Here is a 288,358-nt window from a genome sequence, read left to right as displayed (position 1 = left end):
TGATACACGGTAATGATCCTACACCATCTGTGCTTAGCTTCTCAAACTAAAAGAAATGTTTAGGTTTCAAATAACTCTTAGTATACTTCTCATAATAACTTGGACAGAGATCACTTTATACTTCTGAAGATATTATCTTAGGACAATTCATACCATTTTATTACACATCATACTTAGGTTTTTGTTTTTTGAGGGACTTTGCTATCATGAGTTTCAAGTTTTCTGAGATAGCATCACTCATGTATGTTTGATTGCAAATTTATAGTAGTATTTACAAGAGTTAAACAGTTGTTTGCTCTTCAGGTGAAGCATCGTTAAAAATTGGGATAGTACTCATTTTTTTACACAGTAATGTTTCTACACCATCTGTGCTTAGCCTCTTAAACCGAAAGAAATGATTAGGTATCAAATAACTGTTAGTATACTTCTTGTAAAAGCTTGGATAAAGATCAAGAAATACTTCTGAAAATATTCTGTTCTTTCAAGACAATTCTGAATGCTTTATTACACATCAGATTTAGCTTTCCTTTGTATGCGGGTTTTTGCTATAATGAGTATCAGCACAAAAAGTTCAATTCAAAATCAGATTTCTCAGTTTAAACAGTGTTCCTCATTGCATAAATAGAGTTACAAAATGATGAAAAAAACAGAAGTTAACCTCGAAATTAAAAGTAACTTAAATCCCCTAGCTGACATGAGAAACAAGTCCATCTTAACAGCACATGTACAGGAAAATTAACCATTGCGTAAAAGTGAAACTAGAGATGTTCTTTACATTTCACATAATACATTGCTCAAGGTGTTTGCATAATCAAAGAACCATTGTCAAACCAACATAATACCTTGTCATATCATAACAGCCTTTATAAAATATCAGATACTAAACAATATAGATGAATCCAGATGTATCTTAGCAATGAAATGAAATGTTATGTTATAGTTTCTGTTATTCTGGCCTAAGTATGAAGCTGTATATCATACTAAGCTGCAGAAGATAATCTAACATTATTGTAAAGTCATTAGCCTTTCCGTGTCTTTTTATTTCATAAGTGTCAGAGTACCATACCAGTCACATTGAAAGCAGTAAGTTTTCACTGTGTGCATAACAAAATATAGCTAGCTAGGAATTACAGCAATTTCCTGGGAAAATAAAATGCTTTAAGCATTACTTAAGTGACTAGTGAAATGAGTAGTTGAAATGCATTTTCAGTATTCATCAAATAGTTTCCTTCATGTTTTCCTGATGGAATTTAAAACGTTCAGCTCCATTCCTATCAGTACTAGTGCTGTGTATCCATTTGGAAGCCAATTTTTATGTTTTACTCACACAAGATTTTAGCCTTTACTAACTTTACTGCTATAAAAAAAATACTGAAATTTGATAAGTATCTGTATTATTAGTACTATAAGTAATAGATCATCAGTTTAACTTCTTCCATTAAAACAGAGAACAAACTTAAAATATCTTTAAACCAATCTGTAGGCACTGTATCAGTATCTATAACAACCACTATATTCCATAGTGACCATATATATAAACCCCTTTGGCCCTGGCCGGTTGGCTCAGCAGTAGAGTGTCAGCCTGGTGTGCAGGAGTCCCAGGTTCGATTCCTGGCCAGGGCACACAGGAGAAGCGCCCATATGCTTCTCCACCCCTTCCCCTCTCCTTCCTCTCTGTCTCTCTCTTCCCCTTCCGCAGCCAAGGCTCCATTGGAGCAAAGATGGCCCGGGTGCTGAGGATGGCTCTGTGGCCTCTGCCTCAGGTGCTAGAATGGCTCTGGATGCAACAGAGCAATGCCCCAGATGGGCAGAGCATCGCCCCCTGGTGGCCGTGCCAGGTGGTTCCCGGTCGGGCGCATGTGGGAGTCTGTCTGACTGCTTCCCGTTTCCAGCTTCGGAAAAATGAAAAAAAAATACCTTTCTTTTAATTCTAGAAAACACCAGCTGAATCACCACTCAAATTTACTGTATTATTTACTTGAATTACACAGTTTTTTTCTCTTTGGAAGGAGCAGTTTTTGGCAATACTTTGACATTTATTAGGAAATCAGATAGTACACAGTGTTGATACACGGTAATGAACCTACACACTCTGTGCTTAGCTTCTCAAACTGAAAGAAATGGTTAGGTTTCAAATAACTGTTATTATACTGCTTATAAGAACTTGGACAGAGATCAATTCATACTACTGAAAATATTCCTTCTAGACAGTTCTTACCATTTTATTACACATCATACTTAGTTTTTTGTTGTATGATGGATTTTGCTATCATGAGTTTCAAGTTTGCTGAGATAGCATCAGTCATGTATGTTTTGTTGCAAAGTTAAGGTTGTATTTACAAGAGTTACATGGTTGTCTGCTCTTCAGGTAAAGCATCATTAGAAATCGAGATAATACTCAGTTTTGTTACACCAGAATGTACCTAGACCATCTGTGCTTATCCTCTCAAACTGAAAGAAATGGTTAGTTATCAAATAACTGTTAGTATACTTTTTGTAAAAATTTGGACAAACATCAAGAAATACTTGTGAAGATATGGTATTCTTTCAAGACAATTCTGAACGCTTCATTACACGTCAGATTTAGCTCTTTTTTTTGTATGCAGGTTTTTGTTAAAATGAGTTCCAGCACAAAAAGTTTAATTTTATATCAGATATTTCAGATTAAACAGTGTTCCTCATTGAGAAAATGGAGTTATAAAATGCTGAAAAAACAGAAGTTTATCTCAAATTTAAAGTAACTTCAATCACTTTTAAACTGAAACACTTGAGGCCAGAGGGAATGGCAGAAATATACAAAGTAATGCAGAACAAGAGCCTAAAACCAACACTACTTTTTAAGCAGGCTATCATTTAAAATTGAAGGAGAAATAAAAAGTTTCCCAGACAAAAAAAAACCTGTAGGAATTTATTACAACCAAACCAATGCTGCAGGAAATGTTAAGGGGCCTGTTTTATACAGATCAAAGTGGGAAAAGAATATAGAAAAAAGGAATACAGATTTAAAGAATAAAATGGCAATAAACAACTACATATCAATAATAACCTTAAATGTAAATGGATTAAATGATCCAATCAAAAGACATAGGGTAGCTGCTTGGATGAGAAAACAGGACCCATACATATGCTGTCTACAAGAGACACACCTTAAAACAAAAGATGCATGTAGACTGAAGGTAAAAGGATGAAAAATAATATTTCATGTAAATGGAAATAAAAAAACCTGAGGAAGCAATACGTATATCACACAAAATAGACTTTATAACCAAGGCTTTATATAGTAAGAGATAAAGAAGGTCATTACATAATGATAAAAAGACCAATCCAACAGAAAGATATAACCATCATAAATATCTACACACCTAATATAGGAGCACCTAAGTATATAAGGCAGACTTTGATGGATATAAAGGGCAAGATCAACAGCAATACTATAACAGTAGAGCATGTCAATACCCCACTAACATCACTAGATAGATCCTCAAGAATGAAAATTAACAAAGCAACAGCAGACTTAAAGGACACACTAGATCAACTCAACTTAATAGTTATCTTTAAAACCTTTCAACATAAGACAGCAGAATATACATTCTGTTTAAGAGTTCATGGTACATTCTCTCATATAAACCACATTTTAAGACACAAAAGCAGTCTGAACAATTTTAAGAAGATTGAAATTATATCAAGCATTTTCTGTGATCACAATGGCATGAAACTAGAAATCAACCACAACAGAAAAACTGAAAAATACTCAAACACATGAAAACTAAGGAGCATGTTATTAAATAACAAATGGGTTAACAATAAAATCAAAGCAGAAATAAAAAAAAGTCCTAGAAACCAATGATAATGAGCAAACAACAACTCAAAATTTATGGGAAACAGCAAAACCAGTCCTGAGTGGGATGTTCAAAGCACTACAGGCATTCTTTAAGAAGCTTGAAAGAGCTCAAATAAACAATCTCACACTTCATCTAAAAGAACTAGAAAAAGAACAGCAAGTAAGGTCCAGAGATACTACAAGGGAGGAAATTATAAAGATCAGAACATAAATAAATGAGATAGAAGCTAAAGAAACAATATAGAGGATCAATGAAACCAAGAGCTGGTTCCTTAAGAGGGTAAACAAGATCGATGAACCTTTTAAAATACCAAGAAAAGAAGAGAGAAAACTCAAATAAATAAAATTAGAAATGAGAGTGGAGAAATAACAACTGACACAACAAAAATACAAAATATTGTAAGAAAATACTATGAAGAACTGTATGCCAAAAAATTAAACAACCTACATGAAATGGACAAATTCCTTGAAATATATAATCTTCCAAAAATCAATCTGGAAGAATCAGAAAACCTAAACAGACCGATACAACAAAAGAGATCAAAACAGTTATAAAAAAACTCCCCAAAAAACAAAGCTCCTGGGCCCGATGGCTTCACTGGTGAATTCTACCAAATGTTCAAAGAACTAACTCCTATTCTTTCAAGCTATTTCAAAAAAATTAAAAGGAAGGAACACTTCCAAGTTCCTTATATGCAACAAGCATAATTCTGATTCCAAAACCAGGCAAAGACAACACAAAAAAACAAAATTATAGGCCCATATCCCTGATAAATTAAGATGCTAAAATTCTCAAAAATATAGCAAACTGGATCCAGCAATATATGAAAAAAAAAATCATACATCATGATCAAGTGAGATTTATTCAGGGGAGGCAAGGATGGTACATTTGTAAATCAATTAATGTAATTTATCACATAAACAAAAGAAAGGAGAAAATCTACATGATAATTTTAGTAGATGCAGAAAGGGCATTGGATAAAATCCAGTACCCATTTATGATCAAAACTCTTAGCAAAGTGGGAATACAGGGAACATACCTCAACATGATAAAAGCCATCTATGACAAACCCACAGCCAACAATATAATTCATGAAAAAAAATTAAAAACAATTTCCCTAAAATCAGGAACAAGGCAGGGGTGCCCCCTTTCACCACTCTTATTCAACATAGTACTGCAAGTTCTAGCTACAGCAATCAGACAAAAATAAGAAGAAATAAAAGGCATCCAAATTGGAAAAGAAGAAGTAAAATTATCATTATTTGCAGATGATATGATACTGTATATAGAAAACCCTAAAGTCTCAGTCAAAAAACTACTGAACCAAATAGACAAATTTAGCAAGATGGCAAGATATAAAATTAATACACGGAAATCAGAGTCATTTTTATACATGAACAATGAAATGTCAGAAAGAGAAATTAAGTAAAATAATCCATTCACTATTGCAACAAAAAAATAAAGTACCTAGGAGTAAATTTAACTAAGGAGGTTAAAGGCTTGTACTCAGAAAATTGTAAAACATTGATAAAAGAAATCAAGAAAGACACAAACAAGTGGAAGCATATACCATGCTCAAGGTTAGGAAGATTAAAAATAATTAAAATGTCTATATTACTCAAAGCAATTTAAAAATTCAATGGAATACAAATAAAATACCAATGACATACTTCAAAGATAGAGAAAACTTATTCTAAAAATTTATATAGAACCAAAAAAGATATAAATAGCCTCAGCAATCTTGAAAAAGAATAATATAGTGGGAGGTATCACACTTCCTGATATCAAGTTATACTACAAGACCATTGTACTCAAAACAACTTGGAACTGGCATAAGAACAGGCTTATAGATCAATGAAACAGAACAGAAAACCCAGAAATAAACCCACATATTTATGGACAATTGAAATTTGACAAAGGAGGTAAGAGCATACAGTGGAGTAAAGACGGGCTATTTAACAAATAGTGTTGGGAAAACTGGACAGCTACCTGCAAAAAAATGAAACTAGACCACCAACTTACACCATGCACAAAAATAAACTCAAAATGGATAAAGGACTTAAATGTAAATCATGAAACCATAAGCATTCAAGAAGAAAACATAGGCAGTAAGTTCACCAACATCTATCGCAGCATATGAACAGAACAAAAAGTCAAACCACACAATGAGAGAACATATTTGACAATACATCAGATAACAGATTAATAACCAAAATTTATAAATAAATTGTAAAATTCAACACCAGGAAGACAAACAATCCAATCAAAAAATGAGCACAAGAAATAAATAAACACTTCTCCAAAGATGACAGAAAGATGGCCAATAGGCAAATGAAAAAGTGTTCAACATCACTAATCATTAGAAAAATGAAAATTAAAACCACAACGAGATACCACCTCATGCCAGTCAGAATGGCGCTCATTAACAAAACAACAAATGATAGGTGCTGGTGAGGATGTGTAGAAAGGGGAACCCTCCTGCACTGTTGGTGGGAATGCAGACTGGTGCAGCCACTGTGGAAAACAATATGGAGATTCCTCAAAAATTTAGAAATGGAACTGCCCTTTGACCCAGCCATCCCACTTTTATAAATATATCCCAAGAACACCGTATATGCACCCCCATGTATATGGCAGTATTGCTCACAATAGCAAAGATCTGGAAACAGCCCAACTGTCCATCAGTGGATGAGTGAATTAAAAAGCAGTAGTACAGGCCCTGGCTGGTTGGCTCATTGGTAGAGCATCAGCCTGGCATACAGGAGTCCCGGATTCATTCCTGGCCAGGGCACATAGGAGAAGTGCCCATCTGCTTCTCCACCCCTCCCCCTCTCCTTCCTCTCTGTCTCTCTCTTTCCCTTTCACAGCCAAAGCTCCATTGGAGCAAAGTTGGCCTGGGCACTGAGGATGGCTCCATGGCCTCTGCCTCAGGCGCTAGAATGGCCCTGGTTGCAATAGAGCAATGCCCCAGATGAGCAGAGCATCGCCCCCTGGTGGGCCTGCTGGGTGGATCCCGGTTAGGCACATGTGGGAGTCTATCTGACTGCCTCCCAGTTTCCAACTTTAGAAAAATGCAAAAACAAAACAAAAAAAACCAAACAAACAGTGGTACATATATATAATGGAATACTATGGGGCTTTAAAAAAGAAGAAAATATTACCTTTTGCAACTATATGGAGAAACCTGAAAACTATTATGTTGAGTGAAATAATCCAGGCAGAGAAAGAAAAATATCATATGACCTCACTCATTTGCAGAATCTAAGGAACAATAAGTACTGAGGAATGGAATTGAGACAGAGGAAGGATCAAGGGGACCAGAGGAAAGGGGATGATAAGATGGGATAAACCTGAAGGGAAGGGGGGAGGGTGCTGTAGAGAGGGGACAAGTGAGATGTTGAGGGAAATAGAGGGGAGGGGAGATGCATTCAAGGTGACCCTAAAATCTATGTAAACACAAATTTAAAAAAAAAGAAAAAACAAAAAAAATCTGTGCTTAGCCTCTTGAACTGAATGAAAACAATAACTTTCAAATAACTGTTCATATAGTTCTTGAAAGAACTTAATCTTTCAGGAACGCTTAATGCTGTATTATATGTCAGATTTAGTTTTTCATTGTATCCGGGTGTTTGCTAATATGAGTTTCAAGTATTCTGAGATAGCTTTGCTCATGTGTATGTTTGGTTCTTTTTGAAAATTAACTTCAGGCTTTCATGTCTATATTCTCCATATTTCCTGCTTCAGAAGATCATCCAAGATTATGTTACAAAAAGTCTTCTTTTAACCTAACACTGCTTCATTTTTGAACTGCAATTTTACCAGCTCACGGAGTTTTATATGAAATCAGATTCCCGAAGTACAATGACCTTATTGTGTAAATAGAGTTACAAAATCCTGAAAAACACAGAAGTTAACCCCAAATTTTAAAGGACCTTCAATCATCTAGCTAGCATGGGTAGCAAGTCCTAGTTAACTGCACATGTACAGGACACTTCCAAGTGCACAAAATTTAAAAGTAGAGGTATTTTTTACATTTCACATAATACATTGCTCAAGATACGTGCATAATCAAAGAACCATTGTCAAACAACCAGTATGTATTTTGTTATAACAGCCTGTATGAAATTTCAGATAACTAAACCATATAGATGAACCCAGACGTATCCTAACACTGAAATAAAGTGTTTCTCTACACTTTCTGTTATTCTGCCCTTAATATCAAAGTGTATATCATACTAAGCTCCAGAAGATAATCTAATGATAATGTGAACTCATTAGTCTTTCTTGTCTTTCCATTTCAGAAGTGTCAGAATACCATTCCGGTCATATAGAAAGAAGTACCTTTTCAATGTGTGCATAACAAAATATATCTAGCCAAAAATTACAGCAATTTTCTTGGGAAATATTACACTGTAAACAAGTATGCTTTGAGTGATGTGTATAATGAGTCATTAAACTGCATTGTCAATGTTCATCAAGTTGTTTCTTTCACATTTTACATATGGAATTCAAAATGTTCAGCTCCATTTCTATCAGAAACAGTGCCATGTTCTTATTTGGAAGCCAATTTATACACTCAATCCATACAAGATTTTGCTCCTTAGTAAATGAAACAGATTTTGGAAGGGAACATTGCAGATAAGACATGTGTCTGTATTAGTAGTATAAGAACAGATCATCAGTGTCGCTTCTTCTATTACAGCACAGAGCAAACTTAAAATACCTTTAAAACCTTCAGTATGATTTAGCACTGTCTATAGCAACCACAGTATACAAACATTCCATAGTGAACATACATATCAACCCTTTCTTTAAATTCTTGACAAACACCAACAGAATTACCACTCAAATTTACTGAAGTATTTACTAGTTACACAATTGTGTGCTCTTCAGGAAAAGCAGCGCATGGCAATATTTTGATATTCATTAGGAATTGAGATTGTACTAAGTTTTGTTACTCAGTAATGTACATACACCATCTGTGCTTAGCCTCTCGCACTAAATGAAATGGTAAGGTTTTAAATAACTGTTCATATAGCTCTCATAAGAACTTGTACAAAGATCAGTTCAGGTAGAGATTTGCAGTTGATGTGTCTTTATGGCAATGTCATATACTAGGCCTTAGTCTCATTTGTAGTTGTGGCTTGTTAGCATTTGCAGTATTCAACAATGGGAGAGTCCATTTTCCTGGATCCACTCTCCTAGTTTCTCCTTCCTGAATAAGTAGCCTGATGATCCAGCTATGAGGTTTCTGCTGCCACTGCCTGGAGGATAAAAGGCAGATCCCCACTCTATCTCTGCTCAGCACAGGGTTCTGGGTAAGGCTCTGTCAGTCAGAGCCACCAGCATAATCAGTCAGGGATGGGAGCCAATTGCTATCAAGGTGTATTTCTATGAGCCTCCAGGTGTGTCCAGTATGCCTTAGTAATCTGTGGGACCACTCTCCCCAGGCTTTTTGCATTTTGTAACCTGTATTGGCTGGGAAAAAGATGCCCTAGTCGCTGCTTGCAGAATGGGAGGTCTTAAAAGCAGCCAAGTCCCTCTTTTTAGTGCACAGCCCTGAGTATGAAAGCTCTGCTAATCAGAGCTACCAGCTTAAGTATGTAAGGGGGTGTGTTGACTTCTGTTCAGTTCCCTAAGTATATCTAGTTAAATTTGCCTTAGTGTTCCATGGTATTGCTCTCTGCAGGCTTCTTCCTTGTTAAAAAGCCTACAGCCTAGCCTGTCTAACTTCTGCAGTGTTCTTTGAGGTTTGTTCCATAGGAATGCATTTTTCACCCTGTGTTGGGTGACAGGAAGTTGCCCCCGCCCTTACATGCAGAGCAAGAGGCGCTAAAAAAATCTTGTTTTTGTGTTAGATCACTGATCTGAGAGAGACCTTGTAAACTAGAGCTGCGTAAGCCAGTTGGGTGGTTAACAGACTGTGGGTTAAGCTAATTTTAGTGCTGGATCTGCAGATATGCTCCAGAGACAGTCTGAAAGCTACCTTGCCACTCCTCCTAGCACTTTCATATTTTTCTTCCCCGGGATGTTAGCCTGAGTGGTTGGGTGAGGTGCCCCTCTTGCCCAAAGAAGTCCAGGCACAGTGAAGTTCGCTTTCATGCACTCCCCATGTGCTGTTGCTGGGGGAGGAGGGGCCACACCAAGACTCTGGTCACAACCCATGCAGAACCCTCTGACCCTGCCCTTCTGTCCGGGAACATGGACGCCCTCACCCGGGGCACTAGGCAGAACCTCTCACACAGAGTCCACGCTTGCCAACTAAAATATGAGAGGTAATGGCGGCCACCACTTGCCTGCCTTTGCCGGGGTCCGATGCCAGTGTTAGCTCGCATTGGCTGGGCTGCCGCAGTCACACTCTTTTCTCAGCTTGAACATCTGTGCCCCAGCCCAGCTCCCTCCATGCCGCCAGCCCCCACTCTTTCTCAGTTCCAAGTGAATGCAGCTGTTACTCAGGTTAGTGAGGAAGGCAGAGTGTTCCGTTCTTCATCTTATTTCCTTCAGAGTTGATTATACATTTAGCCAACTTTTCGCCCAATCATTCCTTCTTGTTCAGTATGTGGGACTTCCAGATGCTCCAGGGATAGATTTTTCTGTCTCTGGTTGTAGAACTTGTTGAAATTTTGGGGAAACATATTGGGAGTGCTCCTCGCACTGCCATTTCTCTGACATCACCCCAGAGTTATATGATTATAGTCTCACTTTACACAATGTCCCCATTTTATTTATTAAAAAACAAGAGGCACAGAGAGACAAAATGCTCCACCCAAGGTCACAATAATCAGAGTAATGATCTGAACCCAGGAAGTCTGGTTTGAAACATCTGGGCTCCAACCATGACACAAAACTTATGGCTTCAGATTTTTTCTGGGCCCCTAAATGTGAGACTTGCCACAGGGCTCTTTTCAGCACCTGCTCTATTGCCTGCAGTCCAGTAATTCTGGAGCCAGGATTCCAACACATTCCCATTAAATGAAAATAAGGGGGGGGGGGCATCAGTGTTGACATACAAGTGTTTTTTGAGCCCCTTGGCAGTGTAAGTAGCAGTCAGAGGCCCAGATGCAGAACTTTGACAAAATCATCAGCTTCAAGCCCCACTAAACATTCCTGGAATCTGGATCATTGGCCAGGCTATGGACTCACAATCCAAAGTGGAATTTCTCATCTGGTCCCAGGTGTCCTCCCATGGCACCGCAAAGGCTCACATTCACCACCTTTATCCTCCCTGAAGACAAAACTATCTACTGTGAGTCACACATCATGGCCACCTAACACTTAAAGCCTTTCCTGTCATTCTTCTTGGTGAGGCTACCCCTTACACCTTTACACTTCCCTATGGAATATTTTTTAAAAAACAGCCCTTGATGGAGGCAGATGGATGAGGTAGTTAGACCAGTAACAATATAAGAATGATCCAAGTGTGAATAAGTGATAGAGGTTGCAGAGGGGCTCAACTTCAGAGGCTTGCAGGAGTCATGAGTGACTGAACTGACTGACATGGAATGAGCTTGAAAGAAGACCTGCCTAGGTCCTCCTCCAAAACTGAATGAAAGGGAAAAAAGTTTTGCAGGCTACAAGACCCAAGCTTCTGTGGAGAAGCACCAGTCACTCACCTCTCTCTCTCTCTCTCTCTCTCTCTCTCTCTCTCTCTCTCTCACACACACACATACACACACACACACACACACACACACAGTGTTAGCCACCTGCAGCCACCTCAGCCATGGGAAAGCCTTCTAGAACCTTCAACAGCCACTGCTCCAGCCTTGATTCCAGAGTCCCATGGACCAACTATCCATGCCTGAGCAAGGGAATCCCTAGGCAGCACTAGTCACATCAAGGGGTGTCCCTTCATTTTTTTCTGCAATCACACTCACCTGAACCTGCCCCAGAAGTACACCTGGCTGGATTCGTCCAGCAGCCATGCATATTCTGAATCCAGCTTCAGCAGATGAATCTGCAGCTCCATGGCCAGTGATGGGCAGCCAGGGTTTCATGTAGACACAGGTGCAGGGCAGCAGGGGCAGCAGCCCAGCCTAGTTCTCACCAACAGCTCAGAATCCTGCACCACCCTCTGGGCCCAGAAAGTCTCTCCAGGCTGCACTCAGCATGGTGCCCAGGACTGCAGTTCTGCTGTACCCAGGCCTTTGCACCACACACAGCACCAAAAGCAGCATCTCAGAGGGCCATGCATTCCAGCAGCCATCCACCTTTCTGCCTGCCTAGCTAAGAATCTACACCAGCCAGCACATGTGGGAGATGAGACCTGGCTGAGCAGGAGATGGGGACATGTGGCCACAGGCTGACCTGGAGTGGAAAGGAGGGGGAAGCTCATATCTTAGGAATGCCGTATAGCTCCATTTGGTGCTCATGGCCACAGAGGTCCCCGTCTGAGTCTGGTGTGCACTGCTGCTCAGGGTTGTGGACTTGACACCAAAGCTCCTGCATGAAGCCACTAAAACCAAAGCTCAAACAGTACCATGGGCACAATCTGCTAAATCCTACCTGGCTGATTAAACAACATGAAAAACTCGAGATCCTTGCCGAGGTTTCCTTGCCAGACAGCCACTGCCTTACCTGTAAGATGGAAAAAGTGCCACCTTCCTAAGCACAGTTCCAAAAGACATCCATTCTGGAGGTCCACTGAGTGGGAGTCTTGGCTAAAGTCCTACCAGATTTACGAAAACTCTCAACTGTCTAGAGTAGGGCAATTTTCTTGTCCCCCTTTTTGACTCAGCAAGTTCAGCCTCCCACAATGTAGGCCTGAGAGATTTAAGTGCCTTCTACATCAGGAATAGGGCTGGAATATGAGCCCCTTCAACTCCAAACTTCCAGTGTCAGGGATATTATCCCATGTAATGTTGGTATGGGAATTTGTCCCCATTTGACAAAGAAAAGTAACCCAGAGAAACTGATCCTAGACAATCATACAGCTTAGAACTGAGAGGGGAAGAAAGCTAAACTCCAGGTCCACCGACAGCATACACTGCTGTTTCCACCAGTGAGCAATGGGGAGAAGGTAATGGATACAGCCAGCTCCAGAGTTCACATTTGCTCCTGCAGCTAACAGGGCCTTGTGTCCTCAGCTAATTCACTTAAATTAAGTCTCTGAGTTCAGCTCAGTTCTTCAGTTTTACAAACATGGGGATAGGAAAGGGGGATGTTTGTAACTATCATGTGGAATTGTTTGGAATAGATACACATAAAGGGTTCAAAGGTTGGCACACCATACTAGTTTACTAAATTCAGTACTTTGAGTTGATAAATATGACCATGGATACTTATCAGGTTGTCAAGGCCCTGGAGAAACACAGTTTCAACTGGACCCATCTAGTCATTTATTCATTACACAGGCATTTATTGATCCTTTACTTTGTGCCAAAGAGGGGGGCTTTCTGCCTCCGGGATTTTACACATCAATAAGGAGACAGAGGCAGTCCAGTGCTCACACAGCAATCAATGCACTTTCTCAGTACAGCATTGAAGTTAGTCAGAATTTTACAAGCATTTTTATGCCTTTGAAGTCAGATTCTTGGACTCTCCTGAGATTAAAGGGTTTTTTTCTTTTTTTATAAATAAATTTTTATTTTAATGGGGTGACATCATTAATCAGGGTACATATATTCAAAGAAAACATGTCCAGGTTATCTTGTCATTCAATTCTGTTGCATACCCATCACCCAAAGTCAGATTGTCCTCCATCACCTTCTATCTAGTTTTCTTTGTGCCCCTCCCCCACTCACCCCCCTCTCCCTCCATCCCTCCCCCCACCCCGCGTAACCACCACACTCTTGTCCATGTCTCTTAGTCTCATTTTTATGTCCCACCAATGTATGAAATCCTGCAGATCTTGTTTTTTTCTGACTTATTTATTTCACTCCGTATAATGTTATCAAGATCCCACCATTTTGTTTTAAGTGATCCGATGTCATCATTTCTTATGGCTGAATTGTATACCATGGTGTGTATGTGCCACATCTTCTTTATCCAGTCTTCTCTTTTTTTTTTACAGTGATTAAAGCCTTTAAGCAATCTCTTGGCCAATACAGCAAGAATCCATAAAAGAGTAGTGTCCTTAACATGTTCACCAAGTCCAAGTTGGCCCCAACTCCATGCCAAATCCCTGAAAAATGCAACCCAAACCCAGTTCAGTCTGTTAGGAGCTGTCACAAGGAGCAGGAATCCAGGAAAAGTTTACATCCAGGAAAAGTTTTCATGGCACTGTAATTGTCACAATTCTATACTTTGCAGCTCATGTCCCAGTCCCAGTGACCACTGCATCTAACAGGTAATGATTCAGGTAGACTGGAAAAGCCATCTGCAGCATGTGTGGATATGGAGCTTCTGTTCTCCTCTGCCTGGAGAGATGAGACCAGGTTGCTTTTCCCTGGAGCTCTGCGACTGTGGCTTGGTAAAGAGAACCTTAGGATATACTAAGCTGGGTGGCAAAGGTAGATTCATAATAGAAGTTGGCAAAAGGGGGAAAGAGAGCTCTAAATTAGGAGTAGGTCCCAGCCTGAAATATGAGTGGGGCATTGAGGTAGGAAGAATAAAGGAAACACTATATATTAAACAAAGCAGCAGAAAATAGGACTATCAACACCCAAAACAGAGATCTTCGAGGGAAGAATAAAAAACCTGACTATTCAGGCAAGATGTAGTTAAGTGGCCCTTGTGCAAATGAGATCAGTTTACCTGCTTCTTGGAAGAAATACGCTAGGCTCATCCACAGTGTCATAGATGGGGCCGACAACCCTGGGCACCTTCAGCCTTCTATGGCAAACCCCAGCATTCTGGGCAAGGTTAGGTTATAGGTGGCTGGAGCAGGGCTGGAAGAGACTGAACCCTCCCTTAGAGGAACGAAGGGGAAGCCTACCTTCCAGTGTCCCTGTTTCCTCAAAGTAGAGGCATGTAAGCCTAGAAGGCTTTAGCTCAATGACCTTCCTTTCCACTATTGAAGCTGGACCCAGATGGCATCCTATGAGACCCCTTTGGGGCGTTGGAGCCTTTAAGGGCTTATCCTAAAAGCTGGTAGTTCCCTGATCTCTATTGGGCTTTTTCTGCCTCTTGGTATCTTAAAGGCCATGGTCAGAAGATCTCACTGAGGGGTTTGAGGATCCCCATCCACCTATATAAATCTTTTCCATATATCTGGAGGTATTTGGAAAAAGACAAAACAGTGTTATTAGCTGGATCAAATAAAGAAGGTAGTAGTTTGCAGGAGAAAAAGATTTGGGGTCTCCTGTTCATCAGCATTCAGAAGAAATTTAAAAAAAATTTTTTAAGTAAAAAGCATGATATGGTAGACCCATAGGAGTTCCAGGATATGACTCCCCCCTTTTAAATATTTTTAAATTGACCTTAAAATATTTTCTGGGTACACTTTAATAATACCTTGACTTTAAAGATTGTAAGAATGACAAAATACAGTAAATGCTTTTGCTCCATATGCAGGAGCATTGTCAGTTTAACCAGTTTAGGAAATCCAATATTAGAACAGTGCATACAGACAATGAGCTATAACATGCTTAGCAGCCTCTCCTGTTCTGACAGAGGTTACTATAAATCCAGAATATGTATCCGCTGTAATGTGGACATAGGACTGTTTGCCAAATGAAGGTATATGAGTAACATCCATTTGCCAAAGTTGTCCTGGTATGGGTCCTTTAGGGTTAACTCCAAATGAAGGGGCAGATTGTAGTATAGGACCCCTTGGACAGGATTTTCTAATCTTCCATGCTGCTTCCCGAGAAAGTTGAAACTGTTTACACAGGCCTGCAGTGTTCTGGTGATGAATAGTATAAGACTGAATTGCTCGATCTGTCATGGTTGCTCCAAATAATTTTCTTTTGTGTAGCTTAATGAACAAGGGCATTCCTATGCCCTGGCCAGTTGGCTCAGTGGTCGAGCATCGGCCTAATATGCAGGAGTCCCAGGTTCAATTCCTGGCCTGGGCACACAGGAGAGGCACCCATCAGCTTCTCCACCCCTCCCTCTCTCCCTGCCCCTTCCTTTCTCCTCCCCTCCCACAGCTAAAGCTCCATTGAAACAAAGTTGGCCCGGGTGCTAGGATGCCTTTGTGGCCTCTGCCTCAGGCACTAGAATGGCTCTGGCCACAACAGAGCAACACCCTAGATGGGCAGAGCATCCCCCTCTTGTAGGTGTGCCAGGTGGATCCCGGTTGGGCGCATGCGGGAGTCTGTCTGACTGCTTCCCATTTCCAACTTCAGAAAAATCCAGGAGGCAACAAGATCAAAATATGGAAGTGTATTCCATGGGCTATTAGATGGTTCAATGTGCCCAAGCTGTAGCTGCTCTTGTACTAATTGTACAAAAAAAAAAAATTTTTAATGGGAGGGGCATTTCCTTGTGCCCCTCCAGGGAGCATGGAGTGAGCTCGAGTATGTCCTATAAAACATGAAGCTCTATGTTGACATACAAGTCTTTGAAGAAGGAGGTACTGCTGAAATAGTTCATCAGCATTTGTCCCTAAGACAGCAGTCTTTATAGTGGAAACACCATAAGTAAATATTTGCTGTCTGTATATAGATTAAAGGGGTAATATGGCAAATGCTGAAAAGCCATGATCATGGCATATAATTCTAGACTTTGAGCTGATTTTAAGTTGACAGTTTCAGTATAAAGTTGTCCATTGATTTGCAAGAGCGATTTGCCATTTAGTGGAAGTTTTCCAGAGCCATTGTTGTTGATCCTTTGAAAAAAGGAATAACAATAATTTTGAAGCTCAAAACCTATAAGCTGTAAAGATTGCCTATGCCCCTTGCTAATCCAGGAGGCAACAAAATCAAAATATGGAAGTGTATTCCATGGGTTATTAGATGGTTCAATGTGCCCAAGCTGTAGCTGCTCCTGTACCAATTAGCAGCAGCCCTATTTTCTCCTGAGAAAGAGGCCATTGGTCTACCCATACAGGATTATCTGATTTCCAAGTAATTGGGTCTGCACAATGCATTATTGAGGTAGCAGGAGCTACCTAGGCCCCTATGCTAAATTTTGATATCCTAATCCACACCTTCTGGTATTGGGTGCCATTTCTATGGGGGTGAGAATTCCTCACTGTTTTTTCCCTAGTCCCTTGATGGGCAAAAATCCCCGGTCAAGCATCTGAGTACTGACTAAACCACTAGGACTGACAAGCAATGCTCCCATATTTTTCAAAACATCTCTACCCCACAAATTAACTGGACATCCAGGGAGCACATAAGGCTTAAAAAATCCAGAATGACCTTCTTAATCTTCCCAGTGTAGAAAACTAGAACTTTGTTGAGGGGATTTACTCTGCCCTATACCTTGTAATTGTGCGGCTGCTGCATGAGTGGGCCAGGAAGGAGGCCAATGTAGCTAAGCAATAACAGATACATCAGCTCCAGTATCTAAAAGTCCTTTAAATTTATGCGCATGTATTGTTAGTTCCATTTCAAGGCGTTCCTGACCTATTTTTTTAATCCAATTGGAAAAATCAGAGAAGCCAAATCACCAATTTTCTTGGCACCCCTTTTGCAGGATGTGGCCTGAGAAGCAGAATTAGCATCCTTATACTATTCTTCTAACTGCCTGAAAGGGCCGTGAGACACATTCTTTATTTTTTAGATTAATTTTGATGAGGTGACATTAATAAAATTGTCTTCCGTCACCTTCTAACTGGTTTTCTTTGTGCCCTTCCTCTCCCCAAACCTCTCTCTCTCCAGCCCCCCACCCCATAACCCCAGCACTGTTGTCCATGTCTCCAAATCTCATTTTTATGTCCCACCTATGTATGGAATCATATAGTTCTTAGTTTTTTCTGATTTACTTATTTTGCTCAGTATAATGTTATCAAGGTCAATCCATGTTGTTGGAAAAAATCCGATGTCACCATTTCTTATTGCTGAGTAGTATTCCATAGTATATAGGTACCAAAGCTTTTTAATCCACTCGCCCTCTGTTGGACACTTGGGCTGTTTCCAGATCTTTGCTATTGTGAACAAGGCTGCCATAAACATGAAGGTGCATTTCTTCTTTTCAAACAGTGCTATGGTGTTCTTGGGGTATATTCCTAACAGTGGTATAGCTGGTTCAAAAGGCAGTTCGATTTTTAATTTCTTGAGGAATCTTCATACTATTTTCCACAGTGGCTGCACCTGTCTGCATTCCCACCAGCAGTGCAGGAGAGTACCCTTTTCTCCACATCCTCGCCAGCACTTATTCTGTGTTGGGGAGCGCCATTCTAACTGCTGTGAGGTGATATCTCATTGTGGTTTTAATTTGCATTTCTCTAATAATTAGTGATGTTGAGCACTTTTTCATATGCCTATTGGCCATCTGTGTGTCTTCTTTGGAGAAGTGTCTATTCATTTCTTTTGCCCATTTTTGGATTGGATTGTTTGTCTTCCTGGTATTAAGTTTTACAAGTTCTTTATAAATTTTGGGTTTTAACCCCTTATCAGATGCATTGTCAAATATATTCTCCCATTGTGTAGTTTGTCTTTTTATTCTGTTCCTATTGTCTTTAGCTGTGCAGAAGCTTTTTAGTTTGATAAAGTCCCATTTGTTTATCCTGTCTTTTATTTCGCTTGCCTGTGGAGACAAATCAGCAAATATATTGCTGCGAGAGATGTCAGAGAGCTTACTGCCTATGTTTTCTTCTAAGATGCTTATGGTTTCACAGCTTACATTTAAGTCTTTTATCCATTTTGAGTTTATTTTTGTGAATGGTGTAAGCTGGTGGTCTAGTTTCATTTTTTTGCATGTAGCTGTCCAATTTTCCCAACACCATTTGTTGAAGAGGCTGTCTTTACTCCAATGTATGCTCTTACCTCCTTTGTCAAATATCAGTTGTCCATAAAAGTATGGGTTTATTTCTGGGTTCTCAGTTCTGTTCCATTGATCTATATGCCTGTTCTTATGTCAGAACCAGGCTGTTTTGAGTACAATGGCCTTATAATATAACTTGATATCCGGAATTGTGATACCTCCCATTTTATTCTTCCTTTTCAATATTGCTGAGGCTATTCGTGTTCTCTTTTGGTTCCATATAAATTTTTGGAATATGTGATCTATATCTTTGAAGTAAGTCATTGGTATTTTAACCGATATTGCATTGAATTTATAAATTGCTTTGGGTAATATAGACATTTTAATGATGTTTATTCTTCCTAACCATGAGCACAGAATATGCCTCCACTTGTTTGTATCTTCCCTGATTTTTTTTATCAATGTTTTATAATAATTTTCCGAGTACAAGCCTTTAATCTCCTGAGTTAAATTTATTCCTAGGTACTTTATTTTTTTGGTTGCAATGGTAAAGGGGATTGATTCCTTAATTTCTCTTTCTGACAGTTCATTGTTAGTGTATAAAAATGCCTCTGATTTCTGACTATTGATTTTATATCCTGCCACCTTGCTGAATTCATTTATCAGGTCTAATAGTTTTTTGACTGCGACTTTAGGGTTTTCTATATACAATATCATATCATCTGCAAATAATGATAGTTTTACTTCTTCTTTTCCAATTTGGATGCTTTTTATTTCTTTTTCTTGTCTGATTGCTGTGGCTAGGACTTTCAGAACTATGTTGAATAAGTGTGGTGAAAGGGTGCACCCCTGCCTTGTTCCTGATTTTAGGGGAATTGCTTTTAATTTTTGCCTATTGAGTATGATATTGGCTATGGGTTTGTCATAGATGGCTTTTATCATGTTGAGGTATGTTCCCTGTATTCCCACTTTGCTGAGAGTTTTGATCATGAATGGGTGCTGGATTTTATCAAATGATTTTTCTGCATCTATTGAAATTATCATGTGGGTTTTCTCCACCCTTTTTTTTATGTGATGAATCACATTGATTGATTTGCAAATATTGTACCAACCTTTACTCTCAAGAATAAATCCTACTTGATTATGGTGTATGATTTTTTTCCATATATTGCTGTATCCATTTTGCTAATATTTTGATGAGGATTTTTGCATCTAAATTCATCAGGGATATTGGCCTATAATTTTCTTTCTTTGTGTTGTCTTTGCCTGGTTTTGGAATCAGAATTATACTCGCCTCATAAAAGGAGCTTGGAAGTCTTCCTTCCTCTTGAATTTATTGAAATAACTTGAGAAGGATAGGAGTTAGTTCTTCTTTGAATATTTGATAGAATTCACTTGTGAAGCCAACAGGCCCAGGACTTTTCTATTTTGGGAGGTTTTTCATAACTGTTTCAATCTCATTTGTTGTAATTGGTCTGTTTAGGTTTTCTGATTATTCCAGATTAATTTTTGGAAGATTATATGTTTCAAAGAATTTGTCCATTTCATCTAGGTTGTCTAGTTTTTTGGTGTACAGTTTTTTGCAGTATTTTCTTACAATATTTTGTATCTGTTGTGTCAGTTGTTATTTCTCCACTCTCATTTCCAATTTATTTATTTAAGACCTCTCTCTTTTTTTCTTGGTGAGTCTGGTTAAAGGTTCATCAATCTTATTTACCTTTTCAAAGAACCAGCTCCTGGTTTTATTGATCCTCTGTATTGTTTCTTTAGCCTCTATATCATTTATTTCTGCTCTGATCTTTATTATTTCCTTTCTTCTACTAGCTCTGGGCTTTACTTGCTGTTCTTTTTCTAGTTCTTTTATATGTAGGGTCAAGTTGTTTATTGAGCTTTTTCCAGCTTCTTGAGGTATGCCTGTAATGCTATAAACTTCACTCTCAGGACTGCTTTTGCTGTGTCCCATAAATTTTGAGTTGATGTATGCTCATTATCGTTTGTTTCTAGGAATTTTTTAATTTCTTCTTTGATCTCATTGTTTACCCATTTGTTATTTAATAACATGCTATTTAGTTTCCAAGTGTTTGAGTGTTTTTCAGTTTCTCTGTTGTGGTTGATTTCTAGTTTAATGCCATTGTGATCAGAGAAAGTGCTTGATATGATTTCAATCTTCTTAAATTTGTTGAGACCACCTTTGTGCCCTAACATGTGGTCTATTCTAGAGAATGTACCATGAGCGCTTGAAAAGAATGTATATTCTGCTGTTTTAGGGTAAAAGGTTTTGAAGATATCTATTAACTCGAGTTAATCTAATATGTCCTTTAAGTCTGCTGTTTCTTTGTTAATTTTCTTTCTTGAAGATTTATCTAATGATGTTAATGGGGTATTGAAATTCCCTCCTATTATAGTATTGCTGTTGATCTCACCCTTTAAATCCATCAAAGTCTGCTTTATATATTTAGGTGCTTTTATATTAGCTGCGTAGATATTTATAGCAGTTATATCTTCCTTTTAGATTGTTCCCTTTATCATTATGTAGTGACCTTCTTTATCTCTAAATATAATCTTTGTTTTAAAGTTCATTTTATCTGATATAAGTATTTCTACCACAATACTTTCATTTCCATTTGCGTGAAATATTTTTTTCCATCCTTTTATATTCAGTCTATGTGCATCTTTTGATTTAAGGTATGTGTCTTGTAGACAGCATAAGTATGGGTCCTGATTTTTTATCCATGCAGCTACCCTATGTCTTTTGATCGGATCATTTAATCCATTTAGGTTATTATTGATATGTAGTTGTTTATTGCCACTTTAATCTTTAAAACTGTATTCCTCTTTTGCTATATTCTTTTTCTCCTTTGATCTGTTTACAACAGGTCCCTTAGCATTTCTTACAGCCTTTGTTTTGTTGTAGTGAATTCCTTGCGTTTTTTTTTTGTTTTGTTTTGTTTTTTGTCTTTAAAGCTTTTTATTTCTCCTTTAATTTTAAACAATAGCCTTGCTGGATAAAGTAGTCTTGGTTGTAGGCTCTTGTTCTGCATTACTTTGAATATTTCTTGCCATTCCCTTCTGGCCTCAAGTGTTTCTGTTGAGAAGTCAGAAGTCATCCTTATGGGGGTTCCTTTGTAGGTGATAGTGTTTTTTTCTCTAGTAGCTTTTAATATTTTCTCTTTATCACTTAGCTTTGGTATTTTAATTATGATGTGTCTTAGTGTTGATTTCTTTTGGTTTCTCCTTAATGGAGTTCTCTGTGCTTCCTGAACATGTGAGATGTTTTCCTGCCTTAATTGAGGGAAGTTTTCAGCTATGATATGCTTGAACAAAGACTATCCCTTGTTCTTTCTCTTCTTCTTCAGGAACCCCTATGATGCGGATGTTATTTCTCCTCATGTTGTCACAGAGCTCTCTTAGAGTTTCCTTAGACTTTTTGAGTCTCTTTTCTTTTTTCTGCTCTGCTTTCATTCCTTTATTTATCATGTCCTCTAACTCGCTGATTCGATTCTGCGCTTCATCCATCCTGCTTTTAATTCCTTCCATTGTGTTCTTTATTTCAGATATTGTATTTTTCATTTCTGACTGATTCTTTTTTATTATTTCAATGTTCTTTTTTATATTTGCTATCTCTTTATTTAGGTGTTCATAATGACCATCTATTGTTGTTCCAATATCTTTGAGCATCCTATCAATTGTTATTTTAAACTCTGCATCTGGTAAGTTGGTTATATCTGATTCATTTAGGTCCTTTTCTAGGTACTTTTCTTGGTTCATTTGTGTTGCATTTCTCTGCCTCTGCATTTTCTCTGTGTAAAGGAAGGTTTTGGCCACTGGATTCCACTGGATATGCCTCTGTTTCCTAGGTATGGTTTGTCTGCAGGCCCGCCATCCCCTCTTCTATTGCTGCCTAGGGCTTTTGGGTTTGGGTGTTACCAGTGCCTGCCCACTGGGGCTGTTGCTGTGGTTTCCACCTCTCCTTCATGCGAGTGGCTGTGATCACGTGCTCGGGTGCACAAGCCTTGGTGGCCTTGGCCTTTGCCCCGCCCCCGTGGTGACGTTATGCTTGGTCCTGAGGGTACTGGTAAGCACCTTTGCTCAGCTGTGGGTCTCTGCCTGTTTCTGGGCTTTTGCCCTACCCTTACAGGAGGAGCCCACTCATGGAATGGCTGCTAGCCTTGGCTCTACTGGCCGGGCAGGACTGCAGGCCCACGCTCAGCTCAGTAGCAGAACTCCGCCTGTTCTGGGCTTTTGGCTCCACCCTCATGGGAGGAGCCAGCTCCCAAGTCAGGCCACAAGCCTTGGTTCCATGGGCAGGGCAAGGCTGTGCTCCTGCGCCCTTGCTCAAGGGCTGATCTCCACCCCTTCCGGGGTTCCTGCCCTTCTCCCGCAGGCTGGATTATTGGCTGCAGGCAGCTGGGCTTGACTGCTTTTGAATGCCTACTCCTCCCCTTCCAGGCAAGACTGAGCTCACACGTGAGCCCAGTGGTGGCCAGCAGGCTTCTGCCGCTGCCGACAGAACCGCACCTCCACGTCTCACCGCCACCCACCCTCCAGCAAGCCCTCAGCTGTGTGGAGTGGGGGCACTGCAGCTCAGACCCTAACACTCACTACTGTAGCCCCAAAAGTGCCCTTCTTCTAAGCAAGTCTGCTCTCAGTGCCATGTGGGAGCTTGTTTGGCTGCTCTTCTGCTTCCCTTTGCTGGTATTGCTGTTTCCAGGGGAAATGTTCACTTCAGATTTGGGGAGTGACTCAACCCAGGGGTTAGGGTGGCTGTCTCCAAAAATGTTTCTTCCTGTGCCTCCTAGATTACACTCTCTTCCTGCTACTCTGGTATTCTCTTCTCTCCTTGTCCCCTGGAGCCCCGGGTGACTGGTTCTTAGAGAGGTGTTCTGCGCGGTCCCTTTAAGAAGAATCCTGAGTCTGTAAAATCAGAGTCTTTCTCACAAACAGTATCCTGACTTGTTTCCAGCGAAATACTGTCCTTAAGCTTCTTCTGGGCTCTGGGGCTACAGACTGGGGCTTTGTTCCTGGGATTCAGGACCCTCCTCTCTCTGCTAAACTCACTTTCTGCCACACGAGTCTCTCCTGGCTGCCTTTCGCTTCAGGGAGCTGGGCAGCCCTCTCCACGTTTCCACTTTTCCTACCAGTCTTGGTGTGGCTTCTTCAGTGTTCTTTGGTTGAAGAGTCCTCTTAATTTAGTCCAAAGTTGGTTTTACCAGATGATAGTTCTTAAAATTAGTTTGTAATCCAATTTGGATCTAGGAGGTGGATGTTGGTATGTCCGCCTACTCCAGTGCCATCTTGTATTCTCCGATTAAAGTTTCTTGACTCCTATATTCCTAACCCTTTTTGTGTCTAATTTTAACTCAATAAGGCCACTGACTTTGACCTTGACGCTGTGCCCTATGCCGCATTAGGCAGCATCTTCCAATGGGAAGTCTTGAGAGAGAAAATGCAGGGGCAAAAAGCAACTTCCCAGGAAGTAGTAGCCAGACCAGAACCTGGCTGACAGCAAGCAGAAAAGTATGGAAGTCCTGTGCCTTGTATGAGGTGCCCATTGGCTGCCAAAATGCCTTAGAGCCAATACCCCATGTGAGGGTAGTGCTTACCTCTCTACCTAAGGTCCTTGCTGTGGCTGTCCAGTCAAAGATTCTTGGAACCAGTCCCAAGTCCTACGCTGTGCCACTGCAACCTTAGATGCTATGCGGAGGTACATCCGGTGAGCATATGTCCACTGCAGAAATAAAGAAAAGGTTCTGGGACAGGAAAAACCTGTCACCCCCAATCTTGCTCATCATCACTTGCAGGACTGCTGCCTGTTGGGAAGCAGCTGGAAGAGGCAGGCACCTCTGCGGTGGTACCTCCCATTGGCTTGGGACCTGTTATCTATCCAATTGAACTAATGAGCTTGGCCAGCACCTAGGATCCTAAACAAATTTGAATATTGTTTAGCTTTCTAGGCTTAACCCCAAGCATCCAGCAGCATTATGCAGCAATTCGGGGGCACAAGGTGAAGAATACACACTATTTCTTTGTGTATGTGACTTACCTGTGCAATCATCCCATCCAAATCCTGCTCCAGAGAGTGACCCATGACCAATCTTCTTAAAGACCACAGACAGAGCACAACTTTAAGTTCCACACACCTATATTAGACATTCTGGAGCAGTCCAGTTGGCGGGCTCAGACAAAGTTTACTACTGGTGAGGCTCATGGATGTTTTCTCAATGCTGGAACTCTCAGCTGAGTTAGGAGGTGCCTTCTCTTTTCCCAGATGTCTACAGAAGTATAGGCAAGCCTTGTTGCATGTACCTGGAGGTAGTGCTGGCAGAGCAGGCATATGATTATCAAGGCCCCTGACTGAAGACAAAGGAAATCAAAGTGCAGCTGGGGAGAAGAGGCCAGAGGGCTGGGAGGTGTAGGCCCTAGTGGCCAAAGCTGCATATATTAGTTCCTTGTGCTGTAATGCACACTGCGTGCATGCAACTGCCCCTTATTCTCCATCATAGTTGGTTTTTATGAACCCATATTTCACTGATTTCCCCAGAAAAGCCACAGCTGCCTTCATGACAGGGCCCACCTTGCTGCTTTCCAGTACTGACAAGGATCTCTGGCACCTGGCATTATATCAGGATGCTAGCAGGTCTCTCATGGGGCCTCCATCATGTTCACCACCACCATGGTGTTTCAGTGCTACAGCACCAATTTGGAGCTCAGAAGCAGAGCCTGTAGGATCTCTAACCAGTGTGTGCTCTGTAGGAAACAGGGTAGTGTGAAAACTAAGAAACAGACTGAACCCCGACAGGGGCACACCCACACACCCTGGACTCTCCTTTCCAACCACTACCACTGCTGACTGAGTCCGGCCCACCTCCACTCCCTCACAGAGTAGAAGGATTGACCACTTGGGGTGTAGCTGTACAGAGAAAGTAAGCATAGCCAGGCCCCCAGCAGCCACCTAGCACAGCAGCTAATTGTCTTCCCACTGTACAGCTCCAGCAGCTGCAGCCAGTCATTGCCCTTGGCTTCAAAGACTGGTCTCATACCTGTGACCAGATAACAAAGGACATGAGTTCACCTGGGGAAAAGCCCATCCAGGGGCTCATGGCCGAGTTACACATGCCCTCTGTGGCTGTGTGACAGATCAGCTCATGGTCCTTGAACATGTAGACCTCAATATAGGGCACAGCCTTCTCCTTTAGAATATCCTGCCTGCAGAGCTAAGGGTGGCAGTGTTGGCACCATCAAAGCCTCCACCAACATGTTCTCATTCAAGCCAGCCCTGGGCTAAGAATTTCCCTGGGGAATATCCAATCACCATCTTGCACCAGGTATGAGCTCCAATGGATTTGACACATCTGACCAGGCCTTAGAGATGATATAAAACCATGGAAAATGGTCTGAACTAGAACTTAGCAGACAATGCTGGTGGTGATGGTGATGCTAACACCTACAATATGAGCACTTCTGCTGACCCAGAACTTAGACTGCCTTTCTCTTCCACACAGCCCCATGCTGAAGGTGCAGGTGTGACTATCATGAGCACTTTGTGGATGAGAAAACCAAGGCTGAAGAGTGAGTTTGTAGTGATTGTCATAATTAGTAGTAATAGCTAATATGCATTGATTGGGCATATGTCTGAGAGCCAGGCATCTTTGTACTAAGTACTTTTACATCTATTTTCTCATTTAATTCTCCTAATGACAATTACATGAGGTAGGTACTATAACCATCCTACTCCACAGAGGAAAATACTGAGGTATGGAGAGATTAAGTAATTTGCTTGAGGTTATACACTAGTAACCAGAGAAACCAGGATTCAAACACAAGCCATATAACTCTAGAACTTGCACTATTATGGTTAAATAAATTGTTCTCATGGAATGGTCTCCTCAGCTGAATGATACAGACTCAGAGCAATGACGAAAAAGTGATTTTTAAACTGTAAAGTATATTAGTGGGAATAATCTAAACCTTAATACCGTGCCCAGGCATCACACATCAAGAAACCTCATTGGAGCCTCTCACTGATCCTTGCCAGGTTTATTCAAGCCATGAGCACCTCGAGGTTTTGAAGGACTGAGCAGTTGGTGTGCAACAGAGACAAGAGACCAGACTATTTCACAGATCTGTGAAATGCACTCTACTAGTCAAGACTACACATCCTAGGCCCCACCAATTCCACTGATTTTGTAGGTGGAAGTCAATGCAAACAGAAGGCTGCCCTCCCTATTCCAGGGCTCTAAAAAGCCATTTCCTGTTGGTCCTAAGAAGAAGCCACAGCCCAAATCAGAGGCCATCAGAATGCAATGATGGGTGGAAGAGAGGCCAGGGCTGGAGCAGGAAGACATACACCCTCCTTCCAGGAAACATCATCTCTGGCTTCAGGGTGATAGTAAGCTTGAAAAGAGCATGGGCTGCCTTTGTTTACCCCACCTCAGAGTCTTCAGGGCCAGTGAAAGATGAGCCTATGGGCACAAGCCAATTGGTGATTATGATGTGCCCAGGAGCCTAAGGCCCTGGCACCCTGATTGTGCCACCTTCAATTTCTCCTCTCTCCCCAGGTTGCTGATCAGGGAGGCACACACCCTTGTAACCTCTCTGAGGTTTTCCACTAAGCTACCAAAACACTTTCTGAAGCATCATTTACAGGCAAGACATGGGCTGTGCTGGGCATTGAGGCTAAGGAAGTCAATGACACAGAGAAAGAACTCTAGACCCTAACAGAAAACCATCTCCTTTATTTTTTTTTAATAATTTTATTTTTTTAATGGGGCGACATCAATAAATCAGGATACATATATTCAAAGATAACATGTCCAGGTTATCTTGTCGTTCAATTATGTTGCATACCCATCTCCCAAAGTCAGATTGTCCTCTGTCACCTTCTATCTAGTTTTCTTTGTGCCCCTCCCCCTCCCCCTTTCCCTCTCTGTCTCCCCTCTCCCCCCGTAACCACCACACTCTTATCAATGTCTCTTAGTCTCACCTTTATGTCCCACCTACATATGAAATAACGCAGTTCCTGTTTTTTTCTGATTTACTTATTTCACTTCGTATAATGTTATCAAGATCCCAACATTTTGCTGTAAATGATCTGATGTCATCATTTCTTATGGCTGAGTAGTATTCCATAGTGTATATGTGCCACATCTTCTTTATCCAGTCATCTATTGATGGGCTTTTTGGTTGTTTCCATGTCCTGGCCACTGTGAACAATGCTGCAATAAACATGAGGCTGCATGTGTCTTTTTTTTTTCTTTTTTTTGTATTTTTCTGAAGCTGGAAACAGAGAGGGACAGTCAGACAGACTCCCTCATGTGCCCAACCAGGATCCACCCGGCACGCCCACCAGGGGGCAATGCTCTGCCCACCAGGGGGCGATGCTCTGCCCCTCGGGGGCGTCGCTCTGCCGTGACCAGAGCCACTCCAGTGCCTGGGGCAGAGGCCAAGGAGCCATCCCCAGCGCCCGGGCCATCTTTGCTCCAATGGAGCCTCGGCTGCAGGAGGGGAAGAGAGAGGAAGGAGAGGGGGAGGGGTGAAGAAGCAGATGGGCGCCTCTTCTGTGTGCCCTGGCCAGGAATCGAACCCGGGACTTCTGCACGCCAGGCCGATGCTCTACCACCGAGCCAACCAGCCAGGGCCGGGGCAGCATGTGTCTTTACGTATCAATGTTTCTGTGTTTTGGGGGTATATACCCAGTAGAGGGATTGCTGGGTCATAAGGTAGTTCTATTTTCAGTTTTGTTTTGTTTTTTTTTTTTGAAAACCATCTCCTTTAGCATCACTCAGCAGAAAGATATTTCCGCTGGCCATTAATGCTTTTTTGTTCCACATCTAACACTACTTGCTGTTTTAGAAGCTACTGAGTCATGTTTTATAAACCACCATAAAGGAGTCAGTATACCAGCTCACCTAGCCCCCTCCCTGAACAAACCTAGTGCTGTGGTCTTCTGCCTTTTCTGCTAAATCCAGGAAAACCATGCAGGGAGGTAGGTGGTAGGTAGTTTATACAACCTACCAGGGCTCTGGCAGGGAAACATTCCACTTCTGGGCTCATTAAAAGAGGGCAAAGAAGCAGTGGTTTTCCAGCTTTTAGAGACCCAGAAAACCTGGACAAGCTCCCACTGGAGTTAGAGTGAAAACCTCGAGGCTTGTGATTTAGGTGCAACTGGACAGCAGCCCTCTGCAGAAATTTATCTGCTCAGGGCTTTGATATTGACATATATGGTAGGTGGCCTCATTGTTAAACATGAATGCACAATCATGGTGCTTCATCATGTAGATGATGAGCATGGAGTTACAGGGCTCAACTACAGCTATGGAAACATGGAGGGATGACCAGCACATGGAAGTGAAGACCTGAGTGGGGGCAATGGAGGATAAAAGAAAAACACAAAGACATAGATAGAGTTTGGGCAAGGTGGGACATTGTGCTCTGATAAAGACACAATGACACCGAGGCTGAAAAAAACATTTATTTCATATTCTTAAACAAGAGGCTATTGTGCTAGGGGAGTAGAGCTGATAACTATGTAACACTCTATCCCACAAGCATATCAGGACATCCTGAGTCTGTGGTACCACTGTGTGCCTGCTGCCCTGCTTTTGGTGTCAATACCAAGAACAGCCTTTAAGTTGTTTAAGTGACCTTGCTCTGCCAGGACACTCAAGGATGAGCAGGGCTCTTCCTCTGCTCTCAGCTGCACATAGGCCAGAAGAATTCAGAGGCAGGGGTTCTCTCCAGAGAACCACAGGGTAGGCTTTATGCCATAATGGACAAAGACACTCTCCATCAGCAGGTAGGTAGGCTAAGAATCAGTGCCCCCACCAAACTGAGAAAAACTAAAAAGGAATGAAGATCTGCATGTTAGTAAGCCTGGAAAAAAATTATAGTTTTAATTTAAGATTTTTGGAAAAAACAATAACTCCTTTGACCCCATAATTAACACATTGACCAAGATTTTTCTTAATTTTTAAATATTTGCTAAGAAACAAAATACTAAAAGCTTCTAAAATATTAGGTCATTCTAAAAATGTTTTCACAAAACCTGGCAGTGGAGAATAGGTTCCAAAAGATTATTTTCAAACTCTGCAGAAAGAAAAATCATGAGGTCAGAAATTGATGAAGGTCCCAAGTTGAAAGAGGGCCAGTCGCAGGCAGTGTCTCCCAATGGTCAGTGCTGGGTTCCCGCTTGGGAGGCCCAGGGCTGGCACATCCAGGGGCCAGCTGCAGAAAGCATTAGTTCAGGACATAACCTTTGCTAGAGTGGTATGCTAATGAAAATCTCCTCACACCTGACCCAGATGTGGCAATGAGGAAAAAGGAAATCTTACCTTTTGTGACAGCATGGATGGACCTGGAGATTATTCTGCTATGTGAAAAAAGCCAAGCAAAAAAAGAAAAAAAAACATATGATCTCACATATATGAGGAATCTAATGGACAAAGTGAACTGAGGAATGGAGTAGAGGCAGAGGCAGAGGAACAGGGAGCAGAGGGACAGCAGTCAGAAGAGGATGGGGAATGAAGGGATGGGATCAGAGAGGGTAGGGAAATTGGTGAAACTATATATACGTAACACAGATATACATAGCAGGACAGCAAGTCCTAGAGGGAAAAGGGGAGGGAGTTGGGGGATGGGGGCAAAGGTGGTATAAAAAGGGACACAGGGGTGTGAAGTGAGAATGTTATGTTCAGTGGGACACTTGAATCCATGTAAACACAATATATTAAATATTAAAAAAATTCAGAGTGCTTACATACCAGAAGCTATATTAAAGGCCTAGAATTAAAAAGAAATAAAAAGAAACTTCTTATTTTTGTTTTTAGAATTTTTTTTCATTCTTTATTCAATTTAGAAAGGAAAAACAAAGAAAGAGACAGAAAGAGGGACATGCAGAAAAACACTTAAGCCACCAATCACCCACTCAAACTGATGAGAAAAGCCTGGCAAGAAGGTTCCTCAACATTCTGCCCTCAACACCCACACCGTTAATGCCTGGGCATGCCAGGCCCCCTGTTAGGCACTCTCACAAGCTCCGAGTGCCATCTGTTTCATCCTGTTTCAAGGGCCAGTGTCAGGTGCCTGGGCAGCAGTGCAGGGGTGTGTTCCCAGAACTCCTCCATTTGCATAAGTGGTGGTGCTGTGAGCCCCCAACTCTACATGGAGGCAGAAAAGATGCCTGGCCCAGGTGAAGGCCTGCTTTCTGGAATGTGGGAGATCCTCTTCTTCCTGCTGGGCAGCCAAGGTTGCACAGCAAGGACTAGTTTGCAGAGAAGCCTGGAGTTAGTTGCATATTAGGTGCCCAGTGATAAAGGGGAGTGGCAGGACCCGGGTCCTTGGAAGCTGGTGTGTTCTTGCCATGGAGAGAGGTGGGGTCAGCTCAGCACGTGTGCTCGTAAGCGAGAGCCCCAGGTAGGAATGGACAATCAGGCTGGAACAGTGGCCAGGGCCAACGCAGCGAAGTGCTACACCTGCCTCTACCAGCATGAGGAAGTGAAGACCTGAGTGGCGGCAATGGAAGATGAAGGAAAACACAGAGACATAGATCAAGTTTGGGCCAGGTGTGACATTGTGCTATGAAAGAGACACAATGACTCCAAGCCTGTTTTCAGCTTAGTGATCTCTTGGGGCTTTGAACTGGGTCCTTCGCTATCCCAGTCTGACACTATCTGCTGTGTCCACACTGACCCTGCTTTTGGTGTCAATGTCACAAACAGCCTTTCAGTTGTTTCAGTGAGTAACCTGGCACTCAAGACAGAGAAGGGCCTTTCCTAGGCTCTCACCTGCAAGTAGGCTGGATGCATTCGGATGCAGTGGCTCTCTCCTTGTACCCCCAGAAAGTGTGGGGTCATGCGACCCTGACCACAGCAAAAATAAAAAACAAAACAAAACAAAAAACAAAAACCCAGAAAGAAAAGATGGGTGGAGGCGAAAGTCTGCAATGCCCCCGTATTACCAGGCAGTCTCTTTTCCAGGTACTAAGGGGGCCCACCCCTGCGTACCTTCACAAGATAATGTAAGATCAGACACATTCAGTATGACCACAGACCCTTGAGGGCAGCCTCCCGGTGGCCCAAGGAGAAACACTTGGCCTCCAGGTCTCCTCACTGTTCTGCACCTCATGTGAGTGGGCATGTCTGGGCTCCCTGTGTTTTTCATGCTAGCACAAGCTCTGCATGGTTTCTTCCCTCTGACTCAGCTTCCCTTGGGTGGCCGAGGTCACCACCTCAGGGACCAGACCGGTTTGAAGAGGATCCTAAAGTAGCTGCACACTGGGTGCCCAGGAATAGAGGGGATTGGCAGGACCCAACTACTGGGCAGCTAATGTGCACAATGGGGCAGAGGAGAGGAGGAAGAAGCTCAGGCCTGGTGCTTATGGGTGACCAGCAAACACCTGAGTGGACTGCCAGGCTCTGCAAACTGGCCGGGCCACCTCGAAGTGCTGTGCCCCAGTCGTGTGTAGGGTACACAACTCTGTGGCCATGGGAAAAGGAATAAAATGGGGTAGGGGGACGCAAAAGCATACAGCACCCAGTATTTCCAGGTGGTCTTTCATCCAGGTACTAACCAGGCCTGACCCTGCTTAGCTTTTGAGATCAGACAAGATCAGACGTGTTCAGGGTGGTATGGCCATAGATGCCTGATAGCCACCTCCGGTGGCCCAAGAAGAAATGTCTGCACTCCACATCTCCTCATCGCTTTGTGCCCTAGGTGCCTAGGCATGCCAGGGCCCTTGTTAGTCACTCCCACAAGATCAGCTGCCATCTCTTTCATCCCTGCTGCCACCATTTCCCGTAGGCTGCCAAGAGAACTTCCTCAGCACCCTGTCATTATTGCCGGGGGCTGAAGGTGTGCCCAACCACCCAGACGATGGGAACTGGAGCAAGCATCAGGGGGTCTCAGTGTCATAGAAACTTGCAGAAGTGTGGTTGGGGGAGGGCTGAGGATGGGAGGCCAAGGGCCAGTGTCAGCTGCCTGGGCAGCTGTGCAGGGATGTGTTCCCAGGCCCCTTCCACTTGCCCGGTAATGAGTGGTCTAAGTGGCGGCTCTGGAAGCCCCCAACTCTGTGTGGGGACAGAAGTGACACCCTGACCCCAGGTGAAGGCATGCTCTCTGGAATGTGTAAGATCTACCTCTCCCTGCTGGGTGGCCTAGGTCACGTTGCAAGAACCAGTTTGCAGAAGAGTCTGGAGATAGTTGCACACCTGGAGCCCAGTGATAAAGGGGAGTGATAGGACCCTGCTCTTGGGCAGCTGGTATACTTGGTGGTGTGGAGGAGAAGGGAGGCAGCTCAGCATGTGCACATATAGGCGACAGCCCAGTTCCAGTTCCAGGCACCTTTGGTGCTCACCTGCATCTCACACTGCAGCTCTTGAGAGAGGTCAGCCCCCATCTCCAGCATTCATTCCATTTCAAGCTGTCACTGGTTCTCAGCCTCTAGCCTGACTAGCAGATTTTGAATCTAAAATTCTTTCTCCAGTGACTGTTCTAGCTCATGCTGTTGTTGGTATGCAGTCTGCAGCTCATACTGGAGCTTTTAACCTCAGGCAGCCTCTCACACAGAGCTCTCATTTCCTTTTTCCATGGCTGTAAAAAGCACCCAGCCGATGGCACCCAAAAATACAGCCATGGAGATCCATATGCTGGAGAACAAAGACCACTCCTCTACCCCACCCTTCAGTCCATACTGATCTGATCCAGATCTTGCCCACTATGCCAAATGTAAGTCTGTTGGTTGAAGCCAAGCAGGTTCGTACTGAATTCAGGCAGATGGTAGAGAAACTGTGGACTCAAAAAGTGGCCATACTCATTTACTGGAGGCCTACAGAGACAGCAAAACAAATAAAAAAGAAAATCCTGCTTTTTCCATGGAGGGGAAGGGATCAGGCAAACTGCTCCTCATGGTAGTAGCTGAGGGAATCAGAAAAACAGACATCACAGTGGTAGAAAAGCAATCTAGACGAATCATCCATGAGGGAAGATATCCATACTATTTTATAGACACACAGGTGGCTTTTTTCCACATGCTAGTGCAATAATTGTGCAAAGTGCTTGCACCCAGGAAACCAAGGAGCAAACTTAATGCACCAGTTTTTCCCATATCTCTGTAAGATAAGGCACTGTTCTGAAGTTAGAAGTTTATCAATTTGATCTCCTGTCAGGGCAATAAAGGGGAAGCAACCAATTAATGAATGATTGAGTGGCACAAAAAAGTTTATTTACTCCTCAATTCTCTCTCCTTTTCTCTTTCTGTCTTTATAAAAAAATCAATAAAAATAAATAATTAAGAAGTGGACAAATAGCTGGAATGGTTAAAATATCATACAAAATTGCAGAGGTTTTTGGTTTGATCCCCAGTAAGGGAATATACAGAACAGCTTAACGTTGTACTCTGTTTTAACATCACTGCCTCTTTCTAAGAAAAAGAAAGAAAAGGAAATAAAAGGAAAGGAAAAGAAGAAAGAGAAGAAAGAAAGAAAGGAAGAAAGAAAGAAAGAAAGAAAGAAAGAAAGAAAGAAAGAAAGAAAGAAAGAAAGAAAGAAAGAAAGAAAAGAAAAGAAAAGAGAAAAGAAAAGAAAGAGAAATCCAGTTAAACCATCCATCAGGTTTAATTCTCCCAAGACACTTAACCTTTATTTTATTTTCTTGCCACCCTATTAAGTGCTGAAGGCACGGATAAAAGGATTGATGCAGCTGATGCTGATGAACTCAACACAGCAGCAGTGAGACAGCAGAAGTGAGAAGGGGGTTATTGTAAATTACTTGAGTGCCACAAGAGCTTGGGAAAGAAAAGTGGAAGGATTGTGGTGGAAAATTCCAGCCTGAGGTCCTCAAGACTGTGAAGTGGTTGAAACTCAGCCCGGTAAAGGAGCAGTATGTTTGAGGAGTGTCAGGGGTGGTGGCAACTGTGAGAGCTTGCGGAGTGGAGCATGGAGAAAATTATAAACAAGTGCTTAGAATGGGCCCGGTAAAGGGTGTTATAAAAGCAGAGGTGGAAGTGGGGCTTTGTTCATGACAGGTTGGTGATAAACAGACCAGGGGTAAAAAAGAAAATGGTTGTGGTATGTCTTTGATAGGATGACTGGACCCTTGTGAGAGATTTTCTGAAGAGGTAGGGAATGGAGAGGATTGAACCTATGATGTTTTTGTAAGATTTTGGAGGTGTTCATCTAGAAATAAATGGGGAAGGGTATAAGGCAGACTTTACATAAAATAAGAATAGATATTTAGGGAACAAAGAATTTGTCAGATTTGAGGACAGAATGGAGAATGATTCATGGAGAGTGAAGAATTGGAGTGAAGTTGGATGGGCAACAGGACAGTGTGCTGCATAGTGGAAGAAGTTTGTGTGTTTACTTTCCCTTGGTGAAAGAAATTGTGAGTAAATTAAGCAGCATCAGCTGCTGACTATTCTAATTACCAGGGCTTCCAACTTTAATAAGGTAGTAGTGACATCAGAAAATGGTCATTTGCTATAAAGAATTGGATTTGGCTGAGAGTTTAACTGGATTTACCCTGAAAAACTTCCTAAATTACCTCTCTTGTTTGTCTGGCTCATGCAAAAAGGAAAAAAAATAATAAAGTAGAAAAACTCATGTCACAGGACTGTGGTAGGACCAAGGAAGTCTTCCAGATTTTAGCAGTGCATAAATGTGTTTATAGTCTTTCTGTGTTCAAGCCATATATGCTAAAGTGGAAGTGTGAAAGTCTGAAAAGGGAAGCAGAAAATAAAAAATTGCATGTAGGAAATGCTAGAGGGTTTTTTTCCTCCACACCCTCACCATCTCTGGTTGTTCAATGATTTGTTAGTGAAAGCCCTTCTGACAGGTGTGAAGTAATGTCTCATAGTGGTTTTAATTTGCATTTCTCTACTGATTTGTGATATTGAGCATTTTTATATGCCCATTTTTAGTGGGTAGTTATTTGAATACTCTAACATTTCATTTTCTGAGGTTTATAATTTCCAATTGTGTTTGACTTCTTCAGAAATCATAGTATATGTTGCTCCAGTTCAGCTTGGTGTTTCACAAATTTCATGGATTTAAGCAGGAACTGTGAGAAGGAGTCAGCCACTAAACTGAGTGAGGTGTAGGCTAATCTGCCCCTTAAGCAGGCATAGGGTACCTGAGCTACCTCTCTGACCCACATGACTCTTGCACATTTTTATCATGGTGCACATTTAGGATAAGCTTTACCTTATCAGAAAATGCACCTGAGATAGTGTCTGCTGCTTCTGGTCATGCTAAGGCAATTTAAATTGCTCCATCAGCCACTTGGGAGGTATTGCCATGGAAATGAGAAAAAAACAGTAAGACCGGAAAAAGTCAATATAGGGAGGACCAGCAGAGAAATTTTCTGGTATGTAACATTGTGGGTTTTCTAAAACATTTTTTTGTGGTGTAAGGCAGTGAGGGTTTGTGTGAGAATTAGAATTATAAGTTTATTTATGCTTTGCTTTATGTTACAAAGGTACTAAGCATATATGTGACAATTAGTAAATATATCTTGTAAAATATTAAAAATAATCATGCTACCAGTAAATACAGCTCAACCAACAACTAGATTAAATTTGTTTATGAATATTAATGTAAAGATACTGGCATAACAGATACAATTTCTTAATTTTGGTTTTTACCAAAATTAAATTTTTTAAAGGTTTAGAATACATTATATCAGTAAAGCTACAGAAATATCAATAACAAAATGAACTCTGTATAAAATAAAACAAAGATATGTTCTGACTGAATTAAAATGTATGCTATACTGGGATAAGTTTTTGACAGAAAGGGAATTAGTTTTGTGTTGTTTCAGAATAATAAAGATTTTTTAGAAAGGATGAAAGCTGACTATAAAAAAGAAAGTGGTAAAAAATTTATGAGGAGAAATAAGAGAAAAGATTTTATATGTTGTTAAGCTGAGTAAAATTAATATTAATTAAATTAATTAAATAGATACAAACATGAACAGTAACCTGATATAGATGCAAATTTGGTTCTATTTTACTTTGTTAAAAAAACAAACTTTTTCTGTACTGTGTAGCACCAGATAAGATATTATTAATTTTTTTCTGCCTATAAAGCAAAGTACTATGTTTTTTAAATTATGTCACTGATTTCTATTTTTTCAAAGAGGTCTTTGATTACTATAGGGAAGAGTCTTCTCAATTCTAAAAAACAAAGATATGATAATCATATATCAATCCAGTGTTTATGTGACAGGACCCTTTTCCCAACACTCAGAAATAAAAGCTTTAGTGATTGCATGCCCCTCTCTTTCATGCATAATTGTGGAATGGGTCATGCCTAAAGTAGAGGGGTGTCCAGTCACTACAGCTTTTATTTATGTCACCATCTGTGATAATGAAGAGATAACAGCACAGGACCCCCAAATGACTGAAGGTGGACACCTTCGCACAAGTGCATGACCAAAATATGGTGCAAAGAAAACCATAATCTCTCAGATGGGTCCACATCTCATGACAAGGACCCTGAGCTGATGTAAAAAGGTCCACAACTCTAACATAAGAGAACCAGGCCACATACTCAGAAAACAAAATCCACTCATGACAGGACTCCCTCCTTTCTCAAGTGGGGCACATCTTCATAATCACAAGGTCCAGATACAATATGTCAGAGTTCTATACTCTCACAAAAAAAGACAGTTACAAACACTCAGAGAATCTAGAGTTGATGAGAAAATACTCATACTTTCTGGGTGGAAACACTGCACACACTCCAATGCATACATTCAGTAAATGCTCTTCTCTGCTGCCATTTCAGGAACATTTAGGAAATAGCACCTATTTACTAAACATTTTCTGTTGTCATTTTGCAAGGGCAATATGAATCACCAGAGCAACTTACATCATGCCTAACTTAGGATGATTTACATATTGGTAGTGGAAAGATGCAAAGTGCACATAACATGAACCATTACTCTTTCTTGTGGATCTCCTCACCTTTGTAGCCAAATACAAATTTCCTGTGACAAGATACAAAATTCTCTCAAGTAAAAACAGAAGTTTCCTCAAAGTAACAGTACCCAGAACTAATTTGCCAGGGACCCATTAGCAGAGAATAGCAAGCAAATTAACTGTTTCTTAACTCTCCCATAATCTATTTATTAAAACTAAAAAGCTACTATTACTGAAGCAAATTTCTAACTTTTGGACTCCTCCATCAGAACTGAGGCCTGAGTTAGGATGCCTAATGCTATTCCCTCTTTTCTGTAATATGTCACTGGAAGAGCTTTTTTAAATTTGGTCAACTTAGGGCTGGTGAAAGCTTCTTTTAGTACTTTAAAAGCCCTCTGTTATTCTCTTTCCTAACTTAAACTACTTGACCTTTGTTGATCACTTTACTTTAAAGCCTTATAGGGAGGCCTGGCCTTTTTTATATTTTACATTCTATAGCTGGCAATATCCACTTAATTCTAGGAATGTTCAGAGCTGTTTCTGAGTGGTGGGCTCAGGAAGGCCTAAAATGGCCTGTATTCTACTTGAAGATAATAATTGTTCTAGGAGTTAATACAAGGCCTAACCATTCTAATATTTTAAAAATATTTATGCTTTATCCCTTTTTATGTAGAAATTAAATGTAATGGGGTGACCTTGTTTTATAGGAATACATAGGTTTCATGTATGTATCTTTATAGCATGCGAACTATTCACCTGAAAACCACACTCCCTCCATACCCCCCTTCTTTCTTCCTATGTTGCCACCACTCTGGGCACAATAGAGACAGTACATCCTGCCCCATGTATTCCAGCACACCCCAAACTGCAAGTATGGCTCACATACAAAAATCTATTAATATAATTTACTGTGTTAATAGAATGAAGGGGGAAAACACATGACCATCTAAAGAAATACTGAAAAATCATTTATATGCAAACAAATGCACATCCATGTTCAATGCAGCAATTTTCATGGTGGCCAACACATGGAAACAACCAAAGAGACTCTTTTTTTTTCTTTTACAGAGACAGAGAGAGAGTCAGAGAGAGGGATAGATAGGAACAGACAGACAGAAATGCAGAGAGATGAGAAGCATCAATTATAAGTTTTTCATTGCAACACCTTAGCTGTTCATTGATTGCTTTCTCATATGTCCTTTGACCATAGCACTATAGCAGACCAAGTAACCCTTTGTTCAAGCCAGCAACCTTGGGTCCAAGCTGGTGAGCTTTGTCAAACCAGATGAGACTGCGCTCAAGCTGGCGACCTTGGGTTCTTGAACCTGAATCCTTTGCATCCCAGTCCAATGCTCTATCTACTGCACCACCACCTGGTCAGGCCAAAGAGTCCCTTAATAAAACATTGAACAAAAAAGATGTAATACCTATGTATGATTAAATACTAATGAGTCATAGTTATCCATATGCAATAAACAACATGAATAAACCAAGAGACTATTTTAAGAATCAAAATAAGGAAGTCAGAGAAAGTTAAGGACTATATGATTGCACACATATGTGGCAGAGATACTTAGATTAACAGACATAGACAGATGTTAAGTGGATACCAAAAAAAGGGGGTGGAAGAAAGAGGAGTAAATGGGGTTTTTGTGCTAAAAACACTCAACAAACTAAGACTAGAAAAGAATTTCCTCAACATGACAACAGGCATTTACCAAATACCAACAGCTAGGGCATATGGCAACTCTATACTTACATTTTGAGAAAACACCATACTGTCTTTTATAATGGCTATACCAGTTTACATTTTCCTTTTTAAATAAGATTTTATTAATTTATTTTAGAGAGAAGAGAGAGAGAGAGAGAGAGAGAGAGAGAGAGAAGAGGGGAAAAGGAAGCATCAACTCTCATATGTGCCTTGACCAGGCAAACCCAGTGTTTTCAGCTGGTGACCTCAGTGTTCCAGGTTGACACTTTCTTCACTGCACCACCACAAGTCAGACCCAGGTTACATTTTCACCAACTGTGAAACAGGGTCCTATTTCCTCCACAACCACTCCAAACTTTTTATTACCTCCCTTGTTGATAACAGCCAATCTATCAAGTGTGAAGTGGCATCTCAGTTTTGATATGCATCTTTTTGTACATCTCTTTGTTCTTTGTATGTCTTCATGAGAGAAGTGTCTGTTTAGGTTCTCTCCCTATTTTTTAATTGAATTGTTTGTTTCTTGTTGAGCTTTGTGAGTTCTTTATATATTTTGAATATTAACCACTTTCAGAGCTATTGTTTGTGAGTATCATCTTTTTCTGAGTGGGTTGCCTTTTTCCTTATTGTTGTCATTTTTTTTTAGTGCTGCAGGGGCTTTTAGGTTTAATAATGTTCTAGTCATTTATTTTTGCACTTACCTCCTTTCCCTTTGGGATCAAATTTATAAAAAGTTCTTTATGGCTGAGTTTAGGTATTTAGAACCTATGTATTTTTCTCTGTATTTTATTGTTTCAGATCATATATTTAAATCTTTGATTTATTTTAAATAAATTTTTATGCATAGTGAGAAACTGTAGTCAAGTATCATGTTTTGCATGTGGCTTTAAAATAATCTAACACTGTTCATTCAAGAGACTTTCCCCACCTTTATTGTGTGTCTTAAACTATTTTGTAAAAAGAAATGTATTTGCCCATATATCTGAGGTTTATTTCTATGCTTTTGATTCTGCCCCATTATTCTGTGTTTAATTAATTAATTACTGAACTTCTTTCTCATTTATTTATTTTGCCAGTATTATGCTGTTTAGATTATTATGGTTCTGTAGTATACTTAGCAGTGAGGTAGTATAATACCTTCACCTTTCTTCCTTTTTATCAGAACTTTTTTGACTCTTTGGGGGTCAAGTATGGCAGGCAGTACTCAGAGGAGGTCCTTACAATGTGCAGGAACATGTAACCAGGTGGATGCAAAGTCATATTCATGGTATTTATGAGCCAATATCTTAAGTAGGACCTTGGAAACACTGGAGGAGCTGCTCAATCCTATGATCACACAGGTTGGGGGTCCCATAAACAGCTCTCTATTAACCAAGAGAGTTCTGCTTTGCCTATAGATGATATTTCCAAGGTGAAGGAACAGCACTGTGTTTAAAAAGCTACCACTTGGCCCTGGCCAGTTGGCTCAGCAGTAGAGGGTCAGCCTGGCATGTGGAATTCCTGGGTTTGATTCTTGGCCAGGGCACACAGGAGAAGTTCCCATTTACTTCTCCACCCTTCTCCCTCTATTTCTCTCTCTCTCTTTCTCTCTTTCCCTCCCACAGCCAAGGCTTCACTGGAGCAAAGTTGGCCTGGGCACTGAGGATGGCTCCAATTGCAGCAGAGCAATGCCCCAGATGGGGAGAGCATTGCCCTCTGGGGAGCATCCCAGGTGGATCCAGGTTGGGCACATGTGGTAGTCTGTCTGTCTGTTTCCCCCCACTTCTCACTTTAGAAAAATACAAAATAAATAAACAAATGCTACAACTCTAATTAAAGAAATAAATAGCAAGTTATATCAATGAGAAGAACTGTATCCTGTTGTCCCCTATATCTGGGTTTATCCTGAACTCTGCATTTGGTGTCAGAAGTGAGGGTGGTGTCTTGTGGAATGTTTTCTAACTTCATACAGATGATGAAGAAGAGAGTCTGGAAAGACTCAATAAAGTATGCTATATTAAACACTTTAAAATTTGATAATGGGTGACCAATAAAGATGCTTTAAAAAAGGGTGGGGAGAAAAACTATACCTTGGCAAAAAATCCTGGCAACAATGTGGACAGAATGAATTTAACCAAGTAAACCTCAAACTAGGGATATCAGTTATAAATATGATACATTAAAGGTACTGAGGCTTTTTATTCCAATGGCATGGGTTCTGCAGTAATCTATCCAGGAAATGTATAAAGTGTAGACTAAAGAAAAGGGAGAATACAGTCAAGAGATAATTAGGGAGAGACTTGAAGAAGGCAGCAGAGTAGGCAGATGCACAGACTCCCAGCTCACACCTCCAAACTGAATTACAAATTAATTTAGAAACAATCAGTGTGAAAATTCAACTCTGGACTACAAGAACAACTCTCAAAAATCAAGGAGCAAATCAGAAGCCACACTGAGCCAGATAGGGAGCACCAAGGAGCAGTGAGTATCCCCTGCTTACAAAAACGAAGGGGAAATAAGGCTGAGAGCCAAGAAGGGCTCTCATTCAAAGGAAAAGAGTAGAAAATATGGCTCACAGTAACTTGCCTGGAGGACTGGAAACAAGGTGTGTTGAAAGGGGTGGCTTATCTTCCAAAAAGAAAGGGGGGAGAAAGAGACAGATGGTTACAAGCAGAGGAAGGCATGGGAGGACCATAGAAGCTAACTCATCCAGTACTAGAGGCAGCCATAGCTGGGGAAGTGGTTGATCATTCTATATAACATAAGACTAAGTGGTTCCAGGTCATTCATCTCAAGATATCTCTCTAGCTCCAATTAGCACAAGACACAGATGAAAACAAGAAGTGGGGAGGGGGGGCAGTAACTCAAGTCTCCATGGAGATCTAAGATACACCTCCCCCTACTGAAGCAAAGAAAGCACACCCCCCCAGAGAGAGTAACTGGCAGATCAAAACTTCGGAGTCTCAGGTTATGCCCACTGCATTCCTGGATACAGTTTCAAACAAGCCTCATGCTGAGATCAGTAAACAAGACTTCCACCAAGATAGCTGAGAAGAAAACAAACAAATCAAGACTTCAAAGCAGCTTTACTAGAAAAGCCAAACCTGACAGTGGATTACAAACAACAGCTGATGCCAACCCAAGAAGACCTAGAAATAAGACAATTAAAAATTGGAGGCAAACAACACCAAACCTAGACTCAACCAGCTCTACAAACAATACACCCAAACACACAGGCATAATGAGAAAACAGAGAAGTGCAAGCAAAATGAAACCACAAGAGAAATCTCCAGAAAAGGATCTGAGTGATATAGAAATAACCAAACTACTAAATGCAGAGATCAATAGCAATACTATAATAGTAGGGGATTTAAATACCCCACTAACATCACTAGGTAGATCCTAAAGAAAGAAAATTAACAAAGAAACAGCAGACTTAAGGAAAACAGTAAATCAACTGGATTTAATAGATATCTTCAGAACCTTTCACCCTAAAACAGCAGAATATACATTATTTTCAAGTGCTCATGGTACATTCTCTAGGACAGACTACATGTTAGGACACAAAAGAAGTCTCAACAAATTTAAGAAGATTAAAATCATATAGGAGAGAGGGGTTGGGGGAGGGGAGGGGCACAAGAAAACCAGATAGAAGGTGACAGAAGACAATTTAACTTTCAGGGAGGGGTACACAGCACAATCAAATGTCAAAATAATCTAGAGATGTTTTCTTTCAACATATGTACCCTGATTTATCAATGTCACTGCATTAAATTTAATAAATAAATTTTTTAAAAAAGAAACAATACAGAAGATTAATAAAACCAAGAGCTGGTTCTTTGAAAGGGTAAACAAGATTGGTGAACCTTTAATGAGACTCACAAAGAAAAGAAGAGAGGGGACTCAAATAAATAAAATTAGAAATGAGAATGGAGAAAAATTAATCGACAAAACAGAAATACAAAATATTGTAAGAAAATACTATAAAGAACTGTATGCCAAAAAATTAAAAAACCTATGTAAAATGGACAAATTTCTTGAAACACATAATCTTTCAAAAATCAATCTGGAAGAATCAGAAAACATAAACAGACCGATTACAACAAAAGAGATAGAAACAATTATCAAAAACTCCCAAAAAACCAAAGCCCTGGTCCTGAAGGCTTCACTGGTGAATTCTATCAAATACTCAAATAAGAACTAACTTCTATCCTTCTGAAGCTATTTTAAAAAATTCAAGAGGAAGGAACACTTCCAGCCCTTTTATGAGGCGAGCATAATTTTGATTCCAAAACTAGGCAAAGACAACACAAAAAAAATTTTAGGCCAATATCCTTGATGAATTTAGATGCTAAAATTTTCAACAAAATATTAGTAAACCATGAAAAAAATCATACATCATGATCAAGTGAAATTTATTCTGGAGAGACAAGGATGGTACAACATTCATAAATCAATTACTGTAATTCACCACATAAACAAAAGGAAGGAAATAAACCACATGATAATATCAATAGATGCAGAAAAAGCATTTGATAATATCCAGCACCCATTTATGATAAAAATTCTTAGCAAAGTGGGAATACAAGGAACATACCTCAACACGATAAAGGCCATTTATGACAAACCCACAGCCAACATTGTAATTAATGGACAAAAATTAAAAGCAATTCCCCTAAAATCAGGAACAAGGGAGGGATGCCCCCTTTCACCATGCTTATTCGATATAGAATTGAAAGTCCTAGCTACAGCAATCAGACAAGAAGAGAAATAAAGGCATCTAAATTGGAAAAGAAGTAAAACTATTATTATTTTCAGATGATATGATACTCTATATAGAAAACCCTAAAGTCTCAGTGAAAAAAATAATGGACCTAATAAACAAATTCAGCAAAGTGGCAGGATATAAAATTAATACACAGAAATCAGAAGCATTTTTTACAGGAACAATGAACTGTCAGATAGAAAAATTAAGGAAACAATCCCCTTCACTATTGCAACAAAAAACAACAAAAAATAAAGTACCTAGGAGTAAATTTACCCAAGAAGGTTAAAGAGATGTACTCAGAAAATTATAAAACATTGATAAAAGAAATCAAGGAAGACACAAACAAGTGGAAGCATATACCGTGCTCATGGTTAGGAAGAATAAATGTCATTAAAATCTCTATATTACCCAAAGCAATTTGTAAATTCAATGCAATACCAATTAAAATACCAATGACATACTTCAAAGATATAGAACACATATTTCAAAAATTTATATGAAGACTGTTGATAGAAATGGCGCCATGAGGACACGGACCGAAAAATCTCCCCAAAATTTCAACAACTTCAACAACCAGAGACAGAAAAATCTATCCTTGGAGCATCCGAGAGTTTCACACCCCGAAGGCAAAGTGCTATCAACAAGACCACTTTCAGATGCCATTAAGAAAAAGGAAACCAATATCATGGATACAAAAGAAAGAGAAGTAACACAGATAGACGTGGGAAAATCTATGGAGAAAAAATTTAATATATTGGAAACCTTGGAGCTAAATGACAAAGAATTTAAAATAGAAATCCTAAAAATACTTAGAGATATACAAGAAAATACAGAAAGGCAATTTAGGGAGCTCAGAAAACAACTCAACGAACACAAAGAATATATTACCAAGGAAATTGAAACTATAAAAACAAATCAAACAGAGAAGAAAAACTCAATTCACTAGCTGAAAAAGGAGGTAACAAGCTTAGCTAATAGAACAGGCCAGATAGAAGGTAGGATTAGTGACATAGAAGACAAGCAATTTGAGGCACAACAGAGAGAAGAAGAGAGAGACTCAAAAATGACAAAAAATGAGAAAGCCCTACAGGAAATGTCTGACTCCACCAAAAAGAATAACATAAGAATAATAGGTATATCAGAGGGAGAAGAGACAGAAAATGGAATGAAGAACTTATTCAAACAAATAATAGACAAGAACTTCCCAAGCCTGTGGATAGAACTAAAGCTTCAAATTCAAGAAGCAAACAGAACACCGAGTTTTCTTAACCACAAAAAACCTACTCCAAGGCACATCCTAATGAAAATGGCACAAACCAACAACAAATAAAAAATTCTCAAGGCAGCCAGGGAAAAGAAGAATACAACATATAAAGGAAGGCGTATTAGATTATCATCAGATTTTCAGCAGAAACTCTACAAGCTAGAAGAGAGTGGACCCCAATATTTAAAGTCCTGAAAGAGAGGAACTTTCCGCCAAGAATACTATACCAATCAAAGTTATCATTCAAGTACAAAGGAGAAATAAAAACATTCACAAATACAGAAAAGATAAGGGAATTTATCATCAGAAACCCCCATGCCAGGAAATACTAAAGGAGGTTTTCTAACCAGATCCAAAGAACAAAACAAAACAAAACCACAAGTAAAAGCTCCACCAAGAACACAATTAAACCAAATTTAAACTGTGACAACAAAAGCAAAAAAAAAGGGGGGGAGAGGACAGAGATTAACAGTAGCAAAGGATGATGAAGTGCAGAAACACTCGCAAGATAGGGTACTACAATGAATATGGTAGGTACCTTTTCATTACTTAATGGTAACCACCCTTGAAAAAACCACCACAAAAGCACATGACTTAAAAAAAGTAGCAAGAGAGGAAAGAAGTATGGAATACAAACAAAAACAAATGATAGAAAAACAAAAGAGAAGAATCAAACAAGATACAAAACTAACAGAAAGCAATTTATAAACTGGCAATAGGTAAGCCACAAGTGTCAATAATTACACTAAATGTAAATGGATTAAACTCACCAATAAAAAGACACAGAGTAGCAGAATGGATTAAAAAAGAAAATCCAACTGTATGCTGCCTACAAGAAATACATCTAAGAAACAAGGATAAAAACAAATTCAAAGTGAAAGGCTGGAAAACAATACTCCAAGCAAATAACATCCAAAAAAAAAGCAGGCATAGCAATGCTCATATCTAATAATGCTGACTACAAGACAGCAAAAGTACTCTGAGACAAAAATGGTCATTTCATAATGATTAAGGGGATACTGAATCAAGAAGACATAACAATTCTTAATATATATGCACCAAACCAAGGAGCTCGAAAATATATAAGACAGCTACTTATTGACCTAAAAACAAAAACTGACAAAAATACAGTCATACTTGGAGACCTCAAAACTCTGCTGATGGCTCTACATCGGTCATCCAAACAGAAAACCAATAAAGATATAGTGGCCTTAAACGAAACACTAGAGAACCTGGATATAATAGAAATCTACTGGACACTTCATCTCAAAGCAACAGAACATACATTTTTCTCTAGTGTACATAGTACATTCTCAAGAATTGACCATACATTGGGCCATAAAAATAACATCAGCAAATTCAGAAAAATTGAAATTACACCAAGCATATTTTCTGATCGAGAAACTAGTTTCTGATCTTGAAACTAGAATTCAACTGAAAAAAAAAGGAAAAAAAACACACAAAAACGTGGAAACTAAACAACATACTTTTTAAAAAAATGGGTCAAAGAAGAAATAAATGCAGAAATCAAAAGATATATACAGACAAATGAAAATGACAATACGACATATCAGAATCTCTGGGATGCAGCAAAAGCAGTGATAAGAGGGAAGTTCATATCACTTCAGGCATATATGAACAAACAAGAGAGAGCCCAAGTGAACCACTTAACTTCACACCTTAAGGAACTGGAAAAAGAAGAACAAACACAACCCAAAACCAGCCGAAGAAAGGAGATAATAAAAATCAGAGAAGAAATAAATGAAATAGAGAACAGAAAAACTATAGAAAAAATTAATAGAACAAGGAGCTGGTTCTTTGAGAAGATCAACAAAATTGACAAACCCCTGACAAGTTTTACCAAGGAAAAAAGAGAAAGAACTCATATAAACAAAATCCAAAATGAAAGAGGAGAAATCACCACAGACATCGTAGATATATGAAGAATTATTGTAGATTACTATGAAAAACTTTATGCCACTAAATTCAACAACCTAGAAGAAATGAATAAATTCCTAGAACAATACAACCTTCCTAGACTGAGTCAAGAAGAAGCAGAAAGCCTAAACAGACCTATTAGTAGAGAAGAAATAGAAAAAACCATTAAAAACCTCCCCAAAAATAAAAGTCCAGGCGCAGACAGCTATACTAGTGAATTCTATCAAACATTCAAAGAAGACTTGGTTCCTATTCTACTGAAAGTCTTCCAAAAAATTGAAGAAGAAGCAATACTTCCAAACACATTTTATGAAGCCAACATAACCCTCATGGAGAAACCTGGCAAGGACAGCACAAAAAAAACAAAAAAACTACAGACCAATATCTCTAATGAATACAGATGCTAAAATACTAAACAAAATACTGGCAAATCAAATACAACAACATATTAAAAAAATAATACATCATGATCAAGTGGGATTCATCCCAGAATCTCAAGGATGGTTCAACATACGTAAAACGGTTAACATAATACACCATATCAAAAAAACAAAGAATAAAAACCACATGATCTTATCAATAAATGCAGAAAAGGCATTCAATAAAATACATCACATTTATGATTAAGACAATCAACTAAATGGGTATAGAAGGAAAATATCTCACCATGATAAAGGCCATATATGATTAGCCTTCAGCCAACATCATATTAAATGGCATAAAACTGAGGACTTTCCACCTTATATCAGGAACAAGACAGGGCTGTCCACTCTCTCCACTCTTATTTAACGTGGTGCTAGAAGTTCTGGCCAGAGCAATCGGACAAGAGAAAGAAATAAAAGGCATCCATATCGGAAAAGAAGAAGCAAAGGTATCACTTTTTGCAGATGATATGATCCTATACATCGAAAACCCCAAAGACTCCACAAAAAGATTACTAGAAACAATAAACCAATACAGTAAGGTCGCAGGATACAAAATTAACATACAAAAGTCCATAGCCTTTCTCTATGCCAACAATGAAATATTAGAAAACGAACTCAAAAAAATAATCCCCTTCACGATTGCAACAAAAATAAATAAAATACCTAGGAATAAATATAAAAATGAATGTAAAGGACCTATATAATGAAAACTACAAAGCATTGTTAAGGGAAATCAAAAAAGATACAATGAGATGGAAAACTATTCCTTGTTCATGGATAGGAAGAATAAATATAATCAAAATGGCCATATTAACCAAAGCAATATATAAATTTAATGCAATTCCCATCAAAATTCCTATGACATTCTTTAAAGAAATAGAACAAAAAATCATCAGATTTATATGGAACTATAAAAATCCCCAATTAGCCAAAGCAATTCTAAGGAAAAAGAATGAAGCTGGGGGCATTACAATACCTGACTTCAAACTATATTATAGGGCCACGGCAATCAAAACAGCATGGTATTGGCAGAAAAATAGACACTGAGACCAATGGAACAGAATAGAAAGTCCAGAAATAAAACCACATATATATGTTCAAAAAATTTTTGATAAAGGGTCCAACAACAGACAATGGAGAAAAGAAAGCCTCTTCAACAAATGGTGCTGGGAAAACTGGAAAGCCACATGCAAAAGAATGAAACTCGACTACAGCTTGTCCCCTTGTACGAAAATTAATTCAAAATGGATCAAAGACCTAAATATAAAACCTGAAACAATAAAGTACATCGAAGAAGACATAGCTACTAAACTCATGGACCTGGGTTTTAAAGAGCATTTTATGAATTTGACTCCAAAGGCAAGAGAAGTGAAGGCAAAGATAAATGAATGGGATTACATCAGACTAAAAAGTTTTTGCTAAGCAAGCGAAACTGACAACAAAATAAACAGACAGCCAACTAAATGGGAAATGATATTTTCAAACAACAGCTCAGATAAGGGCCTAATATCCAAAATTTACAAAGAACTTATAAAACTCAATAACAAACAAATAAAGAATCCATTTTAAAAATGGGAAGAGGACATGAACAGACACTTCTCCCAGGAAGAAATACAAATAGTCAACAGATATATGAAGAGATGCTCATCTTCATTATTAGAGAAATGTAAATCAAAACTACAATGCGATACCACCTCACACCTGTTAGATTAGCTATTATCAACAAGCAGGTAATAGCAAATGCTGGAGAGGCTGTGGAGAAAAAGGAACCCTCATTCACTGTTGGTGGGACTGTAAAGTAGTACAACCATTATGGAAGAAAGTATGGTGGTTCCTCAAAGAACTGAAAATAGAACTACCTTATGACCCAGCAATCCTCTACTGGGTATATACCCCAAAAGCTCAGAAACATTGATACGTAAAGACACACGTAGCCCCATGTTTATTGCAGCATTGTTCACAGTGGCCAAGACATGGAAACAACCAAAAAGCCCTTCAATAGAAGACTGAATAAAGAAGATGTGGCACATATACACTATGGAATATTATTCAGCCATAAGAAATGATGACATCGGATCATTTACAACACAATGGTGGGATCTTGATAACATTATATGGAGTGAAATTAGTAAATCAGAAAAAACAAGAACTACATGATTCCATACATTGTTGGAACATAAAAACGAGACTAAGAGACATGGACAAGAGTGTGGTGGTTACCACGGGTGGGGGTGGGGGGCATGGCAGAGAAGGAGGAGAGGGGGAGGGGGAGGGGGAGGGCACAAAGAAAACTAGATAAAAGGTGATGGAGGACAATCTGACTTTGGGTGATGGGTATGCAACATAATTGAATGACAAGATAATCTGGACATGTTTTCTTTGAATATATGTACCCTGATTTATTGATGTCACCCCATTAACATTAATAAAAATTTATAAAAAAAATTTATATGGAACCAAAAAAAGAACACAAATAGCATCAGCAATCTTAAAAAAGAAGAATAAAGTCAGGTATCACACTTACTGATATCAAGTTATACTCCAAGGCCATTGTACTCAAAACAGCCTGGTACTGGCATAAAACAGGCATATAGATCGATGGAACTGAACAGAGAACCCAGAAATAAACCCACATCTTTATGGACAATTGATATTTGACAAAGTAGGTTAGAGCACACTGTGGAGTAAAGATAGTCTCTTTAATAAATGGTGTTGGGAAAACTGGACAGCTACCTGCAAGAAAATGAAACTAGACCACCAACTTACACCATGCACAAAAATAAACTCAAAATGAATGAAGAACTTAAATGTAAATCGTGAAACCATGAGCATCCTAAAAGAAAACATAGGCAGTAAGCTCACCGACATCTATCACAGCAATATATTTGCTGATTTATCTCCACAGCAAATGAAATAAAGACAGGATAAACAAATGGGATTATGTCAAACTAAAAAGCTTTTGCACAGCTAAAGACAATAAGAACAGAATAAAAACACAAACTATACAATGGGAGAACATATTCGACAATACATCTGATAAGGGATTAATAATCAAAATTTGTAAAGAACTTGTAAAATTCAACACCAGGAAGACAAACAATCCAATCAAAAATGGGTACAAGAAATGAATAGACACTTCTCCAGAGAGGACGTACAGGTGGCCAATAGGCAGTAGAAAAAATATACAACATCACTAATCATTAGAGAAATGCAAACTCAAACCACAATGAGATACCACCTCAGACCAGTCAGAATGGCACTCATTAACAAAACAACACACAATAGGTGCTGGCAAGGATGTGGGGAAAGGGGGATCCTCCTGCACTGCTGGTGGGAAAGCAGACTGGTGCAGCCACTGTAAAAAACAGTATGGAGATTCCTCAAAAAATTAGAAATGGAACTACCCTTTTACTAAACCATCCCACTTATAAGAATATATCCCAAGGACACCATATCACCGACTGAAAAAAAGAAATGCTCCCCAATGTTTATGGCAGCATTGTTCACAATAGCGAAGATCTGGAAACAGGCCAAGTGTCCAACAGTTGACGAGTGGATTAAAAAGCAGTGGTACACATATACAATGGAATATTATGGGGCTATGAAAAAAAAGATATTATTACCTTTTGCAACAACATGGATGGACCTGAAAACTATTATGTTGAGTGAAATAAACCAGGCAGAGAAAGAAAAATATCATATAACCTCACTCATTTGAGGAATCCAAGGAATAATGGGAACTGAGGAACAGAATTGAATCAGAGGTGTCTGTGTAGGCAAGACCATCTTTCTAACTGTAATAAATTGATGGCACAGCAACTGGGACATTTGCTAGAGGATTTTGTTATACAACTGACTAGAAATTTTAGTACATTTCCAGAACAGTTAGGATGTAATAGACTAGTGATAACTCCTACTGAACTCTGAGGGTATAATAGGGTTGAAATATTTAGCTATGTATTAAATAATTAGTAACTATGTTTAGTTAGAGGCTCATAATTCTAGTTTTTATGAAAATTCTAACATAAAATAAGTTTATGTATGCTTTAACATTAAGATGGGTACCATTGATCCTTATCTATGAAAATATTACCCTTTTAAGATGACAGTGCATAGCCTAGATACCACAGTACTTGAAAAGAATGTGCATCTGAAACAAGGCAGAGCAAAGAAATAAACTCCATTCTTACAAACACAAGTCTATATGATACATTTTTAACAAATCATAAGACTATTACATATAAATGTGGAAAACATTAAATAATTTATCAAAAATATATTTTAATTCAAGAAATATACAAATTGAGATTTAAAATGTTACTAACAAACAAAATTATGAAATATTTGCTTTAGGAAAAATAAGAACTTTTTAAGAACTTTACAAGAAGTTTTAATAATATTTTTTGATAAGTAATCAGGACTTCTGTATCTATGTTCTTTGTGTTCCAATAACTGAGATTCTCTACATGTCAGTCTATCACATGTTTCACAGAAAAGTTTCAACTGTTCTTGTTTGTGTACAGGGCAGAAAACAGAGACTTGACCAGATGCTCCAACAGATTCTGTAGTAAAATAAAACATATATTTTTAAACTAAACAAAACTTTGTCTAACTTTCTAAATTCTTATTGATACTGGTATCCAAAGCTTATAAAGAATACACAGAAATGCTACAGGGGCAAAAGAGGGAGATTAATAGTAATTATTAAAACTGCTTCTATCTTACCTGAGCCATCTTCTTTCTTCCTGATCAAGTGATCTTTAGTGAATTTTATTCTTTGATGTGCTTCAATACATGTCTTATATAGCCACTCTCCACATTCTACACAAAAGCCAACTGCACTTGCAATGTATTCAGAACTAATACATACCTAAAAGAAGAAATAAATGCTAGTCTACATTAAATTAAAAAAAACATAGCCACAAAATAAAGATGAAAACTTTCTAACTTGCTTCCAAATACACTAATTCACTGTACCTAGAATAAAATTATTTTTGTTATCCATTTATCTTTAATGAAATCCTTTTCTTTCTATATCAAAAGTTTAGGTGGGTTAGTATAGAAGTCTCAACACAAAATCTCTACAAGATTTCAATTTTTCAGCAATGATCGTTTGCCTCATTTAAACAGATCTGAGAGGGTATATAATAAAGATATTCTTTATTTTCCATTTGAAAGATAAAACTGTAGCAAAACTAGCCTAATTTGTATAACAATTCAAACATGTTTTCTAATAGTTTACATTTTAATTGTAAGATAGGAATATAAATATATTGAGAAGCATACCTGTTCTAATTTCTCATCAGAACTGCTAGGAGCTTCAGAAGTAGCTTTCATAAAATAGTTATCCACAAGGTCTATCTGTCTGCATTCTTGGCGGCATACTGGGCACCTTATTATACCAACTACAACACAAAACAACAACTTTAAGAAATATTTTTCAGGACAAAATAAAGAAAATTGTGCATGATGCCCATATTAAAACTACTCATTCAATATGTCATAGACAAGATCAAAGAAACAAGCATTAAGAGTTGACTAAAATAGGCCCTGGCCCGTTGGCTCAGCGGTAGAGCGTCGGCCTAGCGTGTGGAGGACCCAGGTTCGATTCCCGGCCAGGGCACACAGGAGAAGCGCCCATTTGCTTCTCCACCCCTCCGCCACGCTTTCCTCTCTGTCTCTCTCTTCCCCTCCCACAGCCAAGGCTCCATTGGAGCAAAGATGGCCCGGGCGCTGGGGATGGCTCTGTGGCCTCTGCCTCAGGTGCTAGAGTGGCTCTGGTCGCAACATGGCGACGCCCAGGATGGGCAGAGCATCGCCCCCTGGTGGGCGTGCCGGGTGGATCCCGGTCGGGCGCATGCGGGAGTCTGTCTGACTGTCTCTCCCTGTTTCCAGCTTCAGAAAAAAAAAAAAAAGAGTTGAGTAAAATAATACATTTGGAAAAAATAATACCCTACTTATAAAGAGAAGACAAGCATCAATATGCTAAGAATTTAAAGGTATGGTTGGCTGAATAATGGTCCCAAATGATATTTAGGTCCTACTCCTTGGAAAACCTGTGTCACACCTGTGTCACTTTAAGGCTTGAGATAAGAACGCTGTCCTGGAATATTTGCTGGCCCCATAATGTCTTCAGTGATCTTATAAGAGGGAAGCAAAGAATGATTAGTTACCAAAAAAAAAGAAAGCAACTGATTCTGGAAGCTTTAAAGATGGAGCCATGAGCCAAGAAATATGGTTATTCACTATTAGCTGAAAAAGACAAAGAAAAAAACAGATTCCTTTCCTCAGAGCTGCCAGAAGAAAAAGCCAGAACTGCTCACATTTTGACTCTGCAAGACATTCTAACTTTAACCTAATAAAGCTGAATCCAGACTTCAGCCTCCATAACAGTGAGAATAAAATGTGTTGTATTAAGACCCCAAGTTTATGACAATTTTATTACAGCAGCAATAGTAATACACACTTAATCACTTACAAATTTTGACTTGGTTCAGAACTATATGAATTTATGCTAGTGGGGGAGATAACCTGTGCCTTAACCTGCTAATGTGCTGGCATCTATAAAAACAGACAAACCTGCTGAAGTAACACACACAAGTAAAAGACCACTGTCAACACAGCAAATGAAAAACTATGCATCAGCCATAAAATTGAGAATATAGCATAAATGACACAATCCTTGCTTTCAGGAAAAGGTTCAAAACTAGTATAAAATGTTTACCTTTTATGACCATGCAAAACTATAGAAAGCATATATATAGAGTTGGATGTTAGAGAACCCAAGAGTTGTGAGTACACAAACTATAGAAACTTATACTACTTATACTACAGTAATTCTAAAAACTGGAAGCATAAATAATGTTTGATACTAAAGGTAGAAATACAACCTCTCCAGGCAGTGGCGCAGTTGATAGAGCATCAGATGGATGCCGTGGACCCAGGTTTGAGACCCCCAGGTTGCCAGCTTGAGTGCAGCCTCATCTGGTTTGAGTAAAGCTCACCAGCTTGGACCCAATGTTGCTGGTTTGAGCAAGGGGTTACTCGGTCTACTGAAGGCCCACGGTCAAGGCACATATGAGAAAGCAATCAATGAACAACTAAGGCAGGAGTCAGGAACCCTTTTGGCTGAGAAAGCCATGAACACCACATATTTCAAAATGTAATTCCATGTGAGCCATACAATGACCCCTGTACATTACGCATTATCCAATAAAACTTTGGTGTTGTCCTGGAGGACAGCTGTGATTGGTTCTAGCCACACACAACCATAAACATGAGTGGTGGGAAATGAATGGATTGTAATACATGAGAATGTTTTATATTTTTAACGTTTTTTTTTTTTATTAAAGATTTGTCTGCGAGCCAGATGCAGCCATCAGAAGAGCCACATCTGGCTCAAGAGACATAGGTTCCTGACCTCTGAACTAAAGTGTCCCAACGTGCAATAAAAAACTAACAATTGCTGATTCTCATCTCTCCATCCTGTTTCTCTGTCCCTGTCTATCCCTCTCTCTGACACTCTCTCTGCCTCTGTAAAAAAAAAAAAGAAAAAGAAAAAGAAAAAGAAAATAAAAGGTAGGAATATCAGTCTCTCAGGAGAAACAAGTACATTGTTAAAACAAACTCAATTTTTTTTATTAATTTTAATGGGGTGACATTAATAAATCAAGGTACATATGTTCACAGAAAATATCTTCAGGTTATTTTGACATTTAATTATGTTGCATACCCATCACTCAAAGTCAAATTGTTTTTCATCACCTTCTATTTGGTTTTCTTTTTGCCCCTACCCTCCTGCCTCTCCCTTCCTCTCCTCCCTCCCTCGCCCCCCCCATAAACACCACACTCTTGTCCATATCTCTTAGTCTCGTTTTTATGTCCCACATATATATGGAATCATGGAGTTCTTAGTTTTTTTCTGATTTACTTAGTTCACTCAGCATAATGTTATCAAGATCCATCCATGTTGTTGTAAATGATCCGATGTCATCATTTCTTATGGCTGAGTAGTATTCCATAGTATATATGTACTACATCTTCTTTATCCAGTCACCTATTGAAGGGCTTTTTGGTTGTTTCCATGTCTTGGCCACTCTGAACAGTGCTGTAATGAACATGGAACTGCATATGTCTTTACATACCAGTGTTTTTGAGTTTTGAGAGTATCTACCCAGTACAGGGATTGTTGGGTCATATGGTAGTTCTATTTTTAGTTTTTTGAGGAACCACCATAATTTCTTCCATAATGGTTATATTACTTCACATTCCCACTAACAGTGGATGAGGGTTCCTTTTTCTCCACAGCCTATTCAACACTTCCTATTACCTGTCTTGTTGATAATAGCTAATCTAACAGTTGTGAGGTGCTATCTCATTGTAGTTTTGATTTGCATTTCTCTAAAAACTAATGAAGATGAGCATCTTTTAATATATCTGTTGGTCATTTGTATTTCTTCCTGGGAGAAGTGTCTGTTCATGTCCTCTTCCCATTTTTTTATTGGATTGTTTGTTTGTTGTTGAGTTTTATGAGTTCTTTGTATATTTTGGATATTAGGCCCTTATCTGAGCTGTTGTTTAAAAATATCATTTTCCATTTAGTTGGCTGTCTGTTTATTTTGTTGTCAGTCTCTCTTGCTGAGCAAAAACTTCTTAGTCTGATGTGGTCCCATTAATTTATCTTTGCCTTCACTTCCCTTACCTTTGGAGTCAAATTCATAAAATACTCTTTAAAATCAAGGTCCATGAGTTTAGTACCTATGTTTTCTTCTATGACTTTATTCAGGTCTTATATTTAGGTTTTTAATCCACTTTGAATTAATTTTATTACAAGGGGACAAACTGTAGTCGTTGTACATGTGGCCTTCCAGTTTTTTAAGCACTATTTGTTGAAGAGGCTTTCTTTTCTCCATTGTGTGTTGTTGGCCCTTTTATCCAAAATATTTGACCATATATATGTGGTTTTATTTCTGGGCTTTCTATTCTGTTCCATTGGTCTGAGTATCTATTTTTCTGCCAATACCATGCTGTTTTGATTGCTGTGGCTCTTTAATGTAATTTGAAGTCAGGTATTATAATACCCCCAGCTTTATTCCTTTTTCTTAAGATTTCTTTGGCTATTCAGGGTTTTTTATAGTTCCATATAAATTTGATTATTTTTTGTTCTATTTCTTTAAAAAATGTCATTGAAATTTTGATGGGAATTGCATTAAATTTGTATATTGCTTTGGGTAATATGGTCATTTTGATTATATTTCTTTTTTGTATCTGAGAACAAGAAATATTTTTCCATTTTATTGTATCTTTTTCAATTTACCTTAACAATGCTTTGTAGTTTTCATTATATGAGTCCTTTACATTCTTTGTTATGTTTATTCCTAAGTATTTTATTTTTTGTTGTTGTTGCAACCGTGAAGGGGATTATATTTTTTGAGTTCATTTTCTAATGTTTTATTGTTGGCATATAGAAAGAAAATGAACTTTTGTATATTAATTTTGTATCCAGTGACCTTACTGTATTGGCTTATTGTTTCTAGTAATCTTTTTGTGGAGTCTTTGGGGTTTTCGATGTATAGGATCATACAATCTGCAAAAAGTGAAACCTTTAGTTCTTCTTTTCCAATATCAATGCCTTTTATTTCTTTATCTTGTCTGATTGCTCTGGCTAGAAATTCTAGCACCACGTTAAATAAGAGTGGAGAGAGTGGACAACCCTGTCTTGTTCATGATTTAAGGGAAAAAGTCCTCAGTTTTATGACATTTAATATGATGTTAGCTGATGGTTTATCATAAATGGCCTTTATTATGTTGAGATATTTTCCTTTTATACGCATTTTGTTGAGTGATTTAAACAGAAAATTGTGTTGTATTTTATAAAATGCCTTTTCTGCATCTATTGATAAGATCATGTGGGTTTTGTTCTTTGTTTTGTTGATATGGTGTATTACGTTAACCATTTTATGTATGTTGATATTCTTGAGGTTCTGGGATGAATCCCACTTGATCTTGATGTATTATTTTTTAATATATTGTTGTATGTGATTTGCTAGTATTTTGTTTAGTATGTTAGGATCTGTATTCATTAAAGATATTGGTCTGTAGTGTTTTTTGTTTTGTTTTGTTTTTTTAGCCATTTTTATCGGGTTTCAGAATGAGGGTTTTGTTGGCCTCATAAAATGTGTTTGGAAGTATCGCTTCTTCTTCCATTTTTTTGAATACTTTGAGTAAAACAGAAACCAAGTGTTCTTTGAATGTTTGATAGAATTCACTAGAAAAGCCATCTGGCCCTGGAATTTTATTTTTGGGGAGGTTTTTAATAGTTTTTTTTTTTCTATTTTCTCCCTGCTTATTTGGTCTGTTTAGGCTTTCTGCTTCTTCATGACTCAGTCTAGGAAGGTTGTATTGTTCTAGGAATTTATCCATTTCTTCTAGATTGTTGAATTTGGTGTCATATAGTTTGATATAGTATTCTACAATAATTTTTTGTATATATACGATATCTGTGGTATTTTCTCCTCTTTCATTTTGGATTTTGTTTGTATGAGTTTTTTTTTTTTCCCCTGGATGAGTCTTGCCAAGGTTTTGTCAATTTTATTGATCTTTTCAAAGAACCAGTTTCTTGTTTTATTAATTTTCTATAGTTTATTTGTTCTGTATTTTATTTATTTTTGCTCTGATTTTTATTATTTTCTTTCTTCTTCTGGGTTTGGGTTGTCTTTATTCTTTTTCTAGTTCCTTAAGATGTAAAGATAAGTGGTTTACTTGGGCTTTCTTTTGTTTGTTCATATAGGCCTATAGTGATATGAACTTTCCTCTTATTACTGCTTTTGCTGCATCCCAGAGATTTTGATATGTCATATTGTTATTTTCATTTGTCTGTATATATCTTTAGATGTCTGTGCTTATTTCTTCTTTGACCCACTCATTTTTTAAAGGTATGTTGTTTAGTTTCCACATTTTTGTGGGGTTTTATTACCTCTTTTTTGCAATTAAATTTTAGTTTCAAGGTTTTATAATCAGAAAATATACTTGGTATAATTTCAATTTTTCTGAATTTGCTGATTTTATTTTTGTGGTTCAACATATGTTCAATTCCTGAGAATGTTCCATGTACACTAGAGAAAAATGTATTCTCTGTCGCTTTGGGATGAAGTGTCCTGTAGATGTCTATCATATCCAATTGCTCTAGTGTTTCATTTAAGGTCAATGTTTTTTTATTGATTTTCTGTTTGGATGAACTATCCAGAGCTGTCATTGGTGTATTGAAGTCACCATGTATAATTGTATTGTCGTCAGTTTTTGTTTTTAGGTCAGTCAGTAGCTGTCATATATTTTGGTGCTCTTTGGTTTGGTGCATATATAATAAGAAGTGTTATGTCTTTTTGACTCAGTGTCCCCTTAATGATTATGAAATGACCATTTTTGTCCCTGTTTACTTTTGCTGTCTTGTAGTCAGCATTGTTGTCTTGTAGTGAGCATTGTTAAATATGAGTATTGCTACACGTGTTGTTTTTTGGATGTTATTTGCTTGGAGTATTTTTTTCCAGCTTTTCACTTTGAATTTGTTTTTATCATTTTTGCTTAGATGTGCTTCTTGTAGGCAGCATACAGTTGGATTTTCTTTTTTAATCCATTCTGCTACTCTATGTCTTTTTATTGGTGAGTTCAATCCATTTATATTTAGTGTAATTATTGACACTGGAGGGTTTCCTTTTGCCATTATATATATTACTTTCTGTAGTTTTGTATCTTGTTTGATTCTTCTCTTTTGTTTTTTTATCATTTGTTTTTGTTTGGTTGTAATCTATACTTCTTTCTTCTGTTACTTTTTTTTTTTTTTAAATCATGTGCTTCTGTGGTGGTTTTTTTCAGGGGTGGTTACCTTTAGTAATGGAAAGTGTACCTACCATGTTTATTGTAGTACACTATCTTATGAGTGCTTCTGCACTCCATCATTCTTTGCTACTGTTAATCTTTGTCCTCTCCCTTTTTTGTTTTCATTGTCACAGTTTAAATTTGGTTTTATTGTGATCTTCGTGGAGATTTTACTTGTTGTTTTGTTTTGTTTGTTCTTTGGAAAACAGCCTTTAGTATTTTCTGAAGTGGGGGTTTTCTGATTATAAATTTCCTCATCTTTTCTGTATCTGTGAATGATTTTATTTCTCCTTCATATTTGAAGGATAGCTTTGATGGATATAGTATTCTTGGCTGGAAGTTCTTTTTCAGAACTTTAAATATTGTGGTCTTCTGTCTTCTAGCTTGTAGAGTTTCTGCTGAGATATCTGATGATAATCTAATAGGCCTTTCTTTATACGTTCTATTCTTTTTTTTGTGGCTGCCTTGAAAATTTTTTCTTTGTTGTTGGTTTGTGCAAATTTCATTATTATGTGCCTTGGTTTGTTGGGGTTAAGATAACTTGGTGTTCTGTTTGCTTCTTGAATTCAGGGCTTTATTTCTTTCCACAGGCTTGGGAAGTTCTCATATAATAATTTGTTTGAATATGTTCTCCATCCTATTTTCTCTCTCTTCTCCTTCTTATATATGTATTATTCTTATGTTAGTCTTTTTGATGGAGTCAGACAATTCCTGTAGGGCTTTATCATTTTTTTAAATTTGTGAGTCTCTCTCCTCTTCTCTCTGTTGTGCCTGAAGTTGCTTGTCTTCTATGTCACTAATCCTTTCTTCTATCTGGCCTATTCTATTAGCTAACCTTGTTACTTTGTTTTTCATTTCATGATTGAGTTTTTCATCTCTGTTTAATTTGTTTTCATAGTTTCAATTTCCTTGATAATATATTCTTTGTGTTCATTGAGTTGTTTTCTGAGCTTTCTAAATTGCCTTTCTGTGTTTTCTTGTATATCTCTGAGTATTTTTAGGATTTCTAGTTTAAATACTCTGTCATTTAACTCCAATGTTTCCAATCTATTAAAGTATTTTTCTATAGATTTTTCTTCATCTATCTGTGCTACATCTCTGTCTTTTGTATCCTTGATATTTGATTTCCTTTTCCTTAATGGCATCTGAGGGTGGTTTTGATAACACTAAGAAGAATTAATAAAGAATAAAAATTTAAAAATAGATAATAAAAAATAATTTAAAAATTATTATTATTTTTTCCCTTTTTTTAAAATTTTTCTGAAGTTGGAAATGGGGAGGCAGTCAGACAGACTCCCACAAGCGTCTGACCGGGATCCACCCAGCATGCCCACCAGGGGGTGATGCTCTGCCCATCTGGGGCTTTGCTCTGTTGTTACCAGAGCCATTCTAGCACCTGATGCAGAGGCCATAGAGCCATCCTCAGCACCTGGGCCAACTTTGCTCCAATGGAGCCTTGGTTGTGGGAGGGAAAAAGAGAGAGGAAGGAGAGGGGGAGGGGTGAAGAAGCAGATGGGCACTTCTCCTGTGAGCTCTGGCCAGGAATCAAACCTGGGACTCCTGTTCACCAGACTGATGCTCTACCACTGAGCCAACTGGCCAGAGCTCTTTTTTCCCCTTTCTTTAGAAAATACCATTGAAAATTGAGAATTATATTTTGCTAAATGGAACAAAAACTACCTAGAGTGGAGGGCCTGAGTTGTGGAGAAGTGACAAAGGGGCAAAAAATTAGGTAGGGACACAGAAAATTCAAAGAAAAAAATTTGGATCAAAAATAAAATAATTTGCTTGTAAATGACAAGTCGAATGAAAGATATAGTGAAAGAGATAAGAAGAAAACAAGAAAAAAAACTACTATTTTATTAAGTGGAACAAAAACTACATAGAATGGAGAGCTGCGGTTGGGGGAAATGCTAATGAGTTAAAGGGAGAGGTAAAAAGCACACAAAATGCCACAAAGAAAATATTTGAATCCAAAATCATATAATTTGATTGTGAGTGGGGATTGTATGAGAGGAAAAGTAAAAGAGAAAAAAAGAAACTAAGAGAGACAAAGAAAAAAAAAGAAAATAAGCAAGAGAGTTAAGGTTTTTGAAGTGTAACCTTCATAGAGAGAAAGAAAAAAGAAAAAAAAAGAGTGGAAAATATAACACCTATGGATAATGTAGGTCAAGATGAAGAGAAAAGAATAAGATGGGCAGAGGATAAAATGACCAAGGTTGAAGAAAAAATAAAGATAAGAAAATTAAAGAAAAAAAATGGAAAATATTATAAAGACTAGATTATTCTTGATTTTGAGAGGTTATCTTTCTTTTTCTTTCTTCTTCCTGTTCCTCATCAGTGTCACTGTATCCTAGGCTCTGTCCCTGTAGCATGCTTAGGTAGAGATTGGCAATTGATATGTCACTATGGTGATGACATATACTAGGCCTCACTCTTGTTGGTAGTTGAGGCTTGTTAGCGTTTGCAGGCTTTATCAATGGGTGAGTCCATTTTCCCAGAGCCTCTCTCCAAGGCTCTCCTTCCTGAATTAGCAGCCTGGTGATCCAGCTATGAGGTTGTCCCTTCCACTGCCTGGAGTGTAAGAAGCCCTAAGAGCTGGCAAATCCCCACTCTATCGCCACTCAGCACAGGGCTCTGGATAAGGCTATGTCAGTCAGAGCCACCAGCATAACCAGGCAGGGCTTGGAGCCAATTGTTCTCACGGTGTCTTTATGTGAACCTCCAGGCTCACACTCTGTGGTAACACTCTCCTTAGGCATTTTGCACTTTGTAACCTGAATAGGCTAGCAGAAAGATGCTCTAGTCACTGCTTGTAGAACAGGAGTTCTTAAAAGATGCCAAGTTTCTCCTTTTAGTGCACAGCCCTGAGTATGAAAGCTCTTCTGATCAGAGCCACCAGCTTAAGCAGGTAGGGGGGCTTGTTGACTTCTGTTCAGGCTCCTTTCTAAGGTTCCCCGGGTATATCTAGTTAAATTTGCTTTAGCGTTTTGTGTGATTGCTCTCTGCAGGCTTCTTCCTTGTTAAAAAGCCTACAGCCTAGCCTGTCCAACTTCTGCAGTGTATTTTGAGGTCTGTTTCTTAGGAATGTGTTTTTCACCCTGTATTGGCTGGCAGGAAGTTGCCCCAGCTATTATGTGCAGAGCAAGAGGCTCTAAAATATATCATGTCTCTTCTCTTAGATCACTTACCTGAGAAAGAAGACTTTCTCAGCCAGAGCCGCTGCCAGTGTAATCCAGTTGGGCAGTGAGCCAAATGTGGGTTAAGCTAATTTCAGTGATTGGATCTGCGAATCTGCTCCAGAGACTGTCTGCAAGCTGCCTGTGCACCACTACCCCTAGCGCTTCTGTGCTTTTTTTCCCCAGGAATGTGCTTTGTTAGCATTGGTGGAGGTGCCCCGACTGCCTGGAGAGGTCCAGGCATAGGAAAGTCTGCTTTCATGCACTCCCTGCATGCTGTTGTTTGAGGAGCAGGGATTACACGGAGACTCTGGTCACAGCCCATGCAGAAGGCTACTGATGACAGTTTCTAACCCTGGCTCTCTGTCCTGGAACACAGGCGCCTATGCCTGGGGCACTAGGTGGAACCACTCGCACAATGTTCATGCTTGCTATCAGAATATTGGGGGTAATGAAGGTCACTGCTCACCTGCCTTTGCCGGGGTCCGGTGCCTGTATTAGCTCATGTGGGATGAGCCACTGTGGGCACACTCTTTCCTCGGCTTGAACGTCTATGCCCCAGCTCAGCTCTTTCCATGCCTCCAGCCCTCACTTTCTCTCAGTTCCAAGTGAAAGCAGCCCTTGCTCAGGTCTGTGAGGAAGGTGGAGTGTTCCATTCTCCATCTTATTTCCTTCAGTTTTGATTATATATTTAGCCATATTTTTTACCCAATTATACCTTTGTTCAGTGTGTGGGACTTACAGATACTCCTGGGATCGTTTTTCTGTCTCTAGTTGTAGAACTTGTTGAAATTTTGGGCAGAGGTATTGAGAGCGTGCCTCACAGCACCATTTCTCTGATGTCACTTTCATATTTATAATTATATATTTGAAAATAAAATACTACTTTTATAATACAAAATGCATACAAAGATCTTGCTCAAAAGAAATACATTAAAAAACGTTTCAAATGAAGAAACAGTATGGTGGGGAAAATGGAACAGAGTATAAATACTTTTACATTTAAGATTACCTGAGTTAAAAATCTTTCAAGGAAAAGAGAGTACAGCCCGACCCGTGGTGTTATAATAAATAGGCATTGACCATGAATGCTGAGGTTGCAATTTGAAACCCCAAGATCACCAGCTTGACCATAGGGTGATCAACAAGATCCAAATGCTGGCTTGAGCCCAAAGGTCATGGTCTTAAAGCCTGAAGTTGCTAGGGGATTGAGGTCCCCTTTTCCCCCTCACCCAGCCATTCCTGTGCAGGCAAATACAAGAATCAATCAATGCAGAACAAAAATGAAGAAATTATGACTCGATGCTTCTTTTTTTCTCCTTTCCTATCTCTTAAAAAAGGAAAGAAAAGAAAGAGTACAATATAACTATAAAGGAAATAAGTATAAGTAATTGAAAAAGCAAAAATATGTGAGCAATTACCCTCTTACAGTAAACCAGATAAGTTTTAGCTAAAGAGGTAATATTTAAATACAGTCTTGAAGAATTAACATGCCCTTACTAATGTGCAATCATTTATTTGGCTTTCCTATGTTCCTCAAACCCTTCACATTCCTAAGGAAAGTTGTCAATACCAGTCCTTGACAAGTTTCTGGGAGATGACTTCTGAACTCTTGGAATTTTATACCTGATCACTTCTTGGCCTTTTGCCTAAGCTCAAGTGTAGTATGCATAAAATATTACACCTGGTAAGAATGTTTCTATATGCCTGAAATCTTGGGACATGCTGTATTCAGTTTGAACTCTGAGATGGTTTAAGTTCAAGCAGATGGTGTCAGTTCTGTGGAGGCTGAACCCCAATGTGACTTACCACACCCCCCAAAAAAACATAGATATGAAGGCTCAGGTGAGTTTTCTTGGTTGGCAATATTCCTATAAACTGTCCCACATTGTTACTAATAGAATTAAGCATCTTCATGTGCAACTCTACTGAAAAGACATACTTGGAACCTTGTGTCTGATTCCTCCTGGATTTCACAGCATACACCATTTCTCTTTGCTAATTTTTTTTTTTTGTATTTTTCCGAAGCTGGAAATGGGAGGCAGTCAGACAGACTCCCGCATGCGCCCGACCGGGATCCACCTGGCATGCCCACCAGGGGGTGATGCTCTACCCATATGGGGCATAGCTCTGTTGCATCCAGAGCCATTCTAGCGCCTGAGGCAGAGGCCATGGAGCCATCCTCAGTGCCTGGGCAAACTTTGCTCCAGTGGAGCCTTGGCTGCAGGAGGGGAAGAGAGAGACAGAGAGGAAAGAGAGGGGGAGGGGTGGAGAAGCAGATGGGCACTTCTCCTGTGTGCCCTGGCCGGGAATCGAACCTGGGACTCCTGCATGCCAGGACGATGCTCTACCACTGAGCCAACCAGCCAGGGCCCTCTTTGCTAATTTTAATATGCCTTCTTGCACTGTAATAAAACACAACCATGAGTATAACAGTTTTCTGCATCTAGTGAATCCTAGCCAATCATTGAGAATGAGGGTGGTCCTGGAGACTCCTCACTAAAGTAGGAAAGAAAAATACAGCATGTAACCCAAAAAAAGCAGATGCAAAGTTATCAAATGAAACAATTGAGTCTATAAAAAATAGAAATATAATTAAATATACATTTACATATACATATATATACATATACATAAATTGAAAAAGTTAAGAAATTTGCAACATCTAAATTAAGGAATATTTTTGTTGAAAAATACAAATGATGAAAAGACATTCTATTCTGACCATGAAAACACCCAATATTACAAAAGTATCCATTTTACCTGTATAAATGAATAATTTGATAAAAGTAATATCAGGTGTTTTGGAGGATTTGAATTCAATAAGATGATTTTCAGAGTCTAAATTTTTACATCTATCTGGCAAGCTGACAACACTGTAAATGACAACAAAAATCCATCTTTTCCTCATTTCAAATTTCAATTGAAATAACATTACGGATTTTAGAAGATACACAATAATCAAAACAATTCAGGTACAAAGTGGGCAAGGCATACAAATCAGAATTCAAGCAATTTCAAGAAATATACATGCAAAAGGATATCTGAACATTGCAGAAGAAACTCAACCAGAATACACATGGAGTGGCAGGATACATCTTAGAAAGACTCTTATTTTCCATAAAGATTTTTCATAAAGAAGCTAAATTCAGAAATTTTAGGCATGAAATAAAGTCCCAAGGAGACACAAGGGGAAAAAAGTAAAGTCTGTAGACATCAGCAAATCCTACCTTTTAAAAAAAATTTAGTGAGAGGAGGGGAGGTAGAGTCAGACTCCTGCATGCACTCTGACCAGAACCCACCCAGCAAGACCACTAGGGGGCAATGCTCTGCACATACAGGGCATTTGCTCCATTGCAACTGGCGCCATTTTTTAGTGTCTCAGGCAGAGGCCAAGTAGACATCCTCAGTGTCTGGGGACAACTCACTCCAATCAAGCAAGAGGGAAGAAGAAAGAGAGAAGTCAGAGGGGGGAGGTGTGGAGAAGAAGATGGGCACTTCTCTTGTGTGCCCTGACCCAAAATTGAACCAAATGTCCATATACCAGGTCTATGCTCTACCACTGTGCCAACCAGCCAGAATCACCATTTGCATTTATGAGCAAGTATACCACTGTAATAGATATAGATCAGATGAATGTGCCCCCAACTCAATCTCTCTCAGTGTGCCAGTTGTCATGGGTAAGTTATGGTGATTATACAAAAATGAAACCCAAAATCCAAAACCAAAGTTTCTAACCAGTTTTATGTATAAAGTCCCTAATAATTGATTCCATTATTTCAAAGCTCAAGTTTTGAGAGTCCCATTCATGCCTATTACATTAATTTCTTTTAACTGCCAATTCACTAAAATGTATAATTATGGGAAAGGGTAGTGAGGAAGACTTTTTTAGCAAGACAGAGAGAGGGAGGCAGAGAGAGTGAGAAAGGAAGGAAGGGAGAGAGAAAGAGAGGAAAAGAGAAATGAGAAGAATCAACTTGTAATTGTGGCACTTTGGTTATTTATTGATTACTTGTAATATGTGCATTGATGGGGAGGCTACAGCAGAGTAAGTGATTCCTTGCTCAAGCCAGCAACCTTGGGCTTAAGCCATTGACATCTGGGCTCAAGCCAGAGACAGTGGAATCATATCAATGATCCCATGATCAAGCTGGTGACCTCACACTCAAGACAATTACCTTGGTGTTTCAAAGCTGGGCTCTCAGCATCCAGGTCAACACTCTATCCACTATGCCACCATCAGTTAGGCAGAAGACTCTTCTTAACAGACCAAAACATACAAATCTACAAACTACTTTATCTACACTGTGTTAAAAGAATTTGGTTTCAGTAAATTCACTGGTGGCTTTCCATTCAAGATGGATGACTAAGCAGATGTGGAAAGACCATCTGACCTCCAACTCAAACATGAAAATGTCTACTATATAACAAATCATAGTTAAACAAATATATAATTAAGTCTGCATCCAAGAAGGCAAAGTTTTGAACTACCGAAAACAAAAAGGAAAACTCACAGCCCAAGTGGTGAGGCACTGATGCCAGTGGATCACTAGGGTTATCAGTACTACTGTTGGAAATAGGACAAAGCTTTAAAGGTAAAACTAAACTTCCTTCATAAGCCACAGGGCAGGCTAAAATCCTTGTCATCCCTGCAGTCATCCACAAGAATTCAGAATGCCAAACAAGCTTCATGTATAGATACATAATCAAAGTTTCTATTATCTGCACAGTACAAAGAAGCCAAGTCAAGAAACTGATCTTGACAAGTAAGAAGCTGATCTACGAGCTTACAAGTAGGTAAACTTGGAGAAATTTAGAAGAGTGGTACAGCAAAAATAGAGGGTATAAAATAGCCACACCCTTTACCACACACCTTGCCCTATGCTCCCCTCCCATCTGGCTGTTTCTGAGTCACATCCTTTTCAAACGAACAGGTAAAGTTTATGTAGGGATATAACCTCCAGCTCTGGATCTTCATATCCTGGCACCAGTTTTCCTGAGACTTCAGAAACACTGAATGGAAAACTGGGAATACATCTATTATAACCAGAAGGAACCTAAGGAACCCAGCTCATAATTCTAGTCATTTTTCTGAAGGCTGAAGTCAACATTTCTGTTTTCTTTTTTAAGTTATTTAAAATTCATCTTTAATCAACTCAGAACTCCAAACAAAATGTTCACAAAGCAGATGTCATTAACTATACCTCATATCTCTTTTGCTTCCTGTATTGCCTATTTAAGTGAATTTACAGTCATTCGACAACAACCAAAAGAAAAATATATAATAAAAAGGCAGCAGCAGCTTTTCTAAAATCATATACACAAAACCATCTCATTAAAACACCTCCCTACCCAAGGTACAAATGGACTTCTCACTGAGAATAAGTCTGTAAATATAACTATAATGCTAATGAAGAAACCACTACTATTAGAGTGAGTCAACAAACACAATAAAACACTAAGTAACAACCTAAATCACAGAAATAAAGCAGTCTGAAACAGACTTCAAATATGTGTAAAATGTTCAAAATTATGAATGAATAATCTATGAAAATTTGTAGATATGAGAAAGAATCAAAAAGAAAATATCCTCATTGAATAAACTCAAAACACAGGTTAAATTAGTAAGCAAGAGATAAATAAAAATAAAATTATCAAGGTAAATGATAGATATGAAGAAGTTACATGGAATTTGGCACAGAGATAAGGAGAGATGGAAACTACAAAGAAAGTTAAAGAACTGAATATGAAACTTTCGCATATGTCAAATAGAAGTTCTAGAAATTCATGAAAAAAATGAGGCAAAGATGCTATTTAAAGAAATAATGGCCAAAATTTTCACAACTGAAGAAATAAATCCTCAAATTGTAATCCAAGTCCTAAGCAGAATAATAAAAAATAAATCCACACCTAAACAAAACAAAGATGGAGCAAAATAACTGCTAGTATTAAAATAAAATCAAGACTAACAGCAGAACTGGTTAGTAAAAAAACACCAAAATAAATAGCAGGCAAAATCCAAGATGGTGGCAAAGTAGGTGGATGTTACACTCACCTCCTCCCAGGTGTTACAACAAAATTTAAGTTCAATCATTTTGAATAACTAAGTCTAAACTAAATGAAGAGTAATCTTATAACCTCCTGAGAAAGAAAGGTCATAGTTCCACACCAGGCCCCCCATCCCAGAGTTCCAGAGCCAGAAAGAGAAGTCCCCCATAACGTTTTGTGTAAAAAAACAGGAGGGGTTGAGGCTGAGGTTGTGGATTGAGGCTGAGGGAAACAGAGGGTTGATGGTGTCCCAGGCAGTTTCTCTTAAAGGGTCTGCACACCCCACACACTTACTTAATCTCACTCCCTCTTATTTCCAGCACTGGGGCAGCTGCTAGAAAGGCACAAGAGATGTAAGGGAAAGAAATGAATTAGACAGAATCAAGGCAAAAGCTGGAGGAACAGCCTTCTTCCAGGCAGAAGTGCTGGCAGAGACTATTATTTTTTCTTTGATAAACTCTTCCCCCACAGAGAGTCCAGCAGATGGCATATCTGAATCTCCACCAATATGGTCACAAGTTTGCCCTGCCACAGTGATTACCTAAGGCGACTCCATCCTATTTGTGGGCCCAGCCAAGGTGTTTCAAGTGGCTTCTCCATATGAATGTCCCGTCTTGGTTATGCCTCAGATTTTTCTAAAATCTCATACAAGAAGCCTGGCCTCAGCATGCCTGCACATCTTGCTAAGTAGCCCCAGGTCCTACACTATTAACAACCAATGGTTTTCAGCTTGGCCTCTCGCCCAGACACCTCCATGTCCAGTACAAGTAGCAGAGATCTGCAAATCACTTTTTATTGTGTGTGTGTGACAGAGATAGAGAGAGACAGAGAGAGGGACAGATAGGGACAGAGAGACAGGAAGAGAGAGAAATGAGAAGCATCAACTCTTTGTTGTGTCACCTTGGTTGTTCATTGATTGTTTTCTCATATGTGCCTTGACTGGGAAGCTACAGCAGACCAAGTGACCCCTTGCTCAAGCCAGCGACGTTGGGCTCAAGCTGGTGAGTGTTGCTCAAATCAGATGAGCCTATGCTCAAGCTGGCAACATGAAGGTTTTGAATCTGGGCCCTCCACATCCCGGTGTAATGTTCTATCCACTGCACCACCCCCTGGTCAGGCTGCAAATCACTTTACAGCTCATACAAGGAGGCCCGGGGGAAGAATTCAGGTTGTGGCTGACTTTGGCCTTAATCTCCCAAGGATCCTCAGAGTCAGCACACCCACTGGACAGCTTTATACAACATGGAAGCATTACCACCTAGCCACATCCACAAGTTACAAATTAAAGGCGTAGACTCAGCAGGCACCAGAGCCCTATTGATGTTTAGAGTAAGTCCTGCTCTGTGAGGTGGGTTTCTGCATAGCTGATCCTCCACAGTAGAAGGTCAGTGGCTACAGTCAGTCCTTGCAGCAAATCAGATCAACCCATGGGTAACTCCCTTCTCCACTGACATGCCAACAACAATCAAAGCTCAACTGTAAGATGGCCTAACCTCTGGTGGCACAGTGGATCAAGTGTCAACCTAGAATGTTGAGGTTGCTGGTTTGAAACCCTGGGCTTGCCTGGTCAAGGCACATATGGAAATTTATGCTTCCTGCTCCTCCTCTACCTTCTCTCTTTTTCTCTTCCCCCATATCTAAAATGAATAAATTTTTTAAAAATTTTAAAAATAAATAAAAGCTCTACTATAAGAGGAGACAGTACACAGCCCACACAGGAGGGGAGATGCGCCTGAGTGCCCAGCTTGGGTGATCAGGGAATCTGTGCATCTGGACCCTACAGAACCCCTCCTACATTAGGCTACTCTACCAATCCTGAAAGATGTAGCAGCTCTACCTAACACAAAGGAACAAACAGGGAGGCTGCCAAAATGAAGAGACAAAGAAACATGTTCCAAATCAAAAAAACAGAACAAAACTCTAGAAAAAGAACTAAACAAAATGGAGAGAAGCAATCTAATAAATACAGAGTACAAAACACTGGCCATTAGTATGCTCAATAAACTTAGAACTTCAAACAATGACCATTTTGAAATAAATGATACACTAATTGAAATTAAAAATAACTTATAGAGAATCAAAGTGGATAAAACCGAAAATTTGATCAGAGATTTGGAATATAAGGAAGCAAAAAATATCCAATCAGAACAGCAAACAAATCCAAAAAAATGAAGATTGTGTAAGGAGCCTCTGGGATAACTTCAAGTGTACCAACATTAGCATGATGGGGGTGCTGAAAGGAGAGGAGAAAGATATTAAAAACCTACTTGAAAAAGTGACAGAAAACTTCCCTAACTTGAGGAAGAAAATAGACAAGTCCAGGAAGCATAGCAAGTCCCAAACAAAATGAACCTAAGGAAGCCCAAACCAAGACACATAATTAAAATGCACAAGGTTAAAGACAAAGAGAGAATCTTAAAAGCATCAAGAGAAAAGCAGTTAGTCATATGGTAGTTCTATTTTTAGTTTTCTGAGGAACAACCATGCTTTCTTCTATAATGGTTGTATTAATTTACATTCCCACTAACAATGGATGAGGGTTCCTTTTTCTCCACAGCCTATCCAACACTTGCTATTACCTGTCTTGTTGATAATAGCTAATCTAACAGGTGTGAGGTAATATCTCATTGTAGTTTTGATTTGCATTTTTGTAATAACTAATAAAGATGAGCATCTTTTCATACATCTGTTGGCCATTTGTATTTCTCCCTGAGAGAAGTATCTGTTTATGTCCTCTTCCCATTTTTTATTAGATTGTTTAATTGTTGTTGAGTTTTATGAGTTCTTTGTATATTTTTGATATTAGGCCCTTATCTGTGCTATTGTTTGAAAATATCATCTCCCATTTAGTTGGTTGTCTGTTTTGTTGACAGTTTCTCTTGCTGTGAAAAAGCTTCTTAGTCTGATATAGTCCCAATCATTTATCTTTGCCTTCACTTCCCTTGCCTCTGGAGTCAAATTCATAAAATTCTCTTTAAAACCAAGTACCATTAGCTTAGTATCTATGTTTTCTTCTATATATTTTATTGTTTCAGGTCTTATATTTAGGTCTTTGAGCCATTTTGAATTAATTTTAGTACAAGAAAACAAACTGTAGTCGTTTCATTCTTTTGAACGCAGCCTTCCAGTTTTCCTAGCACCATTGTTGAAGAGGCTTTCTTTTCTTCATTGCATGTTGTTGGCCCCTTTATCAAAAATTATCCCTCTACTAGGTATATACCCCCAAAACTCAAAAATATTGGTACTTAAAGACACATGCAGATCTTCGCTATTGCAAGCAATGCTGCCATAAACATGGGGGTGCATTTCTCCTTTTGGAACAGTTCTATGGTGTTTTTAGGGTATATTCCTAAAAGTGGGATAGCTGGGTCAAAAGGAAGTTCAATTTTTAACTTTTTGAGGAAACTCCATACTGTTTTCCACAGTGGCTGCACTGTGCAGGAGGGTTCCCTTTTCTCCACATCCTCTCCAGCACTTATTCTGTGCTGTTTTGCTGAGGAACACCATTCTGACTAGTGTGTGGTGATATCTCATTGTGATTTTAATTTGCACTTCTCTAATGATTAGTGATGTTGAGCATTTTTTCATATCCCTATTGGCCATCTGTATTTCCTCCTTGGAGAAGTATCTATTCATTTCTGTTTCCCATATTTTGATTGGATTGTCTTCCTGGTGTTGGGATTTACAAGTTCTTTATAAATTTTGGTTATTAACCCCTTACCAGGTGTATTGTCAAATATGTTCTCCCATTGTGTAGTTTGTCTTTTTATTCTGTTCTTATTGTCTTTAGCTGTGCAAAAGCTTTTTAGTTTGATATAGTCCCATTTGGTTATCCTGTCTTTTATTTCACTTGCCCATGCAGATAAATTAGCAAATATATTGCTTTGAGAGATGTCGGAGAGCTTACTGCCTATGTTTTATTCTAAGATGCTTATGGATTCATGGCCTACATTTAAGTCTTCTATCCATTTTGAGTTTATTATTGTGAATGGTGTAAATTGGTGGTCTAGTTTTATTTTTTTGCAGGTAGCTGTCCAATTTTTCCAACACCATTTATTAAAGAGGCTGTCTTAACTCCAATGTATTTTCTTACCTTCTTTGTCAAATATCAGTTGTCCATTAGCTGTGGGTTTATTTTTGGGTTCTCTTTTCTGTTCCATTGATCTAAATGCCTGCTCTTATGCCAGTAAGTACCAGGCTGTTTTTAGTACAATGGCCTTGTAGTATAACCTGATATCAGGAAGTGTGATACCTTCCACTTTATTCTTTCTTTTCAAGATTGCTGAGGCTATTTGTTTTCTTTTTTGGTTCCATATAAATTTTTGAATATGTGATCTAAATCTTTAAAGTATATCATTTGTATTTTAATTGGCATTGCATTGAATTTATAGATTGCTTTGGGTAATATAGATATTTCAATGATGTTTATTCTTCCTAACCATGAGCACGGTATATGCTTCCACTTGTTTGTATCTTCCTTGATTTCTTTTATCAATGTTTTATAATTTTCTGAGCACAAGTATTTAGTCTCCTTGGTTAAATTTACTCCTAGGTACTTTATTTTTTTGTTGTTGTAATAGTGAAGGTGATTGTTTCCTTAATTTCTCTTTCTGACTGTTCATTGTTGATGTATAAAAATGCTTCTGATTTCTGAGTATTAATTTTATATTCTGCCACCTTGCTGAATTCATTTATGAGGTCCAGTATTTTTGTGACTGAGACTTTTGGGTTTTCTATATACAATATCATATCATCTGCAAATAATGATAGTTTTACTTTCTCTTTTCCAATTTGGATGCCTTTTATTTCTTTTTCTTGTCTAATTGCTATAGCTAGGACTTCCAGGTCTATGTTAAATAAGAGTGGAAACAGTGGAGGGCTGAGCTTAAGCTGTAAGACAGAAGATGTTGAAGTGTCTGGGAGACATGAGAGGAGGCTGCAGTTGTAAGCCAAACCCCTTAGTGGAGGAAATTTGGCTGCTTGCTGTATCTACAGAGGGAAGTCATTTGCACCATGTGTGGCTGCAAAGATACTGGGCTTTGTGTATTTTCTTGCTGCATTCTTGGTATGAAACCTAGAACCTCGCACCCAGCTTGATGTTTAATAATGAAGAAATAATTCTGACTTTTGTTTCAGAGGACTCACACACAGATCAGTGAAAAATGTGTTCTTAGAAAGATTATGCAGCTCTTCAGAATGTCTCCTGGCATGAAGAACATTTGCTTTTATTCTATTGTTAACCAACTTTCCAGATCTGCTGGAAATAATTTGGCATCATCTGTGAAAAGGCAACTTGGAGATCTCTTAGTTTGACACACGGGTAATCTTTTTCTTCTTGGGGACCTTCTGGACTTGAATGCTGGTGGCCAGGCAACTAAAAATTCAATGTGACCTCATTCTTAAATGTGCCTTTTCTAAAACTTGCAAGACACATCTCAAAACATAGACACCATCATAACCCTTTCTCTTTTTTCTTCATATTTCAATGCCAGCACAATCAAAACCCATATTGCAAAAAGGCCCCACTGCCTGAGTGAGGTTGAATCTTTTTCAAAAATTGATGGAAATTTCTGAGAGGACTGGGGCCAATCCTGACACATATACCGAGACTCCAGATTTCTCATGCTTAAGAATCACGGTCTTGCCTTTCCATCTCTTCTCTGTGGGATGGAGCATTTTAGAGGCTCACTGTCATCATCCTGTTACAGTGTCTCCCTGAGAGTCTTTTCTGTGATTGGAAAATTGACCCATGATCATACTATTGGGAATAGATGAATTTCTGCTAGACCAGTGATTTTCAAACAGTGTGCCTCAAGAAGTTTTAAAGCATGCAATATCTGGCTATTAAGTGAGGGGCACTGATCATTTTACAGTTAGATAGTCAAACTATTAAAATTACAACAGCCAAAACAACAATAGACATTTGGTGTGAATAAAAAAAATTAAACTATCATATTTGGAGCATGAAAAATCAACTCTGGACTACAAGAACAGCTCTCTAAAACCAAGGAGCAAAGAAGAAGCCACACTGAGCCTAGTAAGGAGTGCCAAGGAGCAGTGTGTCTCCCCTGCTTACAGGAACAAAGAGGGGGGGTGAGGCTGAGAGCCCAGAAGGGCTCTCACTCCAAGAAAAAGAGGAGAAAATATCTCTCACAGCCACTTGCCTGGGGACCTGGGAACAAGGTGTGTTGAACGGGCTGGCATGTCTTCCAAAAAAAAGGGGGAGAGAGAGACAGACAGTGATTGGCAGAGGAATGCATGGGAGGACCTGAGAAGCTCACTCATCCAGGGCTGGAGGCAGCCATAGCTGGGGGAGGGGTTGATCCTTCCACACAATACAAGACTTAAGTGGTTCTGGGTGACCCATCTCCAGACATCTCTCCAGCTCCGATCAGCACAACAAGACACAGCTGAAAACAAGAAGTGGGGAGGAGGGGCAGTAACTCAGGTCTCCATAGAGATTTAAGATACACCTCCCCCTACTGAAGCAGAGAAAGCACCCCCCCCCAGAGAGAGTAACTGGCAGATCAAACCTTTGGAGTCTCAGGTTACACCCACTGCATTCCTGGATACAGTTTCAAGTAAGCCCATTGCTGATATCAGTAAACAAGACGACCACCTTGTTAAGAAAACTGAGAGGAAAATAAACAAATCAAGACTTCAAAGCAGCTCTAATAGAAAAGACAAATCCGACAGAGGATTACAAATAAAGGCTGATGCCATCCCAAGAAGATCTAGAAATAACACAACTGAAAAATTAAAGGCAGACAACACCAAGCCTAGACTCAACCAGCTCTTCAAACAATACACCCAAACACACAGACATAGTGAGAAGACAGAGAAGTGCAATCCAAATGAAACCACATGAGAAACCTCCAGGAAATGAACAGAGTGATATGAAAATAACCAAACTTCTGGATGCAGTTTAAAATAATGATTGTTAGGATGCTTAGGGTTCTCAGAACAACAATGGATGGTCATTACAAACACCTAAATAAAGAAATAGCAAGTATAAAAAAGGATATTGAAATATTTAAAAAGAATCAGTCAGAGATGACAAATACAATATCAGAAATGAAGACCACAATTGAAGGAATTAAAAACAGGATAGATGAAGCTGATGATTGAATCAGCAAGTAGGAGGACAACTTGAACAGAGGCATGGAAGCAGAGCAGAAAAAAGAAAAGAGACTCAAAAAGTCTGAGGAAATTCTAAGAGAGTTCTGTGACAAAATGAAGAGAAATAACATCCGCATCATAGGGGTTCCTGAAGAAGAAGAGAAAGAACAAGGGATAGAAACTTTATTCAATCAAATCATAGCTGAAAACTTCCCTAAATTAATGCAAGGAAGGGTCTTACAAGTTCAAGAAGCAAGAGAACTCCATTAAAGAGAAACCCAAAGAAACCTACACCAAGACACATCATAATTAAAATACCAAAGCTAAATGATAAAGAGAAAATATTAAAAGTTGCTAGAGAAAAAAACACTATCACCTACAAAGGAGCCCCCATAAGGATGACATCAGACTTCTCAACAGAAACACTTGAGGCAAGAAGGAAATGGCAAGAAATATTCAAAGTCATGCAGAACAAGAGCCTACAACTAAGACTACTTTATACAGCAAGGGTATCATTTAAAATTGAAGAAGAAGGCCCTGGCTGGTTGGCTCAGCGGTAGAGCATCGGCCTGGCGTGCGGGGGACCTGGGTTCGATTCCCGGCCAGGGCACATAGGAGAAGCGCCCATTTGCTTCTCCACCCCCACCCCCCCTCCTTCCTCTCTGTCTCTCTCTTCCCCTCCCGCAGCGAGGCTCCATTGGAGCAAAGATGGCCCGGGCGCTGGAGATGGCTCCTTGGCCTCTGCCCCAGGTGCTAGAGTGGCTCTGGTCATGGCAGAGCGACACCCCGGAGGGGCAGAGCATCGCCCCCTGGTGGGCAGAGCATCGCCCCTGGTGGGCGTGCCGGGTGGATCGCGGTTGGGCACATGCGGGAGTCTGTCTGACTGTCTCTCCCCATTTCCAGCTTCAGAAAGAAAAAGAAAAAAAAATTAAAAGATAAAATAAAATAAAATTGAAGAAGAAATAAAAAGCTTCCCAGACCAAAAAAAAAAAAAACTCAAAGAATTCTTTACAACCAAACCAATGCTAAAGGAAATGTTAAGGGGCCTGTTGTAAACAGATCAAAGTGGGAAAAGAATATAGTAAAAGAAGAATACCACTTTAAAGAATAAAATGGCAACAAACAACTACATATCAATAATAACCTTAAAGGTAAATGGACTAAATGATCCAATCAAAAGACATAGGGTAGCTGCTTGGATAAAAAAACAAAACCCATACATACGCTGTCTACAACAGACATGCCTTAAAACAAAAGATGCACATAGACTGAAGGTAAAAGGATGGAAAAAAACATTTTATGCACATGGAAATGAAAAAAAAGCTGGGGTAGCAATACTTATATCAGACAAACTGGACTTTAAAACCAAGGCTATAGTAAGAGATAAAAAAGGTCACTACATAATGATAAAGGGAGTAATCCAACAGAAAGATATAATTATTATAAATATCTATATACCTAATATAGGAGCACCTAAATATATAAAGCAGACTTTGATAAATTTAAAAGGTGAGATCCATACACTGTTGGTGGGAATGTAAAGTAGTACAACCATTATGGAAGAAAGTATGGTGGTTCCTCAAAAAACTGAAAATAGAACTACCTTATGACCCAGCAATCCCTCTACTGGGTATATACCTCAAAAACTCAGAAACATTGATACGTAAAGACACATGCAGCCCCATGTTCATTGCAGCATTGTTCACAGTGGCCAGAACATGGAAACAACCAAAAAACCCATCAATAGATGACTGGATAAAGAAGATGTGGCACATATACACTATGGAATACTACTCAGCCATAAGAAATGATGACATCGGATCATTTACAGCAAAATGTTGGGATCTTGATAACATTATACGAAGTGAAATAAGTAAATCAGAAAAAACCAGGAACTGCATTATTCCATACGTAGGTGGGACTTAAAAGTGAGACTAAGAGACATTGATAGGAGTGTGGTGGTTACGGGGGGAGGGGGGAGAGAGAAAGGGGGAGGGGGAGGGGCACAAAGAAAACTAGATAGAAGATGACAGAGGACAATCTGACTTTGGGTGATGGGTATGCAACATAATTGAACGACAAGATAACCTAGACATGTTATCTTTGAATATAAGTATCCTGATTTATTGATGTCGCCCCATTAAAAAAATAAAATAAAATAAAATAAAAATAAAAAAAAAGGTGAGATCAACAGTAATACTACAATAGTAGGAGATTTCAATACCCCACTAACATCACTACATAGATCTCAAGAATAAAAATTAACAAAGACAGAGCAAACTTAAAGGACACACTAGATCAACTCGATTTTTTTTAGATATCTTTAGAACCTCTCACCCTAAGTGTCGGGAGCCGATCCACAACTGCTGGCTGACAAGGTCACAGCAGAAGAAGACCCACAACTGCTGGCTGACAAGGTCACAGCAGGAGAAGACCCACAACTGCTGGCTGACAAGGTCACAGCAGAAGAAGACCAAAAACTGCTGATTGACAAAGTCACAGCAGAGAAGACCAATGGCTGCGGGGTGACAAAGTCACTGCAGTGAAGACCAATGGCTGCGGGGTGACAAAGTCACCACAAAGGATAGGCACAACGATACTCCCCCCTTTGACTTTTTAAATTAATCTGGCCTTATATCCCCCCTTTTCTGGGTGTGTGCTATTATTTGTGGCACAGGGATAATAGTACCGTGCTTTCCCTGTAGATTCGTAGTGATTTCTTTGGAAATGAGACAGAGGGTGTGAGTTCCACAGAAAAACCTGTAAGCCCCTTGAACTGGGCTCATAGACATAAGAGGCTGGCTATGATATCCCATGTAAAGGGTTAAGTTTGTAGGAGAATTCCTTCTTAATCATGTTAAAAAGAATAAATTGTGACTTAGGAGGCAGTGGCTGTGCACAAAGCACCCTTCAGCCTTCACTTAACATTTTTTCCTCCCTAGCCTTTTCATGTGATAAGTGGAGAAACATTCCTTTCTTCCTGCTTCTTTGATCTGCAAATAGTGGTATATTCTGAGAAGAATAGAGTCAGAACTTAACTAGTGTTTAAATATAATAAATAAGTAATATTTGATTAGACAATAGTATCTTACGTAGGTATAGTAGGATGGCCCATTGTGTGGCCTAGGATGAGAGCGTAGTCAGCAAGAAAAGAATGTTTTACTAAGAGAATTGTCTTTTGACTAAAGGCAATTGCTAGGCTTTCTCAATGAGATGTTCTCATGAGATTTAAAAATGTAGGGAAATCCATGGAATGTCTTGTGTTGCTGCTGGGCTATCTTGCAAGTGCACTCTGCATATCTTTGGGTGAAAGCTATTCTTAATGTTATGTTAATTTCTTTAGAGGCAAGCCTTTTAGAACTAATACTCTAAAAGCTTTTACTGATGTTGTTATCACTATTCAAGTTATTTTGTATTTTGAATGATTTGCTACCTGGTTTGTGACTCATAGATGTAAATTAACTGTTATCCAGAAACATGAAAACATAGTGAAACAAAAGCAATAATTAACACCATGTGATTGTAACTCGGTGTGCGTGTATAAAAAGGGAGCTATACTAGCATTTGGCAGAGATGCCTGGCAGTAAATGCTAATCGGAGAATAAAGAGAAAGAAAAGAATTCGGTTCTCTCACTCCATTTTCGCCGATGCCGTCTCCTCCTGTGGGACCCCTGGATCCCCCCCGGGGCTGGACCCCGGCACTAAGGAAGCAGAATATACATTCTTTTCAAGTGTTCATGGTACATTCTCCAGGATAGACCACATGTTAGGACACAAAAGCAGTCTCAACAAATTTTAGAAGATTGAAATAATATCAAGCATTTTCTCTGATCACAATGGCATGAAACTAAAAATCAACCTCAACAGAAAAACTCAAATACTCAAACATCCTGACCGGGCAGTGGTGCAGTGGACAGAGTATTGGAATGGGATGAGGAAGACCCAGGTTTGAGACCCCAAGGTGGCCAGCTTGAGTGAGGGCTCATCTGGTTTGAGCAAAAGCTCACCAGCTTGAGCTCAAGGTCACTGGATCGAGCAAGGGGATACTCAGCCTACTGAAGGCCCAAGGTCAAGGCACGAATAAGAAAGCAATCAATGAACAATTAAGGTGTAGCAATGCACAATGAAAAACTAATGATTGATGCTTCTCATTTCTCCATTCCTGTCTGTCTCTCCATGTCTATCCCACTCTCTGACTCTCTCAGTCTCTGTGGAAAAAAATACTCAAACACAGAGAAACTAAAAAACATATTATTAAATAACTAATGGGTTAACAATGAAATCAAAGAAGATATAAAAAATTTCTAGAAACAAATGATAATGAACAAAGAACAACTCAAAATTTATGGGATACAGCAAAAGCAGTCCTGACAGGGAAGTACATAGCACTACAGGCATTCCTAAACAAGCTTGAAAAAGATCAAATAAAAAACCTAATCCTTTATCTAAAAGAACTAGAAAAAAAAAAGAGCAAGTAAGGCCCAGAGGTAGTAGAAGAAAGAAAATAATTAAGATCAGAGCAAAATATATGACCTAGAAACTAAAGAAACAATACAGAGGATCAGTGAAACCAAGAGCTGGTTCTTTCAAAAGGGACAACAAGACTCACCAAAAAAAAAAAAAAAAGAGAGAGAGGACATAAATAAAGAAAATTAGAAATGAGAGTAGAGAAATAACAACCGACAAAACAGAAATACAAAATATTGTAAGAAAATACTATGAAGAACTGTATGCCAAAAAATTAAACAACTTACGTGAAATGGACAAATTCCTTGAAACATATAATCTTCAAAAAATCAATCTGGAAGAATCAGAAAACTTAAACAGATCGATTACAACAAAAAAGATCAAAACAGTTATCAAAAAGCTCCCAAAAAACAAAACCCATGGGCCCGATGGCTACACAGGTGAATTCTAAAAAATACTGAAAGAAGAACTAACTCCTATCCTTCTCAAGCTACTTCAAAAAATTCAAGAGAAAGGAACACTTCCAAGTTCCTTTTATGAGGTGAGCATAATTCTGATTCCAAAACCAGGCAAAGACAACACAAAAAGAGAAAATTATACTCCACTATCCCTGATGAATTTAGGTGCTACAATCCACAACAAAATATTAGCAAACTGGATTCAACAATACATGAAAAAAATCATACATCATGATCAAGTGGGATCTATTCTGCAGAGGCAGGGATGGCACAACATTCTTAAATCAATTAATGTGATTCACCACATAAACAAAAGGAAGGAGAAAACCCACATGATAATTTCAATAGATGCAGAAAAGCATTTGATAAAATCCAGTACCCATTTATGATTAAAACTCTTAGCAAAGTGGGAATACAGGGAACATACCTCAACATGATAAAGGACATCTATGACAAACCCACAGACAATATTATAATTAATACACAAAAATAAAAAGCAATTTCCCTAAAATCAGGAACAAGGCAGAGGTGCCCACTTTCACCACTCTTATTCAACATAGTACTGGAAGTCCTAGGTACAGCAATCAGACAAGAACAAGAAATAAAAGGCATCCAAATTAGAAAAGAAAAAGTAAAACTACCATTATTTGCAGATGATATGATACTGTATATAGAAAACCCTAAAGTCTCAGTCAAAAAACTTCTGAACCTAATAAACGAATTCAGCAAGGTGGCAGGATATAAAATTAATACTCAGAAATCAGAGGCATTTTTATACATGAACAAAAAACTGTCAGTAAGAGAAATTAAGGAAAAAATCCCCTTCACTATTGCAACAAAAAAAATAAAGTACCTTGGAGTAAATTTAACTAAGGATGTTAAAGACTTATACTCAGAAAATTATAAAACATTGATAAAAGAAATCAAGGAAGACACAAACAAGTGGAAGCAAATCTCGTACTCATGGTTAGGAAGAATAAACATAATTAAAATGTCTATATTACCCAAAGCAAATTTATAAATTCAATGCAATACCAATTAAAATACAAATGACATAATTCAAATATATAGAACACATATTCCAAAAATTTATATGGAAGCAAAAACGAACCCGAATAGCCTCAGTAATCTTGAAAAAGAAGAATAAAGTGGGAGGTAACACACTTCCTGATATCAAGTTATATTACAACGCCATTGTACTCAAAACAGCTTGGTACTGGCATAAGAACAGGCATATAGATCAATGAAACAGAACAGAGACCCCAGAAATAAGCCCATGTTTTATAGACAATTGATATTTGACAAAGGAGGTAAGAGCATACAGTGGAGTAAAGACAGTCTCTTTAATAAATGCTGATGCGAAAACTGGACAGCTACCTGCAAAAAAAATGAAACTGGACCACCAGCTTACACCATGCACAAAAATAAACTCAAAATGGATAAAGGACTTAAATGTAAATTGTGAAACCATAAACATTCAGAAAAAAAAACATACAAGTAAGCTCACCGACATATATAGTAGCAATATCTTTGCTGATTTACCTCCACGGGCAAATAAAATAAAAGACAGGAAAAACAAATGGGACTATATCAAACTAAAATGCTTTTGCACAGCTAAAGACAATATGAACAGAATAAAAAGACAAACCACACAATGAGAGCACATATTTGACAATATATCTGATAAGGAATAATAAGCAAAATTTATAAAGAACTTGTAAAACTCAACACCAGGAAGTCAAACAATCCAATCCAAAAATGGGCACAAGAAATGATTAGACACTTCTCCAAAGAGGACATACAGATGGCCAATAGACAAATAAAAAAAATGTTCAACATCACTAATCATTAGAGAAATGCAAATTAAAACCACAATGACATTTGATTATGCTATATACCCCTCATCCAAAGTGAAATTGCCTTCTGTCACCTTCTATCTGGTTTTCTTTGTGCCTCTCCCCTCCTCCCACCCACTCTCTCACCTTCCTTGCCCCATCCCCCACACACACACACCCTGTTACCAACACATTCTTGTCCATGTCTCTGAGTCTCATTTTCATGTCCCATCTATGTATGGATTCATATAGTTCTTAGTTTTTTCTGATTTACTTACTTCACTCAGTATAATGTTATCAAGGTCCATCCATGTTATTGTAAATGATCTGATGTCATCATTTCTTATGGCTGAGTAGTATTCCATAGTATATATGTACCAAAAGCTTTTTAATCCACTCGTCTTCTGATGGACACTTTGGCTGTTTCCAGATCTTCGCTATTGTGAACAATGCTGCCACAAACATGGGTGTGCATTTCTCCTTTTGGAGCAGGTCTATGGTGTTCTTGGGGTATATTCCTAAAAGTGGGATAGCTGGGTCAAAAGGCAGTTCGATTTTCAATTTTTTTAGGAATCTCCATACAGTTTTTCACAGAGGCTGCTCCAGTCTGCATTCCCACCAGCAGTGCAGGAGGGTTCCCTTTTCTCCACATCCTCACCAGCACTTATTCTGTGTTGTTTTGTTGATGAGCGCCATTCTGACTGGTGTGAGGAGATATCTGGAGATGTTTTCTCTCAACAAACATACCCTGATTTATCAATGTCACTGCATTAAATTTAATAATAATAAAAAAAACCTAAGGGGGAACAAGGGTAAGAGAAAGGAAAAAAAATAAGTGAAGAAAATGAATCATAATAATGAAGAAAAGGATCATAATAATGTCAAGAAGTAATGTGTGTGTGTGTGTATATATATATATATATATATATATATATATATATATATATATATATATATATATATATATATATTATCTAAAACTCTCAACCAGAGAGTGGTTTCCATAAATGGATCTATTCACAGAAGATCTAAAGGAGGAAAACTGGTAGAAACTCAAGTACACAGATTGATGCTGAGATGTACCCAGTACTCCCTAACCCCAAATATAACTGTCTTGCCAACTCTGACATTTTCTGGTAGTCTTTTCTGCCTAAAGAAATCCTTTGAGACTGTTTCAACTAGCTTTTTAAAATAAATAAATGATACATACAATAAAAAAAACACACACAATGAGATACCACCTCACACCAGTCAGAATGGCACTCATTTACAAAACAACACATGATAGGTGCTGGCAAGGATGTGGAGAAAGGGGACCCTCCTGCACTGCTGGTGGGAATGCAGACTGGTGCAGCCACTGTGCAAAACAGTATGGAGATTCCTCAAAAAATTGGAAATGTAACTGCCCTTTGTGCCAGCCATCCCACTTATAGGAATATATCCCAAGGACACCATATCACTGACTAAAAAAAAGAAAAGCACCCCCATGTTTATGGCAGCATTGTTCACAATAGCAAAGATCTGGAAACAGCCCAAGTGTCCGTCAGTGGACAAGTGGATAAAAAAGCTGTGATACATACATACTATGGAATACTATGGGGCTATGAAAAAGAAAGAAATATTACCTTTTGCAACAATATGGAGGGACCTGGAAACTATTATGTTGAGTGAAATAAGCCAGGCAGAGAAAGAAAAATATCATTTGACCTCACTTTTTTGAGGAATCTAAGGAATAATGAGAACTGATGAACAAAACTCAGAAAGAGGAGGGATCAAAGGGACCAGAGAAAAAGAGGACAGAGGGAAAGGGGATGATAGGATGGGATAAACCTGAAGGAAAGGGGGGAGGATGCTGTAGAAGGGGGAAAAGAAGATGTTGAGAGGAATAGAGGGATAGGGGATGTATTCGGGTCATCCTAGAAACTATGTAAACACAATTAATTAAATAAAAAGTAAAATATAATTGAAGGAGAAATAAAAAGCTTCCCACACAAATAAAAACTCAAGGAATTCATTACAACCAAACCAATGCTTCAGGAAAAGGAAATAAGGGGCCTGTTATAAACAGATCAAAGTGGGAAAATAATATAGCAAAAGAGAAATACAGCTTTAAAAAATAAAATGGCAATAAACAACTACATATCAATAATAACCTTAAATGTAAATGGATTAAATGATCCAATCAAAAGACATAGGATAGCTGCTTGGATAAGAAAACAAAACCCATACATATGCTGTCTACAAGAGACACACCTTAAAACAAAAGATGCACATAATTTGAAGGTAAAAGGATGGAAAAAAGTATTTCATGCAAATGGAAATAAAAAAAAATCTGGGGTAGCAATACTTATATCAGACAAAATGGACTTTAAAACAAAGTCCAGAGATAAAGAAGGCCACTACATAATGATAAAAGGAGCAATCCAACAGGAAGATATAACCATTATAAATACACACCTACTATAGGAGCACCTAATATATAAAGCAGACTTTGATGGATATAAAGGGCGAGATCAACAGCAATACTATAATAGTAAGATATTTCAATACCCCACCAATGTCACTAGATAGATCTTCAAGAAAGAAAATTAACAAAGAAACAGCAGACTTAAAGAACACACTAGATCAACTTGATTTAATAGATATCTTCAGAACCTTTCACCCTAAAGCAGCAGAATATACATTCTTTTCAAGTACTTATGGTACATTTTCTAGGATAGACCACATGTTAGGGCACAAAAGCAGTCTCAATAAATTTAAGAAGATTGAAATCATATCAAGCATTTTCTCTAATCACAATGGCATAAAATTAAAAATCAACCACAAAAAAAAAACTCAAAAATTCTCAAACACATGGAAACTAAATAGCAGGTTGTTAAATAATGCATGGATTAACAATGAGATCAAAAAAGAAATAAAAAATTCCTAGAAATGAATGATAATGAGCATACAACAACTCAAAATTTATGGAATACAGCAAAAGCAGTACTGAGAGGGAAGTTCATAGCACTACAGGAATACTTTAAGAAGCTAGAAAAACCTCAAATAAACAACTTAACCCTGCCTCTAAAAGAACTAGAAAAAGAACAGCAAGTAAACCCCAGAGGTAGTAGAAGGAAGAAAATAATAAAGATCAGAGTGGAAATAAATGACATAGAGGCTAAAGAAACAATACAGAGGATCAATGAAACTCGGAGCTGGTTCTTTGAAAAGGTAAACAAGATCGATGAACCTTTAACTAGACTCACCAAGAAAAAAAGAGAGAGGACTCAAATAAATAAAATTAGAAACGAGAGTGGAGAAATAACAACTGACACAACAGAAATACAAAATATTGTAAGAAAATACTATGAAGAACTGTATGCCAAAAAACTAAACAACCTAGATGAAATGGACAAATTCCTTGAAACATGCAATCTTCCAAAAATCAATACAGAACAATCAGAACACCTACACAGACCAGTTAAACCAAACGAAATTGAAACAGTTATCAAAAAACTCCCAACAAGAAGAGGCCTGGACCTGATGGCTTCACAAGTAAATTCTATCAATATTCAAAGAAAAACTAATTCCTATTTTTCTCAAGCTATTTCAAAAAATTTAAGAAGAAGGAAGACTTCCAAGCTCCTTTTATGAGGCAAGTATAATTCAAATTCCAAAACCAGGCAAAGACAACACAAAGAAAGAAAATTATAGCCAATATGCTTGATGAATTTAGATGCTAAAATCCTCAGCAAAATATTAGCAAACCAGCCCTGGCTAGTTGGCTCAGTGGTAGAGCGTTGGCCTGGTGTGCAGAGGTCCAGGGTTCAATTCCCGGCCAGGGCACACAGGAGAAGCGCGTATCTGCTTCTCCAACCCTCCCCCTCTCCGTCCTGTCTCTCTCTTCCCCTCCCGCAGCAAGGCTCCATTGGAGCAAAGATGGCCTGGGCACTGGGGATGGCTCCTTGGCCTCTGCCCCAGGCGCTGGAGTGGCTCTGGTCACAACAGAGTGATGCCCCAGAGGGGCAGAGCATCGCCCCCTGGTGGGCGTGCTGGGTGGATCCCCGTCGGGCACACGCGGGAGTCTGTCTGACTATCTCTCCCCATTTCCAGCTTCAGAAAAATACAAAAAGAAAAAATATTAGCAAACTAGATCCAGCAATATATGAAAAAAATCATACACCATGATCAAGTGGGATTTATTCTGGGGAGGCAAGGCTGGTACAATATTTGTAAATCAATCAATGTGATTCATCACATAAATAAAAGGAAGGAGAAAAACCACATGATAATTTCTATAGATGCAGAAAAAGCATTTGATAAAATCCAGCACCCATTCAGCAAAGCGGTAATATAGGGAACATACCTCAACATGATAAAGGCCGTCTATGATAAACCCACAGCCAACATCATACTCAATGGGCAAAAATTAAAAGCAATCCCCTTAAGATCAGGAACAAGGCAGGGGTGCACCCTTTAACCACTCTTATTCAATATAGTACTGGAAGTCCTAGCCACAGCAATCAGACAAGAAGAAGAAATAAAAGGCATCCAAATTGTAAAAGAAGTAAAACTATTATTATTTGCAGATGATATGATATAGTATATAAAAAACCCTAGAGTCGCAGTCAAAAAACTACTGGACCTGATAAATGAATTTAGCAAGGTGACAGGATATAAAATTAATACTCAGAAATCAGAGGCATTTTTATACACCAACAATGAACTATCCAAAAGAGAAATTAAGAAAAATGTCCCCTTCACTATTGCCACCAAAAAAATAAAGTACCTAGTAGTAAACTTAACAAAGGAGATTAAAGACTTGTACTTGGAAAATTATAAAACATGGATAAAAGAAATCAAGGAAGATATAAACAAGTGGAAGCATATGCTGTGCTCATGGTAAGGAAGAATAAACATCATTAAAATGTCTATATTACCCAAATCACTTTATAAATTCAATGCAATACTGATTAAAATGTTAATGACATACTTCAAAGAGATAGAACGTATATTCCAAAAATTTATATAGAACCAAAAACAAACCTGAATAGGCTCAGCAATCTTGAAAAAGAAGAATAAAGCGGGAGGTATCAAAATTTCTGATATCAAGTTATACTACAAGGCCATTGTACTCAAAACAGCCTGGTACTGGCATAAGAACAGGCAAATAGATCAATAGAACAGAACAGAGAACCCAGAAATAAACCCACAGCTTTATGGACAACTGATATTTGACAAAGGAGTTAAGAGCATAAAATGGAGTAAAGAAAGTCTCTTAAATAAATGGTGCTGGGAAAATTGGATATCTACCTGCGAAAAAATGAAACTAGACCACCCATTTATACCATTCACAAAAATAAACTCAAAATGGATAAGAGACTTAAATGTAAGCCGTGAAAACATAGGCATCTTAGAAGAAAACATAGGCAGTAAACTCTCTGACATCTCTCTCAGCAATATATTTGCTGATTTATCTCCATGGGCAAGTGAAATAAATAAGATAAACAAATGGGACTAAATCAAACTAAAAAGCTTTTGCACAGCTAAAGACAATATGAACAGAATAAAAAGACAAACCACACAATATGAGAAGATATTCGACAATACATTTTATAAGGCAGTGGTTCCCAACCTTTTTTGGGCCATGGACCGGTTTAATGTCAGAAAATATTTTCACAGACCGGCCTTTAGGGTGGGATGGATAAATGTATCATGTGTCGAGACAGGCATCAAGAGTGAGTCTTAGACAGATGTAATAGAGGGAATCTGATCATTTTTAAAAAATAAAATATCGTTCAGACTTAAATATAAATAAAATGGAAATAATGTAAGTTATTTATTCTTTCTCTGTGGACTGGTACCAAATGGCCCATGGACTGGTACCGCTCTGCAGCCCAGGGTTTGGGGACCACTGTTATAAGGGGTTAATAACCAAAATTTATAAAGAACTTGTAAAACTCAACATCAGGAAGACAAACAATCCAATCAAAAAATGAGCAAAAGTAATGAATAGACACTTATCCACAGAGGACATAGAAATGGGCAATAGGCATATGAAAAAATGCTCAACATCACTAATTATGGAAGAAATGCAAATTAAAACCACAATGAGATATCAGCTCACACCAGTCAGAATGGCACTCATCAACAAAACAACACAGAATAAGTGCTGGTGAGGATGTGGAGAAAAGGGAACCCTCCTGCACTGCTGGTGGGAATGCAGACTGGTGCAGCCACTGTGGAAAACAGTATGGAGATTCCTAAAAAAATTAAAAATCAAACTGCCTTTGACCCAGCTATCCCACTTTTAGGAATGTACCCTAAGAACACCATAGCACTGTTCCAAAAGGAGAAATGCACCCCCATATTTATGGCAGCATTGTTTACAATAGCAAAGATCTGGAAACAGCCCAAGTGTCTATCAGTGAATGAGTGGATTAAAAAGCGTTGGTACATATATACTATGGAATACTACTCAGTCATAAGAAATAATGATATCGGATCATTTACAACAACATGGATGAACCTTGATAACATTATACTGAGTAAAATAAGTAAATCAGAAAAAACTAAGAACTATATGATTTCATACATAGATGGGACATAAAAATGAGTCCCAGAGAGCCTGACCTGTGGTGGCGCAGTGGATAAAGCGTCGACCTGGAAATGCTGAGGTCGCTGGTTCGAAACCCTGGGCTTGCCTGGTCAAGGCACATATGGGAGTTGATGCTTCCAGCTCCTCCCCCCTTCTCTCTGTCTCTCTCTCCTCTCTCTCCCTCTCTGTCTCTCTCTCCCCCTCTCTCTCTCCTCTCTAAAAATGAATAAATAAAGAAAAAACAAACAAACAGTAATTCTCAACATTGAAAAAAAAATTCTCTATAAAAATGAGTCCCAGAGACATGGACAAGAGTGTGATGGTACCGAGGGGGTGGTTAAGGGGGGTTGCATGGAGAAGGAGGGGGTGTGGGAGGGGCACAAAGAAAACCAGATCAAAGGTGCCGGAAGACAATTTGACTTTGGGTGAGGGCTATGCAACATAATCAATGTCCAAATAACCTGGAGTTGTTTTCTCTGAACCTATGTACCCTGATTTATCAATGTCACCCCATTAAAATTAGTTTTAAAAACTATCATTTTTGTCAGATTACTGTTCTGCATAATTTTAATAATCAGTTTGTGGGCAACCAGACAAAAAAGCATGAAAATTGCTGTGCTAATCACATGCTCAGCAACTTCTGTAGATGCTGCAATGTAATGCCAGGTGCAAATCATTTCAAAATTAATTTTTTATAACTGGCTCCCAGTATGGCTTGGATTATGTCTGTATAAAACTTCCTGCAAATTCTTGCTTATGTGTAAAGTTATTGGTGCCTAAAGGCAGCCAAGCGGAGATGCAGCAGGTGAGCAGGGCATGGCGAACTGCTGTGGTGCAATGGTGCTCATTCACTGTGATATGGCACAGGAAGCAACTGCCATTTGTAAGAATTCAGGTTCTCACATAAACAAAAGGAAGGAGAAAAACCACATGATAATTTCAATAGATGCAGAAAAAGCATTTGATAAAATCCAGCACCCATTCATGATCAAAACTCTCAGCAAAGTGGGAATACAGGGAACATACCTCAACATGATAAAGGCCATTTATGACAAACCCACAGCCAACATCATACTCAATGGTAAAAAATTAAAAGCAATCCCCTTAAGATCAGGAACAAGGCAGGGGTACCCCCCTTTCACCACTCTTATTCAACATAGTCCTGGAAGTCCTAGCCACAGCAATCAAACAAGAAGAAGAAATAAAAGGCATTCAAGTTGGAAAAGAAGAAGTAAAGCTACCATTATTTACAGATGATATGATATTGTATATAGAAAATCCTAAAGTCTCAGTCAAAAAACCACTGGACCTGATAAATGAATTCAGCAAGGTGGCAGGGTATAAAATTAATACTCAGAAATCAGAGGCATTTTTATACACCAACAATGAACAGTCAGAAAGAGAAATTAAGGAAACAATCGCCTTCACTATTACAACCAAAAAAATAAAGTACCTAGGAGTACATTTAACCAAGGATACTAAAGACTTGTACTCGGAAAATTATAAAACATTGATAAAAGAAATCAAGGAAGATACAAACAAGTGGAAGCATATACCGTGCTCATGGTTAGGAAGAATAAACATCATTAAAATGTCTATATTACCCAAAGTAATTTATAAGTTCAATGCAATACCAATTAAAATACCAGTGACATACTTTAAAGATATAAATCACATATTAAAAAATTTATATGGAACCAAAAGAGAACATGAATAGCCTCAGCAATCTTAAAAAAGAAGAATAAAGGGGGAGGTATCACACTTCCTGATATCAAGCTATACTACAAGGCCATTGTACTCAAAACAGCATGGTACTGGCATAAGAACAGGCACATAGATCAATGGAACAGAATGGAGAACCCAGAAATAAACCCACAGTTTTATGGACAACTGATATTTGACAAAGGAGGTAAGGGCATATAATGGAGTAAAGACAGCCTCTTCAACAAATGGTGTTGGGAAAATTGGACAGCAACCTGCAAAAAAATGAAACTAGAGCACCAAATTGCGCCATTCATAATAATAAACTCAAAATGGATAAAAGACTTAAATGTAAGGTGTGAAACCATAAGCATCTTAGAAGAAAACATAGGCAGTAAGCTCTCCGACATCTCTCCCAGCGATATATTTGCTGATTTATCTCCATGGGCAAGGGAAATAAAAGACAGGATAAACAAATGGGACTACATTAAACTAAAAAGCTTTTGCACAGCCAAAGACAATAAGAACAGAATAAAAAGACAAACTTCACAATGGGAGAACATATTTGAAAGTACGACTGATAAGGGGTTAATAATCAAAATTTATAAAGAACTTGTATATCTCAACACCAGAAAGACAAACAATCCAATCAAAAAATGGGCTAAAGAAATGAATAGACACTTCTTCAAAGAGGATATACAGATGGCCAATAGGCATATGAAAAAATGCTCAACATCACTAATGATTAGAGAAATGCAAATTAAAACCACAATGAGATATCACCTCACACCAGTCAGAATGGCACTCATCAACAAAACAACACAGAATAAGTGCTGGCAAGGATGTGGAGAAAAGGGAACCCTCCTGCACTGCTGATGGGAATGCAGACTGGTGCAGCCTCTGTGGAAAACAGTATGGAGATTCCTCAAAAAATTGAAAATTGAACTGCCTTTTGACCCAGCTATCCCACTTTTAGGAATAGAACGGTTCCAGAAGGAGAAATGCACCCCCATGTTTATAGCAGCATTGTTCACAATAGCGAAGATCTGGAAACAGCCCAAGTGTCAGAGGACGAGTGGATTAAAAAGCTTTGGTACATATATACTATGGAATTCTACTCAGCCATAAGAAATGATGACATCTGATCATTTACAATAACATGGATGTACCTTGATAACATTATACTGAGTGAAATAAGTAAATCGGAAAAAACTAAGAACTATATGAACCCATGCATAGATGGGACATAAATATGAGACTCAGAGACATGGACAAGAATTTGATGGTAACAGGGAGTGCGGTGGAGGGCTGGGGAGGGAGCGAGGAAGAAGAGGGAGGGTGTGGGGAGGGTAGGGGCACAAAGAAAACCCATTAGAAGGTGACGGAAGATGATTTGACTTTGAGTGAGGGATATGCAGCATAATCAAAGGTCAAAATAATCTGGAGATGTTTTCTCGGAACATATGTACCCTGATTTATCAATGTCACTGCATTAAAATTAATAAAAATAAGATTTTTTTAAAAAAGAATTCAGGTTCTGGTCCTATTGCGGTGCTGCAATGTTCCTATTGCACCACAAGAGGGCTTCAAAGAGTAGCTTTGACAGGATTTCATCCTTTAGCCCCTATCTTGTGTTGAGATGTGACACATTTAGGTATCCTTGTAAATGATACATGCTCACATTGCTTTCTAGTTCTCAAACTTTCCAACATTTTATATATATGTTTCAACATTATATATATATATATATATATATATATATATATATATATATGCAGAAATATTGTAAAATACACTGGGGTTACAAGTAGTGAGTTGTCAGCAGCAAAGCAGGATACAATTTGCAGCAAACACTAAAGACTGTTCTGTCATGTGACACTTTTATAGCAAATGCTCTCCAGGAAAATTACTGATGATGGCAGAAGGCAGACAAGTGCAGATGCAGCAGGTTAGCAGGGCACGGAGAGCTGCTGTTCTGCAATGTTGTTTGTGCACCACGAGATGGCACAAGAAGCATCTATGATTTGGATGAATTCAGTATTTGGTCTATGAAAGGTGCTGCAATGTACCAATATTACCACTGGAGGGCAAAGAGGGGCAGGTTTGATGAGAATTTAGCCTTTAGTTTTTTTTGCTGTGTTGAGCAATGGCAGTTTCAGGAATCCTGTGAACTGATTTATACACTCATTTGTGCCTTGGTGCCCACCTTCCCATCAGTTGACAAAATAAATATTGTGTGTGTGTGTGTTTGTAGGCAGAAATATTGTAATAATTACTGGTGATGCAGGCCAGCCAGGCATCTGTAAAAAGCAAGATATTATTTTATTTTAAAGATTTTTTTTTTAATCGAAATTTAGAAAAACAGGAAGGTGGAGAGTTAGTGAGACAAGTAGGTGTGCCTGACTGTGGGTAGAACCAATGTCTGTGCCTTGGGATGAAATTCTAATCAACTGACCCATCAGGACAAAGTAGCAGAATGCTATTTTCCAAGGCAGTGTCCTCAGCTCTGCTGTATGGCAGCTTTATAGCAAATGCTCTCCGTTAAAGTTACTGATGATGTCAGAAGGTAGCAGAATGGAGCAGCAGCATGTGTGTGGGGCACATGGTGCGGATGCACTGCAATGTTCTTTGTGCACCACCAGAGGCTGCCATAAGGCAGCTTTAATCAGAAATTTATTCTTAGGACTCTCAGGTTGTGTTGGGCAATGAGAGTCTCAGGATTCCTTGTAAAGGGAATCATACTCACATATCTGCTTATATCTCCACCTTCCCATCGGCTGGTAAAAAAAAAAAATTGTTTCTGTATATGTTTATACTAGAAAGCCCGGCGGTCATACGAAATGACCACTGTTCTAGATATTATAAATTGTAATTAAAATGATTTGTGCAAAGGTGTCTGCTAATTCAAACTGAATTACCCAGGGCAGGCGGCGAGGATGCCCCTTTGCTTAGTGCCCCACGGGGTTTCCCCCTTCTACTTGCTTAATTGCTTAAAGTAGAGTGCAATGAAGGAAACCACTGGCATCTGAGGCAAGCCTTGTTTCTCTATGCTCATCAGTCTCATTTTGCCGAGAAAGACACATTTGCTCTGCGACTGAAGCAAGCCTTGTCTTTCTCTGCTCAGTGGTTTCTTTTTGTCGAGAAAGCTGTTTTTGTGCAGCTTTAGCTCCTTTTCTCTCCTCTTCAGTGCTGTATTTTCTAGGAGGCATTCTTAAAAGAAATTATGTTAAGATGTAGTTTTTATGTAAAACAGATGATTGCCAATGCAAACAAATGTTCACCTTCCCCCTGACCCGCTCAATTTGCGTTCAGCCGTGGCAACTTCACCCCATTGGCTAGTACAGTTACGCAAGCAACCAATAAGCTATTGGCGACAAACAGACACTTAAGCCGCATATAATAAAGATGTGTCGATTGGCCGTAATAATGCAATATGTACTGTAATATGGCCTGTAGCAGAGAGAGCTTGACACGTAAGAAAGAAGACAGAGTGGCTGAGGGACATGAGAGGATGCTGAATTTGTCAGCCAGTTTTCATAGTGGAGGTAGTGGGGTGCTGGCTATTTCCACAGAGGGTAGTCATTTGCCCCAGAAGAGAATTTAAAGACACCCATGCCTTGTGGCTTCCAACTCTACATTCCTCACATGCAGCCACCGGGATGTTTGTAAATGAAGAAATTATTCTGGCACCTTTTACAAAGGACTCACACCGGTTCCTGGAGGTATATTCTTGGAATGATTATGCAGCCCTTCAGGATATCTTTTAGCAGGAAGAATATTTGCATTTTTTCTATTGATAACTAACTCCCTCCACTCTCTGGGAACTATGTGGCATCATCTGTGAAAATACAACTTGATGGTGTCTTAGTATGAAAAAAAATAGTTTGCCAGTCTTTGGGGACCTCCTGGAGTTGAAGGCAAGTGGCCATGCAACCACAAAGATGCACTGTGATATTATTCCTAAATGAGAGTTTCATGAATCTTGTGAGACAGTGAGACCTGCCAGGACATTGACACCATCACAACACTTTCTCTCTACTCTCCCAGTTCTGATACCAGCATAATTTAAGTTTATATTGAAACTGGGGCATGCAGCTTAATGAGATCGAATCTATTGCAAAAATTCAGGGAGACTTGTGAGAGGGTTTTTGCATGTCCCTGACAAATTATTCTTCAACTATATTTTTTATTTTCAGAATCATGTTTTTGCCTTCCAAACTCCACTCTGTTGGGATGGAGCGTCCCTCAAGCTCACTGTTATAATCATGGTACAGCATCTCCCTGAGGGTCTTTTCAGTGATTAGAGAATTGGTCCAATAGTATTCCTTCTAGATCAGTAATTTTCAACCAGTATGCCAGAGAAAATTTTGAAACATGCAATACCAAAGTTTTTGGTAAAAGGTACTGAAGCTTTTTTCCTTTGATAGCCAAATAAAAAAGGATAACAGCCAACACAACAATCGCCATCTGGTGAGAATAAATGAAAATTATACCCTTTTTTGCACAGATCAGTGTCCTGCAGCTCATATGGCCATCTCAGAATAGTCTTCAGTACATGAAGAGGGTGGGTGAACGTTACTCTGAGCTTCCATCATGAGTTACCCAGGTGGACAAATTAACGAGTTGGTGGGCTCTGGTGTGTTAGTATTTGGTTACCAACACACTCAGGCATGAAGTTTTTTCCCAGATTTTCAAATGAAGTTTGAAAAAGCATTAGACTCATTTCCTAAGGTCCTGAAAAACCACATTACAGTTAGGGCACAATGTCAAGATCCCAGCACTGCTCTTTAAACGAAAAGAACACATTGGAAGAGCCCACGCGGGCTTTTTTCTCATTTTAAATGTACCCAAGCAATGTAGAAAAACCAAAGAGGGCGCTCTCCCTCCCTCCCTCCCTCCCTCCCTCTCTCTCTCTCTCCCGCACCCGCGCGTGCATGTACACACACAGATGTAAAATTTTTTACCAACTGATGAAAAGGTGGAGACCTAGCCAGTGATTTGAGCATAAATCACATTCCAGAAATTCCTGAGATTGTCACAGCTCAAAATATCATGAGGACCAAAGGTTTAATATATATAATTAAAGCTGCCCTTCTGCGCTCTCTTGTGGTGCAATAGGAACATTGCAGCACTGTGTTGATCTTAAAGACTGAATTCCTAATAAAACCTGCTCTTTTTCACCATCTCGTGGTGCACCAAGGACATTGCAGCACTGCTGCTCTGTGTACTCTGCTTACTTGCTGCTCCTCCAACTTTGCTGCCTGGTTGTATCATTGGTAACATTACTGGAAAGCATTTCCTCTAAAATTTGACACATGGCGCAGCTGTCTGCAGTGTCTGCTGAAAATAGCATCCTGCAGCCCTGGCCAAAAGGTTGGGTTGGTTAGAGTTTTATCTCATGGCACAGAGGTGTCTGGTTCTATCCCTGGTCAAGGCACATACAGGAACAGGAATATGTTCCAGTCCCACTTTCTCTCTACCCCTTTCTGTCTTTATAAAATCAATATTTAAGATATATTATTCTGCTTTACTTGAGACAGTTGGCTGGTCTGCAACTCAAATACATAGTACACACACACACACACACACACACACAAAATAGTTCTTTTAAGGGATGCTGGAGTTCTAGTCAGTGATATGAACATGAATTAATTCCACGGATTCCTGAAAGTATCACTGATCAACACAACGTGAGGACTATAGACTGTATTGCTATTGAAGCATTTCTACTGCACCCTCTGGTGGTACAATTGCAGAGCCCCTTGGGCAGAAAAGGCTGAATTCTTCCTAATGGTAGCTTCTCCTTTTGCCATCCTGTGATCAACATCAGCTCCTTGTGCCCTGCTAACCTGCCACTTTTCCACTAGTCTGCATTCTGGCATAATCAGTACCTAATTCAAGTGTGCTAATCTCAAATCCGACAGTTTTTCTCTATAAGCTACAGTTTTTTTGCAATTCAAGATTTTAGGTTTTCATCTTATTGTAAAATTTTCAACATTTAGTTTAACATAATGAAGTAGAATGTCTTCTTGGGCATCATCTTTGTGAAAATATAATAATTTATATACTGCAGTAAATACACTAATACACTAAAATATGATTGCATCAGAATTTGTCTACAATTTTGAAATAGAACATATTAAAACACTTATTTTTATCATAAAATTTGCACAAAACTTATTTAAATTCTATTCAGGCAAAAATTTGCATTTGTAGCCCTTGCATTTGTGTACTTGTTGAGAACGATCTCGTTTGATGCTCCAGCAGTAGTCTGCTCATCACTAACAGCTCCAAGATTTTTGGGAAACTTATCAAGGTGACTGTTCAGGAAGTGAATCTTAACGCTCATGTTACATCCAATGTCGCGGAAAGCCAACAGCATCCTTTGAACAAGAAGTTCATAGTTTCTGCTTTTTTATTGCCAAGAAAGCTCTTTCTAACTGCCATAAAAAAAGACTATACTTTCAGGGATCATTTCTATAGTTTGTAACTGCCACAAAAGACTGCCATGCTGCTTTCTCCTCCTTATTTATCCTCCTGGCAAATTCTTTGTCACATATGAGGGTTCGAATTTGAGGTCCATCGAATACACTTGCTTTTATCTTCTTGAAAGACAAGGCAGGAAAAGCAGAAATGATGTTGAAAGCATTCACTTTCTCTATTCAAAACCTGAACAAACTGCTTCATTAAGCCAAGTTTGAGGTGAAGTGGGGGAAAAATGATCCTGTCTCGATTAACTACAGGTCCATTCACAATATTTTGCATCCCTACTTCCAGAGCTTCACGTTTCAGCCACTCCTTCTGTGTCCAGTGTTTCTCCCGAGCTCGGCTGTCCCACAAACACAGAAAGCAAGGATACTTTGTGAAACCTCTCTGTTGTCCTAGCAGGAAATTTACCATTTTAAGATCCACACAAATGATCCAGTTATGCTCCTCATACTTCAGAAAGTCGAGGACAATTTTTATGTCATTCTTACTAAATCATTCTATTCGGGTTGGCTAAACTGCTGAGGGGTTAATGACTGCTTGGCATCAGAAGAAGACCCTTTAGATTCTACAACCATTTTTTCATGCATCTTATCAAAATACAGTTGATCACCATGTTCACTTTCTTCGTCCTTAGAAAAGAAATAAAACCATTGAAAACTGGAACCAGAAGTGTCTCAGAATGTGGGATAGGTCATACTGCTGAAGGAATATTAGGATATGTGATCATATGCCGTTTTCTCTTGCCGATGCCCTTTGTATGGATCAGATAGAAATAAGAGTCACTCTGTGGTCCTTAGGTTCACGCCAAACCATGGGAATACCAAAAGGCATTCCTTTGCATTTTCCTTTTGTCCAGTCACAAAACATTTCCTCACAATTATGACACACAATATGAGAAGCCCAATTCTTGTCTTGATCACCAAGGGGAACTTGAAAATAGGCAATATATGCACGTGTCACAAATGATGAAATATTGTGCCTTTGATGTTGAAGTGTGTAACAGCCACATATATAACAGAAGGTGTCAGGACTATTCTTACATTTACACCTACTCGAAGAAGCCATGATTCAATCTTAAAACAAAATAAGAGAGTGTTTTTATCAGATAAGAATTTTTTACCTTTAAAAACAACTACACTTTTGTAAAAGTGATGTTTGTAAAACATTAATTGCCTTGTGGATATGTTCAATCCAAGAATCATTGCCCTTTAACTCCAATTTGAAAACCAATGCATGCCATTAACTGTAACAAAAGGAAATTAAAATTACATAAAAACTAGAGAATGCACCAAAAAACGGATTTCAGATTTGGAGTCAGCGATGCAGAAATATATAGAAACAGTTCTAAAACCTCATGCAACAGAAAATGAAAATAAAAATTGTTCCCCAGTGTAATTTTCAAGAAATTTCTCCCGACAGAGCCATTAAGTCAAGAGAGTTAAAACACCTTTTGGTACCAATTTATGTCCAGAGCTGAATTTTTTATGCCAACTTAAACTATATCAAAGTGACAATAATAATGATAGCTCCTTGTTCATCAAGGGTCAATTTAATCATATATTGATACATTTATTCAAAGGACTGTTACTGTCATTTGGGTTCATAATACTAGTTAATATCCTCTACTTGCTTAATCCTTGTTTAAACCAAACAATTCTAAATGTTTTAGTAATTTTTTATTATTGAAGTTAGTTCTCGACCCCAAAAACAAAAACAAAAATTATGTGATGAAAGGGAAAAAAATCTGATTGATATTTATGTACTGAGGCTTACATTTCCTAGTATATATATTAGCATTTCAAAGTGCATGTGTGACCTTGTTGTTACAAAGCATCAGATCAAATAAAGATATGCTTCAAGGTGAAATGTGTATTGAGTAAGAAGAGGGTTGCAATCTAAAATAAACTAAGATTTGTTAAAAGTCAGGCAGTTTAGGTATTTATAATAATTACTTAGATAGTGACAGAAATTATTTAATTTGGGGTGATGGGTATACAACATAATTAACAGTTCAAATGCTATAGAAATACTCTCTGAAACCTATGTATTTTTACTGATCTATGTCACCCTGTTAAATTTAATTTTCTAAATAAAATTTAAAAATATATATACTAATTACTTTTGGTTTTGCCTTTTATTTTTTTACTTGTTTATTTCTTTTCTCTCCTGCTACACTGTAAATTCACTAAGGAGGGAGCTATATCTTGTCTGTTTCTGTAATCCCCTAAAGCCTCTGCCCAAAGTAGGGATTTAGTATATATTGGTTAAAATAATTAATAAATAAGATTGAGCTGTGTGTTTACTCTGCTGAGAGTTAACAAAAGGCCTAGAAATTTAGAAGGTGAAGATGGAAGAGTTATTTGCTGTAACATAGTCCACCTGCTCCTTGCCTCTGATCTCACTCCCCTCCCATTCATGTTTAAAATTGCCACTAGAGTGACCTTTCTAAAGTTGCTATATAAACAAATCTGACCATGAGACTTTCCTAACTAAAACCTTTCAGCATCTCTCAGCTACCTAAATAGTGCAATCCAAACTCTTTTGCAAATGAGGTCTTCCAAATTCTGGCTTCTATTAGCCTTTTCAACCTTCTCTCTTGCCACCAGTCTTACCTAACGAAACAATATGTATCTAGATATTGCTATCTTAGCATTTTAAAGGCATTCTCTTCTTCACATTTTTATATTTGTGTAACAAAAATAAACTCACTAATTACTGACTGTATGCTAGGCTATTTCATAATTATTTCATTTAATTTTTATAAATTCCTTATAAGAGACTGCTTTAACTCCATTTTAAAGATGTAGAAATTGAGACCTACTGGAGTAAAATATAAATTCTTTATCTTAGTATGCGCTCTTGTCAGTAAAGATATTAACTTTTGGTCTCTTTTATCTTCTTTAAACATTTTCCCCAACCTGGTTTGCCTTTTAATTATTTTTACCAACAGAAGTTTTACATCTTTTTGTTGTCAGATCTATCAAACCTTTCTTTAATGAGTTTTTTCTATTACTTCTAAATTTAGAAAGTCTTTTTGGTGGCTCAATACATATCTAATATTCTCTTCTAATTTGTCTGTGGGTCTTTTTTTTTTTTCCTGTTTATTTTAATATACATGACCAGAATTACCTTGGTAGGTGGTATAAGGTAAAAAAAAATCGAAATAAATTAATTTTCACATAAATAGCCAGTTCTTAAATACAAAGTATTGAAAAATCCCTTTTTCACCATTTACCTGTGATGTTTCTTTTACATGTTATTTTCTGATATATAACAGAATTTATTTCTGAGTTACTTGTTTTGTTCCCTTGATCTGATAATCTAGTTTCGTGCCACTACCATATTGCTTAAACTATACTAAAAATGCTAGTACTTTCTTACTAGTTTGTCATCACATTGGACATCTTCCAATCTTCAGATTTTAGTATATGACTTTTATGGATAGAAACTAAGGAGCATGTATGCATCTTACACAACTAAATTATGTTCTATAAATAAACACATTTCAAAGACTTATTATATGGTGACTGAGTATTATCTCTTAGGTTAATATTTAAAACAGATTGCTTTAGGAATTTCTCGGCCTCCTAGCAACAAGAGACAGGATGCAGGATATAGGAGACTTGGTGCAGTGCAAATCGCTCAGGCACTGGCCAGAACCCATGAGCGCGGCCCAAACAGGAGCCAAAAACCAGAGCTTGTAGGAATATGCAGGGAATGGCAGACGAGGCGTTGTTTTCACTTCTCCATAATGAGATGGTGGCAGGAGTGTACAAGTCCACGGAGCCGAGGGAGGTGGAAAATGGACACTGCGTGGTTTCAAGTGGGACAAGAATTGATAGAAAGGTTTACAAAGGATACCACAATGTTCTAGATATCATGAAGTTCATTTGTAAAGATTTCTGGACTACAGTATTCAAGAAGCAAATCGACAATCTAAGGACAAATCATCAGGGCATCTATATACTCCAGGGCAACAGATTTCGTCTGTGTACTCAGATGTCTGCAGGAAAACAGTATATAGCACATGCATCTAAGTATTTAGCATTTACATATGGCTTAATAAGAGGTGGCATATCAAACTTGAGGATAAAGAGTATTATAACAGCTGAAGTGTCTTCAACTCCTGCCTGTAAATTTCAGGTGATAATATCAAGTTGTAGAACATACTGAAATGCAAATTTTCAATAGTGTCAACAGTTAAATTATTAATGTGTAAAGTATTTTAAATAGCAATGATTTAATTACATTGTTGGACATTTGTGTTGATATAAGCTATTTGCTAACTTGTATCATGAAAGATGTACTCTTAAGCAGAAATAACATTGTATTTTAGCAATTTAACATAGACCAGGTTAAAGCAGATAACATAACACACTTTACTGAAACTATTCAGAACAAAAAACCTGATTTCAAATAAATAAATCACCAAGATGTTACTTATTTTAAACATTTTTATTTGCTTAGTCATGTATACTAAACCACAGGTGGGGAAGGAAAACTCATGGTTTGATAAATTATTATTTTTTTAAAAGTATGCATCAGTCGAATCATTTGTCTAAGAATGGATAAATTTTTATTTTGTTTTATGAATTTGTTTCAGTTATTAAAAAAGGAAACAGCAAACTAAAAAAATAAAATAAAATAAAACATTACTTTAGCACATCCATAAACTGTAAGGTATATGGGAGACAAGATTTTCACTGACAAACTGATTGCAGAAATTCAGCCAGAAAGGCAGTTGTATCATTTTATTAAGTGTATGGTAGATTATCATTAAGTTTTCTTTTTCTTTCTTTCTTCTTTTATAGCAAAAGAGACAGAAACAGAGAGAGATAGATAGGGACAGACAGACAGGAAGGGAGAGAGATGAGAAGCATCAATTTTTTGTTGAGGCAGCTTAGTTGTTCATTGATTGCTTTCTCATATGTGCCTTGACGGTGTATGTGTGTGTTTCTGCAGAGCAAGTGACCCCTTACTCAAGCCAGTGACTTTGGACTCAAGCTAGTGACCATGGGCTTTAAACTGGTGACCTTTGAGCTCAAGCCAGCCACCATGGGGTCATGTTTATGATCCAAGGCTCAAGCCAACAACCCCATGCTCAAGCCGGAGGAGCCTGTGTTCAAGCCAGCTACCTTGGAGCTTCGAACTTGGAGTCTCCACATATCAGGCCAATGCTCCATCTAGTGCGCCCCCACCTGGCTAGACTTATTAACTTTTCTTTTAAGAAACAGTAATTGTTATCTTCCTTGAAAAAAGGTCTACTCTTGGCTGAAGTTTTCTTTCTTATTATACATCATATTTGAAAATATGAATATTGTAGTTGTAAATCATTGTTTTCCATCAATTTATTAGTTAAAATTATGGGCTGAAGGAATGTCAGAATGTTTAGGTGAGAAAAGGAAAGGCATTAATATACATACATTCCTGTTTTCCCATTTTATGTCTTTTCACGTTCTCCCAATTATCCCATTTCTCAAACACTTTCTTTGCTTTCTTTAAAAGAACTAATCGCATTAATTCTGTAACTTCTTGATGTATAAGACTTATTTAGAAAGAATAAATTGGTTTTTCTTCTAAAATGTCTAAATTTATATACTGGCTTGGACTGCCTTATCAGAACAGATAAGGCAAATTTTAATAAAATTTAATTGTAAGACTGAGATTCTTAGAGTAGGATGTCCTCACTGCCACATTGGTTAACAACTCCTTTATACCTTTCTTATGAACCCCACCATGAACCTCGCATTGTGGATGAAGGACAGGAGGAAGGATACTCTGAGAAAACTGACACCTGGATCTACTAAGATTGAACTCTCCAGGATTTTGTCCCTTATCTTTCTTTCTAAACTGTAGAATTTCATCATGAAGCCACTAAAGTGGGATACTGGTGTTCCTTCACAATCCTAGATCCTATAATCAGAAGATACTCCCTTAGTTTAAATTCAAGAAATCAAGGAATACATGAAATTTTATAAGCCAGGCCTCTAGACTAAGGATTCATGCCATCACTACTAGGGATTTACTAAAAATTCTTCCTCCATACACTCTACCTATAAAGACCCTGACAGTACCTTTCTGAATTTAATTGCCAATCCTCCCATGTCCCAAGGCTACTTTGAATGCCATGTAATCCAGAAACTAGCTCTGAAGCCTGCTCATCATATCATTCAAACCTATTTCAGCTCGATTTTTTGTTTTTGTTGTTTTTGTTTTATTTTTCCAAAGGGGGGGGGGAATGGCAGACAGACTCCCACACACACCCAACCAGAATCCACCTGACATGCCCACCAAGGGGTGATGCTTGGCGGCCCATCTTTGGTGCTGCTCCACTGCAACCAGAGCCATTCTAGCACCCGAGGCGGAGGCCATGGAGCCATCCTCAGTGCTTGGGCCAACTTTACTCCAATGGAGCCTTGGCTGCAGGAGGGAAGAGACAGACAGAGAGGAAGGAGAGGGGGAAGGGTGTAGAAGCAGATGGGCGCTTCTCCTGTGTGTTGTGCCCGGGAATCGAACCTGGGACTTCCACACACCAGGTTGATGCTCTACCGCTGAGCCAACTGGCCAGGGCTTCAGCTCGTTGTTTTTAACAGACTTAATTTAACAAACTGTTGAAAATATGTAACAATTGCTGGTTCAGGTTGGTTTGAAGTCTTCATGAATTTGAGTTGATGAAGACACTTTTAAGTTTCTTTTCAACAACAAAACAATGCACTTCAAATATTTATATTTTCAAACTTTAAGATAGCTGCATTTTGTATTAACTTATGTGATTTATTTCAGGGAAGTAATTAAATGTGGCAATACAGGTTCTCAAAAAATATATTTATGCCCTTAAGTAGTACAATTGTTATCTGAAAAAATCTCAACCCCACTTCTTGAACATATAATGTTGCTCTGAACTATAGGAAGCATAGAGAGGTGGTTAAAGATATGGGTTCTAGAGTTAACCTTTCGGTATGGGATCATGAATCCAACATTCTGTTCAGCCACTCACTAACTGTAAGGTATTAAATAGATTTTTACTTCACTGAATCTTAGTTTCCTCTTCTTTAAAATGAATGTATTCATAGCTCTACTTGTGTTAAGATTAAGAAAATATCTGCTTTAGAGCTCAATAAATATTAGTCATTATTTTTACTTTCTTACCTCAAAAGCTTCACTGAGGGCAAGGACTAAATCATTTGTCATTATATCTTGGGTGCTCAATGTAGTTGCTCAATAAATATTTGTAAATATTGTTGTCATGGGATTGTTAGGTCTGAGGAAACCACCTGCAGCCTGCTAAAATTTCTTTTTAAATAATATATTTCCTGTCGAGCAAAAGCAGGAAACTCCTTTCAATAGTGGTCACAAATCTTGATTGTACCATTTCAAAATTATGTAACAGCTTTCTCTTGGGTAGAAGTGAGTTGCTAGTCAAAACTAACTGTGATTAGTTTATACCTTTGTAACATTTTCATATGCAGAAAACTATAAGTCAAAAATGGTTCCTTTGTGAAACCCATGTCCTGATTCTTTAATTTGCGACATATGTACAAAACTGAAAATAAAATCTGCAGAGACCAAAGAATTTCAGACATGCTGTAAGCATTTAAAAATATGCACGCATTATTTTCTTTATAATCTCAAAAAATGGGACTGTTTCTGAGAATGTCAAATGAAATTAGTGGTGTTGCCAGATAAGACCTTGTGATATTGTTGTATAAACGCAAAATAAGGATTGAAAAAGAGGAGTGCACAGTAGGATGTGATGAGGGAAAAATCAAGGGGATGAGCAGTGATATTAATTTAGCCACTCCTTCATTCAATAAATATTTATTGAGTGCCTACTATGCCTCTTTTGCTGGGAAACAGAACAAAGCTGAGGTAGGCTGCCTTTATAGAGCTCACATCTCAATAAGACACATTTTGTAGTGCACAAAAATTGCAATTATGATTTATAATAAGAGGAAGAAGTACAAGGTACTTTGTGAACTACTGTTTACTGTTAGAGATGGAATTAAGCAAGACGAGTGGAGACAAAACACCTCGGCAAGGCAACTTTAATAACTTCTGCAGAAAGGTGTGCTGCTGCTAGTGAAAGCCAGCCAGTGAGCACAGGGGCAGGGGGGAAATTCTATTTTTGTCCCTAATCCAGGCCCTAGGCTCCTGGGTCTTCCTCCATTGGCTGAAGTGTTGACCATACAATTTTATTCTCTCTTGATTAGCTAGTTTAAATGGCCACGCCAAGGTGGAAGGGAGAAATGGGGATATCATTAATTAGGCAAGGGGGTTGAATAATGGTCAGAAAAAAACAGATGACTGGATGAAGAGGGTTGGGGATTGGTAAACAAGTTAGCTATTTCTCATTCTAGTCTCTGGTTGGAGGAATCTAAATGAGGGGGTTTGGGAATTAGTTGAAGAACGTGAGTTAAACATTTCCTTTACTACTAACAAAGCTACTAATTCAGGAAGCATAGGGAACTTTTCCCTGAGGAAGTGAATTAAGTCCAAAATATGAATTCCAAAATATGAATTAAGTCCAAAATATAAATTCATGATAGCTAGGTGCTGGTGTGTGTGTGTGTGTGTGTGTGTGTGTGTGTGTGTGTGTGTGTGTGTGTGTATGTATGAAAAAGCATGCTGGGGAATTGGGAGGGGTGTGGGAGGGTAGAGAAAGACTCCAGCGGGGGCTGGGCAGCAGGGACAGTGCACAGCAAAGCTCCAAGGAGCAGGCAGAGGTCAGTGTGGCTGGATCACAAAGAAGCAGGGAGAGAAGTAGCTTAAGGCTATAGAGATGAGCAAAGGCTAGACCCTGGAGGGCCTTTGGAATTGAACCTGAGAGCCACATTAAGCCATTGTAAATCAGTGTGACATGGTCATATGTGCATTTTTATGACTTACTCTGGGTTCTGAAAAGGAGTGAATTAGAAGGGGTGAAGAATGGATGCGGAGAAATTATTTAGGAAGCTCTGACTGTAGCCCAAATAAGAAGGATACAGTGGTTTAGACAAAGTTATTGTCACTGTTGAGAAGAAGATAGATTTGGATTGGACATAGAAAGGCAGAGGGGTTCCAGGACCACTCCTTGCACACACACCCAGACTCAGAACACGAAGCAAATGGTGGTTCTGTGTACTGAGATGTGCACACTGACTGAAAGAGAAGCCAATTTGAGAACAAAACCAAAAGTTTAGTGCTCAATGAGAGACGTGTTGAGTCATCCAGTGGCTATTTCTACAGCATGATCTTCAGAATTTACTGTTTTTAATCACAGCAAAGATGATGGAGAATGAAGAAAACTTGACTATAGAATACTAAGAACTTTAGCCTTTGCCATGAAATGGTAATGCGAATAATATACTTGGCTTAGATGTGCACTATTTAATTATAATGCATAAAAATCTGTAATATAAAAGGAACAAAGGTAGAAATGACAAAAGAATATTAACTGCCAACTAAATGGCAGTTTCTTAAAAAGAACATTGCAGTATAACTTACCAATTAGAAGGAACACAACCACAAGGTCATGGCATGTTATGTCAAACAATAGAGGCAATACAGGCACATATTTGTCAGAATCACAGAATATTTCACCATGAAGGACTAACTCAAGGGAAAACAACTAACGATAGGAAAAGGCATTCATCAGTGTCTCATGAAAAGGTCACACAATAAAACTTTTGCAATTTTTTTTACATTAGTGTGATTAGCATCATTCCTTCATTTTCTATGTGTTAATATCATTTAAGGTATTTTAATAGATAATTTTATTATTAATCACACACACATAAAAAAAATGCAACATGTGGCCCTGGCTGGTCAGTTCAGTTGGTTGGAGCGTCTCCCTAAAACAATGTTGCAGTTCTATTTTGGTCAGGGCACATATAGGAAGTGACCAATGAGCCTGACCTGTGGTGACACAGCGGAGAAAGCCTTGACCAGGAACACTGAGGTTGCTGGTCAAAGTCCTAGACTTGCCGCGTCAAGGCACATACAAGAAGCAACTGTGACCAGCTGATGCTTTCTGCTCCTCCTCCATCCCTTCTCTCTCTCTCTCCTTTCTCTAAAAATAATAAAGTGACCAACGAATGCACAACTTAAATGGAACAACAAATGAGTGCTTCCTTTTCTCTCTCCGTATCTAAAATCAATCAATTAAAATATGCAACTTATAAGAAGCAATATTTCTTTCACCCTTTTAAAAGTATTACACAATAAAATAAACCTTGGGCCTCAGTTGGCCAGCTTCAGAATTCTAGGTAATTGTACTGCAGATACTACTAGGGCAAATAGAATGCACTGTAGAAACTATAGCCCTTCTCCTGGGTCCTGAAGAATGACAATTATAACAGGCTAGTCTGACTGATTAACAACAACAACAACAAAAAATCAAAATGAGAGAAACTTTACAAAAGGGTGAAGTAAAAGATCTAGAGAATATGATCATACCTGTCACCCTAACAAGGGTCCCACACTAGCCAATCAGAAGTCCCAGAATTAGACTCCCATTCCCATAGAAAGAGGAGCAAACTCACTGTGAGAAAATGTATATTGTTAACTTGACTCTCTTTCTAACTGATTATGGGTCTTAGCTAATTTCTTTAGCATTTCAGAGACTTGGTGTAATGAAGAAACACTACAAAATGTCCTCTAACTACTTTTACAAGCCTAAACATCCATGAATCTCGAGAAAAACACTGAAGCATGAGAATTATTATACTGAAAACCATTCTACAGAAAAAATTTTATAACCATTAGATATATAACCAAGATCTTAATGGCACCATTCAAAACTTTCCTCTGCTCTATTCTGTTTTGGCACAAATGAGGACCTCCAAGTTAAAATTGTAATCTTTTCCTGGACTGGAACATCCAGTCTCCTTCTTCTGCTGTTTCCCCTCATAGCACTTTCTACTTTTCACCATACTAAACCACATATTTCTTGTGATTTTGTCAATCTGCCTACCCCTACCACCAAACAAAAGTTCTTCCTGGGCAGGGAATTTTGTTGTCTTGTTCATGGATGTATGCCAAGCACCTGGAATAGCACACAACATACAGTAGGTACTCAATTAATATTGTGAATGGGTGAATGAGTGAATTCCTAAAATAAATTTAAAATAAAACATTCCCAACTTAAGTAACAATTGTGAAGGCAGATCTAACCAACTAGGCATTGGTCTATCAGCACAGTGTTATTTTTTTATATATATGGAAGTATATTTTAAATAGATTTGCCTTTTGAAATAATACAAACTTTAAAAAAAAAAGCATTGAATATTGGCTCATTAAATTGATTTGACCTTGTTCCCAGGATAGAATTCATTTAAGATCATGAAAGTTCAAAGTCAATGAATCATAAAGCAACTATAAAACAAAAAAGGAAATGACATCTTTTATGAATTCTGTAAATTCAAAACCATTTAGGGTAATATTATTATGTTAGGAATTCCTTAGAGCTGGTGTCTGAAGATGAAAGGCTCAGCTATAAAGTAAGAAGATGGTAAATAGATATTTTCTAGGATTGATCCAACCAAATAAATACTAAACTTCAAAGGAATTTCCCTTAATGAATAATCTTCAGAACAAATTTACTAAGCACACAAGAAAATTGGGCTAATTACTTTATAATCATATTTCATTTTTAACTGAAACTTCTCTCAAGTAAGTCACTCACTAGTCTATTAATAACAATAATAGCAAGAACAACAGAAGTAAAGGTTCAGAACTTACATATTTACTGTCTCATTTTTAAAATGAGGCATTTCAGTTGTAGTGAGAATAAATAAATTCTTCAATGTGAAATGACCAGAACTTAAACTCAATCTGTTTAATGCTAAAGCCCATGTTTGTTACTGAAGTGCTAGCTTGTCTCTTGTTTTTAAAACTTAAATGTATCACTAAAAAGCAATATTTGATACCATTGAGAACATTGAAAACTTATTTCTATATATTCTGAAGACAAACACAAAAAAAATTTGAACTACTTTATTTCTTGGCAGTCCTCCTTGAAATTGATTCACAACTCCCTTTGGTATTTACTTTGAAAAGAGAATAGTGCTCATTTTAACTACAAAAGTTGTTTTGTTTGTAAAAAAGAAAAAAAAATTACCCCATATATAAAAATTACACTAATTTTCATTCCTGAAAACACACACACAACTTGAGGGACTCTGTGCCCATTCATCCTCATGTTGTCAGCATCTAGCACAGTGCCTGCCACTTAGTGCTCAATAAAAATGTTAAGAAAAAAAGAATCAAGAAAGACATAATTGCTCCAGCTAAGTCCATCTCTGTGTGGTTATGCTTTAAAATGTCAAATAATGCTATTAATGGGAATTTCTCTATGTCCATTGAACAGACAGAAATTGAGTAGCTACTATCTATGCTCTGCTTTGTATTAGGCACTAGCAGTACACCATAAAAAAACTGGAAATTCTTGAGTGATATCTTTGTTTTGCTAATGAGATGTTCTAAAATCTAAAACAATTATTTATAATCATTTTTGTATCATTTCTTTTCACTGCTCATAATTAGCCCTTTCTAGTATTAGAAAACAAAATTCAACTGAGTAAATTTGAAAACTGAATTGACTTTATTAAGTTATTAATGAATCAAGCAGTATCATATCTAGCATCTAGAAAGGCCCTCTGAAGAACTGTTCAAAATGGAAGGATTTTATAGGAAGAAAGGTGGGGCAAGTCAGTGATTGGGGTAGGGAGGTGGGGAGAAAGAATTATTTTGGGGATTGAACATCTTTTCTTTGGGGGAATAGAAAGCAAAGGCTTTTTATTAAACAGATTGCTTCTTCTTTCTATGAGGGATAGAGAGGGGCTATGTGACAGATTACTGATGCTTGACCAGATTGAGATTATGGTTGATTATGTTTCTGGAAGAAGTTGAAATTGCAATTAGATCAGGTATCAGGTATCGTGGGCTTTTAGCACAAGTGACACCATTTTGGACCTGTGTTTCAGTTATTTACCTGCTTTTTCTTTCCCTTTAGTACTAGTCATTATACTTTTATTTAAAAAAAAATTTTTTTTTGTATTTTTCTGAAGTGAGAAGTAGGGAGGCAGAAAGACTCCCGCATACACCCGACCAGGATCCACCCAGCATGCCCATCAGGGGGCAATGCTCTGCCCATCTGGGGCGTTGCTCCATTGCAACTGGAGCCATTCTAGTGCCTGAGGCAGAGGCCATGGAGCCATCCGCAGTGCCTGGGCCAACTTCGCTCCAATGGAGCCTTGACTGCAGGAGGGGAAGAGAGAGATAGAGAGAAAGGAGAAGGGAAGGGTGGAGAAGCAGATGGGCGCTTCTCCTGTGTGCCCTGGCTGGGAATCAAACCCGGGACTTCCACACATTGGGCCGACACTCTACTGCTGAGCTAGCCGGCCATGGCCTTATTCTTAAATTCTTAATTTTTATTCCTGTTGTGATAGTCTATTGATTATCTTTATTAGGATATCTAGGTTAAAATACTACTTACTCAATAGCAAACACTTTTAAAAATGTTAACCTGATTTATTTCTTACAAAAACCTTAGGTGGGGTCTGTTATTGTGTCTGTTTTGACGATACAGAAATGACGGTTTTAAAAGATTGATTAACCTATCCAAAGCCACTCAGCTAAGGAGTGAAGTTGGAATTTAAATCCTTATGAGCCCTACTTTATTCTCATGTTTTTCTTTATCTTATTCCTTTGTCCTCTCTCCCATTAATTCCATAATTCATTTTAAAATATCTTCTTGTGTAAATAAAATAGATTTATTTAAATAGAGGACAGGGACTTGCTCAAAGTTTTAAGGATGATTGAGATTACAGAACTTTGAAAGCGCTCTAACGATAACTTAAACAGCTACCCTATTAGTCTAACTTTCCATAAAGTTGTCTCTGATATCAGACTCATGACACTTAACATTTTCAGCAAGTATTAAATCTTTATTTTTTGTAAGTTGCTATACTATTAAAAATAAAAAGAAAGACCTAATTATAAAAACATTAATAGATAATAACAAATGAGCAGTATAGATAATGAGCAGTAGGACTGGGGAGGGTTAGAAATCCCTTCTGACTAGTGGAGATGGAGGTATTCACAGAGGAATAAAATTGAGGCTTTTTTGAAAAATTGAAATTGTTGGGGTGCTCTGGATAACATAATTATACAGATTTCAGGTGCCTTATTTCCCATTCACTTGACAAATGGCTAAGTTACTTAATTTTAAATTAAGTCAATTTATTATCATCTCACTATCATTTTAATGCTGTAGTGTTGACTAATCATGTTGAGAAATAACTTGGAAGATGATTAGAGTATTAGAGTTACATTGAGAGCTAGTGTTGTTTTTTTAAGTGCATGTGTGTATATAGTCAATCTGATGTAATCCAACATGAGTTTAGGTACAGTCATTCAATGTTCTTTATCATCAAGACAGTACATGTCCTTTATAGGTAGAAATTGATTACACCTAAGTGGGTGGAGAATGTGTGAATCCTTTACTGTTGCCAAAACTGAGTCATTTGTCTTACTTTTTGGACTGGAAATCCCAGGTATATATTTTCCTCTTACTCAGGTCAATAAAGTGCATCAAAGTGAACTTACATTCATTCTTTCAGAGTGCTGAGCCTTTAATTCAGACTCAGATTGGTAAAACAAAGGAGCTAGGAGGAACAGGGGAAATGAATTATAGGAGTAATCAGGGAAAGAAACACACAGGATTTATAGAAGAGGCACAAGAAGACTCTCCTGAAAGAAAAATTCCCTTTTTAGGAGAAGAAGGAAAAGTAGGTGAAAACATAATAGACAAGTTGTAAGAGGGGCTTGAGATAATAAAGGGTTGAGGAAGGCAGGATCTGAATATTTATCTGAATATAAAACCAGAGAGTCTGCATGTCCATTATGATACATTTTTAATTTTTTTTACCATATTTTAAACTGTATTTTTTTTTTGCAATTACAGTTGACATTCAATATTATTTTGTATTAGTTCCAGGTGTGTAGCATAGTGGTTAGATAATCATATATTTTATGAAGTGTATCCCCCAGGTATTTTCAGTACCCACCTGGCACCATACATAGTTATTACAATATTATTTATTATATTCCCTGTGCTGTATTTAGATCCCTGTGACTGTATTGTAACTATCATTTTGTACTTCTTACTTCTTCCACCCTTTACACCCAGTCTCCCAACTACCCTCCCCTCAGGCAACCATCAGTCTGCTCTCTACATATAATACATTTTGGTCAATGCTTATTGATTGATAGAAACACATGTAATGGATTTTCTACTGATGGCAGAATTGAAAATCTGAAAATTCCACATTAAAGAAATGTAAACATTTATTAACAACAAATTTACAAAGATTAAAAAGGAAGAAATTGGAATTAAGATTTAGATTGATTTGTGCATTGTTTAATAGGCTATAAGATAAAGAGAACTAATGAGTATAGCTAAAACACTGGTGGACCTTTCACATCTAATATCTAATATTTCACTGCACTATGGCAAACACTCTTTACCTTTAAAATTGAATTGTTTGATATATCTTTGCATATTATATGTGCTTGAGGTAGGGTAGAAAGGTGTGTTTCAGAAAAGGTTAATGTTATTTGGGTGGCAAACAGGTTCAAAGAAAATAAGGCAACTAGCCTGACTATAACATTTATAGAATTCTACCACTGGAAAAGCACTGTACTAACTGTGACACAAACAAGTACAAAGACACTATTTCAGTCTATCTGGGACATAAAAGTGCTAAAAATAAAATAATCTATGATCTCCTCTAGGTGGAATATAATGTTTAATTCCTCTACCACTGTAATTTAGCATAATGTTTAGCATATGGCAAGTACTTAGTAAATGTTTATGGAATAAATACTGACAACTAAAACCCACATTTATGAAAAAATATCCCCATAAGTATATGTAAGTTCACATAATTAAAAGTATATTTTTAAATGTTTATTGATTTTAGCGAGAAAGGAGGGGTGAGAAAGAGAGACAGGAACATCAATCTGTTCCTGTATGTGCCCTGACCGGGGATCAAACAGGCAATCTCTGTGCTTCAGGAGGATGCTCTAACTAACCTAGCTATCTGGCCAAAGCAGTAACTTAAAACATTTTAAGCAGCATACCAAATTGGAACAATGTTCTACCTTAGAATCAAATATCTTCATATAATTTTACACTCAGACCATACTTTTTAAAATCAACCTGCTTGTTCTTTTTTTTTATTCATTTGCTTCATACATATTTATGGAGCATCTACTATTTGCCGGACGATGTTTCTAGGTGGTTCAAGCCAACATGAAACATGTTGGTTCAAGCATGACATTTGAGTAAAGACCTAAAAAAATGAGGAAATGAGTTATACTGTACAGTTAACTAAAGGGGAGAGAGTTTCAAGCAGAGGAAGTGTTAAGTACAAATGACCTAAGCTGGGAGCATACTTGGATCTTCAAGGAACAGAAGATTGAAGAGATTGGAACAGAATTAATGAGAAAATATGATAGTAATAGGAGGTCAGAGATAAGAGGAGGCCAGATCATGTAGGTACTTGGGGAAAACCTTGCATGTTACTCTTTCTGAGGAGGGTAATGGTTGGATTAGTGACAGAATTTGACTGACTGACTAAACCAGTGGTTCTCAACCTTTCTAATGCCATGACCCCGCAATACAGTTCCTCATGTTGCAGTGACCCCAAACCAAAAAATAATTTTGGTAGCTACTTCATAACTGTAATTTTGCTACAGTTATGATTCGGAATGTAAATACCTGATATGCATTATGTATTTTCCGATGGCTTTAGGCGGCCCCGCCGGGGTCGCGACCCACAGGTTGAGAACCACTGAACTAAACAATAAACCCTGGGGAGGGGAGGATGGAGAAAGACTGTTAAAGAAGGATAAAGGTAGAAGTAGAGAGACTAGTGTTGATATTATTGTAATATTCATGGTGACAGATGCTGGGAGGAGTGGCAGTGAAGGCATGAAATGGAATTGTATTCATTTTCTTTATTATCATATTTATGTACTGTTTCTCCCCACTTTATTATTCCATTGAGCATAAGAGAGAATATACATGGCTACATAAGTGAGGGCTAAAAAATGCCAAGAAAGGCCAAAAATAGATTGAGATAGGGGCATTATTACTAATATGTGACAACTGTTGATTGTTTAGGCTGTTTTGGGCATTGTACAAGTCTTTTAAATAGATAAATTACTTAATCTTGCAGTAACACTGTAAGATACAGTAAGTCTTCACTTAACATTGTTGATAGGTTCTGTGGCTATATGCAAAATGACATATAACAAAACAAATTTAACTGCAGGCTAATTGATATAAATAAGAGTTAAATTTGTAGGGCATCTCATCAACGTTATAACCAAACTACACTGAACGAACTGGTGTTGAACAAAATGACATTATTTGAGAATCTGCTGTACCATTATTACCACCTCGTTACCAGAGAGAGAACTGAGGGACAGAAAAGTTAAGTAATTTATTCAAACTCTCCCAGAAAAACAGCAGAAATGGTACTTGAATCTAAGTTCTGACTCTAATACCCAAACCGTGAAGTAAAGTCAGGTACTGAAGACAATTGTAAATTAACTTAAAGATTTACATGTAAAAAGGCACAGAGTGAAAAAATAAAAGAGCAAATCATATGAGAGGTGAGTTTGCTGAAATGGAATGAATATTTATGTATGTTTTGGGGCAAAGAAGAGAGTATAAAAAAGGTAGGTGGGTGAAGATTGTCAGAAGGAAGTAATACATTGTAGTTCTTGAAAGCTAAGTGGACACTTAGATCTGCAGTAGTTGGTGGTAGGGAGCATTGAGCATTGCAGGTTTTCTAAGATGGAGTCATAATATGAAAACATTTCTTGGGGCTTGAAAAGGCAGCTTAGTATAGAGGACTGTAATATATACTACAGTGTAGGCTAATAGTTACAAAGTGTAGTTATGAGGGCTGTACTGATTTCAAGTTCTGGGTCAGCTGCTTACCCACCATGTGACTTTGGGCAAAAATGTATCCTCAGTTTCTTCCACTATAAAATGGGCATAAAAATATTAGTACCTACTTCATGGGATTCTTTTGAAGATTAAATAAGTTAATTTTTCAGGTACATGGGACAGTTTCTGGTACAAGGCCAGTGCTTAAGAAATGTTTTTATTATTATTATTATATTATTATATCATTATTTACACAAATATGTATAGGATAGACTGCAGCAGAGATGAAAATCTTGGGTATTGGGAGACCACATACAAAGCTGTGCAAGATCTACATGCTGATGGAGGACAGGAAGTTGCAGAATTCTGAAAAAGCGCACCTCAAAAATGAAAAACAGCTGCTTGAACAAAAGTGTGTGAGTCAAGATTTGGAAACGTTAGGTTTCCCACAGGAACGGCCAAGTGCAGTTGTAACCTATCACCAGAAGTAGAAGGCAGTAATGTGAGACAAGAGTCAGTCTTTAAAGGTCAAAGACTGTGGCTTGGAAGTAGCTAAAACTGTCTACTATTTTAGGTCCATCATCTTTTATAGCCATATTTTTGACAGTGGATCAAAGAAACCAAAAATATATATAATAGAAAAACAGAACTTTATTGAAAACTCTGGGCTGTTCTGATCTTTGAAATGTGTATGTCCTTGATAGAGATTTTCACCTGAAGCTCAAGCCTGTAGACACAGTATAATCAGCATAATATTATACTTTTTAAAATATCCTGCATGTTTTAGGGAGTATTTAAGGCAGTATACATACAGTATAACAAGATCACAAACTAAAGATGGGACAAAGTCAAACGTGGAAACAGAAGAGAGGCATAAATCAGATTAAAAATGCAAGTGAGGAAGAGGAAAGCTTTTCCCATTTGCCCCCGGTTGGACCACAGGGCTTGTTGTAAGCCTTTAAGCATTGAACCTGTGCTGGACACATACATATCCAATTAGAACACAGAGAATATTAGTGGCCTGTTAGAAAGTCTAATTAATTAACAGTTTGTAAAGAAAGAAACCTGATCGTATGGTAAATAAATACATACATACATAAAATCAAGGCAAGAAAAATTTGGAGTGAAGGACGGAAAAAAATGACAGTTTTGAACATGATGTAAAGAAAGCAGAGAAAATACACTGTGCTGTAAGAAATAAAAGTGTTTTCTTTTAAACTTTTGTAGTGCGCAAAGAGGCAACAGGTGAAAGGCAGAGAATGCAGACTGAAGGTCACTAAAATATGTTGCCCCTAGGTTTATGAGCAGGAAAAACTTCTTTAACACTGCTGTATGAGTTTTAATTGTGAAGATTACTTACTATTCATCAACTTGAGGAAGATAGTGGACAAGAAAAAATTAGTAAGATTGCAGCAGTAAAATATGAAATTAAATTACAACTAAAGTAATATGCCAAAATACACAATACATCTTTAATAATCCGAATTAAAATGTAAGAATTTTGACCCTGGTAGGGTAGCTCGGATCTCCAGTTGAGTGGAACAAACCCATGTTTCTCTCTCTTCCTTCTCTCTCTCTAAAATCAACCAATAAATTTAAAAATATTTTTTAAAATGTAAGAGGTTTGAAATACCTTGGGAAAAACAAGGACTTTGATTTGATGGCTAAGATATGAATATATTACTTACTTTTAAATGCTATTTCTACCCTGAAAATTGTTTTAATTTACATATTAATTTTTCCCTAATTATTTCCTTCCCTAATCTTCAATTATAAGGTAGATAAACAGATAACCTCAGAGATTGCCAAACATACTGAAGAAAGACTCTTGCAGAAAAATTTCACCTGGCCTTTTTAAAGGTGCTGTTAGGAAGGGAAGTTTAACTCATTTTAACCACAAAATGGGCGAGGTCGTAGATTGTTTTACTAACTGTATTAAATGCAATGCCAAAGAAAGTTTCTCTCATCTACTCGAGCCCCGGGGAGCCAAGTGGGTGCCTATCAGACTTTTCTGTACTTACTGAGACAGAACTATAAATGTAAGCACCGCGGATGTTTCAGCTGGTAGGCGGTTCTCCACTTGCTCTTTTGCGGACGCCAATGGTAGGCAAGGACATTCCTCTTGGAAAGCCAACCTGTTCCATAACTTGTCGCGCAATCAGCATTCAATCTAGCGGGGCGGGGAGCAGTGCTAACTGGCCCTGTTGATTGGTTCCACAAAAGAGACTCGCTCCACGCTCCGCGCTCACTCCCCTGGCTTCAGTGAGTCGGAGTGCCCCCGAGCTTCGGCTCTTCCTAGCTCCCGGACGCCGGGGTTCTGCTCTCTTCCGCCTGGGATTTCCGCTAAGGTCTGCCTCTTTTCTAACAAAATTCACGTCTCGGGGAACAATCCGAGGAAAGGCCAAGGTAGGGACGTGCGAAGTTGGGGACTGGACGGGGACCCAAAGTAGGATTCTCCAATTTCTTGAGGTTGGTCCTTGTAGGACAAAGGCTTCGGAGGGCATGGAGGGGGAGATTCCAATGGGGAAGTCCATGGGACCAAGTTGGGGTGAGACCTAGACTCACTCCGGGAGCTCCTGGAGCATCCCTAGCCCCAAGTTTTCGGCTCTGGCCACGCGTACTGGATCCCTTTGTCCTGAGCGCGTAGAGCCAGCGCGGGACAGAAAGCGGGTTCTGAGCACGAGGGCGGGTGGACGGAGGAAGCATTGCACGTCGCGCGGGGACCGCGGAGGGAGATCCTTCCTCCTTGGCGGCGGGCAAAGTCCAGGAGGCGCTGCCTTCCTGCAGCGCTGCTCGCGTTCAGTGGCTGGAGGCCGTCGCGGCCTGAGCAGCTGGGGAGCGTCAGGGCGAGCGCACCGCCCACTGCTCCCCGGCTCCGCGCGCGGGCGTCAGCCTCGCCTCATCCTCCAGAGGGTCACACCCGTAGGTCATTGGCTGTGCTTCTCCTCAGATCGCTATGGATCTTGAAGAAGGCCGCAAGGAAGGAGCAGGGAAGAAATTCTGGAAAATGAACCCCAAAAGGTAGCCAGTTTGTTTCACTTTCATACTTTCTGTAGCCTGAGATTTGGGCGATTTGTTTCTAGCCTCCTCCAGTACTGAAATCAATGAAGAGGTGATGATGATGACGATTTTAACCTTTAACACTAACAAATGTTCTGCGATGTCCTCTGGCAGAGCTGAGCACGGCGTCTGCATTTTCCCTTGGCCCTAGTGAGCTTCTTCCACACCTTTGAACGTTAGGACAGTGCTCACTCACATCCTTTTCCGTGTTTTATATCCTGCTTTACAAACCATGTTGATGAGCCATTATCTTTTTCTTTTTTTTTTTTTTTTTTTCCCTGAAGCTGGAAACGGGGAGAGACAGTCTCCCGCATGCGCCCGACCGGGATCCACCCGGCATGCCCACCAGGGGCAATGCTCTGCCCCTCGGGGACGTCGCTCTGCCACGACCAGAGTCACTCTAGCGCCTGGGGCAGAGGCCAAGGAGCCATCCCCAGCGCCCGGGCCATCTTTTGCTCCAGTGGAGCCTTGGCTGCGGGAGGGGAAGAGAGAGACAGAGAGGAAGGAGGGGGTGGGGGGGTGGAGAAGCAAATGGGCGCTTCTCCTGTGTGCCCTGGCCAGGAATCGAACCCGGGTCCCCCGCACGCCAGGCCGACGCTCTACCACTGAGCCAACCGGCCAGAGCCGAGCCATTATCTTCATGCCTGCATCACGTGCAACTTGTGAGCTCTGTTCTGTGGTCCAGGCTCTCGCTTCTGGTAGAGAGTCAGAAGCTTTGCATTGTTGGTGGCATGGCAGGTGGGACAGAAGGCCAAAACTACATTTAGGTGTTCGTGATTTTAAAAGGGCAATAAATATCTGACCCTCGTAAAAGAAATTGTGAAAAGAGAAGACTGCAGTACCAAAGAAGCTACTAGCATGGTGTGAAAATATCCCGATGTCTATGGAATTGGTAATGTCACCCCTCAGGGAAAATAATTTAAGTAAATTTGGGTCGCATTGCAATGTCTACCCAGGGAGTTTTAAATTTCACATAATAGGTTCATTGTTGGTAGAAAATAGCAATATAAAAGGAATATGTTAGAGTGATGTTGGTCAAATAAGTTTGTAAATGTGATATATATGTTTGCTCGCTTGTGACTTATATTGGGTGTGGGGGACAGGCTATAAGCAGGCCAGGTCGTTGTAGCCTGGGGTTTGGTTTTGGGACTAAGCTTTTCCCCACACCCTTGAATGATTGTATTATCTGGGTGGTGCACTCTCATGAGGAATCCAATTATGCCTTGGATGGGTGACTTTGTATCGGAGACTTCCTTGTTTGTATATTGGATTAAGGGATTTTGGTTTTCTCCACTATAAAGTGGGACAGACCAGGAGCTTGGACACACAGTTCCTGCTATCACAATTGCAGGGGCTTCCCTGATCCCTTGCCCTTCATGGGAAGAGCTGGTTTTCTGCTTTTCCCTTGTCTTCTTTTGTGGTTTGCCTGTCTTGGTGAGACACCAATAAATAGGATGGCCCCCCGTCCTCTGACTCCGCCATTTTTTTATCATCTGCCCGAATCCAATGGGAACCTGCATGTGAATGGCCACGATGGAGGCTCCTGGCCTTACAACTGGCGTAGTCGGCAGGATTCAGAGATTGGTATGGAGCCACCACCCTTGATGGGTGGGATAGAGTACTGGTTGCTGCTCTGGCTCCCCATGGCTGTCCTTTTAGGGGCCATGGGCTACATGTTTTTTACTCAAGAGGAAACTGCCCGAGGTCAAAAGCTTCAGTATGAATTGAAAATAGAACGGCAGAAAAGGCTGGAATTGGAGCGAGCACTGGAGAAGGAATTACGGGTTCGCGAGTTGCAGTTTACCCTGGAAGTTGAACGTGTTCACCGGCAGTTGTTGGAGAAACAACTGTGGATTCAAGAGCTCGAGTCTCAGCTTCTGGCCAAAAGCCAGCAGCCACAGGAGCCTAAACGGTCACCAAAGGAGCAGCAGCATCCGTGCCGGTGGATTGGCTTTGAGTCAGTGGGAGCAGGCGCTTGCGACTCCTCTTCTGAGGATGAGAAGGCTCAGGCTGAAGCTGCCATACGCACACTGAGAGCCCGACCAGTTGTCGCCAAGAAGGTAAAAACCCAGCAACAAAGAGTCCCTCAGGGGCAGCCAAAGCCTCCAGCCCAGGTAATGGAACACTCTGTGGTCCGGCCCTATACCCAGGCAGAGCTGATGGAGTTGGGGGCACAATTTAGGCAGAAACCTACTGAATCCCTGGTAGCCTGGTTACTACGATTATGGGATATAGGGGTGGATGGCATTATGCTCTCCGGAACAGAGATGGAGAAATTGGCCGCCATTACCACACACTCTTCCTTGAGGCAGCGTCTTCAGAACTGCCATGGCAACCCAGGAGACCATACCCTATTAGAATGGGTGATGGCTGCCATTCGTATGGTCTGGCAGAATGCTGGAGAACTGCCGGGGGCAATGAGTCGGTGGCAGTGCTACAGTGAGTTAGTAAAGGTCCTTCGAGAACTAGGTATGAAGAATGCTGTTTTCAACCCTGGGTCTCGTGGGCCAGACGAGGAAGTGTTTACGGCCAAAATGAGGGAATTTGTCCTTGCTAGCGCCCCGTCAGCCCTTTTTGGGTCACTTGTGGCTATCTTGGGCCCCTATGTGGGGCAGCCCATCAATGCAGTTACACAGATGGTAGCAGATTTGGGAGAGCTGGAGGCCGCTCGGGATCATAAAGCAGTGAGGGCTGCTGCCTATGTTTCCCCCCCAACTAACAAGGGAAACGGGCCTGTAAAGGTTACCCGAACACAGATGTGGGTAGACTTGATTGTGGCTGGAGCAGATAAGGGGAAATTGGATGGCCAGTCTAATAAAATTCTTTTGGAGCTTTGGTGGCAGCTTAAACCAGAACAGAAGTTCCAGCCACTGAGACGAAAGGCCCCAGCAGCTACCAATAAAATGTTTGGTGCACGCACAGCTCGGTTACAAGATTATATGATAGAGACGGCCGAGGGAGAGGGGAACTCCCAAGACCCACTGTACCAGTTTGAATAGGAAAAAGGCCGAGGGACCCGTCTAACGGGGATGGGCGGGGACCGGAGGCCACATGTGGAACTGGCTATCCACTGGTCCCCTTCCAATGTACAACAGGTGTTGGCCTTGGTGGATACAGGTGCAGAATGTTCCCTTCTCTATGGAAACCCAGAGCGGTTTGCTGGCACCCCAATGGCCATTGACGGTTATGGGGGCCAAACTGTTCAAGTGAAGCCAATAACTATTCCATTGGGGATAGGGAGACTGCCTCCTAAGCCATATAAGGTGTATGTATCTCCTATTCCTGAATATATTTTGGGGGTAGATGTCTTGCAAGGACTGTGGTTGGAAACTACAGCTGGGGAGTTCCGGCTGCAGATCAGGGTCGTGAAGGCAGTAGTGCGGGGACATGCATCATATTCCCCTTTGCAATTACCCGTCCCTCGGCGTGTGACTAACACCAAGCAGTACCGCCTGCCAGGTGGTTATGAAGAAGTCACAGGGACAATCCTTGAACTAGAAAAGGTGGGGATCATCCGGCCAGCACACAGTCCTTACAACTCCCCAGTATGGCCTGTGCGCAAAGCAGATGGAACCTGGAGAATGACAGTAGATTACAGGGAACTTAATAAAGTTGTTTCCCCTTTGCACGCTGCTGTTCCTTCGATAGCTAACATGATGGATCGGCTAAGCCATGAGTTGGGGACATACCACTTTGTGGCAGACTTGGCCAATGCTTTTTTCTCTATTGATATAGCCGCAGAGAGTCAAGACCAATTTGCCTTCAGTTGGGAAGGGAGACAATGGACCTTTACAGTGTTACCCCAGGGCTATTTGCATAGCCCCACCTTGTGCCATGGGCTGGTGGCTGCTGACCTGGCTAAATGGAAACAGCCAGAGGTAGTCCGCATATACCATTATATTGATGATATTATGCTAACTAGTGATTCTCTTTCAGAATTGGAGCAAGCAGTCCCTACCCTGCTATCTCATTTGAAAGCATGTGGCTGGGCAGTTAACGAGAACAAATTACAAGGACCTGGGTTATCTGTTAAATTCTTGGGAGTTGTCTGGTCGGGTAAGACAAAAGTTATCCCTGACGCAGTTATAGATAAGATTCAAGCCTACCCCGTGCCCACAACGGTAAAACAGTTACAGGAATTCTTAGGTTTGTTGGGGTATTGGCGAGCATTTATACCGCATTTGGCTCAGTTACTACACCCCTTGTACAACCTTATTCGAAAGGGGGTTCGCTGGGATTGGACTGAGCAGGTGCAAGGTTCATTTGCAGCTGCTAAGAGAGCTGTCAAGGTGGCACAGGCCTTGAATGTGTTTGATCCTGCCAGGCCCTGTGAGCTGGATGTTCATGTAACCTCGGAGGGGTTTGGATGGGGCTTGTGGCAGCGGACAGAGCGCCTACGGCAACCTATTGGATTTTGGTCCCAATTGTGGAAAGGTGCTGAAGTTCGTTACTCATTAGTAGAGAAGCAGCTGGCAGCTGTGTATGCTGCCCTCCTGGCAACTGAGAGTATTACAACCACAACACCAGTTACAGTCAAAACAACATACCCTATAGCTGGATGGGTGAGAGATTGGGCAACTAAACCACGTAGTGGTATGGCCCAAATGTCTACCCTGGCCAAGTGGGGTGCCTATCTGCAACAACGCTGTGCTCTTAGCACCAGCCCATTGAGGGCAGAACTGCAGGAAGTCTTGGGTCCAGTCACCTATGCGACTTTAGAGTCAGGTGCAACTGGGGCTCAGGAGGCAGAACCTGAGGTCAGTCCCTACCAGGAGGGGCGGGTGCCCATCCCCGAAGATGCCTGGTATACTGATGGTTCCAGCAGGGGCCAACCTGCCAAATGGACGGCTATCGCCTTCCATCCAGCCACTGAGACTATTTGGATGGACACGGGTACAGGCCAAAGCAGCCAATGGGCAGAATTAAGAGCTGTTTGGCTAGTTGCCCATAATGAACCTTCACCTCTGGTGATCTGTACTGACAGTTGGGCTGTCTATCGTGGACTGACCCTTTGGATTGCTACTTGACACATTAACCAGTGGATGGTAATGCACCGTCCATTATGGGGTCAGGCCATGTGGCAGGACTTATGGGAAATAGGACACCAGAAGCAGGTGACAGTATATCATGTCACAGGGCATACCCCTCTAGCCCATCCTGGGAATGATGAGGCAGATACGTTGGCAAGGGTGCGATGGTTGGAGACTGCACCTGCAGGTGATGTGGCACAGTGGCTCCACCGGCGCCTGCTCCATGCAGGACAGAAAACTATGTGGGCTACGGTTAAGGCTTGGAACTTGCCTGTGTCCTATGCAGAGGTACTTGCAGCCTGTGAGCAATGTGCAGTATGTTCCAAGGAACACCCTCGGAGACCACTGGTGTCACCTGGACAGATCCAGAGGGGTCATGTCCCACTGACACGATGGCAGATAGACATCATTGGACCCTTACCAAAGTCAGAAGGGTACCAGTATGCAGTCACTTGTGTAGATACTGCCACCGGGCTGCTTACTGCTTACCCCGCTCGTAACCCTGACCAGAGGGCAGTCATACAGGCTCTGGACCGCCTGAGTGCTGCATACGGGCGACCGCTGGTCCTTGAAAGTGACAATGTTACCCACTTCACTGGTTCAACGGTGAGGCAATGGGCTCAAAAGCTGGGGGTGGACTGGAAGTACCATGTTCCCTACCACCCCCAGGCTGCTGGTATCATTGAGCGTTATAATGGACTCTTAAAGCAGGGACTGCGACAGGAGGGGGGCACCGGCTCTCTTACTGGATGGACACGCTGCTTATGGACAGTACTTCAGATTTTGAATGAGCAACCTCGACGGGGAAGCCCAGCTCCAGTAGAGGCCCTCCTGCATCGGACAGCTGCCCCTATTCAGTTACAGATACGCACCAAGGACATTTTACTCAAGCCAGGTTTCGGACAGCAGGGCAACGTGCTCTTGCCTGCTCCAATAGCCCTTCTTAAAGGACAACAGCTTCAATGGACTTGGCCCTGGACTGTACAGGCCCCCCATCTGAGATGGGTGGCCTTGTGGGCACCATGGGGAAAGGGGTTAGAGGTGGACCTCCAGTTAACTCCTTGGGCAACCAGCACCTGGCCACCTAAGGTAGAAGTGTATTATCCCTTGAGTGCTCAAGGGGACAGCATTTTGAAGGGCACCTTTGTAATTTCTTTATGGCCAATAATGAGTTCCCCTATTTTACTACACATAGAACCAGCAGATGCTGGTGTATTGGCCAATAAGGTTTGGTATGCCCACTCAGGGCAGCCTCTGGTGCCAGCTACGGTGCTGTCTGCAGACAAAACTCTGGCCTGTATTCTGCCAGAGGGAAAAGATTTGCCTCTCTTGGTGCCACTGACAGCTCTTTCATTTCGCCCATAGTTTTTGATCTGTTAATCCTATTGCTGTAGTTGGTACTATTTCTGTTTATGCAATGTATCCTACTCCTTGCACAGTGACCATCATGGAAAATGCCTGTGGTTTAGATTGTAAAGCGAGCAAAAGGGGTGGAATGTTGGTCAAATAAGTTTGTAAATGTGATATATATGTTTGCTCGCTTGTGACTTATATTGGGTGTGGGGGACAGGCTATAAGCAGGCCAGGTCGTTGTAGCCTGGGGTTTGGTTTTGGGACTAAGCTTTTCCCCACACCCTTGAATGATTGTATTATCTGGGTGGTGCACTCTCATGAGGAATCCAATTATGCCTTGGATGGGTGACTTTGTATCGGAGACTTCCTTGTTTGTATATTGGATTAAGGGATTTTGGTTTTCTCCACTATAACGTGGGACAGACCAAGAGCTTGGACACACAGTTCCTGCTATCACAATTGCAGGGGCTTCCCTGATCCCTTGCCCTTCATGGGAAGAGCTGGTTTTCTGCTTTTCCCTTGTCTTCTTTTGTGGTTTGCCTGTCTTGGTGAGACACCAATAAATAGGATGGCCCCCCATCCTCTGACTCCGCCATTTCTTTATCGTCTGCCCGAATCCAATGGGAACCTGCATGTGAATGGCCACGATGGCGGCTCCTGGCCTTACAAGTGACGTCACGGAAATGGCGCTGTGAGCAGCGCATCCGACAGATCTCCCCAAAATCACAACAAATTTATCAACTAGAAACAGAAAAATTTATCCTCGGAGCATTCCGGAGTTCCACACAAACTGAAAGCAAAAGGACTGTTATCACTTGAATCTGAGAGAGGAGGGTGTGGAGGAAGCTAACTACCGCAGGGACGTTCATTCAAGCCGCGGAGGGAGTGCGCCTGTGGTGAGTTGGCCCACACTCGGGAGCGGCGAGCAGCCACTGGTGCGCGCCCGGTCCGGTTGCAGAGCGAGCACCGCTAACGTTCCCAGCGGCCCGCACACTGTGAGTGAGAGTCCCCAGCCACCGGTGCCCGGAGCACCCCATTCGCGCGCGTGCCCTGGGCATTCCACGCGCCCAGAGCGCCCTACTGGCCCGCACACCCAGGGTGCCCCATTATCCTGCGCCCGGTGCGCCCCAGCCGCCAGCGGCGGGGCGAGCGGGAGAGGCGCCAGGGCGGTCTTCCCTAGTTGGGAGATTCTCTGCGTGGGCGGCGCACCTCACCCAGCCATTCAAGATAACAATCAAGCGTTGGGGGAGGGGCACGTAGGCAGCCTGAAATACCTTCTGGAGCACAGCTGTGGACCCAATCACTGAAATTAGCTTAACCCATGAAATCTGCGCACCCACGGGCTCTAATTGATAAGATCTCTCTCAGTTCAGCGATCCAAGACAAGAGGCGTGATATTTTTTAGTGCCTCTCGCTAAAGGGGCAGGGGCAACTTCTGATTGATAAAGCCTCCATATTCAGGGATAAACGCTAACAAGAGGGACTTGGCAGATAATAAGAGCTATACTACACTAGTCGCAAGCAGATACTAGTGCCTCTTCTTCCCAGCCAAAACAGGCTACAAAGTGTGGAAAGCCTGGGTTGAGTGGTCCAACTGAATGCTAGGCGCTGAACAGTCACCTTGACAACAATTGACTCCCACCCCCGCCTGATTACACTGGAGGCTCTGACTGCCAGAGCCTTTCCCAAAGCCTTGCGCTGAGTGGGGATAGAGTGGGGATTTCCTAGCTCTTTGAGCCTCTTACTCCCCAGGCAGAAGCAGTAGCAGCCTTATAGCTGGATCACCAGGCTGCTAATTCAGGAAGGGGGGACTAGGAGAGAGACTCCAGGAAAGCAAACTCTCTCATCGTTGGACCCTGCAAACACCAACAAGCCTTGACTACCAGCAAGACTAAAGCCAATTATATGACATTGCCATAGAATCCCATCAACTGCAAATCCCTACCTAAGTGTGACACAGGGGCAGAGCCTGGGGTACAGAGTCACCGACCAGGAAGAGGGAGAGAAAAGAAAAAGGAAGAAGTTAACCTCTCAAAATCAAGAAAAATCCACAGACTTTACAACTTGTTCCACTAATATTTTTGTTGTTGTTGTTTGTTTCTTCTATCTTATTGCCTTTATTATTATTATTTCTATTTCCTCCACCTCGGTCCTTCTAGTCTCTGCCCATTTATGCTTCCCTTTTCTTGAACTACACTACCCATGAGTGTTACATTTTATTTCTTTTCTTCATCCTCACCCTCCTTTAAGATTATACTCCAAAACACTTAACTCTCACTCTCTCCTCTTTTGTTTTGTTTTTTGTTTTGCTTTATTTTGTTTTTTTCTCTTCCTTTTTTTTTCTTTCTTCGTTTTTCTCTTTTTCTTATTTTTTCCTTTCTATTCGTTTTTTCTTTTCTCATTTTACTTTTCCTCCCTTTTAGTCCTAAATCACGAACAAATTAGTTAATTTGGGACTCAAGGTTTTTTTTGGTTTTATTTTTCTTTTTCGCTTTTGTTTTTGTTTTTTTGTTTGTGTTTGTTTTTGTGGCATTTTGGGTATTTTTTACGTTGCTTTTTAACTCACTAGCATTCCTCCCAACCCAAGGTCTCCATTGTATTTAGTCTTCGCTCCACTTAATACAACAGATTTTTACTTATTTTTTTATTTTTTTCTTCGTTATTATTCTTTTTTTTCTCCTTTTTTCTGGTTCCCTCTTATCCCTCTCATTATATCTCTCAGTCGACCATCACTTACAAGCAAATCATCTTATGCTTGTCTAAGATTTTCTTCCTTTTTTTTATTTTTTGCATTTAGTAGGTCCCTACTCCCTTTTTTTGCCCCTTGAACTCTTCACCCCAAATCAGGCCCTCCATTATAGGCAGTTTTTGTTCCATTTAACATAATATAATTCACAGGTCATCACGATATTTCCCTGAGGAGGGGAGAGGAGGGAAAGAGAAGAAAGAAAAAAAGGGGGAAATAATAAATTATTACTGTTTTTTTTTGTGGGGTATTTTACTTTTTTTTTTTTAACCTTTTACTCTTTATTAATTCTAATTAGTGCTATCAACAAGACCACCCTCAGATGCCAATAAGAAAGAGGAAATCGAATATTATGGATACAAAAGAAAGAGAGGTAACACAAATAGATGTGGAAAAATCTATGGAGAAAAGACTTAACATATTGGAAGCCTTGGAGCTAAATGACAGATAATTTAAAATAGAAATCTTAAAAATACTCAGAGATATACAAGAAAACACAGAAAGGCAATTTAGGGAGATCAGAAAACAACTCAATGAACACAAAGAATATATTACCAAGGAAATTGAAACTATAAAAACAAATCAAACAAATGAAAATCTCAATTCACGAGCTGAAAAACGAGGTAACAAGCTTAGCTAACAGAACAGCCCAGATAGAAGATAGGATTAGTGAAATAGAAGACAAACAACTTGAGGCACAACAGAGAGAAGAAGAAAGAGACTCAACAATAATAAAAAACAAGAAAGCCCTACAGGAATTGTCTGACTCCATCAGAAAGAATAACATAAGAATAATAGGTATATCAGAGGGAGAAGAGAAAGAAAATGGAATGGAGAATATACTCAAACAAATAATAGATGAGAACTTCCCAAGCCTGTGGAAAGAACTAAAGCCTCAAATTCAAGAAGCAAACAGAACACCGAGTTTTCTTAACCCCAACAAACCCACTCCAAGGCACATCATAATAAAGATGACACAAACCAATGACAAAGAAAAAATTCTCAAGGCAGCCAGGGAAAAGAAGAGTACAACATATAAAGGAAGGCCTATTAGATTATCAGCAGATTTCTCAGCAGAAACTCTACAAGCTAGAAGAGAGTGGACCCCAATATTTAAAGCCCTGAAAGAGAGGAACTTTCAGCCAAGAATACTATACCTATCAAAGCTATCCTTCAAGTACGAAGGAGATATAAAAACATTCACAAATACAGAAAAGATGAGAGAATTTATCAGCAGAAAGCCCCCACTCCAGGAAATACTAAAGAGGGTTTTCCAACCAGATTCAAAGAACAAAAGAAAACAACACCACAAGTAACAGCTCCACCAAGAACACAATAAAACCAAACTTAAACTGTGACAACAAAGGAAAAAAAGGGGGGAGAGGATGGAGATTAACAGTAGCAAAGGACGATGAAGTGCAGAAATACTCATAAGATAGGGTACTACAATGAATATGGTAGGTACCCTTTTCATTACTTAATGGTAACCACCCTTGAAAAAACCACCACAAAAACACTTGACTTAAAAAAGGTAGCAACAGAGGAAAGAACTATGGAACACAAACAAACAAAAACAAATGATAGAAAAACAAAAGAGAAGAAACAAACAAGATACAAAACTAACAGAAAGCAATTTATAAAATGGCAGTAGGGAACCCACAAGTGTCAATAATTACACTAAATGTAAATGGATTAAACTTACCAAGAAAAAGACACAGAGTAGCAGAATGGATTAAAAAAGAAAATCCAACTATATGCTGCCTACAAGAAACACATCTAAGCAACAAGGATAAAAACAAATTCAAAGTGAAAGGCTGGAAAACAATACTCCAAGCAAACAACACCCAAAAAAAAGCAGATGTAGCAATACTTGTATCTAATAATGCTGACTACAAGACAGAAAAAGTACTCAGAGACAAAAATGGTCATTTCATAATGATTAAGGGGAAGTTGAATCAAGAAGACATAACAATCCTTAATATATATGCACCAAACCAAGGAGCACCAAAATATATGACAGCTACTTATTGACCTTAAAACAAAAACTAACAAAAATACAATCATACTTGGAGACCTCAATACACCGCTGACGGCTCTAGATCGGTCATCCAAACAGAGAATCAATAAAGATATAGTGGCCTTAAACGAAATACTAGAACACCTGGATATGATAGACATCTACAGGACACTTCATCCCAAAGCGACAGAGTATACATTTTTCTCTAGTGTACATGGAACATTCTCAAGAATTGACCATATGTTGGGCCACAAAGACAATATCAGCAAATTTAGAAAAATTGAAATTGTACCAAGCATATTTTCTGATCATAAAGCCTTGAAACTAGAATTCAACTGCAAAAAAGAGGGGGAAAACCCACAAAAATTTGGAAACTAAACAACATACTTCTAAAAAATGAATGGGTCAAAGAAGAAATAAGCGCAGAGATCAAAAGATATATACAGACAAATGAAAATGAAAATACGACATATCAGAATCTCTGGGATGCAGCAAAAGCAGTAATAAGAGGAAAGTTCATATCACTTCAGGCCTATATGAACAAACAAGAGAGAGCCGAAGTAAACCACTTAACTTCACACCTTAAGGAACTAGAAAAAGAAGAACAAAGACCACCCAAAACCAGCCGAAGAAAGGAGATAATAAAAATCAGAGCAGAAATAAATGAAATAGAGAACAGAAAAACTATAGAATAAATCAATAAAACAAGGAGCTGGTTCTTTGAAAAGATCAACAAAATTGACAAACCCTTGGCAAGACTCACCAAGGAAAAAAGGCACAGGACTCAAATAAATAAAATCCAAAACGAAAGAGGAGAGATCACCACAGACATCATAGATATACAAAGAATTATTGTAGAATACTATGAAAAATTATATGCCACCAAATACAACAATCTAGAAGAAATGGATAAATTCCTAGAACAATACAACCTTCCTAGACTGAGTCATGAAGAAGCAGAAAGCCTAAACAGACCAATCAGCAGGGAGGAAATAGAAAAAACTATTAAAAACCTCCCCAAAAATAAAAGTCCAAGCCCAGACGGTTATACTAGTGAATTCTATCAAACATTCAAAGAAGACTTGGTTCCTATTCTACTCAAAGTCTTCCAAAAAATTGAAGAAGAAGCAATACTTCCAAACACATTTTATGAGGCCAACATAACCCTCATTCCAAAACCTGGCAAGGATGGCACAAAGAAAGAAAACTACAGACCTATACAGATGCTAAAATACTAAACAAAATACTGGCAAACCGAATACAACAACATATTAAAAAAATAATACACCATGATCAAGTGGGATTTATCCCAGAATCTCAAGGATGGTTCAACATACACAAAACGGTTAACGTAATACACCATATCAACAAAACAAAGAAAAAAAACCACATGATCTTATCAATAGATGCAGAAAAGGCTTTTGATAAAATACAACACAATTTTATGTTTAAGACTCTCAACAAAATGGGTATAGAAGGAAAATATCTCAACATGATAAAGGCCATATATGATAAACCATCAGCCAACATCATATTAAATGGCATAAAACTGAGGACTTTCTACCTTAAATCAGGAACAAGACAGGGTTGTCCACTCTCTCCACTCTTATTTAACGTGGTGCTAGAAGTTCTGGCCAGAGCAATCAGACAAGACAAAGAAATAAAAGGCATCCATATCGGAAAAGAAGAAGTAAAGGTATCACTTTTTGCTGATGATATGATCCTATACATCGAAAACCCGAAGGACTCCACAAAAAGATTATTAGAAACAATAAACCAATACAGTAAGTGGCAGGATACAAAATTAACATACAAAAGTCCATAGCCTTTCTATATGCCAACAATGAAATATTAGAAAACGAACTCAAAAAAATAATCCCCTTCACGATTGAAACAAAAAAAATAAAATACCTAGGAATAAACATAACAAAGAATGTAAAGGACCTATATAATGAAAATTACAAAGCATTGTTAAGGGAAATCGAAAAAGATACAATGAGATGGAAAAATATTCCTTGTTTTTGGATAGGAAGAATAAATATAATCAAAATGGCCATATTACCCAAAGCAATATACAAATTTAATGCAATTCCCATCAAAATTCCTATGACATTTTTTAAAGAAATGGAACAAAAAATCATCAGATTTATATGGAACTATAAAAAACCCCGAATAGCCAAAACAATCCTAAGGAAAAAGAATGAAGCTGGGGGCATTACAATACCTGACTTTAAACTATATTATAGGGCCACGATAATCAAAACAGCATGGTATTGGCAGAAAAATAGACACTCAGACCAATGGAACAGAATAGAACGCCCAGAAATAAAACCACATATATATGGTCAAATAATCTTTGATAAAGGGGCCAACAACACACAATGGAGAAAAGAAAGCCTCTTCAACAAATGTGTTGGGAAAACTGGAAAGCCACATGCAAAAGAATGAAACTCGACTACAGCCTGTCCCCGTGTACTAAAATTAATTCAAAATGGATCAAAGACCTAAATATAAGACCTGAAACAATAAAGTACATAGAAGAAGACATAGGTACTAAAATCATGGACCTGGGTTTTAAAGAACATTTTATGAACTTGACTCCAATGGCAAGAGAAGTGAAGGCAAAGATAAATGAATGGGACTACATCAGAATAAAAAGTTTTTGCTCAGCAAGAGAAACTGATATCAAAATAAACAGACAGCCAACTAAATGGGAACTGATATTTTCAAACAACAGCTCAGATAAGGGCCTAATATCCAAAATTTACAAAGAACTCATAAAACTCAACAACAAACAAACAAACAATCCAATAAAAAAATGGGAAGAGGACATGAACAGACACTTCTCCCAGGAAGAGATACAAATGGCCAACAGATATATGAAAAGATGCTCAGCTTCATTAGTTATTAGAGAAATGCAAATGAAAACTACAATGAGATACCACCTCACACCTGTTAGATTAGCTATTATCAACAAGACGGGTAATAGCAAATGTTGGAGAGGCTGTGGAGAAAAAGGAACCCTCATTCACTGTTGGTGGGACTGTAAAGTAGTACAACCATTATGGAGGAAAGTATGGTGGTTCCTCAAAAAACTGCAAATAGAACTACCTTATGACCCAGCAATCCCTCTACTGGGTATATACCCCAAAACCTCAGAAACATTGATACGTAAAGACACATGTAGCCCCATGTTCATTGCAGCACTGTTCACAGTGGCCAAGACATGGAAATAACCAAAAAGCCCTTCAATAGAAGACTGGATAAAGAAGATGTGGCACATATACACTATGGAATACTACTCAGCCATAAGAAATGATGACATCAGATCATTTACAGCAAAATGGTGGGATCTTGATAACATTATACGGAGTGAAATAAGTAAATCAGAAAAAAACAGGAACTACATGATTCCATACATTGGTGGAACATAAAAACGAGACTAAGAGACATGGACAAGAGTGTGGTGGTTACCAGGGGTGGGGGGAGGGAGGACATGGGACGGAGGGAGGGAGAGAGTTAGGGGGAGGGGAGGGGCACAGAGAACTAGATAGAGGGTGGCGGAGGACAATCTGACTTTGGGCGAGGGGTATGCAACATAATTTAATGACAAAATAACCTAGACATGTTTTCTTTGAATATATGTACCCTGATTTATTAATGTCATCCCATTACCATTAATAAAAATTTATTTAAAAAAATATGTTAGAAACCAAGCTTTTTTAGTGTAAGAGAGATGAAATACAAATGTCACTTCAAACAAATTTTTTTAAAAATGTTAAATTTGAATTGGAAACTTCAGTATGAATTCATGATTTTTTAATAGCTCTGTCCACTTAAAGGGATAATACCAGTGAGCACACTGAATACCAGATCTTGGTTTCTAAGTACCATTCTCATTAAAAGGAGTGTGAACCCCTAGACAAGTGGCTAAGTCCAACCAGAACTGGGCAGGGGGAAGGGGGGACCTTGAATATCTTGTGCCATGCCAAAATAGGGAAGTGGAATTTAATTAAGTTGTCAAAAGACATGGAATTTGGCTTGAAGGGGGCTTCTACTGGCCAAATATGGTACAGTATGAGAAACAAAAAAAGAAGTGACTGAACTTGATTGTGAAATACTGAATACAATCCATGAATCCTAATAAAGTTTAGAGGAGCAGAAAACTAAAAGAGTGAGAAAAGTAGAGAGAATAAAGGAACATTCTTTAAAGAAAAAATACTAGTTATCATTTTGAACTAGCTTTGTTATAATTAATTCAGGCTAGGATTGTTAATGGATACTAAACCACTCAGAAAAAACGTTGCATCTAAAAATTATCTATGCCTGACCACTATGCCACTGTGGTGGCGCAGTGGATAGAGCATCAGACTGGGATGCAGAGAACGCAGGTTCGAGACCCCAAGGTCGCCAGCTTGAGCGCGGGCTCATCTGGTTTGAGCAAAAGCCCACCAGCTTGAACCCAAGGTCGCTGGCTCCAGCAAGGGGTTACTCAGTCTGCTGAAGGCCTGCGGTGAAGGCACATATGAGAAAGCAATCAATGAACAACTAAGGTGTTGCTACGCGCAATGAAAAACTAATGATTGTTGCTTCTCATCTCTCTCCGTTCCTGTCTGTGTGTCCCTATCTATCCCTCTCTCTCTGTAAAAAAAATGAAAAAATAAAAATTATCTAAAATTCTTACTAATTGGAAAAAGAAAAGTACTTTCCCAGTGGGTAGATTTTGCAGTTAGTATTTTAACTAACTGTGTTAGTGACAAGACACCATCCAGAAAGTATGTTAGGAAAAATATTTAGTCTGAATCCAATTAAACTGTTGTCCAGTAGAAATATAATGTGAGCTACCTTTGTGACCATTACTTTTTAGTAGCAACATTAAGAAGTTTAAAAAGAAACAGGTAAAATGAATTTTGAAAATATATTGTAAGGAACCCACTATATCCAAAATATTATTGTTTCTACCTGTAATCAGAATTATTAATCAGATAGTTTACATTCTTTTTTCATATTCTAGTCCTCTCTTAACTGTGGGGATATGTTCCAAGACCCCTGGTAGATGCCTGAAACCAAAGATAGAACCTGACCCTTTGGCCCTGACCAGTTTGCTCAGTGGATAGAGCATTGGCCCCATATATGATGTCCTTGGTTCGGTTCCTGATCAGGGCACACAGGAGAAGCAACCATGTGCTTCTCTCCTTCTCCCTCTCCCCCTTCTGTCTCTCTTCCTCTCCTGAAGCTCCATTGGTTCAAGCATTGGCCCTTGGCACTGAAAATAGCTTGGTTGGTCCTAGCATCAGCCTCAGGTGCTGAGGATAGCTCAGTTCACTCAAACATTGGCCCCACACAGAGGTGGCTAGGTGGATCCCTGTTGGGGTGCATGCAGAAGTCTTTCTTACTATCTTCCTTCCTCTCAAAAAAAGAAAAAAAAGAAAAAAGAACCTTACCTTTTATATATTGTAGAATTGACCTTTAAATAGCACAAGTTTGAACTACATAGGTTTACTTATACTCTGTTTTTTTCATTTGGCCCACACGGTTCAAAACTGTGTTGTTCAAGGATCACCTGGTGACTGGGAATCTGACTATGTAGGGGGCTGACTAAAGGTATACTCAGATTCTATGCAGGCAATCAGTGTCATTAAGCCTCCTAAGTTCTTTAAGGGTCAACTGTTTTTTCCTATACATACACATAGTAAAGTTTAATTTATAAATTAGGCACAGTAAGAGTAAGAGATTAACAACAATAACTAATAATAAAATAAAGCAATTATAACAATATACTTTAATACAAGTTACATGAATGGCTTTGGAAACATTATTAAATAAAATAAGAGTTACTTGAACAGAAGCATTTGGCTACCATGACAGTAGATCTGATAGCTATTAAGTTAACTAACAGGTTGATATACAGCATGGAGACTCTGGACAAAGGGATGATTCAGGTCTCTAGTGGGTGGGCGCTAAATTTTACCACTCAAAGTGGTGTACAGTTTAAAACTTATAAATTGTTTATTTCTGGAATTTTCCGTTTAATATATACTTTGGAGCACAGTTGACTACAGGTAACTGAAACCACGGAAAGCAAAAGCACTGATATAGGGGAAGATATAGTCTTCAAATTTGCTGCGTATTTTGTACGTAGTGCACATCCCAATTTGAATTCAATGTGAAACAGACATATCCAAGATGTGGGGCATTCTAGAAGACATCTATTCTTATTCTTATAAAACGTCAGTGGGGTGAGGGTGAGGAGCAGTACTTCTAGATTTAAAAAGGAGGCTAAAGAGACAAAACCACCAAATGTAATGTATGGACCTTGATTACATTAGACTTCAGTAAAGGAAAACCTAAAGAAAACTTGCTATTGATTTTTTTAGATGTGATAACAGTGGAAAAGTGTGTAAAGTGCCATGATATTTGCAACTTCCTTTAAAGTACTTCAGCAAAATACTAACACTGATAATCTTCCTTATAGAGATAAAGAAAATATGGTCAAAATGTTAACAATTGTTGAATCTAGGTGAATGTTATATAGGTAGTCATTATTACTATTTCAATTTTCTGCATATTTAAAAAACTTATTATAAAAAATTTTCATATACACAAGAAGAAAAAAGACTCCATAGAGTGGAAAGTATATATTTTCTCATTTTTAATTTTAAAAAAATAACTTGGTTCATACTTTAAAGACTTTATCACACAAGCAGGGATATTGGAGGAAGAGTTATTGAGGGCGAATGGAGGGAAGTGGTGAAGAGATTGGTTCAAGGCTGCACATACCTTCATTTTATTACTGGTTCTTATTGTGGCCTATAGACTTTTCAAACTAGAATTATTTTTAGTTGAGTAGTTCTGATTAAATTGTGCTCATCACCATTGATATCAGTCTGTTCTTAAAACCATACATTCCTTTCCCCCCAGTTTTTTTGAGATTTAACTGACATGCAGCACTATATAAATTTAAGGTGTACAGCATGGTGGTTTGACTTACATAGTGTGAAATGATTACCACAGTCAGTTTAGTTAACATCCATTACCTCATGCAGATACCATAGAAAGAAAAAGAAAAACATTTTTTATCCTTTTGACAAAAACTCTTAGGATCTATTCTCTTAACTTTCCTATATATTATAGAGCATTGTTAGTTAGAGTCATCCTGTTGTACATTACTGGGATGTTGTACATCCCTGGTACTTCATCTTATAACTGGAAGTTTGTACCTTTGGACCACCTTCCTCAAAACCTCCCCTCTCCCCCAGGTAATCACAAATCTGATCTTTTTTTCCTATAAGTTTTGAGAGATTTTTTGAACTATATATTCTAATTTGTAATTGTAAAAAGCATGTGGCTTTGTTAATAGGTGTAATACTGGGATGATTGTGCCATTTGTAATATCTATACTATAAAGAGTCTTAACTAAGATGAGGTTTGATGGATGACTTGCCTTTGGTCAGCCCTGTGCTTCGAGCTGGTGGAGTAAGTGAGCAGTCTAACTGGTGTGAGAGCCATTGTGCAGGTGCATGTCCTTGCCGTGCAGTGGCTCAGAGGGCTGAGGGTGCACTTGATATCTGGTGTTAAGGGGATAGGATTTTCAGTTTAAATCTTGACTTTGTTCTAGCTCTGTGACTTTGGACAAGCTAGCTAACTTCTCTCACCTGCAGTTTTCCTATCCCTATAAGGCCTTACAGAGATTAACATTAAATGATGTTGGATGGTGAACACACAAAGCAATATACAAATGATAACACCTATATAATTTTATTAAGTAGCCTGACCAGGCAGTGGCACAGTGGATACAGGGTCGAACTGGGATGCAGGGGACCCAGGTTCGAGACCCCGAGGTCACCAGCTTGAGCGTGGGTTCATCTGGCTTAAGCAGAAGCTCACCAGCTTGGACCCAAGGTCGCTGGCTCTAGCAAGGGGTTACTCGGTCTGCTGGAGGCCCACGGTCAAGGCACATATGAGAAAGCAATCAATGAACAACTAAGGTGTCGCAACAAAAAACTGATGATTGATGCTTCTCATCTCTCTCCGTTCCTGTCTGTCTGTCCCTATCTATCCCTCTCTCTGACTCTCTCTCTCTCTCTCTCTGTCCCTGAAAATAAATAAATAAATAAATAAATTTTATTAAGTAATGACACCCCAAGAAATTCAGTACAATTTTAAAAAATTAAGTGAGATCATGTATGGGAAGTGGTTACTTAGCCAGTGCCTCAGTAACATTATAAACTGTGAAGAAGCAGCAGTTTTAGAGAAGGAAAAAATAAATAAAAAGCTTCGGTTGATATTCAACCATGGATGGCTACTTTTCTCCTGTTATCTTGGCTCCAGAGTTACTAAAACCGTGCCTTCACTAAGAATAGGGTGGGACCACACTGGAAGAGTTATGTTTGTGTATTTTGTGTGTTTATGTCCGTTTAACGTCACTCCAAGCCAAATACGGGGTAAACTCTTGTCACGGTCCAGCCACAACGAGTCTATTCTGGGGTCTCGAACAGGAAAATGTGTGGAATTAAATAAATTATAGAGACTTAAAGATATATACGTACAGAAGGGTTCGGGAGGATGGCACAGAGAACAGTCTCTACTGTTCCTGAGCCGTAACATGGCTGCTCCCTGAGACACATCAGCCTTTATTCAGGTAAAAAATGTGGTCCATTAGCAATTCAATTGTTTCCATGACAACTTAAAGACAAGCCCCACCATCCCATTCAAATCTAACTTTACACCAGTTAAGAAACTAGCTTCCAGCCTCTTCTGGAGAACATGGGTGGGACAAGCAAGAATCAGGTATAGCTCTTTGTTAAGTAGGCAGGTGAGGTAGGAGTTTAGGCCCAGCACCTCTGTCCCCAAGTTATATCCAAATTGTAAAAATACACTGTTTATATTTTGGTCCCCAACAGATCCCCCTTCTGTCTTTTTAAAACTTTAATTTGTGTGCTGTGATTCATATTCATCTGAATTCCCATGTTCTGACTTGGAAGCAGACTGGAAAAATATAAAATAAACAACAAAATTAAAATAGTCAATGCTAACAGATACTATAACAAATGTCCTAATATAATGAAGTGATTAAAGCCCAATAGATTATCAAGCAAAGTCTTAACTAATACAACAGGATCTAAAATAAAATTCTTATAGCCTTAAATGTCCTTAACATGTTAATGTAATTTCATCAAGTCCATGTTGACACCATAACCACTTCATATTATTTGTAAATGTAACCCAACCCCACTTCAGTCTGAGAACTGCCTCAAGGAGCAGAAGTCACACACATTTAGGAAAAGTCCACAAGGCACTGGAGTTGTGTTCACATTTCTACACTTTGCAGCTAGAGTCCAAATTCCAGTGACCACTGCTTCTAGCTGGCAATGATTCAGGTAGACTGGAAAAGGCCATTTGCAGCAAGTATGGAGACAGAGTTTCCATTTTCTTTAAACTGGAGAGATGAACCCAGGGTGTTTTTCCCTGGAGCTTTGCAACTGTGGCATGGTGAAGAGAACCTTGGGATAAACTATGCTGGGTGGCAGAGGTAAATTCATCTAAATTAGGAGCAGGTCCCAGCCTAAAATAGGCATGGGGCATTGAGGCAAGAGGAATAAAGTAGACACTATATATTAAACAAGGGGTCCCCAAACTATGGCCCACAGGCCATACGTGGCCCCCTGAGGCCATTTATCCAGCCCCCGCCACACTTCCGGAAGGGGCACTTCTTTCATTGGTGGTCAGTGAGAAGAGCATAGTTTCCATTGAAATACTGGTCAGTTTGTTGATTTAAATTTACTTGTTCTTTATTTTAAATATTTTATTTGTTCCCGTTTTGTTTTTTTACTTTAAAATAAGATATGTGCAGTGTGCATAGGGATTTGTTCATAGTTTTTTTTTATAGTCCGGCCCTCCAACAGTCTGAGGGACAGTGACTGGTCCCCTATGTAAAAAGTTTGGGGACCCCTGTATTAAATAAAGCAGCAGAAAATAAGACTTATCAACACCCCCAACAGAGATCTTCAAGGGATGAATAAAAACCTGAATATTCAGGCAAGGCATAGTAAGTGGCCCTTGTGTCCATAAGAAATGAGATCAGTTTACCTGCTACTTGGAAGAAATACCCTAGGCTCGTCCACAGTGACGTGAGATGGGGCCAATGCCCCTGGGCACCTTTAGCCTTCAGTGACAAGTCCCAGCAGGCTGGGCAATATCAGGTCACAGGTGACTGGAGCAGGGCCGGAAAAGACTTAACCCTCCCTTAGAGGAGCAAGGGGGCAGCTTACCTTCCAGTGTCCCTTTCTGCCACAGCAAAGGCATGTCCCCAGTGGAGGCTGAGAAGCCTGGCAGGCTTTAGCTCAAATGACCTTCCTTTCCACTCTTGAAGCAGGGACCTGAAGGAGTCCTATGAGGTCCCTTTGGGGTGTTGGAGCTTTTAAGGGTGTATGCCAAGAGCTGGTATTTTGCCTGATCTCTTTTGGGCTCCGTCTGCCTTTTCTGTTCCTCTTGGTCATTACAGATCTTAGAAGCCATGCTCAGATCTTGCTGAGGGGTTTGAGGGTCCTCATCTGCCTATATAAACTTTTTCTGTATATCTGGAGCTGATTGGAAAAAGACAAAAACAGCGTTATTCACTGGATCAAATAAAAGAGGGTAGAAGTTTGCAGGAGAAAGAGGTTTGGCGTCTCCTGTACATCAGCATTCAAAAGAAATTTTTTAAAGTAAAAAGCATGATAAAATAGATTTGCAAGAGTTTCAGGATATGACTCCCCCCTTTTTTATATTACTTACAATTAACTTTTAAGCATTTGTTGAGCACACTTTATAATACCTTGACTTTAAAGATTGTAAGAAATACTTGTCTTTATATTAACATCTAACAAAATATAGTAAATACATTTTCAAACAATATTCCCATACTTATCAATGCGTTTCTACCCTATTAACTAACAGGCAATTTACTGTTAATTAGTAAATTGTAAATAGTAAAAAAAAATTTACACTTTTGTTAAGCAAATCTACCCTGCTTCAAGCTTTGCAGCTGCAGCAACTTTAGCTTGTAGCAGTTTGGCCAGATTAGCAAGTCTTTTGGATCCACATCCCATTTTATTTAAATTTAAATGAGTGTGCTTTACTTATTCTAATGAAAATTAAAAATTTGTAGGGATGATATTTTATTTTTTCAATATTAAAGCCGGCATTTCCAATTTTTGCATACAAGAACTTAATTCAGGCCTTAAAAACAGACATATTTAGACATTAAACAAAGACTTCACAATCACACAAATCAAGAGTGAAACCGGGGACTTTAGAGATTAGAACGTGGCTTGCTTGATCTTATGTAGGGCTATTTTAATAGGAATGTGATAAGGATAAATACCAAACAGAAATCTCTCTTAAAAAATCTCAAGACGGCCATATAAGATTTCTGCTTAGGCACGTCCAAACAGGCTCCCCCTTTGCCTGACCAGGCAGTGGTACAGTGAATAGAGCATCAGACTGGGATACAGAGGACCCAGTTTCGAGACCCCGAGGTCGCCAGCTTGAGTGCGGGCTCATCTGCTTTGAGCAAAAGCTCACCAGCTTGGACCCAAGGTTGCTGGCTTGAGCAAGGGGTTACTCAGTCTGCTGAAGGTCCACGGTCAAGGCACATATGAGAAAGCAATCAATGAACCGCTAAGGTCTCACAACAAAAAACTAATGATTGATGCTTCTCATCTCTCTCCATTCCTGTCTGTCTGTCCCTGTGTGTCCCTCTCTCTGACTCTCTCTCTGTCCCTGTAAAAAACAAACAAAAAACAAAACAGGCTCCCCCTTTGCCATCTTTCCAGGCATAGCATTATTAGCTGGATAACAGGTTTGACAGAGAAAGGGATGAGAGCATAGTAAAATAAGTCTTATACAATTGCTCTTGTGAAGCGAGTCTCTCATCCAGGGTCATGATGACTCACCAATCATTCAGGAATCCACTGAGGAGCTTCAGCAGACCTAGGAAAAACACACACATATCGTCGGCCCCTATAGGAGAACAGGGTCTGGCCCTTGCCAGATTCCTGTGAGTGGGTCCCTCCATCGCACTTCAGGGAACACTTTCCTTGTAGGATTCCAGAGTCTCTTAGTTGCTGAATGACCCTGTACATCAGTATTCAAAAAATTCAAAGTAAAAAGAGCATGACAAAGATTTGCAGGAGTTTGAGAGTATAATTCCCCTTTTTGTTTTTTCTAATTGATTTTTAAGCATTTGATGTGCATGCTCTACAATGCCTTGACCCTGGGGATTGTAAGGAATACCTGTCTTTAGGTCAAGTCCAAAAGTTTGACAAAATGTAGTAAATGCTTTTTCTACATATGCAGGAGCATTGTCATTTTAAATCAGTTTAGGAAGTCCAGTAATAGAAGATGCATACAAACAATGACCTATAACATGCTTAGCAGCCTCTCCTGTTCTGACAGAGGCTACTATAAATCCAGAATAAGTATCCACTGTAATGTGGACAAAGGACTGTTTGCCAAATGAATGTATATGAGTAACATCCGTTTGCCAAAGTTGTCCTGGTAGGAGTCCACGAGGGTTAATCCCAAATGAAGAGACAGATTGTAGTATAGAACACCTTGGACAGGATTTAACAATGTGCTGTGCTGCTTCCCGAGAAAGTTGAAACTGTTTATGCAGGGCTGCAGCATTCTGGTGATGAATAATATGAGACTGGATTGCTTGATCTGTCATAGTTGCTCCAATAATTTTTTGGGGGGTAGCTTAATCAGAAAGGGCATTCCCTTGTGCTAAAGCTCCAGGAAGCATGGAGTGAGCTCAAATATGTCCTATAAAATATGGAGCTCTATTTTGACATCAAGTCTTTGAAGAAGGAGAAACTGCTGAAATAGTTCCTCATCAGCTGTCCCTAAGACAGCAGTCTCTATAGTGGAAACAACCATAAGTAAGTATTTGCTGTCTGTATACAGATTAAAGGAGGAACATGGAAAATGCTGAAAAGCCATGATAATGGCATGCAATTCTACTCATTGAGCTGATTTTAAGGTGACTGATTCAGTCTAAATTTGTCCATTGATTATTAAGCCTGCTATTCCCGAGCTGGACCTATCAGTAAAGACTATAGGTGCTTCAAGAATGGGCACATTAACAATTGTCTTAGGAAAGACAAATGTAGTAATTAATGAAAATTGAACTATTTTATCAGCTGGGTAGTGAGAATCAATTTGGCCTGTAAAATTTGCAAAAGCAATTTGCCATTTTGTGGAAGGTTCTCAGTGCCATTGTTGTTGATTTTTTGAAAAAGGAACAATAATAATTTGAGACTCAAAACCTATAGGCTGTAAAAGTCGCCTTCGTCCCTTAATAATCAAGGAGGAGACAAGATCAAAATACGGAGATAAAACGTATAAATATTTAGAATAGCTAAATGAATCCATTCAATAAGACCTGAAGCTTGCCACAATGGTCCCATTGGAGTGTAAGTTGAGGGACAAATTAGTAAGGCAATTGATTCTTCAGGATTTATGCATTTTAATTGTGCTTGTTGCAAGGCTTTTTCTACAAGCTTTAAAGCTTTCTGTCCCACAGCTATAAGTAGCCAAGGGGAAGCTGGTTCAGCCTAGCCTCTAAGAATATCAAAAAGTGGCTTCAGTTCCCCGGTAGTTAATTTCAAGAATGGTCTAAGCCAATTAATATTTCCTAATAATTTTTGGAAACTGTTTAAAGTTTGCAAATGATTTGTCTTGATTTTTAATTTTTGTGGACTAATTTGTTGTCCTTTAATAATTTGTCCCAAATAAGAGAAAGGCAAAGATTGCTGTATTTTTTCAGGTGTTATATAAAGTTGACTTTTTCAAAGAATATTCCAGTTGTTGCAAAATGGTTAGCATAGTGTCTTGACTTGGATGAGTAATAAGAATATTATCCATATAATGAATTATATATGCTTTAGGGTGTTGCCTTCAATATATTTTTGGCACAAGCTAGGATTGTTAGCCATACTTTGAGGCAAAACTCTCCACTGGTATTGCTTTATTGGAGTCTGGAAATTAAGTGCAGGAACAGTGAATGCAAAACGTTTGCAATCATAAGGGCTTAAAGGAATAGTAAAAAAACAATTTTTCAAGTCAATAATTACAAGGTGATAATTTCATGGAATGGCAGTAGGAGAAGGGAGTCCTAGCCAGAGAGGACCCATAATTTTTATAGTTTTATTTATTTCTCTTAAATCTTGTAATTGCCTCCAGTTTCTTGATTTCTTTTTAATGACAAATATAGGCGTATTCTTCTTGTGTATATGAAAATTTTTTATAATAAGTTTTTTAAATATGCAGAAAATTGAAATAGTAATGACTACCCATATAACATTCACCTAGATTCAACAATTGTTAACATTTTGACCATATTTTCTTTATCTCTATAAGGAAGATTATCAGTGTTAGTATTTTGCTGAAGTACTTTAAAGGAAGTTGCAAATATCATGGCAAGACTGTGTAGAATGTCTCGACCCAGAAGGGGTACAGGGCACGATGGCATGACTAAGAACGAGTGTGAAAAGGGAATTCCATCCAAACTGCATGTCAGAGGTGGTGTGCGAAGAGGAGAAGAAACGGTCCCGCCCACTCCCATAACCGAGACCTGTGAGGGAAATAGAAGTCCAGAGTATGTAGGCAATACAGAGAAGGTAGCCCCCGTGTCCACAAGAAATGATATGGACTTACCCGCTACCTGTAGCATCACCGTGGCTCAGAGAGAGCAATGAGGGTCTCCAAGTCCGGGCCGCATCAGTCGTCTGCGAGGCCTAGGAATTCAAATGATGGCCCCACCTGGCTGGCTTGGTCTCCCATCTGAGCGGCCTGTCCTCCACGTCGAGACGTCAAGGATGAGCCTGCTGCCAAAAGGGGACAATCACTCCGCCAGTGACCAGGCTGCTTGCAGTTAGGGCAGGGCTTAATGGGCGGCCTCAGGCAGGGGCACTGCTGGGACCAATGACCCTCCTTGCCACACTTAAAGCAAGCTCCTGGTGGGGATCCTCTTGGTGGCCCGGACCTAGGTCGAGCACCCTCCGTGCCTTGCCCTTGTTGCTCTGGCCTTAGGGCTGCCACAAGAGCCTGGGTTTGGAGTGACACTTTCTGCTGCATGCGGGCCTGGCGTTCAGCCACGGCCTGTTCCTCTCGACTGTTAAAAACCTTAAATGCCATGTTCATCAGGTCTCGGATAGGGGTCTGGGGGCCCTCTTCTGACTTTTTAAGTTTCCTCCAAATGTCTGGGGCAGATTGGGAAATAAAGTGAGTGGCTAATACAGTGGCCCCGGCATTGGAGGTAGGGTCTAAACGAGTGTGGAGGACCATAGTGTCAGTGAGGCGATTTAAGAAGAGAGCTGGATTTTCCTCAGGTCCCTGAGTAATTTCCCTTAACTGTCATAGTTAACTACCTTTTGTGCTGCATCCTGCATTCCAGCTACAAGACATTCAATCATTTGGTCTCGTCGTCTCCTACCTGTTTGTTCCGCCTGGTAATTCCAGTTGGGGTCCATGTCAGGGACCGCCTCTGGGCCCACCGGCATTTGAGGGTTTGAGGCGTGGACCTTATCTGCATGAGCTCGCGCAGCCATCCAGATTTGGTCCCGTTCATCGGGGGTAAGGGTAGAAGACATAATAACATAGAGATCATGCCAAGTGAGGTCATATGCCTGCGTGAGATATTGGAATTCCTTGGTATAGTTGGTAGGATTAGAAGAGTAAGAGCCCAGGCGCTTTTCAATTGCAGACAGATCAGAGAGGGAGAAAGGCACATGAACCCGAACAACTCCTTCTGCTCCAGCCACCTCGCGGAGAGGGCATAGGAGGTTGGCTTCCTCTTGTGGCCTGGAGTGAGATCAGGTGTGAGCACTGACTGAAGAGGAATGAGAGAGAGCATCATTTGCAGGTGGGGAAGCAGGATCTAGCGAAGAGGGGGGAGGAGTCCGATGGGACCGAGGCAGCCGAGGAAGTGTTGCAGGAGGGGAAGAGAGTTCCTCGGGGGAGTCGGAAAAGGAGGAGGAATCTGGAGCGGAGGGTTTAGCTGAGGTTTCTCTGGCCAAAAGAATGTGCGGTGTAGAGCAACCAGCACAGAGTTTAGGACGAGAACGCAGATGCCAAAACCCCTGAATATAAGGAATTTCTGACCACTTCCCAGCCTCCTGGCAATAATTCCATAAATCAGTAAGGATGTTAAAATTGAAAGTCCCTTCCTGAGGCCACCTGGTCTGGTTATTTAGTGGGTATTGTGGCCAGGCTACGCTACAGAAGAAAATAAGTTTCTTTTTTTTCATGGAATGATCAATGTTTGAGAGATTCTGGATTAGGCACCCCAGGGGTGTTTTAGAGTCAGATTTGGATCCCTTTGCCCCCATAATCACCCTCAGTTCTCGGAGTGGTCAGACTTGAGTATTAGCGTCCTAAAACTCACGGTCGGGCCACGAACGGAAAAGGTAGAATGGAATTGCTCCGGACGTCTCTAAAGCAAATGCACTCTGTTGGAAGAGAAGTCCCTGACACAGCTACGGTTTCAGACAGGGATTCTCGGAGGAGAGAACTGAGGCGAGGGGAGGCTGGATGTGGAGAACTTACCACACCGTGCGCTGAAGTGGGTGGGAGGTCGGAGGTCCTGGTTCTTTCTCGGAGGGAAGGGAAGAGGAGTGGTCCTTGCAGACTTCTGACTCCTCCCGGGTTTTTGGCACCAAAATGTAAGGTATTTTTCCCCACCGAGAAGGAAGGAACAGATCTCGGAGCCACCAAGTGTGGTAAGTTCCAAAGGCTTTATTCAGTACAAAGCATTCCCCAGATGAGACTCACTGGCGTGCAAGATGGAGGATCAGGAAAAAATCGCACATGGACAAACCGCGTGGGTATATTTAAAAAAGAGTCCCTCTAGGGCGGTCGGGCTAATATGACGTAGAGAAATCTTACTGGCTGACAGTCAATCACCTTTGTCTCCAAGGAGTCCTAGGAAGTTTCTTTTTGGCGCTCTTGACTGTGGGCGGTTCGAGCCAAAGTTCCCAGAGCCCAAGTTTCCACGTGACCAGCCCTCTATCCACAGACCTTACATTGTCCTTCTCCAGTTAACATATCTAGAGTAACAGCAACCTCCTCTTGCTGATTTTTCTCCTTCTGTTCCATGGCCTTTTCATGAAAGTCTGATTTCCACAGTGAATAATCACCCCAAGAGAGACAGGCACGAGCAATCATCTTCCAGTCATTTGGCGGAAGAGATTTTGCACTAATAGTATCTGTTAAGCCTAATCCGGAGGGACCCGAAACATTGAAGACACGAACAAGGTCCATCGATTTTACACCAAAGCTTTATTGTCTAGCTTGGCCAAGTGGCAGCAACTCCAACAGGAATCTGAGGGAGAGCACGCCAGCCCTTTGTTCTACTTAGTTTTTATAGTTTTGTAAGTGGGAAGTACAGAAGCAAAAATTGTAATTAGGAGCCCCTTACCACTATTGGTTATAGTCATATGTCCTTTAACATGATAGGACTATGTTCAATTTGCAAGCCATACATCCTTTTGGAGAAAACAAAATTTACAAATCAACACATTGGTAGAAAGATATCTCTTTACATATTAAAAGGCTTTCCTATATTATCTAATGTTCATCTGCTATCTCTCTGTCCAGAGTCACACGTGTTAACTACACGCATTTACATAGGAGAGATAGTTTCTGTGTGGACAAATGCCTGCAAATGGCTCATTGCTATAAGAAAAGGTTTATTTTGGCTTTTCTCTTCCTGCACCTGGCTAGCCATTCACCCCTTTCCCCAGAGGTGTGGTGGAATGTCTGGGGATCCATGTTTTCCTTCCCTTTGCATTTACAATACAATGCCAAGGGCCATCCTGGTTATGCCAATCACACAGTACAGAGACTATTCTCACAATTTCTCTGCACACCTTAACCCAAATTAATAAAATGTTCTCCAAGCCTCTTAAAATATTAATATTAATTATATAGTTTTTGGTACCTTACAACACCTGTGGGTGAAGTGGCTCAGTGGTTTCTCAGCATCTAATAAACCAGGTGTAAAAGGGGCAGTAGGCCCATATTGAGCACAAGCAAGTTTAAGTTCTTTCAAATTTTTAAAAGGTATAGGTTCATGCTTTCGCACTAGTTTCCCATTATTGTCCTTTGTTTCTACAATAGGGAAAACAGGTAAAGCCATTTATTGTTTCCCCTATATTTCAAGCCTGGTCTATAGATTGTTGGAGCAGGAATTTCCCAGATATTGAGCTATAGACTCTGGAATCAGCCCGATAAGGGTATGGAGGAGCAGAGGTTTGAACGTAGGAAGGAGCCGAGTGCAGTGGAGACCCCGTGGTTAAGGCAGCCATAGCTGCGAAATTTTTATCCCCTGAGTCATCCTCAGACTCCAGGTTGTTCTCATATTCACATCCTTCTGTTTCCGGCTCACCCTGATACTCTTCAGACAACAAATCATCTTCATATGGAAACATTTCTACAAAAAGGACCCTTATTTTTTATCCTAGCACTCCCGTAGTTATTTGCTCTCAGATTACTTCATTATTATTCTCTCCCCTCACACTGTACTTAAAAGCTTCACTCTCTGTGCACGCTTCTGGGGGGTTCCATTACCTCTCCTCTTTGCCTTATTCAATGGCCCGTGTTGGGCTCCAGTTGTCGTGGTCCAGCCACAATGAGTCTATTCTGGGTCTTGAATGGGAAAAGGTATGGAATTAAATAAATGAGAGAGACTTAAAGATATATAGATACATACAGAAGGGTTCGGGAGGATGGCACAGAGAACAGTCTCTACTGTTCCTGAGCCATAACATGGCTGCTCCCAGAGACACATCAGCCTTTATTCAGGGAAAAAATGTGGTCCATTAGCAATTCAGTTGTTTTCAAGACAACTTAAAGACAACCCCCACCATACCATTCAAATCTAACTTTACACCAATAAGAAACTAGCTTCCAGCCTCTTCCAGAGAACATGGGTGGGACAAGTGAGAATCAGATATAGCTCTTTGTTAACTAGGCAGGTGAGGTAGGAGTTTAGGCCCAGCACCTCTGTCCCCTAGATATCCAAATTATAAAAATACACTATTTATAATTCAGTCCCCAACATTGGATTTTTTACTTTAGAAGTCTCTTCAGTTTTTGACCTTGCTTAATGTAAAGAACAAAGACAAAGATGAATTTACTTTTTGAACTTTAAAAATCTGTGTAATATGGTTCTTTTCTGAAATAGTCCTTTTGTACATTTTCAAATATAGATATGGAGGCTGGTAATGGTTGGTTTGTCTTCATGTCCTAGGTAGGGGTTACATTGAGTGGGGAAGGGGTTAGTTACATTCATTTGAGTGTAGGCCAGGCTTGGCCAACAGTTTTTGCCCCCGGGCCAATTAGAAAGAAAACTTTTTTCACGGGCTGGACGAATTAAAATTTAAAAATGTTAAATACAAAAATGATTCATTTAAGTAAACAAAATTTTATTATGTAATTTGTCTATGAATAAATGTGAGTAAAAAAATTTAATATACTATATTATTTTAATAAAAATATATTTTAATAAAAATATAATTACATACCGTATAAATACCCAAACTGTATCACAATCAATCGAAACTATTTAATTAATAGAATGAGCTTGAAGGGGTTATATTGCAAATAAAACAATTATTTTGTTTTACAAACAGCCTGGACACATTTTCAGTTATCAACTGCAGCTATTGTCTATGCTACAATGCCACTTGATTCAGCACACTTGACCACAAAAATAACGAATTGTTTGACCTTGGGTGCATACTGGCAAACTCCGCCTAAAAGAATGTGGGTTTCACATCATTGCTAAACAGTCAAACAGTTCATATTGAGTACAGATGAGTACAAAGGTTGTAAATCTTTATAATGGAATTTTTAAAAAAATAAAGTGTCAAGAATCCATTTGACCAATTATTGGAAGTTAACTCTAGATTAGTCACACACAGAATTCTTTTCCACATATCACTATCTTCTTAAATATCTGGATTTCTAATAATCAAAGATGCTTCCACTTCTGAGTAGCTGAAATTTTAAAGTAGCGGAGAATATTAAAAATTTAATCGCAGGCTGCATAAACTCATTACATCTGGCCCGCGGGCCGTATGTTGGCCATGCCTGTTCTAGGCTCAAAGCAATAATTTATTATTATGGCTGAGAACAGCTTTTCTGTTTTGCAGTTTACAGACTGTCTTTCCTGACCTTGACTGTAGCTTTTCTAGGTTGCACTTATTGCCATAAACGTCCATTTAGAGTTTCAGACATCCTTTCAGAATTAGATTTGCTCATAGTGATTTAATTACTTTTGTTTTGGGGTTAGTTTATACCCAGCATCTGATTGCCACTACCCTCCATTGGTAGAGAGAATGATTAAGATTAATATCTGGGTAGTAGATAGAATACTTCTGGAATTACTCTGATGATAATTAAGGCGATTAGGTAGGGAGAGAGAGTAGAAATGATTTTCTATTTAGCATAAAAACAGGAAGCTCTTTTTTTTTAGTATTTTTTTTCTTATTGCAAGTTGTGTGTCTGTGTGTATTTATCATAGAAAATTAAGAACTATCAAAGGCACAAGGAAGAAAATATTTTCATAAAAATGTCAACACCCAGTGATAACCACACAAATGTCTAAGTTACATGTGAGCATGTTTAAACTTCATAAATGGAATCATACTATTTACCTGTCTTTGTACTGAATAATATATTGTAGACATGTTATAAGCTCTAAGTTAATTTGGTAATTTAAAAATTTATATAACTTTAAAAGTTTTGTGTAATTCTATTGCTATGTTTTTCAGTAAAAAAGATGAGAAGAAATAAAAGAAACCAACTGTCAGTGTATTTACAATGGTGAGTTTTGAATGTATTCACTGTTCAGAATACCCTAGGAAACTGACATCTCCTTACCTATGGAAGAGATGTTTTACCTCATATAGTTATTTCTTAGAGAGTATATCATTGGAGAGGGAGCATGTATTGGTTTAATTTACCTTATTTTTAGGGTTTGCCAGTCATAACTTGCCATGTGAATTGAGCCTCAGTAGCCAGCCTACATCTCTTAGATTTCAGTATTCTCCTAATTAGTTATGTCACCAGTGATCTGTTATCTGCGGCAAGCCCTGAAAGAGGTAGTTGCCATAGATAACAGATCTCTCAGTCACCTGGATGAGACCAGCCACATGGAGTATGGTTCAGATAGAACACAAGGTTCCCTTGTCATCAATGGCTCTGGAGTCCTGAACGTTTGAGGTCAAAGTCCCAGGTGCTCATATATAAAAGTTTATAATGGATAGTTTATTACTATGACTTAGTACATGTAATCATTCCTCTCTGCTGAATAACCAAAGATTTAGAATTTGAAAACCTTAATATAATTCTTTATCTCATTTTCTTTTTGCACAGTGGTTGCTTAGAAACTTTTCTTTAGTCATTTGGAAATAAGACAGGGGTTTTATATATGTGGCTGGTTCCTTCTGTTTTTCTAAGAGTGCAGACTTAGATAAACTATGGAATTGGAACCTGAAAGACTGCTGAACCAATTAAATCTTGCAGAGCACACTTTATAATTCAGTCTTAACACACAGACATTTTCTTTAAAGGTGTAGGGGAAGGATAGGTTATCTGGTAAAATGGATATCAGTATGTTGAATATAAAAAGAGTTATAGGCAGGGCCCTGGCCGGTTGGCTCAGCGGTAGAGCATCGGCCTGGCGTGCAGAAGTCCCAGGTTCGATTCCCGGCCAGGGCACATAGGAGAAGCGCCCATTTGCTTCTCCATCCCCTCCCCTCCTTCCTCTCTGTCTCTCTCTTCCCCTCCCGCAGCCAAGGCTCCATTGGAGCAAAGATGGCCCGGGCACTGGGGATGGCTCCTTGGCCTCTGCCCCAGGCGCTAGAGTGGCTCTGGTCGTGGCAGAGCGATGCCCCAGAGGGGCAGAGCATTGCCCCCTGGTGGGCAGAGCGTGGCCCCTGGTGGGCATGCCGGGTGGATCCCGGTCGGTAGCATGCGGGAGTCTGTTTGACTGTCTCTCCCCGTTTCCAGCTTCAGAAAAATACAAAAAAAAAAAAAGAAAAGAAAAGAAAAAAAGAAAAAAGAGTTATAGGCAGGAAAACACAAATTGTTTTTACATTGAGGACCCAGTAGTTTTCATTTTTAATTTTTTTAGTTATTGATTTTAGCGAGAGAAGAAGGGAGGGGAGGAGAGAAGGAGAGAGAGAGAGAGAAAGGAAGGAACATCCAATTGTTTCTGTATGTGCCCCTACTGGGGGTTGAACTGGAAACTTCTGCAGGTTGGGACAATGCTCTAACCAACTGAGCTCTCTGGCCAGGGAGAGGACTCTGTGGTTTTCTCACATGATCTTCGTCTTCCTGAGCTACAGTTGCTCTGGCTACGTCCCACCTTTTATTCTGTCTGCACTCTCTTTGAAATTTCTGGCAGATGAGACTACATACTTGGGTTGTTCTCAGAAAGATTACTCAAGTGACCAAGTAACAGTTTTTATTTGTTTGAGATTTCATTCTTGTGTTCTTGTACTGAAAGAAGCTTTTATGTTAAAGCAGAGTGTATTCACAAGATTTAATTTCAATTCTGTCATTTTGAGACCAAAACATTTCTGTCTTTTATAGTTTAGTTTTTATTACTTATAGCTAAAGTTTTTTTAAATCTTATGTTTTAGAAAACTTAACAGACCTAATAAACAGAGGTAACACTATCAATACAATTCAAACTACAAAAGAATAAAAATCTAGAACTTTAATGTGATGTAATAACAATAACCCACATACAGCTCTCTATGCCATGTATTGATCTAAGCATTTTATATATGACCTCATTTTTTTCTTACAGAGATAGATACTATTCCCTGAGATAGACACTATTATTATTTAATTTTACATGTGAAGAAACTGAGACCAGGCATATTAACTTGTCCGAGGATACACAGTGGGGCCAGGATTCAGACCTGGGAAGTTCATGTTCAAACTCGCAGTGCTCAGGATGGCATAGAAAGAATATATTCTAAGCCTTTTTACACAGTACTACTCTGGCTTTCCTTTTGGCTTTTTCCTGAAGAGTTGACCTAGAAAACTTCAAACTTAATGTGTATTTAAAACCTGTAATCACAGGAACACATTAAGAAAGTTGAACAGCCTGACCAGTGGTGGTGCAGTGAATAGAGTGTCTACTTGTGGCACTGAAGACTGAGGTTTGAAACCCTGAGGTTGCCAGCTTGAGCATAGGCTCATCCGGCTTGAGTGCAGGCTCACCAGCTTGCTGGCTTTAGCGTGGGATCATAGATATGATCCCGTGGTCACTGGCTTGAGCCCAAAGGCTGCTGGCTTGAGGCAGGGGGTGTCACTGGCTCAGATGGAGTCTGCTGGTCAGTTCATGTATGAGAAACAAACAATGAACAACTAAGGTGATACAACTGCAAGTTGATACTTCTTATCTCTCTCTCTTCCTGTCTGTGTCTCTATATACCTGTCTGTCTCTCTTTCTCACTCTCTCCCTCATTAAGAAAAAGAAAAAGTTTAACAGGAAAAGGCTTATGTTATTGGCATTGCTTATTAAAACAGTATCCAGCCAAGAAAAAAACTTGTGTGCTGGGGCTTTCCAAGAACACCAGGTTTGATGGTTCACTAGAACCCTGATCGGCAAACTGCGGCTCGTGAGCCACATGCGGCTCTTTGGCCCCTTGAATGTGGCTTTTCCACAAAATACCACGTGTGGTGCTCCCTCGATAAGGAATGTACCTACCTATATAGGTTAAGTTTTAAAAATTTGGCTCTCAAAAGAAATTGCAATCATTGTACTGTTGATATTTGGCTCTGTTGACTAATGGGTTTGCCAACCACTGCTAGAATTCACAGGACTCAGCACATAATTACACTCATGGTTAAGATTTATTACAGCAGAAAGGTATAGAGCAGAACCAGCCACAGGAAAAAGCACCTAGAGAGCCATCCAGGAGAAACCAGGCACAAGCACCCAGAGTCCTCTCCCAGTGGAGTCCCACTTCATTACTCCCGCCATGAGTCGTGACAACACATGAGAAAGGCCGTCTATCAGAGAAACTCAGAGACAGAGCTTTTACTGGAGGCTCATCCTGTAGGCATAGCACATACCAAAATTCCAGACTCAAAGAAAGAAGGCAGGTTTTCAGGATAAACCACATAGAATGCATAGTTCTGGCTGCTTTATCAGTTGAGGTGGTCATAAACCTTCCAAAATCCAAGCTATAGGTGCCAGCTAGGGGCCAACCGTGTATGTAGGCCTGTCTGAACATCACACTCTCAGGCTTGCAATGTTAACTGTTTTCTGCATCTCATTCCTGTTCACTTACCATATTTCCCCATGTATAAGACACACCTTTTAGCCCTGGCCGGTTGGCTCAGCGGTAGAGCGTCGGCCTAGCGTGCGGAGGACCCGGGTTCGATTCCGGCCAGGGCACACAGGAGAAGCACCCATTTGCTTCTCCACCCCTCCGCCGCGCTTTCCTCTCTGTCTCTCTCTTCCCCTCCCGCAGCCAAGGCTCTATTGGAGCAAAAATGGCCCGGGCGCTGGGGATGGCTCTGTGGCCTCTGCCTCAGGCGCTAGAGTGGCTCTGGTCGCAACATGGCGACGCCCAGGATGGGCAGAGCATCGCCCCCTGGTGGGCAGAGCATCGCCCCCTGGTGGGCGTGCCGGGTGGATCCCGGTCGGGCGCATGCGGGAGTCTGTCAGACTGTCTCTCCCTGTTTCCAGCTTCAGAAAAATGAAAAGGAAAAAAAAAAAAAAGACACACCTTTTTCCAAAAAATTTGGGATCTAAAAACTGGGTGTGTCTTATACAGTGGTTATAGTTTTTTTACTTGTATTTCTTGCTTTTTTGCACTTGTTTTTGTGCTCATTGTTGTAGATGAATAAAACTTGAGTTTAATAACTCTATGTAATATAATATTTTTTCAAATTTTAGGCCTTAAAATTAAGGTGCAAGTTATACTTGGGAGCATCTTATACATGGGAATACGGTATTTCTACTAAGAGACTGTTTAGCGGTCTTGAGAAAGTGATTTAAAAAAATAAGGATTAGATTCAGATTTTTTTACTAGCATTTATTTTATTTATATCAGACTTTGTTTCAACATTTACACAAACACAAAAGTAGAATAAAATCGAAAGTAGGTGAGGAAGTGGGGACAAATGGAAATAAGGGCAGGAAAAATACAAATTAGACTGCTGATCCTGACCAAGTCTTGCCAGGATTATGCTGTGGATTCAACTGTAAGCTTTTGCACCTTATTGAAACATTAATTTCTTTCTAAGTAGCTAATGGCTAGTGATATTAGGTGCTCCCACTCTGCCAGGCATTTGTTAAGCGCTCCATTTATATATATTTAACTTAATCCTCACAATAACTTGATGATGCCACTTGTGTTATCCTTATGCTCCAGATGATGAAACAGTCTCAGAAAAGTTAAGTGATACATTCAAAGTCACAAAGCTAGTAAGGGGGCAAGCCTAGAATTTTTTTTAATTATTATTATTATTATTTTAGATTTTATTTATTCATTTTAGAGAGGAGAGAGAGAGAGAGAGAAAGAGAGAGAGAAAGAGATGGCAGGGGGTGGGGAGCAAGAAGCATCAACTCCTATATGTGCCTTGACCAGACAAGCCCAGGGTTTCGAACCACGACCTCAGCATTCCAGGTCGACATTTCATCCACTGCACCACCACACGTCAGGCAAGCCCAGAATTTTTGTCCAGATCTGCATAGTCTTGAGCTAGAGCTTTTTAACAACTTTAATTATTTCTGACAGTTTTTGACTAGATAAGCTTTTATCTGCCTGGAATTGAAGAGTTCTTTGTTGATACTGTTATCTTCTGATCACATGGTCAGTTCTCGGTCATTGAAGGCCACCTGGATCCAGCGTCTCCCTTTTCACCCCTGGTGCCCCTGCTACCTTCGGTGACCTTTCTGGTGAATGGATAACCACCGCTTGACCTTCACTGCTACAGTAATCTTTTCCTCCCCTTCACTCCAGCCATCCACTCATATACTCACATCCTGGATTTTGTTATTTGAAACTGTTCTATCTCCAAAGTGACCAGCTGAAGCAGCCAGCTTGAATGAGGCAGCCCTCTCCTCCCTTTCAATCTGATCACCCTTCTCTCTGGATCTCTAGCCCACTGACCCATCAGTTTCCCTAACCCCTTACTGTCTTGTTTCTCTTTTTCATCAAGCCCTTGAACATCACCCTCTTGCCCAAACTGTAAGCTTTTACCTGTCATTTGTCACATATGGCCCAGGCTAAATCAGCCACCTGCTTTCTTGGTGCCTGAACCTACATCTGATTGGTGCTGGAGACAAGCTCACAGCAGGGTGTAGCCAGCACAGACTGGGTACTGTTCTCCCCATCCTTTTCACTCTGTCAGACCTGTTCTCATTTCCCTCTGCTTCCTCCCTCACCCTCAACACCTCCTCCACTCTTAGTGGATAACCTCTTCTTTTATTTCACTAACGAAATGGAAGCTGCCCGATAGAAGTTTCTCAGCTCTTCTATTTCAGTCTGCAACAAAAGAAGTATCTGGTTCTTAAAACTCACAACTCACTTGTACTTCGGCTCCTCAAGAACCTTATCTATGTATATTATCCTTTCTTTTCTGTGTCTTCAGGGTCTCTCTCTCAGCTGGGTCTTTTCCAGTGGCATTTACGCATGGGGAATCTTTAATTTATTATTGCCCTCCTCAGTGGATTTTTGTCGTCATTCTCTAGCTCGCTTCCCACATGAGAGTCACCTTTGCTCTCTGTTTCAGTTCACCTTGCAGCCACTCCTTAACGCAGTGGTCCCCAACTTTTTTTGGGCCACGGACTGGCCTTTAGGATGGGACAGATAAATGTATCACGTGACCAAGACAAGCATCAAGACTGAGTCTTAGACAATGTAACAGAGGGAATCTGGTCATTTTTAAAAAATAAAACATCGTTCAGACTTAAATATAAATAAAACGGAAATAATGTAAGTTATTTATGCTTTCTCTGCGGACCGGTACCAAATGGCCCACGGACCGGCACCAGTCCGCAGCTCGGGGGTGGGGACCACTGCCTGAGAGGATTGCAGTTTGGCTTCGTCTCCAGCATTCACGAGAGTCAGCGGACATGTTTTGATTCTATCCTGATCTGTAAGCACCAAACACCATCTTCCCTCTATTTCTTCTGTTTGCTTCTGTAATGCCACAGCCTGCTGATTTTCCTCTCGCCTCTTTAATTCTTCTGTGCCACCTTTGCCTGTGGAGTTAAGAGTTCCTCAGCCCCTGACCCCAGGACTCACTGATGGTGTTGGTGTTTCTCTAGTTTCACACAGCTCTCTCCTAATTGTTTTCATGCAGAACTTCACACATGTATCTTCTCTCCGCTTTCAGTGGTGTCCTACTGGCTTCTAGTGAATTTTGTTCCTCTGTGCAGAACACTGGCATTGCATTGCCTTTACTTCATTTACCTGAGCTCTCATTATGCTTCTGTTTTGGTAATGTTATTAATGACTCTTAGGCTCAACATTCTTTGACCTCTTTGGTTCCAACAACCTTCACCCCTACTCCAATTTAGTAGGTTACATCTGTGGCCATAAAAGGCCCTCCACCTGACCTCTAATCTCCGACTTCACTACAAACTCTTCTCCTTCACTCTGCTCTTGCCACAGTGGTCATTCTGTCTGGTCCTTGCGGCACACCAAACTTATGTATTCCAAGAGAAAGCTTTGTGTTTGCTCTTCCTGTCTCCAGATTGTCACGTGGCTAACTATATATATCCTTCCTGTCGCTGAGGTCTCAGCCTAGATGTTGCCTTCTCAGAGAGATGTCCCTGATCAGCTCATCTAAGCCAGCTAACCCTGCCTGTCACTGTGGTCCAAGCTCCACGAGGGCAGGAGTTTTGAATGTTTTCTTCACTGATATACTCCAAGCGCCTAGAACAGTGCCTGGAACTTTAATAAGTACTTAGATATTTTACTGTCTGTACTAGAATGCAAAGCTTATGAGGATAGGTATCTTGTCTTACTCACTGTTGTTGCCAGTACCCAGAACCAAACATGACCCTTATTGGGTGCTTAATAAATATCTTTTGAATGTTAAATAAATGAGTGAATGAATGGATTCACCGTCTCCAACTCAGGCACCATGGTAAGCTCATGTTCACCATCTAGGCTGCTGAATAAATAACACCTAAAAGTGCCTCCTGCCAGCACTTTTTTTCCCTGGGAAGCCCAGCCCCAGTGTTTCGGTGCTGATCACCTTCCTTCTGTGCGGTTCTGGTTCACCCCCTTCTTCCCGATCTGCATCTATGCAAACGTTTTCCATTTCCTTGTATTTAAAGGGCTTCAATTATAATTAGTTTATACTTCCGTCTTACATTTCACCTGATGTGTTACAACGTTTTTTGTCTACCTGCCCCTTCACTGTAATCTCCTGAAAAGTCTTATTAATGTTTACATTTCTAAAACCAATAACAGTACTTGCTTATATTGTATGTTTTTATATTATCTGCCTAATTAAAATATCTTTTATTAAGTGATTTTTATTCTCACAACTGTGTGAGACTTACTATGTATATGAATGTTGTCCTTATTTTATAAATGTAGAAACTGAGGCTGAAGCTTATTGAAAGAGCTTTACCCTCCAAAGTCTCCTTCCTTGTGAGTGACAGAGCTGGGACACTTCACAACGGTCGATCCATTGAGGCCTTTGTCCTACTCAGCGTAATGTTACCACTTTCCTCAAATCTTATCACTTTCCACAAACAACTTTGCCTCAATCACAAATAAATGTGAGGTTCTGATCTCTCTTAACTGTTTCCAAGATTTCTAAAATTCCTGGAGACTTGTTTGTATCTATGCTCATTCTTAGCATGTTCCTTCTAGCTTGAGATGCAGAGATTCACCTGTGACTGTTTGAGAACCATCCTCCCTTTACCAAATATTATCATGAAAACATCCAAACATATGGAAAGGTAGAATAGTAAAATTCATGCTCGTATATGCATTGTCTGTATCTATTTTTTTAATTTTTATTAATTTTAATTTATTGTGTTAACGTGGATTCAAGTGTCCCACTGAATGTAACACCCTCACTCCCCATGCCCGTGTTCCACGTTACACCCCGTTGCCCCCTTCCCCTAACTCCCTCCCTCCTTCCCTCTGGGATTTGCTGTCCTGTTATCTGTATCTATGTGTTATGTATATATAATTTCATTAATCCCTTCACCTTCTCTGATCCCATCTCCTCATCCCCCTTCCCTCTGACAGCTGTTCCTCTGCTCCCTGTGACCCCGTCTCTGCCTCTATTCTGCTCCTCAGTTCACTTTGTTCATTACATTCCACATATAAGTGAGATCATATGATATTTGTCTTTCTCTGCCTCGCTTATTTTACTTAGCATAATAATCTCCAGGTCCCTCCATGCTGTCGCAAAATGTAAGATTTCCTTCTTTTTCACGGTCACACAGATTCCATTGTGTATATGGACCACGGCTTTTTAATCCACTCGTCCACTGATGGACACTTGGCTGTTTCCAGATCTTGGCTATTGTAAACAATGCTGCCATAAACATGGGGGTGCATATCTTCTTTTGAATCAGTGATTTGGTATTCTTAGGATATATTCCTAAAAGTGGGATAGCTGGATCAAAAGGCAGTTTCATTTTTAATTTTTTGAAGAAACTCCATACTGATTTCAGTGGCTACACAAGTCTGTATTCCCACCAGCAGTGCGGGAGGGTTCCCTTTTCTCCACACCCTCGCCAGCACTTTAAGTTGTTTTGTTGATGAGCGCCATTCTGACAGGTGTGAGGTGGTGTCTCATTGTGGTTTTAATTTGCTTTTTTCTAATGATTAGTGACGTTGAACATTTTTTCATATGCCTGTTGGCCATCTGTATGTCCTCTCTGGAGAAATTTCTATTCAGTTCATTTGACCATTTTTAAATTGGATTGTTTACCTTCCTGGTGTTGAGTTTTAGAAGTTCTTTATAAATTTTGATTATTAACTCCTTATCAGACATATTGGCGAATATATTCTCCCATTGTGTGGGTTGTCTTTTTATTTTGTTCATGGTGTCTTTTGCTGTGCAAAACCTTTTTAGTTTGATATAGTCCCATTTGTTTATTTTGTCTTTTATTTCATTTACCTATGGATATAAGTTGGCAAAAATATTGCTACAAGAGATGTTGGAATGTTTACTGCCTATGTTTTCTTCCAAGATGTTTATGGTTTCACAATTATATTTAAGTCTTTTATCTACTTTGAATTTATTTTTGTGAATGGTGTCATTTGGTGGTTTAGTTTCATTTTTTTGCAAGTACCTGTCCAGTTTTCCCAACACCATTTGTTAAAGAGACTGTCTTTACTCCATTGTATGCTCTTACCTCCTTTATCAAATATCAATTGACCATAAAGGCATGGGTTTATTTCTGGGTGCTCTGTTCTGTTTCATAAATCTGTATGCCTGTTCTTAAGCCAGTACCAAGCTGTTTTGGTTACAATGGCCTTGTCGTATAAATTGATATCAGTAAGTATTATACCTCCCACTCTATTCTTCATTTTCAAGATTGCTGAGACTGTTCGTGTACTTTTTTGGTTCCATATAAATTTTTGGAATATTTGTTCTTTATCTTTGAAGTATGCCATTGGTATTTTAATAGGAATTGCACTGAATTTATAGATTGTGTTAGGTAATATAGACACTTTTAAATCCTTGGTTAAATTTACTCCTAGGTACTTTATTTTTTTGTAATAGTGAAGGGGATTGTTTCCTTAATTTCTCTCTCAGACAGTTTATTGTTGGTGTATAAAAATGCCAATGATTTCTGAATATTAATTTTATATCCTGCCACCTTGCCGAATTCATTTATCAGGTCTAGTAGTTTTTTGACTGAAACTTTAGGGTTTTCTATGTATAATATCATGTCATCAGCAAATAATGATAGTTTTACTTCTTCTTTTTCAATTTGTATGCCTTTTATTTCTTCTTGTCTGATTGCTGTGGCTAGGACTTCCAGAACTATGTTGAATAAGAGTGGTGAAAGGGGGCACCCCTAACTTGTTCCAGATCTTAAGGGTTTTGCCCATTGAGTATGATGTTAGCTGTGCATTTGTCATAGGTGACCATTATTATGTTGAGTATGTTTCCTGTATTCCCACTTTGCTGAGAGTTTTGATCATAAATGGGTGCTGGATTTTATGAAATGCTTTTTTGGCATCAATTAATATAGTCATGTGATTTTTATCTTTCCTTTAGTTTATGTGATAAGTCACATTGATTGATTTATGAATATTGTACCAGCCTTGCCTCCGCAGAAAAAATCCACTTGATCATGATGTATGACTTTTTTTATGTATTGATGATCTGGTTTGCTAATATTTTGTTGAGAACTTTTGCATCTATGTTCATCAGTGATATTGGTGTATAGCAGTGGTAGTCAACCTGGTCCCTACTGCCCACTAGTGGGCATTCCAGCTTTTATGGTGGGCTGTAGCAGAGCAACCAAAGTATAAATAAAAAGATAGATTTAACTATCGTAAGTTGTTTTATAAAGATTTATTCTGCTAAACTTAGCAAAAATCTGACATAAAGTACTTGGTAAGTAATTATTATTATATGCTTTAACTTGCTGTAACTCTGCTTTGTATATTTTATAAAGTAAAGTTACTTCCCTACTTTACAAATCAACATTACTGTGGAACCAGTGGGCGGTTAGAAAATTTTACTACTAACAGAGATACAAAAGTGGGCAGTAGTTATAAAAAGGTTGACTACCCCTGGTCTATAGTTTTCTTTCTTTGTAGTGTCTTTACCTGGTTGTGAGATGAAGATATGTTTGCTTCATAAAAGAAGCTTGGAAGTCTTCCCTCCTCTTGGAATTTTTTGAAATAGCTTGAGAAGGATAGGTGTTAGTTCTTCTTTGAATATTTGGTAAAATTTGCTTGTGAAGCCATCTGGTCCAAGTCTTTTGTTTGTTGGGAGTTTTTTGATAACTGTTTCAATTTTATTTGTTGTAATTGGTCTGTTTAGATTTTCTGATTCTTCCAGATTGAGTTTAGGGAGATTGTATGTTTCTAGGGATTTATCCATTTCACCTAGGTTGTCCAATTTTTTGGCATATAGATCTTCATAGTATTTTCTCACAATCCTTTGTATTTCTACTGTCAGTTGTTACTTTTCCACTTTTGTTTCTAATTTTATTTGAGTTTTCTCTTTTTTTTTCTTGATGAGTCTGGTTAAAGGTTCGTCATTCTTGTTTATCTTTTCAAAGAACTAGCTCTTAGTTTCATTTATCTTTTGTATTGTTTTCTTAGCCTCTATGTTGTTTATTTCTGCTTTGATATTTATTATTTTGTTCCTTCTACTTTTTCTGGGCTTTATTTGTTGTTCTTTTTCTATTTCTTTTAGATGCAGGGTTAAGTTGTTTATTTGAGCTTTTTCTTGCTTCTTAAGATATACCTGTAATGCTATGAACTTCCCTCTCAGGACTGCTTTTGCTGTGTTCCATAAATTTTGATTTGTTGTATGTTCATTTTCATTTGTTTCAAGGTAATTTATTTCTTCCTTGATCTTGTTGTTAACCAATTCATTATTTACTAACATGCTATTTAGCCTCCAAGTATTTGAAAATTATTTAGTTTTTCTGTTATAGCTGATCTCTAGTTTCATGCCATTGTGATCAGAGAAGATACTTGATATGATTTCAGTCTTCTTAAATTTATTGACACTTGTTTTGTGTCATAACACATAGTCTATCCTAGAGAATGTGCTATGAGCACTTGAAAAAAATGTATATTTTGCTGCTTTGAGGTGAATGGTTCTGAAGATATGAATTAAAATGTGGTTATCTAGTGTGTCATGTAGGGCACTGTTTCTTTGTTAATTTTCTGTCTGGAGGATCTATCCATTGATGTTAGTGGGGTATTAAAATCCCCTACTACTATAGTATTGCTGTCAATCTCAACTTTTATGTCCATCAAAATCTGCTTTATATATTTAGGTGCTCCTATATTAGGCGCATAAATATTTACAATGGTTATATCCTCCTGTTGGATTGCTCCCTTTATCTTTATGTAGTGACCTTCTTTTTCCCTTAGTATAGCCTTTGTTTTAAAGTCTATTTTGTCAGATATAAATATTGCTATCCCACCTTTTTTTTCTGTTCCATTTGCATGAATATAGTATTAGAACTTTTTTCTATTCCTTCACTTTCAGTCTGTGTGTATCTTTTGTTCTGAGGTGGGTCTCTTGTAGACAGCATATTACGGGTTCTGTTTTCTTATCCACACAGCTACTCTATTTTTTGTTTGGAGCATTTAATCTATTTACATTTAAAGTTATTATTGATATGTGCTTATTCATTGCCATTTTATTCTTTAAATCTATAATCCTGATTTCTAGATTTTTTTTCCTTTGCTCTTTTTACAGCAGGCCTCTTAACATTTCTTGCAGTACTGGATTGGTAGTCATGAATTCCTTGAGTTTTTTATTTTTTGTCTGGGAAGCTTTTCATTTCTCCTTCCATTTTAAATGATAGCCATGCAGTATAAAGAAGTCTTGGTTGTAGGTTCTTGTTTTGGATCACTTTCAATATTTCTTGCCAGTCCCTTCTGACCTCAAGTGTTTCTGTTGAGAAGTCAGAAGTCATCCTTATGGGGGCTCCTCTGTAGGTTATTAAATGCTTTTCTCCTGTAGCTTTTAATATTCTTCCTTTTTCTCTTTACTTTGGCACTTTAATTATGATGTATCTTGTTGTAGGCCTCCTTGGGTTCCTCTTTAATGGGACTGTCTGTGCTTTTTAAACTTGTGTGACTTTTCCTTCATCAATTTAGGGAAATTTTTAGCTATTATTTCTTTAAACAAGTTCTCTATCTCTTGTTCATTCTCTTCTCCTTCAGGAACCCTTGTGTACATGTTTCTCCTTGTGTTGTCACAGAGGTCTCTTAGTGTTTCCTCAGACTTTCTGAGCCTCTTTTCATTTTGCTGCCCTGCTTCTGTGCTTTCGTTTATTTTGTCCCCTAAATCGCTGCTTTATCCAGCCTGCTGTTGATTCCTTCTAGTACAGTCTTCATTTCTGATATTGTATTTGTCATTTCTGACTGGTTCCTTTTTATGCTTTCAGTGTCCTTTTTGATGCTTGCTATCTCTTCAATTTGGAGCTCATGATGCTCTGAGATCCTTGAGCATCCTAAATATTATTATTTTAAACTCTGCATCTGGTAGTTTGTTACTTCCATTTCATTTAGTTCATTTGCTAGGGATTTCTCTTGTTGGTTCATTTCAGTCGCATTTCTCTGTCCATTTTGTTTGTGTAGTACTGTATGATTTTGAAATTTTTGTGGTGTCTTTATAAGGAAGATAAGCTTGGTGGTACTGACCTCCAGGCCACCTTTATTCCTTGTTGTAAGAATGCTTCTTGAGGGTACTATTTTACCTCTTGTTGTATTTGAGTATTGAATGCATTTGGTCCTTTCATGGGTATGGTTAACCCTTCAGGCTGGCTGGCTCTAAGGGTCAACCTTGATCATGTGTATTACACACATTGTGCAATGTCTGTCCTATTGGGCATATTTATTCTCCACAGTGTCTGGTGCCTGCTAGACTCTTCCTTTGGGCATGCTGCTTTCATATCTCTCTGAGTCTAGGGTTGGTGATATCTGCCACCCACTACCAGTTGTGTTGGCTCTAGATCTTCTTGGGTTGGCATCAGCTGTTGTTTGTAACCCACTGTGGGCTACCTGTCTGCAGCTATTGCACCTTTTGCTGTTTTTGTCTGCATTTTTTGTGCCAATGTAGTGTGGGAGGTGCCAACCTGTTTGTAAGGATCAGCTTCCTCCTGCTTAGAGATGACAACAGCTCCATAAAAGCCCCAAGCTCTGTAAGATTTGCCTCCACTTTTCAGCTGCTCCTCCTCCTCTTGCTGCCTAGTCTTCCCACAGAGTCTTCTCAGACTGGCCTCCCCCAACCAACCCCTCTACAGGTCACAAGCTTGGTGAGTTAGTGCAGCTGAGGTTGGGAATACATCAGTCACTAACAGTTAGTGGGACCCCCTACTTCTGGGGTCTCTTGGTCAGGAGCTCAGTATGTGGAATGTGGTCCCTCCTCCAGAGCCTAATCCTGCAGCCACTGCTGGATACTCAAATTTTATTTCTCCCCAACAAGGTGAGCAGCAGATTCAGACTGAGTGGGGCCAACAGTCCTCTCTGCAGAAGTTCTTTCAGCTGTTGGAGCCCGGTCTCAGGGAGAAAGACTGAGAGAGTCCTCTTCTGGGGCTGACTGTGCCCCTCCCTAAGGTGGCTAAGCCCCTCGACCAGACCCTACAATAGGCTTATAGGGACCAATACGTTAAATGTCCATGTTTCAAACCTCTCTCCCTTCCCCTTGTGGAATCTAGCCCAGCAGGGCAGGATATCCAGCACGCAGGTTGGCTGACTATGAAATTCCACCTGTTCAATGCACATGAGCTGCTGTGCTGGTGTTGATCAGAGAGAGTGGAACTCGCCTCATCTAGGCCATGTGTGAGGAGCTTTTCCTTCAGATACCACTCTAGCAAGGGTTGTTAGGTCCTGATCCAATGGTCTCTATAGATGGCCCCTGGATGTGCCAGCCCTGGGCCTCCCTGGCAGGAAACTGGCGCAGACCAGTGGAGGACACTGCCTGTGACTGGCCTTCAGTAACCTTCTTGGAGCTACAAGCAATCTAGAATTTGTGGCTGCCTCTGCTGGGCCCAGGTGCACATGGAAATACCAGTGGTACTCCTAGGCTGGCTTTTACCCATTCTGGTCCTAGGGGAAGGTCCACTTAAAAGGCCAAGGTTCCCTGAGTCCGGCCTCCTGCAGCCTCTCTCTGCTGGCTGCTTGTTGGGCTCGGCCACTGAAAAAGCCTCTGCTAGAGTACAGCCTGTGGCTAATGAAGCATTAAGAAGGGTGATGGGTGTGGCTTCGCCCCTGGGCACCAGGTGTCAGTCTGTCTAGACTTTTTTCACAGTCCTCAGCAGGGTGTGTCCCCAGGGGTCTGGTAGGTGTGGCCTCTGAGACCCAGAGGTGTGGTCTGCATGCAGTCAAGACAGTTTCCACTGAGTCTCCTGTGAGGTGGAAGCACTAGTCTTAGAGTCAGGAGTGTGTAGGTGAGCTCCGGTCTCAACACCAGAAAACGGAGCCACTGACAGGCCCCCTGCTTCCTGGCCTCTCAGAAAAGATCTGTTGCCATGACTGGGGTAGGAGAGACTCCTGAGGGCAGAGCATTTGCTTTTCTCGAGACCGCTGCCTCTCAGAGGGATTGTTCCACCCATGAAAGATGGCGACTGCAGTACTGGAAAATGATTCATGACAGGTTCCGGTGGCTGTCCCCCACAGTGTCTCTCCCTGAGCCTCTAGCTTTACACTGTCCTCCTGCAACTCCAGTCCTCTCAGCTCTCCCCTGCTGGAGCCCTGGGTAAATGGCTGTGAACAAGATTTTCTGTACAGCTCTCTAAGATTGAGCCTGCATCTCAGAGATCTCAGTTCTTTCTCACAGCCAGAAACCCAGCTCTTTTCACCGCCAAATGCTGTCAGGGTGCCTCTCCTAGGCTCTGGGGCTCTAGGCTGGGGCTCCAGGCCTGGAGCGGAGGTCTCACACCTCTTAGGGCAACCCACCCAGCTGTGAGAGTGCCTCCGGGCTGCCGCTCGCTTCTGGGAGCAGAGCAGCCCTTTCTGCATCTCCACCTTTCCTACCAGTCTCAGTGTGGCTTCTTCTGTGACCCTTGGTTATAGACTCCTCTTCCTTTAGTCCAATGTTGATTTTTCAAGATGATTGTTCTTAAATTAAGTTGTAATCTGATTTGGTCCTGGGAGGTGGCAGTTGGAATTTCTGCCTATTTCATCGCCATCTTGGACTCCCTCCACATGGCCTGGTGGCCCGTGGTGCAGGGCCACAGGGGAGCAGTGCGTGGGCAGCGGGGACCTCCTTGCTCCCTGAACCTTCTTCCCACTTGAGGTGTCCACTCCTCCACAGGACACTTCATGCCTCTCCTCCTGACCTGCAGATGAGTTGGTCCCTGGTGCCTGCCCGGTGGTCATCTGTGCTCTGAGCGGGAGAAGATTGGAGTCACATGTTGCAGCCCACCTTTTGGGTAATCAAGTTGGAGGAGCAAGAGAATGTTGGGGAACTGAGATGGAGGTTCTCACCACCTTAAAAGTACCTTCTTTCCTCCACTGGATGGGAGGGTTCATTGCCTGTACCTTATAATTGTTCAAGTTTGCCACACCTTCCACCTGAATTTATAAATTTCCTGATGTTTCATACGTACCTACCACAGTTTATATCTCAAAAAATATCCCACAAAACATTTTTCTATGAAACTTAATAGTGATCATATTTAACAAAATAAGTAATGCTCAGCTCATATGAAAAAAATTTCAGTTATATCCTAAAAATGTTTTACAATCTATTTTGTAAGATTTATTGATGATGACATTTAGATATTGTCTCTTCTGAGTCTAGACAGTTTTTTCCTCATTGTAAAGGTCATTGACATATTGAAAAGACTACTAGTTCTGCAGACTGTCTAAGCTTCTGGACTTTTTTTGTGTGACAGAGAGAGGGACAGATAAGGACAGACAGACAGGAAGGGAGAGAGATGAAAAACATCAACTCTTCATTGTGTCACCTTAGTTGTTCATTGATTGCTTTCTCATATGTGGCTTGACTGGGGGGGAGGGCTACAGCAGACCAAGTGACCCCTTGCTCAAGACAGTGACCTTGGGCTCAAGCTGGTGAGCCTTGCTCAAACCAGATGAGCCCACACTCAAGCTGTCGACCTCGGGGCCTCAAACCTGGGTCCTCTGCATCCCAGTCTGACGCTCTATCTACTGCACCACTGCCTGGTCAGGCTTCTGGACTATTTGTATTGCTTCCTTACCATGCCTTGCATATCTTATATCTTGAAAGTTATAAAAATTTTGAGATATTCATGGTAAATATTTTCATTAAGAAAATAGCAGCCTGAGCAGGCGGTGGCGCAGTGGATAGAGCGTCGGGCTGGGATGCAGAGGACCCAGGTTCGAGACCCCGAGGTCACCAGCTTGAGCACGGGTTCATCTGGTTTGAACAAAGCTCACCACCTTGAACCCAAGATTGCTGGCTTGAGCAAGGGGTTACTCGGTCTCCTGAAGGCCCGCGGTCAAGGCACATATGAGAAAGCAATCAATGAACAACTAAGGTGTCACAACAAAAAACTGATGATTGATGCTTCTCATCTCTCTATTCCTGTCTCTCTGTCCCTATCTATCCCTCTCTCTGACTCTCGCTGTCTCTGTAAAAAAAAAAAGAAAAGAAAATTGCATAGGGCGTACTGTTCACTTCCTGTCTCATCACATTTAAAGACATCAAAAATCTAGGAATTCTTTTTTTTTTCTGATACTGAATTTAGTCACTTAGTTTAGTTGACAGAATGAAATGACAGGGAATTGGAGGCATCATGATGTATCTTGTTTCACCTAATAGTTTTAGAATCCACTGATGATCCCTCACCTTGGTTCTTAAAACAATTATTTACTTTATCCTCTAGGACAGTGGTCAGCAAACTCATTAGTCAACAGAGCCAAATATCAACAGTATAACAATTACAATGTTTTTTGAGAGCTAAAATTTTTTTTTTTTTTTGTATTTTTTCTGAAGCTGGAAACGGGGAGAGACAGTCAGACAGACTCCTGCATGCGCCTGACTGGGATCCACCCCGCACGCCCACCAGGGGCGATGCTCTGCCCCTCCGGGGCGTCGCTCCGCTGCGACCAGAGCCACTCCAGCGCCCGGGGCAGAGGCCAAGGAGCCATCCCCAGCGCCCGGGCCATCTTCGCTCCAATGGAGCCCCGGCTGCGGGAGGGGAAGAGAGAGACAGAGAGGAAGGAGGGGGCAGGTGGAGAAGCAAATGGGCACTTCTCCTATGTGCCCTGGCTGGGAATCGAACCCGGGTCCCCCCGCACGCCAGGCCGACGCTCTACCGCTGAGCCAACTGGCCAGGGCCAAGAGCTAAAATTTTTAAACTTAAACTATATAGGTAAGTACATTCCTTATCGAGGTAGCGCCCACAGGTGGTATTTTGTGGAAGAGCCACACTCGAGGGGCCAAAGAGCCTCATGTGGCTTGTGAGCTGTGGTTTGCCGAGCACTGCTCTAGGACATTGCTCCATCTGTTTCCTTCCTGTATTTTCACCAATCATCTCTTTGCATGATTTACCTATCAATATAGTAACAGTTAATTAAATAATTATTCCTGGACATTGCATTTCCATCTAGTAACCATCTTCTCCTTCCTTCCCCCCCCCCAAGGTCATCAAAAGGACATTCAACGTGATATTTCTAGTACTTTATCTATAAATTATTCTTAATCCTGCTAACTCTTTATATCTTCCTGAATAATTTTATCTACTCCATGACTTCTGTTATATACATGTACTGGTGTCACAAAACTACACCTCAGACTGAATTCTCTCCATCATAGTTGCCAGATAGAACTTCCAGGATGGGCAAACAGGACTAAGTGAGATTTCTCTGCCCTCTTCTCTTAAACCCTGCCTCTTCTGCTTTGCCCTATGCAGTGAAGAGTGCTTCTTGGTCACCTTTTTCCTGCTGGTTCTATACCTTGCACCCCAAGCGTCAGAGACCACTGTTCTCTCTAGGTACATGGTTATTGCTACTATTCTGCTTGTTGTTTTTTTCTGGCTGGAATTCCTTCATCCTTGCTTCTAAACACTTGCTGAACTTTCAAAGCTGGGGGAAAGCAGCTTTTCCACAAGGGATGGAGTGGCCATTCACTCAGTTTTGTGTCTGTCTACTCTGTACACCATGCTGTCAAAGCATGCAGAACTTTTTTTCTTTGCCTTCCTCCTTCTGTTTAAGCACTGAAGACAAACATTCTATCTTTTCTGTTTATCTCTGGCTTTTATCAGTCTTTGATTGAATAGGCATTTAGTAAATGTTTATATTCATAGCCTGCTTTTTTATTTTTTTAATTGTTTTGAGAGAGAGAGAAAGAAACATCAATTTGTTGTTTCACTTATTTATGCATTCATTGGTTGTTTCTTCTCTGTACCTGACTGGGAATTGAACCCACAACCTTGGCTTTTCAGAACTACGCTCTAACAAACAGCCACCCAACCAGGGTCTGGCTGCTTGTTTTTATTATGGCTAATGATTAGTTTTGTAGGTAAAATGTATTGTGGGCATGGCAATGAGAGAAATTCTTGCCTGTCAACTATCTTCTCTTCCTTTACTTAAGAATTTATTATTTTTTTCCACTTTAATAAAGTCTCTAAGTGCAGATGAGTGGTTTCTGCCCCTCTCTTCCTCCTTGTTTGTATTTTTTTATTTTTAGAAAGTAGATGAATACTTAGTTAAGACAAAATAAATAATGGTAAAATTTAGCCCATGTTTCAATGACATAAAAAAAAATGCCCCAAACAATCTCCTTTACGTGTTTTAATTTGGAAAGCGGACAATGTTTTTAGATTATGTAGAGTTTATCATTAACCCAAACTTAACCTCACTCAATTGCGTTTTTAAGAACTAGAAAATTTTTTACTCTGCATAGCTTAGTATATATTAGATATTTTTACACTAGACTTCAGTTTTTACTGATTTTATAACGCAGCTTCACCTCTTCTGTTTTCTGGACTGCCATTAACCCTTTGAGTAGTGAGTTTTTTTCATGCTCACTGATCCCCAGGAGTGAGTTTTTTTTTTTAATGAAATTAATTCCAGTTACAGTTTTATTAATTTAAAATCATGTTTGTTTGATAACTAATTTATGGAAACAAGAAGAACATGCATTTGCCTTTTTTTAATGTTGCCATCGTACTTATATGATCATACTCTGGATGGTCAGGAGGCACAAGGGTGTACATGAACGTTTATATTACTCAAAGGGTGAACTACCTCCAGGAACTAATCTCTTCTTTATTTCTCTGCTTATAATTTCAATACTTATTCCCAATTCTTGCTACTGTAAGTTCCTTGTTAGCTACTTTTCAGATTGGTTTCCTTTAGTTCTAAAATTTTACTTTCTGTTGCTGTGTCTTTTATCTTGATCTTTCTTTTGTTTTATGTGACCTGCCTAGACCTATGACTTTTTACCCAGTTTCCTCTCCACAAACCTACTGACAGCAACTGCTTTGTGTATTCACACAGCAGCCACCTGCCAGAGATACCCACAGCTGGCTTCTCCCTTTTTCTGTTTTTTGTTTTTTTTACATTTTTTTTTCTTTTGGTCCTTAACTAATTTCTTCAATTATAAAGGCGGATAGTAATTGTTTCCCAACTGAGCCTTTCAAAGAGAACCAAGCTCGCCTGACCTGTGGTGGCACAGTGGATAAAGCATCGACCTGGAAATGCTGAGGTTGCCGGTTCAAAAACCTGGGCTTGCCTGGTCAAGGCACATATGGGAGTTGATGCTTCCAACACCTCCCTCCCTTATCTCTTTCTGTCTCTCCTCTCTCTCTCTCTCTCTCTCTCTCTCTAAAATGAATAAATTAAAAAAATTAAAAAAAAAAAAAGAGAACCAAGCTCATTTCCCTTATTGTATCCTCTTTTTGCCACTTTTTAGATACAGAGAAGTCTTGCTTTTCTTCTTGTGATTTGTCTCTAATTAAAGAAATGCAGTTCTACATGTCAGTCATTATGGCCATATTCTGTCTTCTCAGGACATCTGCTCTTTGACAAGCATCATCTTAAGTCATTATTTTCCTTTTCTTTCTCACTGTTGAGGCCTAAGTGCATTTAAGTCATTTTACATTTATGCTAATGCCATTATGCAGTAGATCTGTAACTTAAGCCACTTATTTATTCATTTATTTTGAGGAGAGTAGATAGGGAGACAGCTTCCCACATGGCCCCACTGGGATCTACATGGCAGCCCCATCTGGGGCCAATGCTTGAATCAACCAAGCTATTTTTTAGTGCCTGAGGCTGATGCACTCAGACCTACTGAGCTATCCTCAGCACCCAGGGCCCATACTGGAACCAAGTGAGCCTCTAGCTGTGACAGGGGAAGAGAGTGAGAAGGAGGAAAGGGAGGGGAAGAGAAGCAGATGGTAGCTTCTTGTGTGTGCCCTGACCAGGGATCAAACTGCAGATATCTGCACACCAGGCTGTCACTCTACCCACTTAGCCAATCAGCCAGTGCCTTCGGCCACTTTCTTAAAGCAGCAAAACGTGTTTGCTCCACAGGGTCTCAGAGGGACCATTGGCAACTAAGATTTTCCTTGACTAAAAACTCTTGAGATAGAAAGTGGCTCCTACTCTTGGAAATCAGAGCAACAAATACTATATTTCTATTACTGTACTATTAAAGACCTTTACAACTTCCCAGAGGAATGTTCAATCCTCATCAAACTTCATACATAGGAAAAGAAGACGTTTTGAATTCAATATCAAGATGTAGGTCAGAACTCAACAGAAGACTCAAATGACCATTTCTAATTAGATTATTGTAATAGTTTGGCTTGGACCAGGGTGGTAGCAGTAGTAGTCAGAGAAATGTTTGGACTTGGGGTATATATGGTAAGTAAAGCAAACCATTTATGAGACTGTGCTAGTTGTTCCAATTCTCTAAATTTTCTCCTTTAGTTTTGCTATTCAAATTGGCTTGAAAGGCTGTATATGTTGCTGGACACTATGGCCACCATCATTCACAGAGCAGGACTCCCACTCAATGCTTGTTTTGGAGACATGACAGATAGCTTTGCAAATGCAGGAAACTAGAAAACATAGTTTTTGCAAACATGACCAATCAAAGTAAGTATTGTTTATGGTACCGATATTATTGGAAGCTTGAAGAAAAGTCAACCACTCAGTGATATTACTAAATATGCACTAGTGTGTTTAATGGAGCAGTCTGAGCTATATTTCATATTTGTAATGAGTTTGATAAGATAATATTCACAAACATTAGAATATACAATGGAAGTGCTGGTAGAGATATGTAGGAAAAGAGAGAAGTTCTATGAAGTCTGCAATATCCCAAGAAGTTTTAGAAAGAAGTATAGGAACCTAATCTGGACCTTGTATAATCATTAGGAACTCAGTAAAACTCTCTGACATACTGGATATGAGTGTAAGACACAGAAGTCCAGGATGATTCTAAAGTTTATATTCTGATAAACTGGATGCAGTTACCATCAACTAAGATGAAGAAGGTAAACAGGAGAGTAGGTTTGGGAAGTAAATAATCAGAAATTTAATTTTGGACCTTGTCATAGGCTGGGCATTTTGGAAACAGATGCTAAAATGGAGAATTGGAGCTTTAGAAGAAGGAGTGGGTGTGTGTGTATTTAGGATGGAAGAAATGTTAGCTTGTTTCTGTGCTAATGGAAATGATCCAAAAGAGAGAAGAAGGTGATGCTTTGAGAGTGAGGGCAGAGATTTTCTTTCTCCAGTGATATCTGTGAGAAAAGATGGGATCGAAGGCTCAAGAAGAAATACTTGGTTTAGGTAGGAGTGTGGGTAGTCACCTGCAATAGCAGGTGGGAAGAGAGGGTATCTGAGTGACAGTGCCCAGAGGTGGTTAGATGAGGTAAGAATTTGTGAAAGTTTTCTTTTGATTACTTGATTACTTCACTTTGCTCAGTGAAGTAGGAAGCAAGACATTTGGGTGATAAAGAAAGGAGTATAAAATATCCTGTAGGAGAATGGGAAAGTGAGTGGACTGTTAGAATACTTTGAGTGTCAACATATACACTCTCACACTTACACACTTGATGGAGGAAGGGCTGGTTGAAAACTCCACATCAACTTTGTTCAGGCATTGAATGATTTAAATGAAGCTATTCAAAGACTTAAAACCTGGTGTGCACTCAAGTGGTAAAAATGTTGCAAATGCCTGTTTGAAAATACACTTGAGAATACAGTGATACCATGTAGCTTTCACAATGCCTTCAGCCTTTCAGCCTTATGTCTCTGATGAATACCATGAATCCGTTCTCCAGGAACAGCCTGTATATATTCATAACAATTTGGGGTATTTATGGATCCTTTGATACCTGTCTGTGGATCCTTAGAACCCCTTCTTTATATTCCTAAAGAGCACATAGTTTATACTAAGGCAGGGCTTCAACTCTGTGAATGCCAGAAAATTTTATTGTATGTCTAAGCTATGTAAAATCCTTGAACATTTATTATGTCCCTTCATGGGATTCAAAGGAACCTACCAGAAGAGTGGTGCCAGCTCTGAATTGGCACCTTTTCTACCATTCCCCCAAAGGGGAGAGAGCAGCAAAGGTTTTGATGCTGGTCCTGGAAACGAGGGCAGATGAATTCTCGGATGCTTCTGGAGGGAGATCAGCCTACTAACTCCTGGGGCTCCAGACTCCTTCAGACCTCCCCCAGTTGGAACCTCAGAACTTTTCCATGTGGTTAGACGAGGTTCCAGAGACTCCTTGTTGACAAGAAGTACTCCTTCCTTGAGATTTGCATTTGCTAAGTAAGGTTCTTGAAACCCTGAGAGTTTTAAGCTAACCAGAGGATTTAACTGGTTTCTAAATCCTTTTTGAGAGCCAATCCTTCTCTGCTGTGCACTAGACCCCTCCTCAGCTTTCTCATCTGACCCCTCGCCCTGCTTATCAGACACCTGCCTTTGTCCTGCTGTAATATTTTTGTTGTGGACCTGGTTTCCTGATGCCCAACTCCCAACTGTTGCAAGCCTTTGTCTTTGTCTTAGCCTTAAAAGCTCTGATGACTTTGTCCTAGGGAACTCCACTCTGTGAACAAAGATTAACCATTGCTGAGGTATGGAAATGAGCTAAGATAAGGTCACTGTGATTTTAGGCATTTTGTGTTGAAGGTGACAGGTTGGATACAAGTGTCAGTGACATTCAGGCAGTTGAAGAAATGAGAGTGTACCTTGGTATAAAGAATGGGACTAGAAACTTGGCAGTGTTTGAGTTGAGGGAATGCTAAATCTTCTGGGACAGGATATGGAGAAAAGTACAAGGAATGGGGTAGCCCTAAGCTGTGAGGAAAAACTCAATTATTAGCAATAATGAAAGCTTAACATTTAGCAAGCGTTAAATATGGGTTGAGCACTGTTTTTAGTGCTTTACTTGTATTAACTCCTTTACTCTTTTCATACACCTAAGTTTGATTTATTATCTATACTTTACAGATGAGGAAACTAGGCCCAGAGGGTAGAGTAAATTTAAGTTACCTAAGTTCATAGAGTTAGCTGTTGGTCAGTATTTGAACCCCAAGTCTATGCACGGACAGACGAGACACCCAGAAAGGAAAACACTGAAGATAAAATACTACTCCAGAAATTAAAGGATGTGGGGGAGATTTGGCAAATCTCATAGTGATTATCAGCCAGAGATACTCTTTATATAAGTTCTTGATTTATTGTCTCTTACGATTCAACTTATGGTACACACACATTAATAGCCTTTCTCTTTCTCCATAATTATATTATGGTTATTTCTGTTCAGCTTTCTACCACATTGTGGGCTGAGAAAGGGAGGAAAGGAGACCCTCAAATTTTCATATGCATTAGTAATTCAGATTAAAAAAAGATAAAGTTGCCCTGGCCAGATGGCTCAGTTGGTTAGAGCATCATCTTGATACATAAAAGTTGCTTGTTTAATCCCTGGTCAGGGGACATACAGAAACAGATTGAGGTTTCTGTATGTCTCTCTCTCCCTTTCTCTCTCTCTAAAATTAATAATTAAAACATTTTTAGATAAGTGGCAATGATTTAATTTTGTATTTATCATTATACTTATTATTTCTACTCTCACTGCTATAAAACTCACATGACAACATGAAAACTATTTATAAAATACCAGTTCTCAAAATAGCATCTGTATTTTGCTATTTAAACTATGAGTGCATAGATCAAGTGCAGATCTTGAATGAGTATTTCAAGACTTTGGTATTATAAACAGAGCAAACATTGCTAGCTGTGTCCCCAAAGCAGGCATTCTGAGTATGCTCCAAACTAGAAGGTTAGCTAGTATTTCAATTCTAAGTATATACTTTCTAAAAATGTCCATGATGTGTCTTGTTTTCTTTTCCTTGTTCAAGACTTTCCTTTGCTGCTGACCATTTCATTGGAAAAATTCTTGGAGCTAGATTTCTTGAAAATTGAGTACCAAATAATGGCAATATACACCTAAATATTATATATTGTTTAGTGTGGCAGTTTTTAAAATTTGAGTTAAAACTTAAAATATGGCTCATTTTTTTAGAATTAGTATAATATAGTCGATTTTTTTTTTGGTTGCTATTGGGGGAACACTTTTTCAGCCAAAACATACATTAGTTACAACATAATCTCTACCGTGTATTATAAAAACATAAAAAAATAAAGATAGGCAGCTAGTACCAGACCCATTCAAGGTGCTTAATAGTGGGATGAATAATGAAGACCTGAGTTAAAGAATTTTGTAGGTGAGAAAGAGCCTAAAAATTATTTGGCCCAAACCTACAATTTTATAGACATAGAAACCAGTGCCCAGGAGCTTGAGACAGGGCAGCCATGATGGAATTGCTGCTGGTTGATGGTGCACAGTTCCTGAGCCAGGAAGCTTCCTTTTTAGTCTGGTTGTTTGTTTTTTATTCCTGCTCTACCAGTGGGTTCAAACTGTGCCTAAAATTATAGCAAACATCTGCATTTTCACTTGGTCATTTTTCTCCCTGAGATAGCATCCTGGCTTAGGTAGATCTACTTATTAGTAAGACAGGTAGATCAGTCATAAGGCACAATTTTTCAAGCCAGAGATGTGAAAGCAGCACAAGTGAGGAGATCGTGGCATCTGGAGTCATCTTTGTCACCTGCAGTACACCCAGACACACTGAGTAGCGGCACTAGTCTGAGCAGATGTCATAAGGATGATCATGTTGGCAAATGATCTAAATTTCTGCATAAGAAAACAGGAAAAATTGGGATTATAGCATTCTTGAGTTAGAACGGACCATCCACCCTATGTAAATAATGTCTATCATGGAAGCTCACCCGGTAAAATAGCTGAGAAGGGAGGCTTCCTTACTTGAAAGTGATGGAGGGGTACCCAGAGCCAGGATATTCACTGATTGTGTGCTCTCTAGCCACCAGGCAATGGCGAGGTCACTCCTCAGACAACCTGCCACATCTGTCCCCAGCTATAGCCTGCTCCTAAGGCCACCCTCATGTCTCCCCTACACAACACTGATTTCCTGTTTCTTCTCTGTGCTTCCACTCTTGCCCACCTGTATCCAGTTCTCCGCATACTGTCCCATAGAGCTTTGTAAACATAAGTCCGGTCACTTTTCATACTATGAAATCAATACAAATTTCTTTGCCCTGTGTGACCCACATTTTCTGGCCTCCTCCTGTCCTGTCAGTCTTATTATTTTATACCTAATCACAGCCCACCCACTCTGGTTTCCTTTCCATTCCATGAACCATCTCCTCTCTTTCCTGGCCCATCTCGCAGCAATGGCTTCTTATTCACTTTTCCCTCAGAAAGACCTTTAGTCCCCAACCCACACCAAAGTCACTCTAGCATCACTGCTTCATTTACTTACTAAGAATTATTACTCTAAAATTATCTCATTAATTTATTGGTTTGCATGTTTAATACAGCTTCTCAAATGGGCAGAAAGGTATAAGGGGAGAAAAAGAGGAAAATTCTTAGGAAAAACTATTTTAGATATTTCAGCAGTAGTATCTCATTACATGAGGTTTGGGGTCTGAAAATCAAAAGGATTTCCTGCTTGCACAGAAATCCAGTGAATTTAGAAAAAAAATCAGGTTGTGTCCCCAATGTCCAGAGCAGCTCCTAGCAGGAAGGCTCTGTGGTAAGATGGTTTGAAAACTATCTTTATAATATAATTTCATTTCACTGATTATGAAATCACAAATCTATCCATGTCACATACATTCTATTTATATTGGTCTTAAATGTTAAGTAAGTAGTTAGAACTAGTAAACATAGTGAAGTATTTGGGTCCAACGAGATTTGTACAGAGTCTTTAGTCTAAGTGATGGCTACTGTTTAATTGTAGGTTTCCTTGAAGTCTTGCTTGGGTTTAGAAAAGATTTTCCTTAAAATCTTTAAGGTAGTGGTCTACTGCACATTTTTTAATCTTAAAATAAGTGAGACATTTTATATAAAATAGACCAACTGGAATATTTTTATATATGGTCTACATGTGTGATGGTTCTGTGTAACCAGGCTAGGTTACAGCAGAGAGAGCAGGCTGCTCACTGAGGATACAAAAATAAATAAGATCCAGTTCTCTAGGTGCTTGCACCAATGGGTGTGATATAAACCATCCTACTTCTATTCTAATATTGACAGTAAATTGGATCATGTGTCAATTATGATGAACTTCTATGAAAAGGTTAGTTCACCTGCTAGGGGAAAGCCATTTGAGAGGAAGTCATATTTGACCCCATTCATGCAAGGAGGAATCTTTTCTAGGAGAAAAATTATGGTAAAGATTCTCCAGGTGAGAGAGCAGAATGATTGAAGGTGTGGAGGAAGAGATGCCATTGGTTCTCGTTGGCATCTCCTCTCAGGATTTGGAAAGTATTTTTAGTCTAAAGAGTGGAGCTTACAAAGAAGTAAAAGACTTGTATTCTGAAAATTGTAAGACATTGAAGAAAGAAATTGAAGAAGATCCAAATAAATGGAAGGCTATAACTTGTTCATGGATTGGAAGAATTAATATTGATGAAATGTTCTTACCTAAGAAATATACAGGTTCAATGTTAAATACCAGTGGCATTCTTTTCAGAATTAGAACAGCTAATCCTAGAATTTATGTAGAACCAGAAAAGACCCTGAATAGCCAAAGAAATTTTGAGAAAGAGGAAAATGAGAGGTATCATAATCCCTGATATCAGAATACAGTGTAAAGCTACAATAAAACAGTATGGTGCTATGGTACTGGCATAAGAAGCAGAGATCTAGGTCAATGGAATATAAGAAAGAGCCCAGAATTAAATCCTCACTTATATGATTAATTAATCTATGACAATTTAGGAAATGGAGTAAAGATAGTCCTTCAATAAGTGATGTTGAGAAAAATGGAGATATACACGCAAAAAAAAAAAAGTTGGACCATTTTATTACATTGTATATAAAAACAAACTCAAAATGGATTAAAGACTTAAATGTAAGACCTGAAACCATAACACTCTTAGAAGAAAACATAGGCAATAAACTCTTAGACATAATTATTAGCAATGTCTTTTTGGTTATGTTTTTTAGGGGCAAGAAAAAAAATGGGACCACTTAAAACTAAACAGTGTTTGCACAGCAGAGGAAACCATTAACAAAATGAAAAACAACCTACTGAATGGGAGAAGATATTCACCAATGATACATTTGATCAGGGGTTAATATCCAAACTATATAAGGAATTTATACAACTAAACAGCAAAAAAAAGAAACAATCCACTTTTAAAAAAATGGGCAGAGCCTGACCAGTGATGGCACAGTCGATAGAGTGTCAGACTGGGAGGCAGAGGACCCAGGTTCAAAACCCCAAGGTCACTGACTTGACTGCAAGCTCACCAGCTTGAGTGCGGAGTCACTGGCATGAGCATGGGATCATAAACATGACCCCATGGTCGCTGGCTTAAGCAAGGAGTTGCTCGCTCAGCTGTAGACCTCCGGTTAAGGCACATATGAGAAAGCAATCAATGAACAATTAAGGAGACTAAGGAGCCACAGTGAAGAATTGATGCTTCTCATCTCTCTCCCTTCCTTTCTGTTTGTCCATCTCACTGTCTCTCTTTCTGTCTCTGTCACAAAAAACAAACAAACGAACAAAAAAACCTTAAAAAATGTGCAGAAGACCTGAATAAACACTTCTGCAAAGGGGACACACACATAGTTAATAGTCATATGAAAAAACAATCATCATTAATCATCAGGGAATTGCAAATTAAACCCACAGTAATATATTACCTCACACCTGTCGGAATAGCTATCATCAATAAGTCAACAAATAACAAGTGCTGGTTTGTCTATATTTGGTCATGATATACACTAGTGATAATTAAAATACCATTTAGAAACATTTCTTGGCTAGCTTGATAAGATAGAATATCCATAATAAGAGATCTTTCAGGACTGATTAGGAGAAAAATCCTTACTCAGCTATTTAATATCCTGTTTTTGAGAATATGGAGCACAAGCAATCTTACAACTGATAAAGAAAAAATTCAGTCTGAACACTTTTATTGTTGCACTGACATGCGTGAAGCAGTCCACTCTCTTTGCTACATTTACTGTCTCTGCATCTCTTTAATACTTCCTTACTTTCTGTGTTACCCTGATCTGTGGCCTTCCCCAGGGTTCTGTGCTTGATTGCCCTATTCTCCTTACCTGCCATCCTGTCCTCACAGATAGAGATGGTTTTTTTCTTTCCTGAATTTAGCAGTGGCCTCTAGCACATGACTCCTAAATCTTCAGACCTAAACTCTCTCCAGAATTGGAGAGCCAGTCTGAATTATTGGCTATCTTCAATTGATTGTCTCAGGTGCCACAGAATAAAAATCTTCAAAACTGAACCAACCTCTGACCTCCTCTTTGGCTGATTTCTTATTTCCCACCATGATGCCACCATTCTCCAGGTGCTTACACTTGAGATCTTGATTGATTTTTATTTTTACTTCTCAATTTCTGTTCCATCAGTACTAGGATGTGTAACATCTCCCTGTCTAAAGCTTGCGGTACTGTCCATCTTTTATATTCTAACTTCGGTCGTCTTCCCTTATGTAATTACAGTCCCTCAAGTCTCAATCTCTCCCTGTTTTTGTTAATCTTTTAACAGAAAGATTTGCTGGCACCTAAATCATCCTAGACCACACCTCTAGTTATGTTCTTTTCTGCTCAAACCACTATATGACTACCAGTTTTTACACGCCATACCGGTGGGGCCCAGATTATCTTTCCAGCTACATAGCCACTTCTTTCCATTCTCACAACACCACCCACACTCCATTTGACCTTGATAATTCATTCTTTAAACTTGCCATAGACTTTTGTCCATGTTGTTTCCTTTGCCAGAAAACGTTTTCCTCCCCTTTTCCACCCCTGTCAAAATCAGACTCGTCGGAACCAAACACAGTCATATTATATTATAACATGACTTTCTAAGTGATTATAAAATTAAAAGTACACCTCCTCAGTGATCCAGCAATCTTGGTTATGATAATCTTATAAAAATACTTACCACATATATATATTACCACATATGTATATAAGTATGTTTAATGAGGCGTTGCTTGTAACAGTAAAATATTGGAAACAACTGAAATAGATGTAATTTTTAAAAAATGTTATAGATATGCATATAAACACCCATACTGACATGGAAAATTGACCACTGAATATGGATTATAATTCTATTTTTAAAAATAAACATATATACGTATTTGTATATTTGTACACATGTATACAGAAAAAAATGAAAAATATACACTAAAATATTGAACAGTGATTATTGTGTGTGTTAGTGGAGGAGGGGTTTTAAAGTTTTAATGTGCCTTGTCCAACAGTGTTAACATTTGCTAATACTATGTGATAAGTTCACTGTGTTTATTATATTATTCTTTATATTTTATATATTTTAAATAAAAATGTAAACTGGAGAAATGCAGTACTAGATTTTAAATACTAAGTGCTTTAGTGTCAAGTATGCACTGATTCTTATTTATCAGAGACCCTAGAAAAGATTTTTCTCTGTCAACTCTGAGTGATATTTCATAAACTATTTTAATTCAAGTATACCAGTATTGCTGCTTACAGATGACTTCTTAGTAAATGTAGGTTTTTTCTTGCAAATAAACTTCATTGAATTTAGTGTGTGTGTGTGTGTGTGTGTGTGTGTGTGTGTGTGTGTGTGTGTGACTGGTTACACATGGCTATAGCAAAGAATTTGAATGGATGCTATAATATTTGCACACAATTGAAACTGAATCAGTTTGAGCTATTGTATAATTAAGTAACACAAGTTTGATTCATTTTTATATGCTTATTTTTAATAGAGAACAAAGAGACATAATGGTGTATGTGTTTTTTCTTTCTCCTTTTTTTTTTTTTTTTGGTGGGGTACTCTAGATATGCTTGACAGAATGCAACTCTTCAATGAGCTGGAGGAGGAGATAACCATGTAATTTGACATTTTCCTTACTGTTGTTAAGCTTTTCTGAATCTAGACTGATGTGGCAATGTTTAAAATTTTGCATATGATAAAGATTTAAAGTTTTGAGGAAACTAATACCATTGTTAGTTTTGATATAATATAGAATTTCTTTTTATGAAAATAATTTGCCACATACAATATACTTAAGTTAGGGTTAAGCCTAGATTAGATTCATATATGCATTCTTAAATATTAGAATATCATACAGGAAAATTAGATTTCAAGGTGTCCTTTTAAAATGTAAAATTAAATTAAGAATCACATTATTGTCAATGGCCTTGTAAGTATTAGTTTACTTCCTGGATATTTTCAGTAATAATATGATACAATAATGAGATCAGTTAATAGAATATTTTTAACACAGCATGTAATTATACTCAATGAAACAGAACATCCCAAAATAAATATAGCCACTCTACCGTTAGTAACCTCAGGGAAGCTTTTGTTAATGACTTACATATATTGTAGTTTATACTGAAGAGCAGGTTATAAAAGATGTCCAAAGGTATGATTTGGTGAATCAGAAGGTAGTAATTTCATATTTTCCTATAAGTGATTGAGTAGATTTGAAGAGATGGGAGACACTTGATCATTTTTTGAAAAATGAGAAGCAAGTTCTTCCAATATTTATATGGAAAGGCTTTTTTTTTAATATTGGGGAAAATAAAACTGTCCTTTAATCATCTTATAAATGCTTAAACATAAATATATTTTGTTTGAGTAAATAGACTGATGATTAAAATTACATTAACTGATTCTCAAAGCATGAGTTCTACTTGCGAAATAGGATTTTTTAGCTAGGTCTTGCTAGATCGTTAACACTTAGACAATAAGTAATTATTGAATTATCTATTAACTAAAATTCAATGTTTGAATTACATCTTTCCTGATAAACATTGTAAATTACAAGGTATAGCTCTGGGAAGATACGTTTGCCAGGATTCCTGCTGAGTTGAACACTGAGTTGTGAATAGTTAGGTTAGATACTATCTGGTTATTTCATAACCATTTTTATAGTGTTTGTATGGTTCACATAAATATTTTTATTGAAAATGGCAACTAGTGAGCTTTAAAAAATTGAGAATATTGATATATTATTCAGAGTGAGGACTCAGAGTGAGGAATCAAATTTAATATTTCTAGGTCATCAAGGGTCTAATTTTAGAAGATGCTCATGTTTTTTCTTGTTACAGTTTGAACTGGCAGGACTACTATTTGATTCATTAAGCATTTTAGGATAACTCATAATGGCCAGTTGGGCAGATGATATAAAAATACTTTTTAAAAATTTTTATTTTAAGCGAGAGAGAGACAGACAGTAAAGGAAAGAGATGAGAAGCATCAACTTGTATTTGTGGCACCTTAGTTGTTCACTGATTGCTATCTCATATGTGCCTTGTTTAGGGGTGCTTCAGTCGAGCCAGTGACCCCTTGCTCAGTCTAGTGACCTTGGGCTTCAAGCTAGTGACCTTTGGGCTCAAGCCAGTGACCAAAGGGTCGTGTCTATGATTCCACAGTCAAGTCTGTGACCCTGCACTCAAGCAATGAGTCAACACTCAAGCCAGGGACCTTGGGGTTTCAAACCTGGGTCCTCAGTGTCCCAGGCCGATGCTCTATCCACTGCATCACCACTGGGTCAGGCTATATAAAAATCCTTTTCATTTTCAGTTGTCTCATGGCATCCCAGCTCTGCCAGATTAATAGCAAAAAGGCCAAGGGACCATTTCTATCTCTTGGTTCCACATTCTGGCAAGTCCTGTCATTTCTTTCCAGTATCCAAGGTGTAGAGAACACCTCCAAGTGCAGAGCAGCTGATTCTGAGGTAACAAGCAGATAGGACAACAATGGTAGATGTTACCTGATGCTATCATGCTTCAAGGCGCCACACAAAACCTTCACAATAACGGGCATTCTCTGAGTGCATACTATGTGCCAGGCACGGCCCAAGTATACTACATGCATTACTGCGTTACTATTCTTATCTCCATTTTACCAGTTAGAAAACTAAGCCTTAGAAAGGTTCAGCAGCATGCCTAAGATTACACAGCAGGTAAGTGAGGAACTAGAGCCAGAGCCAAACCACCCCTCCCACACTTAAGATGGCACAGACGTAGCTGGATGTCAACCATCAACTCTGCTCATTATAGCCCTTCTTATTTGTTAAGGATGGCAAGATAGCCAGATAGTGGAAAAAGTAAAAATGACTGGTCTCTTTGGAAAAGATGCATTAATGAGGAAACAGTCTGTGCAGTGTTTTTGCCTATTATTACACTGGAATCGGTGCTGGTGTGCTTGTTGCTGCTTACGTGCAGGTTTCATTCTGGTGTCTGGCAGCCGGAAGACAAATATATAAAATTAGAAAACAATTTTTTCATTCTATCATGTGACAGGAGATAGGCTGGTTTGATGTGCATGATGTTGGGGAACTTAACACTCGGCTCACAGAGTAAGTACCTAGTTTTTTTTTTATCTCAGACATGGTTCTTATTAAGGTGAAAGATATCAATTAATTAGGAGACTAAATTCCTTCTGAGCAGCGACCATGTCTTATGCATCTTCTTGTTCTTGGTATAAGAGGCAGGACAGGAGGGGACCTGCATGACTAGCACTGAATGAGGAACTGCACTCGCCAGACAGAAAGTCCTCTGAGAGCATGCAGTAGAGCAAAACAGGACACTTTCTGGAGCTAGAGCTGAGCAAGATCCTAGACGTAAACTAATCTATCCCACACTCAGGCAAACAGGGAAACAATTGGATTGAGGAAAAAAAGTTTGTGTTTACAGTTCTGACATTTATCTCTAATACTATCTTGTCTTTTAGTGATGTCTCCAAAATTAATGAAGGAATTAGTCACAAAATCGGAATCCTCTTTCAGTCAATAGCAACATTTCTCATTGGCTTCATAGTAGGATTTACACGTGGTTGGAAGCTAACCCTTGTGATTTTGGTCATCACTCCTCTTCTGGTGCTGTCAGCTTCCATGTGGGCAAAGGTTGGTGAAGCCTGTGAATGCAGGCTCTCAGTTCTTCCTGCCCACCCCCACCCGTGGAAGGCTATTTTTACCAAATGTTCTTGCTGGTTAAGTTGCATCTCTGTATCAGACAGCTGAAATATTTGGCAAAAACTCTCTGTGTTAATCAACTTTTCTATTTTAATATTAAGCAAGTCAGGTGGCCAACTGTTCACATCAGTATTTGTTGGTAAACTATTTAAAATGCATTGATGTCCATTCCAGTTAAGTGACGAAAACAGACAGTTAATCTTTTATTAATTACTTATGCATTGCTTCAGATACTGTTTGTTTGATAAATTGAGCCCGAGGCTCATTAATAGAGACATAAGTTTTAATCCTCACTGTGCCATAAATTTTGATATAATTGCAAACACCTTTCTTAAATTCTCTGGTTGTCAGCCATTTTAAAAGAAATGGGGCCCAGTCTGGGAAGCCTCTTTGTCCCTGTGAGCCTGAGGCTCTCCTTCCCAGCCCAGCAGCACCAGGGCAAGAAGGCAGAACAGGATATGCACTGGGGACCCTTTCCCCCTCCCAGAGACACTAGAGTAGCTAAAGGACACAGAAACCACTGTGCTCCGCCCCCAGCAGCAGCTGCCTGGTGGTCTGACCTTGAGAAACCACTTGCACGTGCTCAGGTAGCAGGAGCAGGGGTTGTTGGAGCCCCCGCAGGTTCTGTTGGATACATCCTGCTGACCAAGAGAACACTGCAGAGCCTCTGAGCCCTAGGCTGCCACTAGAACCACAGCTCCCAAAAGTAGGCCAAAATTAGTACAAAATAATGTTGAATGGTAACTGTAATTGAAAGTTCTTTAACAAAAAAAGTAGGCCAAAAATTGCATGCTAAATCCAAAGAAGGTTACTGCTTGCTAAAATAAAGGTGTGAATAGACTCAGAGTCTCCTAATAAAGTAGTCAAAATGTCCAGGATGCAATGAAAAGTTACATCTCACACCAAGGATCAAGAAAACCACAACTTGAATTGTTGGGGACCGAATAAATAAACAGGGTATTTTTGCAATCTGGACAGAAGTGTTGGGCCCAACCCCCACCTCATCTGCCTTAACTTAGTTAACAAAGCGCTACACCTGATTATTGCTTGTCCCACCCATGTTCTCTGGAAGAGGCTGGAAGCTAGTTTGAATGGTATGGTGGGAGTTGTCTTTGAGTTGTCTTGGAAACTAATTGAATTGCTAATGGACCATGGTTTTTCCATGAATAAAGGCGGATGCATCTCTGGGAGTAGCCATGTTATGGCTCAGGTACAGTAGAGATTGTTCGCTGTTTCATCCTCCCGAACCCATCTGTATGTATATATCTTTAAGTCTCTATCATTTATACAATTTCATACCTTTTCCTGTTTGAGACTTTGGAATAGACTCATCCCAACTGGACAGCGACATTGAATAAGAAAAATAAAAGAAACAATTAAGAGACACCAATATTAACATAAATCAGATGCTAGCATGATTTGCTACAAAATTTAAAATAGCTTTCATAAAAATGTTTTACTAAGCAATTACAAATTCTCTTGAAACAAAAGAAAAAATAGAAAACATCTGCAATAAAATGATTATAAGAGGACAAAATTAAATTAGGAACTGAAAGATACAACAGCAGATATAAAAGCCATGATGGGTGAACTGTCTCAGTAAGTGGAGACAGTAGCATAGGATCAGTGTATCTGGAGATCGAACAATAGAATTCATCTATTCTGAAACAGAAAATGAAAAGACTCTGGGACAATAACAAAAGATCCAAAAGACAATAAAATTTGTTTTCATTGGAGTCCAAAAAGAAGAGGCGAAAGAGAGTGGGACTGAAAGAGTACTGGAAGAAACAATGACTGGAAACATTAACCCAACAATAGCAGGCTATCTTTCAACAACTAAATGATAAACCAAACTGTGGTACATGGATACTGTGAAATACGACCCACCAATAAAATGGAAAGAATTCTTTATACAGAATTATCACCAATTTATTATTAGACTAACAGTGGAAGTTGCCTTTTCATACCCCTAAAAATAGTTTGGAAAGTTTTTTTTCCTGTTAATAGATATGATTTCTTAAAAAACAAAAGCAAAACAAAACAATGAAGATTCTGCTATACATAGTCTTGCCTACGCATATGCTTGTCATTATGGAAGGTCATATAGGGGGGAAAGAGCCAGGTTTATAGATTTCGGTATGGTACTTGACATATTTAACAGTAACTTAATAGCATATTTTAAAACTCCTAATTCAAAAATATTCCTGCTGATCTTGTTGGCTGCCCCCGGTGTGGGTGATTGTTGTGAGGTAATATGTTAAGAGAAGCAGAGTAAAATAGCTGAAGCATATTGCGTGTGCCTCTTATATTACGCAGACGTTTGTTCAGGGATGGCAGTGAGTACCCTGACTGAGACCCAGCATTGTGAATGATTCAGGCAAGTGTGGTGGGCAGCCCTAGAAAGATTCTGTGGGAAGCCAGGAAGGTCTGTGTGTCAAGGGGAAAAGAGAGAGGTACATGCAGCACAGTATCTGCATGGAGAACATAGTAAATGATTAATGAATGTTCACTTGCCTTCACCCACCCCTTCCTCTGTTTACCATGGCTCCTTTTTACTTTCTCCCACAGTGGAAGAAGAAATGCATTGTCCAAGTCAAAACAACTTTGAGCTTTTTATAACAAGAAGGAACAGACTAATAGGACTTACGGAAATGAACCCACAAAGGCCTGTAAATTATTTATGAAACCATGTAATTCTGTTATTCAGTATCGATTATGAATTGCTTGTGTGTAATCTTTAGTTAGATGGCTGACTACTTGGGCATTCCAGGTATAACTAGTGCCCTTAGCTCTTTGCTCATGCTAGTTGGTTGGATTTTTCATAATACAACCCTATGGGTCATGAGTTCACATGTCAGTGACTGGTTTCAGGGAGAGAATCACTCCAGCAGCTGTTAATTAAGGCTTTGAAGCCATATGGAGTCAGGCTTGAATCCTGGGTATTTCATGTATTCCTGAGATTATGTAGCCTTTTCATCCCTCCATTCACTCACATAGAAAGTGGGGGAAACAGTGCCTCCTTCACTGTGCAGTTGAGAAGAATAAATGAGATCCTATGTATATGAGTTTCCCAGAACTGCTTCTCCCACAGAATGCTCAGGCACCAAACAGAAGGATCAAATAACACCCATGAAACAAAGCCCTCCCTGGTGGCCGCGTGTATTGTTTTGCTCAGAAGTGCCAGCTTCCCCTGGCATGAGAAACTTTCTTGAGGTTCTGTCACAACACAGTGCTTGGTCCCCAGCATTCTTCTGGCCTCCCACATTGACATTTCTGAATCAGAGTACCATTAGCAATTGCTGTGTTTCCTTGACATACTGCCTATTTCTACATTTGTTTATGACTATAGTATATACCTTCTTTTGTTTAATTTAAGACCGCCTCAAACTCCTAGTTTTATTTATTTAGATGAGGATCCATGAATCAGTCAATGAGAAAATAAGTTTTTCTGTTTGTTTTTTTGTTTTGTTTTTGTTTTTGTATTTTTCCAAAGTTAGAAGTGGGGAGGCAGTCAGACAGACTCCCTTATGTGCTCAACCGGGATCCACCTGGCATGCCCACCAGGGGTGATGCTCGGCCCATCTGGGGCGTCACTCTCTTGGGGCCAGAGCCATTCTAGCGCTTGAGGCAGAGGCCATGGAGTCATCCTCAGTACCTGGGCCAATGTTGCTCCAGTGGAACTTTGGCTGCAAGAGGGGAAGAGAGAGATAAAGAGGAAGGAGAGGGGGAAGAGTGGAGAAGCAGATGGGTGCTTCTCCTGTGTGCCCTGATTGGGAATCGAACCCAGGACTTCCACATGGCAGGCCAGTGCTCTACAACTGAGCCAACACGCCAGGGCCTGAAAATAAGATTTTTTTTTTTTTTTTTTTTACAGAGACAGAGAGAGAGTCAGAGAGAGGGATAGACAGGGACAGACAGACAGGAACGGAGAGATGAGAAGCATCAATCATTAGTTTTTCATTGCGCATTGTGACACCTTAGTTGTTCATTGATTGCTTTCTCATATGTGCCTTGACCGCGGGCCTTCAGCAGACTGAGTAACCCCTTGCTCGAGCCAGTGACCTTGGGTCCAAGCTGGTGAGCTTTTGCTCAAACCAGATGAGCCCACACTGAAGCTGGCAACCTCGGGGTCTCGAACTTGGGTCCTCAGCATTCCAGTCCGACGCTCTATCCACTGCGCCGCCGCCTGGCCAGGCTGAAAATAAGATTTTTAATTGAATTTATTATATATTATCTCAGTCCAGTTGAAGTGGTGTACAGATGAATATATATATGTATATGTGTGTCTGTATATATATATATATATATGATAAAAATGAAACATTATCACCAAAACCAAGTAAGAGACAGATTTTGTTCTGTGCGTATATTAACATACAAGCAACATTACTATATATTTTTTTTACTTTATGAATGATAAAATTTACTCGTTACAAATGTACTTGACCTGAACAGATACTGTCTTCATTTACTGATAAAGAACTCCTTGCATATGCGAAAGCCAAAGCAGTAGCTGAAGAGGTCTTAGCAGCTGTTCAAACTGTGATTGCATTTGGAGGTCAGAAGAAAGAACTTGAAAGGTTTGAATCTTTTTGAAGTTGATAAAGTTGTTAAATTCTATGTCATCTTTTATGCCCTTCATGTTGACAGTGTTGATTATAAAGGTTTTTTCCAATATATATGTTTCTTTAAATAGCTTCATCCATATTACAGTATATTTAATATTCTGGAGAAGATATAATTGTAGTTGTACTCTTTTTGTTGTTTCCCAGCCCCTTATCAGTAGTTATACTCCATAGTTTCAAAGATAAAAATATAACTTAAAAGCACATTTATACAAAAGCACAAAATCTGCTTTATCTGCTTTGTTTAATATTTTCCTTGCAACTATTCCCTTTTATTAGATTTCTAAGAGTACAATGGTTCCTCGTCTGTTGCGGGGGTTAGGTTCCAGAACCCCACGGGATAGGTGAAAATCCATGAAGTAGCAACCTTATATTTATTTTATTATTTATATATATTTTAAGGCTTTATAAATCCTCCCCACACTCTTATAAACCTTTCCCACACTTACTTTGCTTATTTTACTGCAAAAATAATTAAAATAATAAATATATAAAAATACCTATATACTGCAAAATCCCGTGATATAGTGAAAAATTCGTGATACAAAATTAGATATATACAATTTAAAAATCTGCAATATAGTGAGACTGCGAAAAGTGAACTGCAGAATGGTGAGGGAGGACTGTATAAGTGGTAATTTATTGATATTTATGATATCTGAACCATTGATTCCTGAGCAGCAACAGAATTTACTTAAATTAACATCTGATATTAGAGTATATTAGGTTGTGAATATATATATTTTGGAAAATAGGAAAAACTAAACTATATTATTTGGGAGATTGTACATTGTTTGGTAAAGCCATCAAGAAAAACAAGGGAGGAAGGAGAGGGGGAGGGGTGGAGAAGCAGATGGGCGCCTCTCCTATGTGCCCTGGCCGGGAATTGAACCCGGGACTCCTGCACGCCAGGCCGATGCTCTACCACTGAGCCAACTGGCCAGGGCCTGTAGCCAGTTTTTATGAAAGTAACCTGTGTGTTTAAAAAGCATATATGAGAGTAATGGCGGGGTAGGAAGCGATACCGATAAATCTCCCCCAAAACTCAACAAGATCTTCAACCAGAAACAGAAAAACCTATACTTGGAGCTTCCAGATGCTTCGCAATACACCCAAAGGTATGATTGAGTGAAAAATTGGCTAAATATATAACCAAACCCCGAAGGAAATAGGGAGTAAGAAATGCTCCGCCTTCCTCACTAACCTAAACAGGGCGGCTTTCTCTGGTAACTGTGAATATAGAAACTGAGGCGGGCAAAGGGGGTGAATACATCCAGGCCGCGACACAAACGGCCGAACCAGGCTGTGGCACGGAGATCCAAGCCAAGGAAAATCTGATACTGTGGCAACCCGGGCAATACAAGCTAACACTCGCGCCAAACCCAAACAAAGAAAGACAAGCGGCGCGGACATTTTACCCGGTCTCCTGGTTGGTGCGCAGTTAGTGGGCGAGAGATTTCTTCCTAAGCCCCGGAAGTGGGTGCCCGTGTTGCCCCACGGAGAGGCAGGGTCAGAGGCCTTTCTGTGGGCCGAGGGCAGAGTCTCTAGGCAGCCCCAGCGCCCTGGGAAAGCCACGCACGGGAGGGAGTGAGAACTAATTCCAACGGTGGAGATTTTCCATACTGGAGGGTGTTTCACTCAGAGGGAAACGCGGCCGGCCTCATATCCTGGTTTGCGCGCGCAGATAAGGAGTGAGCGATTCCTCCGAGTACCTCGGCAGTGCGCGCCCGTGTTATCGCACAGAGGGGCAGAGTCAGGGGCCTTTGTGTGGGCCAAAGCAGAATCTCGGGCCGCCCCAGCGCCTTGCAAAAGCCGCGCATGGGGACGGAGAGAGACTCAATTCCAACGCTGCAACTTTTCCCTGCGGTTGGGGGTTTCACTCAGAGCGTGAGACTGCTGGCCAGATATCCTGGTCTGCGCGTGCAGCCAGTGAGTGAGAGTTTCCTCCAAGCGCCCCGGAAGTGGGCACCCGCTTGTGTTACCGGACAGAGTGGCAGAGCCAGAGGTCTTTGAATGGCCGGAAAGCCCGCCTGATTATGCTAGCAGCTCTGACTGACTGAGCCTTACCCAGAGCCCTGTGCTGAGTGGAAATAGAGTGGGGAGTTGCCAGGTCTTTGAGCCTCTTACTATCCAGGCAGAGGCAGCAGCAACCCCATAGCTGGATTATCAGGCTACTAATTGAGGAAGGAAAGACTAGGAGAAAGGCTCCAGGAACACGGACTCTCTCACTGTCGGAGCCTATAAATGCTAATAGCCTCGACTGCCAACGAGACTAAAGCACAATACATGACATTGCCATAGAGACTTATCAACTGCAAACCTCCACCTGAGCGTGGCAAAGGGGCAAAACCCGGGGTACAGAGTCACCGACCAGGAAGAGGGAGAGAAAAGAAAAAGCAAGAAGATAACCTCTCAAAATCAAGAATAATCTGCAGACTTTATAACCTATCCCATTTTATTATATTTGTTCGTTTGTTTCTCTTATCTTCATTCTTGATACTTTTTTTTCCTCCTCCAATTTGGCCGATTAACTCTCTACCGGTCTTACTCTCTCCTCTCCTTGAACTACACTACCCATAAGTGTTACATCTCCCATTATCTTTTCTCTTCTCTTCCTTTCTCTCTATGAGGGTTGCACTCCAAAACCCTTAACTCTCTCTCTCTCTCTCTCCTTTCTTTTTTCTTCTTTTAGTGGTTCCCTCTTTTTTTCTCTCTCTCTCTCTTTCTTTTCTCCCTCTATATTAGTTTCTTCCTTTCTCCTTTACATCTCCTCTCATTCAAACCTCAATAACAAACAAATTATCTTATCTAGGACTCAAATTTATGTTTGTGGCATTTTGGGGGGTTTTTACTTCACCTTTTTAACTCACTAGCAGTGCTCCCATCCCTGGCTCTCCATATTATCTAGTTCTTGTTCCACTAAATACAATAGTAATTTTTTAATTTGTCCCCCCATTTTTCCGTTTTCCTCTTAATCCTCTCATCATAACTCTTAGACAACCAACACCTAAAAGCAAATCATTTTATTCTTGACCCAAATTTTTTCCTTATTTGCTTTTTGTGGGTCCATACGCTCTTTTTTTTTCTTCTTCTTCTTTTTTCTTTATTTTTTTTTTTTTTTTTTTTTTTGCCCCTTTATTACTTTTCCCCAATTCAGGCCCTCCATCACAGGCATTGTTTGTTATAATTCACAGTCCACCACAAGATTTTATCAAGAAAGAGGGGAGAGGAGAGGAGAGGAAAAAAGGAGGGGGGGAATAATTTCCTTTTTTTTTTTTTTTTTTTTTTTTTAATTTTTATTTTATTTTATTTTTCTTTATTTCATTATTAATTTTTTTTTAAAAAAACAACTCTTTTCGATTTTTTTTTAATTATTTTTTTTAACTTTTTATTCTTTATTAAATCTCATTAATACGATCAACAAAACCACCCTCAGATGCCATTAAGGAAGAGAAAATCGAATATCATGGATACAAAAGAAAGAGAGGTAACACAGCTAGATGAGGAAAAATCTATGGAGAAAAAATTTAATATATTGGAAACCTTGGAGCTAAATGACAGAGAATTCAAGATAGAAATCCTAAAAATCCTCCGAGATATACAAGAAAACACAGAAAGGCAATTTAGGGAACTCAGAAAACAACTCAATGAACACAAAGAATATATGTCCAAGGAAATTGAAACTATAAAAACAAATCAAACAGAGATGAAAAACTCAATTCACGAGCTCAAAAACGAAGTAACAAGCTTAGCTAATAGAACAGGCCAGATAGAAGAGAGGATTAGTGAAATAGAAGACAAGCAACTTGAGGGACAACAGAGAGAAGAAGAAAGAGACTCAAAAATTAAAAAAAATGAGATAGCCCTACAAGAATTATCTGACTCCATCAAAAAGAATAACATAAGAATAATAGGTATATCAGACGGAGAAGAGAGAGAAAATGGAATGGAGAACATACTCAAACAAATAATAGATGAGAACTTCCCAAGCCTGTGGAAAGAACTAAAGCCTCAAGTTCAAGAAGCAAACAGAACTCCGAGTTTTCTTAACCCCAACAAACCTACTCCAAGGCATATCATAATGAAATTGACACAAACCAACAGCAAAGAAAAAATTCTCAAGGCAGCCAGGGAAAAGAAGAATACAACATATAAAGGAAGGCCCATTAGATTATCATCAGATTTCTCAGCAGAAACTCTACAAGCTAGAAGAGAGTGGATCCCAATATTTAAAGTCCTGAAAGAGAGGAACTTTCAGCCACGAATACTATACCCATCAAAGCTATCCTTCAAATATGAAGGAGAAATAAAAACATTCACAGATACAGAAAAGATGAGGGAATTTATCATCAGAAAACCCCCACTCCAGGAATTACTAAAGGGGGTTCTCCAATCAGATACAAAGAACATAAAAAAATAGAGCCACAAGTAAAAGCTCCAAGAAGAACACAATAAAACCAAATTTAAACTGTGACAACAACAAAAAGAAAGAGGGGGAGAAGATGGAGATTAACAGTAGCAAAGGACGATGGAGTGCAAAAGTACTCACAAAATAGTTCGCTACAATGAACAGGGTAGGGACCCTTTTCATTATTCAAAGGTAACCACCATTGAAAAAACCACCACAGAAGCACATGAGATAAAAAAGATAGCAACAGTGGAAAGATGTATGGAATACAACCAAATAAAAACAAAAGATAGAAAAACAAAAGAGAAGGATCAAACAAGACACAAAACTAACAGAAAGCAAGATATAAAATGGCAATAGGGAACTCACAAGTATCAATAATTACACTAAATGTAAACGGATTAAACTCACCAATAAAAAGGCACAGAGTAGCAGAATGGATTAAAAAAGAAAATCCAACTGTATGCTGCCTACAGGAAACTCATCTAAGTAACAAGGATAAAAACAAATTCAAAGTGAAAGGCTGGAAAACAATACTCCAAGCAAATAACATCCAAAAAAAAGCAGGTGTAGCAATACTCATATCGGATAATGCTGACTACAAGACAGGAAAAGTACTCAGAGACAAAAATGGCCATTTCATAATGGCTAAGGGGACACTGAATCAAGAAGACATAACAATTCTTAATATATATGCACCAAACCAAGGAGCACCAAAATATATAAGACAGCTACTTATTGATCTTAAAACAAAAACTGACAAAAATACAATCATACTTGGAGACCTCAATACACTGCTGACAGCTCTAGATCGGTCATCCAAACAGAGAATCAACAAAGACATAGTGGCCTTAAACAAAACACTAGAGCACCTGGATATGATAGACATCTACAGGAAATTTTATCCCAAAGTGACTGAGTATACATTTTTCTCCAGTGTACATGGATCATTCTCAAGAATTGACCATATGTTGGGCCACAAAAACAACATCAGCAAATTCAGAAAAATTGAAGTTGTACCAAGCATATTTTCTGATCATAAAGCCTTGAAACTAGAATTCAACTGCAAAAAAGAGGAAAAAAATCCCACAAAAATGTGGAAATTAAACAACAAACTTTTAAAAAATGAATGGGTCAAAGAAGAAATAAGTGCAGAGATCAAAAGATATATACAGACTAATGAAAATGACAATACAACATATCAGAATCTATGGGATGCAGCAAAAGCAGTGATAAGAGGGAAGTTCATATCACTTCAGGCATATATGAACAAACAAGAGAGAGCCCAAGTGAACCACTTAACTTCCTACCTTAAGGAACTAGAAAAAGAAGAACAAAGACAACCCAAAACCAGCCGAAGAAAGGAGATAATAAAAATCAGAGCAGAAATAAATGAATTAGAGAACAGAAAAACTATAGAAAAAATTAATAGAACAAGGAGCTGGTTCTTTGAAAAGATCAACAAAATGGACAAACCCTTGGCAAGACTTACCAAGGAAAAAAGAGAAAGAACTCATATAAACAAAATCCAAAATGAAAGAGGAGAAATCACCACGGACACCGTAGATATACAAAGAATTATTGTAGAATACTATGAAAAACTTTATGCAAGTAAATTCAACAACCTAGAAGAAATGGATAAATTCCTAGAAAAATACAACCTTCCTAGACTGAGTCAAGAAGAAGCAGAAAGCCTAAACAGACCTATCAGTAGAGAAGAAATAGAAAAAACCATTAAAAACCTCCCCAAAAATAAAAGTCCAGGCCCTGACGGCTATACCAGCGAATTTTATCAAACATTCAAAGAAGACTTGGTTCCTATTCTACTCAAAGTCTTCCAAAAAATTGAAGAAGAAGCAATACTTCCAAACACATTTTACGAAGCCAACATAACCCTCATACCAAAACCAGGCAAGGATGGCACAAAAAAAGAAAACTACAGACCAATATCTCTAATGAATACAGATGCTAAAATACTAAACAAAATACTAGCAAATCGAATACAACAACATATTAAAAAAATAATACATCATGATCAAGTGGGATTCATCCCAGAATCTCAAGGATGGTTCAACATACGTAAAACGGTTAATGTAATACACCATATCAACAAAACAAAGAACAAAAACCACATGATCTTATCAATAGACGCAGAAAAGGCTTTCAATAAAATACAACACAATTTTATGTTTAAGACTCTCAACAAAATGGGTATGGAAGGAAAATATCTCAACATGATAAAGGCCATATATGATAAACCATCAGCTAACATCATATTAAATGGCACTAAACTGAAGGCTTTCCCCCTTAAATCAGGAACAAGACAGGGTTGTCCACTCTCTCCACTCTTATTTAATGTGGTACTAGAGGTTCTAGCCAGAGCAATCAGACAAGACAAAGAAATAAAAGGCATCCATATCGGAAAAGAAGAAGTAAAGGTATCACTTTTTGCAGATGATATGATCCTATACATCGAAAACCCCAAAGAATCCACAAAAAGACTACTAGAAACAATAAGCCAATACAGTAAGGTCGCAGGATACAAAATTAACATACAGAAGTCAATAGCCTTTCTATATGCCAACAATGAAACAACTGAGAAGGAACTCAAAAGAATAATCCCCTTCACGATTGCAACAAAAAAAATAAAATACTTAGGAATAAACATAACAAAGAATGTAAAGGACTTATATAATGAAAACTATAAACCATTGTTAAGGGAAATCGAAAAAGATATAATGAGATGGAAGAATATACCTTGTTCTTGGCTAGGAAGAATAAATATAATCAAGATGGCTATATTACCCAAAGCAATATACAAATTTAATGCAATTCCCATCAAACTTCCAATGACATTTTTTAAAGAAATAGAGCAAAAAATCATCAGATTTATATGGAACTATAAAAAACCCCGAATAGCCAAAGCAATCCTAAAGAAAAAGAATGAAACTGGGGGCATTTCAATACCTGACTTCAAACTCTATTATAGGGCCACGACAATCAAAACAGCATGGTATTGGCAGAAAAATAGACACTCAGACCAATGGAACAGAATAGAAAGTCCAGAAATAAAACCACATATATATAGTCAAATAATTTTTGATAAAGGGGCCAACAACACACAATGGAGAAAAGAAAGCCTCTTCAATAAATGGTGCTGGGAAAACTGGAAAGCCACATGCAAAAGAATGAAACTGGACTACAGTCTCTCCCCCTGTACAAAAATTAACTCAAAATGGATCAAAGATCTAACTAAACATAAGACCTGAAACAATTAAGTACATAGAAGAAGACATAGGTACTCAACTCAGGGACCTGGGTTTTAAAGAGCATTTTATGAATTTGACTCCAATGGCATGAGAAGTGAAGGCAAAAATTAATGAATGGGACTACATCAGACTAAGAAGTTTTTGCTCAGCAAGAGAAACTGATAACAAAAGAAACAGAAAGCCAACTAAATGGGAAATGATTTTTTCAAACGACAGCTCAGATAAGGGCCTAATATCCAAAATATACAAAGAACTCATAAAACTCAACAACAAACAAACAAACAATCCAATAAAAAAATGGGAAGAGGATATGAATAGACACTTCTCCCAGGAAGAAATACAAATGGCCAACAGATATATGAAAAGATGCTCATCTTCTTTAGCTATTAGAGAAATGCAAATCAAAACGGCAATGAGATACCACCTCACACCTGTTCGATTAGCTGTTATTAGCAAGTCAGGTAACAGCAAATGTTGGAGAGGCTGTGGAGAAAAAGGAACCCTCATACACTGTTGGTGGGAATGTAAAGTAGTACAACCATTATGGAAGAAAGTATGGTGGTTCCTCAAAAAACTGAAAATAGAACTACCTTATGACCCAGCAATCCCTCTACTGGGTATATGTCCCAAAAACTCAGAAACATTGATACGTAAAGACACATGCAGCCCCATGTTTATTGCAGCATTGTTCACAGTGGCCAGGACATGGAAACAACCAAAAAGCCCATCAATAGATGACTGGATAAAGAAGATGTGGCACATATACACTATGGAATACTACTCAGCCATAAGAAATGATGACATCGGAACATTTACAGCAAAATGGTGGGATCTTGATAACATGATACGAAGCGAAATAAGTAAATCAGAAAAAAACAGGAACTGTATTATTCCATACGTAGGTGGGACATAATAGTGAAACTAAGAGACATTTATAAGAGTGTGGTGGTTACGGGGGGGAGGGGGGAATGGGAGAGGGATGGGGGTGGGGAGGGGCACAAAGAAAACAAGATGGAAGGTGACAGAGGACAATCTGACTTTGGGTGGTGGGTATGCAACATAATTGAACGACAAGATAACCTGGACTTGTTATCTTTGAATATATGTATCCTGATTTATTGATGTCACCCCATTAAAAAAAATAAAATTATATAAAAAAAAAAAAAGAAAAGAAAAACAAGGGAACTTTTTAAAGTCACAATAATGATTACTTCTTCAGGAGATGAGGAGTTTTAGGTTCTAAGTGGCTCATTAAGGGGGGTTTTTATGGTCCCACAGTGTTTTGTTTTTTGACCTCAGTTGTGGTTACAGGATTCTTCTCTATGTAATTACTCTTTAAACTGAGATTGGAGTACCCTTTATTCATATGATACATTTTACCCCACAAAGATGTCCTCTGAGAATGATTTGTGATAATCTAATACAATAATTCAAAGAAAAGATCTATTTCAATATTTGCTAATGTTTTTGCTTTTCCCTTAAAATATGTCTGACCACTAAACTGAGAAGTTTTCCCTAATAATCAGGCAAACATACCATCAGATGAAGCCCCTCCTCTGCTGGAGCTTAAATTCTAATGGGCAGAGGAAGGATGCAGACAAACACACAAAACAAAATACCTAATGTACCACTTGGGGTAAATATTATTGGGAAATATACACTTTTTTGAGAGTCATAGGGGTTTCTATGGAGAGATAGTATTTATCAAGTCCATTCTGATTAGTTGATACCTCTTCAGACACAGAATGTTTTGAACTTGGGATTCTTTCTAGTTTTTCTTAATGGGAAGCTGGACCAAAAAAATACCATATCCACCCACACAGGGAAACAAACAAGGCTTATCTGCTTCTGCCTGGTTTCTGAAATGGGGGAAGGTATCTCCCCAAGTAAATCAAAATCTTAGTGGCTGGGGAAGAAGAAGCAAATTTTCATTATTTACAGCGCATATGATTATCTGCACAGAAATTCCTGGAGACTCTGCAAACTAACAACGTAAAGTAAGATCTGAGTACCTGATCACGATTCAGAAGAAATGACATTCCTGTGAACCAGAATGCAACGATTAGAAAATACATAGTATTGCATCAGTTCTCACATGCACATTTTTCTGTCACAATTCATCATCTCTGACATTAAGGTAAATCCTACAATCAGTACAGTGGTGGGATTCAAATAATTTAACAACTGGTTCTCTGCCTTAATGACCATTTTAAGTAAAAAGAAATAGTATACCAAAAGATAGTTTATTATTTCATACATTTAATACTTAAATGAGTATGATAAAAGAGGTACACAAAACTAGATGGTATTATAAGAAGGAATTCTAAAATATTAATGAAAAAATATTATATAATACATGACAAAAACCAGTACTAGTTGTCCTCCCTGGGTGCTTGGCACTTTTTCTCTTTACATTTCATGTTTGTTTACTGAAGTAACAAACATGAAGGAATTAAAATGTAGTATTTCATCAAAGGTATAATGAGTTTTATGAAATGAATAAATAAATATTACAAGCATAGTTTCATCAAATTTTTTTCACCTATGGACAGAATGAATGTGACTATGGGCTCTTAGAATATGCTGTTGTGCAGATGAACATTAAAAAAGAGTAAGGAATGTAAATTTGTGATTTGCACATTGGGTGGCTGCCCAGACACCCACCTTAGAGAGAACCCTGATTACAAGTACCAATTTAAATCTGTGGTGGCACAGTGGATAAAGTTTCAACCTGGAATGCTGAGGTTGCCAGTTCCAAACTCTGGGCTTGTCTGGCAAGGCACATCTGGGGATTGATGCTTACTGTTCCTCACCCTTTCTCTCTCTTTCTCTTTCTCTCTCTCTCCTTTCTAAAATGAATTTTTTTAATTAAAAATATAGATTTCTATGAAACTTGAGAAAACTTAAAAAAAAAACAAGCAAGTACCATTTTTACAACTGATTTGCTGAACTCAACAAAAAATTAGATATGGGTTCTGCTGAACCAGTGTAAACCGGCTGAATCCCACCACTGAATCAATGTCTTCTTACATTTGCTATGGATCTGGGTGGAAGTCAGCCCTTGTACGTGGTATTTGGGTTTGTCCTTTTCATTGGAGGCACTACCAATCTGAGACCACCTCGCATTAAATTCTTTGTCTACACTAGTATTATGAATTCTTACTTCAGACCTGCATGAATACTGCCTTATGGTTCAAATTCCCAGGCGAGGTTTTTTTTTCCTGCCTTGACCTGTTGCCAAAGTTGAGACACAAGTTCTCCTGCTTTCACTTTCCATGTGGCATGTGCTAATTATACTGAGGCTCTAGCCCTTTGGGTCCCGGCTGTATAAAGTGTCCCATTAAACTCCTTTCTCATTGCCTCATAAGATAACAGAACACCAATACTTCTTATTATTAATAGTATCCTAAATTTGAAAAATATGATACTTTTGAAAGATTATTACTAGCAACAAAACTACAGTATAATGAGATGTGGGATATAACCTGGGTAGAAGGGAAAGGGCATTATGGGAGTCAAGTCCAATATTCAGAACTTGGATGAATCTGATCATTTTAGTTCATGATAATTAAAAAGGAATTAAATGGAGTGCTTTGATTAGTAAGTACACAAAGATTTTTCCCCTAGAGAATAAACAAATGAGCCTACATATAGCTCTAGTCAAAGATTCATTTTGTGTGTGGAATCAGTTCTTTAAAAGATAGTCATTACCAGGATATAACTTTGAAAGAACACCCTCCCCTGGAAAATTGGAAATTATTTTTGCCTGGAAATTAAGAGTTGATTTAGGAATAGAACCTGATGGCCTAAATTCTTCCAGCTTGGCCATTTCTTGAAAGTTTATTCATTGAACAAATATAGCCAGCATGTGTCACTCACATGCCAAGCACTGTGCTAGGCTCTGGGTCTTCAGTGAATCACAAATAGAGGCTATTTGCCCTCATGTGGTCTTAATTGAAATAGTAAGGCAGAAAAAGGAAAGGAAGGAAGGGAAGAAAGTAATAAGGAATATAAGAAAGAAATTAAAGAAATAAATTAAATTATAGATTTTTTAAATGTGCTGTTTAAAAATCAAAGACTATGCTGATGAAGGTGAGGAGGACAAATTTCCTTTAAATATGGTGGTCAAGAAGGCAACTCTGAGGAGGTTGCATCCAGGTTGAGACTTGAGGAATGAGAAATGGCCTTCTATGGGGGTTGGGGGAGGGATAGAAGAGTCTTCAAAATTTTGTGAGGTGGCAATGACCATGGAATGTTCTAGGAAGTAAAAGGCTTTCTGGAGCTCAGCTGAGAGGGGAGACAGGTGAAGAGAGACTGTTAAAGGAAGGTCAGGCCATAATGTGGGGATTGCAGGCAATGGTGAGGAGTTAGGATTTTATTTCAAGGGCATAGGGAAGGGGTTGTGGGTTTTAAGTAAGGGAGCAAGAGTCCACATTATGTTTAAAATTATTCACCTCTATATAGTTGATCTGGTGAGTAGATGAGAGCAGTTAAGGAGTAGAGACAGATAGAGCAGCAGGAAGGCTGCAGTAATGGTCCCAGTGAGTGGGCTTATTGTGGCCTGATCTAGACTGCTGGCAGGAGAGGGGTGACAAGTGTATAGATTGGATATAATTTGGATGAAGAATTGCTAAAACTATCTGAGACCAAATATAACCATTCAGTTTAAGTTTTCTTTCTAATTCTTTCCCCTTTCTCCATTTTCAAATGGACAAGTACATAAGGCCTCAGTCTTTCTCATCAGATTAGCAGGTGCAGGAGAGAACTGGAGGCAGATGTACAGGCTCCTAGCTCACACCACCAAACTGGATTACAAATTAATTTAGGAACAATCACTGTGAAAAACCAACTCTGGACTACAAGAACAGTTCTCAAAAACCAAGGAGCAAAGAAGCCACACTGAGCCTGGTAGGGAGCCGAGGAGCAGTAAGTCTCCCCTGCTTACATGAACTAAGGGGTTGTGATTCAGAGAGCCCAGAAGGGCTCCCATTCCAAGGAAAAGAGTAGAAAATTTCACTCACAGCCACTTGCCTGGGGACTTGGGAACAAGGTGTGTTAAAAGAGCTGGATAGTCATCCAGAAGGAAAAGGGGAGAGAGAGACAGACAATGACTGGCAGAGGAATGCATGGGATGACCTGAGAAGCTGACTCATCCAGTTCTGGAGGTGGCCATAGCTGGGGGAGGGGTTGAGCCTTCCATATAAAACAAGACAAGTGATTCTGGGTCACCGATCTCAAGATATCTCTCCAGCTCCAATCAGCACAAGAAGACACAGCTGAAAACAAGAAGTGGGAGGAGGGGCAGTAACTCAGTCTCCATGGAGATCTGAGATACACTTCCCCCTACTGAAGCGGAGAAAGCACCTTGCCCCCCAGAGAGAGTAACTGGCAGATCAGGCCTTCAGTCTCTGGTTACACCCACCACATTCCTGGATACAGTTTTAAATAAACCCCCTGCTGAGATCAGTATACAAGACTACCACTGAGATAAATGAGAAGAAAACAAACAAATCAAGACTTCAAAGTGAAACCCGACAGTGGATTACAAACAACAGCTGATGCCAACCCAGGAAGACCTAGAAATATGGAGGTAGACAACACCAAACCTACACTCAACCATCCCTACAAACAACACACCCAAACACACTGGCATAATGAGAAGACAGAGAAGTGCAATCCAAATGAAACCACAAGAGAAATCTCCAGAAAAGGAACTGAGTGATATGGAAATAACCAAACTGCCGGATACAGAGTTTAGAATAATGATTGTTAGGATGCTTAGGGATCTTAGAACAACAATGGATGGTTATTATGAACACCTAAATAAAGAGATAGCAAGTATAAAAAAGGACATTGAAATATTAAAAAAGAATCAGTTAGAGGTGATAAATACAATATCAGAAATGAAGACCACAATGGAAGGAATTAAAAGCAGAATGGATAAAGCTGAGGATCAAATCAGTGAGTTGGAGGACAAGATGAAAAAAAGGCACAGAAGCAGAGCAGAAAAAAGAAAAGAGACTCAAAAAGTCTGAGGAAACTCTGAGAGAGCTCTGTGACAACATGAAGAAAAATAACATCCACATCATAGGGGTTCCTGAAGAAGAAGAGAAAAAAAAGGGGGGGGGAATAGAAACTTTATTCAATAAAATCTTGGCTGAAAACTTCCCTAAATTGATGCAAGGAAAGGTCTCACAAGTTCAAGAAGCAAAGACAACTCCATTAAAGAGAAACCCAAAAAGACCTACACTGAGACACATCATAATTAAAATACCAAAGCTAAGCAATAAAGAGAAAATATTAAAAGCTGCTAGAGAAAAGAAGGCTATCACCTACAAAGGAGCCCCCATAAGGATGACATCGGACTTCTCACAGACACTTGACGCCAGAAGGGAATGGTGAGAAATATTCAAAGTAATGCAGAACAAGAGCCTACAACCAATACTACTTTATCCAGCAAGGCTATCATTTAAAATTGAAGGAGAAAATAAAAGCTTACAAGACAAAAAAAACCTCAAGGAATTGATTACAACCAAACCAATGTGGCAGGAAACATTAAGGGGCCTGCTGTACACAGATCAAACAATTCCATATCAATAATAACCTTAAATGGATTAAATGATCCAATCAAAAGACATAGGGTAGCTGCTTGTATAAGAAAAGAGGACCCGTACATATGCTGTCTACAAGAAACACACCTTAAAACATAAGATGCACATAACTTGAAGGTAAAAGGATGGAAAATTTTCATGCAAATGGAAATGAAAAAAAAAGCTGGATTAACAATACTTATATCAGACAAAATGGTCTAAAGAAGGTCACTACATACTGATAAAGGGAGCAATCCAACAGGAAGATATAACCATCATAAATATCTACGCACCTAATATAGAAGCACCTAAATATATAAAGCAGACTTTGATGGATATAAAGGGCGAGATACTATAATAGTGGGAGATTTCAATACCCCACTAACATCATTAGATAGATCCTCAAGAAAGAAAATTAACAAAGAAACAGCAGACATAAAGGAAACACTAGATCAACTTGATTTAATAGATATTGTTAGAGCCTTTCACCCTAAGGCAGCAGAATATACATTCTTTTCAAGTGCTCACGGTACGTTCTCTAAGATAGACCACATCTTAGGACACAAAAGCAGTCTCAACAAATTTAAGAAGATTGAAATCATATCCACCATTTTCTCTGATCCCAATGGCATGAAACTAGAAATCATCCACAACAGAAAAACTCAAAAATACTCAAACACATGGAAACTAAATACCATGTTATTAAATAACAAATGGGTTAACAATGAAATCAAAGAAGAAATAAAAAAATTCCTAGAAACAAATGATAATGAGCAAACAACAACTCAAAATTTATGGAACACAGCAAAAGCAATCCTGAGGGGGAAATTCATGGCGCTACAGGCATTCCTTAAGAAGCTTGAAAAAACTCAAATAAACAACCTAACCCTTCATCTAAAAGAACTAGAGAGAGAACAGCAAGTAAGGCCCAGAGGTAGTAGAAGGAAGGAAATAATAAAGATCAGAGTGGAAATAAATGACATAGAAGCTAAAGAAACAATACGGAGGATAAACGAAACCAAGAGCTGATTCTTTGAAAAGGTAAACAACATTGATGAACCTTTAACAAGACTCACTAAGAAAAGAAGAGAGAGGACTCAAATAAATAAAATTAGAAATGAGAGTGGAGAAATAACAACCGACACAACAGAAATACAAAATATTGTAAGAAAGTACTATGAGGAAATGTAAGCCAAAAAATTAAACAACCTAGGTGAAATAGACAAATTCCTTGAAACATATAATCTTCCAAAAATCAATCTGAAAGAATCAGAAAACCTAAACAGACCGATTACAACAAAAGAAATCAAACAGTTATCAAAAAGCTCCCAGAAAACAAAACTCCTGGACTCAATGGCTTCACTGGTGAATTCTACCAAATATTCAAAGAAGAACTACCTCCTATCCTTCTCAAGCTATTTCAAAAAATTCAGGAGGAAAGAACACTTCCAAGTTCCTTTTATGAGGTAAGCATAATTCTGATTCCAAAACCAGCCAAAGACAACACAAAGAAAGAAAATTATAGGCCAGTATACCTGATGAATTTAGATGCTAAAATCCTCAACAAAATATTAGCAAACCAGGTCCAGCAATACATGAAAAAAATCGTACACCATGATCAAGTGGGATTTATTCTGGAGAGGCAAGAATGGTACAACATTCTTAAATAAATTAATGTGTTTCACCACATAAACAAAAGGAAGGAGAAAACCCACATGATAATTTTAATAGATGTAGAAAAAGCATTTGATAAAATTCAGCACGTATTTATGATCAAAACTCTTAGCAAAGTGGGAATACAGGGAACATACTTCAGCATGATAAAGGCCATCTATGATAGACCCACAGACAATATTATAATTAATGGACAAAAATTAAAAGCAATTCTCCTAAAATCAGGAACAATACAGGGGTGCCCCCTTTCACCACTCTTATTCAACATAGTAATGGAAGTCCTAGCTACAGCAATCAGACAAGAACAAGAAATAAAAGGCATCCAAATTAGAAAAGAAGAAAAACTATCATTATTTGCAGATATAATATTGTATCTTGAGAACCCTAAAGTTTCAGTCAAAAAACTACTGGACCTAATAAAAGACTTCAGCAAGGTGGTGGGATATAAAATTAATACACAGAAATCAGAGACATTTTTATACATGCACAATGAACTGTCATAAAGAGAAATTAAGGAAACAATCCCCTTCACTATTGCAACAAAAAAAGTAAAGTGCCTAGGAGTAAATTTAACCAATGAGGTTAAAGACTTATACTCAGAAAATTATAAAACATTGGTAAAAGAAGTCAAAAAGACACCAACAAGTGGAAGCATATACCGTGCTCATGGGTTGGAAGAATAAACATAATTAAAATATCTATATTACCCAAAGCAATTTATAAATTCAATGCAATACCAATTAAAATACCAATGACATACTTTAAAGATATAGAACACATATTCCAAAAAGTTATATGGAACCAAAAAGGAACACGAATAGCCTCAGCAATCTTGAAAAAAAAAAGAATAAAGTGGGACGTATCACATTTCCTGATATCAAGTTATACTACAAGGCCATTGTACTCAAAACAGCTTGGTACTGGCAAGAGAACAGGCCTACAGATCAATGGAACAGAACAGAGAACTCAGAAATAAACCCACATCTTTATGGACAATTGATATTTGACAAAGAAGGTAAGAGCATACAGTGGAGTAAAGACAGTCTCTTTAACAAATGGTGTTGGGAAAACTGGACAGCTACCTGCAAAAAAATGAAACTAGACCACCAACTTACACCATTCACAAAAATAAACTCAAAACGGATAAAGGACTTAAATGTAAATCATGAAACCATAAGTATCCTGGAAGAAAACTTAGGCAGTAAGCTCACCAACATCTATCACAGCAAAATCTTTCCTGAATTATCTCCACAGGCAAATGAAATAAAAGACAGGATAAACAAATGGGACTATATCAAACTAAAAAGCTTTTGCACAGCTAATGACAATAAGAACAGAATATAAAGACAAACCACACAATGGGAGAACATATTCAACAATACATCTGATATGGGATTAATAACCAAAATTTATAAAGAACTTGTAAAACTCAACACCAGGAAGACAAACAATCCAATCCAAAAATGGGCACAAGAAATGAATAGACACTTCTCCAAAGAGGAAATACAGATGGCCAATAGACAAATGAAAAAATGTTCAACATCACTAATCACTAGAGAGATGCAAATTAAAACCACAATGAGATACCACCTCACACCAGTTAGAATGGCCCTCATCAACAAAACAACACATGATAGGTGCTGGCAAGGATGTGGAGAAAGGGGACCCTCCTGCACTGCTGGTGGGAATGCAGACTGGTGCGGCCACTGTGGAAAACAGTATGAAGATTCCTCAAAAAATTAGAAATGAAACTGCCCTTTGATCCAGCCATCTCACTTACAGGAATATATCCCAAAAACACCATATCACCAACTGAAAAAAAGAAATGCTCCCCATGTTTATGGCAGCATTGTTCACAATAGCTAAGATTTGGAAACAGCCCAAGTGTCTGTCCCTGGATGAGTGGATTAAAAAGCTGTGGTACATATATATAATGGAATACTATGGGGCTATGAAAAAGAAGGAAATATTACCTTTTGCAACAATATGCAGAGACCTGGAAACTATTATGTTGAGTGAAATAAGCCAGGCAGAGAAAGAAATATATCATATGACCTCAGTTGAAAAATCCAAGGAATAATAAGAACTGGGGAAGGGAATTGAGACAGAGGAGGGATCAAAGGGACCAGAGGAAAAGAGGATGGAGGGAAAGGGGATGATAGGATGGGATAATCCTGCTTGGAAGGGGAGAGGCTGCTGTAGGGAGGGGGGCCCAGGGGAATGTTGAGGGGAATAGGCGGGAGGGGGGATGAATTTGGGGTGAACTAGAATCTATGTAAACACAATTAATTTAATAAAAAAGAAAAAAGAAAAAAATTTTAAAAAAAACAGGAGGGAACTGGCTTTCTTTAAATGAAAATTAATCAGAATTTAAAATGAATTTAATTAATAGAGAATTTTTTTCTAATTAAAATTTTATTTCTGTGTGTCTATTGCGGATGTTTACCTATTAGTATTGCTTTCTGTTTGCTTAATCAAAATTATTATTTATTGTAAGTGGCTATTGCATCACTGATAAATATTTTTATAATATTTAAGAGTAATAATTTTTTAAAATATTAATGTTCTTGTCATGTGACTTTAGTCCATTTTAGGAACTCCTACTTTAATTAATATTTTTATACTCAGGTTTTTAGTTAATGGATGATATTAGTAGCTGATTATATATTGTGACATTTCCATGAAGATGCTAATGGAAAAGTAAAAAGAGTATGTTCATATCTCCTCCCTTCTTCCTCCTTTCTTTTTTTCATTTATCTTTTCTGGTATCTAAATGATTTTCTTCCTAGTTGTTGTTTTTTCCTGTGCAAATGTTTCCTCTGCTGCATGGGACAACAACTTATCAGTGAAATGATTTCTACGTTAGTCTCGGTAAACAAGAACTGAAATAAAGGAGACAACAGAGTGTGAGTCATAACTGTTAAAGTTTCTTAAGTGTAATCAAGGCTAATTTATGCCTAGCAGTACTTTTCACCTCTGATCAACTCATGAAGTAGGAGATATATATCAACCCCCTTATTTCTTAAAAATAAATTTTTGTTTAAAGATTATAACTGGCAAGTTGACGATTGACATTTTGGAGGGGGAGAAACTCTAGTGATATGTTACTATTTTATCACTATGAAGTTCTGTTTAAAGTTGGTCTTTAGTGAACATGGGGTTGTGGAAATTTCATTTGGCACGCTTTGATAACTGGTAAATTAGCTAGTTTAAAAAAAAAGTCATGAAGGCAAGAAAGAATATCTGCACACATCTGAGCAGGACTTGGCCTCTGCTGTACATGCTAATGGAACAAACCTCCAAAAGAAACTTAAAGACCTCAAAATAGAATTCTATGTGGAAGTAAGTTCTTTATTTCAATAATTATTAACTCCTTTCTGTAAGGCAGTGTTCTAAGTTCTGCAGGAAGCTGTGGTTAAGAGGATAAAGACAGATTTAAAGCTTAATTATAATCTGTCCTATCTCCTTAATAATATTACCTTCATTCTGTATTTCCAAAGATCCTTTTTTTCCCCCTGTAAATTGGAGCCCCATTATCTTACCTCCATGCCTCTCTCAAGCAAAATGGTCTACTCTATTCCTTTCCAGTGAAGATAAAGTTGCAAACTTTAACTCCTTTAACTGTAACATCAGAAATTAACTGCTCTCCAAGGGTTTAAAAAGTCCTGAAATTAACATTTGGTAGTGAGTGTTCAGCCATTGGAACTGGAGAGAGAAAATCTGTCTGTGACCTCCAACATTGTTTTTTGTTTCCTTGCTTTTGCCTTCTTTTTTGTAATTTGAAGTGCTACTTAATACTTTTACATTTAAATAAACTACACAGTTTGTCTTATTTCCATAGATGTTTATTTTAAAAATCACTGGCTTGAAATTTGCTGGATTTGCTTTGAGAATTATTAATGGGTGTTCTCCAAGTTTGGCTAATATCGTAGAAACTTTTGTGCTGTGAACAGGTTACAGGGTTCTAGATGTGCTGAGAATTTATTTTCTCAGTCCTTGAGGCAGCCAGAAGGACTTGGGTGGCCTGAGCCACCAGGCCAGAGCCCTTTCCTCCAGCAGTGGGCACATGACATGACCATGTTGGAAGGCGTTGACAGGGGGAACAGGTTGCAGGCAATGTGTAGAAAGACTAAGGAAGGGACACTGATACATAATGAGGGATTATTGTATATATTTTAATCCCAATAATTTTTTTCAAGTCAGTGGTTTTTAAAATAAATATCTATGGAAATAAAAAAAAAACTATACCATTCATTTAAATGTAAAATATATTAAATAGAAATTTACAGCTATCAAAATGCTCTTACACATGTGTCAAACAATATCAAAAGAGTCTGGACACTTTGCTAGAAATAACTGACAAAGATTTATTCAAGAGTCTTAGAGTATGCAAACAAGAAACATACAAGTAGGTAAAAAACAAAAACCCAGAAGCATTCTGAAGAAGAAAGAAATTTGAGCTCTTATAATTGAAGTCACATTCTTGAGAATAACTAGTCCTACATTCTTAGCCCTAGGATTGGTCCAGAAGGGTTATCAGTCAGATGTCAGACTGTCTGGATGATGGATACCACGTGATGTGGACTACAGGAAATCACCCACTTAACTTTGAATCCTCTATGATTGGATTAGGGAACTTTAGTTAAAAGCCCTGAGTGAATGTCTCTTGGATGCAAACACCAAGAAGCTGTGTGAGTGAGGGACCTTTGTTTAGAAACAAAGGAATGCATGTGAACAGGCTTTAGAAAATTAGCATAGAGGTTCTAGATTGCCTCTTCCTTAGTGCTTGTTAATTAGCAAAAGAAAAGAATGTACTGACCAAATGAACCCCTTCTCTAGGACAGCAATATGACCATTAGTCATTCATTCCCCTTGTCACCTGATCTCCTTCCCTTGTAATCCTGGTCTGCTTCTGATCAATAAAAGCTAAGGAAGAAGAAGATTCAAGAGGTCCTCTTTGCCTCCCTTGGCAGGCCTCCCCCTCTCTTCCTCTTGACATAATTTTGTGTCTTGAGTAGGTTTCTTCCACGTGACACTGGTAGTTCCCAGCAGGATAGAGTACTACAGTGGAGGATAGGCACCGCAGGTCTGGTCATGTCTTGAGTTCTGTAGGGGATAGTCAGAGTTCTCTACAGGCAAGTAAATTTCTGAGCATTGATGCGAGACTGTAAAGTTCAAAAGTTTAAGTGTCCTGGCTAGTTAAAGCAAGAATAGAAAGGTTTCCTCATCACCAGGGGTCCCCAAACTTTTTACACAGGGGGCCAGTTCACTGTCCCTCAGACTGTTGGAGGGCCGTACTATAAAAAAAACTATGAACAAATCCCTATGCACACTGCACATACCGTATTTTAAAGTAAAAAAACAAAACGGGAACAAATACAATATTTAAAATAAAGAACAAGTAAATTTAAATCAACAAACTGACCAGTATTTCAATGGGAACTATGCTCCTCTCACTGACCACCAATGAAAGAGGTGCCCCTTCCAGAAGTGCAGCGGGGGCCAGATAAATGGCCTCAGGGGGCCGCATGCGGCCCACGGGCCGTAGTTTGGGGACCCCTGCTCATCACCTTAGCCTGCTTGATTTGAACAATTTAGCAGCTTGACCGTAGTGACGCCATCTTATTTCTTTACTCTATTCCTCATTTGTATTCTTTCACTTGGTCCTTCCAGTCGCCCTAGGGATGCAGGATGGGGTGCAAACTGTCTCCACAACTAATGTAATGTTCATAGATTTAACAAAGGGCTTACATGTGTTGAACACTTTATTTTTTTTTTTTTGCGACAGACAGAGAGAATGAGAAGCATCAATTCTTCCTTGAAACTCCTTAGCTATTCATTGATTGCTTTCTCCTGTGTGCCTTGACTGGGCAGCTACAGCAGAGCAAGGGACCCTGTTTCAAGCCAGTGACCTTTGGGCTCAAGCTGGTGACCTCAGGGTTTTGAACCTGGGCGACCTCAGGGTTTTGAACCTCTGCATCCGAGTCCAACGCTCTTATCAACTGCCCCACTGCCTAGTCAGGCTGTGTTGAACAATTTTTAGCATTGTATCTTTATTTTATTAATAAATTTTAAAAGAATGCAGATTTTAAAAGGAAAGCACAGTGAACATAGTGTCTATTTTCTTTTGTATATGAAGCAATACTAGTTATAGAAGTTTGCTAAATATTACTCCACTTATTTTACTACTGCTAAGGCCAGAGAAGAGGCTCTTAGAAGACTCCCTCACAAGTTACTTGATTTCTGCAAGCCTCAGTTTCCTTTTCTATAAGAAGAGATTAAATAATCCTAACATCATAGGGTCAATGTATGGACAAAAGGAGAAAGATATATGTAAAACACCTGCCACAGGCTGAGTACATTCTAAGTATATTGATCTATTCTATAAGATTGATGAGTATATGTAATAATTTTTGTTACTCCTCCCAGGTACAACAAAAACTTAGAAGAAGCTGAAAGAATTGGGATAAGGAAAGCTATTATGGCCAACATTTCTATGGGTGCTGCTTTCCTGCTGGTCTATGCATCATATGCTCTGGCATTCTGGTATGGGACCATGTTGGTCCTCTCAGGAGAATATTCTATTGGAAAAGTACTCACTATAAGTGCTGTTGTAGTAAGAAAGGAATCACTGCTAAAAATGCCAATGAAATTGAGTGTATTGGCTTCACTGTTGGAAGATATATTTTGAAGAACAATTGAATAACACAAAGAGATATGAACTCTTTGTGTGGAAAATAAATTAGATGTATTTAACAACCAGTTTTGTCTTTTTTGTAATCCCATTGCATAGTTTATCCTGTAGCCTAAATAATATTAATCTCATTAGTCTCTACAGTGTGAACTTTTCATTTGTTGTGATTATTTCTTTGTGCCAGACCCTATGCTAAGCCCTTTACTTTGATATTCTGATTTAATGTTCATAACAACTAATAGCAAAATATACTTTAACTTTTTAAACTTTTGAATGATGGCTCATGCACCTCACCAATTTCTGGAAGTATAAAGAATTACTTTCCCTAAAAGCATGTGCTGTTTGGAGGTTCTCTGCCTTACAGATCTTTGTATAAGTAGAGAAGGCTTGCCATTTGATGCTGTCCCTCTGTATTTAAAGACAATGAAAAATTCACTAACCAATCTCAATCTGCATCTTGATCTAATAAAGTACATATTGTTAGAAATGTCACTCAGTTCCTTTTTCATAGGCCAAGCATAAGTTTATTCAGTTAATGATAGGCTGTATTTTGTTGAGTCCTTTAAAACAGATCTCTTTCATAAGAAACAGATTGGTAATGTGAGCAGGGTAATTGCATCTATTGTTTCTTCAGACCGTTGCCTTGCCCAAAATGTATGAGACTGTTTAGTTAATGATTTTAACCAAAAAGCTTTCATTAGGATAGTGAAACTTTGGGTGAGCCTAGGTTGTGAAAAGAGAAGTATTCTGCTTAATTATGATGTAAACAAGCAGTTTAAGATCCACTGTCCATTGAATTCAGATCTGCCTTACAAATTGGAAGCATCTGGTATAAGGAGTTTTGATTTGATATGAGGCCGACTTGGTTCAAATTTCAGTTAGCTGAAATTACATACAGTTAACTGTTAGCTGTATGACTTGGGGTGGCTATCTAAACTTTTCAAGCCTTTGTATCTCTTGCCAGATGAAAATGACAGTATTGGTGTAAGGACTAATTGATAAAATGAGTATAGAATCCCTTAGCAAAATTCCTTCTATGTAAATTATTGGGTACTATAATTACTGTGTGATTTAGAAAAGAATAAATAGTGATATTAGTTCTCTTTAACCATGATGAGAAAGAAAGTTAAATATTCACCAATAAGAAACTGATTTGGAAGAGGGAAAAGATGGCAGCAGAGCAGGCGGACGCCCAGATGCCAGGCTCTCACCACCAAACTGGAATACAAATCAATTTAGGAAAAATCAGCATGAAAAACCAACTCTGAACTGCAAGAACAGCTCTGAAAAACCAAGGAGCAAAGAAGAAGCCACAACAAACCTGGTAGGGAGCGCCTGAATCTCCTCTGCTTACAAGAACGGGGGTGGGGGTGAGGCTGAGAGCACAGAGGGGATCTCACGCAGGGAAAACAGCAGAAACTACTGCTCACAGCCACTTGCCTGGCAACCAGGGAGCGAGGTGTGTTGAAAAGACCAGCTTATCTCCCAAGTGGAAAGGACAGGGGGAGGGACAGACTGTGAGGGGCTAAGGAATGCAGGAAATGAACTAAAAAAGCTGACTCATCCGTGCTGGAGGCGGCCATAGCTGGGGGAGGGACTGAACCTTTCACAAAACAGAGCTGAAGTGCTTCCGGATCAGAGATCTCTGGACATCTATCCAGCTGCAATCAGCGCAACAAGACACAGCTGAAAACAAGAAGTGGGGAGGAGGGGCAGTAACTCAGGTCTCCATGGAGATCTGAGATACACCTCCCCCTACTGAAGCTGAGAAAAGACCCTGCCCCCAGTGAGATTAGCTGGATAAAGAGGCCTTCAGAGTCTCAGGTTACACCCATGGCATTCCTGGATACAGTTTCAAGGAAGCCCCCTGCTGAGATCAGTAAACAAGACTATCACCTATTAAGAAAACAAACAAATCAAAACTTCAAAGCTGCCCAAATCTGAAAGTGGATTACAGATAACAGCTGATACCAATCCAAGAAGACCTAGAAATAACACAACTGAAAACTGGAGGCAGACAACACCAAGCCTAAACTCAACCAACTCTACAAATAAAAGACCCAAAAACAGATAATGAGAAGACAAAGAAGTGCAATCCAAATGAAACCAAGAGACACCTTCAGGAGATTAACTGAGTGATATGGAAATAATCAAACTTCCAGATGCGGAGTTCAAAATAATGATTGTAAGGATGCTTAGGGATCTTAGAACAACAATGGATGGTCATTATGAACACCTAAATAAATAGCAAGTATAAAAAAGAATCAGTCGGAGATGACAAATACAATATCAGAAATAAAGACCACAATGGAAGGAATTAAAAACAGGATAGATAGAGCAGAGGATCAAATCAGCGAGTTAGAGGACAACTGGAATGAAGGCATGAAAGCAGAGAAGAAAAGAGAAAAGAGACTCAAATAGTCTGAGGAAACAGAGAGCTCTGTGACAACATGAAGAGAAATAACATCTGCATCATAGGGGTTCCTGAAGAAGAAGAAAAAGAACAAGGGATAGAGACTTTGTTCAATCATATCATAGCTGAAAACTTCCCTAAATTAATGCAAGAGAAACTCTCAAAAGCCCAAGAAGCACAGAGGACTCCATTAAAGAGAAACCCAAAGAAACCTACACCAAGACACATCATAATTAAAATACCAAAGCTAAGCGATAAAGAGAAAATCTTAAAAGCTGCAACAGAAAAAAAAAGTTATCACCTACAAAGGAGCCCCCATAAGGATGACAACTGACTTCTCAACAGAAACACTTGAGGCCAGAAGGGAAGGGCAAGAAATATTCAAAGTAATGCAGAACAAGAACCTACAACCAAGACTACTTTATCCAGCAAGGCTATTGTTTAAAATCAAAGGAGATATAAAAAGCTTCCCAGACAAAAAACAACTCAAGGAATTCATTACAACCAAACCAATGCTGCAGGAAATGTTAAGGGACCTGTCGTAAACAGATCAAACTGGGAAAAGAATATAGCAAAAAAGGAATACACCTTTAAAGAAGAAAATGGCAATAACTACATATCAATAATAACCTTAAATGTAAATGGATTAAATGATCCAATCAAAAGACATAGGGTAGCTGCGTGGATAAGAAAACACGACCCATACATATGTTGTCTACAAGAGACAGACCTTAGAACAAAAGACACACATAGATTGAAGGTAAAAGGATGGAAAAAAACATTTCATGCAAACGGAAATGAAAAAAAAGTTGGGGTAGCAATACTTATATCAGACAAATTGGACTTTAAAACAAAGGATATAGTAAGAGATAAAGAAGGCCACTACACAATGATAAAGGGAGTAATCCAACAGGAAGATATAACTATTATAAATATCTATGCACCTAATATAGTAACACCCAAATATATAAAGCAGACTTTGATGGATTTAAAGGGCAAGATCAACAGCAATACTATAATAGTAGGGGATTTCAATACCCCACTAACATCACTAGAGAGATCCTCAAGAAAGAAAATTAACAAAGAAACAGCAGACTTAAAAAACACACTAGATCAACTCAATTTAATAGATATCTTCAGAACCTTTCACCCTAAAGCAGCAGAATATGCATTCTTTTCAAGTGCTCATGGTACATTCTCTAGGATAGACCACATGTTAGGGCACAAAAGTGCTCTCAACATATTTAAGACTGAAATCATATTAAGCACTTTCTCCGATCACAATGGCATGAAAATAGAAATGAATCACAACAGAAAAGCTCAAAAATTCTCAAACACATGGAAACTACATAGCAGGTTTTTAAATAATGAATGGATTAAGAATGAGATCAAAGAAGAAATTTAAAAATTCCTAGAAACGAATGACAATGAGCATACAACAATTCAAAATTTATGGGACACAGCGAAAGCAGTGCTGAGAGGGAAGTTCATAGCACTACAGGCACACTTTCAGAAGCTAGAAAAAGCTCAAATAAACAACTTTACCCTGCATCTAAAAGAATTAGAAAAAGAACAGCAAGTAAAGCCCAAATGTAGTAGAAGGAAGGAAATAATAAAGATCAGAGCAGAAATAAATGACATAGAGGCTAAAGAAACAATACAGAGGATCAATGAAACTAGGAGCTGATTCTTTGTAAAGGTAAACAAGATTGATGAACCTTTAACTAGACTCACCAAGAAAAAGAGAGGACTCACATAAATAAAATTAGAAATGAGAGAAGAAATAACAACTGACACAACAAAAATACAAAATATTGTAAGAAAATACTATGAAGAACTGTATGCCAAAAAATTAGACAACCTAGATGAAATGGACAAGTTCCTTGAAACATACAATCTTCCAAAAATCAATCTGGAAGAATCAGAAAACCTAAACAGATAGATTACAACAAATGAGATCGAAACAGTTATCAAAAAAACACCCAACAAAGAAAAGTCCGGGGCCCGATGGCTTCACAACGGAATTCTACCAAATATTCAAAGAAGAATTAACTCCTATCCTTCTCAAACTATTTCAAAAAATTCAAGAGGAAGGAAGACTTCCAAGCTCCATTTACGAGGTGAGCATAATTCTGATTCCAAAACCAGGCAAAGACAACACAAAGAAAGAAAATTATAGGCCAATATCTCTGATGAATATAGGTGCTAAAATCCTCAACAAAATAGTAGCAAACCAGATCCAACAATATATGGAAAAAATCATACACCATGATCAAGTGGGATTTATTCTGGGGAGGCAAGGCTGGTACAATATTCGTAAATCAATCAATGTGATTCATCACATAAACAAAAAGAAGGAGAAAAACCATATGATAATTTCAATAGATGCAGAAAAAGCATTTGATAAAATCCAGCACCCATTCATGATCAAAACTCTCAGCAAAGTGGGAATACAGGGAACATACCTCAACATGATAAAAGCCATCTATGAGAAACCCACAGCCAACATCATACTCAATGGGCAAAAATTAAAAGCAATCCCCTTAAGATCAGGAACAAGGCAGTCATGCCCCCTTTCACCACTCTTATTTAACATGGTCCTGGAAGTCCTAGCCACAGCAATCAGACAAGAAGAAGAAATAAAAGGCCTTCAAGTTGGAAAAGAAGTAAAACTATCATTATTTGCAGATGATATGATATTGTGTATAGAAAACCCTAAAGTCTCAGTCAAAAACCTACTGGACCTGATAAATGAATTCAGCAAAGTGGCAGGATATAAAATCAATACTCAGAAATCTGAGGCATTTTCATACACCAACAATGAACAGTCAGAAAGAGAAATTAAGGAAACAATCCCCTTCACAATTACAACCAAAAATATAAAGTCTAGGAGTAAACTTAACCAAGGAGACTAAAGACTTGTACTCGGAAAATTACAAAGCATTGATAAAAGAAATCAAGGAAGATGCAAACAAGTGGAAGCATATACCGTGCTCATGGTTAGGAAGAATAAACATCATTAAAATGTCTATATTACCCAAAGCAATCTATAAGTTCAATGCAATACCAATTAAAATACCAATGACATACTTCAAAGATATAGACCACATATTCCAAAAATTTATATGGAACCAAGAGAGAACACGAATAACCACAGCAATCTTTAAAAAGAAGAATAAAATGGGAGTTATCACACTTCCTGATATCAAGTTATACTACAAGGCCATTGTACTCAAAACAGCCTGGTACTGGCATAAGAACAGGCATATAGATCAATGGAACAGAACAGAGAACCCAGAAATAAACCCACAGTTTTAGAGACAACTGATATTTGACAAAGGAGGTAAGGAAATACAATGGAGTAAAGACAGCCTCTTTAACAAATGGTGTTGGGAAAATTGGACAGCTACCTGCAAAAAAATGAAACTAGATCACCAGCTTACACCACTCACGAAAATAAATTCAAAATGGATAAAAGACTTAAATGGAAGCCGTGAAACCATAAGCATCTTAGAAGAAAACATAGGCAGTAAGCTCTCGGACATCTCTCAGAGCAATATATTTGCTGATTTATCTCCACGGGGAAGTGCAATAAAAGACAGGATAAACAAATGGGACTATATCAAACTAAAAAGCTTTTGCACAGCTAAAGACAACAAGAACAGAATAAAAAGACAAGCTACACAATGGGAGAACATATTTGACAATACGTCTGATAAGGGGTAAATAACCAAAATTTATAAAGAACTTGTAAATCTCAACACCAGGAAGACAAACAATCCAAAAATGGGCAAAAGAGATGAATAGACACTTCTCCAAAGAGGACATACAAATGGCCAATAGGCATATGAAAAAAATGCTCAACATCACTAATCATTATAAAAATGCAAATTAAAACCACAATGAGATATCACCTCACACCAGTCAGAATGGCGCTCATCAACAAAAACAACACAGAATAAGTGCTGGCAAGGATGTGGAGAAAAGGGAACCCTCCTGCACTGCTGGTGGGAATGCAGACTGGTGCAGCCACTGTGGAAAACAGTATGGAGATTCCTCAAAAAACTGAAAATCGAACTGCCTTTTGACCCAGCTATCCCACTTTTAGGAATATACCCCAAGGACACCATAGAACGGCTCCAAAAGGAGAAATGCACCCCCATGTTTGTGGCAGCATTGTTCACAATAGCGAAGATCTGGAAACAGCCCAAGTGTCCGTCAGAGGATGAGTGGATTAAAAAGCTTTGGTACATATATACTATGGAATACTACTCAGCCATAAGAAATGATGACATCGGATCATTTACAATAACATGGATGGACCTTGATAACATTATACGGAGTGAAATAAGTAAATCAGAAAAAAAACTAAGAACTATATGAATCCATACATAGAAGGGACATAAAAATGAGACTCAGAGACATGAACAAGAATGTGATGGCAACAGAGGTGGGGGGGGGGGGGTGGGGGGGGGGGGGGATGGGGTGAAGAAGGAGAGAGGGGTTCGGGGAGGGGAGGGGCACAAAGAAAACCAGATAGAAGGTGACAGAAGACAATTTAACTTTGGGGGAGGGGTATACAGCACAATCAAATGTCAAAATAATCTAGAGATGTTTTCTCTCAACATATGTACCCTGATTTATCAATGTCACTGCATTAAATTTAATAAATAAATTTAAAAAAGAAAAAAAAAGAAACTGATTTGGGCAAAATGAAAAAAAAAACAAAACCCAAAACGAAAATCGGTTTATCAGACCTCAAGGACAACACAGTTTGGTGGGGGGGGGGGGGGGAAGACAGCCTAATAAAGAATAATGCCTTAGGTATGTGTGCTTTATAATTTACAAAATTTTTTTATATATACTGTTTCATTTGTTACACCAGCTCTAAGGTTGCTGGGTTGGGAAAACAGAATCTTGCCTGTTTTCACAAATGAAAAATTGAAGCCCAGAAACTAGATGAATTGCCCTAAGACATATAGCCAGTTAGTACTAATTCCAAGATTCAGACCTAAATATTCTATGTCTCTTATGAGGCTTTATCCTCTGCTGATGATCTAAACCAAAATTCTTGGTCATTCAAGAAATATTAAAACATTAGATTATAATATTGTGGTCCCATTGAACTTTCACCATTGTTTCAGTGAGCAAGTAAAACTAATTTTGCATTTTAAATTGAAGAGTACTAAAACTTTTAAAAATATTTTAACACTCAATATTTATATGTTGCCTTGCCATTTTAAAATTTAATCCATTGTGTGTTAAAAGAAAAATATATGAAAAAAATTGTATGAAACACTACCTAAATAACTTGATGGGTTTTCTTCACATTCTTTAGGTTTTCTTGTCTGTATTAGTTGGGGCTTTTAGTATTGGACGTGCATCTCCAAGCATTGAAGCATTTGCAAATGCACGAGGAGTAGCTTATGAAATCTTCAAGATAATTGCCCATGTAAGTCTAGGCTGGCTATTTATCCAGCTTTTTAAAAGTTTTTCTACTTAAAGTTAGATTTATCATTTTCTTCTAACTCTCCACAAATATCCCTGAAAGTAGTTTCTGTGACTTAGTAATCTTCTGAAATTTTATTGCTTTAGAAACCAAGCATTGACAGCTATTTGAAGAATGAATACAAACCAGATAATATTAAGGGAAATTTGGAGTTCAAAAATGTCCACTTCAGTTACCCATCTCAAAAAGAAGTTTAAGGTACAATGATAAATGATTAATCCAAGATTCAACAATGTATTGGATGAAGAGTTTCTGGTTCTTTCCTTTAGAGATTGTGAAAGAATATGGTTATTTAAACCTCGTTTTGAATTTAACTGTCAGTTCATATTCCAATGTCTGTGTATTGCTTTTATTTTTTTTCTCTTGAAACTGATATATAGGTTTAATGAAATTCTTAGCAAAGTCCCAGAAAGATTTTCTTTTTCTTTTTTTTTTTTTTTGACATCAATAAATCAGGGTACATATATTCAAAGAAAACATGTCCAAGTTATCTTGTCATTCAATTATGTTGCATACCCATCACCCAAAGTCAGATTGTCCTCCGTCACCTTCTATCTAGTTTTCTTTGTGCCCCTCCCCCTCCCCCTCTCCCTCTCCCTGCTTCCCCCCTCCCCATAACCACCACACACTTGTCCATGTCTCTTGGTCTCGTTTTTATGTCCCACCAATGTATGGAATCATGCAGTTCTTGGTTTCTTCTGATTTACTTATTTCACTCCATATAATGTTATCAAGATCCCACCATTTTGTTGTAAATGATCCGATGTCATCATTTCTTATGGCTGAGTAGTATACCATAGTGTATATGTGCCACATCTTCTTTATCCAGTCTTCTATTTTTTTTTTTACAGTGATTAAGGCCTTTAAGCAAACTCTTGGCCAGTACAGCAAGAATCCATAAAAGAGTAGTGTCCTTAACATGTTCACCAAGTCTAAGTTGGCATCAACACCATTCCAGATCCCTGCAAATGCAACCCAACCCCAGTTCAGTCCATTAGGAGCTGTCACAAAAGAGGAGTCCAGGAAAAGTCCACATCCAGGAAAAGTCTGCATGGCACTGGAATTGTTGTCACAATTCTATACTTTGCAGCTCACGTCCAATTCCCAATGACCACTGCTCTAGCTGGTAATGATTCAGGTAGACTGGAAAAGCCATCTGCAGCATGTGTATTGCTTTTAAGTTTATTTCTCATTCCTCCTGGTAGATCTTGAAGGGCCTTAACCTGCAGGTTCAGAGTGGACAGATGGTGGCCCTGGTGGGGAACAGCTGCTGTGGGAAAAGCACAATGGTCCAGCTGATGCAGAGGCTGTACGACCCCGTGGAGGGCATGGTGAGCTGGCACTTGCTGAGCGGGATGACGCAGCAATCACAGTACCGCTGCCGATCACACGTGTCAGCTCCACAATGTATGAAATGTACACGTACTTTTCATTTCAGGTCAGTATTGATGGACAGGACATTAGGACCATAAACGTAAGGTATCTGTGGGAAATTACTGGTGTGGTGAGTCAGGAACCTGTGTTGTTTGCCACTACAATTGCTGAAAACATTCACTATGGCCATGAATATGTCACCGTGAATGAGATTGAGCAAGCTGAGGGAAGCCAATGCCTATGACTTTATCATGAAGCTGCCCAATGTAAGTCCTGCTTGGTCTTTGTCCTGCTAAAGATTGAAAGAATAGAATGCTGACCCAGTGGATAATAACTTAAGACTCTGTAAAGGGGAGGAACCTATGAAGGGAATCTAGATGACTTTCAGATGTTAAAGCTCTAGCAGCACCAACTTGTGGGAGGCATATATATTTTTTTTTAATTTTATTTTTTTAATGGGGCGACATCAATAAATCAGGATACATATATTCATAGATAACAAGTCCAGGTTATCTTGTCATTCAATTATGTTGCATACCCATCACCCAAAGTCAGATTGTCCTCTGTCACCTTCTACCTAGTTTTCTTTGTGCCCCTCCCCCTCTCCCTTTCCCCCCTCCCCCCCCATCACCACCACACTCTTATCAATGTCTCTTAGTTTCACTTTTATGTCCCACCTACGTATGGAATAATGCAGTTCCTGGTTTTTTCTGATTTACTTATTTCGCTTCGTATCATGTTATCAAGATCCCACCATTTTGCTGTAAATGATCCGATGTCATCATTTCTTATGGCTGAGTAGTATACCATAGTGTATATGTGCCACATCTTCTTTATCCAGTCATCTATTGATGGGCTTTTTGGTTGTTTCCGTGTCCTGGCCACTGTGAACAATGCTGCAATAAACATGGGGCTGCATGTGTCCTTATGTATCAATGCTTCTGAGTTTTTGGGGTATATACCCAGTAGAGGAATTGCTGGGTCATAAGGTAGTTCTATTTTCAGTTTTTTGAGGAACCACCATACTTTCTTCCATAATGGTTGTACTACTTTACATTCCCACCAACAGTGTATGAGGGTTCCTTTTTCTCCACAGCCTCTCCAACATTTGCTATTACCTGTCTTGTTAATAATAGCTAATCGAACAGGTGTGAGGTGGTATCTCATTGCAGTTTTGATTTGCATTTCTCTAATAGCTAAAGAAGATGAGCATCTTTTCATATATCTGTTGGCCATTTGGATTTCTTCCTGGGAGAAGTGTCTGTTCATATCCTCTTCCCATTTTTTTATTGGATTGGTTGTTTGTTTGTTGTTGAGTTTTATGAGTTCTTTGTAAATTTTGGATATTAGGCCCTTATCTGAGCTGTTGTTTGAAAATATCATTTCCCATTTAGTTGGCTTTCTGTTTATTTTGTTATCAGTTTCTCTTGCTGAGCAAAAACTTCTTAGTCTGATGTAGTCCCATTCATTAATTTTTGCCTTCACTTATCTTGCCTTTGGAGTCAAATTCATAAAATGCTCTTTAAAACCCAGGTCCATGAGTTGAGTACCTATGTCTTCTTCTATGTACTTAATTGTTTCAGGTCTTATGTTTAGATCTTTGATCCATTTTGAGTTAATTTTTGTACAGGGGGAGAGACTGTAGTCCAGTTTCATTCTTTTGCATGTGGCTTTCCAGTTTTCACAGCACCATTTATTGAAGAGGCTTTCTTTTCTCCATTGTGTGTTGTTGGCCCCTTTATCAAAAATTATTTGACTATATATATGTGGTTTTATTTCTGGACTTTATTCTGTTCCATTGATCTGAGTGTCTATTTTTCTGCCAATACCATGCTGATTTGATTGTTGTGGCCCTATAATATAGTTTGAAGTCAGGTATTGTAATGCCCCCAGCTTCATTCTTTTTCTTTAGGATTGCTTTGGCTATTCGGGGTTTTTATAGTTCCATATAAATCTGATGATTTTTTGCTCTATTTCTTTAAAAAATGTCATTGGAATTTTGATGGGAATTGCATTAAATTTGTATATTGCTTTGGGTAATATAGCCATCTTGATTATATTTATTCTTCCTAGCCAAGAACAAGGTATATTCTTCCATCTCATTATATCTTTTTCGATTTCCCTTAACAATGGTTTATAGTTTTCATTATATAAGTCCTTTACATTCTTTGTTATGTTTATTCCTAAGTATTTTATTTTTTTTGTTGCAATCGTGAAGGGGATTATTCTTTTGAGTTCATTCTCAATTGTTTCATTGTTGGCATATAGAAAGGCTATTGACTTCTGTATGTTAATTTTGTATCCTGCGACCTTACTGTATTGGCTTATTGTTTCTAGTAGTCTTTTTGTGGATTCTTTGGGGTTTTCGATGTATAGGATCATATCATCTGCAAAAAGTGATACCTTTACTTCTTCTTTTCTGATATAGATGCCTTTTATTTCTTTGTCTTGTCTGATTCCTCTGGCTAGAACCTCTAGTACCACATTAAATAAGAGTGGAGAGAGTGGACAACCCTTTCTTGTTCCTGATTTAAGAGGGAAAGCATTCAGTTTAGTGCCATTTAATATGATGTTAGCTGATGGTTTATCATATATGGCCTTTATCATGTTGAGATATTTTCCTTCTATACCCATTTTGTTGAGAGTCTTAAACATAAAATTGTGTTGTATTTTATCGAAAGCCTTTTCTGCATCTATTGATAAGATCATGTGGTTTTTGTTCTTTGTTTTGTTGATATGGTGTATTACGTTAACCGTTTTACGTATGTTGAACCATCCTTGAGATTCTGGGATGAATCCCACTTGATCATGATGCATTATTTTTTTAATATGTTGTTGTATTCGATTTGCTAGTATTTTGTTTAGTATTTTAGCATCTGTATTCATTAGAGATATTGGTCTGTAGTTTTCTTTTTTTGTGCCATCCTTGCCTGGTTTTGGTATGAGGGTTATGTTGGCCTCATAAAATGTGTTTGGAAGTATTGCTTCTTCAATTTTTTGGAAGACTTTGAGTAGAATAGGAACCAAGTCTTCTTTGAATGTTTGATAAAATTCGCTGGTATAGCCGTCAGGGCCTGGACTTTTATTTTGGGGGAGGTTGTTAATGGTTTTTTCTATTTCTTCTCTACTAATAGGCCTGTTTAGGCTTTCTGCTTCTTCTTAACTCAGTCTAGGAAGGTTGTATTGTTTTAGGAATTTATCCATTTCTTCTTGGTTGTTGAATTTACTTGCATAAAGTTTTTCATAGTATTCTACAATAATTCTTTGTATATCTACGGTGTCCGTGGTGATTTCTCCTCTTTCATTTTGGATTTTGTTTATATGAGTTCTTTCTCTTTTTTCCTTGGTAAGTCTTGCCAAGGGTTTGTCCATTTTGTTGATCTTTTCAAAGAACCAGCTCCTTGTTCTATTAATTTTTTCTATAGTTTTTCTCTTCTCTATTTCATTTATTTCTGCTCTGATTTTTATTATCTCCTTTCTCCGGCTGGTTTTGGGTTGTCTTTGTTCTTCTTTTTCTAGTTTCTTAAGTTGTGAAGTTAAGTGGTTCACTTGGGCTCTCTCTTGTTTGTTCATATATGCCTGAAGTGATATTAACTTCCCTCTTATCACTTCTTTTGCTGCATCCCATAGATTCTGTTATGTCGTATTGTCATTTTCATTAGTCTGTATATATCTTTTGATCTCTGCACTTATTTCTTCTTTGACCCATTCATTTTTTAAAAGTATGTTGTTTAGTTTCCACATTTTTGTGGGATTTTTTTCCTCTTTTTTGCAGTTGAATTCTAGTTTCAAGGCTTTATGATCAGAAAATATGCTTGGTACAACTTCGATTTTTCTGAATTTGCTGATGTTGTTTTTGTGGCCCAACATATGGTCAATTCTTGAGAATGATCCATGTACACTGGAGAAAAATGTATACTCAGTCACTTTGGGATGAAATGTCCTGTAGATGTCTATCATATCCAGGTGCTCTAGTGTTTTGTTTAAGGCCACTATGTCTTTGTTGATTCTCTGTTTGTATGACCGATCTAGAGCCATCAGCGGTGTATTGAGGTCTCCAAGTATGATTGTATTTTTGTCAGTTTTTGTTTTAAGGTCAATAAGTAGCTGTCTTATATATTTTGGTGCTCCTTGGTTTGGTGCATATATATATTAAGAATTGTTATGTCTTCTTGATTCAGTGTCCCCTTAGCCATTATGAAATGGCCGTTTTTGTCTCTGAGTACTTTTGCTGTCTTGTAGTCAGCATTATCAGATATGAGTATTGCTATGCCTGCTTTTTTTTGGATGTTATTTGCTTGGAGTATTGTTTTCCAGCCTTTCACTTTGAATTTGTTTTTATCCTTGTTACTTAGGTGAGTTTCTTGTAGGCAGCATACAGTTGGATTTTCTTTTTTAATCCATTCTGCTACTCTGTGCCTTTTTATTGGTGAGTTTAATCCATTTACATTTAGTGTAATTATTGACACTTGTGAGTTCCCTATTGCCATTTTATAGATTGCTTTCTGTTAGTTTTGTGTCTTGTTTGATCCTTCTCTTTTGTTTTTCTATCTTTTGTTTTTATTTGGTTGTATTCCATACATCTTTCCTCTGTTGCTATCTTTTTTATTTCATGTGCATCTGTGGTGATTTTTTCAATGATGGTTACCTTTAAGTAATGAAAAGGGTTCCTACCCTGTTCATTGTAGCGAACTATTTTGTGAGTACTTTTGCACTCCATCGTCCTTTGCTTCTGTTAATCTCCATCTTCTCCCCCCCTTTTCTTTTGTTGTTGTCACAGTTTAAATTTGGTTTTATTGTGTTCTTCTTGGAGCTTTTACTTGTGGCTCTGTTTTTTTTTTTTTGTTCTTTGTATCTGATTGGAGAACCCCCTTTAGTAATTCCTGGAGTGGGGGTTTTCTGATGATAAATTCCCTCATCTTTTCTGTATATGTGAATGTTTTTATTTCTTCTTCATATTTGAAGGATAGCTTTGATGGTATAGTATTTGTGGCTGAAAGTTCCTCTCTTTCAGGACTTTAAATATTGGGGTCCACTCTCTTCTAGCTTGTAGAGTTTCTGCTGAGAAATCTGATGATAATCTAATGGGCCTTCCTTTAAATGTTGTATTCTTCTTTTCCCTAGCTGCCTTGAGAATTTTTTATTTGCTGTTGGTTTGTGTCAATTTCATTATGATATGCCTTAGAGTAGGTTTGTTGGGGTTAAGAAAACTCGGAGTTCTGTTTGCTTCTTGAACTTGAGGCTTTAGTTCTTTCCACAGGCTTGGGAAGTTCTCATCTATTATTTGTTTGAGTATGCTCTCCTTTCCATTTTCTCTCTCTTCTCCGTCTGATATACCTATTATTCTTATGTTATTCTTTTTGATGGAGTCAGATAATTCTTGTAGGGCTATCTCATTTTTTTTTATTTTTGAGTCTCTTTCTTCTTCTCTCTGTTGTGCCTCAATTTGCTTGTCTTCTATTTCACTAATCCTCTCTTCTATCTGACCTGTTCTATTAGCTAAGCTTGTTACTTCGTTTTTCAACTCGTGAATTGAGTTTTTCATCTGTTTGATTTGTTTTTATAGTTTCAATTTCCTTGGACATATATTCTTTGTGTTCATTGAGTTGTTTTCTGAGCTCCCTAAATTGCCTTTCTGTGTTTTCTTGTATATCTCGGAGGATTTTCAGGATTTCTATCTTGAATTCTCTGTCATTTAGCTCCAAGGTTTCCAATATATTAAATTTTTTCTCCATAGATTTTTCCTCATCTAGCTGTGTTACCTCTCTTTCTTTTGTATCCATGATATTTGATTTTCTCTTCCTTAATGGCATCTGAGGGTGGTTTTGTTGATAGTATTAATGAGATTTAATAAAGAATAAAAAGTTAAAAAAATAAAAAATCGAAGAGTTTTTTTTTAAAAAAAAATTAATAATGAAATAGAGAAATATAAAATAAAAATTTTAAAAAAAGGAAATTATTCCCCCCCCTCCTTTTTTCCTCTCCTCTCCTCTCCCCTCTTTCCTGAGAAAATCTTGTGGTGAACTGTGAATTATAACAAACAATGCCTGTATTGGAGGGCCTGAATTGGGGAAAAGTAATAAAGGGGCAAAAAACAAAAAACAAAAAACAAAAAAAACAAAAAACAAAAAAAAGAAAGAAAAATGAAGGGGGTATGGATCCACAAAAAGCAAATAAGGAAAAAATTTGGTTCAAGAATAAAGTGATTTGCTTTTAAGTGTTGGTTGACTAAGATTTATGATGAGAGGAATAAGAGGGAAACAGAAAAATGGGGGGACAAATTAAAAAATTACTATTGTATTTAGTGGAACAAGAACTAGATAAAATGGAGAGCCAGGGATGGGAGCACTGCTAGTAAGTTAAAAAGGTGAAGTAAAAACCCCCCAAAATGCCACAAATATAAGTTTGAGTCCCAGATAAGATAATTTGTTTGTTATTGAGGTTTGAATGAGAGGAGATGTAAAGGAGAAAGGAAGAAACTAATATAGAGGGAGAAAAGAAAGAGAGAGAGAGAAAAAAATAGGGAACCACTAAAAGAAGATAAAAGAAAAAAGAGGAGAGAGAGAGAGTTAAGGGTTTTGGAGTGCAACCCTCATAGAGAGAAAGGAAGAGGAAAGAAAAGATAATGGGAGATGTAACACTTATGGGTAGTGTAGTTCAAGTAGAGGAGATAGTAAGACTGGCAGAGAGTTAATCGGCCAAATTGGAGGAGGAAAAAAAATATATCAAGAATGAAGAGAAACAAATGAACAAATATAATAAAATGAGATAGGTTATAAAGTCTGCAGATTATTGTTGATTTTGAGAGGTTATCTTCTTGCTTTTTCTTTTCTCTCCCTCTTCCTGGTCGGTGACTCTGTACCCCAGGTTCTGCCCCTTTGGCATGCTCAGGTAGAGGTTTGCAGTTGATAAGTCTCTATGGCGATGTCATGTATTGTGCTTTAGTCTCATTGGCAGTCGAGGCTCATTAGCATTTATAGGGTCCAACAGTGAGAGAGTCCGTGTTCCTGGAGCATTTCTCCTAGTCTTTCCTTCCTCAATTAGTAGCCTGATAATCCAGCTATGGGGTTGCTGCTGCCTCTGCCTCTGCCTGGATAGTAAGAGGCTCAAAGAGCTGGCTCTATTCCCACTCAGCACAGGGCTCTGGGTATGGCTCAGTCAGTCAGAGCTGCTAGCATAATCAGGCGGGGCTTCCGCCCACTCAAAGACCTCTGGCTCTGCTACTCTGTCCCGTAACACAGGCGGGCACCCACTCCCGGGGCACTTGGAGGAAACTCCCGCTCACTATCTGTGCGCGCAGACCAGGATATCAGATCGGCAGTCTCACGCTGTGAGTGAAACCCCCAACCGCATGGAAAAGTTCCAGCGTTGGAATTGGCTCTCGCTCCGTCCCCGTGCGCGGCTTTTGCAAGGTGCTGGGGCAGCCTGAGATTCCACTTTGGCCCACACAAAGGCCCCTGACTCTGCCCCTCTGTGGGATAACACGGGCGCGCACTGCCGAGACACTCGGAGGAATCTCTCGCTCACTATCTGCGCGCGCAGACCAGGATATCAGGCCGGCCGCGTTTCCCTCTGAGTGAAACCCCCACCAGCATGGAAAAGTTCCACCATTGGAATTATTTCTCGCTCCCTCCCGTGCGGCTTTCCCAGGGTGCTGGGGCTGCCCAGAGATTCCGCTTTCGGCCCACACAAAGGCCTCTGACTCTGCCTCTCTGTGGGACAACACTGGCACCCACTCCCAGGGCTTTGAAAGGAATCTCTCGCCCACTATCTGCGCGCGCTGACCAGGAGATCGGGTAAAATGGCTGCCCCGCTTGTCTTTCTTTGTCTGGGTTTGGCGCGAGTGTTAGCTGTATTGCCCGGGTTGCCACAGGAACAGTTTTTCCTCGGCTTGGATCTCCGTGCCACAACCTGGTTCGGCTGTTTCTGCCGCGGCCTGGATCTATTCACCCCCTTTGCCCGCCTCAGTTTCTATATTCACGGATCCCAGTGAAAGCCGCCCTGTTTAGGTTAGTGAAGAAGGCGGAGCATTTCTTACTCCCTATTTCCTTCGGGGTTTGGTTATATATTTAGCCAATTTTTCGCTCGACCATACCTTTGGGTGTATTGTGAAACATCTGGAGGCTCCAAGGATAGGTTTTTCTGTTTCTGGTTGAAGATCTTGTTGAGTTTTGGGGGAGATTTTTCGGTATCGCTTCCTACTCCGCCATTACTCTGACGTCATCCTCCGCATATATTTTTAAACTGGAGGTTGACTATTGCTAAGTTTAAAGAAACCAGGAGGCTGGCATTGTAGGGGATTCCTTCCCATCTTAAAATGAGAGCTGAAGTAGCTTGTTCTTTTGCTAAATCCTCCCGTGTTTTCTATATTGTAGAAATTTGACACCCTAGTTGGAGAGAGGGGGGCACAGCTGAGTGGGGGACAGAAACAGAGAATTGCCATCGCCCAGGCCCTGGTCTGCAACCCCAAGATCCTCCTGCTGGATGAGGCCACGTCGGCCTTGGACACGGAAAGTGAAGCTGTGGTTCAGGCAGCCCTGGATAAGGTCTGAGAACCTCAATTCAAACCAGCCTGACTTATAAGTGTCAGAACATCTCACCATAAATTATTCTCAGTATTTTTTTTTCTTCTTTTCCAAGTGAGAGGAGGGGAGATAGAGAGATAGACTCCTGCATGCACCTTGACTAGGATCCACCTGGCAACCTCATCTGGGGCCAATGCTCTGCCCATCTGAGGCCATGCTTGCAACAGAGCTATTTTTAGCACCTGAGACAAAAGCTCCACAAGCTCCACGAGCTATACTCAGTGCTTAGGGCCAATGTGCTGAAAAATCAGTTGAGCCATGGCTGCAGGAGGGAGAGAGAGAGAGAGAGGAGGGGGACGGGTGAAGAAGCAGATGGTCACTTCTTCTTATGCCCTGACCAGGAATTTTACCTGGGACATCCACATGCCAGGCTGACACTCTACCACTGAGCCAACTACCCAGGGCCTTTTGTATGATTTTTAAAAAAGGAAATTTCCAGTCACTTCTAAAGTGATCTCTTCCACTATCAGAATCAAACCATCAGGCCTCTGGATCTGTTTGTTTAATTTCTGTTTATTTCTCTGTGTATATGGTTCTTTTAAGGAACCAGATGCTCTCTGAGGATGAAAATGTAGAGACCTAAAAGTGCTCTGAGTTGAAGTCACAGTAGAATTCAAGGATGAACTCATATTTGTTCCAACTCTTACCCTCCCTAATAATAAAACAACACTGCATGTCCCTTTGAACATTCTGTCATTGTGCTTAATAAATAGTTGAGGGAAGAAAATGCAGGTTATAAAAATTTTGTGATCCAAAATTGTGGATTTCTCTAATGTTACATCTGTGTTTTCTTATTTTCCTACAATAAAACTGTGGGTTAAATTATAAATAAAAACTATTTTAAAAGGTTGCACTTAAAAATTTTTTCATTAGACTATAAATCTTAGGGGGAATTTCACATGCTCCCCACCTTTTTATCTGGTATTTTTCCAAAGTGAGAAGCCAGACTCCCACATGTGCCCAACCAGGATCCACCCGCATGCCCACCAGGGAGTGATGCTCGTCCCATCTGGGGCGTTGCTCTGCTGCAACCGAAGTCATTCTAGTGCCTGAGACAGAGGCCATGGAGCCATCCTCAGCTCTTGGGCCATTTTTGCTCCAATAGAGCCTTGGCTGCAGGAGGAGAAGAGGGAGATAGAGAGAAAGGAGAGGGGGGAGGGGGGAGAAGCAGATGGGTACTTCTCCTGTGTGCCCTGACTGGGAATCAAACGTGGGACTTCCACACACCAGGCCAATGCTCTACCGCTGAGTGAACCGACCAGGGCCTCTCCCCCTTTTCTTGAAAACATCCAGACCCTGGCTGGTTGGCTCAGCACTAGACTGTTAGCCAGGAGTGTGGAAGTCCCTGTTCAATTCCTGATCAGGAAACACAGAAGAAGCAACCATCTTCTCTGCCACTTCTCCTCTGCCTTCTCTCTTTCTCTCTCTCTCTCTCTTTCTCTCTTTCTCTCTTTCTCTCTTTTCTCCTGCAGCCATGGCTCAAATGAGTGAGTTGGCCCCAGGTCTGAGGATGGCTTCAGGGCCTCTGCCTCAGGCACTGAAAAATGGCTCCTACTGCAACGGAGTAAGGGCCCCAGATGGGCAGAGAATCACTCTAGTGGGCATGATGGGTGTGGTTCCCGGATGGGGTGCATGCGAGAGTCTGTCTCTGCCTCCCCATCCTCTCACTAAATAAAATAAAAATTTTAAAAAAATTATAAAATAAAAATGATTGACATTTAAGAACATTTACATAGCTCCTTAGTGTTTCCATTACTGCTTCCACCTAGGCATAAGTGTCATTTATTTACTACTTCCTGTGTGTATGTCACAATCCTTCATGTGCATTATTTTATTTAGTTACCTTAATTACTCTAAAAAATGAGTACTATTATATTATCCCCATTTTATGTATGAATAAAGTGAGCCTCACACAGGTTATACGATTTGGAATTCATAAATGGCAGAACTAAGATATGAACTCAGACCAATGTAATGCCAAAGTCTAGGCCTGTGTCGCCTCCTACTTATTGTCCATCATGATCACTCAAATATCCTGTGAAATCGTACATTTTGATTCCCAGGACTGATTGCTAGCTGGTGTGCAACAGTGTGACACACTGTTCTATGTCTGCTCTGATTGGCCAGTGCCTGGGCTGTAGGATCTTTACTTTGTCTGAGCCCCTGATTATTACTGTAAACTTAGGCTAATGGAGGTTAAGTGAAATATTTAGAGGTGTACATGATATTAATATGTGACTATCATATTTATATCTCTATTATAAAATACCATTTAAACTGTTGTCAGTTGACTATACATTTATTAAAGCCAGAGACTACCTTATATAGTTTGGATGGTTTTACAATGTCCAAGGCATTGATACTCAGTAAATACAAGTTGAGTGCATGAATTTTTGCGTAAAATTTTTCCTATGTTCAAAAGTCAATTTTTGCGTTGGTGGTATAGTGGATAGCATAGCTGCCTTCCAAAAGTCAATTTTTTTTTCTCTTTAAGGCCAGAGAAGGCGGGACCACCATTGTGATAGCTCATCAGTTGTCTACAGTTCGTAATGCTGATGTCATCACTGGTTTGGATGATGGAGTCATTGTAAAGAAGGGAAATCATGATGAACTCATGAGAGAGAAAGGCATTTACTTCAAATTTGTCACAATGCAGGTACAGTCTAAGTTGAGAGTTTTCCTAAAGTATCTCAGGTATAGCTATTTTGCTGTGTTTAGTGCTATAATAAATGTTAGTTGACTTGATTATTTTGACAAGATAAACAATACTGAGGGATTCAGGATTAAATCAGTGTGTTTGATATTTTATCTTCTTTTTAAAGGCAAAAAAATAAAGAAGGATAATTAGAGAAAATTAAAGTTTTCAAAGGTTTGAAGATGAACTATATACCATAGCAGTCACAGATGGCTGTTGAGCACAATAGCTGTTAATCTGAATTGAAGTGTTTTTAAGTAGAAAATGCATGCCACATTCTGAATACCTAGACCAAGAAAAGAATGCAACTATCTCAATAAATTTGTGCATGTTGAAATGCTCATGTCTTAGATACATTAGGTTAAATAAAATGCATACTTAGAAAAATTCTGTCAGACCTGTGGTGGCGTGGTAAATAAAGTGTCGACCTGGAATGCTGAGGTTGCTGGTTTGAAACCCTGGGCTTGCCTGGTCAAGGCACATATGGGAGTTGATGCTTCCTGGTCCTCCCCCTTCTCTCTCTCTTTTTCTTTCTCTCTCTCCTCTCTAAAATGAATAAATAAAATCTTTAAAAAATATTGGTTTTACATCTCTTATACTTTTTAATGTGGCCACTGAGAAAATTTTAAACAGCCACTGTGGTTCATAGTATGGCTTGTACCTTGTTTCTGTTGACAGCACTCATTCAAAGCAGACATGACTGAGCCCAAACACCCACAGAATGGTGACGATTAGATCAGCTCCATGCAGTGGATGCTATGTTATTCCAGCATATTTAGTGGGTTATCAGCATAGGGTTTTCTTATTTAGTAGTTTTCATTTTCAAATATAGTACAAAAAAAAAGAAATGGCTGTTTAACTTTATCTTTTCCTATATATTTACTCAGATTACTATTTTCCTTGACATCCTTGAAAGTGATTAATTTTCATTGGTTAGTTGAGCCTAACCACCTTATGCATATATTTTATTTATAGACAAGAGGAAATGAAATTGAATTAGAAAACAAAAGTGATGAATCTAAAAATGAAAGGAATGCCTTGGAAATGTCTCCAAAAGAATCAGAATCCAGTCTAATAAGAAAATCAGGCCTGACCTGTGGTGGCGCAGTGGATAAAGCGTCAACCTGGAAACACTGAGGTTGCCGGTTCAAAACCCTGGCTTGCCTGGTCAAGGCACATATGGGAGTTGATGCTTCCTGCTCCTCCCCCTTCTCTCTCTCTCTCTCTCTCTCTCTCTCCCCCCCCACTCCTCTCTAAAAAGAATAAATTTTAAAAAAATTAAAAAAAATAAATAATAAAATCAACTGACAAGAGTATCCCTGCACCACAAGGCCAAGACCAAAAGCTTAATGCAGGGGTTCTCAACCTGTGGGTCGCGACCCCAGCGGGGTCGCCTAAAGCCATCGGAAAATACATAATGCATATCAGGTATTTACATTCTGAATCATAACTGTAGCAAAATTACAGTTATGAAGTAGCCACCAAAATTATTTTTTGGTTTGGGGTCACCGCAACATGAGGAACTGTATTTTGGGGTCACGGCATTAGAAAGATTGAGAACCACTGGCTTAATGGAAAAGAGGCCTTGGTACGGAGGAGGATTTGGGGCAAGGGCTGGGGTAGGAGTGGGAACAAGAAAGGGTTACCCAGAATCCTCCTGTCCTACCCCCCAGAGCGTTCCACAAACCAAAATCTCAACATTTTAGACTCAATTTAGACTTTATGAATGATAACTCATAGGTCATGAATTTTAGAACTGAAATTTATTGTGGAAAGAGACAGATTATAATGGGTCTTCAAATACACACATTTCTATTTTATTCCCATTGAAAATATTCTTGTCATGTTCTAAATGTTGCATTTGTGGAAACATTTATTTCTTTAAAAATAGAGGAGGAATGTAACGGAATCTGTCAGTGCTTAATTTTTTAACATAAAGAGCCATCAATACATGAAAGAACAAGAATTAGTTATAGTCATTAAAAATGTGCATATGGAAGAATTGTTCATCAATCAAGTATCAATTCTTTTTCAACTAGCCTGTTGTAATATTTTGTGTTTTCCAGGGTAAAAATGTACCTCCAGTTGGCTTTTGGAGAATTCTGAAGTTGAATATAACCGAATGGCCTTATTTTGTGCCATTATCAATGGAGGCCTGCAACCAGCATTTTCAGTAATATTTTCAAAGATCATAGGGGTAAGTGTTTATGTTTACTTTTTGAATTTACTGATGAGTCTTGACTAAAGAATGAATTGTTTGTGTTTATAACTGTATACAAAAGCCACAAGAAACACATACCTTCATCTGAGACTAAGCAGCCTAACAATGTAAGAATAGGAATCTGGTCTGTGATAGGAAAGCTAATTTTCTGAATCTGCGTTTGTCCCTAGCAGTCAGTTTCTACTAACGCCCCGCAGACCAGGTCCCTGAAGTAGTCAGCAAAACTGACTAGGTGACTGTCCCTTACCTGCCATCACTGCTCCGAGTAAACCTAATGAGCTGTCATGTCACCACTGTGCAGAGAGGTTCCTCATGCATTGTCCAGCTGGCTTGAGGGGAGCTGTTCTCTGACACGTACACACATCAGGACGTGAGCCGGCCTAGCCTGCTGCCTCAATAAGATGTCCATATCACGTGTTAAAATGCAGGCAGATTGAACAGCTTCCATATGCTGGTTGCACCTGCTTTTAATGATGGCATTTTAAACAATAAAGTTACAATCCAGGCAAAAATGCTTTCTGTTTAGTGACATAAAGACAACAAGTTGAGGATACCCTTGCCCTACTCTACGGAAACTGTGGAAAAAGAGATTGATCACTAACGACATAAAACATAAGCCGAACACTAACTTGTGATTCTATCAAAAGACGCCATCAATATTCAGGTGTTCTTATGCTTGGCTAACTCATTTCAGGTTGATATCATGTATTCAATGTATTCATTCAAAAAAAAATTTTTTTTTCAGTGTCTGCCTTGTGCCAGCTACTGTTCTAGGGGCAGAAAAAGTAGCAAGAAGGAGACAGTGTCTGATCGTATGGAGCAATGTTCTAGGTCAGGGGTTAGCAAAATTTTTCTATAAAGGGTAAGATAGTAAATATTTTAGGCTTTGAAGGTCATACGGTCTCTGTGGCAATTAACTTGACTTAGGCAATGTAGTGCAAAAGCAGTCATGTTAAAACTTTACATAAACATTTGACTGGTAGCCCATATTTTGCCAATTCCTCTTCTCACATTTGTCTAGCAGGCAGAGAGGCAGACAGTGGCATCATTAGAAAAATATGGAATTGGATTAGTTTGGAATGGGTTCAGCTGTGTATAAGAAAAACTCCACATGAGGATTTATTGTTTTTCTCATTCCTTCTGTAGCAATAGATCTAAAAGCAGGTGGTCCAGGACTGACATATTAGTTCCTAGATATTAGGTAGGCAGCCAGCCATCTGCTTCATTGAAGGTTTGTGATACAGAGTTTAAGGTTGTGGGCTCTAGGTTAGATTGCTTGGGTTTATATCCTGGGATCAGTGGTAGTCAACCTGGTCCCTACCACCCACTAGTGGACATTCCAGCTTTCATGGTGGGTGGTAGTGGAGCAACCAAAGTATAAATAAAAAGATAAATTTATCGTAAATTGTTTTATAAAGATTTATTCTGCCAAACTTAGCGAAAATCTGACATAAAGTACTTGGTAAGTAATTATTATTATATGCTTTAACTTGCTGTAACTCTGCTTTATAAATTTTATAAAGTAAAGTTACTTCCCTACTTTATAAATCACCATTACTGTGGAACCGGTGGGCGGTTAGAAAATTTTACTACTAACAGAGATACAAAAGTGTGCAGTAGGTATAAAAAGGTTGACTACCCCTGCCTTGGATCATCACTTGCTTAGCTATGTTACCTTGAACAAGTTAATTAACCTCTCTGTGCTTCAGTTTTCCTCTGTGTAAAATAGTGATGTTAAAATAAATCTCAGGAAGTAGTTATGAGGATAAAAGGAATAGCATAAATAAATTCTCTTCAAATAATGCTGGGCACAGAGTAAGAGCTCACTGATTGGTAGCTATTATTTTTGGTGGAATGACTAATCAGGAACAATTCATTTAATTCTTTCTTTTTTTTAGTCTATTTTTAATTTTTTTTAATTAAATGAGAGGTGGGAAGCAGAGAGACAGTCTTCTACATGCTCCCTGACCAGGATCCACCCAGCAAGCTCCCTACAAGGGTGATGCTCTACCCATCTGGGCTGCTGCTTCATTGCTCAGCAACCAAGCTATTTCAGTGCCTGAGGTGAGGCCATTAAGCAATCCTCAGTGCCAGGGACCAACTTGCTCGAACCATTGGAGCCATGGCTACAGGAGTGGAAGATAGATAGAGAGAGAGAGAGAGAGAGAGAGAGAGAGAAGGGGAAGGAGAAGGTTAGAGAAGCAGATGGTCTCTTCTTCTTGTGTGCCCTGACTGGGAATCAAACCTGGGACTTTTACGCACTAGGCCAATACTCTACTGCTGAGCCAACCGGCCAGGGCCCATTTAATTTTTTCTGAAGAGCTTTTTTCCTTTACAAAGAATAAAGTTGACTGCATTGGGTTAAGAATGTGGCCGTGTCATAACACTGATTTGGCTCACTGTTTAGGCTGATGTTTGCTCCTTTCCCTGTAGAGTTGTTATTCTCTGCAGTGTTCCTAGAGCCCAGCACACCCCATTAGCTCTTCTGACCATCTGGAGATGTCTCCATGTGTGGTGCTGGGTCAGCGGGCGGTGGTTCCTACTGGCTTTCTGACCGGCCATCCTACAAGGAAGGCTGGGTCACAGAAACACCTTTCTTTTATTGCTCTGAGTAAACGGACACCTCTCTCGGGCTCACCAAAATCACGTCAGCGGATTCGTCTCCAGACACCTTGGGACAATTTGAAATGTCCAATGTATAAGACATTGATTTGCCATACAATGCAGTTCCCCACCAAAGGAGGAAGAGAGCATTCATTCTCAATTCCCCTTTACCTGGTAGGCGTGGCACCTTGGCACTCATTACTCCCGGAGGGAGTATGAGCAGAGCAAGTGTTGGGCCGATTTGGGAATGATGGACCTCTGGCCTCTAAGAAAGGGAATATACATATATCTTTTAAGTTTGAGATTAATCGAAGAAGCCACTCTGACCCCCGTATACAAAAGCTCTCTTGACCTTCCCCACACCCCACCCCACCTAGAATACTGTGCCAGAAGGAAATGCATCTTAACCTGAATGACTTCTTCAGTGATTGAATTGAAAACGCTTTAATTATTTTCTTAACAGGCTTTTACCAGAGATGAAGATCCTGAAACAAAACGACAGAACAGTATTTGTTCTCACTGTTGTTTCTAGTCCTTGGAATTATTTCTTTTATTACATATTTTCTTCAGGTAAATGTCTACCTTTTCACTTTCTTAATTTTGAGAAATACATCGTTATTCAACTATAGGGATATGTAAACATCTATGCAATTTGCTTTTTAGTAGAATTGCTCCTATATTAACCTGGGCCAAGTTGATTTGGATATTTTAAAAAATGTTTTACGTCCTCCAGCTCCCTCGGTTGCCTCCTCCTTTTCACTGTTATGTCCCCAGCTGAAATAGTGATGAGATTGGAGGAAACAGAGTAAAGGAATTATGTATTCCAAGAGATTAGTATGGTAAGGCTGGATGAGACTCGTTAGACCTAGACCGAGTACAAATTGAACTAGGTTTTAATTTTGTATCCTTGGGAAAATAAGCTAATTGAGACTGTCTAAGCCTAAATTTCCTTATCTGCAGAATAGGGTTATTAACTGCCTTTAGATGATTATAAAAGAGATAATGTGACTAAGTTTGCACGCCTGCGCAAGGCAGGCACAAACACTCAATCGTATATTGAATGAATAAATAATTAGCCACGTGATTTATTAAGACAGACTTCTAAATAGGTCTCTTTAGCCTGACCTGTGGTGGCACAGTGGATAAAGCATCGACCTGGAAATGCTGAGGTCGCCGGTTTAAAACCCTGGGCTTGCCTGGTCAAGGCACATATGGGAGTTGATGCTTCCAGCTCCTCCCCCCTTCTCTTTCTCTGTCTCTCCTCTCTCTCCCTCTCTGTCTCTCTCTTCTCTAAAAATGAATAAATAAATAAATAAATAGGTCTCTTTATTTAACATTTTGTAAGCATGTATTAATATAGTTACTAGAACATTGCTGTGGATATTGGGTAGGAGGTACAAAAGGAAAAGACTGAACTCTAAGTACTTAGGGTCTCATTGGGGAATTTGTCCATACTATAAATAGATGTGACATTCTAGCTCTAGCCAAGATTGCCATACCAATTCGCAATGCCGTAGGAGTTGGGAAAAAGTAAAGGTTGCTGAGGATGAGGTTGCGTATGGAGTTTGGAGGGAGGGAGGCGTTGAGCTGACCCCTTAACCTTGAGAGCCTGGAATTGGTTAAAGCAGTACCTTTGTAGCATGATGATGCGTGGAGATGGTGTCTGGTAAAAAGAAGTAAGAACCAAGGCTATGTATTCTAGGGCCTCAGAAGTGTAGACATGGCAGCAAGCCTAATGCTAGAATGCCCAGCCCTCATTTAGAAACAGCAGGAGGGAGCTCCATGGGTAATGTGGTCTCAGGCTCTGGGTTCCCATCCTGGTAAGGATTCTCCCACACCCAGATTCCTGTTTCAGCTGTACCACCTTAGAACTGTGACCTCTGGTGACTTAGCAGACTCTAAATCTCAGTTCTGTCTGTAAAGTGATAATTATAGGGCGGTCATGAGGACTTAATGAGACACCATATGTATAGTGTTAGAGGAAGAAGCACGTAACAACAGATAGCTCTCCTTTGTTATATTGTCTCTAATATAAGAACAGTAGTATTGCTGTAGTGCGCAAAGTATTTCATATTTCATTCATTCTAATAGCAGAAACCTTAATCTGGTCATTTCTAAGTAAATGCAACCGTTTTAGTAATTTTGGGCTTAAACTCAAATAATCTAATTCTCCATGTCCTCCTCTCTGCGTGGCCATCTGTTAACAGAGAGTGCAACATTGCAGTGCACTGTGGAGGACCTCATGCTGTCAACCAGGGGGATGTGTGGCCTCTCTGGCCTTCAGTTACATGGGCCAACCTGGCTGGCCCCTTTATCAGGACCATGTAGAAGAGTTGGTTCTTCACTTGTGCTCTTTGCACCTGTTCCTTCCCTCTATCTCAATAGTGTCCAACACACTACTTGGGAGCACACTGGAGATGGGGTTGGTTTCCTCCACGTCTCTGATTCTGTAGGCAACTCGGGGCTATTAGTGGGGCCTCTCCTCTCTTGATGCACTTCCACTTGGCTTTCGCCAACCACTGTGTGGCAGGTGTCGTCTGTAACCTGCCACTGCCCGGAGCTCCGGAAGGAGAGGGGAGCACTGTACCCCCAAACTCATTGGGGATGAGAGTTCTGTTGCCCTTCCCCCTGGATGTGGCCTGACATGGCCACACAGTTATAGCTTATGCCATTCTTTCTCAGTTACTTACTTTCTTCCTCCCAGATGCAGAAAGTTATATATCATTGAGGGGTGGAGAGAGTTGTATACAAAATTCTCAGTAAGCCTTCTTCCTCAACCTGTCTTTCTCCTAGGCTTTGGCTTTTTTATTTTTAATATGTATTAATTTTCATATATTTTGTTAACATGGATTCAAGTGTCCCACTCAATATAATACCCTCACTTCCCACCCCACTTACCCCCTTCCCCTAATTCTCTCCGCCCTTCCCTCTGGGATTTGCTGTCCTGTTATCTGTATCTCTGTGTTATGTATATATAATTTCACTAATCCCTTCACCTTCTCTGATCCCATCCCATCATCCCCCTTCCCTCTGACAGCTGTCCCTGTAGACCAGGTGGTCCCCAACCTTTTTTGGGCCACAGACCGGTTTAATGTCAGAAAATATTTTCATGGACCAGCCTTTAAGATGGGATGGATAAGTGTATCACGTGACCGAGACAAGCGTCAAGAGTGAGTCTTAGGGCCCTGGCTGGTTGGCTCAATGGTAGAGTGTTGGCCTGGCATGCGGGAGTCCCAGGTTTGATTCCTGGCCAGGGCACACAGGAGAAGCACCCATCTGCTTCTCCACCCCTCCCCCCTCTCCTTCCTCTCTGTCTCTCTCTTCCCCTGCCGCAGCCAAGGTTCCATTGGAGCAAAGTTGGCCCGGGCACTGAGGATGGCTCTGTGGCCTCTGCCTCAGATGCTAGAATGGCTCTGATTGCGACAGAGCAACACCCCAGATGGGCAGAGAATCACCCCTTGGTGGGCATGCCGGGTGGATCCCGGTCAGGCGCATGCAGGAGTCTGTCTGACTGCCTCCTGTTTCCAACCTCAGAAAAATACAAAAAATAAAAATAAAAGAGTGAGTCTTAGACAGATATAACAGAGGGAATCTGGTCATTTTTTAAAATAAAACATTGTTCAGACTTAAATATAAATAAAATAGAAATAATGTAAGTTATTTATTCTTTCTCTGCGGACCAGTACCAAATGGCCCACAGACCGTTACCGGTCTGTGGCCCGGGGGTTGGGGACCACTGCTCTAGACCCTGTGACCCTGCCTCTGCCTCTATTCTGCTCCTCAGTTCACTTTGTTCATTAGAATCCACATATAAGTGAGATCATATGATATATTTCTTTCTCTGCCTCGCTTATTTTACTCAGCATAATAATCTCCAGGTCCGTCCATGCTGTCGCAAAACGTAAGATTTCCTTCTTTTTCACAGTCACGTAGTATTCCATTGTGTATATGGACCACGGCTTTTTAATCCACTCGTCCACTGATGGACACTTGGCTGTTTCCAGATCTTGGCTATTGTAAACAATGCTGCCATAAACATGGGGGTGCATTTCTCCTTTTGAATCAGTGATTTGGTATTCTTAGGATATATTCCTAAAAGTGGCATAACTGGGTCAAAAGGCAGTTTCATTTCTAATTTTTTGAGGAAACACCATACTGTTTTCCACTGTGGCAGCACCAATCTGCATTCCCACCAGCAGTGCAGGAGGATTCCCCTTTCTCCACATCCTCACCAGCATCTATCATGTGTTGTTTTGTTAATGAGTGCCATTCTGACAGGTGTGAGGTGGTATCTCATTGTGGTTTTAATTTGCATTTCTCTGATGATTAGTGACCTTGAACATTTTTTCATATGCCTACTGGCCATCTGTATGTCCTCTTTTTTTTTTTTTTTTTTTTTTTACAGGGACAGAGAGAGAGTCAGAGAGAGGGATAGATAGGGACAGATAGACAGGAATGGAGAGAGATGAGAAGCATCAATCATCAGTTTTTCTTTTTTTTTCTTTTTTTAATTCATTTTAGAGAGGAGAGAGAAAGGGAGAGAGAGAGAGACAGAGAGGGAGAGAGAAAGAGAGAAGGTGGGGAGGAGCTGGAAGCATCAACTCCCATATGTGCCTTGACCAGGCAAGCCCAGGGTTTTGAACCGGCGACCTCAGCATTTCCAGGTCGACGCTTTATCCACTGTTCCACCACAGGTCAGGCAAACATCAGTTTTTTGTTGGGACACCTTAGTTGTTCATTGATTGCTTTCTCATATGTGCCTTGACTGCGGGCCCTCAGCAGACTGAGTAACTCCTTGCACGAGCCAGCGACCTTGGGTCCAAGCTGGTGAGCTTTTGCTCAAACCAGATGAGCCTGCGCTCAAGCTGGCTACCTCAGGGTCTCGAACCTGGGTCCTCCGCATGCCAGTCTGACGCTCTATCCACTGCACCACCGCCTGGTCAGGCTGTATGTCCTCTTTGGAGAAGTGTCTATTCACTTCTCTTGCCCATTTTTAATTGGATTGTTTACTGTCCTGTTGTTGAGTTTTACAAATTCTTTATAAATTTTGGTTATTAACCCCTTATCAGACATGTTAGCAAATATGTTCTTCCATTGTGTGGGTTGTCTTTTTATTTTGTTCGTGGTGTCTTTTACTGTGCAAAACTTTTTTAGTTTGACATAGTTCCATTTGCTTATTTAGACCTTTATTTTGCTTACCCATGGAGATAAATTTGCAAAAATATTACTATGAGAGATATCAGAGAGTTTACTGTCTATGTTTTCTTCCACAATGTTTATGGTTTCTTGACTTACTTTTAAGTCTTTTATCCATTTTGAGTTTATTTTTGTGAATGGTGTAAGTTAGTGATCTAGTTTCATTTTTTTGCATGTACCTGTCCAATTTTTCCCAGCACCATTTATTAGAGAGACTGTGTTTACTCCACTGTATACCCTTACTTCCATTGTCCAATATCAATTGACCATAAAGGCATGGGTTTATTTCTGGGTTCTCTGTTCTGTTCCATTGATCTGTATGCCTGTTCTTATGCCAGTACCAAGCTATTTTGATTAGAATGGCCTTGTAGTATAACTTGATATCAGGAAGTGTGATACCTCCCTCTTTATTCTTTATTTTCAAGATTGCTGAGGCTATTCATGTTCTTTTTTGGTTTCATATGAATTTTTGGAATACTTGTTCTATATCTTTGAAGTATGTCAATGGTATTTTAATAGCAATTGCATTGAATTTATAGATTGCTTTGAGTAATATAGACATTTAATGATGTTTCTTCTTCCTATCCATGAACACGGTACATGCTTCTACTTGCTTGGTTTATATCTTCCTTGATTTCTTTTTTCAGTGTCTTATTTTTTTAGTACAAGCCTTTTACATCCTTGGTTAAATTTACTCCTAGGTACTTTATTTTTTTTTTTGTTGCAATAGTGAAGGGGGTTGTTTCCTTAATTTCTCTCTCAGACCGTCTATTGTTGATATATAAAAATGCCACTGATTTCTGAATATTTTTATATCCTGCTACCTTGCTGAATTTATTTATCGGGTCTAGTAGTTTTTTGACTGAGACTTTAGGGTTTTCTATGTACAGTATCATGTCATCAGCAAAAAATGATAGTTTTACTTCTTTTCCAATTTGGATGCCTTTTATTTCTTCTTCTTGTCTGATTGCTATGACTAGGACTTTCAGAACTAGACTGAATAAGGGGAGTGAAAAGGGGCACCCCTAACTTGTTCCTGATCTTAAAGGGATTGCTTTTAATTTTTGCCTATTGAGTATGATATTGAATGTGGGTTTGTCATAGATGGCCTTTATCATGTTGAGGTATGTTCCCTGTATTCCCACTTTGCTGAGAGTTTTGATCATAAATGGATGCTGGATTTTATGAAATGCTTTTTCTGCATCTATTGATATTATCATGTAATTTTTATCCTTTTTGTTTGTTTATTTATGTGATGAGTCACATTGATTGATTTGCAAATATTGTACCAGCCTTGCCGCCCCAAAATAAATCCCACTTGATCATGATGTATTTATTGCTGGATCTGGTTTGCTAATATTTTGTTGAGATTTTTAGCATCTGTGTTCATCAGGTATATTGGCGTATAGTTTTCTTTCTTTGTAGTGTCTTTACCTGGTTTTGGAATGAGGTTAATGCTTGCCTTATAAAGGGCTTGTAAGTCCCTCCTCTTGAATTTTTTGAAATAGCTTGAGAAGTATAGGTGTTAGTTTTTATTGGAATTTTAGGTAAACGTTGCCTGTGAAGCCATCTGGTCCATGACTTTTGTTTGCTGGGAATTTTTTGATAACTGTTTCAATTTCACTTGTTGTAATCTGTTTCAGTTTTCTGATTCTTCCATATTGAGTTTTGGAAGATTGTTTCTAGGAATTTATCCATTTCGCATAGGTTGTCCACTTTTTTGATATACAGATCTTCATAGTATTTTCTTACAATCTTTTGCATTTCTGCGGTGTAAGTTGTTACTTCTCCACTTTCATTACTAATTTTATGTATTTGAGTCCTCTCTTTTTTCTTGGTGAGTCTGGTTAAAGGTTCATTAATCTTGTTTACCTTTTCAAAGAACCAGGTCCTGGTTTCATTGATCATCTGTATTGTTTTTTTAGCCTTTATGTCATTTATTTCTGCTCTGATCTTTATTATTTTGTTCCTTCTACTTCCTCTGGGCTTTGTTGTTCTCTTTCTAGTTTTTTTGATGCAGGGTTAACTTGTTTATTTGAGCTTTTTCTTCTTAAGGTATGCCTGTAATGCTATGAACTTCCCTCTCAGGACTCCTTTTGCTATGTCCCATAAATTTTGGGTTGTTATATGTTCATTTTCATATGTTTCAAAGAAATTTTTTATTTCTTCCTTGATCTTGTAATTAACCCATTAGTTATTTAATAACATGCTATTTAGCCTGCAAGTGTTTGAATGTTTTTCAGTTTTTCTATTGTAGTTGATTTCTAGTTTCATGCCATTGTGATCAGAGAAGACACTTGATATGATTTCAATCTTCTTAAATTTATTGAGACTTATTTTGTGTCGTAACAGGTGGTCTATCCTAGAGAATGTACCACGAGCACTTGAAAAGAATGTATATTCTGCTTTGGGGTAAAATGTTCTGAAGATATGAATTAAAATGTGGTTGATCTAATGTGTCATTTAAGGCTGCTGTTTCTTTGTTAATTTTCTATCTGGAGGATCTATCCATTGATGTTAGTAGGGTATTAAAAATCCCCTACAGTGACATCAGAGAAATGGTGGCATGAGAGATACTCTCGATCTCTCCCTTTGAAATTTTAACAAATTCTGCAACTATACAAAGAGAAAAAACCCAGATGAACCTGAAATATACATACAGCAGATAGACAAAGGTATGATTCCAAAAGAGGGTGGGCCAAAGATAGAATCTGCTTACAGGAGAAAAAAAATGCCAGAGGATTGTCTTTCTCTTTCCTCACGGACCTGAGGGACGGAGGCACTGTGGGCACAGGCTTTGTCTCGGAGTCGGAGCTAGGAGAAGAGGAGAGTCTGGGGGGAAGGAGCTGAGATATGGGCAGTGACCAAGAATGGGCAGCAGAGCAGTTTCCCGGCATCTGCCACACCCAGGATTGCTGGCGCTGGGTGCACACAAAGCCCATGGTGTGCTCCCCAGAACTGTGTGGGAATAGCTTGTGGAGATTGGCCCTTGGGGCAATGGGGCATGCTTGATCTGCTGACAGAGTTTAACCTTGTGACACCAGACACGCTTGACCTGGGATCTGTGCTCCACCTGCTCCAAAGCTCGGACACTGGCTTGCCGGGGGGAGTTTAGCATGTGTGGGCAGGATGCCCCTGATCTGCGATCTCTGTTGCAACTGCTCCTGAAGCTCCGACCCCGGCCTGTGGCATGCAGCCCCTGCCCTGCCCAGGGCTGCGCTTTGAGTGCTTAGAGTGGTATTGGAGGAGGGACTGGACTGTGTCACCCCAGCTTTCTGGTCCTGCATTACTCCCCTTGCTGTGCGAACAGTGGCGGTGGCGGAACCCCCTCAACTAGGTCTCCAGCCTTCTTTCTTCTGTGAGAGGTAGGTGTGCCCAGGCGCTTGATCCTCTGCTCTGTTGAGATGTGGGGGAGGGCCTCTGAGAACCCCTGTTCAGCCAATGCTAGAGCCATAAAATTTTAAAAACCTAACAACAAGCCTCTCCTACCAACACGAGGCTCTACCTGCATTATTACAATAGCAACACTTCAGCAGAACTCCACCCAAGAATCTCAAAGAGGCAAATCTTGTAGTACAGTGCCTCCTACCATTAAAAGGAACAATTTTCTCTTGTTGGGGTTATTAACAGTACCACTCACCAATGGCATCAAGAAAAAAGAAATCAAGTATGAATACACAAGACAGAGACGTAGCTCAGATAGACGATGAAAAATCTCCAGGAAAAAAATATCAGTTACTTGGAGACTTTGGACCTTAATGACAGAGAATTCAAAATTGAAGTTTTAAAAATAATAAGATAAACTAAAACACTGAAAGGCAATTTAGTGAGCTCAAAAAACAACTTAAATGAACAAGAAGAGTACATCACCAAGGAAATTGAAACTATAAAAAAGAATCAATCAGAAATGAAAAACTCAATACACGAACTGAAAAATGAGGTAACAAACTTAGCCAATAGAACTGGCCAGATACAAGAGAGAATCAGTGGCATTGAAGACAGGCAACTAGAGATATTACAGAGAAAAGAGAGAGACTCACAAATTTTAAAAAATGAGATAGCTGGCCCTGGCCTGTTGGTTCAGCGGTAGAGCATCCACCAGACGTGTGGAAGTCCTAGGTTCAATCCCCAGTCAGGGCACACAGGAGAAGCACCCATCTGCTTCTCCACCCTTCCCCCTCTCCTTCTCTGTCTGTCTATTACTCCCGCAGCCAAGGCTCCATTGGAGCAAAGTTGGCCCAGACACTGAGGATGGCTCCATGGTTTCCACCTCAGGCGCTAGAATGGCTCTGGCCTCAGCAGAGCAGCTCCCCAAATGGGCAGAGCATCACCCCCTGGTGGGCATGCCGGGTGGATCCCAGTCAGGCACATGCGGGAGTCTTATCTGACTGCCTCACTGCTTCTAACTTCAGAAAAATACAAAAAAAAAAAAAATAGATTCAAAGGGAAAGGTTGGAAAACGATTCTCTAAGCAAATAATATCCAAAGAAAAGCAGGTTTAACCATACTCATTTCTGACAATGCTGACTATAAGACAACAAAGGTAGCCAGAGACAAAGATGGACATTTCATAATGATAAAGGGGACATTGTATTAAGAAGACATAACACTTCTCAATATATATGCAGCAAACCAGGGAGCACCAAAATATATAAGACATCTAACTGATCTAAAAGTACAAACTGAAAAAAATGTAATCATACTTGGAGACCTCAACACACCACTGATGACTTTAGATCATACATGCAAACAAAATCAATAAAGAAATATTGGCCTAAAATGAAACACTAGAACAAATGGGCATAATAGACATCTACAGGACATTTCATCCCACAACATCAGAGTGTACATTTTTCTCCAGTGTACATGGAATATACTCAAGAATAGACCATATTCTGGGCCACAAAACTAACATCAACAAATCTGAAATACTGAAATTATACCAAGCATATTCTCTGACCATAAGGCTTTGAAACTAGAATTCAACTGCAAAAAGAAGTAAACACACCCACAAAAATGTGGAAATTAAACAACATACTTCTAATCAATGACTGGGTCAAAGAAGAAATAAAAGATCAAAAGATATATACAGAAAAATGAAAATGACAACATGACATATCAGAATCTCTGGGATAATATACTATGTAGCCACCCTGTTTAGAGTGTCCCGTTCCTTGGCAACAACTCCAACTTCCTATGTGACACACCCTGGTTCCTTGGAGAAATAAGCGGCATTGTCCTGCCAGCTAGCTCAGGAGTGACAATATTAACTTCTTTTTTTTTTGTATTTTTCTGAAGCTGGAAACGGGGAGAGACAGTCAGACAGACTCCCGCATGCGCCCGACCGGGATCCACCTGGCACGGCCACCAGGGGCGACGCTCTGCCCACCAGGGGGCGACGCTCTGCCCCTCCAGGGCGTGGCTCTGTCGAAACCAGAGCCACTCTAGTGCCTGGGGCAGAGGCCAAGGAGCCATCCCCAGCGCCCGGGTCATCCTTGCTCCAATGGAGCCTTGGCTGCGGGAGGGGAAGAGAGAGACAGGAAGGAGGGGGTGGGGGTGGAGAAGCAAATGGGCGCTTCCCCTTTGTGCCCTGGCCGGGAATCGAACCCGGGTCCCCCGCACGCCAGGCCGAAGCTCTACCGCTGAGCCAGCCGGCCAGGGCAATATTAACTTCTGAACGGGGCTCTCTGGCTCTGCCACCATAGTCTAAAGACACTGACACTTAGCCAACCCTTGAACTGTCTTGTGTCATCTGTGGCAGTGACTGCAAGTCCCCATCCTTTTGTGTCATCAGCGTGTTGGTCTCTTAAGTCCCCCTCCTTATGTTGTGTTCTCATTCTTCACAGGGTTACACATTTGGCAAAGCCGGAGAGATCCTCACCAAGCGGCTTCGATACATGGTTTTCAGATCCATTCTGAGACAGGTATTTCTAGGGAGGTTTGTGCCCCGGGGCATGCACAAGTCCTGGGCCCATGGCCTCAGACAGTGGTGTGGTCAGGTTACTCAGCAGCTCCTGCTTGCTCATCCCTGGGTCTCATCTCACAGAGAGGCAGAGTGCCACCCAGGGCCAGGCTCAGTGGCCCTGCGCTTGTCTGCTGTGGGTTGGCGCCGGGGGCTGCCAGACAGTCTCCAGACAGATTCACAGTCTCCAGACAGATTCACCGCCATCCTTTGTCTCAGCAGCAGGAGGCAGAGTAGGCAGAAATGATCCTCAGTGTGTATCCCTTATCCCTTTCCTCTCTTTCTTTCCTTCTTTCTCCTGGGACCCCCAAGATACTTGTGTTTCTTCCCAAAAAGAGATATCCTCTTTGCCCTTTCTTTCCACAAATCAAAATTCAAATTTGTCCCATGCCCGTTTCTTCACTGCCCAGATCCTTTGCTGGGGCTGGACAGACAGACTGACTCAAGCTGCAAAGCTCCTAGCTGATAATGACCTAACTGAATGCCTCTCGCATTTCCGCCTTCAGAACCCTAACAGACAGATGTGCTGCTTTCCTTGCCAAGGAGCAGGGCAATTCAGGGAATGTAGCCCAAAGCAGCCCAGTTCAAACAAGAAACTTTCTTTAACAATCATGAAAATTATTTTCTGCCATTCACTTGCCAGTGAATACAATGTTGCTCCAAAGTCTGCCCCAGGCAGACCAGGGGCTTGAACCCTGGCTGAGAAACAGCATTTTGCTGTGGTAGGATTTCTGGATGACACATTTTCCCTGTCGTCTTTGGATCCTCAGTCCTTTCCCACTTCTACCACTTACCACTCAGTGCCACTTAAAAAAAAGACATGGTTTGTTGTTTTCTTGTTTTTGACAAAGATAGACTCAGAGAGAGGGTCAGATAAGGACAGACAGACAGGAAGGGAGAGAGATGAGAAGCATCAATTCTTCGTTGCAGCACCTTAGTTGTTCATTGATTGCTTTCTCATATGTGCTTTGACCGAGGATGGAGGGGCTACAGCAGAGTGAGTGACCTTGGCCTTCAAGCCAGCAACCATTGGGCTCAAGCCAGCGACCATGGGTTCATGTCTATGATCCCATGCTCAAGCCAGCGGCCCTGCGCTCAAGCCGGTAACCTCCGGGTTTTGAACCTGGGTCCTCTGCATCCCAGACACTCTATCCACTGCACCACTGCCTGGTCAGGTGGAAGACGTGATTATCAGAATTGCTAGCTAGTAACCAGCAGAGCTAGGACTGAATCTAATGAGTGACAGGGCACTATGTGATGGAGGGCCCTGTCCTAAGAGTCTCAGTCAAATTTTGATAGCTGAGATTCCTCTGAGGCTCAGGGGTGACCTTGGTCTAGGGGCAAATGCCGCATTACCCCACCAGCCCCAGGCCAACTCCTGTGTCCATTATACTTTGAAAGCTGAGCTGGTTTGTATAATGCCCTCTCCATAAATTATTAAATTCAGTCATCATACATTTAAATGCCTTCTGCTTACAAGGCACAATACTAAGTATTTATATTATAAGGTATTCAAATCTGAATGGAACCTGTCTTCAAGGAAGTTATATTTCAGTGGGGGAGGTACTTAGGGGTTTAACAAATTTTAAAAGCAAATTATAATTCTGGGTTTTTTCCTTAAAATTTTTGGGAAAATGATAGATACTGCTTTATTGCAAATCACCAGTTAAGATAACATCTTAGGACCATAACTATTTTTGTAGAAGACATACCTCAAACATAAAATTCTTTTACTATTTGATATTTGTGTGTTTAAAAACATAAGTGGTTTTACAAAGAAAATCCTAATTTGAGTGCGAAATTTTAATCTAGATTTCTTTTGTTGGTTTTTAGAACCCAGTCTATTTATTTTGTCCTGAACTACAGTTATCTAAACTTGCTAATCAGCTTCTCTATTTGAACATCTAATAAACATTTCATATTTAACATTTTCAAAATTGAACTTTAGACTCCCCCTCCACCATAGGGTTCATTCCTTACTTAGTCTTCCTATTAAGTGACAGCTTCATTCCAACAGTTTGGGCTAAAAACCTTAGAGGCAGCCTTGACCCCTTTCTTTCTGTTCAATACCATGATAGCCTCCTAACTGGTCTCACTGATTCCATCCTTGTCTCAGTCCAGAAAGTTCACCTCCCAAGAGCCAGAGTCATTCTTCAAAAATGTAAGTTAGAATGTAGCCCTCTGCCCAAAACCTGCTGAAAGCTAGCACTATCTCTCAGGGTAAAAATTTGGAATCTTTTACAGTTGTCTGTAATGTCACGTGTGATATGGCCCCTATTACCTCTCAGACCTCATTACCCAAAGCTTCACCTGTTGTTTGATACATAGTCAATGTATACCCTGACCTCTGTATAAAGATATGAGAGAGGAAGAAAGGGAGAGACAAATGAGAAAGGAAATCTGTCTAGCGGAAGAAGCAGCTTTTATGAATTCACACCAAGGTGCTTTTCATGCTAGTGATAGCCCTTAAGACATTCTTGCTAATGAATGAACAGATCGAGTAGGCCTTTGCCACAGGGCCTTTGTACATGCTATTTCTTCCTTCTTTCAGATATTCTCATTCATCTCATCTTTCAGACGTCTTCTCAAATATCTCCTTGGAGAGGCCTTCTCTGTCACCTTCCTAGTCTATAAAGTAACACCTTTCCTCACTTTTTTTCCTTCTTATCCTGCTCTATTTTCTTAATAGCATTATTACCACCTGGCTTGGTATATATTTACTAATTTGTGGCTTTTATCTCTAGAATCCAGGCTTCATGAAAGCAGCAACTTTGTATTTTTTTGTTCACCGTTGTACAGATTGAACACTTAGAAATCATGTTTGGAACAAAGTAGGCATTCAAAAAATTTTGAAAAATTTATATGTTTGTTAAGTCCCTTTTCTTCTTTCTGAGTGTCAAATCCTGAGTGCTTCATTCAGGGGATATAAATAATAAACAAAAGTGACCTTGTCGTTGTCTCTGGAGCTAAGAGTCTTATAAATAGGGCTTCAAGATAATAAAATCACTTTCTGTGCCACAGGATGTGAGCTGGTTTGATGACCCGAAAAACACCACTGGAGCATTGACAAACAGGCTTGCCAATGACACGGGCCAGGTTAAAGGGGTATGTGCCTCCTTTCCGTGTTTGCCTTAATTTGCCATTTTGAATCTCAGCATAAAAGTAATTTCTTGTTACAGGGGTTAGTTTCCATTATTTTAAGTAAATGTTAAATAAACATTTAACCTACACAGTTTATCTTGTACCTTATAGCAAAGATGTTAACTATTTAAACAATACATTCTGTTTAGTGTATATATAACTTACAAGCTTTCTTTCCTTATTTGCTACCTTGTTTATGCTATTAACAATATATAGGTGGAAAGATGCTTATTTAGCAAAGGAAGTATTTATCAGGATATCATGTAGGATCAGTCTTGTTTTAATGTTCAGTTAATCAACAAAATTTTAATTGCCTCCAAAAAAAGAAAAAAGAAAAGAAAGGAATGTGTGTAGTTGCTGTAAGAAAATTTAGGGCACTACACTTCAGAAGGGAGGAAAGAAAACCTTCAAAAAGGCTGAAAGAAATGAACGAGAAACACAATAAAAAATGAAAGCAAGGGTAAAAGAAACAGCATTATCAGTCTATAAAGCTTAAATTTTGGTGCTGTATGAATCTCTTTAATTGACATAACTAGAAACTATTGAACCAGGATGTTTTGATTTCTGAATGAGGTGTCAGTTTCTTCTTCTAAAACTGTGTTTATAGCAAAAATCCACAAGGTGATGTCAAATTTGAAAACAAGCATGTAATCTCTGTTGCCTTTTTATTATTATTATTCTTTTTTCAAGTGAGAGGAGGGGAGATAGACAGACTCCCACATATATCCTGTCTGGGATCCACCTGGCAACCACCATCTGAATCCCATGCTCTGCCCATCTGGGGCCATGCTCACAATAGCTGTTTTTAGCACCTGATGTGGAGACTCTATGGAGCCATCTTCAGCGCCTGGGGCCAATGCACTTTTAACCAATCCAATTGAGCCATGACTGTGGGAGGGGAACAGAGAGAGAAGGGGAAGGGGACAGGTGGAGAAGCAGATGATGCTTCTCCTGTGTGCCCTGACCAGGAATCAAACCTAGAACATACACACACCAGGCTGACAATCTACCACTGAGCCAACCAGCCAGGGCTGTCTGCTGTCTTCCTCTCCCTTGAACCTTTTCAATCTTTAGCTTTTACTCTTTCTGCATTATAGTATTATAACAACATTTCTTCTATCTAATATATGGGGCTTCTGCAAGAATAAATTAGGTTATGAAGATATTGGGCTTCTGTAAGAATAGGTTAGCATACAGAGAGTTGTAAAATTGCAATACAAATCTTAGGAGTTGTTTTAATACAAATTTCTTTCCTTAAAGCTAACAAAACAACAGAAATTGAGGTTTAGATCCAATTGTATGGAACCTAGCAGAACATAATTAATGTGCACCATTTGAAATAACTTTGGACTTCTAAAGTAGACAGTAACGCTCACCTTATAGAGTCTGCATGGCATGTCAGGTCATCAGTAAGTGCTGTGGGAAACAATGGCAAGAGGATATGGGGGTAGGTGCTTGCTACTTGTCAGGGAGGAAGGCTTCAATGATATGTTGATAGATGCAAGAGGCCTGAAGGAAGGAAAGGTGCCAGCCCTGTGGGTACATAGAGAGGAATGTTCTACAGAGAAAAATGAGTAAGTGCTAAGGCCCTGGGGCAGGGGCATTTCTACCACTGTTCTCAAAACAGAAGGAGGATCATGTGGCTGGAATAGTGAGTGAAAGGAAGTCATAATAGTTGAAGTCAGCATTATGTGGAATTGTATGGAAAACCATTGTAAGGTTTTGAATACCAGAGTGACATAATCTGAAACTTTAAAAAAAAATTATTGAATTTATTGAGGTGACATTGGTTAATAAAATTATATAGGGTTCAGGAGAGACCTGAAGATGGCAGCAGAGTAGGCAGACGCACAGACTCCCAGCTCACACCACAGAACTGGATTATAAACTAATTTATGAACAATCAGCATGAAAAACCAAATCTGGACTACAAGAACAGCTCTCAAAAACCAAGGAGCAAAGAGGAAGCCACAACAAACCTGGTAGGGAGCGCCTGAATCTCCCCTGCTTACAAGAATGGGGGGGGGTAAGGCAGGGCTCTCACTTCAAGGAAAAGAGCAGTAAATACTGCTCACAGCCACTTGCCTGGTGACCAGGGAACAAGGTGTGTTGAAAGGCCCCGCTTGTCTTCCAAAAAGAAAGGAGAGAGAGAGAGACAGATGGTGAGGGGGAGAGGAATACAGGTGACAATCTAAAAAGCTCACTCATTCAGTGCTGGAGGCAGCCATAACTGGGGAAGGGGCTGATCCTTCCACAGAGCAAAATATAAAAGTACTTCCAGGTCACAGAGATACAGACATCTCTCCAGCTCCAATCAGCGCAATAAGACACAGCTGAAAACAAGAAGTGGGGAGGAGGGGCAGTAACTCAGGTCTCCATGGAGATCTGAGATACACCTCCCCCTACTGAAGCTGAGAAAGCAACCCGCCCCCAGAGAGATTAACTGGCAGAAGAGGACTTCAGAGACTCAGGTCACACCCACTGAATTCCTGGATACAGTTTCAAGTAAGCCCCCTACTGAGATCAGCAAACAAGACAATCACCTGTTAAGAAAACAAACAAACCAAGACTTCAAAGCGGCCCAAATCCAAAAGTGGATTACAAATAATAGCTGATGCCAACCCAAGACCTAGAAATAACACAATTGAAAACTGGAGGCAGACAACACCAAGCCTAGACTCAACCAGCTCTACAAACAAAACACCCAAATAGATAAAATGAGAAGACAGAAAAGTGCAATCCAAATGAAACCACAAGAGAAACATCCAGGAAATGAACTGAGTGATATGGAAATAACCAAACATCCGGATGTGGAGTTCAAAATAATGATTGTAAGAATGCTTAGGGATCTTAGAACAACAATGGATGGTCATTATGAACACCTAAATAAAAAATAGCAAGTATAAAAAAGGATATTGAAATATTAAAAATGAATCGGTTGGAGATGACAAATACAATATCAGAAATGAAGACTACAATGGAAGGAATTAAAAACAGAAAGGATATAGCTGAGGATCAAATCAGTGAGTTGGAGGAAAACTGGAATGAAGGCATGAAAGCAGAGAAGAAAAAAGAAAAGAGACTCAAAAAGTCTGAGGAAACTCTTAGCTCTGTGACAACATGAAGAGAAATGACATCCGCATTATAGGGGTTCCTGAAGAAGAAGAGAAAGAACAAGGGAAAGAGACTTTGTTCAGTCATATCATAGCTGAAAACTTCCCTAAATTAATGCAAGAGAAACTGTCACAAGTTCAAGAAGCACAGAGACCTCCATTAAAGAGGAACCCAAAGAAACCTACACCAAGACACATCATAATTAAAATACCAAAGCTAAGTGATAAAGAGAAAATATTAAAAGCTGCTAGAGAAATAAAGGCTATCACCTACAAAGGAGCCCCCATAAGGATGACATCAGACTTCTCAACAGAAACACTTGAGGCCAGAAGGGAATGGCAAGAAATATTCAAAGTAATGCAGAACAAGAACCTACAACCAAGACTACTTTATCCAGCAAGGCTATCATTTAAAATTGAAGGAGAAATAAAAAGTTTCCCAGACAAAAAAAAACTCAAGGAACTCATTACAACCAAACCAATGCTGCAGGAAATGTTAAGGGGCATGGTATAAATAGATCAAAGTGGGAAAAGAATATAGCAAAAGAGGAATACAGTTTTAAAGAATAAAATGGCAATAAACAACTACATATCAATAATAACCTTAAATATAAATGGATTAAATGATCCAATCAAAAGACATAGGGTAGCTGCATGGATAAGAAAACACGACCCATACATATGCTGTCTACAAGAGACACACCTTAAAACAGAAGATGCACATAGGCTGAAGGTAAAAGGATGGAAAAAAATATTTCATGCAAATGGAAATGAAAAAAAAGCTGGGGTAGCAATACTTATATCAGACAAAATGGACTTTAAAACAAAGAATATAGTAAGAGATAAAGAAGGCCACTACATAATGATAAAGGGAGCAATCCAACAGGAAGATATAACTGTTGTAAATATCTACGCACCTAATATAGGAGCACCTAAATATATAAAGCAGACTTTGATGGATATAAAGAGCGAGATCAACAGCAATACAATAATAGTGGGGGATTTTAATACCCCACTAACATCACTAGAGAGATCCTCAAGAAAGAAAATTAACAAAGAAACAGCAGACTTAAAAAACACACTAGATCAACTCGATTTAATAGATATGTTCAGAACCTTTCACCCTAAAGCAGCAGAATATGCATTCTTTTCAAGTGCTCATGGTACATTCTCTAGGATAGACCACATGATAGGACACAAAAGTGGTCTCAACAAATTTAAGAAGATTGAAATCATATCAAGCACTTTCTCTGATCACAACAGCATGAAACTAGAAATCAACCACAACAGAAAATCTCAAAAATTCTCAAACACATGGAAACTAAATAGCAGGTTGTTTAAATAACGAGTGGCTTAAGAATGAGATCAAAGAAGAAATAAAGAAATTCCTAGAAACGAATGATAATGAGCATACAACAACTCAAAATTTATGGGACACAGCAAAAGCAGTACTGAGAGGGAAGTTCATAGCACTACAGGCATACTTGAAGAAGTTAGAAAAAGCTCAAATAAACAACTTAAGCCTACATCTAAAAGAACTAGAAAAAGAACAGCAAGTAAAGCCCAAATGTAGTAGAAGGAAGGAAATAATAAAGATCAGAGCAGAAATAAATGACATAGAGGCTAAAGAAACAATACAGAGAATCAATGAAACTAGGAGCTGGTTCTTTGAAAAGGTAAACAAGATTGATGAACCTTTTTTTTTTTTTTCCTGAAGGGGAGGCAGTCAGACAGACTCCCGCATGCGCCCGACTGGGATCCACCCGGCACGCCCACCAGGGGGCAATGCTCTGCCCATCCGGGGCATCGCTCTGTCGTGACCAGATCCACTCTAGCGTCTGGGGCAGAGGCCAAGGAGCCATCCCCAGCGCCCGGGCCATCTTTTGTTCCAATGGAGCCTTGGCTCTGGGAGGGGAAGAGAGAGACAGAGAAGAAGGAGAGGGGGAGGGGTGGAGAGGCAGGTGGGTGCCTCTCCTGTGTGCCCTGGCCGGGAATTGAACCTAGGACTTCCGCACACCAGGCCAACGCTCTACCACTGAGCCAACCAGCCAGGGCCAGATTGATGAACCTTTAACTAGACTCACCAAGAAAAAGAGAGAGAGGACTCAAATAAATAAAATTAGAAATGAGAGGGGAGAAATAACAACTGACACAACAGAAATACAAAATATTGTAAGAAAATACTATGAAGAACTATATGCCAAAAAAGATAGACAACCTAGATGAAATGCACAAATTCCCTGAAACATACAATCTTCCAAAAATCAATCTGGAAGAATCAGAAAACCTAAACAGACCGATTACACCAAATGAGATCGAAACAGTTATCAAGAAACTCCCAACAAAGAAGATCCGGGGCCTGATGGCTTCACAAGTGAATTCTACCAAATATTCAAAGAAGAAATAACTCCTATCCTCCTCAAGCTATTTCAAAAAATTCAAGAGGAAGGAAGACTTCCAAGCTCCTTTTATGAGGTGAGTATAATTTTGATTCCAAAACCAGGCAAAGACAACACAAAGAAAGAAAATTATAGGCCAATATCCCTGATGAATATAGATGCTAAAATCCTCAACAAAATATTAGCAAACCTGATTCAGCAATATATGGAAAAAATCATACACCATGATCAAGTGGGATTTATTCTGGGGAGGCAAGGCTGGTACAATATTCACAAATCAATCAATGTGATTCATCACATAAAGAAAAGGAAGGAGAAAAACCACATGATAATTTCAATAGATGCAGAAAAAGCATTTCATAAAATCCAGCACCCATTCATGATCAAAACTCTCAACAAAGTGGGAATACAAGGAACATACCTCAACATGATAAAAGCCATCTATGACAAACCCATAGCCAACATCATACTCAATGGGCAAAAATTAAAAGCAATCCCCTTAAGATCAGGAACAAGGCAGGGGTGCCCCCTTTCACCACTCTTATTCAACATAGTCCTGGAAGTCCTAGCCATAGCAATCAGATGAGAAGAAGAAATAAAAGGCCATTCAAGTTGGAAAAAAAGAAGTAAAGCTATCATTATTTGCAGATGATATGATATTGTATATAGAAAACCCAAAAGTCTCAGTCAAAAACTTACTGGACCTGATTAATGAATTCAGCAAAGTGGCAGGATATAAAATTAATACTCAGAAATCAGAGGCATTTTTATACACCAACAATGAACAGTCAGAAAGAGAAATTAAGGAAACAATCTCCTTCACTATTACAACCAAAAAAATAAGGTACCTAGGAGTAAATTTAACCAAGGAGATTAAAGATTTGTACTTGGAAAATTATAAAACATTGATAAAAGAAATCAGGGAAGATACAAACAAGTGGAAGCATATACCATCCTCAGGGTTAGGAAGAATAAACATCATAAAAGTGTCTATATTACCCAAAGCAATTTATAAATTCAATGCAATACCAATTAAAATACCAATGACATACTTTAAAGATATAGATCATATATTCCAAAAATTTATATGGAACCAAAAGAGAACACGAATAGCCTCAGCAATCTTAAAAAAGAAGAATAAAGGGGGAGGTATCACATTTCCTGATATCAAGATATACTATAAGACCATTGTACTCAAAACAGCGTGGTGCTGGCATAAGAACAGGCACATAGATCAATGCAACAGAACGGAAAACCCAGAAATAAACCCATAGTTTTATGGACAACTGATATTTGACAAAGGAGGTAAGAGCATACAATGGAGTAAAGACAGCCTCTTCAACAACTGGTGTTGGGAAAATTGGACAGCTACCTGCAAAAAAATGAAACTAGACCACCAGTTTACACCATTCACAAAAATAAACTCAAAATGGATAAAAGACTTAAATGTAAGGCGTGAAACCATAAGCATCTTAAAAGAAAACAGGCAGTAAACTCTCAGACATCTCTTGCAGCAATATATTTGCTGATTTGTCTCCACAAGCAAGGAAAATAAAAAACAGGATAAACAAATGGGACTATATCAAACTAAAAAGCTTTTGCACAGCCAAAGACAATAAGAACAGAATAAAAAAAAGACAAACTACACAATGGGAGAACATATTTGACAATACGTCTGATAAGGGGTTAATAACCAAAATTTATAAAGAACTTGTAAATCTCAACACCATTAAGACAAACAGTCCAATCAAAAAATGGGCAAAAGAAATGAATAGACACTTCTCCAAAGCGGACATACAGATGGCCAATAGGTATATGAAAAATTTCTCAACATCACTAATCATTAGAGAAATGCAAATTAAAACCACAATGAGATATCATCTCACACCAGTCAGAATGGCACTCATCAACAAAAACAACACAGAATAAGTGCTGGCGAGGATGTGGAGAAAAGGGAACCCTCCTGCACTGCTGGTGGGAATGCAGACTGGTGCAGCCTCTGTGGAAAACGGTATGGAGATTCCTCAAAAAGTTAAAAATTAAACTGCCTTTTGACCTAGCCATCCACTTTTAGGAATATACCCCAAGGACACCATAGAACAGTTCCAGAAGGAGAAATGCACCCCCATGTTTATAGCAGCATTGTTCACAATAGCAATGATCTGGAAACAGCCCAAGTGTCTGTCAGAGGACGAGTGGATTAAAAAGCTTTGGTACATATATACTATGGAATACTACTCAGCCATAAGAAATGATGACATCGGATCATTTACAATAACATGGATGGACCTTGATAACATTATACGGAGTGAAATAAGTAAATCAGAAAAAACTAAGAAGTATATGAATCCATACATAGATGGGACATAAAAATGAGACTCAAGAGACATGGACAAGAATGTGATGGTAACAGAGGGTGGGGTGGAGGGGTGGGGAGGGGGCGAGGACGTAATGGGAGGGGGTAGGGGGAGGGGTGGGGCTCAAAGAAAACCAGATAGGTGACAGAAGACAATTTGACTTTGGGTGAGGGGTATGCAGCATAATCAGATGTCAAAATAATCTGGAGATGTTTTCTCGGAACATATGTACCTTGATTTATCAATGTCACTGCATTAAAATTAATAAAAATAAGATAAATTATATAGGGTTCAGGTACACAATTCTACTATACATCATTGTATATTGCATTATGTGTTCATGACTCAACTGTTTCTCCATCACTATCTATCCCCCTCTACCCTCCTCCACCTCCACCCTTTCACCTTTCCCTCCTGCAGTCCTCACACAGTTGTCTGTGTTTATCAGAGTTTTTTTCTTCACTTTATCCCTTCATCATTTTCCCCGAGGCCCCGCACCCCCATCCCCTCTGACAGCTGTCAGTCTGTTCCCAGTATCTATGAGTCTGTTTCTATTTTGTTAGTTTATTTTGTTCATTAGATTACATATATATATGAAATCATATTGTACAGTACTTGTTTTTCTTTGATGGGCTTACTTCATTTAGCATAATAATTTTCAAGTCCATTCATGCTGTTGCAAAAGATATCCAATTTTTACCACTGATTGAGTGGCACAGCTTTTTTATTCACTCATCTCCTAAAACATTTATTTTTAAAGATACAAAGACAGACAGGGACAGACATACAGGAAGGGAGAGAGATAAGAAGCATCAATTCTTCATTGTGTCACCTTAGTTGTTCATTGATTGCTTTCCCATATGTGCCTTGTCTGGGGGGCTCCAGCAGAGCCAGTGACCCCTTGCTCAAGCCAGCGACCTTGGGTTGCAAGCCAGCAATCTTTGGTCTCAAGCCAGCAACCATGGGGTCATATCTATGGCCCCACGCTCAAGCCACCCACCCTGCGCTCAAGCTGGTAAGCTCATGCCCAAACCAGATGAGACCACCATCAAGCCAGTGACCTTGGAGTTTTGAACCTTGGTCTTCTGTGTTCCAGATCGATGCTCTATCCACTGTGCCACCACCTGGTCAGGCTCATCTACTGGTACTTTAAATGTTGCTGTTTAAATAGACTGAAAGGAGCAAGGGTAGAGGCAGGGAGTCTATTGCAGTAATCTGGGGGAGGGATGATAGTGTTTTAGTCTAGGCCAGGCATGACCAACAGTTTTTGCCCTCAGACCAGATTAGAAAGAAAACTTTTTCACAGGCCGGACGAAATATTAAAATTAAAAAATGTTAAATACAAAAAAATTTGTTTAAGTAAACAAAATTTTATTATGTAATTTGCTTATGAATAAATGTAAGTAATTTAGTACAACAAATTAACAATAAAACTAATGTGATGTGTTGAGGCGCTTTGCATCGCCTATTATATTTTTAATATCTTGGCTCTATACTTGTAGTAGCTATTCTTAACACAGCCTCCAAATATAAATCATTTAGTCTTGATCTTGTACTTTTATTTAGATTCATTAAAGAAAAAGTTTGTTCACAAATATAAGTTGAGCTGAAGATTACTAAATATTCCCTGGCAAGCTTTTTAAAATTTCCACATTTTCCATTATTCAATCGCTTATAAAAATTGCACAGATGAGTACAAAAGTTGTAAATCTTTATAATGAAATTTTTTAAAAAAATAAAGAAGTATCACGAATCCATTCGACTAATTATTGGAAGTTAACCCTAGATTAGTCACACGCGGAATTCTTTTCTGTGTATCACTATCTTCTTAAATATCTCGATTTCCAATAATCAAAGATGCTTTTGCTTCTGAGTAGCTGAGATTTTAACTTTCATTGTTGTACAATGGCTAGATTTCATAGTTTATGTATAATGATTTAAAAGTACCACTTACTTCATTTCCACAGTGCGTTGTGCAGAGAATATTAAAAATTTAATTGCGGGCCGCATAAATTCATTACGCAGGTCATATGTTGAACATGCCTGGTCTAGGGTATTCATAGTGAAAGTGATAACGAAGTAATCAGATTCTGGATATATTTAGAAGGTATAGTCAGCAGAATTTGTCTGCTGGTTGGGATATGAAAGGAAGGGGATTTAAGAATGACTCCAAAATTTTTAACCTGCATAATTGCAAAAATGGAGTTGCTTCTTGATCAAACTAGGAAGCCTCTTGGAAGAGCAGGTTTGGGGGTGCATCAAGGATTCTGTTTGGAACATAGTGAGTTTGAAATGCCAACATTTGATGTCCAAGTGGAGATGTCCAAAAGGCAGGTTGGTTTGCAGGTCTTGAGTTTAGCAGAGAAGTCTGGTTTAGAGACATGCATTTGTGGATTTTTCATGCATTGGTGGTTTTTAAAGCCATCAGACTGCAGATAGCCAAGGAGACGTGTAGCTAGAGAAGATGGCAAGACCTGGGCCCTGAGCTCGGGGCTGTCAGTATGAACTGCAGAGGAGAGAGAGGAGGGGCCAGTGAGGGAGAAGAGCAGTGTCCTGGAAACAATGTGGAAAGTATTTTGAGGAGGGAGCAGGCTAGGATATCAAATGCTGTTGACAAGCTTGCAAGATGACCTAACCATTTCAGAGTGCTGTAGCCACGTGGGGGTGTTTATGGTCCTCACAAGAACTGTTTCAGAGGTGTGGTGGGACAGTCTAAGGGGACTGGGCTCCAGAGAAAGGAGACAGGTGGACAAATTGTTAAAGGACTTTATGGTAAATGGGCAGAGGAAAGGGGAGTGTTAGGAGGAGGATGTAAAGTATTCATGTCTATTTTATTTTTTACTTGAGTTGACACAAGAATCAATTAATGAGCTTGGGGTAAATCTATTTTACTTTCTGGAGGAGCTGTTCTGAGGGACAGCAATCACTGTAAAGATTGTTATGTTCACGTTTTCTAAATCCTATATTCCTTAGCTGTACTTAGGTGCCGTAGTGTAGTCCACCTTTCACAGGGACCTTGTCACATGTGCTCATGTGCTTTCACAGACATACACATCCCCTGTCCCATCTGGTGTTGAGGACACAGTCCTGGAGGGAACACCAGCTCAGCCCATTGGCGCCGACCCCTGAGCAGACGCAGCCTGGGCATTCTGCCCTGGCTCCTTCCTCCCTCCTCTGAAACTCCTCTGGGGTGATGGCTGCATCAGGCCGCAGTGCTTTCCTTCATTTGTACAATCAGCAGTCAGTTCCTTCCCTCTCTTAGATTCCTCTGGGGTGATGGCTGCGTCAGGCCACAGTGCTTCCCTTCATTTGTACAATCAGCAGTCAGTTCCTTCCCTCTCTTAGATTCCTCTGGGGTGATGGCTGCGTCAGGCCACAGTGCTTCCTTCATTTGTACAATCAGCAGTCAGTTCCTTCCCTCTCCGGAGTTGTTTGGGAGGCCCATGGCCCACACGCACGGACTCCTGCATAAGCTGCACGGACTCCTTCACCTCCTGGTGAAGCCACTGTGAGCCAGAACTGTTCTCCAGAACTTAAAACAGTGGCTAAAAAAGAAAGACTGGGGAAGAGGAAGCAAGCAGATTGGTGAGTTTCGTTCTGGCCTAGGAACGCCCGGTATAGCTGTTATCACAAGTTGGCTGAGAGGATAGTTGTAATCACTTTATGCCACTAGCTGACCTCTTTGTGACGGAGGATTTGTGTGTGTGTGTTTATAAATATATATATACATGATATGTACACATAGATGTGTGTGTCTCTGTCTAGTCCACAGTGAGAACGAGTGTGGGTAGTTGTTTATGTGTAAAAAGACCTGAGACAAGCAGTGCTCTTGCGAATCTTTGCCACCTAAGTCAGGGCTAACTCAAGTTTGTGTATTAGTGATCCTGTTTAGGGTAAAGTTTTTTCATGTTTTACTTCACCATCAGTGAAGTGTTTTCTGAAATATATTTTTGAGTGAGTAGCTTAATTCTGCTAAATATAAATCAGAAGAAAATATATCTCAACACTTTGCACATAAAACAGTGGTTTTAACATTTTACTTATTTTGGCTTTAGGACTAGAGTTCTGCCGAGAAATACAGCAAAGGAGAGCCAGACAGAAATCACAAGCAACTATGTATTTTCAAAAAAAATTTGGAGGAGGGGGAGAAGGTGGTTTAGAAAAAGATGCTGTTAAATGTTTCTAATTTCAAAAAGAGGTCCAGGAAATGTGCTTTTACTCAATAAGAACAAACCTTTTAAAATTGGATTTCAAGGCCTGACCTGTGGTGGCGCAGTGGATAAAGCGTCGACCTGGAAATGCTGAGGTCGCCGGTTCGAAACCCTGGGCTTGCCTGGTCAAGGCACATATGGGAGTTGATGCTTCCAGCTCCTCCCCCACTTCTCTCTCTCTCTGTCTCTCATCTCTCTGTCTCTCCCTCTCCTCTCTAAAAAGAAAAAAAAATGAATTAAAATTGGATTTCAAGCAACATGGTGGTGTTTTGCAGAGGAAATAAATGGCAGGAGAGGGGGAATCGGAAAGGGGATGAGAGCCACACTAGAGAGGAAGGGAGGTGCAGACACGGAAGCACAGAGGACAGGTGCTGAGGGTCTGTCTGTGTGGGTTCCGATGGGAAGCATGTCTGTCTGACTGCCTCACATGTGGCCTGTGCTGTTTGGACTTACAGCCGCTCAGCCCTACTTATCTAAATTAAATTAAGCCAGGGGGTTTAATCTCCCTCCACCTCAGCTGAAGGTTCTAGATCTTTTAGTTCACCTTTCAAGTACATAAAAGAAGAAAGAATTTGTCATTTTTTTATCCATTTTACTTATTTCTATGTCTTGACTAACATCCAAAGCTAAATATTGTTTGTTTGATTGACTGATTGATTGGTTGGTTGATTGATTTTTAGAGAAAAACATTGATTTGTTGTTCCACTCAGTCGTGCACTCATTGGTTGCTTCCCATGTGTGCCCTGACCGGGGATTGAACCCACAACCTTGGCCTTTCAGGATGACACTCTAAATATATGAGCTAGCCAGCTAGGACCCCAAAGCTAGACATTTATATATGTGAAAGGTTATATGCCGGGATAACTCGTCTGTCCTGAACTTGGGCGATGTTCTGAGTACTGCTCTTAGTTGGTTGCTATGGAAATGAGCTCTGAGTAGGACTTGTAGATACTGAGAAAAAGAGCAGTCTGCATCCTCCTGTGCTGCAAACTGCAGGTTGTAACCTTTGACTTTTAAATTGAAAATGTATAAATACAGAGCTGGCTTTGAGGGCACTCTACTCTTTGACTTATGCCAAATTTAGCTATGCCCCTTTAACAGAAGCTCAGTGACTGCATTAAATAAAAAGAAATGCTCTGTTATTTATGCTGTCTCTCTCAGCCCTGGTGCATTTCCTGGTATGGAATTTACTGTTCAGAGGCTACTAGTAGTTGTAGCATCCTTTCCCCCTAATTACTGGTCTATTGTTTATATCACATAAGTGTTGAATGAGTTTAGAGTAGGCATGGCCAACATATGACCTGCATAATGAGTTTATGCGGCCCGCAATTAAATTTTTAATATCCTCCGCACGACGCACTTTGGAAATGAAATAAGTGGTACTTTTAAATCGTTATACATAAACTACGATATCTAACCGTTGTACAACAATGAAAGTTAAAATCTCAGCTACTCAAAAGCAGAAGCATCTCTGATTATTGGAAATCGAGATATTTAAGAAGATAGTGATACGCGGAAAAGAATTCTGCATGTGACTAATCTAGGGTTAACTTCCAATAATTGGTAGAATGGATTCATGATACTTCTTTATTTTTTAAAAAAATTCCATTATAAAGATTTACAACTTTTGTACTTGTCTGTGCAATTTTTATAAGCGATTGAATAATGGAAAATGTGGAAATTTTAAAAAGCTTGCCAGGGAATATTTAGTAATCTTCAGCTCAACTTATATTTGTGAACAAACTTTTTCTTTAATGAATCTAAATAAAAGTACAAGATCAAGATTGAATGATTTACATTTGGAGGCTGTGTTAAGAATAGCTACAAGTATAGAGCCAGATATTAAAAATATAATAGGCGATGGAAAGCGCCTCAACACATCACATTAGTTTTATTGTTAATTTGTTGTACTAAATTACTTACATTTATTCATAAACAAATTACATAATAAAATTATGTTTAAACCATTTTTGTATTTAACATTTTTAAATTTTAATATTTCTTCCAGCCCGTGAAAAAGTTTTCTTTCTAATCTGGCCCGAGGGCAAAAACTGCTGGCCATGCCTGGTTTAGGAGGTTGATGTTGGGGAACGGGGCATTGTAAAGGATTCTGTCTTGGAATTCAGAACTGAGAGAAGCTTTAGTTATTAATCACTGTACCTGCTCATTTTGGGGGTTGGGAGAAATTTGTCCAAAGTCACAGAAGTGGCAGTGACCATCCTGGACTTTACTTCACCCTACTCTTTACCTGAGACCAGCCCCATTCAAGCAGAGGAAGTTCTGGGAGTAGAGGATAACATGGGCTATTTCCAGACAAAGCAGGTCTGGGGATCAGGGGATGCATTTAAAATGCTTTGTGGCGCCCTGGCCGGTTGGCTCAGCGGTAGAGCGTCGGCCTAGCGTGCGGAGGACCCGGGTTCGATTCCCGGCCAGGGCACACAGGAGAAGCGCCCATTTGCTTCTCCACCCCTCCGCCGCGCTTTCCTCTCTGTCGCTCTCTTCCCCTTCCGCAGCCAAGGCTCCATTGGAGCAAAGATGGCCCGGGCGCTGGGGATGGCTCTGTGGCCTCTGCCTCAGGCGCTAGAGTGGCTCTGGTCGCAACATGGCGACGCCCAGGATGGGCAGAGCAACGCCCCCTGGTGGGCAGAGCGTCGCCCCATGGTGGGCGTGCCGGGTGGATCCCGGTCGGGCGCATGCGGGAGTCTGTCTGACTGTCTCTCCCTGTTTCCAGCTTCAGAAAAATGAAAAAAAAAATAAAAATAAAAAAATAAAATAAAATGCCTTGTGGCCATCGGCTGTTCCAGGAGGGAGGAAGAGAAGTGTAGAGAGGTGGACTGGATTAACTTTATAGCTTGACTACTGGTTTAGAGTTTGAATCACTGCAGGTTACTAAAAGTCATGCCTCAGGTTCCCAAAGCATGGAGTGTAATATCCTGATTTACCTAAAGCATGGAATGTAATATCCTAATTTACATTCCATAACTTTCAGCCCTCTGTATTTTTTCCAAATCAACTGCAGGTTAAATTAAACACAAAAAGCCAACATCTCAAATATGCCAACATACATTTGAATATTCTTAATGACAAATGTTTGGATTAAATTATAAGTAATTCTGCATCTAACCTTGGAAATTTCCAACATTCCCAGTTTAATATGATTGTCAGATTTTTTTCTCTTGTTAATTTGCAGAGCTCACTTTAGTAATCTTGATTTGATTAATGAAAATTTTCTTGGTATTAAAAAATCAGGAAAGAAAGAAATATGCAATTGAATTCTGATTGACCTTGTATTTTGGCATTTATTCTGAAGGCATGAAAATCTTCCTTTGACAAACCAAAGAAACTTACAAGTAACTCTTTATGTTTTATTTTATTACTCAGAGATAATTAATAGGTTTTCATGTAACTAAATTGTCACAGTCCTTAAGAAAATGTAAGCATGGCTTTTAAAGATACTGTCAAAGTGTCTGTCTGATATGTTTTGTTTGTTTGTTTGTTTTGCAGACAATAGGTGCCAGACTCGCTGTAATTGTCCAGAATATAGCAAACCTTGGGACAGGCATTATTATATCCTTAATCTATGGCTGGCAATTAACCCTTTTACTTTTAGCAATTGTACCCATCGTCGCAATAGCAGGAGTTGTTGAAATGAAAATGTTGTCTGGACAAGCATTAAAGAATAAGAAAGAGCTAGAAGGTTCTGGGAAGGTGAGTCAAACTAAGTTAATTGCTTACCTAAGTGGAGTAAGATATTCTAATCAGTGTTGTGCTGTTACTATAACTGAATACTACTTATGAGCTTGAAAAATGTTTTTCTAACTACGCCTCAAAGCAATCTTACAACTCAATAACAGAAAAAGAAACAATTCAATCCAAAAATGGGCAAAGGAAATGAAAAGACATTTCTCTAAAGAGGACATACAGATGGCCAACAGATATATGAAAAGATGCTCAATGTCACTAATCATCAGGGAAATTCAAATTAAAAGCACAATGAGATATCACCTCACACCTGTTAGCTTCATGCACTGTTGGTGGGAATGGAAAGTGGTACAGCCATTATGGAAAACAGTATGGAGAACTCTCCAACAAATTAAAAATAGAACTATTATATGACCTAGTAATTCTACTTCTGGGTGTTTATCCAAGAAATCCAGAACACTTAATTTAAAAAGACACATGCACCCCTATGTTCATTACAGCATTATTTATGAACACCAAGCTATGAAAGTAACCTAAATGTTTATCGATAGATGAATGGATAAAGAAGAGGTGGTCCATATATATAATGGAACATTGCTCAGCCATAAAAAATAATGAAATCTTGCTATTTGTGACAACATGAATGGACATAGAGGGTATTATGCTTAGTGAAATAAGCCTAACAAATACCATATGATTTCACTTTATGTAGAATGGGAAAAACAAAATAAATGAACAAACAAAACAGAAAATAGGTACAAAGAATAAATAGATGCTTGCCTTGTGGGAGAGTGGTAGGGGAACAGGTGAAAAACATGATGGGATTAAGTACAAATTTCCAGTTATAAAAACAGTCGTGGGATATAAAGTACAGATTAGGGTAGGGGTCCCCAAACTTTTTACACAGGGGGCCAGTTCACGGTCCCTCAGACTGTTGGAGGGCTGGACTATAAAAAAAAACTATAAAAAAATCCCTATGCACAATGCACATATCTTATTTTAAAGTAAAAAAACAAAATGGTAACAAATACAATATTTAAAATAAAGAACAAGTAAATTTAAATCAACAAACTGACCAGTATTTCAATGGGAACTATGGGCCTGCTTTTGGCTAATGAGATGGTCAATATGCTCCCCTCACTGACCACCAATGAAAGAGGTGCCCCTTCCGGAAGTGCAGCGGGGGCCGGATGAATGGCCTCAGGGGGCAGCATGTGGCCCGCGGGCCGTAGTTTGGGGACCCCTGGATTAGGGGATAATATTGTAATAACTATGTATGAAGCCAGGTAGGTACTGTTATCAGGTGATCACTTAGTAAGTTATATAAATATCTAATCAGACTTATACACCTGAAACTATTATAATGTTGTATGTCAACTGTAATTGAAAATTTTAAAAATTAAAAAGAATATTTAAATGATAGAAACTCTCTACAAAATAAATTGATAATATTTGTCATGTTTCTTAAAAATTAGCTTATTCTCTTTGACCTAGAGATTTCACTTTGAAGAACTTCTAAGAAAATAATTAAAAGGAACAAATGTTTATGTACAAGGATGATTATCACATTATTTTTAATAATGAATAAGTATAGAAAACCTTGTTCAATAATAAAGGAATGCTTTAAGTGGCTGGGATATTAAGTGGCCCATTACATATCCCATTATTTATGTATATTTAATGACCTTCAAAAGTGCTCTTGATATTTGTTAAGGCAAAAAATATAAGGTCAAAGATGGGATTGTTTCTCAGTTTTGTTAAATACATATATGCTTAGGGAAAAAAAATAAGCTAATTATTTCAAAAAAATAAGCTAATATTTCAAATTGTGTATGTAACTTTGTATTACTTTCTATACCCTCTCAATATTTTCCAAATATTATTCAGTTGTCATGAATGATAATTATAAAGAGAAACATATAAAAACATTACATTTTAAAAATATATAAAATTACTGGGAACTTAAAATGTGACTGTCATAGAAGAAATAGCACTGCAACAGATGTAAAATACAGAGTTCTCAGGTTAATATTGCCCCTACAAAGCTATGTGGCTTTAGGTAAATGCCTTTATCTGATTAAGCATTCTCTTTCTGTAAAGAGATTTAATTAGCCAATCTTCCTTCCAGATCTAAAACTCAATTTGATAAAATTACTTTGTATCCTTCTCCATAGTGAAGAAACTCTTAGGTCATAATAAGTTAATGATATTAATTTTATTATTATTACATATTACTTGTCTCTTTTATAGAATTCAAATTAATCACTATCATTTTTTGTGTTTTGTTTTTGTTGTTTTAATTTTGAGAGAGGGAGAGAGAGAGAAGCATCAATCGTTGTTCACTTTAGCTGTACACCATTGATTGCTTCTCATACATGCCTTGACCTGGGATCAAACTGGCAACCTCAGACTTGAGCCAGAGACCTCGGTGCTCAGGGTCAGCGCTGTATCTACTGTGCTGCCACCACTGGCCAGGCACCATCATTTGTCCGTGTGTCTCTTAGTGACTGGGTGCTCTCTGTTACAGATCGCTACCGAAGCCATTGAAAACTTCCGAACTGTTGTTTCTTTGACTCAGGAGCAGAAGTTTGAATATACATATACACAGAGTTTGCAGGTACCATACAGGTAATGACCACTGAAGAGTCTGAGGGGGTGGGAGTTTTCAGTCATCAGATTGGTTTTCAGGAGGATTACTTTGGCGGGAAGGTAGGGAACAAGTGGAGAAGCTACTAGAAAGGAACTATTTGGGAAGTGCTTGTAGTTATCCAGGAGAGAAGTCACATGACCCTGACCTAAGGCAGGGACTGAGGGGAAGAAGTGGGAAAGATGTTGAGAATGACTCTCTGATGCCAGGTTTGAATAATGAATTCATTACTTTCCCTCGTTGGCAATTAGTTCTTTGTAGAACATGACATTTGAGGTGTCCGTGACTTGAGGGGTGGTACTTCTTGAAGTGTGCCTTTTCTTCCTCTCTGTACTCTTCTCCCAGCGGAGCCCCATGCTCCTCCTTTAATGGTGTCCTCCAGTGAGAGCTTCAAAAGTGACATAAGCCTAAGTAAGCCCAACCTGAGTCTCAGTTTCTTCTATGGTAAAAGGTGGGAGCCTGACCTTATCAGTGGGTTTTCAAACTTTATTTTATGATAGAGCCTTTTTCACTGGAAATTTTATTTGAAATCTCAGTATATGAATGAGATAAAAGCAGAGTTGATCTGGTTGAAGCAGGAATAGGAGGCCCAGAGGGCTGTCCACTCGTCAGCCTGCTCTTACCCTCACATCGCCCAGTTCCACGTGGTTCACAGAGTCCATGAATGGTAACTCCCTTGGGAAACCTTCTCTAATTCCCGCAGAGAGTGAAGTGCTCCCTTCTTTCTCCCCATAACATGCGATTCCTCCATTGCTTAAACTCTCATCCACCCTGACTCCTGGGTCCCCAAGGGCAAGAACGTGCCTGATTCCTCCGTGTTGCCCAGCACAGTCTCTGCAGCTGGCAGGCATTGGGTAAATGAGTGTTGAAAGAATGTTTACTGTAGAGTACATATACCATATTTCCACATGTATAAGGTGCTCCCATGTATAAGATGCACCTTAATTTTGGGGCCCAAAATTTGAAAAAAATATATACTAAAGTTATTGAACTCAAGTTTTATTCATCAAAAAATTTATGTAAGTCTTCAACAGGCGCAAAAGAGTGGAAAATGCAAGTAAAAAAATCTATAACCACTGTAAGACATACCCAGTTTTTAGACCCCAAATTTTTTGAAAAAGAGGGAATATGGTATGTCAAAGAGTGGGGGAAAGGGGAGCGACTTCCATTTTTGAGTCCATAACAGGCTCTTCATGGTTTCCCAAACTTGTTTTATCTTTACTTCTACACGTTAAAGTGGTGTTAATCCTTCATTAATGATGAAGACACTGTGGCTCAGCGATTAGGCAGTTTTCTAAATTCTCACAAGTAGTAAAGTGAGGCCCAAAGTTAGTTTTTGGAAACTGAACCCGTTGTTGTCTGCCATGCCTCCATGTCCCACCACTGACCTATCACAGTTATGTTTTAAGTACTAGAAATACAAGTACTTAAAACAAGTAAGTTCAGTAAGTTTCCACCTGTCTCCTTTTCAGAAACTCTCTGAGGAAAGCACAGATCTTTGGGATCACATTTTCCCTCACGCAGGCAATGATGTATTTTTCCTATGCTGCCTGTTTCCGGTTTGGTGCCTACTTGGTGGCAAAGCGGTTCATGGAGTTTGAGGATGTTCTGTTGTAAGTATTAGATTCATATTTACACTAGAAATAAACCTGAGATGGACATGCTTCATGCCTGCATGGGGACCCTTTACTGTGAAGTTTCAGAAAGAGATGTTAGTGATTCAAAAGGTCTCATTTTACCACTGAGTCTCCATGTGTGTCACTGAAGCGCCCTGTTTCATTTGGGAAACCAGTGACTTCCCCTCACCCCAGTGCTGACTCACACATTTGACCTTTTGGGTCTGTGGCTAGTTGGGGTGGTCATTCAGTAAGGAGTTTCCAGAAGGCCTTGGCATAAGAATCCTTACCCTCAATCAAATACCCAGTTCCTTGTCAAGGACTCTGAACAGGGCAGCTAAGGAGCAGCTGTGGACCACCGAGTTCTGCAAGCCTTGGCAGGTTCCAGGGTAAATTTGCTCTCTTTGATAAAAGAAAAGTTAGAAGGTAAAAGCTGGAGAATTTGAGAAAAGACAAAGGAAAGCTAGATTGGAATTTCTGCAGAAAATTGTACCTCGGTCAAGGGGACACAGGCCTGAACTTTATTATACTTATAAATGACTCAGAGATGCAGTTTGGTATTGAAAAGTGTGTGTAATCTTTTTGAGTGTCTAGATTTGGTGATGGGTGAGATTCTGCCCTTTGATAGTATACCATCAATACTAGTAACATAGTCTTGCATTTGAACCAGAATCATCAAAGCCTGGCGACCTAATGTGTTAGTGTAATATTTTCATCCTCTTTAGTCATGGGCGTGCATGCATTACAGTATTCTCGATTGACCCCAAAAGAAAATTTAAAATTCCCACTTAATATCTCTGACTGACAAATGATATACAAGTGCTATTTATAACCACAACCAGGAGATCAAAATCAGGGATCATTGACAGTGGGGCTTTGATTAGATTAGGGGTCGGGAACCTTTTTGGGTGAGAGAGCCATGAACGCCACATATTTTAAAATGTAATTTCATGAGAGCCATACAACAACCCGTGTACATTAGCATTATCCAAGAATTTGGTGTTGTCCCAGAGGACAGCTGTCATTGGCTCCAGGCACCCGTAACCATGAACATGAGCAGTAGGAAATGAATGGATTGTAATACATGAGAATGTTTTATATTTTTAATGTTATTATGTTTTTATTAAAGATTTGTCTGCGAGCCAGATGGCAGCCATCAAAAGAGCCACATCTGGCTCACAAGCCATAGGTTCCTGACCCCTAGATTAGATAATCCCTTGATATATTGCTTTACTCCACAGTAAGGCATTGAGTTAATGAAAGTTGCTTTCGTCCAAGTTAAAGAGAGGGGAGATTGTCCAAGTAAAAGAGAGCAGATCATTTTGAAAAGATCCCCCAGGTCTAAATGAAAGCAAGCCCAAGATTAACCATCTGTGTGATTTATTTAGAGCTGGACTCTGGAGGAGAGGCAATGATGGACTCATTGTATTAATCTGGGAGGGCTCCCAAGTTTTAGGTCTGTTCCAGGCGTACTATTTAAAAAGGCATGTGACAAATGTATCCAGAGGAAGGCAACTGCAGTGTTGTGAGTGAAAGGAGCTATCGAAGTAAATTTTCCACACTATACCTGTCATGTAGAAGAAATCCCAATGTAACTTTCCTTCATCATTTCTGAAATTCTCCTGCTCTTTGTTTTCACAATATTTCAGTACTTGACGGACTGTCTTAAGCAAAAGGATATAGATTTTTTTCTTCAACTTGAAGACTATATAACAGTAGACTTACTCAGACTTGCTACTTCCTACAGCAGAGGCTGGAAGCCAAGTTAGGGGAAGGACATGGGCATAAACATTGAGAGCTGGCCTTGATCTCCTGGAAAGTCCCTCCAAGCTTGAAGGTGTTACGGTTCCCATGCTATAGGTTAAGACGGTTGATGCATTTTGGGAGCAGCATGATATCTGGGTCTATAAAGAATTCTTTCTTTACTGTACAGCTCATAGGTTTTCTAAAACTGATAGAATTCCACCACTACTGCCCATACGCATTATTGATTGCCACAATAATGCTGCCTAATACCCAACCATTACAGTAGCATACACTGATAAACATTTATTTTTGCTCACAAGTCTATGGGTCAGCTGGGCAGTTCTGCTGATCTAGGTTGGGCGTTATGGAGCTCAGCTAGGCTCACTCATGTGTCTGCAGTGAGCTATGAGCTGGTTGCCCAGGTCCTACACAGCTCTCCTCCATCTGTGCCTTGTTCTCCAGCAGACTAACTAGGCTTGTGGTAGTGGCAGAGTTCAGGAGGGAAGGCAAGAGCCAGAGAGAGAGAGAAGCATACAAAGCCTCCTGAGTCATTAGCTTGGACCTGGCAACATCACTTCCACCACATCCTGTTGACCAAAGCAAGTCACAAGACCAACCCAGATTCAAAGGGTAGAAAAACTAATTCCACTTCTTAAATGGAAGAGCTGCAAAGTCACATTATAAGAAGGTGAAGATACAGAGAGATGAAAAATGGGGCCATTTTACAATCTGTGACCCTTACATGAACTTATACAGACAAGTGGTTTTTAAGTTCTGTTAGTGATTGTTTGATGCAATGCTCTTTGTTGCAGTAGTACCAACTTTGAGACATATTCAGTAGTAATTTTTTGCACACATTTTATCTTTGTTATTCATAGAGTATTCTCAGCTATTGTCTTTGGTGCCACGGCAGTGGGGCAGGTCAGTTCAGTTGCTCCTGATTATGCCAAAGCCAAAGTGTCAGCAGCCCATATCATCATGATCATTGAAAAAATCCCTCTGATCGACGACTATAGCACAGAAGGCCTAAAGCTAGTGAGTTTGATGTTTTGATTATATGATCTGCTCCTAACTGATGAATGGAAGTATTGTGACAAGAAATTTAATAAAATAATTGCTTTTTAAAATTTGCTGATGATACAATGAAACTTTCTAGATCATGAGTTCATTTTAATAAATGTTACTAATATGTATTAACATCCAGTACTTTTATATGACAAAGTTACAGGTACATAGAAATACTGCCTGCTTTATAAGCAAATCCTGTTAATTGGGTTTATTATACATATGTAGATTATTCCTGGAAAACAGATTGCGTTACCACATTTGTCTTAACAATAGAGTCTATAAAAATACTGATTCTTTGGCCCTGGCTGGTTGGCTCAGTGGTAGAGCGTTGCCTGGCATGTGGAAGTCCTGGGTTCGGTTCCCGGCCAGGGCACACAGGAGAAGCGCCCATCTGCTTCTCCACCCCTCCCCCTCTCCTTCCTCTCTCTCTCTCTCTTCTCCTCCCGCAGCCAAGGCTCCATTGGAGCAAAGATGGCCCGGGCGCTGGGGATGGCTCCTTGGCCTCTGCCCCGGGTGCTAGAGTGGCTCTGGTCGTGACAGAGCGACGCCCCAGAGGGGCAGAGCATCACCCCTGGTGGGCATGCCAGGTGGATCCCGGTCGGGCGCATGCAGAGTCTGTCTGTCTATCCCCGTTTCCAGCTTCAGAAAAATACAAAAAAAAAATATATACTGATTCTTTGATATTTTATTTATTAACCCTTTGAGTAGTGAGTTCTTTTCATGCTTGCTGCCCCCCTGGAGTGAGTTTTTTTTCAAAAAATGAAATTAGTTCCAGTTACAGCAAACCGAGTAACCCCTTGTTCAAGCCAGCAACCGTGGGCTCAAGATGGTGAGCCTTGCTCAAACCAAATGAGCCCGCACTCAAGCCAGCGACCTTGGGGTTTCGAACCTGGGTCCTCCACATCCCAGTCCAACACTCTATCCACTGCACTACTGCCTGGTCAGGTGCCTTACACATTTTTAAAATAAAATATTTTGTAATCTGGATGGTCAGGCTGCACGAGGACATACATGAATATTTGTACTACTTAAAGGGTTAAATTCTAGCAGTTATAAAATACCCAATTATAATACAAGTTCACAACCTTTGACCACTGGTGCTAGAGGAATTAGAATATACAATGCATATCAGGATTGCAGCAATTGAATTTATTGGTACTGTTCCAATTTTAGAATACCTTGGAAGGAAATGTGACATTTAATGAAGTGGTGTTCAACTACCCCATCCAGCCAGACATGTCCATGCTTGGAGCTGAGCCTGGAGGTGAAGAAAGGCCAGACCCTGGCCCTGGTGGGAGCAGCGGCTGTGGGAAGAGCATGGTGGTCCAGCTCCTTGAGCGCTTCTACGACCCTTTGGCCGGGACAGTGGTGAGCACACATTCACACTCAGCTTACTAGAAGGTTTTTCATCATCTAAAAGCCTGGATGTATTTAATTTCACTGTAAGCCTTGGTCTTTCAAACAACAGTCCCACAAATTCTGACATCCTAGGTACAGCCTCTAAGCCAGGAGTCCCCAAACTTTTTACACAGGGGGCCAGTTCATTGTCCCTCAGATCACAGGAGGGCCGCCACATACAGTGCTCCTCTCACTGACCACCAATGAAAGAGGTGCCCCTTCCGGAAGTACGGCGGGGGCCGGATAAATGGCCTTAGGGGGCTGCATGCGGCCCGCGGGCCGTAGTTTGGGGACGCCTGCAGCTGAACCATCTGCCTCAGCCAACATCTGCAGCCTCTCTGTCAACACCACCCCTCTCCCTTCCCTTCATTAGGTTTCAGGAAGAGCAATGACACAGGCTACTACTGAGAGGTAGGGTAAGATAAAGACTGAAAAACACACGAGATAAAAAAGATAGCAACAGAGGAAAGATGTATGGAATACAACCAAATAAAAACAAAAGATAGAAAAACGAAAGAGAAGGATCAAAAAAGACACAAAACTAACAGAAAGCAATCTATAAAATGGCAATAGGGAACTCACAAGTGTCAATAATTACACTAAATGTAAACGGATTAAGCTCACCAATAAAAAGGCACAGAGTAGCAGAATGGATTAAAAAAGAAAATCCAACTGTATGCTGCCTACAAGAAACTCATCTAAGCAACAAGGATAAAAACAAATTCAAAGTGAAAGGCTAGAAAACAATACTCCAAGCAAATAACATCCAAAAAAACAGGCATAGCAATACTCATATCTGATAATGCTGACTACAAGACAGCAAAAGTACTCAGAGACAAAAATGGCCATTTCATAATGGCTAAGGGGACACTGAATCAAGAAGACATAACAATTCTTAATATATATGCACCAAACCAAGGAGCACCAAAATATATAAAACAGCTACTTATTGACCTTAAAACAAAAACTGACAAAAATACAGTCATACTTGGAGACCTCAATACACCGCTGATGGCTCTAGATCGGTCATCCAAACAGAGAATCAACAAAGACATAGTGGCCTTAAACAAAACACTAGAGCACCTGGATATGATAGACATCTATAGGACATTTCATCCCAAAGTGACAGAGCATACATTTTTCTCCAGTGTACATGGATCATTCTCAAGAATTGACCATATGTTGGGCCACAAAAATAACATCAGCAAATTAAGAAAAATCGAAGTTGTACCAAGCATATTTTCTGATCATAAAGCCTTGAAACTAGAATTCAACTGCAAAAAAAGAGGAAAAAAATCCCACAAAAATGTGGAAACTAAACAACATACTTTTAAAAAAATTAATGGGTCAAAGAAGAAATAAGTGCAGAGATCAAAAGATATATACAGACAAATGAAAATGACAATACAACATATCAGAATCCATGGGATACAGCAAAAGCAGTGATAAGAGGGAAGTTCTTATCACTTCAGACATATATGAACAAACAAGAGAGAGCCCAAGTGAACCACTTAACTTCACACCTTAAGGAACTGGAAAAAGAAGAATAAAGACAACCCAAAACCAGCCGAAGAACGGAGATAATAAAAATCAGAGCAGAAATAAATGAAATAGAGAACAGAAATACTATAGAAAAAATTAATAGAACAAGGAGCTGGTTCTTTGAAAAGATCAACAAAATGGACAAACCCTTGGCAAGACTTACCAAGGAAAAAAGAGAAAGAACTCATATAAACAAAATCCAAAATGAAAGAGGAGAAATCACCACGGACACCGTAGATATACAAAGAATTATTGTAGAATACTATGAAAAACTTTATGCCACTAAATTCAACAACCTAGAAGAAATGGATAAATTCCTAGAACAATACAACCTTCCTAGACTGAGTCAAGAAGAAGCAGAAAGCCTAAACAGACCTATTAGTAGAGAAGAAATAGAAAAAACCATTAAAAACCTCCCCCAAAATAAAAGTCCAGGCCCAGACGGCTATACCAGTGAATTTTATCAAACATTCAAAGAAGACTTGGTTCCTATTCTACTGAAAGTCTTCCAAAAAATTGAAGAAGCAATACTTCCAAACACATTTTATGAGGCCAACATAACCCTCATACCAAAACCAGGCAAGGATGGCACAAAAAAAGAAAATTACAGACCAATATCTATACTAAACAAAATACTAGCAAATCAAATACAACATATTAAAAAAATAATACATCATGATCAAGTGGGATTCATCCCAGAATCTCAAGGATGGTTCAACATACGTAAAACAGTTAATGTAATACACCATATCAACAAAACAAAGAACAAAAACCACAGGATCTTATCAATAGATGCAGAAAAGGCTTTGGATAAAATACAACACAATTTTATGTTTAAGACTCTCAACAAAATGGGTAATATCTCAACATGTTAAAGGCCATATATGTTAAACCATCAGCTAGCATCATATTAAATGGCACAAAACTGAAGGCTTTCCCCCTTAAATCAGGAACAAGACAGGGTTGTCCACTCTCTCCACTCTTATTTAATGTGGTACTAGAGGTTCTGGCCAGAGCAATCAAGCAAGACAAAGAAATAAAAGGCATCCATATCGGAAAAGAAGAAGTAAAGGTATCACTTTTTGCAGATGATATGATCCTATACATCGAAAACCCCAAAGAATCCACAAAAAGACTACTAGAAACAATAAGCCAATACAGTAAGGTCGCAGGATACAAAATTAACATACAGAAGCCTTTCTATATGCCAACAATGAAACGTTTGAGAACGAACTCAAAAGAATAATCCCCTTCATGATTGCAACAAAAAAAATAAAATACTTAGGAATAAACATAACAAAGAATGTAGAGGACTTATATAATGAAAACTATAAACTATTGTTAAGGGAAATTGAAAAAGATATAATGAGATGGAAGAATATACCTTGTTCTTGGTTAGGAAGAATAAATATAATCAAGATGGCCATATTACCCAAAGCAATATACAAATTTAATGCAATTCCCATCAAAATTCCTATGACATTCTTTAAAGAAATGGAGCAAAAAATCATGAGATTTATATGGAACTATAGAAAACCCCGAATAGCCAAAGCAATCCTAAAGAAAAAGAATGAATCTGGTGGTATTACAATACCTGACTTCAAACTATATTATAGGGCCACGACAATCAAAACAGCATGGTATTGGCAGAAAAATAGACACTCAGACCAATGGAACAGAATAGAAAATCCAGAAATAAAACCACATATATATAGTCAAATAATTTTTGATAAAGGGGCCAACAACACACAATGGAGAAAAGAAAGCCTCTTCAATAAATGGTGCTGTGAAAACTGGAAAGCCACATGCAAAAGAATGAAGCTGGACAGTTTGGCCCCTGTACTAAAATTAACTCAAAATGGATCAAAGATTTAAACATAAGACCTGAAACAATAAAATACATAGAAGAAGACATAGGTACTAAACTCATGGACCTGGGTTTTAAAGAGCATTTTATGAATTTGACTCCAAAGGCAAGAGAAGTGAAGGCAAAAATTAATGAATGGGACTACATCAGACTAAGAAGTTTTTGCTTAGCAAGAGAAACTGATAACAAAATAAAACAGACAGCCAACTAAATGGGAAATGATATTTTCAAACAGTAGCTCAGATAAGGGTCTAATATCCAAAATATACAAAGAACTCATAAAACTCAGCAACAAACAAACAATCCAATAAAAAAAATGGGAAGAGGACATGAACAGACACTTCTCCCAGAAAGAAATACAAATGGCCAACAGATATATGAAAAGATGCTCATCTTCGTTAGTTATTAGAGAAATGCAAATCAAAACTGCAATGAGATACCACCTCACACCTGTTCGATTAGCTATTATTAACAAGACAGGTAATAGCAAATGTTGGAGAGGTTGTGGAGAAAAAGGAACCCTCCTACACTGTTGGTGGGAATGTAAAGTAGTACAACCATTATGGAAGAAAGTATGGAGGTTCCTCAAAAAACTGAAAATAGAACTACCTTATGACCCAGCAATCCCTCTACTGGGTATATACACCAAAAACTCAGAAACATTGATATGTAAAGACACATGCAGCCCCATGTTCATTGCAGCATTGTTCACAGTGGCCAGGACATGGAAACAACCTAAAAGCCCATCAATAGAAGACTGGATAAAGAAGATGTGGCACATATACACTATGGAATACTACTCAGCCATAAGAAATGATGACATCGGATCATTTATAGCAAAATGGTGGAATCTTGATAACATTATACGAAGTGAAATAAGTAAATCAGAAAATACCAGGAACTGCATTATTCCATACGTAGGTGGGACATAAAAGTGAGACTAAGAGACATTGATAAGAGTGTGGTGGTTACGGGGGGCGGGGGGAAAGGGAGAGGGAAAGGGGGAGGGGGAGGGGCACAAAGAAAACTACATAGAAGGTGACAGAGGACAATCTGACTTTGCGTGATGTATATGCAACATAATTGAATGACAAGATAACCTGGATATGTTATCTTTGAATATATGTATCCTGATTTATTGATGTCGCCCCATTAAAAAAATAAAATTATTAAAAAAAATAAAAAATAAAGGAGGAAATTTATTATATATGCCAGCCACATATATCTTACACAGGGCAGTTCCAAAGTCCCAAATCGTGTGTGTCATTAATATTCTAGGGGTTGGTTATATACCGTTAATTATACATGGACGGGAAAATAACCTGACATCACGGTGTAAGCCTATATCTTTGTCCAGAGATACATACATTAACTACATGCTTTCAGGTGGGGAGAGGTAGTTTCCATGGGAACAAATGCCTGTAAATGGACCATTAGTATAAGAAAAGGTTTAATTTAATTTTTTTCTTCCTGTATCTGGCTAGCTATTCACCCATTTCCCCATTGGTATGGGGGAAGGTCAGAGAATCCAAGTCTCCTTCCTCTTCTGCATTTACAACAGTGCCATTGGCCATCTTGATTTTATGCTAATCACAAGTACAGAGATCATCTACAGAAGCTCTCTGTATGCTTAGCCCAAATTAACATAATGTTCTTTAAGCTTTCTAAAATATTAATATTAATTCTGTGGCCTTTGGTACCTTACAACAAGGCCTGTTCCTCAAAAACCTGATCCCAACAAACTCAGGGCAGATCAGAAACCTGACCTTTAAACCTGTTATGTAGTCATAGCAGTTATTTATTTCCAATCTAATCTCAGCTACTTTTTCTATGAAAACTTGTTATGTTATGTAAGAATAAGGATGTCAGGAAATATTCTAGAAATAGAACACATTGTATTAGTTTCCTGTGGCTGCTGTAGCAAGTTTCAGCACATTTAGTGGTGTAAAAAAAAATAAATATATTATCTTATAAATTGCAGAGGTCTAGATGTCCAAAATGGATCTTAGTGGGCTGAAAGCAAGTGGTTAGCTGGGCTGGTTTCTTCCTGGAGGGTCCAGGGGAGACCTGTTTCTTGACTGTTTCCAGCTCCTGATCTCCCTTCCTCCAGCTTCCAAGTCAGCACTGACTGATCGAGCCGTCCTCCTGTTGTACACTTTGGTGCTCCCTCTCTTGACTCCCTCTTCCATAGTTAAGGACCCTCATGGTTCCACTGGGCCCACTGGATAACCCAAGATAATCTCTTTGAGATTAACTGATGAGCAACTTTATACCTGTAAAGCCAGGAGGCACGGCCAGGGCCACTATCACAGCCGCCCGGCGCCCATACAGGTTCACATTGGATTCGGACAGTCAGTAAAGAAACAATGGAGCCAAAAACTGATAGGCCATTTTCTTTAATTCTAGCTTGCACCCGGCGGGCAAGTAAAAACACACACTGGGCTCCAAAACCCACTCACATTCAGTGCTCACAAAGCCACTGACTTATCCGAGTTTCCTAGAATCAAAGGTTTCTAGCTCACCAGCCTTATTCTCCTCAGTTCCCCATCTCCTTCCTTATCCCAGATACAAACTCTGCACAAACTGGCGTCTCACTCAGCACTCCGCCATCTTGGCTGCTTCTCCTGGCCACATGGCCTCTTTCTGCTGCTCTCTGCTCTGCTCCCTCTGCTCTCTCATGCTAATCATCCCAGGAACCAAGAGCAGCAAACTCTCGTTCTGCCCCCATTTTATATTGTAGCTTCACAACCTCTAATCCAATATACAAAATAGGGAAGTCTCTAATACAAAATCACTTCTCTGAGGCATGATTGGATTGTACCACCCCACATCAAAAAGGGTGGGAAAGGCTTAATCCCAGGCTACAAGGATTCTCAACACACATTAATATCACCTGGGCGACGGCCTCACGTGGGCAGCACCATTTTTAAGTGAGAATAATACATTTTATCTGCCCAACAATACCTTAATTCCCCTTTGCCACGTGGCATAACATTTACAGGTTTCATGGCTTAGAACATGGGTATCTTGGGAGTGTGTGTATGCAGCATGATTTTACCCAACACACACGTATCAAAACTAGGGTTAAAATGGAAGAAACATGATGGTTCTTCAGAGCACATAATTATGATCGTATTTAACTATCCTTGATAATCTAAACGATAACAACAAAAGTGTAGTCCCACAGTAATTTGGCAACTGCAATGTCTGAAGTAATGATACTACCCTTGCTAAATTCAAAATGTGCTGGTTCCAAAGTTTACCTGGGAGCTCTTCTTTTCTTAGCTCATTGACAGAAAAGAGATCAAGAAGCTGAATGTCCAGTAGCTCCAGGCACAGATGGGCATCGTGTCCCAGGATCCCATCCTGTTTGACTGCAGCATTGGCGAGAACATCGCCTATGGAGACAACAGCCGGGTCGTGTCCCAGGAAGAGATTGTGCGGGCTGCCAAGGAGGCCAACATTCACCACTTCGTTGAGTCACTGCCTGACGTAAGGGTCCCGGCCAGTTAGGAGTCCAGGAGCCCGTGGGTGCCTCCCTGGCCGATGGTTGGATAAGGGCTGGTTTCCCAAGGTGAAGAAAAATGAGCAGCCACACACTCACACACTCACACACGCACACACCCTTATACAAGCATCAGGCCACACTTCCTGTCCCCCTTCAGTGTTATGTTTACCGGGTCACCCGACTGACTTCCCCTGTGAACAAGCCTGACCTGACAGCGGGTATGTCTGGGAGGCCTCTCCCTTCTAGTCCAAGTGCAGGGCCAGGAGAAGCAGGCCTGAAGTCCCCTCCCTGTTTCTCTCCCAGCCTTCCTTCTGCCTCCTTGAAGCCTTTTCCCAAACCTCCAACCTCCCTGCAGAGTCAGGCTGGGGACAGGACCCATGCCAGAAAGAAGGCCCTCTCTGAATAGGGCTGAACCATGTAGTGACCGAGATGCCATGTAACTCATCACCATTGCACATTTTATGGGCCCCAAGCTGTGGCCTTTGAAATCGTCCCTGGGCTGTAGTCCCATGGCTGTCCTCTGAATTCCTCCCAGGATGCCAGACAAACACAACTTCTCATCCTCTTGAAAGCCCCTTCAGTCCTGTATTTTAAAGTACATTTTCACATGGCTCATCTAACCCTCCATCATCAACATTTACATTATTTATTGTAAGGAAGTGCCCCATAAGAAATTGAGTTCAGCAGCCTCCAGCCAGCAGGGAAGGCACTCGCCTCTTGGGGAAGTCTGGCAATGCCAGGTGGCCCTTTCCCAAGATTTTCTTTTCCTGAGTCTCTTCTTTAAGTAACTGCTGCTACCACATCATAGGCCCCAGGAGGGGACATTGTTCCCAGCCTTTAACCTTCTAGCCCAACTGTGAATAATTGGCCCTTTCCAAGGCTAGCATATTTTATTTCTTATATTTTTATTTTTCTATGACAGAAACAGAGAGACACAGAGGAACAGATAGGGACAGACAGACAGGAAGGGAGAGACACGAGAAGCATCAACTCTTCGCTGAGGCACCCTAGCTATTCATTGACACCCCCCCCCCCAACTGTGCCTCTACCAGAGGGCCACAGCAGACCAAGTGACCCTCTGCTCAAGCCAGTAACCCTGGGCCCAAGCTGGCGAGCCTTGCTCAAACCAGACAAGCTGCGCCCAAGCCGGCGACCTCAAGGTTTCGAACTCAGGCCATCCACATTCCAGTCTGACACTCCGTCCACTGAACCACCATCTGGCCAGGCAAGGCTAGCACATTTTAAAATATAGTCTCAATCCCCTGTACTAATGTCAAGGTCAGTGTTCTCACACATGGGCATGGACCAGCTCATCAGTGTCACCTGGGAACATGAAAGAAATGCAGGTTCTCAGGCCCTTCCCCAGAGCGTGGGAATTAGAAACTTGGAGGTGAAGTCTAGCCATGGATGTGTTAATAGCCCAGGTGATACTGACGCAGGCTGAAGTTTGAGAACCACTGGGTTAGGGGTTGGCAAAGACAAACGCAGAGAGTAACTATCACCCCGACTATTAAATATGCTTTGCCGCTCTGACATCTGTCTGCCACTGAGACCCCGCTTTTCTGGGCTCTTGGTCAACTCTGTTACACAGAGCACACTCATAGGTTCTTCTTCTCCGAAAAGGAAAGGAAAGGCAAATCCCTTCAATCCTGTTTTCTGTCTGAGAAGCCACTTCTTCCCCTGAGTGATTTGAACTAGAATTTACCTCGCCCGGCAGGAGGCTGGTCTCGTTACCCAGCTCCTCCCTTTGGGGTTAAACCCTGTGTTTACTTGCCTCAAGAGGCTCAATACTTTCTCGGTGCAACCTGGCCACACCTACACTTTCATGGGACACAGTGTTCCTGCCTCTGAGGCAGACGCAGCCCTGGGGTAGAGCCAGCCCCATGGTCCACCCAAAAGTCACCTGAAGTCTTCGTATCCCACCTGCAGGTGGCGCCCTCTGTCCGAGTGCCACGGAACTAGGGCTGTCAGATACAGCAAATACAAACAGGCAACACCATGCAGAACACGAAGTTTACAAACTCTGAGTATCAGAATCAGAGCCAGCAGTTTGACTAAAATTTTAGCCTCCAAGGCCTGTAAATAATAAGATAGTATTGTTCTCTAGGTTATACTGCCTTCACATCCTGTTTCGGCTCTCCCCTACATGCTGCTATCTCTGCCGTTATGTTGAGTAGTGACAATTATCTAATGTGGGCAACAAATAGGTGAAAAATTTTGGGAGAACTCTAAAACAAAAAAAATACTTCAGCTTTCTTTTTTAAAAAATTTTGTTTATTGACTTTTACAGAGAGAGAGAGAAAGGAAAAAAAAACATTGATTTTTGTTGTTCCACATATTTATTCATTGGTAGATTCTTGTATGTTCCTAACTGGGGAACCAAACCTGAAACTTTGGCCTATCAGAACGACTCTAACCAATTGAGCTATCTGGCCAGGGCTGAAAGAGTTCAGCTTTTAAAGTTATATATCGAAATAGAATTCTTTAGCATTCATTAAAATTGTTGAGATGGAGCAGAGAGTTTTTTAAAAACACATAAAAAAGGTAGCATCCCAAGGATTTCTTCCCTTCCTTGCTTTAAAATAATGGAGAGAGTATCACCTGCTGGTTATAAATGAAATGAGCTTCAATTATTTTCTTATGCTTAGGCCTTTCAAATCAAATTTCCTATCTTCTACCTCTTTGTCCCAAATATAATGAAACCAGAAGACTGGAAGAGACTAACATGACAAAATTCTTCCTCATACACATGCTGACTTGTTTACACTAAAACATAACTTTCAAGACACAAATGGTCTATTTTCAAGAAGAGAGATCAAACTTGTCATTGAGAGCTATGTTTTTGTTTAATTTCTATGAATCTGGCCCTGGCTGGATGGCTTGGTGGAGAAAGCATTGACCCGGTGACCCAGGAGTCACGTGTTTGACCCTCGGTCAGGACACATAGGAGAAGCAATCAATGAATACACACTAAATGGAACAATTCAGTGAAAAGAGTTGATACTTGTCTTCTTTCCTTCCTCTTCTCTCTCTCAATCGAAAAATTCTCTATGAACCCATTCTTAACTTCTAAACCTAAAAATTTTTTGTATGCATTGAAGTAGTTATCTTTTTTTCAGTAAGCAAGCTCGTTTTTATAATCTGTTCTTCTTTTTATAGTAATGAAACTCTATTTACAGAAATACAACACCAGAGTAGGAGACAAAAGCACTCAGCTATCGGGTGGCCAGAAGCAGCGTGTTGCGATCGCGTGCACCCTTGTTAGACAGCCTCACATTTTGCTTCTGGATGAAGCTACATCAGCTCTGGACACAGAAAGTGAAAAGGTAAGAATGTAAATCTGACTTATTCACACTTAAATCAGTTGCACCTGAGATATAATTTATGCTTCTTTCTTCCACAGTAGAGAAGAAATTTCAGCCACATAATGTTGATTGTTACTCATGTCACCTTTTGGTGGAATTTAAACACTTTCTATAGCTGCTGTTAAAGAAAACTAAGATAAAACAAGGCCAATTAGTCTCATAGTACTTACTTACGCTCCAGTAAACAGCCCTGGATCACTTTGTGTTGACCTTAGAAACTGCATTGAGGAGGCATATTTCCATTTCTACTGGCAGCATTTCTTCAGCAACTATGTAAAATATGGGAAAGCAACACAGTGTTGAAAGCTGTTGGTACCTTAAGATAAATATTAGTAATCATATGTCAGTTTGAGAAAAAGTTAAGCATTCTGGCACCTGAAAGACAGACAAGTTCTGAGATGTTTCCTGTCTTAAAAATACCAAAATGCAAAGAAGAAGGTGTCCCCATGCTCAGTCTTCCTGAATTTTCTGTAGAGCTGACCAGAGGCTGATGGAAGGATGTTGTGTGGCTAGGCATACCAGTAAACATTTCTAATGGGTGGATGGGCCGTATTTATTGTCCTTTCAGAATGGATGACTCGTGATTCGGAATGAATTCAAAGGAGAATTCGATTATCTTCTGATACACTAAATCCCTTGCTTTGTAAAATCTGTTACATTTCACTGGCATCATTGTTATAGAAGGACCTATTATTGGATAAATTAATTTTGAAGATTAGAAGAATATTTTGGAAGAGGAATTAAAGAGAAGGTACTATTTTTATCAGAATTAATTTACATGATTATTGAATGGGTCATCCAAGAAGCGCTGGACAAAGCCAGGGAAGGCTGCACCTGCATTGTGATCCCCACCGCCTGTCCACCATCCAGAATGCAGACCGGATTGTGGTGTTTCAGAATGGCAAGATCAAGGAATATGGCACCCAACAGCAGCTGCTGGCAAAGAAGGGCATCTATTTCTCCATGGTCAGTGTCCAGGCTTGAGCCAAGCGCTCTTGAACTGTGACCAGATACACTGTTAAATATTATCTAATGTCTGTGCTAAAATATGGCATTTAATCAAAGTTAAAATGTGAGAACATACTGAAAAAACTTACACAGTTACCTGTTTAATGACACAAGATGATTCCACGACATTTAGAATCTTCAAAGACTTTATAATTAAAGGAATCGGAAGAAACATCACCAAATAGAATAAAATAATGGTTTTTTTGTTTGTTTATTATAAATAAATTTTTATTAATTTTAATGGGTGACATCAATAAATCAGGGTATATATATTCAAAGAAAACATGTCCAGGTTATCTTGTCATTCAATTATGTTGCATACCCATCACCCAAAGTCAGATTGTCCTCCGTCACCTTCTATCTAGTTTTCTTTGTGCCTCTCCCCCTCTCCTTTCTCCTCCCCCCCCCCCCATAACCACCACTCTTGTCCATGTCTCTTAGTCTCGTTTTTATGTCCCACCAATGTATGGAATCATGCAGTTCTTGGTTTTTTCTGATTTACTTATTTCACTCCATATAATGTTATCAAGATCCCACCATTTTGTTGTAAATGATCCGATGTCATCATTTCTTATGGCTGAGTAGTATACCATAGTGTATATGTGCCACATCTTTATCCAGTCTTTTATTTTTTTTTTTACAGTGATTAAAGCCTTTAAGCAAACTCTTGGCCAGTACAGCAAGAATCCATAAAAGAGTAGTGTCCTTAACATGTTCACCAAGTCCAAGTTGGTACCAACACCATTCCAGATCCCTGCAAATGCAACCCAACCCCAGTTTAGTCCATTAGGAGCTGTCACAAAAAGAGGAGTTCAGGAAAAGTCCACATCCAGGAAAAGTCCATATGGCACTGTAATTGTTGTCACAATTCTATACTTTGCAGCTCACGTCCAAGTCACAATGACCGCTGCTTCTAGCTGGTAATGATTCAGGTAGACTGGAAAAGCCATCTGTAGCATGTGTGGAGATGGAGCTTCTGTTCTCCTCTGCCTGGAGAGATGAGACCAGGTTGCTTTTCCCTGGAGCTCTGCGACTGTGGCTTGGTAAAGAGAACCTTAGGATATACTAAGCTGGGTGGCAAAGGTAGATTCATAATACAAGTTGGCAAAAGG

At 39.3% G+C, this 288,358-nt stretch overlaps 1 protein-coding gene, 1 non-coding gene and 2 pseudogenes across 2 annotated transcripts; 3 read left to right on the top strand and 1 right to left on the bottom strand.

Annotated features, from left to right (window-relative positions):
* The first annotated feature begins 15,723 nt into the window (after window positions 1-15,723).
* Window positions 15,724-15,799, top strand: TRNAI-AAU (transfer RNA isoleucine (anticodon AAU)). The gene has a single exon. It is a non-coding gene; the product is annotated as a tRNA-Ile (tRNA).
* Window positions 15,800-32,114: 16,315 nt separating this feature from the next.
* LOC136384269 (5S ribosomal RNA) lies at window positions 32,115-32,233 on the bottom strand (annotated as a pseudogene).
* Window positions 32,234-101,058: 68,825 nt separating this feature from the next.
* On the top strand, window positions 101,059-101,514 carry LOC136383891 (trafficking protein particle complex subunit 6B pseudogene; annotated as a pseudogene).
* Window positions 101,515-166,667: 65,153 nt separating this feature from the next.
* LOC136383889 (ATP-dependent translocase ABCB1-like) lies at window positions 166,668-287,442 on the top strand. The gene is given in 34 exon segments (XM_066353793.1): window positions 166,668-166,691; window positions 172,118-172,247; window positions 172,250-172,285; window positions 181,594-181,645; window positions 183,930-184,124; window positions 184,499-184,670; window positions 189,195-189,319; window positions 211,735-211,915; window positions 219,751-219,864; window positions 220,008-220,112; window positions 221,127-221,252; window positions 221,360-221,517; window positions 221,519-221,561; window positions 229,671-229,841; window positions 232,375-232,536; window positions 233,551-233,657; window positions 233,872-233,932; window positions 234,642-234,705; window positions 234,708-234,772; window positions 237,864-237,906; window positions 237,909-237,970; window positions 248,443-248,520; window positions 251,580-251,663; window positions 267,284-267,487; window positions 270,009-270,109; window positions 271,601-271,741; window positions 274,369-274,525; window positions 275,732-275,805; window positions 275,807-275,847; window positions 275,850-275,926; window positions 282,651-282,857; window positions 286,053-286,198; window positions 287,031-287,083; window positions 287,086-287,442. Coding segments are annotated over 34 exon segments (3,696 nt in total). The 3' UTR covers window positions 287,223-287,442.
* The last annotated feature ends 916 nt before the right edge of the window (window positions 287,443-288,358 follow it).

The sequence above is a fragment of the Saccopteryx leptura genome, chromosome 12, assembly GCF_036850995.1.
Source record: "Saccopteryx leptura isolate mSacLep1 chromosome 12, mSacLep1_pri_phased_curated, whole genome shotgun sequence".
Classification (NCBI taxonomy): domain Eukaryota; kingdom Metazoa; phylum Chordata; class Mammalia; order Chiroptera; family Emballonuridae; genus Saccopteryx; species Saccopteryx leptura.
This window is presented reverse-complemented; position numbering and strand designations above follow the sequence as displayed.